This window comes from Oncorhynchus clarkii, chromosome 12, assembly GCF_045791955.1.
Source record: "Oncorhynchus clarkii lewisi isolate Uvic-CL-2024 chromosome 12, UVic_Ocla_1.0, whole genome shotgun sequence".
In the NCBI taxonomy this organism is placed as follows: Eukaryota; Metazoa; Chordata; class Actinopteri; order Salmoniformes; family Salmonidae; genus Oncorhynchus; species Oncorhynchus clarkii.
Genome location: NC_092158.1, coordinates 82,575,601 through 82,795,649, shown reverse-complemented (window position 1 = coordinate 82,795,649; position 220,049 = coordinate 82,575,601). Strand labels below are relative to the sequence as shown.

At 42.4% G+C, this 220,049-nt stretch overlaps 16 protein-coding genes and 1 long non-coding RNA gene across 22 annotated transcripts; 11 read left to right on the top strand and 6 right to left on the bottom strand.

Moving 5' to 3' along the window:
* Positions 1 to 15,698: 15,698 nt before the first annotated feature.
* Positions 15,699 to 35,645, top strand: LOC139421490 (TBC1 domain family member 10B-like). 2 transcript variants are annotated; one of them, XM_071172440.1, is made up of 10 exons: positions 15,699 to 16,175; positions 17,401 to 18,651; positions 29,221 to 29,320; positions 29,416 to 29,523; positions 30,388 to 30,494; positions 30,627 to 30,741; positions 30,886 to 30,951; positions 31,022 to 31,211; positions 31,277 to 31,431; positions 31,596 to 35,639. In XM_071172440.1, exons 2-10 carry the CDS (start codon positions 17,420 to 17,422, stop codon positions 32,475 to 32,477), a joined length of 2,955 nt encoding a protein of 984 aa, XP_071028541.1. In that variant the 5' UTR covers positions 15,699 to 16,175; positions 17,401 to 17,419; the 3' UTR covers positions 32,478 to 35,639. The 2 variants fall into 2 exon arrangements, with proteins under 2 accessions (XP_071028541.1, XP_071028540.1); XM_071172439.1 differs by having other exon boundaries at positions 15,726 to 16,175; positions 17,401 to 18,660; positions 31,596 to 35,645.
* Positions 35,646 to 35,951: 306 nt separating this feature from the next.
* On the bottom strand, positions 35,952 to 40,680 carry LOC139421491 (myosin regulatory light chain 2, skeletal muscle). The gene is made up of 7 exons (XM_071172442.1): positions 40,477 to 40,680; positions 39,663 to 39,761; positions 37,752 to 37,827; positions 37,465 to 37,569; positions 37,170 to 37,248; positions 37,015 to 37,063; positions 35,952 to 36,918 (listed from the first exon to the last, which is right to left on the bottom strand). Exons 1-7 carry the CDS (start codon positions 40,477 to 40,479, stop codon positions 36,817 to 36,819), a joined length of 513 nt encoding a protein of 170 aa, XP_071028543.1. The 5' UTR covers positions 40,480 to 40,680; the 3' UTR covers positions 35,952 to 36,816.
* Positions 40,681 to 47,934: 7,254 nt separating this feature from the next.
* On the bottom strand, positions 47,935 to 49,941 carry LOC139421514 (PH domain containing endocytic trafficking adaptor 2). 2 transcript variants are annotated; one of them, XM_071172476.1, is made up of 4 exons: positions 49,732 to 49,938; positions 49,368 to 49,476; positions 48,677 to 48,917; positions 47,935 to 48,568 (listed from the first exon to the last, which is right to left on the bottom strand). In XM_071172476.1, the coding sequence occupies exons 1-4, from the start codon at positions 49,845 to 49,847 to the stop codon at positions 48,129 to 48,131; spliced, it is 906 nt and encodes a 301-aa protein (XP_071028577.1). In that variant the 5' UTR covers positions 49,848 to 49,938; the 3' UTR covers positions 47,935 to 48,128. The 2 variants fall into 2 exon arrangements, with proteins under 2 accessions (XP_071028577.1, XP_071028576.1); XM_071172475.1 differs by having other exon boundaries at positions 47,939 to 48,568; positions 48,677 to 48,983; positions 49,732 to 49,941.
* Positions 49,942 to 50,731: 790 nt separating this feature from the next.
* Positions 50,732 to 53,667, top strand: LOC139421513 (CD2 antigen cytoplasmic tail-binding protein 2-like). 2 transcript variants are annotated; one of them, XM_071172473.1, is made up of 7 exons: positions 50,732 to 50,812; positions 51,328 to 51,403; positions 51,593 to 51,725; positions 52,075 to 52,232; positions 52,316 to 52,895; positions 53,010 to 53,095; positions 53,342 to 53,667. In XM_071172473.1, the coding sequence occupies exons 2-7, from the start codon at positions 51,329 to 51,331 to the stop codon at positions 53,450 to 53,452; spliced, it is 1,143 nt and encodes a 380-aa protein (XP_071028574.1). In that variant the 5' UTR covers positions 50,732 to 50,812; position 51,328; the 3' UTR covers positions 53,453 to 53,667. The 2 variants fall into 2 exon arrangements, with proteins under 2 accessions (XP_071028574.1, XP_071028575.1); XM_071172474.1 differs by having other exon boundaries at positions 50,748 to 51,099.
* A 390-nt stretch (positions 53,668 to 54,057) lies between these two features.
* LOC139421510 (serine-rich adhesin for platelets-like) lies at positions 54,058 to 67,055 on the top strand. 2 transcript variants are annotated; one of them, XM_071172471.1, is made up of 10 exons: positions 54,058 to 54,201; positions 54,890 to 55,059; positions 55,206 to 55,341; positions 55,438 to 55,509; positions 57,389 to 57,432; positions 59,310 to 62,645; positions 62,736 to 62,877; positions 64,630 to 64,742; positions 64,865 to 64,933; positions 65,060 to 67,055. In XM_071172471.1, the coding sequence occupies exons 2-10, from the start codon at positions 54,962 to 54,964 to the stop codon at positions 65,382 to 65,384; spliced, it is 4,335 nt and encodes a 1,444-aa protein (XP_071028572.1). In that variant the 5' UTR covers positions 54,058 to 54,201; positions 54,890 to 54,961; the 3' UTR covers positions 65,385 to 67,055. The 2 variants fall into 2 exon arrangements, with proteins under 2 accessions (XP_071028572.1, XP_071028573.1); XM_071172472.1 differs by lacking the exon at positions 54,890 to 55,059 and having other exon boundaries at positions 54,084 to 54,201.
* Positions 67,056 to 67,536: 481 nt separating this feature from the next.
* LOC139421511 (uncharacterized) lies at positions 67,537 to 69,381 on the bottom strand. Its single transcript, XR_011635640.1, has 4 exons — positions 69,244 to 69,381; positions 68,031 to 68,084; positions 67,849 to 67,930; positions 67,537 to 67,670 (listed from the first exon to the last, which is right to left on the bottom strand). It is a non-coding gene; the product is annotated as an uncharacterized lncRNA (long non-coding RNA).
* A 1,449-nt stretch (positions 69,382 to 70,830) lies between these two features.
* LOC139422315 (RUS family member 1-like) lies at positions 70,831 to 87,643 on the top strand. Its single transcript, XM_071173509.1, has 13 exons — positions 70,831 to 70,871; positions 70,958 to 71,116; positions 79,919 to 79,996; positions 80,139 to 80,253; positions 80,464 to 80,520; positions 80,882 to 80,983; positions 81,094 to 81,164; positions 81,282 to 81,475; positions 81,585 to 81,642; positions 84,596 to 84,660; positions 84,813 to 84,959; positions 85,067 to 85,132; positions 87,068 to 87,643. The coding sequence occupies exons 8-13, from the start codon at positions 81,367 to 81,369 to the stop codon at positions 87,250 to 87,252; spliced, it is 630 nt and encodes a 209-aa protein (XP_071029610.1). The 5' UTR covers positions 70,831 to 70,871; positions 70,958 to 71,116; positions 79,919 to 79,996; positions 80,139 to 80,253; positions 80,464 to 80,520; positions 80,882 to 80,983; positions 81,094 to 81,164; positions 81,282 to 81,366; the 3' UTR covers positions 87,253 to 87,643.
* Positions 87,644 to 94,152: 6,509 nt separating this feature from the next.
* On the top strand, positions 94,153 to 112,879 carry LOC139421489 (uncharacterized). Its single transcript, XM_071172438.1, has 9 exons — positions 94,153 to 94,331; positions 100,190 to 100,388; positions 100,594 to 100,629; positions 100,724 to 100,777; positions 100,977 to 101,210; positions 103,768 to 103,874; positions 103,993 to 104,158; positions 104,258 to 104,336; positions 109,312 to 112,879. The coding sequence occupies exons 1-9, from the start codon at positions 94,258 to 94,260 to the stop codon at positions 109,458 to 109,460; spliced, it is 1,098 nt and encodes a 365-aa protein (XP_071028539.1). The 5' UTR covers positions 94,153 to 94,257; the 3' UTR covers positions 109,461 to 112,879.
* A 7,846-nt stretch (positions 112,880 to 120,725) lies between these two features.
* On the top strand, positions 120,726 to 126,556 carry LOC139421484 (uncharacterized). The gene is made up of 12 exons (XM_071172433.1): positions 120,726 to 120,883; positions 121,279 to 121,480; positions 121,616 to 121,648; positions 121,867 to 121,985; positions 122,124 to 122,232; positions 122,352 to 122,390; positions 122,484 to 122,537; positions 122,709 to 122,942; positions 124,671 to 124,777; positions 124,858 to 125,023; positions 125,123 to 125,201; positions 125,724 to 126,556. The coding sequence occupies exons 1-12, from the start codon at positions 120,816 to 120,818 to the stop codon at positions 126,077 to 126,079; spliced, it is 1,566 nt and encodes a 521-aa protein (XP_071028534.1). The 5' UTR covers positions 120,726 to 120,815; the 3' UTR covers positions 126,080 to 126,556.
* Positions 126,557 to 126,691: 135 nt separating this feature from the next.
* Positions 126,692 to 131,533, top strand: LOC139421487 (elongin-B-like). The gene is made up of 4 exons (XM_071172436.1): positions 126,692 to 128,113; positions 129,525 to 129,659; positions 129,934 to 130,042; positions 130,291 to 131,533. Exons 1-4 carry the CDS (start codon positions 128,111 to 128,113, stop codon positions 130,401 to 130,403), a joined length of 360 nt encoding a protein of 119 aa, XP_071028537.1. The 5' UTR covers positions 126,692 to 128,110; the 3' UTR covers positions 130,404 to 131,533.
* Positions 131,534 to 133,137: 1,604 nt separating this feature from the next.
* On the top strand, positions 133,138 to 135,614 carry LOC139421485 (putative nuclease HARBI1). Its single transcript, XM_071172434.1, has 3 exons — positions 133,138 to 133,875; positions 134,017 to 134,257; positions 134,633 to 135,614. The coding sequence occupies exons 1-3, from the start codon at positions 133,564 to 133,566 to the stop codon at positions 135,352 to 135,354; spliced, it is 1,275 nt and encodes a 424-aa protein (XP_071028535.1). The 5' UTR covers positions 133,138 to 133,563; the 3' UTR covers positions 135,355 to 135,614.
* On the bottom strand, positions 135,342 to 136,864 carry LOC139421486 (uncharacterized). Its single transcript, XM_071172435.1, has 2 exons — positions 136,612 to 136,864; positions 135,342 to 136,358 (listed from the first exon to the last, which is right to left on the bottom strand). Exons 1-2 carry the CDS (start codon positions 136,700 to 136,702, stop codon positions 135,757 to 135,759), a joined length of 693 nt encoding a protein of 230 aa, XP_071028536.1. The 5' UTR covers positions 136,703 to 136,864; the 3' UTR covers positions 135,342 to 135,756.
* A 281-nt stretch (positions 136,865 to 137,145) lies between these two features.
* On the top strand, positions 137,146 to 146,482 carry LOC139421482 (armadillo repeat-containing protein 5-like). 2 transcript variants are annotated; one of them, XM_071172430.1, is made up of 8 exons: positions 137,146 to 137,424; positions 137,632 to 138,137; positions 138,269 to 138,299; positions 138,387 to 138,497; positions 142,100 to 142,994; positions 143,100 to 144,004; positions 144,096 to 144,228; positions 144,322 to 146,482. In XM_071172430.1, the coding sequence occupies exons 2-8, from the start codon at positions 137,730 to 137,732 to the stop codon at positions 145,811 to 145,813; spliced, it is 3,975 nt and encodes a 1,324-aa protein (XP_071028531.1). In that variant the 5' UTR covers positions 137,146 to 137,424; positions 137,632 to 137,729; the 3' UTR covers positions 145,814 to 146,482. The 2 variants fall into 2 exon arrangements, with proteins under 2 accessions (XP_071028531.1, XP_071028532.1); XM_071172431.1 differs by lacking the exon at positions 137,146 to 137,424 and adding an exon at positions 137,433 to 137,449.
* Positions 146,483 to 146,838: 356 nt separating this feature from the next.
* LOC139421483 (cytochrome c oxidase subunit 6A, mitochondrial) lies at positions 146,839 to 148,605 on the bottom strand. Its single transcript, XM_071172432.1, has 4 exons — positions 148,471 to 148,605; positions 147,821 to 147,898; positions 147,271 to 147,413; positions 146,839 to 147,114 (listed from the first exon to the last, which is right to left on the bottom strand). Exons 2-4 carry the CDS (start codon positions 147,894 to 147,896, stop codon positions 147,025 to 147,027), a joined length of 309 nt encoding a protein of 102 aa, XP_071028533.1. The 5' UTR covers positions 147,897 to 147,898; positions 148,471 to 148,605; the 3' UTR covers positions 146,839 to 147,024.
* A 23,311-nt stretch (positions 148,606 to 171,916) lies between these two features.
* Positions 171,917 to 199,725, top strand: LOC139422570 (uncharacterized). Its single transcript, XM_071173715.1, has 26 exons — positions 171,917 to 172,052; positions 172,800 to 172,868; positions 173,082 to 173,168; positions 173,265 to 173,297; positions 173,595 to 173,636; positions 174,255 to 174,305; positions 174,732 to 174,782; positions 175,266 to 175,325; positions 177,631 to 177,681; positions 179,202 to 179,252; positions 189,913 to 189,969; positions 191,678 to 191,734; positions 192,273 to 192,482; positions 192,579 to 192,674; positions 192,853 to 192,930; positions 193,161 to 193,223; positions 193,545 to 193,583; positions 193,952 to 194,002; positions 194,119 to 194,190; positions 197,615 to 197,674; positions 197,868 to 197,945; positions 198,229 to 198,315; positions 198,504 to 198,536; positions 198,762 to 198,812; positions 199,207 to 199,278; positions 199,455 to 199,725. The coding sequence occupies exons 1-26, from the start codon at positions 171,917 to 171,919 to the stop codon at positions 199,457 to 199,459; spliced, it is 1,740 nt and encodes a 579-aa protein (XP_071029816.1). The 3' UTR covers positions 199,460 to 199,725.
* Positions 199,726 to 200,517: 792 nt separating this feature from the next.
* Positions 200,518 to 203,956, bottom strand: LOC139422314 (perforin-1-like). The gene is made up of 5 exons (XM_071173508.1): positions 203,839 to 203,956; positions 202,644 to 203,221; positions 202,298 to 202,436; positions 201,922 to 202,139; positions 200,518 to 201,754 (listed from the first exon to the last, which is right to left on the bottom strand). Exons 2-5 carry the CDS (start codon positions 203,174 to 203,176, stop codon positions 200,875 to 200,877), a joined length of 1,770 nt encoding a protein of 589 aa, XP_071029609.1. The 5' UTR covers positions 203,177 to 203,221; positions 203,839 to 203,956; the 3' UTR covers positions 200,518 to 200,874.
* A 4,505-nt stretch (positions 203,957 to 208,461) lies between these two features.
* On the top strand, positions 208,462 to 218,675 carry LOC139422313 (progestin and adipoQ receptor family member 4-like). Its single transcript, XM_071173507.1, has 3 exons — positions 208,462 to 209,574; positions 216,526 to 216,744; positions 217,478 to 218,675. The coding sequence occupies exons 1-3, from the start codon at positions 209,301 to 209,303 to the stop codon at positions 217,909 to 217,911; spliced, it is 927 nt and encodes a 308-aa protein (XP_071029608.1). The 5' UTR covers positions 208,462 to 209,300; the 3' UTR covers positions 217,912 to 218,675.
* Positions 218,676 to 220,049: the final 1,374 nt, after the last annotated feature.

The following is a 220,049-nucleotide window of genomic DNA, read 5'->3' as shown; positions in this document are numbered from 1 at the left end:
AGAAACGGTCTGAGAGATGTGTGAGTTAGTCAAAACAGTCAAAACAGAGTGTCTGTGAGAAAGCGCCTCAAGGCTAAAAGTGATACATAGACATAGACCCCTGCAGGGGAGTAAATAGGTAAGAGAGAAGTCAGACATACCACTGTAAGCCACACGTGAATGGAACTGCTGAGCCCTTAGAAAAGACTGGACTATTGTTTTCTCCTGCAAGTTTGAATAACTGTATATGCATGGGCTTGGTCTCATGAGTAGAAGGTGTTGACGTAGGCAGTTACACCACTAGGGGTTGACTGCAAGTATATTAAAGCAACTTTGACCTTTTTTACTTTGCAGAACTTACTCTGAAACATACGTGCTGTGTTTCCGTTGTCAACTTCTGTCTGCAATTGCATTCATAAAGGTTTGATTGATTTACTTACCAATAAGCCAATGATTGACAAGTAACAAGGAACCTACCCCGACACCTACTACTTAGAAATACGTAATATTGTAGGGATTCCCTCATGCCCCTTTTCATGACGGTGCTAGCAGCCACTTGAGTGAGACCAACAGCACAAACTAACGGAATATACAGCTACAAGTAATCAGGGGAGTTAAAGACTATACGATACTGAACAACAATATAACAAAATGTGCAAAAATGTTGCTAAGTAACAGTTCATATAAGGAAATCAGTCAATTTAAATAAATAAATTAGGCCCTAATCTATGGATTTCACATAACTGGGAATACAGATATGCATCTGTTGATCACAGATATCTTAACAAAAAAGGTAGGGGTGTGGATCAGAAAACCAGTCAGTATCTGGTGTGACCATCTTCGCATAGAGTTTATCAGGCTGTTGATTGTGGCCTGTGAAATGTTGTCCCACTCCTCTTCAATGGCTGGAACACGTTGTTGTGCACGTCAATTCAGAGCATACCCAACATGCTCAATGGGTGACATGTCTGGTGAGTATGCAGGCCATGGAAGAACTGAGACAGTTTCAGCTTCCAGGAATTGTGTACAGACATGGGGCCATGCATTATCATGCTGAAAGATGAGGTGATGGCGGCAGATGAATGGCACAACAATGGGCCTCAGGATCTCATCATGGTATCTCTGTGCATTCAAATTGCCATTGATAAATTGTAATTGTGTTCATTATCCATAGCTTATGCCTGCCCATACCATAACCCCACTGCCACAATGGTGCACTCTGTTCACAACCTTGACATCAAAAAAACGCTTGCCCACTCAACCCCATACACTCAACCCCAACGCTTGCCCACTCAACCCCAACATTAAATTCTCTGGCAACAGCTCTGGTGGATATTCCTGTAGTCAGCATGCCAATTGCACGCTCCCTCTCTAACTTGAAGCATCTGTGGCATTGTGTTTTTAAAAAACCTGCACATTTTGGCCTTTATTGTCCCCAGCACAAGGTGCACTTGTGTTATTTTGTCATTTTTATTAGGACCCCAATTAGCTAACGGCGTAACGCTAGCTAATCTTCCTGGGGTCCAACACCAATGAACAAGACTTCACTAACATTCAACAAGTAGACAATACAGACAATTACAATACCTGACAGGAAACACATGAAATATTCAGTTGATGCTTTCTATTTCCTCTCCAGTCATATGGTCTATCGCATGTCCTTTTATTTTTTCTTGAAGGTGAATTTACTTTTTTCCTGAAAAATATGGATTGTTAAAGAGTTCCATTCAGCTATGGCTCTATATAAAACTGTAGATTTAAGGCGATTTGTCCTTGGCTTGGGTTGACTTAGCTGCCCTAAATTTGCCTGTCTGGTTTGGTGGTTATGCGTGTTGCTAGTATGTACTAATTGGCCTGAAAAATACTGTGGTTTTCTGAAAAATATAATATTCCTAAAGAAGATCAGAAGACTGGATAGTAATTTGTTTTTAATGTGAAGCCATGAGAGATTCTGATGCATTTTGAATAATATTCATACAGATAGAGCAATTAGAGCTAATCTTGCAGCCCTGTTTTGAACGATTTGGAGGTTTTCTATATATTTTATTTTTTATTTTATTTCACCTGAAATACTTATTTTCCACCATCATTTGCAAATAAATTCATAAAAAATCCTACAATGTGATTTTCTGGATTTTTTTTTCAGGCCTCTTTTTTCAGGCCTCTCTCTTTCAGGCCTCTCTCATCTTTTTAAGTGAGAGAACTTGCACAATTGGTGGCTGACTAAATACTTTTTTTGCTCGGGCAAGTAGCTGCCGTGGGGGCGGGGTGGGGTTGGGGGGGTGGAGCTGTTGGCCGGGGCTGGGGTGGCCAGGAGGAAAGCATGGCCAGCCGTAGAGAAATGCTTATTGACATTTTCAATTATCATGGATTTATCGGTGGTGACCGTGTTACTTAGCCTCAGAGCAGTGGGCGGCTGAGAGGAGGTGCTCTTGTTCTTGCTCTTGAATCTCCTGATTCAGTGTGCTAGATGTTACATACTCTGAACATTTTCTTGTAACAGCAATTCCCTTACCCATCTTAATAACAATATTATCTACGTGTTCTGACCATGATGAAGCTGCTTCCAACATGACGCCTAGTAGTTTTGTTTTTTCACTTGCTCTACATACATTCTATTCATCGACAAATTAAATTGGGGGTCATCTGCAAGTATATATATTGAACCAAATACAATACATTTAGTTTTAGAAACGTTCAACACCAATTTGTTCTTATCGACACACTCAGACACCATTCTTAGTTCACTGCTCAGGACATGTTAGTTCATTACATTCGGATGCTGTGCTATACATTGTAGAGTCATCAACAGACATGACCACTCTTACTTTGTTCATTACTGAAGGTAAATCATTAGTAAATATAGAGTAGAGAAGTGGGCTTAGGCAACTTCCTTGAGGAACACCACAGTGTATATCTTTACTGTTTGAAAAGCTACCATTAATTAAATAACAATTTTTTCCTTCTGGATATATAGCTTTCCATCCAGGATAGAACTGCAGACTTAGCCCTTGTGTTGTCTTAAGGGTCAAAAATGACCCGCCACTATGTTTAACAGCGGAGAAAACCCCCTAAATTATATTTTTCCAACTTTAAATTTGATGACTTCTCCTAGAGTAACCCCAACATTAGAAAAAGTGAAACATCGCCTTTGTTCATATTTCCATGAAAGCTTTACACCACCAGGGTACAAAGATTGTCTAAGGGTAATTTTTGACCCAGCAGTTCTAAAATAATTTACACACCACAAAAACCAAAGACACACATACACACAATGAGAAATGGAGATGATGTGTGATGCTGATTGAACTCAGACAAAACTAGAACTTTATTGTCCATGTGCACGACCCCACATATGACTCAAGTTCACAGACAAAATATAAACAATTTCAGACAAAATAAACACATTTCTGACAAAATAAACATTTCTTGAAATTATTGTTTACTAATGGGGAATGCAGTCAGAGGCTGTAAAGGTGCTGCAGATGACAGTCCCCCCAGTTCTCTCTTTGCTGAACCATGAGTACACGTTTCAGTGCCCAACAGGTCAGAGATCTGATATTTTTTCAGATGTCCAGGAGGAACAAGAGAACAATGATTTAGAAGAGGAGGAGGTATCTGAAGAAGAAGATGGGGAAAAAATACAACCCAGAGCACGATGCATCATCTTCAGATGAAGAAGAAATCCCCCAAGCTGAAAGAGAGACATTTTTGTCAAAGAACAGCAAAATAACATGGTCCTTGTCACCATATGACAACCAGGGCCAAATGGCAACACAAAATGTCATAAGGATGACCCCAGGTCCCACATGCAGTTGCCCATGCCCAGGACATTGCCTCAACATTCTACATGTTCATCACACCAGCCATCGACAAAATCATCCTGGAGATGACAAATTTGGAGGGTTTCTGTAAATATGGAGACAACTGGAAAAGGATGGATGAGATTGACCCGCATGCCTACATAGGGCTGCTAATCTTAGCGGGTGTGTATAGGTCCCGAGGCGAGGCTACATGTAGTCTCTGGGATGCAGGGAGTGGATGGGTGATTTTCCGTGCCATGATGCCACTGAAAGTCTTTCACACTTTCTCAAGAATGCTACGATTTGATAACCCTGAGTTAAGACCTGCAAGACGTATGGGAGACAAACTGGCGGCCATAAGAGGCCTGGGAGAAGTGGGTGGAGCGTCTGCCATACCTCTTAAACACTCGGCCTGAAGTAACAGTGGATGAGCAACTGGTTCCATTCAGAGGTAAATGTTTATTTTCATATCTGTAATGTAAGTGATTTTCACTGTTCATTTTATTATTGTTTTTCTGTAATATCATTGATTTATGTGACTGTTTTCTGTGACACTAATACTCATTTCTGATAGTGATCTCTTTTGTCAAAAGTTCGCTGTCCTTTCCGGCAGTATATGCCCAGCAAGCCAGCAAAGTATGCATCAAGATACGGGTGGCCTGTGATGCACAATCCAGCTACGCATGGAAGATGCAAGTCTACACAGGGAAGCCGACCGGTGGAGGCCCGGAGAAAACCAGGGGATGCGGGTTGTGCTTGATGTGACAGATGGACTGAGGGGGCACAATGTCACGTGTGACAATTTCTTCACCTCTTATGAACTCAGCCAGCAGCTCCTGAAGAGGAAGATCACCATGGTTGGCACAGTTACAAAGAACATTCCTGAGCTCCCCCTGCACTCCTCGCAACAAGGGGGAGAGAGGCCTTCTCATCAAAGTTTGCCTTCACCCCCACCACCACTCTAGTTTTTTACCTCCCAAAGAGGAACAAGAATGTGGTCCTCCTGAGCACAGTTCTTAAAACAGCTGAGATCAGTGATCGTGAGGACAGGAAGCCACAGCTGGAATTTACAGCTGCAGGAGGATGACTGCCCGCTGGCCCCTGGTCATCTTCCATAACATCATTGATGTGTCCTCATGCAATGCCTTTGTGATATGGAACAAGATCAACCCTGCCTGTATGCCTGATAAGCAGAACAAGAGGAGGGTGTTCCTGGAGCAGCTGGGAAAGGCACTTGTAACCTCACACATTCAAAGAAGGGAGTGCCTCCCCCACGCAGCAGCCTCTGCTGTATGTTTACACCTATGCAGTACCTTTAGCAATAATAATAATAAACCTCTAATTTAGTAAAGAAAACAATTATGACAGGTGTGTTGTAATAAAAACGAATGGTGTCCACTGATTAAATTAGGTTTTTCTGCATTGTGAAGAGGGAAAACCCAGATTTTCAAAAAGTTTGTAATGAATGACAGGTTGTTTCTTCATGCGAATAGATTTGGGGTTTAAAATTCAATTAAGCTGCTTTATCATTTTTTACCCTTAGAACAAAGAGAGTATACAGAATGTTAAGACCATAACATTTGAGTTGAACAAGTAACAGTTCATGATCAATTACACCAAAAGCAGCACTGAAATCTAGCAACACTGCACCACCTAACTTCCTGTCATCCATACTCTTTAACCAATCATCCGTCATTTGTGATATCGCTGTACTCGTGAAATGCCCTTCTTCGTATGCATGCTGGAAACCCATTATCAGATCATTACATGATAAATAATGCTGGATTTGTACAGATAAAATTATTTCCAATAATTGACTTAACACAGGCAGAAAGCTTATAGGACGACTATTAGGACCAGTGAATGCAGATTTTTTATCCTTAGGTAGTGGAATGACCTTTGACTCTTTCCATACTTCTGGGAACAACACAGAGATTGGGGTAGATATTTGGTTAGTTGTAACTCTAAGCAATTTGGTGTCAAGATTATCTGTACCAGGTGACTTGTCATCCGAAAAAGACAACAGCATCCTTTCTACCAATTCCCTTTTTACTTGATGAAATTCAAACATGCACTGCCTCTCCTTCATGATACAATCGTTTATAAGGGTATATGACATAGAGCCATCAGTTGGAATCATAGCATTCCTCAACTTGTCTACTTTGCCTGTAAAATATTCATTTGTTTGTGATGTCATGTGTTTTTGTAATAAAAATACCCTCTGATTCAACAAAAGAGGGGGACATGTTCAAATTCCTACCCATAATAGTGTTCAACATTCTCCACAGTTTTTTCCCATCACGTTTTACTTCATCAATGTTGTGCTGATAGAATCCCTCGTTCTTTCCTTTGTTTAGCTTGGTCACAATTTATCTGCTATTTCTTTGGCATCAAAACGTTGAATCATAAACTTTCTCAGCTCATCATCAATCCATGTGGCACCGTTTGACCTCACAGTGCATTTTCTTAAAGGGGTATGCTTATCAGCTATACTCATAAATCATTTCTTAAAGGGGCATGCTTATCAGCTATACTCATAAATCATTTCTTAAACAAACTTAGTGACATTTCAGGATCATCCTTACTACACACTTCTAAACATTGCACATTCTTAATCTCATCCACGATTGAGTCCTGATTGAACCTTTGGTAGATTACTTTCGGGCCAGCCTTTGGTATTTTAGTTTTTCTAGTGAGTGCAACCAAGTTATAATCACTGCAACCTCGTGCCACTGATACAGCTTCAGAACAATGTTCAGACATGTTAGTAAAAATGTGATCGACACAAGTTGATGATGATACCGGAATGTTCTGGTTGGTAATGTCGTAACTTGGGTCAGGTTTTGAGCAAGGACCGCGGGACATATATCAGTGGTTCCAGGGTTAATGATAACTGTGTCCCAGGATCCAGATATGAATAGGAAAACTATTGTAAACTTTTACCATAGTAGTTTGTTGTTAAAGTAAAACAAACCGAGTCTCTAGTCTTGTACTGCGTGTGTTGATGGTAAGAAAAAAGAGAGCGATAGATGATGCTGTTTAATCAGCTTCTTGATATGCCACACCTGTCAGGTGGATGGATTACCTTGGCAAATGAGAAATGCTCATTAACAGAGATGTAAACACATTTGTTCACAAAATTTAATAGAAATAAGGTTTTTGTGCATATGGAACATTTCTGGGATCTTTTATTTCAGCTTATGAAACATGGGATGAACACTTTACATGCTGCATTTATATTTTTTGTTCAGTGTAAAGACGTTAAATGTTGTCTTACCTGTGATTAAATGATTTCCACCAACAGCTACGGTCCCCACATTTCCCACTCTCCCACGCCCAATAGCTTGAAGCCACAGTACAGGACTCTTCTAGCATTGCGAACTGTAGGTGAGAATATTTGACCTGGTTACATGTACATTGAACAACACAGCAGCTTTTCTGGATTTTTTTATTATTTCTCGACAACGAAGTTGCTTTTTTTACAATGGGGGTCAATTGGAAGGAATGTTGGTTTCTCCAATTTGTTGGCGTGGTTAAGGGGAATTCCTTATTATTATGTGAATACCGAATGGGACTATTCTCTCCAGTGCTGTAAAGTACTTAAGTAAAAATACTTTCAAGTACTTCTTAAGTAGTTTTTTTGGGTATCTGTACTTGACTTTACTATTTATATTTTTGACCACTTTTACTTTTAGTTCACTACATTCCTAAAGACAATTATGTACTTTTTACTCCATACATTTTCCCTGCTACCCAAAAGTACTCATTACATGATGAATGCTTAGCAGGATAGGAAAATGGTCCAACTGACGCACTTATCAAGAGAACACATTGTCATCATCCCTACGGCCTCTGATCTGTCAGACTCACTAAATACAAATGCATCGTTTGTAAATGATGTTGGAGTGTATCCCTGGCTATTAGTACATTTTAAAAACAAGAAAATGGTGCCTTCTGCTTTGCTTAATATAAGGAATTTGAAAGGATTTATACTTTTACGTTTAATAGTTGAGTATATTTTAGGGATTACATTTACTTTTGATACTTAGGTATATTTAGAACCAAATACATTTAGACTTTTACTCAAGTTGTATTTTACTGGGTGACTCACTTTCACTTGAGTAACTTTCTATTAAGATATCTATACTTTTACTCAAGTATGACAGTTGGGTACTTCTTCCTCATTATGTCAATGGTGTCTCCTAGTTACAAGCCAGAGTGAGTCATTGTAGAGGGAAAAAAACAAAGTTACCATGGAGATTACACAGATGTTGGTTTGTAATGCAGGGCTATGAAACCATGTGTTTATTATGGAAACATTTTGTCAGACTCCAGAATCAAAGTAAATACTTCCAGCTCTAGAGGTGGAACTGAACACTGTGAGGGTTGAAAGCCAGAAGAACGTTACAGCAAAACAATGTGTTATGTCACAACAGCGGTGTCTACTATTTTGCCTATCATTTCAATCATGCAGTTTAAAATTGTGTTTCTAACCAGCTAGATCTCATCCAGAGCTTTCATTTAAAAAAGACTTGGGGGCCAAAACATGACTAGATCTTGACCCGATATGACTCTCTCTTAACCTGGCTGTTAATCTAACATCTGTTATGGAACATCTGACTGAAAGATGAAAGGATTGTCAGCCACCAATTGTGCAAGTTCTCCCACTTAAAAAGATGAGAGAGGCCTGTAATTTTCATCATAGGTACACTTCAACTATGACAGACAAAATTAGGAAAAAAATCCAGAAAATCACATTGTAGGATTTTTAATGAATTTATTTGCAAATTATGTTGGACAATAAGTATTTGGTCAATAACAAAAGTTTATCTCAATACTTTGTTATATACCCTTTGTTGGCAATGACAGAGGTCAAACGTTTTCTGTAAGTCTTCACAAGGTTTTCACACACTGTTGCTGGTATTTTGGCCCATTCCTCCATGAAGATCTCCTCTAGAGCAGTGATGTTTTGGGGCTGTTGCTGGGCAACACAGACGTTCAACTCCCTCCAAAGATTTTCTATGGGGTTGAGATCTGGAGACTGGCTAGGCCACTCCAGGACCTTGAAATGCTTCTTACGAAGCCACTCCTTCGTTGCCAGGTGTGTGTTTGGGATCATTGTTATGCTGAAAGACCCAGCCACGTTTCATATTCAATGCCCTTGCTAAAGGAAGGAAGTTTTCACTCAAAATCTCACGATACATGGCCCCATTCATTCTTTCCTTTACACGGATCAGTCGTCCTGGTCCCTTTGCAGAAAAACAGCCCCAAAGCATGATGTTTCCACCCCCATGCTTCACAGTAGGTATGGTGTTCTTTGGATGCAACTCAGCATTCTTTGTCCTCCAAACACGACGAGTTGAGTTTTTACCAAAACGTTATATTTTGGTTTCATCTGACCATATGACATTCTCCCAATCTTCTTCTGGATCATCCAAATGCTCTCTAGCAAACTTCAGACGGGCCTGGACATGTACTGGCTTAAGCAGGGGGACACGTCTGGCACTGCAGGATTTGAGTCCCTGGCGGCATAGTGTGTTACTGATGGTAGGCTTTGTTACTTTGGTCCCAGCTCTCTGCAGGTCATTCACTAGGTCCCCCTGTGTGGTTCTTTATCAGTGGTCTTGTATGTCTTCCATTTCCTAATAATTGCTCCCACAGTTGATTTCTTCAAACCAAGCTGCTTACCTATTGCAGATCCAGTCTTCCCAGCCTGGTGCAGGTCTAATTTTTGTTTCTGGTGTCCTTTGACAGCTCTTTGGTCTTGGCCATAGTGGAGTTTGGAGTGTGACTGTTTGAGGTTGTGGACAGGTGTCTTTAATACTGATAACAAGTTCAAACAGGTGCCATTATTACAGGTAACGAGTGGAGGACAGAGGAGCCTCTTAAAGAAGAAGTTACAGGTCTGTGAGAGCAAGAAATCTTGCTTGTTTGTAGGTTTTCCACCATAATTTGTAAATAAATTCATTAAAAATCCTACAATGTGATTTTCTGGATTTTTTTCCTCATTTTGTCTGTCATAGTTGAAGTGTACCTATGATGAAAATTACATGCCTCTCTAATCTTTTTAAGTAGGAGAACTTGCACAATTGGTGGCTGACTAAATACTTTTTTGCCCCACTGTATTTAGCAGATGTTATTGCGTGTGTAGCGAAATGCTTGTGTTCCTAGCTCCAACAGTGAAAGATTGTGTATGTGTGCCATTCAGAGGATGAACAGTCAAGACAAAATATTTAACTGCCTTTGAACGGGGTATGGTAGTAGGTGCCTGTCGCACCGGTTTGAGTGTGTCAAGAACTGCAATGCTGCTGGGTTTTTCACTATCAGCAGTTTCCCGTATGTATCAAGAATGGTCCACCACCCAAAGGACATCCAGCCAACTTGATATCCTGTGGAGTGTTTTCGACACCTTGTAGTCCATGCCCCATAGAATTGAGACTATTCTGATGGCAAAAGAGGGTGCAACTCAATATTAGGAAGGTGTTCCTAATGTTTTGTACACTCAGTGAATGTGTTAAACACTTTACATGTCAAGGATTTAATTGAGAGAGTGAGTGAGAGTGAGAGACAGAGAGCGAGAGAGAGAGAGAGAGAGAGAGAGAGAGAGAGAGAGAGAGAGAGAGAGAGAGAGAGAGAGAGAGAGAGAAGGGAGTTCCCTTGTAAACAGTCAGGGATTCCATCCTACTTTACGACATGTCTGGAAGTCCCCCGTTGGATTGGTTTCTCCATAGCAATCTTCTAAATATTTACACATGCAGTAAGAGCAGTGCTGGAACTGGGTCCATGAGGTTGGATCCATGACCGTTTTATTTTGGCAAAGCCTGGCTGGATCCATAACAATTGAGTAAGGCTTTATGACTTCCAAACCCTACCAAATATACAGTATTTGTACATGGTACCACTGTGAGTATCAAATACATATATTATTACTGACTACAATGTATTTGTAGAATGATGTATCACAATAGATATTTAATTGATAATGTACATTATTTTAATACTTATGATTGGAATGTAAAAAGGTATTTCTGTAAGTCTGTCTGTCTCTCTGTCTGTCAATTGTGTCAACCCACAGTTTCCGGGGGTTGACCAAAGTGGCACACCGGGCATGTGCACGGGGGCCCGACCTCGAGGTGTAAACCCTGGATTGATGATGCAATGTATTGGCCATTGAAAGACTTTGACGCCAACGGTTGGCCATATTGGCACTCCCCAGTAGGAGCAGTCCTCCATAGGAATGAATTCATTTGTACAGCATTTACATTCACTGTTTCAAGGACAAAATTACACATATTTAGTTTTTGTTGTTGTAATGGAGACAGTAACATTATAAATCTCAAAAAATGCAACTTTAAGGATTTGTTTTATTTATATATATATACACTACATTATCAAAAGTATGTGGACACATGTGCTTGTTGAACATCTCATTCTAAAATCATGGGCATTAAAATGGAGTTGGTCCCCACATGGCTGTTATAACAGCCTCCACTCTTCTTGGAAAGGCTTTCCACTAGATGTTGGAACATTGCTACGGATACTTGCTTCCATTCAGCCACAAGAGCATTAGCAAGGTCGGGCACCGATGTTGGGTGATTAGGCCTGGCTCAAAATCGGCGTTGCAATTCAGCCCAAAGGTGTTCAATGGGGTTGAGGTCAGGGCTCTGTGCAGGCCAGTCAAGTTCTTCCACACCGATCTCAACAAACCATTTCTGTGTGCCACAAAGTTGGAAGCTCAAAATCATCTAGAATGTCAGTGTATGCTGTAGCGTTAAGATTTCACTTCACTGGAATTTAGGGGCGTAGCCGAACTATGAAAAACAGCCGCAGACCATTATTCCTCCTCCACCAAACTTTACAGTTGGCACTATGCATTCAGGCAGGTAGCGTTTACCTGGTATTCGCCAAACCCAGATTCGTCTGTTGGACTGACAGATGGTGAAGCCTGATTCATCGCTCCAGAGAACGCGTTTCCACTACACCACTTCAGACAACGCTTGGCATTACGTATGGTAATCTTAGGCTTGTGTGCGGCTGTTCGGCCATGGAAACCCATTTCATGAACTTCCAACAAACAGTTATTGTGCTGATGTTGCTTCCAGAGGCCGTTTGGAACTCGGTAGTGAGTGTTGCATTCGAGGACAGAAGTTTTTACGTGCTACATGCTTCAGCACTCGGCAGTCCCCTTCTGTGAGCTTGAGTGGCCTATCACTTTGCAGCTGAACTGTTGTTGCTCCTAGACGTTTCCACTTCACAATAACAGCAGTTACAGTTGACCGGGGCAGCTTGAGCAGGGCAGAAATGTGACGAACTGACTTGTTGGGAAGGTGCCTATGACGTTGCCACGTTGAAAGTAACTGAGCTCTTCAGCACGGTCCATTCTACTGCCACTGTTTGTCTATGGAGATTGCATGGCTGTGTGCTCAATTTTATACACCTGTCAGTAACATGTGTGGCTGAAAAATCTGAATCAACTCATTTGAAGAGGTGTCCACTTACTGTTGGCAAGGTAGTGTATTTATATTGTTTAGCTCACACAGTATCATTTAGAAGTATGGAATAAGGTGTCTGTAATAAAAGAAATGTGGCAAAAACTAATGTAAATATTTTTTACAAAGGTGAGTGAGTACCAAGATGGAGGCAAGGTGGCTTCAACACAGCGCTCCCTATAACTCATCTAGTGTATATATAAATCATTGTGTACAACAGCTGTTGAAGCTAACAGTGGAAAACTTTGAAAAAATGTGTTCAGTGTTATTTCCTGATACTTTCTGGTTGAAAATACAATCTACATAGGACCTAATCATCAGGTTTGCATGGGCGGGAGTTTCAGCTTGCCTGGTGATATCACCAGGTGGTAAATTGGTTAATAGATATGGAGCAATTTTACTGCCAACAGAAACTGTATTTGAATTCCATAATTTTGAACTTATATTACGATATTATATTTTAATTGTCGCGATTGTTATATCTTAGAATTTGTAATGCAAAAATGTATTCGTAGAATTCATAATATGAACTGAATTGAATGAATATTGCATTCCATTTTAAAATTCAATTTCAATTTAATTGAATATTCAAATTCAATATTTAGCTAGCTTTCCGTTTTCCCATATATTTGGGGCCCCAAATGCATTAGTCTGGCCCTGCTCAGTTTGTTTCAGATTTTCAGGCCCAATGCAGTCGTTTTTATATCAATATCAAATAATTTCTGGGTAATAATTAAGTACCTTACTGTAATATATTCCCATAAAATTGCTTTATAGCAAAAAATATTTCTCAAGCAAGAATTTAAAATACACTACACAAGCTCTTCCCTGGAAACTGCCTAGGTCCAGGAACACATAGTGACTATGGTGACCTCGGAAATGGCAAGAGAAACAAAATGGAGGAACACATGGAACACAAGGTTTCAAACATTAATTACACATCCTTTACGTTCTCTCTAACCTCATTATGTCAATGGTGTGTTCTAGTTACAAGCCAGAGCCAAAAATGTGAAGTTACCATGGAGATTACACAGATGTTGTTTTTCAATGCAGAACTATGCAACCATGTTGTTATTATGGAAACATTTTGTCAGACTCCAGAATCAAAGTAAATACTTCCAGCTCTAGAGGTGGAACTGAACACTGTGAGGGTTGAGAGCCAGAGGGACATTACAGAAAACAATGTGTTGTGTCACAACAGCGGTGTAGCCTCTTCTTTATACAATTTCAGTCGTGCAGAGAGAGAATGCTCTAAACCACATAAGCTTGAAAGGGAAGAATGAGGGGAAGACTTATGAAAGAAGGAGAGGCTACCCAGTAACCAGGGAGTTCCCTTGTAAACAGTCAGGGATTCCATCCTACTCTATGACATGTCTGGGTGTCCCCCGTTGGATTGGTTTCTCCATAGCAATCTTCTAAATATTTACACATGCAAATACTATGGCCTATTTATTGCCTTACCTCCTCATGTCATTTGCACACACTGTATATAGACTTTTTTTTCTATTGTGTTATTGACTGTACGCTTGTTTATTCCATGTGTAACTCTGTGTTGTTGTTTGTGTCGCACTGCTTTGCTTTATCTTGGCCAGGTTGCAGTTGTAAATGACAACTTGTTCTCAACTGGTCTACCTGGATAAATAAAGGTGAAAAAATCAAATAAATAAATAAATAAGACCTGTGCTAGTTGAGCTTTATTCAGAGTTGTAAGTGGCTGGGTTGGATCAATGACAATAACAATTGAGTAACGCTTATTGACTTCCAAACCCTACAAAGTACACAATAGAATGAAAGGAACATCAAACGCATGGAAACCACGTGTTTAACTCCGTTCCATTCATTTCATTTCAGCTATTATTACGAGCCTGTCCTCCTATAACTCTTCCCACCAGCCTCCTCTGTTGTGCATGGTACTACTGTGGATGTCAAATGTACAGTGCATCTGGAAAGTATTCAGATCCTTTCCCTTTTTCCACATTTTGTTACGTTACAGCCTTATTCTAAAATTGATTAAATAATTTCCCCCCCTCATCAATCTACACACAATACCCCATAATGACAAAGCAAAATCAGATTTTTTTAATATTGTGAACATTTATTAAAAATAAAAATACCTTATTTACATAAGTATTCAAACCTTTTGTATGAGACTCGAAATTGAGCTACGGTGCATCCTATTTCCATTGATCATCCCTGAGATGGTTCTACAACTTGATTGGAGTCCACCTGGGGTAAATTCAATTGATTGGCCATGGTTTGGAAAGGCACACACCTGTCAATATAAGGTCCCACAATTCACAGCGCATGTCAGAGCAAAAACCAAGCCATGAGGTCGAAGTTGATGCACAGATCTGGGTACCAAAAGGGTACCAAAAGACTGCTGAACAATTAATAAAATGGCCACCCGGACTATTTACATTGGCCCCCCATTGTTTTTACACTGCTGCTACTCACTGTTTATTATCATGCATAATCACTTTACCCCTACCTATACGTACAAATTACCTCGACTAACCTGTACCCCGCACATTGACTTGGTACCGGTGCCCCCTGTATATAGCCTCGTAATTGTTATGTAATCTTACTGTGTTGCTTTTTATAAAAATGGTAGGAAATACATTTAGGAAATATTTCTAAATGTTTATTGTACTTCATTGTTGGTTAAGGGCTTGTAAGTAAGCATGCCAATAGCGTGCAAAGCTGTCATCAAGGCAAAATATGGCTAATTTGAAGAATCACAAATATAACATATTTTGGTTACTACATGATTCCATATGTGTTATTTAATCGTTTTGATGTCTCCACTATTATTCTACAATGTAGAAAATAGTAAAAATAAAGACAAACCCTGGAATGAGTAGGTGTGTACAAACATTTGACTGGTACTGTATATTTACCATATCCTTGTTCAGCCACGATTCGGGGAAACAGGATATTACAGGATTACGACAATATATTTGTAGAATGATGTATCATAATGCATACTTCATCGATAATGTACATTATGTTCATGGTAATGATTGGAACTGAAAAGTCAGTCAATTGGCAACACTGAGTTTGTTTTACAACGTGTTGATGTTAATATCTTATGCCACCTACTGGTCTCATACTGGTCTTAAAGTCTTGTGCTACCTGCTGTTAAATTGTAGAGATGTCGGTATAATTCTAAAAAGTAATGGCCTTATACCAACAGCAGAGGGAAGCAGAGTACTGAGAGACAGCGACAATCCGGCAAATGTATGCTACCGTGAAAAAACAGAAGATAGTTTAGTTCAATCAAATGGTGCATCTACAGATTCAACAACATATTTGAAAATGAAAGATTATTTGAGACAAATACTATGTACTTAGTTCTAGTTTAACCTGATATTATTATTTTCTTTGCCATGTTTTGCACTCGTGTTGACAGATGGTCCCGATTATGCCCATACGTGTGAGTGCCCGACGCACTAACAGGAGCGCGCACGTGGCTGTCAGCAGTAGGAAATGCAGGCGATTTGTGCTAAATGTCTAACAGCTGCACGACCACACTGATTGTGAAGGACAGTTTGGGAGAAAGGAATACCATTTGGTCGTAAAATGATATACATCTGTAAGATTTAATCTCTCTGCAGTTATGCCAGAGAGTAACCCAAACAGACAGCTAGGTTAACAACACCCTTCTAACATCATTAGCCAGCAAGCTAGGCTAACTAGCTAGCTAGTTTTGGGGGACATTGCGCCTCCTAACCTGCTCAGCCGTTGTCTATTTATTTCCCTTTTGTTGCCTGGACAGTCCAGTTTCTCATTGTCGTGCTTTCATTGAACGGGGGAGCTTAGCAGACCGGAGCTGTGGGGGGCCCGCGGACAAACCCCCTACCCTGGGCGTCCAGGCGGACGGAACACGTAGATACGCGGGCCGTGGGTAAGTTTACACGAGAGAGTTTAGAGCGAGGGAAGCGGATGGGCAAGGCCGTGGACCCAATGGTCAGGCAGGGCCCCGACGTCAGGGAGGGGAGTGGACCATTAGTTAACTAGAAAACTAAGATGCCTGTTAGGCAACAATATAATTTTCCTGTGGTTGAATCGGGAAGTTGTGCCGCTTTGAATGAGGCATCGAGAGGATATGAAAACACAATCGTTCGTTTTTAGGTAGATATAGTAGCTAGGTAGTTAGCGTGTTGGCTGACGCGAGTTAGCAAACCAACCTGCTTAGATCACAGCGAAATATAATATTGTCCGTAATCTTGGTAGAAGAAATACGTTACTGCATCGGTGGTTGCTAGCGAATGTAATTTTGTCTGACTGTTGTGCTTGTTAGTGCATGCACTTGATATTGTTTGTGGCCACACCTGAGTTGATCGTAAGGGCCAGGCAGTCTTTTGAATGAATGTATTCTACAATGTATTTGAATTGTAGACATGTCATTGTCAACATCTAGCTCTGTAGATTGTCCGTGGATTTTCAGTGTTCGATGACACTGGATAGATATTGGGCAGAAATGGAGAGGTGGGTTTGGGTATAGTAAATAACATAGCTCAAATCATCATATTGAACAACATTAAGTGAAACCTCAGATAGACATGCATAATTCTAACTATTACTGTATTGTTACTGTATTGTGGAGATGGTGCTTGTTGAAAATACCCCAATGGGCAATAATTCGAAAAATCCAAATCCATGTCCACTAACTAAATATCAAGTAGAAGACATAGAGTAGGGGGTAGGTGTGTAATGAATGTCCTCTTTCAGATATAGGGAACTGTGTTTGTTAAATTTTATCTGGTTTTCATTGTCTGTTATTATAATCTTCCCCACTGTTCAAAACTGCAATTCCACCAATATAGTAGCCAATAAAGCTTTGGGCATTAGCCTCTCTCTCAAATAATGTCCATGATTTTGAAATATACAGCCAACTTCTTCATTTAACGTTGTGGCAGCAAGGGCTTTTTTGTTGTTGTGAAAAACTTGTCTGAAAAGAGTGGGGCAGGGACTGATGGCCTCAGTATTATTTATTATCATCAGTCCAACATAATTTACTCTAATACACTATGGAAATGTGGAGAGGTTGTTTCCATGTGATCATGATTAAGAGTTCTGTTAACTTTGGTTTCTCATGAAACCTTTGTCTTCTCTTTCCATCTGTCAAGGAGAAAATAAGGAGGCGCCATGGCCGAAATCTCCACCCTAATCCCCTCACCTCCAGCTATAGGTGACACACATGCTGCCCCCTCCTTCCCCATACCCTCTACTGCCCCCTCTCCTCCCAGCAGCACCACCCCAGAGCCCCCTAAGGAGAACCCCATCCCCAAGTCTTCTCTGTACGGTGACAAAGCTTCTCTGACATTAACTGTACCAGGAGAGACGCTTCCTTCTCACCCTCCTTCTCCCAAGTCTCCCAAGAGAGGGGGGAGAGGACCTCCACCGAGTCCCCCCAAACGCGTCTCATCAGCGTTAACTCCAGAGACTCCAGTGCCCCCACCTCTAATACCCCCAGAGAGACCTGCCCCCTTACCTGTAATAGCCCTAGGTACTCCTGCCATCCCACCTGTAGATGTAGCATTGTGCCAGGGGGAGGGAGTGAAGGAGACAGACATGGAGGCAGGTGCCAGCCCAATGTTGGCTGTAAAGCAGGAAGTGAGTAACCCATGGGGCAAGGAGCTGTTAAATGCCCCCTCAGAGGGCCTTACACAGGCCCACAGTGAGCAAGAGGTACAGGGGGTAACACAGCAGACTACCAGCCCCTCTGGTCTTAATCTCACCCCTAATCTCTACCCCAGTGTTCATGTCACTGTGAACACTAATCCTGCTACTGATTATGCTCAGCCTCAGTCTATGGTGGAATATCCCCCTCTTCCTGCCCCCACTTACACTCCCCCTCCTCCTGCCCCCACTTACACTCCCCCTCCTCCTGCCCCCACTTATACTCCCCCTCCTCCTGCCCCCACTTACACTCCCCCTCCTCCAGACTCCACCCAAACAGCAGCAGCTGCAGCCCCTGAAGCACAAAATCCTCAGCCACCAAAAGAAAGCCAAAACCCTCACCCAAACCCTCCACACCCTCCCAAACTGGACACCCCCAGCCTGTCTCCCATACCTGAGACCTCAAGCCAATCTCCCAGAATGGCAGAGCTACCCAACACCCCCTCCAGAGAAGGGCACCCAAGCCCTCCAGTGATCCAGGAACCTGTCTCCTTCTCCCTGCCCTACCCCAGAGCCCCAGCCCCAGACACCCTCAGCTACCTAGAGTCAGCCAGCATGATGTCAGGGACCCTGGAGTCTCTGTCTGGCCTGGGGGAGGATGGAAGCTCTATCGGGTCAGACTCAGAGATCAACGGCCTGGCTGTTAGACGCACTGACAAATATGGCTTCCTCGGCGGGACCCAGTACAGCGAGGGCAGGTGGGCATGGTAAAACAAAAACACACCCTCACTCTATGCACACACCCATGTAAAATACACATCTATTGTGTCTTCACTCTGACTGTAGATGGGCAATTACACTGGTTTGTTTTTTTCTCTCTTAAAGAAAATTATATTTGTCACATGCGCTGACTACAACAGGTGTAGTAGACCTTACTGTAAAATGCTTACTTACTAGTCCTTAATTAACCAACAGTGCAGAGTAAAAAAATAAGAAAAAAAGTCAAACATTTGCTAAATAAACTAAAGGAAAAATAGTAACACAATAAAATAACTATAATGAGGTTATATACAAAGGGTACCGAGTCAATGTGTCAATGTATGAGGTCATTGAGGTAATATGCACATGAAGGTAGGGGTTAAGTGACTATGCATAGATCTAAACAGAGAGTAGCAGAAGCATAATGTGAATGTATATGTGTATGTGTAGCGTCAATATGCATGTGTGTGTGTTGGAATGTCAGTGTAGTATGTGTGAGTGTGTGGTTAGAGTCCTGTGAGTGTACATAGAGTCTGTGCAAGAGAGTCAGTGCAAAAACGTATCATTAACAAAGGGGGTCAATGCAAATACTCCAGGTAACTATTTGATTAACTGTTAAGCAGTCTTATGGCTTGGGGATAGAAACTGTTATGGAGCTTTTGGTGCCGCTTGCCGTGCGGTAGCAGAGAGAACTCTATGACTTGGGTGGCTGGAGTCTTTGACAATCAACCGTCTTTCCTGGCTTGGTCATCTTCTCCGAGTCACCCAGCTTGCCCTAAGTGATCTCTCCCTCCCCACCCTTTCTCTTTCTGTCCAGTCTTCCCTATATCCACTTTAAACTTATCGGTCTGTCCTTCATCTCTCCTTTGTGTGACTCAGATAGATAGTGCTGAGAGCGCTTTTGTGACACAATATGTACTGACTGTGCCTCGCCCAGCCACTCATTTCCCTCTCCTCCTGGAGAACGTATCTTGCCCCTCCCCTCGGACAGTCTCTCTAAGTGCACTTCCTCCTCTGTTTTATTGATTTAGTTTGGTATTGATTAAGCTGTTCCGCTTCAGGGTCGTTATCAAAGGGTGTCTGTGTGTGTGAGAGTAGTGTAGGACAGAAATATTGTAAATGAGCATATAATATAAATCTGTAGATGAGTATTCCTTTTAAAGAATCTCAGGTCGCACAGCTTCCATTTAAAACAACTCGCTCCTGTTTGGAATCTACTGAATGAACATGACCCTGTGGCTGCATCCAATCTTAGGATATCCATATTTAGATAACAGGGTTTTTTTCTGGATAAAAAAATGTGCTTAAGTGGTGGGCATGGCAGGGGTTGTGACAAGGGGCACAGTCAGCCCGTCAGTGGGGCTACATTTTAGAGGCCCCCAATTTTTTATATTTTTAAGACACTTTCCTGCAATTCTCCAAATTTCTCCATGGCACTGAGATACATTTTTGCTGTTTTAAATCTACAGTGCCTTGCGAAAGTATTCGGGCCCCTTGAACTTTGCGACCTTTTGCCACATTTCAGGCTTCAAACATAAAGATATAAAACTGTATTTTTTTGTGAAGAATCAACAACAAGTGGGACACAATCATGAAGTGGAACGACATTTATTGGATATTTCAAACTTTTTTAACAAATCAAAAACTGAAAAATTGGGCGTGCAAAATTATTCAGCCCCCTTAAGTTAATACTTTGTAGCGCCACCTTTTGCTGCGATTACAGCTGTAAGTCGCTTGGGGTATGTCTCTATCAATTTTGCACATCGAGAGACTGACATTTTTTCCCATTCCTCCTTGCAAAACAGCTCGAGCTCAGTGAGGTTGGATGGAGAGCATTTGTGAACAGCAGTTTTCAGTTCTTTCCACAGATTCTCGATTGGATTCAGGTCTGGACTTTGACTTGGCCATTCTAACACCTGGATATGTTTATTTTTGAACCATTCCATTGTAGATTTTGCTTTATGTTTTGGATCATTGTCATGTTGGAAGACAAATCTCCGTCCCAGTCCCAGGTCTTTTGCAGACTCCATCAGGTTTTCTTCCAGAATGGTCCTGTATTTGGCTCCATCCATCTTCCCATCAATTTTAACCATCTTCCCTGTCCCTGCTGAAGAAAAGCAGGCCCAAACCATGATGCTGCCACCACCATGTTTGACAGTGGGGATGGTGTGTTCAGCTGTGTTGCTTTTACGCCAAACATAACGTTTTGCATTGTTGCCAAAAAGTTCAATTTTTGAAAGCACGTGTTTGGTGTGTCTCCCAGGTGGCTTGTGGCAAACTTTAAACAGCACTTTTTATGGATATCTTTAAGAAATAGCTTTCTTCTTGCCACTCTTCCATAAAGGCCAGATTTGTGCAATATACGACTGATTGTTGTCCTATGGACAGAGTCTCCCCCCTCAGCTGTAGATCTCTGCAGTTCATCCAGAGTGATCATGGGCCTCTTGGCTGCATCTCTGATCAGTCTTCTCCTTGTATGAGCTGAAAGTTTAGAGGGACGGCCAGGTCTTGGTAGATTTGCAGTGGTCTGATACTCCTTCCATTTCAATATTATCGCTTGCACAGTGCTCCTTGGGATGTTTAAAGCTTGGGAAATCTTTTTGTATCCAAATCCGGCTTTAAACTTCTTCACAACAGTATCTCGGACCTGCCTGGTGTGTTCCTTGTTCTTCATGATGCTCTCTGCGCTTTTAACGGACCTCTGAGACTATCACAGTGCAGGTGCATTTATACGGAGACTTGATTACACACAGGTGGATTGTATTTATCATCATTAGTCATTTAGGTCAACATTGGATCATTCAGAGATCCTCACTGAACTTCTGGAGAGAGTTTGCTGCACTGAAAGTAAAGGGGCTGAATAATTTTGCACGCCCAATTTTTCAGTTTTTGATTTGTTAAAAAAGTTTGAAATATCCAATAAATGTCGTTCCACTTCATGATTGTGTCCCACTTGTTGTTGATTCTTCACAAAAAAATACAGTTTTATATCTTTATGTTTGAAGCCTGAAATGTGGCAAAAGGTCGCAAAGTTCAAGGTGCCCGAATACTTTCGCAAGGCACTGTACTTTCCTGCAATTCTTCATATTCTGCCATGAAACTGAGAGAAAATGTTGCTAATTTCCTCCGTTTCTACATATTCTGCCTTGGAGCTGAGAACATTTTTGCAGTTTAAGGTGAATTATCTGCAATTCTATGCATTTTGCCATTTCTAATGCTGTGTTATTTTGCTCAAACATAATAACAAAGTTAATACTGTTCAATTAATTGTTTTTGTAATTTTTGTAGCTTTTATTTTGCTGATGTTAGTTCTCAGAGATTCTATTATAAATTTTCTAAATATATGTTGGTCCATTATCTTTTCTACGTACTTTGTAGCGGTATTGTTAGAGAGGGGTAAAGATTAGAGGTCGGCTGATTATGATTTTTTCAATGCCGATACCGATTATTGGAGGACCAAAAAAAGCCTATACCGATTAATCGGCCTAATTTTTTTACATTTATTTATTTGTAATAATGACAATTACAACAATACTGAACTTAACTTAATATAATACATCAATAAAATCCAATTTAGCCTCAAATAAATAATGAAACGTTCAATTTGGTTGGAGAAGAAAGTGTTGGAGAAGAAAGTAAAAATGCAATATGTGCCATGTAAAAAAGCTAACGTTTTAAGTTCCTTGCTCAGAACATGAGAACATATGGAAAGCTGGTGGTTCCTCTTAACATGAGTCTTCAATTTTCCCAGGTAAGAAATTTTAGGTTGTAGTTATTATAGGAATTATAGGACTATTTCTCTCTCTACCATTTGTATTTCATATACCTTTGACTATTGGATGTTCTTATAGGCACTTTAGTATTGCCAGTGTAACAGTATAGCTTCCATCCCTCTCCTCGCCCCTACCTGGGCTTGAACCAGGAACACATCAACAAAAGTTACCCACGAAGCATCGTTACCCATCGCTCCACAAAAGCCAAGGGGAACAACTACTTCAAGGTCTCAGAGCGAGTGACGTCACCGATTGAAACGCTATTAGCGCGCCCACCGCTAACTAGCTAGCCATTTCACATCGGTTACACCAGCGTAGTCTCAGGAGTTGATAGGCTTGAAGTCATAAACCGCTCAATGCTTGAAATACAGCGAAGAGCTGCTGGCAAACGAACGAAAGTGCTGTTTGAATGAATGCTTACGAGCCTGCTGCTGCCTACCACCGCTCAGTCAGACTGCTCTATCAAATATCAAATCATATACTTAATTATAACATAATAACACACATATGAGCCTTAGGTCATTAATATGGTCAAATCCGGAAACTATCATTTCGAAAACAAAACGTTTATTCTTTTTGAAATACGGAACCGTTCCGTTAGATAAGATACAGGTGGCATCCGAAAGTCTAAATATTCCTGTTACATTGTACAACCTTCAATGTTATGTCATAATTACGTAAGAGTCTGGCAAATTAGCGAGCCAGGCGGCCCAAACTGTTGCATATACCCTGACTCTGTGTGCCATGAACGTAAGAGAAGTGACACAGTTTCCCTAGTTTAATATTGCCTGCTAACATGAATTTCTTTTAACTAAATATGCAGGTTTAGTAAAATATACTTCTGTGTATTGATTTTAAGAAAGGCGTTGATGTTTATGGTTAGGTACATTCGTGCAGCGATTGTGCTTTTTTCGCAAATGCACTTTTGTTAAATCATCCCCCGTTTAGTGAAGTTGGCTGTCTTTGTTAGGAATAAATAGTCTTCACACAGTTCGCAACGAGCCAGGCGGCCCAAACTGCTGCATATACCGTGACTCTGTTGCACAGAATGCAAGAGAAGTGACACAATTTTCCTAGTTAAAATAAATTAATGTTAGCAGGCAATATTAACTAAATATGCAGGTTTAAAAATACTTGTGTATTGATTTTAAGAAAGGAGTTGATGTTTATGGCTAGGTGCACATTGGTGCAACGACAGTGCTTTTTTCGCGAATGCTCTTGTTAAATCACCCGTTTGGCAAAGTAGGCTATGATTCAATGATAAATGAGCAGGCACTGCATCGATTATATGCAACACAGGACAAGCTAGATAAACTAGTAATATCATCAACCATGTGTAGTTAACTAGTGCTTATGTTAAGATTGATTGTTTTTTCTAAGATACGGTTAATGCTAGCTAGCACCTTACCTTGGCTCCTTGCTGCACTTGCATAACCGGTAGTCAGCCTGCCACACAGTCTCCTCGTGGAGTGCAATGTAATCGGCCATGATCGGTGTCCAAAAATGCTGATTACCGATTGTTATGAAAACTTGAAATTGGCCCTAATTAATCGGCCATTCCGATTAATCGATCGACCTCTAGTAAAGATAAAGATTTTATTTTGGGCACCAGGCAGGTATTAACCCTGCTGAAAGGAAAATAGTAGGATAGATAGAGTACCTCTACCAGACCCACACACATCAGCAGAAGACTGCCTAGAGCAGGGGTGTCAAAGTCAAATGGACGGAGGGCCAAATAAAAAAATCAGCTACAAGACGAGGGCCGGACTGTTCGAATGTTCATTGAAAATTTTTTAAATGACGCATATAGTCTAGTGAACCTAATTGAACCTACTGAAAACCTAACAAATATATTACAATATGATCAGATAAATAAAGCAATATTTTCTTATGGCTCTGTCAGTAATCTTTAATTTTCAACAGACACAAAAGACAAATTTCCTTTATATAAATATCCCCATAACATGAACATTAAATGAAAGAAACCGGTATTCAAGGCACCATCAGTAGACTATATTTTCTATTTTAGCAAAAGTGGGCTAAATTTACTTCAAAGAAAAAACAATAATAGCAATTTTCTATCATCCACTCAACTGAAATATTTTTAAAATATAATTGGATTGAAATACAAAAAAATAAAGTGCAAAAATCTATTAATCAAAAACAACACTTTGTTTAAGGAGAAGTAACATGCAGTGAAAACAAATATTAAATTTTAACTTTTAAACTTGAACTGAGTAAAAACTCTAAATATGTGATTGCACAGTAATGTTCACTTGTTTGAGGTTGAGGGTGATACTTGGTGGTGTCCCATCTTTTCCACAAGTTCATCAATGTTCGGGGTAAGGCTCTGAGCTGAAGAAATCCTCAGAATTGAGTGGAGGTGTTCAGCAGTAAGTCGACTTCTGTGTGATGTTTTGTTCAGGTTCATCAAAGAAAACAGTTGTTCACACAGGTATGTGCTGCCAAACCGGGGAGGAAACGGGCGAACTCCGCAGCACCCACTGCCGCATATTTTGCCCTCAGTGCATCATTGCATTGGAGGTCAATCAACTCCATTTGGAGGTTTGGTGGTGAGCTTTCCACGTCAACAGCAAATGGGTTACCGAGCAGTTCCAACCTGCTTTTTTGTGCTTCAAAGTCAGCAAATCGGCGTCGAAAGTCAGCGGCAAGCATACCTATTTTATCAGCCAACTGTGTGCTCGGGAACGCACTGGTAGAGAGCTTCTCTTTCATGGTCTGGCATGGTCTGGCAGCTGGGAAAGTGGCATGGTCTGGCAGCTGGGAAAGTGGCTCCCACAGAGTCAGTTTGGTTTTAAATGCCTTCACTGTACTGTACATATCAGAGATGACACGATCCCGACCCTGCAGCTGCAAGTTTATTGCATTCAGATGACTCGTAATGTCACACAGAAAAGCCATTTCACACAGAAACATTTCGTCTCGGAGTTGTGTTGTGTCTTTCCCTTTGCTGTCCAAGAACAGACAAATCTCCTCACGAAGCTCGAAACATCTTTGAAGCACCTTTCCCTGGCTTAGCCATCGCACCTCTGTGTGATAAGGCAAATCACCATGCTCCGTTTCTAACTCCGTCAGAAATGCCTTGAACTGGCGGTGATTCAAACCTTTGGCTCTGATAAAGTTAACTGTGCGCGTGATGATGCTCATTACATGCTCCATTTTCAAGGCTTTACCGCACAACGCTTCCTGGTGTATGATACAATGATAAGCTGTCAGCTCACCTGTCGCGTTTTCCTCTTGCATCTTTTCCCGTATCTTCGCCACCAGTCCGCTCCTGTGTCCACACATCGCAGGTGCTCCGTCGGTTGTCAAACCCACGAGTTTTTCCCAAGGCAGCTCCATCTCATTTACACATCTTGACACCTCTTCATACAAATCATGCCCCGTAGTTGTGCCATGCATAGGACGTAAAGCCAAAAACTCCTCTGTCACGCTTAGGTTGGAGTCCACTCCGCGGATGAAAATTGACAACTGGGCAATGTCAGAAATGTCGGTGCTCTCATCCACAGCCAAGGAATATGCAATAAAATCTTTTCCCTTTTTCACAAGCTGCTCTTTTAGATTGATGGACAACTGGTCTACTCTCTCGGCAATGGTGTTTCTGCTCAGACTCACATTTAAAAAGAGTTGCCTTTTTTCTGGGCAAACTTCGTCACAAACTTTAATCATGCAGTTTTTGATGAAATCCCCCTCCGTAAATGGCCGGGCTGATTTAGCGATCTCTTCTGCCAAAATAAAACTGGCCTTGACAGCAGCCTGGCCTTGTGATTTGGCTTTTTTGAACAGAGCCTGTCGAGATTTGAGGCCTCGTTTTAATTCCTCTGCCTTTTGTAGCCTTTGTTCCATGTCCATATTCTTGTTTTTGTCCGCGTGTTTCGTTTCATAATGTCGTCTCAGATTATACTCTTTCAGTACCGCCACACTTTCTCCACACAGAAGACACACAGGTTTTCCAGCTACCTTCGTGAACATATACTCCGACTCCCACCTTGTTTGAAACCCCCGGTTCTCAGTATCCACCTTCCGTTTTGCCATTTTTGATGGGTATCTGAAAGTTAATTTTACTGTGATGCTGACGACTGCTGTGCCAATAAATATTGAAATGAAGCAGCCTACTGCTCGGTGCGTCACCTTTGCATTGTGGGAAATGTAGTATTGGTGCGTGTAAAAGATCTGCGGGCTGCCGGCTTGCTGCGGGCCGGTTCTAATAATAAATCAAGATCATCCCAGGGGCCGTAAAAAACCTTCTTGCGGGCCGGATGTGGCCCGCGGGCCTTGACTCTGACATATGTGGCCTAGAGTGTAGCCTGTTTTCCAGATAGCCAGTGGAGAGAAAAGATAAGACACCATATAAAACACATGTCACAGCACAGGGGTAACCCAACCAATAATAATGGCAGAGCAATTTAAAGGCAACTTCATAGAAACAATTGACAAGAAAGAACCCAGTCATCAACATTAGATGATTTGCAATATTCTGCATTACCTCAGTGGGGGGCGGTATGAATGGGTGTGTGGAGTGTGTGTTCATAGACAATACAAAGAAGGCCTTAAAATGTCCAAAAATCTTCTTGGCCAAATGTAAATAGTCCCACACAAAATCAATACAGTTCAAACTACAATAAACAATAACTAAAATGTCACACCAAATATGACTGGCAGGGGACTAATAGTCCAACGACACTGAACATCTCAAGGAGCATCTAGGACAAAAAGAGGGTCTGCTGCAGTAAAAAGCACAGGAGTGATAGAGGGAATATGAGAGGGCGGGGGGACTTGCAGTTACACTGTCTGTCTGTCTGACACACCTGATAGTTTGTTTTTCAAAGCTTCGCAACAATGTTGTTACTACTCCATGCGAACAATGACAGGAGCGGTCCCAAAAGATTACAGCCACGACCTAGAGCGGTAACACCAGTGATCGACTTAAACACTTACAACTAAGCATGCTGAAAATGAACAATACTTCTGCCGAGTTGCACACACTGTCAAACTCACGCGCCAACCGAGAGCTCTTCACAGAGAGCCGGAAGAGCTATCGTTATTTCCTCCTTCCTGACTGCTGATGCGACTTAAAGTGACAGGGCATGGTGAAGGCTCCGTGCAGGATTTTGCCAAAGCCTGTAGAAACAGAGAGGATGCAGGTTTTGGCAGGTTCAGATTTCTCCTACACTAAACCAGGGAAGTCCCCCTCCAAGAAGAGTTCCTGCAGGTGTTGTTTTTGCCTCCTCTGCAGTAGGGTAGCAGGGCTTTAGGTCAACAACATGCACCGTCCTGACATCTTCCCAAGTGTCCTCCAAACAGACTAAGTAGTTCACCGGCCCCAACTGCTGCACCACGCGGTATGGATCTTTCCATCTTGAAGCTAGCTTGGCAGTGGACTGTTTGGAAGCCTTTGACAGATGTTAATGGATCCTGACATGAGACTCCAGACATGAGACTGGGGTGGGAAACGCTTGTCTATGTTTGTCATAGTTTCTGACCTGTCGTTGTTTGGCTTTGATTCTGCTGGCCTCCACTCTGGCTAGCAAGGTGTGGTGCTGTTGGACTGCATCAAATGCTGGGCAGTCAGGTGAAACGTTGAAACTTTGCAAGACTCTGTCCATCTGACCTTTTAGTGGTCTTCCCAGGTGGAGTTCGCCGGGAGTGACCCCAGAAATCTACTGGACTGCGGATTTCAGTGCAAAGCAAAACTCGGAAAATACTGATCCCACCTTGGGTGCTGATCCCCCTCGAATGAAGTAATCATCTCCTTCGAGGTGCGGTTTACCCTCGGTCAGGTTGGTCTGAGAATGGTAGGTCGTGGTCAGCTTGCCAGCTACACCCCAGTAGGTACTGAGCTCTTTGTAGATTCCTGATGTGAGCTGCAGACCTCGGTCAGAGAGAATTTGGTCTGGAATCCCGAGTCTGGTTAAGACCCCCCTTCGCAGAATTAGAGCAATAGCAGATGCAGTAGCTTTGCGGAGGGGAAACGACTCCAACCAGTGTGTGTGGTAGTCCACTACCACCAATAAAAATGTATTCCCGGTTCCCCCGGCTGGGAGGAAAAGGTCCCATGAGGTAAATTCCCAGCACTTCATTGGGATGGTTCACCATGTCTGCTCCAGTTTCCAGGCATGTCTACCAATGTCTGGTTTGTATTTCTGGCAGACTTCCCACTGCTGTACAAACTTCTTAGTATCAACCTGTAAACCTGGCCAGTAAGCCACCTCCTGTAATCTTCGTTAGGTCTTGTAAACTCAGATGGCCACACATGGGGTTGGCATGATAAGCTTGGATCATTTGGTCAGTCAATGTAGAGGGGATGAAGATGTGGTAATAGGTGCTATGTGTTCCATCTCCTCTTGGAGTTTTTCGATACACTTAATCCTGAATTATGCTGAACTTCTAATTGAAGCGACTCTTCAAGTCTTCTTCAGACAGACTTGTGGATCGCCATGATGGCGGCATCATTCTGCTGTGCTCTCCACACACTCTGATCATCCAGATGAAAGGAATAATCCAGACACTTAGCACCAGTGTAAGTGCTGCCCAATGGAGCACAAACATTGGCAGTCTCAGTAATCTGATCTGGTTTAAGTCGGTTACGTTGACAGTGGAAGCGTTTTTCCATCCTGAAAATATATTATATATCAAAATAATAATTAGGTGCCCCGCCCATGGATTTCAATGGCAGAAAAATCCCTGGAAAGCAATAAATACACTGTCTTACATGCCCAGTGTGGTTGACATGCATGTGTGTCTTGGTGTTAACTCTTTCTCCATGTGTTACAGTGATAAGGACATCAGAGTTGATGTAGCACGGCAGAGAGAGCTGAAATGGCTGGACATGTTCAACAATTGGGACAAATGGGTCTCAAGACGCTTCCAAAAGGTACTTAGCTACATCTGGCTATGTATGGTATGAGATTGTTTATCTATTACATACATTGTATGTGAGTATAACATAAGTGTATGTGTGTGTTCCAGGTGAAGTTGCGCTGTAGGAAGGGGATCCCCTCTTCTCTCAGGGCTAAAGCCTGGCAGCTGCTCTCCAACAGCAAGGAGCTCCTGGACTCCAACCCCGGCAAGTTTGAGGTACTGCCACTAACCCACACCCTTTCTGTCTTCATACTCACACTTCCACTATGCAAAACATGTCTATTGTGAAGCAGACACTCAAAAAAGACTAACTCTGCCTATGTACTCTTCACCCATTCAAATCCGAGGCCATCATTCCTACAGCCTCTATTTAGGCTCATTGTAGTCAAACTGTATTTAGGCTCATTGTAGTCAAACTGTATTTAGGCTCATTGTAGTCCAACTGTATTTAGGCTCATTGTAGTCCAACTGTATTTAGGCTCATTGTAGTCCAACTGTATTTAGGCTCATTGTAGTCCAACTGTATTTAGGCTCATTGTAGTCCAACTGTATTTAGGCTCATTGTAGTCCAACTGTATTTAGGCTCATTGTAGTCCAACTGTATTTAGGCTCATTGTAGTCCAACTGTATTTAGGCTCATTGTAGTCCAACTGTATTTAGGCTCATTGTAGTCCAACTGTATTTAGGCTCATTGTAGTCCAACTGTATTTAGGCTCATTGTAGTCAAAGAACGTATTTGAATACAGAAGTTCTTCAGTGACCTCTAGGTAGACAGACTAACTCTCCAGGGGTGTTTATTAGGGGGCGCAGAGACCTCCCCAGCTCTTAAGCCTCTTATCCTGGGCAGTAATCCAGCCTGACTGGGTCTACCTTCACAGACCTGGGGGTCTGGACAGATCATATCAGATAAACCCTTTTTCCTTCCCTTTCTCTGCTTTCACTCTGACACAGACATGCTTTGTTAAAGGCCTAGTTATACTCAGTCCTGTTCCATATTATGCTGCTCCAACTAGATATGTTGCTTTAAAGTTGCTCAATTAGATATGATCTGAACATTTCTTTCTCTCTTAATCTCTGTAGGAGTTGGAGAGGGAGCAGGGAGACCCTAAATGGTTGGACATTATAGAGAAGGACCTGCATAGACAGTTCCCCTTCCATGAGATGTTTGCTGCTCGCGGTGGACACGGGTAAATGACCATGCTTTACTGACGTATAATAGGATTTGTTCAGTCCATGTAGAGCCCGCTGACATGTACAATAAAAATGTACTTTGAGTGCATGTGTGCTAACTGTCTGTTCTCTTCTGGTGTGGCCTCCAGGCAGCAGGATCTGTACCGGGTACTGAAAGCCTACACAGTGTACAGACCTGAAGAGGGATACTGCCAGGCCCAGGCCCCGGTGGCTGCTGTCCTGCTCATGCACATGCCTGCTGAGGTGAGGGGCTGCCGGGGGACACAGAGAGAGGGAGGGGGACTGTGGAGGAGACTGGGAATGGGAACAATGTTCTAGAATGATGAAGTAATGGGATGGGGCTAGGTGTTCATAATGTGGTATAATGTGTATATTCCCAACTTGCAGCATGCCTTCTGGTGTCTGGTGCAGATCTGTGAGACGTACCTGCCTGGATATTATAGCGCTGGATTGGTGAGTGAACGAACACACACACTGTATCTTCTTCTTCGGTGTACACTGAGCCGACTCATCATTCTTTTAGGAAGCAATCCAGTTGGATGGAGAGATCTTCTTCTCTCTGCTACGTCGTGTCTGTCCCATGGCCTACCGTCACCTAAAGAAGTTTAAGATAGACCCCATTCTCTACATGACCGAGTGGTTCATGTGTGTCTTCTCACGCACCCTGCCGTGGTCCTGTGTGCTACGTGTGTGGGACATGTTCTTCTGTGAGGGTAAGACACATACACAGTGCACATGATGCTGTGGCTAACTATTAGCTAACTGTGCTGTTTTCTAGGAGTGAAGATAGTGTTCCGTGTGGGCCTGGTGCTGCTCAAGCAGATGCTTGGCTCGGTAGATAAACTGCGGGAGGTCCAGGGCATGTACGAAACCATGGAGCGCCTCCGGAACATCCCACCTGAGTCTGTCAGAGAGGACCTATTGGTGCAGGAGGTGAGACTGTAAACAGTGTATACACACACAGACATACACACACATACACGTGTTCTAAACATACTCCTACTCTGACTCATTGACACGAGTCAACTGACGTTTCACTGTCTGTGTGTCTAGATCTGGTTTGATGACTTCCTCTGTATGTCTCTGTCTGTGTGTAGGTGGTGTCCCTAGCGGTGACCGAGGCTCTGATCGAGAGGGAGTGCAGTATTCAGGTAAGGAAGTGGAGGGAGTCCAGGGGCGAACTGACCCACCAGCCTGTCCGAAGGCTCCACGGGACACGGGACATCCACGAGCACAAGCGTCGGGCCTCCGCCATCAGCTCCGGGGGTAGCTTCTCCTTCCTGGGGTCCATCCCCCCTCCAGGGCCTCTCAGGGCCTCCTCCAGCCTGCTCTCCCTCCCTGGCTTCCGCAAGTCCAAAACTCCCTTCCTCTCTCAGAAGAAGGGCTCCTTCTCTGGGGCCTCTGGGATGGAGGCCATGCAGCGACAGAACCCCTCAGCGGCAGCTTCAAGCCCACCCAGAGGCCCCGCCCACAAACCACCCATGTCTAGTGGTTCTGTAGCTAGGGCGCCTGCCTCTCAGAGTCCTTTGGTTGGGTCTGGTCCAGGCCCCTCTTCTGGCCCAGCCCAGACCTCAGCACAGAGCCAGCCTGGTGCATCAGCCCCAGTACACCATACACCACCCAACACCCTCTCCCCCAAAGTTACTTCTGAGCAGATCACACCCACCATCCCATCACCCACCGCTAACAACACACCTCTGCCCCCGTTCCCAGACGGAGGGAGAGGAGGAGGAGGAGGAGCAGCAGCAGCAGCTACAGGAGGAGAGGATGACAGGAAGAAGAAGAGGAGCAAGGAAGACAAGAAGAAAGAGAAGGAGGAGGAGAAGAGGAAAGAGAAGGAGAAGAAGAAGGACAAAGCAGACAAGGAGAGCCAGAAGAAGGAGAAGGAGCGGGCAGAGAAAGGGGGGAAGAAAAAGGACAGAGGGGGAGGAGAGGCAGAGGAGAAGAATGGAGCCACAGCACCAAGAGATTCAGCCTAGTTTCTCCTGTTATTCCTTCAGAAAGAAAACAGAGAAGGAAAAAAAGAGGACATGGAAACAAAAGACCCCTAGAAGAGGAACGAGAGAGAGAAAAGGAGAAGGCCTCCTGTATAGTGGACTACATATAGTCAGGAGACATCTGGATCATGGTTTTATTAACACCCCAGGGGTCATGCCCCCTCATATAACCCCCTCATGCTTTCTTCATCAATGAGTTTGAATAATTAAGATGGGACACGTTTCCTTTTGCAACTGGAGAATTGTCTGTGTGGTTCACAATGGATCTCCCAACATCACACAACTGTTTTCTCATTTAGTTTTTTATTTTATTTAGTTTTTATCAGACTAAAGCTGGTGGACAGACAAGCCGTTGGACATAGAGTAGGTGGGAGTTATAGATTGGGTGCAATTGGATGTAAATGGAACATCCTAAATCCATGTAGGACCCTTGAGTCGTTCCCCATAATGCCCTGTCATGTCCAGTTTGTGGTCAGATGTCCAACCGGAATGCCTGCAGATAAAAGTAAACAATTGAAAAATATCTCAAACCCAGGCACTGAGGACCGTGATTGCTGGTAGTACTATGGTATTTGGATGTCTGGGAGGACCTATTTATTGTAGTGTTAAGTGTTGTGTGAGTGTGTGCCTTAGTAGCGTAGTGAGCTGAGTTACCGTTCAATATTGCCACCCATTTTCTCTGCTCTTTCTCTCATGTCTTTGTCTTCCTCTTTATTGAGTTGCTTGTTTTCTCCCCCCTTTCTCTCATCTATTGATCTTTAGTCCTCTGACCAGTGACAGAGGAATATAATCCCAACAGGTAAATGGAGAGATGTACACTGCGATATGGAGAAATGAACATGACATTCTGAGCCTTGACAGACAGATATGCATGGATCAGGATGGCACCTTCCTAACAACACGGAGTGATTTAATTTTAGAATGCAATTATTTTTGTGTGTCTTTTTCAAGTCTCTTGAGTATATCTATAGTAGGAGATGATGATAGATACTGGTAGTTTAGCGAGGGAGGGTCCTTCTACATTTAATGACAACTCTGAATCTGCCCATTAGACCAAATGTCCATTTGTTATTTTTTTGCTTGTGGTAAATGAAATAATATATATTTTATTTAGCCAAATGTTAATAAGGGTGAGGCTTTTATTAAATTAACCCATTGGAATGTGATCTATTTAGAGTGATTTGAGAAACTTAAGTTGGCCACTCCTGTTTGGTAGGTAGGTAGGGTGTTGAATCTCATCTGGATAGTTCATAGAGAATGATAGAGGCCTCTAGTGGCCAAAAGGCTGTTTTAGCATGAGCAGGGCCATGAGGGCTTCCACCATTTGAATGTAGTCAACTGGGTGGGACGTCCAACTTCATTGACTGATCCCTACTGGTGACCCTGCTGGAGTTGTGCAACCAGGTCATCAGGGGGGATCAGCCAATCGGGAAGAAGAAAATTGACTACTTTGAAATGGAGATTGCCTCAATGAAGCTGTCACAGATGCCATAATGGCACAGATACAATGATGAGGCCTCTTTCCATCTCTATGGGATAGTTTCACCTCTTACACCTGCGCCTTTAGGACCCATAGGAAGCCACTTGGTGCTGGGCGGGTCAGGTGTGCCAATGTAGCATTAACCTCTGAACTCTGACCTTCAAGCTCTGATGTATTTATGTACAAAGTTGGTTAATTTAATCAGATATTATATATGTATTATTCTTTATTTTGGATCTGACTGCTATTTTTCTATGTGAGTAAAGGACACCTGGTTAACTGGAAGGATGGCTGGCGATGTGAAGCCCAGTTTAAGGAGTATAATGTTAAGTATTGTTTGTTTTTTTTAGATACTGGTATGGCTGTTTTGATTTCATTATTGCACATTTGTCTTCATCTTCTAAGATAAATCCTATTTATGTAATTTCATATTTCAAGTTTACTGTGGTTGCTATGGGTAATGTTAGGTCCACAATTCTCCATTTACTTTATTACAGTATTAAACCTGAGAGTGATTGAAGAACAGGGGAATGACCATCAACCAATCAACTAAGATTCACATGAGTATTTCAGATATGACATAATTTGAGTGAGCCGAAGGTCATAAAGTACTGTATGAGAGACTGGGAGGCGTTTAGTCAACTCTGACACGGGTTGTAATTGAAGATCTGAAGTTGTCTGTCTTTGTCACACCAGTATGTTGTAACCAACCACCATAATGATGTTTTGATAACTCCCTAACCCACTCACACACAGTGTTATGTAACGTATGTATACTGTACATTAGATGGATAGTGTCGGTTAGTTACTGTAACACCATTCCTTGGTGGAAACCGTTGATTCTCAACACTGATTCTCTGTACTGTTTTTGTAGGGCAGGAGAGGAGGGTCTTTAGTGTAATCGTAGCCAAAATGTCCTTTGTGTTCACTATTTTTTATTTTTCCCAACTCGTGTTATTTTTTTAAGCCTCTGCTTTCCCCCTTCTTCCTCCACATTTTGCTTCGTCTTCTCAGAATCACTTGGATCAGAGTAGAGTCGGCGAAGATGACCTGAACATGTTTATGCAAACCTTACTGTTCACAAAGCATGTTGTCAAATAGCAGCACTGACGGCCAGCAATGCCACTGCTGAGATCAGTAGTGTTCATGGCAATAATTAGAAGTTGGAGAACCCTGAGAATGCTACAGAACCAATCAGGATAGAGCAATATTTCTCCAAGCAGGCCCTGGCCTCATCCAATTGGGTAGGCTCCTTAAGGTCCTCAATTCTGTGTTGAGTAATCAAGAGGTCATGACAGTCATTGCTTCCAAATTGATCTGGATCTGGAATCAGTCCTCACGCCTGAAATAGCCAGGATGAGTCAACAGAGACACTTAGTCCTGAGTGCATTTATGCTTTGGTCCTAAAATCCTTGAGCTTGATTGCTTTTAATCGGGAACGTCCCACTGATTAGATTTTTTAAAAGTTTGTTGCTTTTATGTTTTTCTATTTTGTCATTGCTTTCTCCCCAACTGTGTCTTTTGTTTTAAGTTTACATGGAACTGTTATTGGTGGAAAAATAAAATCCTAGATAATGAAATGCATTCCTTACCTGCAGAAAATCTACACATGATGTATTTAATGAATAATGACAGTTGTGATGAATAATAAACCATAATATATTAAAGAACCCTGCTCTGCCTTGCATTCTTGTTTCATATTGATATAGCCCACATTCTCCCAATGAGCTGTGCATGAACATTTTATTCCATTCTGGAAAAACTTCATATTTCAGACAATCTGTCGTCCAGCAGGGGGCAGTAAATGTGTATTTTTGCTGTCTTTACAAATGGGCCTAGTCTGCTGATAAGATTTTGGTGTCTCAGAATTTGTATTTCTTCCCCCAGTGCACACAGCACAGGAAATAGACCCACACCAGCCCTGTTGTTTCTCAATCCCACTCTATCAGAACCACTCATGAACAGAGACACTAGTGTACAAAAGATAAGAGCTTTTATTCACAGTTAGTCCCTTTTATTCGTTACAGAGGAGTTTCTGGTAGACTAAAGATAGTCCAGGTGCAGAAAACAAAGGAGCTTATAGAAAACAAAGAGGTAGAAGTAAAGGAGGAAAGGGAGGAGGGAAAGGAGGTGAAGACAAGTGTTTTCTTTGGGTCCTTTCTCTTCTCTCTAGCAGCCTTTCACTTCTTGAGAAAAACGTAGCCGTCACTTTAAGGAGACCATGTTTTTCTCTAGCCTCATTCCTTCTTAGAATGTCTCCTATTTTCCCACCTTATCTACAGGAGATAACATCTACAATATTTATAGAACGATATCCCTCTGTTTGGTTTATTTGCCCATCTGAGGGTTAAATTAAGGGGGAGTGAAAGGACTTCCAGGTCTAACCTCTGAGCTGTTGCAGCCGAGGCAAAGACTGGTGCTCCGTTTCACCTTGGGGTTTACACATCCATACCACAGCAGTGAAATACGACTTGCTGTGTGCATTTCTTCTAACAGAGAGACTGGGGAAACAACCAACGATAGATATGAGTAAGAGATGAAAAGGAGGAAGAGGGTTAAGGGAAGGGAAAGTGGATGAGAAAGAGATGGAGATGTTAAAAGATCATTTTTATTGAAAATAATCCCATATCCCCACGAACAAACATAGACAACCCATGAGCACCCGCTCTCACACAAATGTCTTGAGTGGAGACGAGTCTTTTAGAGAATTTGTGTGAGTGAGAGACAGAGCACATGAGTACACATATAGAGAAGGAAGGTATGAGAGAATAGAAGGAAGAAGAGAGGAGCAGGAAGGTAGAATGACAAGGGAGGCTGTTTTCTTTTCTTCTGTCTGTTTCATTACTCCTCCTTCTCCTCTCCGTGTGTGATGACGTAGCAGATTTGCTTGTAGTCTACGTTGCCGGCCACATCTGGGGGGAAGGCAGCCCACAGGTTCTTCATCTGAGGGGAGGAGAAGGAGGGTCAGCCACTCGCCAAGTCAAGGGACAACGAGAGATCATGATGATATTCAAACTGAATGATTAGAAATGTATTCACCTCCTCTGCAGAGAACCTGTCGCACTGAGTGGTCAGGAGCTCCTGAAGGCTAGAGAGAGAGGGAGACAAAGTCAGAAACATTCATGAAGCTGTGGATTCTGTTATGGAGTGCACTCATTACTACAACTGTAAAATAAGGAAGGAAATATTCTCACAAGTCCTTCTTGATGAAACCGGTAGCATCGGGGTCCAGGACCTTGAAAGCACTAACGATGACATCCTCGGGATCAGCCCCTGAGACACACAGAGCGTCAGTCAGGCATGTTACACTGACAGCAAGACACATGCAATGTCCTCAGATATGGGAGTGTACTTTGAAAGCAACTAACACTTTGAAGCGATTATAACCTGGTTATAACAAGTTAGACAGTGAGCCTTACAGAGTCAAACCAAGAAATGAGATTGTGAAACATAAATAGAGCAAGCAAGTACAGTGAGTTATAGACCCACCCTTGAGCTTCTCTCCGAACATGGTGAGGAAGACGGTGAAGTTGATGGGGCCGCTGGCCTCCTTGACCATAGCTTCCAGCTCCTCATTCTTCACATTCAACTGGCCTACAGAGCAGGGAGGGAGTGTAGGTTAGCTAGCACCATTATCTATCTCTATCTCTCACACACACACACATATACAGTACATATAGGACATTGTGGACATACTAACGCACACTTTTAAGACAAATCAGTCACATAATATGTCCTCAGAATCTTAAAAGGTCTTAAATGTAACCCTTGCTCACCCATTGAGGCCAGCACGTCCCTCAAGTCATCCTTGCTGATGATACCGTCTCTGTTCTGGTCAATGATTGTGAAAGCCTGAGAAGGTGAGAAGGAGGGAGGGAAGAAGTGAGGAAGACAGAGAATGTCTGACATGACATGAACACCAGTCACCAGAGTCTGCCAAGTTGTCATCCCCAGTGGGACATGGAGGAGGGGTGTTCAGTCCTGTGCGTAGTGGGACATGGAGGACGGGAGGTTCAGTCCTGTGTGTAGTGGGGCATGGAGGAGGGGGGGGTTCAGACCTGTGTGTAGTGGGACATGGAGGAGGGGGGGGGGGGGTTCAGTCCTGTGTGTAGTGGGACATGGAGGAGGGGGGGTTCAGTCCTGTGTGTAGTGGGGCATGGGGGGGGGGGGGGGGGGGGGGGGTTCAGTCCTGTGTGTAGTGGGACATGGAGGAGGGGGGGTTCAGTCCTGTGTGTAGTGGGACATGGAGGAGGGGGGGTTCAGTCCTGTGTGTAGTGGGAAATGGAGGAGGGGGGGGGTTCAGTCCTGTGCGTAGTGGGACATGGAGGAGGGGGGGTTCAGTCCTGTGTGTAGTGGGACATGGAAGAGGGGGGGTTCAGTCCTGTGCGTAGTGGGACGTGGGTAGCATGTGCACTCCATACAACTTAGAGACACCTCTGTCAACTATGGTCATTTAAGTGCCAGGTGCTGCCTATTTATGGCACAATGCTATGTCACCCTTGTTAGGCAAGACCTAAAAAGAACAGAAGAAATGTAAATTCTTACAAGTTCATTTAGGGAGAGCTCATTAAGTTACACCTGTTAAATCCTTCTTCCACTGTCCCAGCCTGTCTCTCGACCTCATCTCTCACGTCTATGAAACCCAAGAGGAACCCCATGGTTGATCTTGAACTTAAAAAAGCAGCTGGTAATCCATCTTCCTGACTCACACACATGCACACACACTCCCCCCATCCTTACAAAGTGTTAAGACTGTCCCAATGATGATATCAGACATTCCCCAAGTGAAACTTAAGAAGTCTGTATCACATACAGCAGCAAGAATTCCCTCCGTCAAGTCTGTGCCCATATCCCTTGACAACACTTTTGAAAACACATACTATCATATACAATCTCCCACCTACTGCCAGATCCCTATTTCCTGACCTTATCCATCCTTCCATACATACAGTATCCTTCCCTACACTCCTTCCACTTTCTACCCCCTTACCGTTCACCTCTCCAACCTTCCTCTCCTCATAATCAGGTACACTATCCTGCCTTCCAAACTCTAGACCTTATCAGAAGCTCAAGAAGGTGCCGCCCCCCACCCCTTCTGTTTCACTCTGTCCCCACCTGTTCTCCCCCCCCCCCCCCCATGGCCAGCCAGGGCCCAGTTGTCCTGACATACTTAAACATGCAGCCCTCAGCAGCAGAGGACTTAAGATGAGAGGTTGAGTGACAGCTGAAGGCTCAGACGAGAGGGAGGCCTGGAGAGCTCCAAAAGGTTACAGAAGCTTCTGAGCTTCTCCTCATGACATTCTTTGCTTTATTAAGATGGGAGAGAGGTGGGGGGGGGGGGGGGGGGGGGGACAAAATAGCAACTGCACTGAGAATTTACCAATCAGAGGCCAGCCCCCACAATCTAATTTGGGGTTCGCTCCTTTAATGAAACAAGGAAAAACAGTACATCATGATTGACTCATGTTTATAACAGTATCAATTTAGCCGCTGTGCCTGTCTGTTTCAGCGTAAGCAACTATTTCAGCCACTACACAGCAGAATTAGGTTACAATGAAACTGACTGGTGGCCAGACTAGAGTCACTCACTCTCAGCCCAGATAGGGAGTTGAAAGGAAATCTATCCCATTGACATTTTAAGGTGTAAAAGTGATGAGGTGTTGCATAGTGTGTTAAGAAATCCTCACCTCCTTGTACTCCTGGATCTGGCTCTGCTCAAACATGGAGAACACGTTGGAGGAACCGCCCTCTGCTGCTGCTCCCCTCCTCTTGGCCTTCTTGGGTGCCTGAAGGACAAACACATCAACTGCTTAACAATGGGACCTTCTAGGTCTGTTCATCCTGCAGCTGTAGCCCTCAGAAGGCCAATTAGTGACCTTTGACTTCAGTGTCAAGCTGTTCCTGGTCAGCGACAGGTGAAAGGATGTCTTTGTGTGTAGGTCCAGTACACTGTTCCGTCCGCCATCTAGCATCTGCTATCTAGCTTTGACTATCAGTGTGATGTGGGGTGAATATGTGTGGTCCACCATTAAATCCTGCCACTATGTCTTAAATGTAGTTTAACATCCCTTACTACCTAGCTCTTGAAATGTTCTCAGAACAGTTCAGGAACAATCTTTCTCTGGCTCAGGACAGAGGACAGTGTTTTTGAATGTGGATGTATTAAAACATTAATTTTCCTCAGGTAGCTAACCGTTTACAGCATCTTCTACATAAATGTTGTTATTAAAGTGTTAACAAAATGTTTAGATCCTGTGAATGATATTGTATATCCAGGAACAGCTTTACACAAAATGTCTAAAAATGTCACCACCCAAAAATGTCCAAAGTACAGTTGAGTTTTAAAAAGTTCCAAAATTTATTTTTCAATCTAGCAAAAAAGCTTAAAATTGAAAAACAAGAAAATATGGAAATGCTGTGTTATTCCTGGAGGTTCCCATCGACAGCACACAGAGTAGTGGACAGGTAAGCAGTCAGAAAGTGAGGACCGGTGTTACTCACCATCTCGAGACGGTATGTATGGAGGTTTGGATGGTCAACAAGAGAAGAGACTGATGTGAAGCCGCATTAAACCCCTATCCTCGGGGGCTTATATACCTCTGTAGACCGCGCTAACTTTAGCCACAGCCTCAAGTTTGGATTTGTAGAGGCAGAGAGAGGGAGAGAGGGAGAGAGGGAGGGATGAGTTTGAAGCAAAAGTTAAGCGACAGGCAGAATGAGGGACAAGCTATCACCTTACAGGAGATCAGAAATAGACCCAGGAGTCTTGGAATGAAGGGAACCCGATACAACAGGGACCAGGCCATACGTTTAGTGTCCCACGTGGACTAATATGGACATTCAGGATGTAAAAGGCTTGATGGACTGCTGGCTGGCTGGACACATCTTGGTACCGTCCCACCCCTCCATAGTCTCCATCACCATCACCCTTCAGTGTGGCACATCAACCTATCATTGACTTTAGTTTTTACATTACAATATTAAAGGCTTAAATAAACACATTTTGTGCTCTTAGTGACTTGAAATGTACATGTTTATGCATGTGCATGCATGGGTAGATATATTTCTCTGTCTAAACTTTCTACATTCATATGTCCAGCGATGTCCACAGGCAATTGAAACGCCTTCTCACATTTTGCATGGCACTGCACTGTCCAGCATGCATGTGTACTCTGGTACAGTGTTTGTGTATATTAGACCGTGTTAATTGGTGGCGGTAGTGAGGTCTCCCATAATCCCTCTAGAGTCTAAGGGCCCGAGCCTGGGTTTCTATTAGGCTAACATATGGAGTAGTAAGATGGTTATACCAAGGACCATTCGGCTGTTTGATTTTGAATTTAAGGACCTCTAGTGGTATATATCTGAGTTAATAAATTAAATTCAATTGATTGGACATGATTTGGAAAGCCACACACCTGTCTATATAAGTTCCCACAGTGGAAAGTGCATGTCAGAGCAAAAACCAAGCCATGAGGTTGAAGGAACCGTCCGTAGAGCTCAGAGACAGGACTGAGTCGAGGCACTGCAAATTCTGCAGCATTGAAGGTCCCCAAGAACACAGTGGCCTCCTTTATTCTTAAATGGAGAAGTTTGGAACCACCAAGACTCTTTCTAGAGCTGGCTGTCCTGCCAATGAGCAATCGGGGGAGAAGGGCCTTGGTCAGGGAGATGACCAAGAACCCGATGGTCCCTCTGACAGAGCTCCAGAATTCGTCTGAGATGGGAGAACTTTCCAGAAGGACAACCATCTCTGCAGCACTCCACCAATCAGGCCTTTATGGTAGAGTGGCCAGACGGAAGATACTCCGCAGTAAAAGGCACATGACAACCCGCTTGGAGTTTGCCACAAGGCACCTAAAGACACTCAGACCATGAGAAACAAGATTCTCTGGTCTGATGAAACCAAGATTGAACTCTTTGGCCTGAATGCCAAGCGTCACATCTGGAGGAAACCTGGCACCATCCCTACGGTGAAGCATGGTGGTGGTAGCATCATGCTGTGGGGATATTTTTCAGTAGCAGGGACTGGGAGACTAGTCATGATTTGAAGGAAAGATTAACAAAGAAAAATAGAGATCCTTGAGGAAAACCTGCTCCAGAGTGCTCAGGACATCAGACTGGGGCAAAGGTTCACCTTCCAACAGGACAACGACCCTAAGCACACAGCCAAGACTACGCAGGAGTGGCTTCGGGACAAGTCTCTGAATTTCCTTGAGTGGCCCAGCCAGAGCCCGGAATTGAACCCAATCAAACATCTCTGGAGAGACCTGAAAATAGCTGTGCAGCGACGCTCCCCATCCATCCTGACAGAGCTTGAGAGGATCTGCAGTGAAGAATGGGGAAACTCCAAATACAGGTGTGCCAAGCTTGTTGGGTCATACCCAAGAAGACTCGAAGCTGTAATCGCTGCCAAAGGTGCTTCAACAAAGTGCTAAGTAGGGGTCAGAATACTTAAGTAAATGTTATATTTCAGTTTTTTATTTTGAATAAATTTGAAAACATTTCTAAGAATAGAGTACCAGTCAGAAGTTTGGACACACCTACTCATTCCAGTGTTATTCTTTATTTTTTTATATATATTCTACATTGTAGAATAATAGTGAAGACAACACTATGAAATAACACATATGAAATCATGTAGTAACCAAAAAAGTGTTAAACAAATCAAAATATATTTTATGTTTGTGATTCTTCAAAGTAGCCACCCTTTGCCTTGATGACACTTTTGCACTCTCTAGGCATTTTATATATTATTATGTAGAAAATAAAGGAAAAACCCTTGAATGAGTAGGCGTGTCCAAACTTTTGACCAGTTACAGTATGTGTATATATTTCACAGTTGGTTGGTGGCACCTTAATTTGGGGGGGACTGGCTTGTGGTAATGGCTGGAGATGATTAAATGGAATGGTATCAAACACATGGTTTCCATGTGTTTGATGCCCTTCCAGTCATGCCGTTCCAGCCATTATTATGAGCCATCCACCCCTCCGCAGCCTCCTGTGTAATGTGTGTGTGTGTGTGTGTGTGTGTGTGTGTGTGTGTGTGTGTGTGTGTGTGTGTGTGTGTGTGTGTGTGTGTGTGTGTGTGTGTGTGTGTGTGTGTGTGTGTGTGTGTGTATATATACAGTATTTTATTATTTGATGGAACATTGAATTTGGCCTTTCGCTATTAGCCCATAGAAACGCATTGAATGATATTCATACATGGCAAAAAAAGGGAGTATGTTTTAAAAGTTTCTGTCCTATATCTGAGAGATACAAGAAAGCTCAGGAAATTCATTTTAAATGAGTCTTGTAATTTCCTGAGCTTTCTTGTATCGAATGGAAGGGCATCAAACACAAATAAAACTAAATGCATGCTTTCCAACCGATCGCTGCCTGCACCTGCCCGCCCGTCCAGCATCACTACTCTGGACAGCTCTGACTTAGAATACGTGGACAACTACAAATACCTAGGTGTCTGGTTAGACTAAACTCTCCTTCCAGACCCACATCAAACATCTCCAATCCAAAGTTAAATCTAGAATTGGCTTCCTATTTCGCAACAAAGCATCCTTCACTCATGCTGCCAAACATACCCTCGTAAAACTGACCATCCTACCGATCCTCGACTTCGGCGATGTCATTTACAAAATAGGCTCCAATACCCTACTCAATAAATTGGATGCAGTCTATCACAGTGCCATCCTTTTTGTCACCAAAGCCCCATATACTACCCACCACTGCGACCTATATGCTCTCGTTGGCTGGCCCTCGCTTCATACTCGTCGCCAAACCCACTGTCTCCAGGTCATCTACAAGACCCTGCTAGGTAAAGTCCCCCCTTATCTCAGCTCGCTGGTCACCATAGCATCTCCCACCTGTAGCACGCGCTCCAGCAGGTATATTTCTCTGGTCACCCCCAAAACCAATTCCTCCTTTGGCCGCCTCTCCTTTCAGTTCTCTGCTGCCATTAACTGGAACGACCTACAAAAATCTCTGAAACTGGAGACTCATGTCTCCCTCACTAGCTTTAAGCACCAGCAGTCAGAGCAGCTCACAGATTACTGAACCTGTACATAGCCCATCTATAATTTAGCCCAAATAACTACCTCTTCCCCTACTGTATTTATTTATTTGGCTCATTTGCACCCCATTATTTCTATTTCTACTTTGCACATTCTTCCACTGCAAATCTACCATTCCAGTGTTTGCTATATTGTATTTACTTCGCCACTATGGCCTTTTTTTGCCTTTACCTCCCTTATCGCACCTCATTTGCTCACATTGTATATAGACTTATTTTTCTACTGTATTATTGACTGTATGTTTGTTTACTCCATGTGTAACTCTGTGTTGTTGTATGTGTCGAACTGCTTTGCTTTATCTTGGCCAGGTCGCAATTGAAAATATAACTTGTTCTCAACTGGCCTACCTGGTGAAATAAAGGTGAAATAAATAAAGGCTTGTGGGTGTCGTAGAGCCAAACAACAATGTGTAGGTGTTCATGAGAGTCACAGCTTTCAATGGTGGGGTAATATTAATTGGATGCTACAGACATTTTTGCAAGAAGACTGACAAACACCGCTGTGGCTCCGTCACTTCCCACTGCAGATGCAGAAGGCCGACATCGGGAATGCGATGGATTGGAGACGCAGCCCATCCCAAAACAATTCAGATATCTCAAGCTTAAACAGACAGATTTTTATGGGGATTTTTTTTATTTTGCTAATTTGATTAGCACAAGGGTCCCGTTAAGAGGTTTTACCATCAGTGGCAGGAGTGCTAAAGAAACTATACTCCCTAAAACCAACCTCAGGTTGTTAACCTTTGGCAAAAACCCAAGAAACTTGAGGCACTGTTAACTTCTGACCAATGCCCTTTTTTCTCCTAGGTTTTATTAGAGATCCTACTTTAGTGATGCACACACTTTTATTTGTTTTCATAGTGCCATACACAAAGTCAGACAGCCCCCCCCCCCCCCCACCACACACACACACACACACACACACACAAACACACAGTTTTATATTGCTATCCTTGTGGTGACCAAAGAATTGATTCCCATCCTAAAAACGATTTACCCTAACCTTGAACCTAACCGTAACCCTAACTTTATTCCTAAACCCCCAATCTTAAACCTATATCAAACCGCAACTCCTAACCTTAATTGTAACCCTAACCTCAATTGTAACCCAAAACCTAACCTGTAAGCCTAAAATAGCATTTTTCCTTGAGGACTCAGAAGGATAGTGTCACACACACACACACACACACACACACACACACACACACACACACACACACACACACACACACACACACACACACACACACACACACACACACACACACAGTGCTCTCTCTGCTTCCTCAAGTGCTTCACTCCTAATGCCATGTTGGAGGGGATCACAGGGAGGGGGACTGAGGGTGCAGGAGGAGCTCTGAGGAGAATATATATGAGGGACAGCTGAGAAAGACCAAAATAGCAAAGGAAACTTGTCCCCACCCACACACACACACACACATCATCAATTTTAAAACTGTCCATCCATAGTTCATCCACTCATCTAGTTGTTTTTATATATCCCAGTCTGGTGTCTTTTATTTTATTTTAAACAACTTAAACCCAAAGTGGCGCCAGACAGGTGAGAAGCTTCCCCAGTGTCGGGAGACTAGGGTAGGGCCTGTAACCTGCCGTCGGTTGTCTGTGTTGTTCTATGACCTCTGATCTGCCTTGTTATTGCCATGGTAAAGTGTAAAGTAAAGTCATGTTTCGTTATCCTTTAGTTTATTTAACCAGGGAAGTTACATTCCAGGATGCTTGGTCATATGGTGTACCATACATTATCTACACACAGTTCTGTAACAGGACCCCATACTTCCTTATATAGAGTGCACATAGCCTACTGTATTATAAGACAGATTACTAGGGCTGTTCAATGTCGGTCCTGGAGGGACAAAATACTTCTGGCTTTCATCCTCTCCTTCTAATAAGGGAATAATTCAGACCTGGGACACCAGGTGAGTGCGATTAACTACCAGGTAGAAACAAAGTGTTTTGGCCCTCCAGGAAGGGAATTGAACAGCCCTGGGTTACACCTTATGGCTTGTTTATATCCTGTCACAGTGTGAGGAGGTGTTAATATACAGATGTATGTGCTTTGTGTAAGGTGACACACTTCCATGCTCCCCTGGACAAATCTATCACATTCTAGATGATTGGTATGAATTTCTGCTATGTGGTGAAGCCAAAGTCTCATCTTTGAGACGCACATAGAAAGCCACTTTCACACTTCAACTTAAAAGGTTAAAGTTTCAACTTTTAGCTGACCCAGAGCATATATGGATGTGAACCTTGCTCAAGGGCACATTCACAGATTTTTCACCTAGACAGCTCAGGGATTCGACCCAGCAACCTTTGGGTTATTGGCCCAATGCTCTTTACCGCTAGGATACCTGCCACTGTCTGTGAACTTCAGTTTGATCCGTTGATCTGATATTCTTAAATACGGAACTTGTTTATTTTACCACTGGTGTCTCACTAGTGTACATTATATTAATCCTCATATATCCTTGTCTCAGAACTCAGATCCAAATCTCACATCTGTCATGAGAGACTACATTGATCCTGTTAATATTAGCTCACTTTCATCTCTTGGTTTTTCAACTGAATGTGTTACATGTTGGCTGGTGGATGGATGTCCCATCAGGGCAATACCAGAGAGGGCTCTTTGATACTTATGTCTCTCTCTATAACAATATGATGATTGAATTAAACTGAGTCTTGTCACACTTTTTAATCAGTGGACATTAATGGTTTAATTCACAGCTAGTGTTTGTAGCACCCTCTGGTGGTACAGCATGGCTGATCTGCATCAACCTTTGGCGCATTAAAGTTGCTTAAAAATAATGGATACATTTAACATGAAGGATATACACCTAATTATATAGTGCTGCACTGTAACTTATTATTTTGTTAAACAGGGATGTGAAGCCTTTACTTGACAGTGTGTAACAACACATCAACATATATGAAGTTTAACACATCACAAGGATGTTTTTACGTTTTACATTTGAGTCATTCAGCAGACGCTCTTATCCAGAGCTACTTACAGTCAGTACATTCATCTTAAGATAGCAAGGTGGGACAACCACATATCACAGGCATATAAAGTACATATTTCCTCAATAACATAACTATCAGTAGAAGCAGAGCTGGAAGGGGGGTCAGGCGCTGATGAAGTGTTGCTGTGTTGTTGTTTTTTTTAGGGGGGGGGGTCGAGGTGAGGATACTGTTTATTTAAGTTACTGTTTAAGAGGGTTTCAGATGTTTTTGGAGAATGGGCAGGGACTCTGCTGTCCTAGCTTCCCCCACCAGGACAGAGCTCTACTCTGTCCTGGTGCCAGGACAGAGAAGAGCATGGACAGGGCTGATCGGGAGCTGCCCTCCTGTAGGGGTGGGAGGGCCATGAGACCTGAGGTGCCAAAACGGAGTGCTCAGGTTGGGGTGTAGGTTTTGAGCATAGCCTGAAGGTAGAGAGGGGCAGTTTATCTTGCTATTCCGTAGGTAAGCACCATGGTCTTGTAGTAGATGCCCAGCTTCGACTGGAAGCTCTTTGCTTCAATATTACATAACTACTCTGATTGCTGACAGAAAGTTAAGCTTCACACTTAACATCAATATTACCTAGAAAATAGACCAGTGGTTTTAATGATAATTTACAAACAGTAACAGACAAACTAGTAGGAGTGCCAGTACTCTGAAATAAGAAAGTGACTATCATTTGAGGAACTAGAGTGTTTAAGAGGAACCAGTCACCTGTGTATACAGCATGAGCTGATTATAGTCCTATAACCTAACGTAGCAGGTGCAAAAGAAACACCCAAGCAGAGTTCCCACATCAGGGCTGTATCCCTGACAACCAGATGCATCCGGTTGTTTGCAACACCACTATGGGTGAGAGTCTCTGCTTTGTGACAAGACATTTTTAGGCTCACCATCAACCTCATAGGACTATAATCCCATCATGATGTATACACAGGTGACTAGTTCTTCTTTAAATGCTCTAGATCCTCAAATTATAAAGGCACTTTCTTATTTCAGATTACTGGCATTCACACCAAAGTCCTCATCAAAATAACCAGAGTGGTGACTGTCTGATCTCTGTGGGTCAGTGTTCACTCAGGTCAATGAGATCCTCCTCAAGGTGCTCCTCTTCCTCCTGCCTCCTCCTCAGCCAATCAGCTCTCAGCTGCTTCACCTCCTCTCCATAGTAATCATGTAGCTTGGTGAAATCCTCTAGAGGATCAAAGTCCACTTGTGGCCATTCCCCATATGGTGGTGCTGGTCCATTTATAGGTGTGACGTGTGCGTTTCTCTTGGGCCAATGCTTAGGGGACCTCTTATTGATGACTTTGCTGGGGATTGGAGGGGCTTGTAATACATTACTGGCACTGTGGCTTCCCCCTTCTCTCCTCGCTGGTCCTGGCATGAGGAAGGAGGAGGAGCATGAGTTCAGGTAAGTCATGGATTGGGTAAGGCACATTGAGCCTGGACCAGTCACAGTGGTTCGTTGATGGGATTCAGCAGGGCCAGCTTGGCGTTTAGCCTCTGCTTAGTGACAAAAGAATACAGGTTGAGAAGCAGGAAAGGAACACATATTTTTGAAGCATGAATACAACAATACACACACACACCACACTTTATCCACACACTCACCTTCGTACTGCTTCCCCAGGTCTCTGACCAGCAGTGAAAGGTAACAGTGGCTGGCTGTGAGCAGGGCTTTGACCCAGCTCTCCTGGCCCAGCTGGTCCTCAGCAGCAAGCCCGTAGGTTTTCAGCCCTGAACCTCTGAACACCATGGAGAAGGCAAACAGTCCTCCCTCAGACTCACAGCGCTGGACAGCACAGCCCTCTAGGACAATAACCCCCAGCAGGTGTCGATCTGCCGGACGCTCCTGGTAGAACAGGAGATTGGCTTTCAGGACAAACCAGCGCCTCTGGTAGGAGGAAGTCCTCTCTTTCTGATGTGGTATGTGTAAGAGGAGGATGCCAGGGTGGTGGGGTGAAAGATGGAGATAGGGAGGAGTAAGTTACAATATTTTTGATGAAGGGAAGTTATAAAGAGTGAGAGAATAGATACGGAGATAAATACAGAGATAATTTTACCCAAATGAGTGCCATTATACAAGCCCTCCATTTCAATGTTCTATTTATGTCAGTGATATATAAATAGAGGGGGGGGTGACATTGATAATAATAAAGTAGCTTCAAATATCAAATGAGATATAATTATTATTAGGCAGGGAAATTCAAAAGGCCAAGAGGAGACTGTGCTATAACAGAATCTCACAGCATATTTATAATGTAATTTGGCTCTTGCTTGTGTCTGTCAAGTTTTACAATACCTTTTTGTAGAGATATCCTTCTTTATCTATCGGTGAGGTGCAGGATAGGTAATGGGTTAAAATCTTCTCATGGATCTTCATTACAACGTTCTCCAACAAAGAGAGGATCCTTTAGAGGATGAAAGGCATCCTTGATAATATCAATCCAGCACCAGTAGTACAAACACATAACATTTGAGCCTTGTTTGTCTGTCATAATACCTCCTTTCTTTTTCACCAGTAAAGCAACATTGCCAGTAACCAGTTGCCATCATCCTGTATTCAACTAGTCCATTCTTTATGACAATGATCTTAAATCTACACACAATTTCCACCTCTATCTCTTGCCAGTCTAGCGGAGGAGTAATGTGTCATCCAAGCTTACCTCTCAGGGTCACTCTCTATCCATCCAATTGTATATGTTTTAGATTTTCTGCCATAAACCTTCACTTGTTCCTCTAAGTCTAATTCCCACAGTAGTTTGTGTTCACTGCAACACATCTAGAATAAGACATTGTTTAAATATAAAGTTTCAGGTTACGAACACAGGTCCTCCCATGGGTACTAGAGGACAAGTGTTGAAATATAAATAACTCAACCCACTTCCTGGAAACAAAACCCTGACACACAATATTCTCTTTCCCCTCTACGCTTAAGTCCACACCTACTACCCAGATAGTATACATTGAGGGGGTGTTCTTCCTCACTTCCCTGTTCTGTGTAAAATGTTAAGTTAATTTCCTCAGTGATGCTTTAGAAAAAAGTCTTACTATATCAAATTGTATTAAATGTGTTCTTGAAGTTGATTAAATGTTCCTTACTTCCTCTGGTGATCGATTCATAACCAAGAATGAATCCTCTCATTAAGGCCTAGTTGGACCCTATAGCACCACTACATTAACATGAGTGGTTATGAGGGCCAGAGCCACATAAACATAGCTTTATCAATGCAGTTTTTAACCTATTTAAATTAATAAATAAACAATAAAAACAAAAAAGGACTAGAGAACAATAACAGTTATCTGACCTCGACCAAGGGAAAACTTGTGCTGGCACTGAAATCATAGAAGCCCAAAGATTATAAAAATACTATGTGGCTTACCTGAACATAGTAACAACACAAGGCTCCTATGAAAAGGAGGAGTGTCATTGGCCTTCAATAAATTGGTGTCTAGAGGCAAATACACCCCCCCCCCCCCCCCCCCCCCCACCCACCCACCCAACACCCATGAAATGCCCTAACATGGAGATAGATACGTTACAAAACATTTAAACACTTCGAAATTAACACACTCTGAATACACCCCGTTCTGGTGCTGAACGTTTTGAATTGTTTAGAGAACTTTTTGAGACCGTGACACCTCTTGAACATGCCGCAGAACTGTACGCATCAAGTTCGACATCACTTCCTGTTTAGTTGAATGGCGCTTGCAGACTTTTCGTATCGATAGCTAGTAGCTAGCGAGGTAGTTTTTCTTAGCTATCTTCTTCTTAGCTAAATTCCTTAGCTATCTGCATTTAGATACATGTTTTATTTTTGGTATTTTTAATTATCCTTATCCATACTCAGATGCACGCAAAGTGTTGTGAAGCTAGCTAACTTACGTCCCTTTAACGTTACTTACTAACTCTGCATGTGTCGTTGTTTTCTTGGTACCTGCTAGTATCTTAACGTTAGTCAGCTAGCAAAACAAAACAAATTTAGCTAGCTATAGCTGTAGTAGTCACACTATTGTGGAGATAATCGTATCACGTAAGTTAACGTCACGTGGAATAGTGTAGTCGCTTAAATATCGATAACATACTTATTCAAAAGCTTCAGTAAATGGTTAGCTAACTAACATTAGTTAACGTTAGCTAGCGCAGTAGTTAGCTAACGTTTGCTAATTAGATTGCTTCCGTTTGATTCATTATAGTACAGTAATATGTAGACATGTATACTACAAACATTTAGATTTGTTTTCTCTTCTGTCACCAACAGAATGTCAAAAAGAAAAGTCACGTTTGGGGACGGCGATGGTGGAGAGTTGTTGGATGACGACGTTCCAAAGAAAAAGGTGCTGCCACAAACACTTGTTCTCAGATCAGTACAGTGCTACATTACATTTTAACAGCATAGAGTGGGACATAATAATTACATATGCTTTTTGATGTAATAATCTTTGTTACTTGTGTTAGCTAGAGGCATTTGTTTGAGGGTTTTCTATACTGACCAGTTTGCTTTATCTCACCTGGGATCTCGCCAGTTATGTGAGGACGTGGTTGGGCCGGGCTCCAGGTTCAAGGGGAAACATTCTCTGGACAGTGACGAGGAGGACGAGGAAGAAGATGGAGATAAGAGCAGCAAATACAACATATTGGCCAGTGACGATGTGGAAGGTTTGTCTTACCAATTTGATTGTCTTCATAACTGAGACCTGGCCCCTACAGTTATTTAAAGGTAGACTCTGAGAAATGGCATTGCCACAAGCAGCGCCGCAGATATTGGGATGAGTGAGACGCAAGACTACCCTCTGACACAGTCACACACAGTATCTGCACATGTGCATGGGTTCGCCTTACCCATTGCAACGTGGTAGCCACAGGACCAAATCAGCAGAGAAGTTGAGCATCGCGCTTCAACACACTTAGCTGTTAGGCAAATTTATCCACTATGCTGTTTAGTTTTTGCATCTGTCATATCGCTGAGTCTACCTGTTAATGTCTAAAAGTGCATGTTTTGTTTTAGGTCAGGAGGGGGCAACAATTGACTGTGACGAGGGAGTTCCCATCACACCCTTTAACCTGGATGAGGAGATGCAAGAAGGGCACTTTGACTCTGAAGGAAACTACTACGTCAAAAAGGATGAGGAGATCAGGGACAACTGGCTTGACAACATTGACTGGGTAACTGTGTCTTTAGTTATTTGATTAGTTGTTCACTGCAGAAATGTCACACAGTGAAGTAATGTATTTGTCTCGCTCTTTAGGTGAAAATAAGAGAGCAACCTACTAAACGAAAGAAGAAAGGTCTGGCAGCCAAGAGGAGGAGGAGAGTGGGGGATGAAGATGAGGCAGAAGAAGAGAAACAGCGAGAGGAGAAGCAGGCAGACAGTGATGAAGAGGAAGACATGGAAGAAGAAAAGGAGCCAGTTGAAGACCCCCTGGCATCCTTCAGCCAGCATCAGCTCACAGAGGCTGTGTTGGAGCTGCTATTACCTGGGGAGACTGTTGCCACAGGGCTTCGCCGGCTTGGAGGCCTAGGTGGGCGTAAGAAGGGAAAGCAGAGAGAAGAGAACGGAAAAGCAGAAGAAACAAATAGGGATACCGAAAAACTGGACAGGCTCACGGCACTTGCAGACAGACTGGTTGGGAGTGGGGTGTTTGAAATATACCAGCAGACGTATGAAAAACTGGCCTACACACTGAAAGGGAAGAGACAGCAGCAATCAGTGGGGAGGAGTTTAAATGGGGAGGAGGAAGAAGATGAGCTTGACATGTTTGCAGACAAAATTGACGAGAAGCACAGTGTCAAAGCTCCGGACAAAGAGGATCAGAATGATGAGACAGGTTAGTGAGAGTAAATTGGTGTGCGGTCAGCTGGTTCCAAACCATTTACACTATTATTACAGGTGCAATTTTTGTTGACTTTTGAGATGTGTAAACATTTTTGTTTGTCTTAAGTGAGTGATCAGGTGATGTGGGAGTATAAATGGGACACAGAGGAGAATTCTGAACTCTACGGCCCCTTCAGCAGTCAGCAGATGCAGGTTTGAATTATCTCATTTTCTATTTCAGTATATTGGACAATAAATTAAGGGCAGCAGTATCTGCACTTCTGCTCTAGTAACTGTCCTAGGGGTAGGAACATCAACAGTACCTGCCATTCTGCTCCTGGTCTGTTTTCCTGGTGGTCACAGTTTATTTTCCTTCTTCCCTTATGATCCTGTACCTGGTTATACTGGATTAGGCCAGGCCGGTTCTGTCCAGTAATCCCTATTTTCTGTCTCTTTCAGGGCTGGGTGGATGAGGGCTATTTCAAAGATGGTGTTTACTGCAGGAGGATTGAACAGGGAAGCGCTCAGTTCTACAATTCCAAGAGACTAGACTTTGATCTTTACACATGACCATGATCAGTTCTTGACTAATAATTTGATGTATTATGTTGTTTCATGTGGACCCCAGGAAGAGTAGCTGCTGTGTTTGCAGTGGCTAATGGGGACCCTAATAAATACCAATGATAGTCTCTCGCTCACACCCACACACACATCCACATTCTCTGTTATCTGATCTCTTATTGTATGTAGCCTTCCTGTTTTAAAATAAACAAATTGGTATTTTATATGGTCTATTTCTTGTCTGCTGCTAAGCCTACAAGCAAGGTCTTGAAACATTGCTAAATGCATTTTACTAAATATGTGTTGGGTTTCTATATAGTGCACAGTTACAACATTGGTTTTAAGAGCAGTTAGACAAATTTGATAAAAATATTTTGTATTACACTGGCTTCTGAACCAGCTACTTTCCGGCTTTCTGATTGGTTCTAATATACATCACTCGAGGACAAAGACTGCTTTCTGACTTGTATTGGCCGTCCTTACCTAACAAGATCCCTTCACTAGAATGCAGTTGGTTGAGAGACGTTTATAGCTTTCCTTCATTGGTTATATTTTCTGGAGGGATTTCGTCCATGTGAACGCTTCCCTCTGATTGGTTTCTTGGTCGGCGTGCCAGTGGAACTTTTGATGATGAACGGACATTTGTGAAATGGTTAAACTTGGGCGCCGTCCTGCGTCGTGTTTACGTTAAAGATGTCTACACAATTATATTATAACAAAACTTCATATTTTTCTTACTAAATAATTGGGGCGGTGCGGTAAGTTTACTACTTAAAGTTGGCTTCATAAAATATGCATATTTGTAATGTTTATGACTATAACGTTATCTCAGCAGTGCATTGGCTGGCTGCGAACGTTAGCATATTTGCTAACGCTAGCTAGCTACTAATACTCACCCTACCTTCATTTTACGTTATCCTCCTTGAAATGATTGAATTCTCCGACTTTACCAAGCTAACTTAGCTAGCTGACTACCACATAGACCTTAGCTGGCTATTGCATTGAAGTTCACGATATGCACAACACAGATCTACTGCGAGTTAACGAATAACGAGCTCTTGTAGAAGTGGCCTCCACCGGTATACCATCCCCATGACAACACAATGTGCTTTGTTCAAAAGAGTGCATGAAAATGATATTAAATTATGCATTTGATCAAATACGGGTAGCAATTAGTGGCTTATTCACGTATTTGTTAGCTGACGAAGTAAAACTAATCAAATCACGTTTTATTGTTCATTCTGGAAAGGTTAAACTAGAAGGTGATCTGTATATGTGTTAGCTGGATGAAAATCAAAGCACAAGCTAGCTAACACTTTCCATTTGTGTACATTTTGCACAAATGTTTACTGTGCAATTGTTGAACATATACCATAACCAAGCAAGCCAGTTCCTACCTATTTTGAAAATGAGATAAAAGCATGTTTATTTCTGTTGTCTTTACAGAGAAAGACAGATAGGGGGAGAGTGAGGATGTTGATCTAGTTCCCTGACTTGCTCCCCTAAATAGTCTGTCCAATGGAGGGAGATGCCAAGGTTCCCCCAACCCCTTTCTGTAATCCCCCTCACAGCGAACCTCCACCCCACCTTCTCCCTCTTTCCTCCATCACCCCCAGGTATAGTTCCCCTGGCACCTTTTGCTTTCCTCTTCCCCTATTGTATTTATATTCTTGCTTGTTTGAAACCCATGTTTTTAACCACCATTGCAATTACTGAGAGCTACTGGTGAAGAGTCCAAACCATAACTGTTCATCTCCCACAGCTGTGAAGATGGCAAAAAGCCTGGTGACAGGAGGAGGAGTGGGCGCATTCAGAAGACACCGAAGAAGCAGGAGCCCAAAGACACAGTGGCGGAGTCCAGACAAAATACATCCCCTGCCAAGAGGGAGAGCAGTGTGGTAGTTTCATGTTTAAGTCTTAATGGTTTCTTAGATATTATAGTCTACTTAAAAGGGTCTTGTTTGGTAATCAGTTCACTCCTTTCTGATCCTTAGATGCAAGTGTCTCAGTCCCTGTCAGTTAAGCTAATGAGAGTTGATCCCCTCCGCAAACAACCGCTAAAAAAGGTATGCAATAAATGTCTATTTGTGCATGGGCCACTTTCTACTGTATCCACTCTAGATAATCTGTCTGTACATCAGTGGTGGTCGGTGCTGGTTAAGATTAGGGTGGACTATTTTTTTAATAAAATTTTTATGAGCATGGCCTTATTCCATTTATCCAGCTCAATGTAACATCGATAGGTTTAGGCTATTACATGATACTTCCACATGATTTTCCCTATACCCATCATGAGGTTGATACAACGTAGCCTACGAACTAAAGTTTACAATGTAGGTGCACAGGCTGCTCAACAAATTGGAGTTATCAAGGTGACAGACAGTAACACATTAAATACCTCCTTGCACACTTGCCTGCATCTAGCTGATCTTGGTGTAATCATTAGTCCAAACAATTGCAAACGAGAGTTACAATTGGACAAATTCAGGTAGGTTTACACCTGTTTCGCTCCATTTGCTTCCGTTTAACAAAAGTTTCTCAACAGAGTCGGCGGAATGAATACACCCAGGATCACCCGCACACACGGTTCACTTTCATAGCAGCCACATACAAACAGCATCATCAATTTGCTCCATGTATAATTCCTTCTCCTTCCATCTACGCACTCTCCTCTCACCTTTTCCCTTCGCTTGTGGTCTGCTGTTGGAATGTAGCCTAATGGAAGAATGTCGCAAATGTGCTTGCCCAGGTGATCAAGATGAAATAACAATAGCCTACGATTGGACCGGCTATAATATTAGTTTTTTAAAAGGTAGTGTGATCACAGAGGGGTTCCAGAGGGGTTCCGATCTATGCGGTAGCAAGGGTTGGCGTAAACCGAGGAAGAGTCGGGTTTTTAAGTTGCAAAAACAAATGATGTATTTAATGTTCACAGAATGGCACTTGACCGGTTCAAGAAAGGAAACAAAATCCTAGCTTGGTTCAGAGCACTTTACTTACACACCAATGAGCCTTTTGATAATCAAAAAATTAAATAGTCTCTTTTGTGGCTTGGCTTAGCTTGGCAATGGCTTGCGTTTACGGGAATCACCCACGCACGTTCTTCATCTTTTAATCCGTTCTTTGTCTTTCGATGTCCGTTTCTGGTTTCTTCGTTCTATATTTCTCCTTATTTCTTTGTCCGTTCCTTCCTCTCCTCCCGCGTTTCCCACTGTTCTCTTTTTTCCCCCTGTGCGTAATTGTCTCTGTGCCTGCGCCGGTAATAAGTTATGTGATCGGAGAATCCTGTGACGTCGGCAGGGATTCCCTGAGTGTCCCCCCCCCCCCCCCCCCCCCCCGACTCCCATTTACCCCCACACCTCCGGATGGTTCACAGCAGACTAATATAACTGATATCTGAGTTTTTTTTATGTACATGAGAAACATAGCCCTACCAATTTGTAAATCATTCTGCAACCCCCCTTCCTGAGAGAGAAAATAGACGATACGATCGTATATCAACGACGTTTGGACAGGACCATGTGTTATTCCAGACATGGCCCAACCCTAGTGCACTGTGTTTTGGTAGTACAGTGCCCTACACAATGCCGTGGTGTAAACGGTAGAAAGATGTAAATTAATCCTCTTACATGGTCTACTGCATCTTAGAGATGCACAGCAAGGAGCAATAATTAGTGTCTGCAAACATGACTGACCTAACTAGCCGATAGCCAGACATCCTCAGTGATGTTTACATTAACAATCAGTTTTGTTGCAGATTGACGCTGTCTCTATAAAAGCCATTTTGCAACCAAAAAACAAACACATATTTTTTTTTTGCATAAATTCTTTAATAACCTATTTATTTTTCATGGTCACTATGCGTGAGAAAGGCAGAGGCAATTATGGCAAAGTGATTACACTATGTGGATATGTTTATGATGTAAATATTTACTTACTTTGCAGAGCGGTTTGGATCTCAATGTTGCATCAGAATGTCAAATGTCTAAGTGAGTATGATGACTTACATAGAAGTTCAATGTTTTTTTGTGTGCATATGACTTGATTTGTTCAAATGTCTAGAAACCAAGTGTTTTACCATGGGTGGAGAAATTGATTCAGTCAGTGGCTGTTTCCATTAACCTATCAAGTGATTTTTGTCAACATTTAGCAAGTTCGCATAGAAAATAGATGCAACATTTGCCTGCTACAGTGCGTTTCCAATGAACTATCTTGTGTCGATTTAAAAACAGCTGGACGTAATGCCGTCACACCTAAACATATATATTTTTTAAATGAAGTGGTTGAAGTCTTTCCATTAACCATTTAGGTAAATTGAGCATTAATAAATTGGTTACTGCCTGTATGCCCTCCTACCCATCTGTTTCATGTTTTGTTTGGCCTTCGAAAGCCAGCATGTATAGAATGCAATAATTGACTAATATTTGCCACATTCTAATACAGTGTTTCCCAAACTAGGGGTCGCGACCCCATGTGAGGTCACCTGATTTGAAAATGGGATAAAAATAAATGAAATTGCTCTTGGTTCATAGAATTGAGGTTACATCAGTAACCTCCGATAGCTGCTAGATGCAGTTGTAATAAACAGTGATTTCTGTATTTATTTTTTTACAAATTTTGATCTTTTGAACTGTTTAAGCAACAACATATTATGACCCCATCACTGAAAGATGCAACTTTGTTTCCCTCTACGATGCCCACAAGCCGCACAGGACTCATTAGAACAGAGTGGACAAGACCAGGCACTAAATAAGACTGGGAGGAAAAGAACAAAACCAATGATAGTATTTTCTACAGAAAAGATCATACGAAATGATTGCCGATCTTTTGAACTTCCCAATACCTTTCTGGTGCATTTCAGTCACTTCAAACCATACTTCCTTCAGATTTAAATAATATCAGAAGCACTGTCGGACAGATTTGTAATAGACTGTCATAGTCCCAATGAAGAATCAACGGCCAATGTTCACTTTCTATCACTTTATTTACATGGTGGGGTCCCTCCCCCCAAAAGTTAGGGAACCTCTCATATAATTATCATGTGCCACTGTGAAACCTGCACTCCTGTAGATCTGAAATAATTGGATGGTGAAACTTGCATCCAGCCAACCAGAAAAGCAAGGCAAAGCAATTCAGGCTTTCTTGAAAGTCAAGACCAATCTTATCCTGCAAAGAAACATTATTTTCATAGTTGAATAATACATTTAGAAAACAGTAGGCATTTAGAATGAAATGTTGAGTGGAGCTTTATAGTTGGGTGATAACATCACGTGCCCCGTACCTTAAATTATTCAGTAATAACTTATTCAGAAAAAAAATATTTCTGTTTGTTGCAATAAAGATAAACAAAAAGAAAAATCCTCCCCCTGTCGAATGGATACAAATGTTGTCGATCTTTAGAAACGTTCTCCTATAGCTGCTGTTTTTGATTACACGTTGTTGTTGTTGTTTTGCGGCATTGCTTTTGTCAAATAAACCTGGGTCAATGGAAACCTGCCTAGTGAGATCAGTGATCATGGATGGTGTTGCTCAGTTGGCCAGGTTGATCTCTTTTGGGATGAAAAAGGATGGAGTAAAAATAGATGAAGTGAAATGGATGGAGTTAACATTTCAGATTAGGGGAAGGCTTGTCGGATTACGTTCAACTTCTTCATATCCCCAACTGTAGTTTAAGGTAGGGGTACTAGTCAGGGAATTATTTGGTTAAGATTAATTCATAAGTATTCATAAAAACAAGCTGGTAGTGCCTTAGTTTGGATGAATAATACCATTCCACCTAATTGTAGTTTGTTAAACATACCTGTATTTTGTACAGTACTGTTGTTTTTCTCTGTTCATGTGTTCTTTTTGTTTCTTTCCATTGTAGGAACAAAGACACAAAAGGCTCAAATGACAAAGCGATTCCATCCTCTTCCACATTAACTTTAGATGTAAATACTACTGACAAGACTGAACATGATTTCATCCAATCAGGCATGGAGGTTGGCTGTGGAAAGTCCCCTGGAAGCCCGAGCTCTGTCAAGCGATGGGTGATTGGCCCATTGTTTCAGTCATTTAAATCCAAGATGGCCAGTTTCACACAGATTGTCATGAGTCCCGTCCGACTTTTCAAACCCAATGGCTCCCCACCTGAACCAGATGTAGACGTCTCCTCTGCCTCTCATAGTTCTCACCAACAAGGACCTGGGTACGAGCTAACCTCTGGCACAGTGCAACACTTGGAAGCTGGAAGAGGAGGAAATGACCCTGCCTCTCGTAAACACTTAAAGTTCAGCATGGATCTAAAAACCCACGGCACTCCAGAAGAGGATGAGTTTTCTCTTGAGGGGAAACAAAATATAATGCCACCTGGAGATGCGCAAAGGGACACCTGTATGTCAAACAGCTCAGAAAAGGAGACCAATAACAATGATTCATTACCTTGTATGCAGCGTAGTTCTCTACTCAGAAGCAGTATCAAGTGTGATTCTGTATCAACGGAGTCCCAGTTCAACTCATGCTCTTCCATGTCCTTTCAACCCCCTGACCCCTCAAGTTCCTCATGTGGGTCCAAGCTGTCTCTCATTGTTCAAATGGAGGAGCAGGTGGATTTGACAGGAGCTCACCGGAGACCATTGCGCCGAAAATGTGTTTTTCTAAATGAAGCTGCATCACAGAGCAGTCCCTCTGCTGCAATTAACGCATCTGAAGCAGACCACATCTCTAGTTTGCCAGCTGAAGTAGGAATCTGTGAGCCCAAGGCTAAACGGCTTGCCACAAAATCGTATGTAGAGTACAAAATCTGGGACTGTATTGACAGTGAAACATCTAGTCCATTATCATCCTCTATCTACAATACCCCTTCTAAGAGTCTATGCCAGGCAGATGATGACAGCATAAAAGCTGTTGGTCTGCCTCAAGACCGAAACATGTTGGTGTGTGGTTCCCAGTCACATATATCTATCCGGAAAAGTTCCAGAAAACCTGTAAACACAACACTGAACAACTGTGCCTCAGTCAGTCAGTGTCTTCAAAAGCAGATAGATGAGTGTGAAGGAAAGCAAGGCTATATGGCAGGCTCAGCAAAGGAAGTTAAGAGGAGATGCAGAGCAACTCCTTTTACAGCGATTAAGAGAGACGCAGAGAAAAAGAAAAGAGTGAAACTGACGAAAAGAGAGCGATGTGAAGAGGTTAGAAAAGAAGAAACGGTAGCTGTTGATTTAGAAAGTTACACATTAACATCGGTAGAGCACACAAGTGATGTAGAACTTGTCCAGCCGGGGGTTGGATCAAAACCGTGTGCAACTTCTAAATCTCAGTCTCTTAAAAGTAGGGTGCTGCTTCGGGTTAGCCAGAGTTCTACCGTATACATTGAAACCACTCAAAAACCCTCTGAAACACATGTACCTCTGATGGAGGTGATGAAGGACAAAGGTAGAGGTCGAAGTGGGCGTTTTAAGAAAAATAAGTCTCTCACAGTAATGGCCACTTCAAGTAATGGGAGTGTGCTAGAGCACAGTAATGACAGTTTGTGTGACAACAGCATAGCAGCCAGCAATAGTAGGGGTATGACCAGTGCCTTGAGTTATGGTGACACTGACTCTAGTTCAGCATGTAATATGGAAATGGTAACTACCATGACAACCGCTTTGATGAAAGAAAATCATGAACTGCCTGTCTCTGATCAGCACTTGGATATCAAGGGGAAGTGGCCTCAAACGGCATCCAAAAATCTGCAAAAATACATCTGTAAGAAGAGGAAGATTTCCCCAGTGGTTGAAGTGGAGTCATCTCAAAATCAACAAAAGTGTCTGAAGTTGAATGAGATCACTTCAGAAGAGAGTCATCCACTGAAACCACCGAAACAAAATAAATCCAGGAGGTCTCATAACTCACGCTCAACCCAACAGCTTGGCACGTCTTCAGGGCTGACTGGTGTTGGTGCCGATCACTTGCACTCTTTGAAGCCCAGCAAAGATGACAATGTCCATGTAGCTTCTAGATCTTCAGACGTTACACAACAGACATTACAGACGACCGCAGTGGTGGCTGTCCACAAAGACGCAGGTTGGGGAGCAGAAATGAGTGGGTCTGACTCTAGCAAGAGCCCAAAGAAGAGTCGGAATGGATCTAATAAAATGTCTGTCAGTGATGTGTTACTGGTGGATAAGAGGTTTGTGGAACCCCTTGGTGGACGTAAGAGAGTCAGGGGAGGTCCGTCCACAGAGGACAATGCCGAGACAACTCAGTCCCTGCAACTTAATCAAATAACAGTTGAAGAAAAAAAGAGAACTGTGCCTTGGCCTGTGCGAACTTATCCCAAATGTTCAATCATGCTGAACAAAAATATGGTGAAACATTCTATGGCTTTGCAAGGAAATTATGTGGCAATGGACTCTGATGTAGAAGTGTTTTCCACTGCCTCTGAACCAACTAACCTTGGCCAGAACAAGACTGTTGACCAGGTGATGGAGGAGGAGCAGGGGAAGGAGGATGAGTGTTCTGAACTGCCTGTACCCTCTGAGAGGAGGCTCAGGGGGAGGGGGCAAAAAAAGAAGCCAAAGAAAGCAGCTAATCAATGTAGGAAGCACAGGCCTGTGATTAGGAAGAGGGGGCGGGAAGAAGAGGAGAAAAATACCGCGATTGGTGAGCAGATGGACTTTTCATCAGATAACAACACCACCCTTAACAAGCGTCTGTTGCGCAGCTACTCCTGCCCAGAGATCCCTGCTCTCCTCCACCATGACAGCCACTGGACCACCTCTCTGCATGGCAGGATCCTCTCCGTACCCCGGCTCCACCCCGCCCTCTTTCCTCCTGTCCCCACTCCTCCCGCACCGTCCAGACGTCCACGCCGTCATACTGTCTCTAGTGTGGAAATTGAGAGGGAGATAGCTCCGTTATGCCTGCGTAAAGAGGTGTTCCCCTCAAAAAGGTCCTATTCATTGGGCAACCCGTCCTACCACCTGTTACCCAGTGTGCCACTCTCCACTTCCATCTCTGTCTGGGCCTCCTGCTTCCTGTCAAGCCCCCTGGCCTTCCTCTCCAGGAAATTGCAAAAAGGAAGTCTAGCTGCCACTAGTAGTGCTTGCAGTCATGATACCTCCCCTTCCTCCTCTTCCATTTCACCATCCTGCTCTTCTGTACGCCACCTGTTCTCCAGTTCCGACCCCTGTGACCTGACATCAGACATATCCTCTGCTTCAGTCTCCTCCCTTTGCAGGTAAAACACCACTTTGTCCTTTGTTCAAAAATACATATTTTCCTTTTTGATTACAGTAGTTAAAAATGATTCATTCCACCATGTTTCCAGTGCATTGTCAAAGATTCCCTTGGAGAATGAAACAAGCCAGCAGCATGAGGAGGATGGGGAGAATGTGGAGGACAGTTTCAGGAATGAGTTCGAAGCCATAAGGATGAGAGAGGAAAAAGCATTGTCAGATTCTGAAATTAAGGTACACTCACCACGGAATATTTAATGTGAACTATGTCATTTACATATGACATACAGCATGTGATTAGTTACGAAGATGAGTAGATACAGTGCCTTGCGAAAGTATTCGGCCCCCTTGAACTTTGCGACCTTTTGCCACATTTCAGGCTTCAAACATAAAGATATAAAACTGTATTTTTTTGTGAAGAATCAACAAGTGGGACACAATCATGAAGTGGAACGACATTTATTGGATATTTCAAACTTTTTTAACAAATCAAAAACTGAAAAATTGGGCGTGCAAAATTATTCAGCCCCTTTACTTTCAGTGCAGCAAACTCTCTCCAGAAGTTCAGTGAGGATCTCTGAATGATCCAATGTTGACCTAAATGACTAATGATGATAAATACAATCCACCTGTGTGTAATCAAGTCTCCGTATAAATGCACCTGCACTGTGATAGTCTCAGAGGTCCGTTAAAAGCGCAGAGAGCATCATGAAGAACAAGGAACACACTAGGCAGGTCCGAGATACTGTTGTGAAGAAGTTTAAAGCCGGATTTGGATACAAAAAGATTTCCCAAGCTTTAAACATCCCAAGGAGCACTGTGCAAGCGATAATATTGAAATGGAAGGAGTATCAGACCACTGCAAATCTACCAAGACCTGGCCGTCCCTCTAAACTTTCAGCTCATACAAGGAGAAGACTGATCAGAGATGCAGCCAAGAGGCCCATGATCACTCTGGATGAACTGCAGAGATCTACAGCTGAGGTGGGAGACTCTGTCCATAGGACAACAATCAGTCGTATATTGCACAAATCTGGCCTTTATGGAAGAGTGGCAAGAAGAAAGCCATTTCTTAAAGATATCCATAAAAAGTGTTGTTTAAAGTTTGCCACAAGCCACCTGGGAGACACACCAAACATGTGGAAGAAGGTGCTCTGGTCAGATGAAACCAAAATTGAACTTTTTGGCAACAATGCAAAACGTTATGTTTGGCGTAAAAGCAACACACCATCCCCACTGTCAAACATGGTGGTGGCAGCATCATGGTTTGGGCCTGCTTTTCTTCAGCAGGGACAGGGAAGATGGTTAAAATTGATGGGAAGATGGATGGAGCCAAATACAGGACCATTCTGGAAGAAAACCTGATGGAGTCTGCAAAAGACCTGAGACTGGGACAGAGATTTGTCTTCCAACAAGACAATGATCCAAAACATAAAGCAAAATCTACAATGAAATGGTTCAAAAATAAACATATCCAGGTGTTAGAATGGCCAAGTCAAAGTCCAGACCTGAATCCAATCGAGAATCTGTGGAAAGAACTGAAAACTGCTGTTCACAAATGCTCTCCATCCAACCTCACTGAGCTCGAGCTGTTTTGCAAGAAGGAATGGGAAAAAAATTCAGTCTCTCGATGTGCAAAACTGATAGAGACATACCCCAAGCGACTTACAGCTGTAATCGCAGCAAAAGGTGGCGCTACAAAGTATTAACTTAAGGGGGCTGAATAATTTTGCACGCCCAATTTTTCAGTTTTTGATTTGTTAAAAAAGTTTGAAATATCCAATAAATGTCGTTCCACTTCATGATTGTGTCCCACTTGTTGTTGATTCTTCACAAAAAAATACAGTTTTATATCTTTGTTTGAAGCCTGAAATGTGGCAAAAGGTCGCAAAGTTCAAGGGGGCCGAATACTTTCGCAAGGCACTGTAAGTGAGTCTGGCTTTAACCCACCTTCACCATGGTAACACTGTGGTGGTGTTTGCACAGTTGGAAACCGGCAAATATGAGGAACGAAGGAAAGTGTCATCAATTCGAATTCGTAAATCCTTACCCAAACCACTCCACAACCTCACACCCATGGGCCTGCCCAAGCCTATCAGGTATGTGTATTTGAAGTGTGTGATGGTGTGCCTGTGTGTATATGGTAAACTTGCTACCTGTATTCGTAAAATGTTATGACATGGATGACTAAAACCCCAACTAATCTGTTGTGTTCCAACAGGGTGAAGAAGAAGGAGTTCAGTTTGGAGGAAATCTACACTAATAAAAACTTCACCAAGCCCCCTGAAAGGTTACTGTTCACTCATGCATCCTATTGTTCATCCTACAGTACAGGTAATCATCATTGTAATGACTGACTGTAACTTTCCTTTCATTAACAACTTCCTTGCTCTGTGTTTATTTTTATTCGTCCCAGACGGCTGGAGACCATATTTGAGGTGCCACTCAGTCGACGCGATGGGTCTCATTCCCTCCTTGGTCAGAAGCGCATGAAACGTTTTGTGGAGTTCCCAGAGGTTGGTGTGGCCAGAAAGCCAAGGAAGCCACTTGTTGGTGCTGGGGCAGGGGGTGGTTTACCCAGGAAAGCTGGGGTTGGCTCTCCTTTTGGAAGGCCCAAGCGCGGGGGTTGCCTCTCTTCTAAAGATCATCCCACCCTCAATCTGCAGGAGCTTGATTCACTTCTTTGCTCCAAGCTTGACCAGCTGGATTCCTGGTTAGCTTTTGACCAGAATATCTGTTGACAAATGCCAATCAAAGGGGTAGAAAATAGCACATTTACATTTTCGAAAATATTGTTATTACAAATTGCCCAGCCCCGTTGCCTTCCATCCAACATCAAGCTCGTCCTCATCTTCTGTAATTGTTTACAATGTTTTTCTTTTGTGGGGGTGTATTATGTACCTTCCATTGAGTCGTTTAAAATGATAATTGAAGAATGTTTGTATTTTCATTGTGTACTATTTGTAGATAACGATATGGAATATACTGTTATTGTAATATTTGATTATCTATGGATGTAATGCATTTTATATCATTGGTTTAGGTCAGTGAGTGCATAAGTGTTTGTATTTAAAACTGCTACTATTTCTGCACTCAGTTTTGTTGATAATCTGTATTCTTAATATGCCAAAGACTCAGCCTTTTAATCATTATTAAACACGTTCTGCTTTATTAATCACTTGCTACTGAATCCTACATTTGGAAGCTCACATGCAACTCAAATCTTTGTGAATATTATTAATAATGCAGTTATTGTATGCACATACTTCTCAAGTAAGGATTCTTACTAGCCAAACCATTTCCAGATGATAATTCTCAATTTAGCTGTAGGTGCAAACCTGTTATTGGCAACTAGCATCAAATGGCAGCTACTTTCAAGATATATTGAATGTTGAATTCTGTTTTTGGCCAAATTATAGCTGTAAGAAAATGTTTCTGGTTCTGACAATCAGACTTCATATTTTCTTTTAGAACCGTCCTTTAATTGTTGCCTGACTATTCCTGCCAATTCTTGCCTTTGTATACACATTACATTGTATTGTTTTCTTCACCTCCGGATCATAACTATAGCAAATAAAATGTATATTGTCCATTTTATACATTTTTGTAAAAAATTCTATGTAGAATTGTTACTTGTGTAAAATTGAACGTAAACGTCATGACACTCCAATGAGTATTTCTATGGAAACATTAGCATGAATATTTTCATCAATGCAGTTTAATGTTTTGTATCATTGTGGATTGTAATGTTTGTTTTCGAATAGCAATATTTAATTGAAAATTGCTAGTCTATACAAATTACTTTTCTATTACATCACATTTTTTGTAATTATATTTCTGAAAATATTTGTCTTTACTGTGTGGTTTGTATTGAATAAATGTATTTGTATGCATTTTTATGTTACAGCTGGAGAGTGACTTTATATTAAGTAAAAGGTATTTGTAGCTATATTAACTTAATGTAAATGAGGCAAATAGCCTGAAAAGGAACTTAATTCAGATCAAATTGTTGTAAATGTATTTTCATTTAATTACAAAATCCTTTAAAACATGCTATGTATAAATATAAAATACAAAGGCAATAACATGAATACAGTAAATGTAGAAATGGTAGACATTTATAGTTAGTTCCTGACATATACAAATAATTTATTTCACTGCTAAATAGAAATATAACATTGTTAAAAAATAAAGTTCATGTTGCATTTCATAAATGGTAAAAGTGAAATGTCATGGTTGAGACAGATAGTGGACATGGGAGTGTTTTGGAGTCAGGCCCCTGTATAGTGGCTCACAGTTTGTTTTGAATTTATACAGGGTTTTTAAAAATCTGCTGTTTTATACTCGTACAGTCTTGGACTCATGTATGTCAGCAAATAAATCGTGTCCATTAAATGCTATCTCAAAAACAAGTGGTTATTTTGTGTCCCCTTGCTCATCTCTCATCTCCGAACCAACCTCTTATTCAGGAAGATGGTAGTTTAACTACAGTCCTTACTCTAAGTGCTAAAAGTCTGGTTGGGCTACTGATAAATGTCGAAATATCTTAATATTTATGACTTATTTATAGCTGTGGTATCACTTGAATGTTAACTATAAACCAGTCTTCCAGCGATAAATTCCAGAGTGACACAAAATAAAGTTAAAGGTGCCTTTGTAAATCCTTATCAGCAAGACAGCCTTATCAGAATGATACTCAGGGAGGCTGTATACAGTGGGGTCTCCCTGAGTCACCGGAGGTGCTTTTCCATCTGTTCCCACCTCACAGTGTCACAGCAGTCCAAGATCAATACTAAAGAAGTTGGACCGCTGTCCTGTAGCCATCCTTATGGTACCGTACATCCACCTTGGTGGTTCCTGGGAATTGGTCAGTCTATCAGAGTGAGTATGTATGACACCAGTCCCAATAGTAGTGGGCTGAGTACCAGAATCACCACCCACACCACAATAGAAATGATCCCAAACGTTTTTGCCCGTTGGGAGTATTGTTTAGCCTTCTCTGGAGTCGTCTTCCTTGCCTCTCGAGCCTGTCATAGGGATAGAAGAGTACATTATATTTTGATATGACTCATATCTAAGATATAGACTCTAAGTGTAGATGTGCACATTTTGAGAACCAAGATGGTCCCTAAAGGGGCAACACCTTTTATTACATTACAGAATATTTACAAAAACCTTTTTTTTTTAAAATAAGCTTGAAATTACCTTGACTGAGTTGACCAAAGCTAAAATGCCAATGCAGGAGAGTCCACAGATGATGCTGCTAATGGCCAGTCTCCTATAGTCCCTGTCCTTGGCACAGGAGGGAACAGTATGGTCACAACCACAGCAGGTGATCACTTGAAGGCAGGTGGTGTCATTTTGGGCATCTGTCGTTTCACCTGTACCTGGGACAGCAGTCAGTGGAATGTCCTCCATTGTTGCTGATTGGGAAGACATTTCTGAGGAGAAAATAGATGCAGCAGAGTTCAGAGGATAGATCAAATGCAGAACAAGGGAATACAATTATTCAAGTCTGATAGTACTGTATTACTTGCAGTTGTGACATTGTCATAAAGGATATAGGATATTAGTTTACTGAAACTAAATTAGTTTGTTCGTCTTTCACTGACATGCCAACAAAAATGGTTTGAGATGCTCATTCTCTGACAGGGTACTTTCTACAGACAAAACACTGTTATGCCCCATGGGATGAGGTATGCATTGCAATCTATCAAACAGGAGCCTGAAGAACTGGAATGATTACACTGTGCAGTGTGCAAGTGAATATATGCCAGAGTTAAATCATTAGCCATGGAGAAAGAAAACAGCAAGAGGGAAATGTTATGATTGTATGTCCACTGAGTATACCAAACATTACAAACACCTTCCTTATATTGAGTTGCACCCCAACAAGTTGGCTGGATGTCCTTTGGATGGTGGACCATTCTTGATACACACGGGAAACTGTTGAGCGTGAAAAACCCAGCAGCGTAGCAGTTCTTGACACAAACCTACTACCATACCCCGTTCAAAGGCATTCACCCTCTGAATAGCACACACCCAATCCATGTCTCAATTGTCTCAAGGCTTCTTTTTTTTACCATGTCCTCCCCTTCATTCATCTACACTGATTGAAGTGACATCAATAAAGGATCACCTGGATTCACCTGTTCAGTCTATGTCATGGAAAGAACAGGTGTTCTTTATGTTTTACTCAGTGTATATCACATTTAAGTGTGTTAGATGTCATTAGATACCATCAACATTATCTTACTGCTGTAATGTTAACATGAGAAACCTTTTCCTGTCCCAGTTTCAGTCTTGACCTGGTGAATTCCAGTAACTTGATATGTATTCTTACGGCAAAGATCATATCAATGAATGAAGAATAGTTACATTGTAATCGTCTCCCTTCAGAACATTATTGGGGGCTTTTCTTGACCTCTCCTCATCAACTGATCATAAAGGAGAAGTATTTTAGGGAAATAACTTCTCAAAGGGAATTACATACGGAACAACATAACACAATTTTTGTGGATTAACAAAGCACACAGTATCTGAAATGAAATAATAGTATATGACACACCATAAAAATTGCACAGATAATAATTGGCTTACTAGTCCAGGCTTGATCTTGATTGGGAAAGTACAGCTCTGTATGCCTCTGTCTACTCTCCAGTCAAACTGAAATCCTCACTTATGACGGCTGACAGAGCTGTGAAGAAGAAAGCTGATCTTTTCTTTGATTTATTTTCCTTCCTGGATTTAGTTAATGATCACAGCTGCTAGTTGGTTGTGGCTTCAGGTTCGCGAAGACTTGATTTAACATATCCAAATGTTATCCAGATATTTCTTGTTTATAATATTTTCTTGAGCAATCTTTCTTTCTTTTGCAGTCTCAGTTTTGGTTGTGGTCACCATGAAAGTTAGTGGTGTCTGAAAAAGGAGAAGGCTGGGAGTGGATTATAACTCTTTCTTGTGTGAAACCACGCCCCTTTACTGTTCACACTTTAACCTCCTCTGACGTCCCACACTCTCAGGCCCTACCTTTATCTATATCTAACTACACTCTACCTCCACTTCAACCATACTTGTTGGTTCTCCACATTCTATTATTCTATCAATCACGATGTTATGGAATACAGTGTCTCTTAGCTCCTCTTCTCTCTCTCTCTCTCTCTCTCTCTCTCTCTCTTGCTCTCTCTGTGCAACATTCCTGAAAACTTGCATAGGTGAGTCAAAACATGCCTTGCCTTGAGGGAAAACAAACAGCTTGGTTTCATGTACTCTGTTCTTCTTTATCCTCTTCTGTACATATTAATAGTATCTTTATGACACTGTATTCATGTCTGTCTCCCCCTGTATCCATCTTTTAAACTCACACCTTTCATGCACGCTTTGTTTCATTCACACACATACAATTCCCAATATTTTTGGTCCATCGTAAGTGAGAATGATTTAGGTAATTGGATAACTATGTGTTGAGACATGCCCACTCTCTCAATGTCTCTGTTATCTATATCTAGACAGCAAACTGTTTTGCTGTCTAGTCTAAGTTAACGTGCACACCCTATTTCAATACTTCTGCCAAACTACTCTCTGTTCTCTGACCCAGAGGTAAGGAATATTTATTTCAGTACTTGGGGACAACCAGACTGCATTCTTCAACAGTGCTGTCACTCAAGCAGACACACATAACACTCGCACACATGCATTCTGACGCCACACACTCCCACACTTTTGCACACACTGCTGCTACTGTCTATTATCTATCATGTTGCCTAGTCACTTTACACCTATCAATATGTACATACTGTAGCTACCTCAATTACCTCGTGCCCCTGCACATCGACCCGATACTGGTACTTCCTGTATACAGCCATGTTATTTTACTCATTATTGTTATTATTTTACTTTTCCATTTCTGTATCTTTAACTTTGCATTGTTTGAAAATTGCCGGTAAGTAAGCCTTTCACTGTTAGTCTACACCTGTTTTTTACGAAACATGTGACAAATACAATTTGATTGATTTTATTTGACACACACAGACGCACACACACAAATACTTACAAACAAGCTAAATACACATGTCTGTGGAAAATTATCTGTGACTTCTGGATCAAGCTGTCCCAAAGCAATCGCGGGATTGGTCTAAACTGCAGGGACAGTTTCAGTCCTTAGCCAATAGAAAATACAGAATTTGTACAGCTGACGTGGATTCTGAAAACACGGAAGTAAAGCTTTGGTAAGTGAAAACTTGCAGCAGAAAGTACTATTGCATAAAATTCACAACTAAATATATTATTTACAAACATCTGTCTAACCGTGCAGGTGGTGTTTCATTAAATTGAGAAAGAGAAAATGCCAGTGGTGGCAACGGAGAGATATGGCTCCCTCGAGTCATGGAAATATCAGTTGAAGGATGGAGTAATGGAGAGAGAAAGAGAAGGGGGCAACGGTGGGACGACTGGAAAAACCAGCGTGTTCAAAGTGAGACATTTTTTTTGACATTATAATGAATTTTGATAAAGGCTCACTGAATTTTGTCTCATAACTGCTAAGGGAGTGAACGTTATTTATAATAAGGGTTACATGGAGAAAATCGGACATCTCTGAAATGAAAATGGTTGGACCTCTCTTCAGCAAAATATATTTTTCCTAAACCCTCCCTGAACGCTTGAAAAAATAAGTGACCCTCATGTATACCCAAAATAATAATTAAACATAAAGTGGATAGCAGGGAACATGCCTACCGTTTACCCTCACTCCTTGGGACAGACCAGGGGCCTAATTTATAAACCTTTCATAAGTACAAAATAATACCCCAAAATGTGCTTGTGCCACTTTTCCCGCAAAAGTTTACTTTAAAAAAAAGTTAAGTGTGACTGTGAGAATGTTCTCACCTCTCCGCAAACTTTAGACCATGTGTACACACATCTGCTAGTGATTGAAATAATGTATTGCAAGTAAGCAGTGGTGATTTTAGCATGTACATCTTGGTGGGGCAAAAACAAAAATGTGGGATGCATGCCAGCAAAGCCACAACACAACACAACACTAAACAATCCATTAATTGCACTATAACGGGGACAAATGGTACCCACAAACTGTTAGGGCCTACATACAGCTGTCCCACCTTACCACTGTTACACCTGGCTTTCAGCAGAGCCTTGTCTGGCAGCGAAACAGTTCATTCAGCCTCATTTACTGCCCTATAAAAAACATAGCTGATATGGCTGACTTGCTTCAACAAATGTAGTTAATACTGACAATTGAGATACAAACTAACTATGGCATAAGGGGACGACAAGCGGATAAGAGGCAATCTGTCATTTCGATTAAGACATTAATGAGCGAGCGACAACGGACGTAGTCAACATAACTATTTTTTCAGCACTTTTGAAATGTACAGCGACAGAATTCAGAACACGGGCCGTTCTTACAGTGAACTCCCTGTACAACAAGTCAGAACCGTAGGGTAAATAAAGGGGACATATAAACACAATGAAAGCTCTTGCAATATTCAATGATTACATTTCTCTAAAACAGTTTATAGGCTACATGTGCACCACCAAGTTAGAACAGTAGGTGAAATTAAGGGATGAAAACAGACCAAATTATTAGGGTGAGGCACATTGAACGCTGTTTGGGTCTTTGCGTGTCAAACAATATGCACGTCATAACACTATTCGATGCATTAAATAAGCTTTTAATTTGACATGTCAAATAACAGAATTCTATTGTAGAATGTTGTGTGTGCTGAATTTGCACGTGCAACCGAGGGACCACCACTGCTATCAGTAGCACTGTCAAAGCTGTACAAAATAAGTTGGCAAACAAGCACACACCGGCCACGAACGACATGGGCTACTAACAGCTTACTACACAACATACACTTAGTATTACATTCTTAGTTACAGTATACATATCTTCCTGGCATATTACATCATTTAAGCAGCAGCATACAATACATTTTTGGACTCACCTTGTGAAGGTGATACGGCGGTCCTTTGTGGGCACATTTGGTCAACAAACTTTGTCATCAAAGTCTTCCATTCTCTGGATTTATGGTGGGAACTCTGAAACAAACACACAGCCACTCCATTGAATAGAAGGCTAATGTTAGTGGTTGCTTTGCAGTGCTTGCATTTAGCCACTGAATCCTTCTAAACAACTCATGGGTGAATTTGCTATTTCCAACTTGTTGTGTAATCTTTATGTCCAATGGCCGATGAGCACCGATACGTTTTATCTATAATTTATCTTCATATGACAAGGATTAAAAAGCATTTGCCTTTTTTTTTGTTGTTGCTCAAAACTGAACCCCACCTGCCCTGAATGACGGGTCGCCACCGCAAGTAAGTATTTTGTGCAAATGGGGGATATGATGAAAAGCTTCATAAAAAAAAACTAAAAACAGGAAAACATATGAACAAGAATTCAACCATTTACCATTAGTGAGAAGAATTAAAATCTATGTGTTTTATATTTAGAATAAAAAATAATTAGACATAGAAATCTTATAATTAGACATAGGAATCTTTTTCCCTTTTTTAGGGAATATATTTGCAGAATATATTCCTCACTTTTTCTGGCTGTGATGGGTTCATATTCTCAAAGGAGCCATACAACAAATTACCATCCACATCTCTCATTTAATTGGACCAAGTGGCCTTGTATATAGATAGGCTGTATGTATTTCAAGTTTTGCAAAATCATAGACAGCGTGGATTATAATTTATTTATTTAATATTATTTATGTCACCTTTATTTAACCAGGTAGGCTAGTTGAGAATAAGTTCTCATTTACAACTGCGACCTGGCCAAGATAAAGCATAGCAGTGTGAACAGACAACAACACAAAGTTACACATGGAGTAAACAATTAACAAGTCAATAACACAGTAGAAAAAAAAGATTAAAAAAAGAAGAGTCTATATACATTGTGTGCAAAAGGCATGAGGAGGTAGGCGAATAATTACAATTTAGCAGATTAACACTGGAGTGATAAATGATCAGATGGTCATGTGCAGGTAGAGATACTGGTGTGCAAAAGAGCAGAAAAGTAAATAAATAAAACAGTATGGGGATGAGGTAGGTAAATTGGGTGGGCTATTTACCGACGGACTATGTACAGCTGCAGCGATCGGTTAGCTGCTCAGATAGTAGATATTTAAAGTTGGTGAGGGAGATAAAAGTCTTCAACTTCAACGATTTTTGCAATTCGTTCCAGTCACAGGCAGCAGAGAATTGGAAGGAAAGGCGGCAAAATTAGGTGTTGGCTTTAGGGATGATCAGTGAGATACACCTGCTGGAGCGCGTGCTACGGTTGGGTGTTGCCATCGTGACCAGTGAACTGAGATAAGGCGGAGCTTTACCTAGCATGGACTTGTAGATGACCTGGAACCAGTGGGTCTGGCGACGAATATGTAGCGAGGGCCAGCCGACTAGAGCATACAGGTCGCAGTGGTGGGTGGTATAAGGTGCTTTAGTAACAAAACGGATGGCACTGTGATAAACTGCATCCAGTTTGCTGAGTAGAGTATTGGAAGCTATTTTGTAGATGACATCGCCGAAGTCGAGGATCGGTAGGATAGTCAGTTTTACTAGGGTAAGTTTGGCGGCGTGAGTGAAGGAGGCTTTGTTGCGGAATAGCAAGCCGACTCTAGATTTGATTTTAGATTGGAGATGTTTGATATGAGTCTGGAAGGAGAGTTTACAGTCTAGCCAGACACCTAGGTACTTATAGATGTCCACATATTCTAGATCGGAACCATCCAGGGTGGTGATGCTAGTCGGGCGTGCGGGTGCAGGCAGCGAACGGTTGAAAAGCATGCATTTGGTTTTACTAGCGTTTAATAGCAGTTGGAGGCCACGGAAGGAGTGTTGTATGGCATTGAAGCTCGTTTGGAGGTTAGATAGCACAGTGTCCAAGGAAGGGCCAGAAGTATGCAGAATGGTGTCGTCTTGTGTAGAGGTGGATCAGGGAATCGCCCGCAGCAAGAGCAACATCATTGATATATACAGAGAAAAGAGTCGGTATAATACCGGTATACAGTCGAATTTAACAGCTGATCTTTTACATTGAAGTAGGCGTATGTATGGCGTTTCAATTTGTATTCTCATGTGCATAAGTAGCCTACTGTGAAATGTTTTTCTAGCAGTAATAAATATCAGTAGAACAATAAAACAGCAATTAAAAAGTCAAGTAAAACTAAAACACAGGAGAAATAGAACTGTACCTACTGTAAGTACTGTAATTGCATTTTTTTGTAGACTGCCCTAATATGTTTCAGAATTTACGGTTTCTCTATCATATTTAGGTTGGGGGAAAAGTCATGTAAAACAAATTAAAATGTTCTGCTGACAGGTCCACGAAAATGTTCCATTGTTTTCTCGTTCAGAAACTGACAGTTATTTTCCAGTTACAGCATAAATGACTGCTAACACATTAAATAGGGCAGTAGTTTAGGTAAAATATTTCACAGTATGTATAGGCTACAGTATTGTTGTGCGATAGGAACGCGACATCATTGCCTATTTAATCTCAGAGCCTATACCAAGGCAGGGCATATAAACCCAATGATCTATTGATAAACTAAATATTTGCATGCCGTGGCCTAATGCCAATAGTTCCAAATTATACAGCAAATAAAGGGTGTTATTGTCACCATAAAAGGTGAATGTAGGGTGTTATTGTCACCATAAAAGGTGAATGGAGGGTGTTTTTGTCACCATAAAAGGTGAATGGAGGGTGTTTTTGTCACCATAAAAGGTGAATGTAGGGTGTTATTGTCACCATAAAAGGTGAATGGAGGGTGTTATTGTCACCATAAAAGGTGAATGTAGGGTGTTATTGTCACCATAAAAGGTGAATGGAGGGTGTTTTTGTCACCATAAAAGGTGAATGGAGGGTGTTTTCCAGGCTGAGTTGTGAAGCTTGTTCACACCAGTGGAGGCTGTGTGGAGCTATAGTAGGAGGAGCTCATTGTAATAGCTGGAATGTAATTGATGGAACGGAGTGGAACGTGGTTTCCATGTGTTTGATATGTTCCATTTATTCCATTCCAGCCACTACAATGAGTCTGTCCTCCTATAGCTCCTTCTCATATTCACCCTCTCCTTCTTAACCTGAATCACATTTTTTTCTGAAGAAGCCTTTGACTCCCCTGAACTACCACTGTAGGCCTACACAGCCCAGCCATTGGTTAGGCATTGGTCAGCAAGAACAGAGCAGGCTGGGGCTCAGGGTTGGAATATCCATTGCAGTGTGTAAGGCTTCCTAGTTTTATTTACCCCATCCCAACAGCTATCTTAGAAATATAACTTTGCTCTGTGCTTCTCCTAGCATGCACATATAGGCTATGGATCATTTGATTGAGACCACACTAAATAGCCTATAAGCACACTTGATATTGCATGCCCAGTGGAGAATCAGAGATGAGGGGAGGCATCGGGCACACATCGATATATAGCCTAGTTGTAACGGATCTCGTCCTCCTCTTCTGAGGAGGAGTAGCGAGAAGAATCAGAGGACCAAAACGCAGCGTGGTAGATGTTCATGATGTAATATTTAATGAATCAAAACTGAACACTGAAATACAAAAACAATAAAGTGAACGAACGAAAACCAAAACACTGTCCATAATTTAATAAGAAAAACTGAACACTACAAAATACAAAACAAACAACGTGAAACAAACTAAACAGTCCCGTGTGGCACAAACACGGAAAATAAACACCCACGAAACCCAGGTGGGAAAAGGCTACCTAAGTATGGTTCTCAATCAGAGACAACTAACGACACCTGCCTCTGATTGAGAATCATACTTAGGTAGCCTTTTCCCACCTGGGTTTCGTGGGTGTTTATTTTCCCTGTCAGTGTTTGTGCCACACGGGACTGTTTCGTTTGTTTCACGTTGTTTGTTTTGTATTTTGTAGTGTTCAGTTTTTCTTATTAAATTATGGACACTTACCACGCTGCAAATTGGTCCGATCTATCTTACTCCTCATCAGAGGAGGACGACGAACATTACACTAGTAAGCAACTAATTCTAAAACACTGAGAAATATAGAAATGTATGCAATTACAAATTACATGACCCTCCCTGTCACGGTCGTCCTCCTCTTCATCCGAAGAGGAGAGACGAGATGGATCTGAGGACCAATACGCGGCGTGGTAAGTGTCCATGGCAAATCTTTAAATCAAGAAAAACTGAACACTATACAAACGAGTAACAAAAACAATAAACCAAATACGACCGTGAAGCTACAAAATGAGACCTGTGCTGAAACAAGCCATCAACATAGACAATCACCCACAAACAAACAGTGCAACCCAGGCTACCTAAGTATGATTCTCAATCAGAGACAACTAATGACACCTGCCTCTGATTGAGAACCATACTAGGCCGAAAACATAGAACTGCCCCAAAACATAGAAAAACAAACAGACTGCCCACCCAACTCACGCCCTGACCATACTAAATAAATACAAAACAACAGAAATAAAGGTCAGAACGTGACAGTACCCCCCCCCAAAGGTGCGGACTCCGGCCGCAAAACCTTGACCTATAGGGGAGGGTCTGGGTGGGCGTCTGTCCGCGGTGGCGGCTCTGGCGCGGGACGCGGACCCCACCTCATCATTGTCTTAGTCCGCCTTATTGTCCGCCTCCGTGGCTTTCTCAGCATGACCACCCCTCTCAATGACCCCACTGGACAGAGGGGCAGCTCGGGACAGAGGGACAGCTGCTCGGGACAGAGAGACAGCTGCTCGGGACAGAGAGACAGCTGCTCGGGACAGAGAGGCAGCTGCTCGGGACAGAGAGGCAGCTGCTCGGGACAGAGGGGCTCCGGCAGCAGCTCTGGGCAGAGGGGCTCCGGCAGCAGCTCTGGGCAGAGGGGCTCCGGCAGAGGCGCCGGACGGGCAGAGGGGCTCCGGCAGAGGCGCCGGACAGGCGGGAGGCTCCGGCAGAGGCGCCGGACAGGCGGGAGGCTCCGGCAGAGGCGCCGGACAGGCGGGAGGCTCCGGCAGAGGCGCCGGACAGGCGGGAGGCTCCGGCAGAGGCGCCGGACAGGCGGGAGGCTCCGGCAGAGGCGCCGGACAGGCGGGAGGCTCCGGCAGAGGCGCCGGACAGGCGGGAGGCTCCGGCAGAGGCGCCGGACAGGCGGGAGGCTCCGGCAGCGGCGCCGGACAGGCGGGAGGCTCCGGCAGAGGCGCCGGACAGGCGGGAGGCTCCGGCAGAGGCGCCGGACAGGCGGGAGGCTCCGGCAGAGGCGCCGGACAGGCGGGAGGCTCCGGCAGAGGCGCCGGACAGGCGGGAGGCTCCGGCAGAGGCGCCGGACAGGCGGGAGACTCCGGCAGAGGCGCCGGACAGGCGGGAGACTCCGGCAGAGGCGCCGGACAGGCGGGAGACTCCGGCAGAGGCGCCGGACAGGCGGGAGACTCCGGCAGAGGCGCCGGACAGGCGGGAGACTCCGGCAGAGGCGCCGGACAGGCGGGAGACTCCTGCAGAGGCGCCGGACAGGCGGGAGACTCCGGCAGAGGCGCCGGACAGGCGGGAGACTCCGGCAGAGGCGCCGGACAGGCGGGAGACTCCGGCAGAGGCGCCGGACAGGCGGGAGACTCCGGCAGAGGCGCCGGACAGGCGGGAGACTCCGGCAGAGGCGCCGGACAGGCGGGAGACTCCGGCAGAGGCGCCGGACAGGCGGGAGACTCCGGCAGCGGCGCCGGACAGACAGGACCACCTGCAGGGAGGAGACAGAGAGACAGCCTGGTGCGTGGGGCTGCCACAGGTACCACCAGGCTGGGGAGCCCTTCAGGAGGCTTGGGGTTAGGAGGAGGCACCTGAAGGACCGGGCTGTGGGGGAGCACTGGAGCTCTGGTGCGCAACCTTGGCACCACCTCCCCAGGCTGGATAACCACTCTAGCCCGGACCGTCCAGAGTGCAGGCACAGGTTGAACCGGGCTGTGGGTAAGCACGGGAGATCTAGTGCTTACTACACGCACCTCTCCCTTCGGCTCCATTCCCACATTCGCCCGGCACGAGCGGAGCGCGGGCAGAGGACGCACTGCACCCTCCCAGCGCCCCGGAGACACAGCACGCAGAGCCGGCGCAGGATACCCTGGGCCAAAACTGCGTACCGGCGACCAGACCCGCTGAGCAGGCACCATACGCCCTGGCTCGATGCCCGCACTCGCATGACACTCTCGGGGGGCTGTCCCATAGCGCACCGGGCTATGGGCACGTACTGGCGACACCGTGCGCTTAACCGCATAACACGGTGCCTGCCCAGTATCTCGCTGCTTATAATAAGCACGAGGAGTGAGCGCAGGTCTGCTACCTGGCTTAGCTCCACCCCTCGTGTGCCCCCCCCCAAAAAAAATTTGGGGCTGTCTCTCGTACCTGTCGCACTGCCGTGCTGCCTCCTCATATCGCCGCCGCTCAGCTTTCGCTGCCTCCAGCTCTGCTTTGGGGCGGCGATATTCCCCAGCCTGTGCCCAGGGTCCCTCTCCGTTCAGTATCTCCTCCCATGTCCAGGAGTCCTGTGATACCGGCCGCTGTTGTTGCTGCTGCTGCTGCTGCTGTCGTCGCTGTTTTCTACCACGCCGCTTGGTCCTTGGTTGGTGGGTGATTCTGTCACGGTCGTCCTCCTCTTCATCCGAAGAGGAGAGACGAGATGGATCTGAGGACCAATACGCGGCGTGGTAAGTGTCCATGGCAAATCTTTAATCAAGAAAAACTGAACACTATACAAACGAGTAACAAAAACAATAAACCAAATACGACCGTGAAGCTACAAAATGAGACCTGTGCTGAAACAAGCCATCAACATAGACAATCACCCACAAACAAACAGTGCAACCCAGGCTACCTAAGTATGATTCTCAATCAGAGACAACTAATGACACCTGCCTCTGATTGAGAACCATACTAGGCCGAAAACATAGAACTGCCCCAAAACATAGAAAAACAAACATAGACTGCCCACCCAACTCACGCCCTGACCATACTAAATAAATACAAAACAACAGAAATAAAGGTCAGAACGTGACACTCCCCTGGACTATATTTAGAAAAAACTAAACCCTCCCCTTGACTGAAATTGAAAAATCATGACCCTCCCTCATTATCCTCCAGGTACCCATACTGTACATTTCAACCCCCCCCCCCCCACTCTTTCTCTCTCTCTCTCTCTCTCTCTCATATCTCTCTATCATATCTCTCTCTATCATATCTCTCTCTCTCTCATATCTCTCTCTCTCTCTCTCTCTCTCATCTGCTCTTGTTAGAGTGTTTTCTTGCCTCAGGGGTATCCAGAGAGTGTCAGTGGCGATTACCTGCAGTATCAATTTTGGGATACTCTTCAGGTAGGTCGGTGTGAGAAAGAGAGAGGATGTTGTTTTGTGGATATGTGTGCCATTATTTTGAAATGTAAAATGTATTATGTACATTTTAACACTGTTGCACTCTCTCCCTCTCGCTCTCTCTCTCTGACACACACACACACAGGCCATCTCCAGTTCTCTTTCTGGTACTCTTGCCACCCAGGCCTATTTAAGGGGTGTTGGTGTTGGAAACCAAGAGGCAACAGTTGCTGCTGCAACAATTACCTGGTTATTACGAGGTTAGTGTTAATGACTGTGATAAGACTATTGTCTTCTTTCCTGTTAAGGGGTTTTATAAAAAAAAAAGCAATCTACATTTTAGATGGCACAGGCATGCTGGGAAGAATCCTATTTGCCTGGTTTAAAGGGTGAGTTTTGATTTGTTTTGTAATCTACTATTAGTAGTTTTCAATATTATTTTTCAAATGTTGTCTTTCTCTGTGTTTTAGGAATAAACTAGACTCTCAGGCCAAACAATGGAGGTAGGGATGTCAAGCATCACCAAAGTGAGTGTTCATTGTGTGTTATGGAATTTTTGGGTATGTCAGTGCTTGTGCTGTTTTCCTTAGGCTTGTTGCTGATGTTCTCAATGATATCACCATGTTCATGGAAATACTGGCTTTTAACTTCCCAACATGCTTCACTCTAATTGTGTGCTCTGCTGGAATATTCAAAGTAAATCTGAATACCATATTCTCACTATCATTGATTTTGCAGATAGCAACCAGCTATTTTGAAGCTTTTACTTGCTATGTTCCTAATATGTGGTTGTTTTACCTACTTTGGTTGAATGCACTGATTGTAATTCACTCTGAATAAGAGCGTCTGTTAAATGTACACTGTTCGATCTCTCTCTGTGTTTGTCAGTCCATTGTCGGGGTTGCAGGTGGGGCCACCAGAGCTGCTTTGACTCTTCACCAAGCCCGCAGAGACAACATGGCGGACATCTCTGCCAAAGATGGCAGCCAGGTGCTCCATACATATTTCTCTACTTGATGATACAGTAACTAACCCATGGCTTTTACTGTCCTGTCTGCTTTAAGATGAGGATCTTATTGTAATTCATGTGTTCTTTACAGGAGACTTTAGTGAATCTGGCTGGACTGCTGGTCAGTCTGATCCTTATTCCTCTTGTCACTGACAATCTACTGTGAGTCCTCTATTGCACTGCTTACACTGCCACTGTATGAGATAGGACATGACAGCTCTATATAGCTAACCTATTGGTTATTCGATGGAGATTGATCTGTTTTCCATCCCTTCTCAGCTCCTCAGGCTGACGTTCGTCCTCTTCTTCCTTTTCACCATCCTCCACCTTTTTTTCAAATTACAAAGCAGTGCGTTCGATTGTCATGGAGACACTCAACGAAGCTCGGCTTGCTATTGTGCTCCACCAACACCTGAGAGATGGACGGGTCCTCGGTCCAGTAGAGGCCAATCATAAAGAGCCTGTATTCTTGGGTATGGCTGACATTCAGTGAATAATAAACAATGAAATGGCTTGTTGATCATTATGGCTATCAACTATCAATGGCTTTAACATACTTTTCTGCTGTTTATTTTTTTTAAGAGTTCAGGAGGACAGTGCCAATCAAACTGGGAGTGAGGCTAGGGGAACTTATTTATACGTAAGTTGGTCTGGTCTGGCTGGTCAGTCTGATCCTTATTCCTTTTGTCACTGACAATCCACTGTGAGTCCTCTATTGCACTGCTTACACTGCCACTGTATGAGATCAAATCAAATTTATTTATATAGCCCTTCGTACATCAGCTGATATCTCAAAGTGCTGTACAGAAACCCAGCCTAAAACCCCAAACAGCAAGCAATGCAGGTGTAGAAGCACGGTGGCTAGGAAAAACTCCCTAGAAAGGCCAAAACCTAGGAAGAAACCTAGAGAGGAACCAGGCTATGTGGGGTGGCCAGTCCTCTTCTGGCTGTGCCGGGTGGAGATTATAACAGAACATGGTCAAGATGTTCAAATGTTCATAAATGACCAGCATGGTCAAATAATAATAAGGCAGAACAGTTGAAACTGGAGCAGCAGCACGGCCAGGTGGACTGGGGACAGCAAGGAGTCATCATGTCAGGTAGTCCTGGGGCATGGTCCTAGGGCTCAGGTCCTCCGAGAGAGAGAAAGAAAGAGAGAAGGAGAGAATTAGAGAACGCACACTTAGATTCACACAGGACACCGAATAGGACAGGAGAAGTACTCCAGATATAACAAACTGACCCTAGCCCCCCGACACATAAACTACTGCAGCATAAATACTGGAGGCTGAGACAGGAGGGGTCAGGAGACACTGTGGCCCCATCCGAGGACACCCCTGGACAGGGCCAAACAGGAAGGATATAACCCCACCCACTTTGCCAAAGCACAGCCCCCACACCACTAGAGGGATATCTTCAACCACCAACTTACCATCCTGAGACAAGGCTTAGTATAGCCCACAAAGATCTCCGCCATGGCACAACCCAAGGGGGGGCGCCAACCCAGACAGGATGACAACATCAGTGAATCAACCCACTCAGGTGACGCACCCCTTCCAGGGATGGCATGAGAGAGCCCCAGTAAGCCAGTGACTCAGCCCCTGTAATAGGGTTAGAGGCAGAGAATCCCAGTGGAAAGAGGGGAACCGGCCAGGCAGAGACAGCAAGGGCGGTTCGTTGCTCCAGAGCCTTTCCGTTCACCTTCCCACTCCTGGGCCAGACTACACTCAATCATATGACCCACTGAAGAGATGAGTCTTCAGTAAGGGCTTAAAGGTTGAGACCGAGTTTGCGTCTCTGACATGGGTAGGCAGACCGTTCCATAAAAATGGAGCTCTATAGGAGAAAGCCCTGCCTCCAGCTGTTTGCTTAGAAATTCTAGGGACAATTAGGAGGCCTGCGTCTTGTGACCGTAGCGTACGTGTAGGTATGTATGGCAGGACCAAATCAGAGAGATAGGTAGGAGCAAGCTCATGTAATGCTTTGTAGGTTAGCAGTAAAACCTTGAAATCAGCCCTTGCTTTGACAGGAAGCCAGTGTAAGGGAGGCTAGCACTGGAGTAATATGATCAAATTTTTTGGTTCTAGTCAGGATTCTAGCAGCTGGATTTAGCACTAACTGAAGTTTATTTAGTGCTTTATCCGGGTAGCCGGAAAGTAGAGCATTGCAGTAGTCTAACCTAGAAGTGACAAAAGCATGGATACATTTTTCTGCATCATTTTTGGACAGAAAGTTTCTGATTTTTGCAATGTTACGTAGATGGAAAAAAGCGGTCCTTGAAATGGTCTTGATATGTTATTCAAAAGAGAGATCAGGGTCCAGAGTAACGCCGAGGTCCTTCACAGTTTTATTTGAGACGACTGTACAGCCATTAAGATTAATTGTCAGATTCAACAGAAGATCTCTTTGTTTCCTGGGACCTAGAACAAGCACCTCTGTTTTGTCCGAGTTTAAAAGTAGAAAGTTTGCAGCCATCCACTTCCTTGTGTCTGAAACACATGCTTCTAGCAAGGGCAATTTTGGGGCTTCACCATGTTTCATTGAAATGTACAGCTGTGTGTCATCCGCATAGCAGTGAAAGTTAACATTATGTTTTCGAATAACATCCCCAAGAGGTAAAATATATAGTGAAAACAATAGTGGTCCTAAAACGGAACCTTGAGGAACACCGAAATTTACAGTTGATTTGTCAGAGGACAAACCATTCACAGAGACAAGCTGATATCTTTCCGACAGATAAGATCTAAACCAGGCCAGAACTTGTCCGTATAGACCAATTTGGGTTTCCAATCTCTCCAAAAGAATGTGGTGATCGATGGTTTCAAAAGCAGCACTAAGGTCTAGGAGCACGAGGACAGATGCAGAGCCTCGGTCCGATGCCATTAATGTAATTTACCACCTTCACAAGTGCCGTCTCAGTGCTATGATGGGGTCTAAAACCAGACTGAAGCATTTCGTATACATTGTTTGTCTTCAGGAAGGCAGTGAGTTGCTGCGCAACAGCCTTTTCTAAAAATGTTGAGAGGAATGGAAGATTCGATATAGGCCGATAGTTTTTTATATTTTCTGGGTCAAGGTTTGGCTTTTTCAAGAGAGGCTTTATTACTGCCACTTTTAGTGAGTTTGGTACACATCCGGTGGATAGAGAGCCGTTTATTATGTTCAACATAGGAGGGCCAAGCACAGGAAGAAGCTCTTTCAGTAGTTTAGTTGGAATATGGTCCAGTATGCAGCTTGAAGGTTTAGAGGCCATGATGATTTTCATCATTGTGTCAAGAGATATAGTACTAAAACACTTGAGCGTCTCTCTTGATCCTAGGTCCTGGCAGAGTTGTGCAGACTCAGGACAACTGAGCTTTGAAGGAATACGCAGATTTAAAGAGGAGTCCGTAATTTGCTTTCTAATAATCATAACAGCTGACAGCTCAATTTATTAGGACGTGACAGCTCTAGGACATGACAGCTCTATTTATTAGGACGTGACAGCTCTAGGACATGACAGCTCTATTTATTATGTACATTTTGGTGTGAAAGTGATGTGTGCTCAGATTTGGATGTTCATGCTCAATGATATAATTTCTTTCATTTTGTAGGTCAGAAGACCTTAATTTGGCCATGAAAAACAACCACAAGCCCTTCCTTATCGGAGTCAAACGTGGTGTGTATAACATCTTTCAGTAATACCCCACCAATTGCTGTACTCAGTTGTGATGTGGGTTGTTTCTAGATGGGTGTACATTACATCATGTCATTTTAATAGATGGTGTATGTCATCTGAGTGTTATTGAATGTGCTATTTCTCTCCCTTAGGCTCTGTGTGTGTTTGTTTGGGACCAGATGCATCTGTATGTGATGAGATCAGGGCTGTGTGCCAAGCAGTGTGCCTCCGCACTGTGTTACACCCTGTCTCGCCACTAGAGGGGGCTCTCAAACAACTCTCAATGTCACACAGCAACAGTGAGCCTTTAATGATCGTCTTTACATGACAGTTTAAACCAATGTCTTTGTCAATGCTGTGTTATAACTCTGTTATCCCTTTTTCCTCTGTTATCCTTTCCCTCAAGATCATTGGGAGTTGGTGCATGAGAGTCATAAACTTATGGACCAAATTTTTCAGCCATTCCTCAAAGGTAAGCTCAGTGTAACAAGGTGTGCTCAGTCAGTAGCTGTTTACTCCCACCGTGTATGTTGGGATGTTGTCAGTGGTGTCCGTTCAGCTAAACCTAGGGTATGCCCCTCTCCCAAGGAATTGTTTGGAAGTTGAAGCTCATTTACTGCATTTCTAGACAGTTTAAATGCTATTTGGAGAACAGCAAAAACCAATAAAAATGATCCCAGCCATTAATTATCACCTCAATATCGGGTTTAAAGGTCTGTGGAAGGGTGTGTAAAATGTCAACCACTACTCAACTTCCTAAATTGACTCATTTACTTGTGAAACAGCACATACAGTGAACATGAAATAGATGCATAATACAGGCTAACAAGTCACAACAAGGACGATTTTCAAATGCCGATATCAATGTTGTTTTATTATTATTTTTTATCCCAGGCCCCGTCCCCGCAGGAAGGCTTTTGACTTTTGGTAGGCCGACATTGTAAATAAGAATTTGTTCTTTAGACTTGCCTAGTTAAATAAAGGTTAAATACATGTGAGTATCTGGTGAATAAAACAACTGGCCGCGAATGTAAACTCTGCATAAACATGCATTGAAATAAAAAGCATAGGCCTACACAAAATGACTTACTTAGGCCTACAACTGACAAGGACGCATGACTCGACCGAAGAATGTCCAAAATCACGAAATACAAATGGAAAATCTACACATGCCTTTTTAAAAAGGGAGCTAAGGCCCCTTTAAATGTCACCTTATCAAACCATAGAGATAGATAGAAGTTTCATCTTTTATATGTGCCATCGTAGCGTAAATGAGCAGCAACATTGAGGCAATCTCCATTTTGAAGTAGTCAATTTTCGTCACTATTGGCTGATCCCTCCTGATGACCCGGTTGGACATGACTCGAACACGGTCACCAGGAGGGCTCAGGCAATGAAGTTGGAAGTCCCATCCAGTTGACTACATTAAAATGGTGCTGCCCATGCTAAAATGGCCTTTTGGCCACTAGAGGCCTCTATCATTCTCTGTGTGAAACCTATATACAGTATTTCCAGTAGTTACATTTTCTCTTATTGCGCTGCATAATGTGTGCGCCAAGCTCATTTTATAATTTCTGAAATATTCACAAGGGAAGGAAAACATTCAATGAATATTGAGACATTTTTATCAACAAGATGCCTCAGATTATTTAAACATTCTATTAACCAACGATGTGGCACTGAAAATATTGATGTAAACGTCCCTTTTTCAGGACGCTGTCTTTCAAAGATAATTCGTAAAAATCCTAATAACTTCACAGATCTTCATTGTAAAGGGTTTAAACACGGTTTCCCATGCTTGTTCAATGAGCCATAAACAATTAATTAACATGGAACGGTCATTAAGACACTAACAGCTTACAGACGGTAGGCAATTAAGGTCACAGTTATGAAATCTTAGGACACTAAAGAGGCCTTTCTACTGACTCTGAAAAACACCAAAAGAAAGATGCCATCTGCGTGAACGTGCCTTAGGCATGCTGCAAGGAGGCATGAGGACTGTAGATGTGGCCAGGGCAATAAATTGCAATGTCAGTACTGTGAGACGCCTAAGACAACGCTACAGGGAGACAGGACGGACAGCTGATCATCCTCGCAGTGGCAGACCACATGTAACATCACCTGCACAGGACCGGTACATCCGAACATCACACCTGCGGGACAGGTACAGGATGGCAACAACTGCCCGAGTTACACCAGGAACGCACAATCCCTCCATCAGGGCTCAGACTGTCCACAATAGGCTGAGAGAGGCTGGACTGAGGGCTTGTAGGCATGTTGTAAGGCAGGTCCTCACCAGACCTCACCGACAACAACGTCGCCTATGTGCACAAACCCACCGTCGCTGGACCAGACAGGACTGGCTAAATGTGTTCATCACTGACGAATCACGGTTTTGTCTCACCAGGGGTCACATGTCAGGACGCACCGGACTGGGGACACGGCACTTCAGGGAGAGTGCGAGGAGCAGGCACAGGACGTACCGGACTGGGGAAACGCACTTCCTGGGAGAGTGCGAGGAGGAGACACATGATGTACCGGACTGGAGAGGCCAGAAGCGTGGAACCGGTACAGGTTGCACCAGACTGCTAACCGGATCCTCTGGTCGAATGTTGAGCAGAACACACTTGCACAACATCTCTCTCATCTCACTCTCTCCCAACTTCGCCCTTGCCTCCCTGACAGTCTTTGGCTCTTCCCTCTGCTCAGTCGCCAGCTCCATGTGCCCCCCCCCCTCAAAAAAACTTGGGGTTGTCCTTGGGCTTTCTGTAGCCACAAACCCTGTCGTCGCTGTCCTCCATTATGTCCTTCCGATGTCCAGAAATCCTTCACCTGGTGAACACGCTGCTTGGTCCTGGTTTGATGGGATATTCTGTCACGGTAGTCGGAATAAATATCGGACCAAGGCGCAGCAGATGTTGAGTTCCACATAATTGAATGATAAAGTGAAACTTAACAAAGACAAAAACAAATAAACAATAAACTAACAACGAACTGTGACTACAGAGGTGCTATGTGCACTCAAAACAATATCCCATAAAACACAGGTGGAAAAAATGCGTCTTAAATATGATCCCCAATTAGAGACAACGATAACCAGTTGCCTCTTGGGAACCATATCAAGCACACTAACCTAGAAATATGAAAACTAGAATACAACATAGACATACATATACTAAATCACCCCCTAGTCACGCCCTGACCTACTATACCATAGAGAAACAATGGTTTTAGAGTTTTATTTTCAAAATCCACAACTAATCCACAAGTAAAACATACACAGTTTCACAGAAATGTTCACAGAAATGTCTATTTTTGAAATAGGCAGATTTTTTTCTGATTTAAGATAAACCCTGCTACTTTATTTGGCACTTAGGCACTTACTATAGTAATTTATTTAACATCTTGAAATGAGAACATGTTTTTATTATGTTGAACTCTTCATGACTGAATGTTAAAATTAGGTGAAATAAGAGTTACACTACACAAAAGGTACTCATATGGTGGAACAACCCGCACACTTTCCTCCTCCCAGGTATTTTGTACCAGTTTCCGTCTCTGTACAAATGCATGGTCTTAAAGCTATGGAAGATGGCAAAACATTTAATAATAATAATAATTGATTGGACTTACAGAGCACTTTTCTAGACACCCAAAGCACTTTACATTGTAAGGGAAAACTCACCACCCTAACCCCACTCACATACTTTTGCGATAAGTGCCATGGGAGTGACCACACAGTTGGGACACCCGTTTAAGTCCCATCTTCTTCAATTTTATTGAGGAACATTACATTGTTCTTTAGCACTTCCACATTATTAAAAGGAAATTGTTGTAAATTGGTACAATATACTGTATGGTATAAATTACAGTGATCTGTCTTTGAACTTCCTGCCTTTCTGTTCATTTCAGAAGCATTTTTTTTATTTTGTTAAGCTGTCTTTCCCCCTGGTGGCATTCATACATCTTCGTGCACACAATTTGAAAGGGAACACCATTGAATGTGAGACTTTTACTCACCCAACTCAGTTTTTTTCCTGCCAAAGGCTGAGCATCTGTTGAAGATCAAGAATATGATATATTACTATTAGAAAGATAGTGCAACGTTGTTAGTTTCCGTACAAGCCTATCAAATAGAATAACTCCTCCATGCTTGGAATGGAATCCCTTATACTAGATAGCTAATCTTAAGTGAGTAGCAGAAGGTTAGCCTCATACGAACCATCCTTATCTCGCGAGCTTACATTCTGTGTCGCGAAACATCATGTAAGTGCGTGCGATCAGGATGTTCGTACGAAGCTTTCACTACAATGAAAAATAACTTTGGTGGTAATATTCTACACTCGGAATGTGACCCCTTTTGGTCTCTTTATTTGTCTTGTGATCAGTTACAATGACATTACACTCATTACTGTAAACTTCTACGGGTACAACACCAAACATGAGAATGATCAGTTACAATGACATTACACTCATTACTGTAAACTTCTACGGGTACAACAGCAAACATGAGAATGATGAGTTACAATGACATTACACTCATTACTGTAAACTTCTACGGGTACAACACCAAACATGAGAATTATGAGTTACAATGACATTACACTCATTACTGTAAACTTCTACGGGTACAACACCAAACATGAGAATTATGAGTTACAATGACATTACGCTCATTACTGTAAACTTCTACGGGTACAACACCGAACATGAGAATGATGAGTTACAATGACATTACGCTCATTACTGTAAACTTCTACGGGTACAACACCAAACATGAGAATTATGAGTTACAATGACATTACGCTCATTACTGTAAACTTCTACGGGTACAACACCGAACATGAGAATGATGAGTTACAATGACATTACGCTCATTACTGTAAACTTCTACGGGTACAACACCGAACATGAGAATGATGAGTTACAATGACATTACGCTCATTACTGTAAACTTCTACGGGTACAACACCAAACATGAGAATGATCAGTTACAATGACATTACACTCATTACTGTAAACTTCTACGGGTACAACACCAAACATGAGAATGATCAGTTACAATGACATTACACTCATTACTGTAAACTTCTACGGGTACAACACCAAACATGAGAATGATCAGTTACAATGACATTACACTCATTACTGTAAACTTCTACGGGTACAACACCAAACATGAGAATGATGAGTTACAATGACATTACGCTCATTACTGTAAACTTCTACGGGTACAACACCAAACATGAGAATTATGAGTTACAATGACATTACACTCATTACTGTAAACTTCTACGGGTACAACACCAAACATGAGAATTATGAGTTACAATGACATTACACTCATTACTGTAAACTTCTACGGGTACAACACCAAACATGAGAATTATGAGTTACAATGACATTACGCTCATTACTGTAAACTTCTACAGGTACAACACCGAACATGAGAATGATGAGTTACAATGACATTACGCTCATTACTGTAAACTTCTACGGGTACAACACCGAACATGAGAATGATGAGTTACAATGACATTACGCTCATTACTGTAAACTTCTACGGGTACAACACCAAACATGAGAATGATCAGTTACAATGACATTACACTCATTACTGTAAACTTCTACGGGTACAACACCAAACATGAGAATGATCAGTTACAATGACATTACACTCATTACTGTAAACTTCTACGGGTACAACACCAAACATGAGAATTATGAGTTGCTTGAATCTATAGAGAAACAAATACTTCATTGGTTATCTAAATTTCCCAATTCGTTATTATTGATAGGAGGGGACTTTAACATTACTATAGATAATTCAACTGATAGATGGCCCCCAGGTAGGCCAACCAATCAGAATTTGGGTTTAATACTTTTTATGGAAAAGTTTGATCTTACTGATATATGGAGAGAGGTTTCCGGCCGAAAGATCATTCACTTGGAGTAACAAAACAGGTTCCAGACAATCCAGAATAGATTTTTGGCTTATATCCAAATGTATTGATAGTGAGTGTGTTACTACAAATATTTGTACTACTCCCCTCACAGACCATAAGGCTATTTACATTGATATCAAAATATTTACCCCTGATACTAACCTTGGTAGAGCATTCTACTGGAAGCTAAATAGCTCATTATTAAATAATGATATAGTTACATTTGAGGTTAAAGATCTGCTCTCACACTTTTGGGAAAGGGCTTGTGAAGAAAACTCTTATTGCAAGAACTGGGAGCTCTTTAAATTTGAGGTGTCCAAATACCTTAGAAAATATGGTAGTAATCTTGCTAAGACCAGAAGAGCTGAGGAGGAAAAGGTGATCATTAAGATAACTTTCCTTTCTCAGAGGTCCCCAGCTGACCTCTCGGGGGAGGAGAAGATGAAACTAATTGAGTTACAAAATAAACTGGATAATATATATAAATTAAAAGCAGAAGGAGCCTTTATTAGATCTAGGAAAAAATGGATTGAGGAGGGAGAACAGAATTCATCCTATTTCTTTAGACTTGAGAAATTTCACTCTAAAAATAACACTATCCATAAGTTAAACATTGATGGTGTTATTACAGATGACCAAAAATTAATCGCTAAATACTGTAGCAATTTTTACAGAAAATTGTATAGCTCAACGTACTGTCAGGAATCCACAGATGTTTTTTTAACTCACTGAATAATGTTCACTCTATCAGTGATATAGAATCTAAACAGTGTGATGAACCCATCAAAGTTGAAGAGATTATAGAGTCTATCAAACATCTAAAGAACAATAAATCACCAGGTGTTGATGGAATTACATCAGAATTTTACAAATTATTTTCTGAACAAGTAGCTCCCTTCCTATTTGAAGTCTTTTTAGAGAGTATTTAAAACAATGTTCTCCCTCCTACAATGAGTCAGGGGTTAATAACACTGATACCTAAGCCTAAAAAATAAGTGCTGCTCATCGATAACTGGCGTCCAATTTGTCTTCTTAATAATGACTATAAGATATTAGCCTCACTACTTGCAAAAATAATTAAAGAAGTCCTGGATGCAATCATTGATGAAACACAGTCTGGCTTCATGAGGAACAGACATATTTCTAACAATGTCAGACTAGTATTAGACATACTTGACTACTCAGACCTAATAACTGAGGATAGCTTCATATTATTTTTAGATTTTTATAAAGCATTTGACACAGTAGAGCATCAGTTTCTCTTCCACTTCCTTGAGAGACTTGGCTTTGGGGATTTGTTCTGTAAGGCTATTAAGACTCTCTATGCAAATGGTAACAGCTCTATCAAATTGAAATATGGCACCTCACCTAGATTTGAGTTAAAGAGAGGAATTAGGCAAGGTTGTCCTATCTTTCCGTACCTGTTTTTATTAATCACCCAACTTCTTGCAAATTCTTTAAATAATAGTCCTGTACAAGGTATTTCCATAGCTGGTAAAGAAATTATTATAAGCCAGCTGGCTGACGATACTACACATTTTCTGAAAAACGCTAACCAAATTCCCATATCGATCAATGTGATCCAATCCTTTTCCAAAGCGTCTGGTCTATATCTTAACATTAATAAATGTGAACTCATAGCTGTCAAAGACTGTGTGACACCTTCATATTATGGTATTCCAGTAAAAGAAGAACTTACATATTTAGGCATAACCATTACAAAGGATCAGAAGTCTAGAGGCTTACTAAATTTTAACCCTCTTATTAAAAAAACCCAGAAGAAACTAAATCAATGGCTAGAGGGACTTATCTTTAAAAGGTAGAGTCCTAATAACCAAGGCTGAAGGTATCTCTAGACTAACATATGGTGCTCTATCTTTATATCTTGACAGTAAAATAAGCAAGGAGATAGACCAGATGCTTTTCAACTTTCTTTGGAGAAACCGTACCCATTACATTAGGAAAACTGTTGTAATGAACACTTATGAGAATGGTGGACTGAATTTTCTGGACTTTACTACTTTAAATAATACTTTTAAGATCAATGGGATAAAACAATTCCTAAGAAGACCCACTTCTATCTGGATTTTTTTTCCTCATCATGTCTTCTCTACTTTTGGTGGCCTTAACTTCATGTTGTTTTGCAATTATAATATTGACAAAGTTCCAGTGGAACTTTCTGCTTTTCATCGGCAGGTTTTCTTGTCATGGTCCTTAATTTATAAACACAAATTTTCTCCACACAGATATTATATATGGAATAATCAGGATATATTGTATAAAAATACCTCTCTGTTTTTAGAATATTGGTTCCGAAATAATATTCTATTGGTGATCCAACTGGTAAATGCAGAGGGTCTTTTACTCAGTTATAAAGAATTCTTATCACTTTACAAGGTCCCTGTAACACCTAAAGATTTTGCAATTGTTTTAGATGCCATTCCCTCAGGTGTTGCTATGTTATTCAGGAACGTGTCAAGACCTGACCCTCAGAGCCTACCTTCTATTGACCATGTTGACTCATCAGTAGGAAAGATTTGTTTCTCTTTTGGTCCATTCAACAACAGAGCGATACGAACCTTGTTTCAGCAGGATGATGTATACCTTATGTCATGCCTTATTGGAATGGATTTATTGATAATATCTGTTGGAAAAAAGTTTGGATGTTGCCACACACATACCTACTTGTTAACAAAATTAAGGAAGTTTCCTTTAAAATTATTCATAAATATTATCCTGCCAACCACTATATGAAGAAGTTTAAGGAAAACATCAACTCAAATTGCTCCTTTTGTAATGACCACCCAGAAACAGTTTTGCATCTTTTTTGGCATTGTATGCATGTACGAAAACTGTGGGAAGACATCAGTAGGTTTATAATTGAACACATTTATGAAGATTTTACACTATTGTGGAGAGATGTACTGTTTGGATTCTTTACATACAATAGAAATAAGCGGAAACATTTTTATGTAATTCATTTCATTATTCTTTTGGCCAAATTTCATATACACAAATGTAAATTTACAAACAGAAAACCACATTTTCGTACCCTACAAAAAGAAATTGAACTGTATTTTAAGACGGTTAAATGCTCTACTAACAAAAAAGCTGTTAGAATTGTAAGTATATGCATGTCCCTTAAGGTCCTTGTGCAATTGTAATGTGATATTGTACCCCCTAGCTCGATTGTCTATTGTTTGTAATCTATGTATGCTTGTGTTCCCTCATGTGCTTTATGTATTGATTTGTTGTTAATAAAATAAAAAATAAAAAATAAAAAAAGAGGCTTGCAAAAGGCTGGGTCAAAGACAGTACAGTATGTGCGCAGATAGAACAATGAGCCAGATATTTCAGGAGATGCATACATTTGAAGCATCCGGTTAGCGTTTCAACTCATTACCAAATATGGTGATGAAAGGAAGCCCAGTGGCGGGCTGTGGGATCTTTTTATTTTAATAAAAAAAAAATTAAAAAACGTTTTCATCCCGCACAGTAGGTGGCGGCAATACAGCGTTTTGGAAGTAGTGCTTCGTAAAACCCCAACAAAGAAGAATTCTCACTGAAATATAATTGGCAACACCTCAGAGAGTGGTTAGCTAGTTAGTAGTCCTGCGTGGTTAATATTTGTTCCTGTCACACAGCGACAAGAATGCCAACACTGTCACTGTGTTCAGCATACAACTGCAAAAACCGCAGCCCCAAAGCTGGTGTGGGATTTTTTAGGTAAGTATTAGTCTACTGTTAAAACTACCCCGAGAGCCACGTTTGATGCCTAGCTAACTAAATTACTACGGCAGCTAGCTTAGGCAAACGCATGCTAAAGTTCTAACCAGCTGTTGTAGCTCGTGAAACAGAAAGCTCCGATTCACAATGTCTGCAAGCGTTATAATATGATTAAATGAACAGTATATAATAACCGCAGTTAACCCCCGAATATCGTAAAGTAAAAACAAGTTAGGTCTCTGACGGAAGGTCCCTAGGATGAGTGATATATCTAGTATCATATGACGGTAGAGAGCAAGGTGCACCCTTTGTTTTTACCAATAGTCGAACCAAAGATTTGTATAACTAACCCAAGATGGACCAAAGCCTGTCGTTTCCAATGTGGGTAACTTAATCATAGTAGGCAGAACAAGCAAGGAGGGGGGCAGAGCCAAACACGAGCGAGTGAAATTCTGTTGGCACGTTCTAGCATTTATTTGCATATTTATTTTAGGGAACGCCTACTCTGACCTGTGCAATAACTCAATTCGCCCTTGCACCCCAAAATAATGCCATTTTTATCAACTTTGGCGAAGGGTAAAGTCTAGAAAATGTAGTCGACTCTGTTTGACAGATTTTTTTTTTTTTTGATGACAAAATTTGCCTAATGTCTGACAAAAGCCATATATATATATATATATATATATTACACACATACATGTTAGGCAGATGTTATTGTGGGTGTAACAAAATGCTTGGGTTTCTAGCTTCAACAGTGCAGTAATATCCAACATCACCATATTTTCTAGCGAGTGGAAACGCCAACCGGATGCTTCACATTTATACATTCTGTGAAATATCTGTCTCGTTCTGTGGTAGAACTCTACTCTTAACAGAGCCGAAAAGAAAAGGAGGCAATATGCTGTTTTCTGGTGCTCAGCTGGTGTAGGACTGTTGTAAAAGTGCAATGCCGGTGATTGCGTGTAAGCAAAACAATGTTTGCATTCCCGTCCAGGAGGTTCTTGCCATAATATGAAGATTACACACACTGCATAGGGACTCCAGTTGCCGAATCGCCCAACATTTCTATTAGTTACGTCTAACTACTATGCTATATTTGACCAATTTACAAGGGTACTTTTCAAACCCTTCACATCCAGGTGAAATGGAGATGTAAAACGACAATGTGAAGTCACTGACCCCCCCCACCATCCATGCTACATTCAATAGAATTTCAGTTTACCACTGATCAGATTTTATTGGGATATTTCAATACCTTCCTATCCATATGATCTACAGACAAAGGGTGGTGGTTTCCTTCAATTCTCTTATCAAAGTTAAACTTTGTTGTTCCTCCCCTTTGATAGCCCTATTTGGTAAAATACCAAGTCCATATTATGGCAAGAACTGCTCAAATAAGCAAAGAGAAAAAAACAGTCCATTACTTTAAGACATTGAAGGTGAGTCAATCTGGACAACTTGAAGAACTTTGAAAGTTTATTATAGTGCAGTCGCAAAAACCATCAAGCTCCATGATGAAACTGGCTCTCATGTGGATTGCCACAGGAAAGGAAGAGTTAGTTACCTCTGCTGCAGAGGATATGTTTATTAGAGTTCCCAGTTCCTCAGATTGCAGCCCAAATAAATGCTTCAGAGTTCAAGTAACATGCACATCTCAACATCAACTGTTCAGAGGAGACTGCGAGAATCAGGCCTTCATGGTTGAATTGCTGCAAAGAACCCATTACTAAAGGACACCAATAATAATAAGATGCTTGCTTGGGCCAAGAAACACGAGCAATAGACATTAGACAGGTGGAAATGCAAATTTGAGATTTTTGGTTCCCAACCAGCATGTCTTTGTGAGATGCAGAGTAGGTGAAAGGAAGATCTCCTTGTGTGGTTCCCATTGTGAAGCGTGTGGGGGTGCTCTGCTGGTGACACTTGTCAGGGATTTATTTAGAATTCAAGGCACACTTAACCAGCATGGCTACCACAGCATTCAGGTTTGCACTTAGTGGGACTATCATTTGTCTTTCAACAGAACAATGACCAAACACACCTCCAGGCTGTGTAAGGGCTATTTTACCAAGAAGGAGAGTGAGTGAGTGAGTGCTGCATCAGATGACCTGGCCTCCACAATCACCTGAACCCAATTGAGGTGGTTTGGGATAAGTTGGACTCCGTTCAGTTACTGGCCCAACGCTACCTGCCGCCCCAAAGGGTGGCTACTTTGAATATTTTTTTATTTGTTTAACACTTTTATTTTTTTTGGTTGCTACATGATATGTGTTATTTCATAGTTTTGATGTCTTCGCTATTACCCTAGAAAGTAGTAAAAATAAAGAAACCCATGAATGAGTAGGTGTCCAAACTTTTGACTGGTACTGTAAGTCTCTGACCTTCCTCGTTGTCCATAGTAGGCTACACCACTTAGAATTGCTTCTTTTATTTTTTATTTCACAGATTTTACATGAATAGTTCCCATGATGGGTCTAATTTTCAATAGCTCACTTTCCATATGCACTACAGACCTACAGACCATTGCGGTGGCTTTGTTGCCTCTTATCAAAGGTACACCTTTTTATTTTCAAAATTCCTCGCCTTTGATTTTCTACAGACACACTGTACTCTACACTTAGCCTTTTTATAAGATGATTTATGAGATTGGAGAACACGTTGGGAGGAGTCTTAGACCTTGTCTCCATACAGAATCTTTCTAGATACTTTATTCTTAATTCTGTGCATATGGAGTAGAGGTCGACCGAGTATGATTTTTCAAAGCCGATACCGATTATTGGAGGACCAAAAAAAGCCGATACCGATTAATCAGCCAATTTTTATTTATTTGTAATAATGACAATTACAACAATACTGAATGAACACTTATTTTAACTTTATAATACATTATTAAAATCAATTTAGGCTCAAATAAATAATGAATCATGTTCAATTTGGTTTAAATAATGCAAAAACAAAGTGTTGGAGAAGAAATTAAAAGTGCAATATGTGCCATGTAAAAAAGCTGACGTTTAAGTTCCTTGCTCAGAACATATGAAAGCTGGTGGTTCCTTTTAACATGAGTCTTCAATATTCCCAGGTAAGATGTTTTAGGTTGTAGTTATTATAGGACTATTTCTCTCTATACCATTTGTATTTATTATACCTTTTACTATTGGATGTTCTTATAGGCACTTTAGTATTGCCAGTGTAACAGTATTAGCTTCCTCGCCCCTACCTGGGCTCGAACCAGGAACACATCGACAACATCCACCCTCGAAGCATCGTTACCCATCGCTCCACAAAAGTCGCGAACCCTTGCAGAGCAAGGGGAACAACTACTCCCAAGTCTGAGTGAGTGACCTTTGAAAAGCTATTTGCGCGCACCCCGCTAACTAGCTAGCCATTTCACATCGGTTACACCAGCCTAATCTCGGTAGTTGATAGGCTTGAAGTCATAAACAGTGCAATACTTGAAGCATTGCGAAGAGCTGCTGGCAAACACACGAAAGTGCTGTTTGACTGAATGCTTACGAGCCTGCAGCTGCCTACCACCGCTCAGTCAAACTGCTCTATCAAATATCAAATCATAGACTTAATTATAACATAACACACATAAATAAGAGGCTTAGGTCATTAATATGGTAATCCGGAAACTATCATTTAGAAAATAAAAAGTTTATTCTTTCAGTGAAATACGGAACCGTTCCTTATTTTATCTAACGGGTGGCATCCATAAGTCTATATATTCCTGTTACATTGCACAACCTTCAATGTTGTGTCATAATTACGTAAACTTCTGGCAAATTAGTTCGCAACGAGCCAGGCGGCCCAAACTGTTGCATATACCCTGACTGCGTGCAATGACGGCTAACACTAATTTCTTAACCAAAGATGCAGGTTTAAAAATAAATACTTCCTGGCATTGATGTTTATGGTTAGGTACATTCGTGCAACGATTGTGCTTTTTTCGCAAATAAGCTTTTGTTAAATCATCCCCCGTTTGGCGAAGTTGGCTGTCTTTTGTTAGGAAGAAATAGTCTTCACAGTTCTCAACGAGCCAGGCGGCCCAAACTGCTGCATATACCCTGACTCTGTTGCACAGAACGCAAGAGAAGTGACAAGAGAAGTGACACAATTTCCCTAGTTAAAAGAAATTAATGTTAGCAGGCAATATTAACTAAATATGCAGGTTTAAAAATATATACTTGTGTATTGATTTTAAGAAAGGCGTCAGATGTTTATGGTTAGGTACATATTGGTGCAACAACAGCGCTTTTTTTTCTTGAATGCGCTTGTTAAATCACCCGTTTGGCGAAGTAGGCTATGATTCAATGATAAATTAACAGGCACCGCATCGATTATATGCAACACAGGACAAGCTCGATAAACTAGTAATATCAACCATGTAGAGTTAAGATTTATTTTTTTAATAAGATACGTTTAATGCTAGCTAGCACCTTACCGTGGCTCCTTGCTGCACTCGCATAACAGGCTGCCACGCAGTCTCCTCGTAGAGTGCAATTTAATCGGCCATGATCGGTGTCCAAAAATGCTGATTACCGATTGTTATGAAAACTTGAAATTGGCCCTAATTAATCGGCCATTCCGATTTAATTGGTCGACTTCTAATATGGCGTGCCATAGGGTTCGTGCCATAGGGTTCAAGCCATAGGGTTCAAGTCCGGAGACTGAGATGGCCATTGCAAAATATTGATTTGTGGTCAAATTACAATTTATTTGTGGATTTTGATCTGTGCTTGGGGTTCCGGATTAAGCGAGTAGTATGTCAAGAAGCAGTGCGTAGGGGAGTTGCAGCGATGAGACAAGACTGTAACTACCAATTAGGATACCACGAAATTGGGGAGAAAAAAATAGTAGATCTGTATGTGAAATAACCACATTTGTAATAAGATAAATATTTGTAGTAAAACAAAGGGGAGGAATAATAATAAAAAAAATTATAAGACAGGTCAAAGAACCCACCACACTTGTCTTTAGAGATCTATAGCTCATATGGACAGTGAGCTATTGAAAATTAGACCTACCAGAGGAAATATTCATGTAAAATCAGTGAAATGGAACATTTAAATTTCCCTCCTATGGAGGAGAGATCAGTGACCTATTATTAAGTGGTTTTAGATGTGTATGTCATGTGGACTGGAAGCTATTGAAAATGTTTTCTTTATGTGGATTAATAGAGGTCAGGGAACACCACACTTGACTATCGATCTCTAGCATGTGGATTGGAAGCCATTAAACATTAATTATTTGTATGTTTGAGCTCATTTTTAAATAAAATACGTTAAATCATATATATATATATATGGCTGTACCTTGGCCTCTATCGTCATCTGATTCTAAATATGTCATCCTAGGACCTTCCGTCAAATAGGTATTGATGAGAGAACTCTGAATGTATTAACCAATATCCAAAGGGAAAACAAATTGAGTTGTTGTAGACTTTCGACCTGTGCGTGCCGGTAAGGAGTGATTTACATTGGAGGTGCTTTTTTGGTTGCTTGTACATTTTTATTTAGAACTTTTTTGGAAGTACACACCGGCCGTAACGGGATTAAATGAAGAAAGTTGCTCAGCAAAACTCTTTGATGATAAACTAATGTATATTGACATAACGCTTGTAGAGTTTGAATCTGAGCTTTCTGAGTGTTAGAGGTCTGGTTCAGCTAGCTAGTACAAATGGTTTGCAGGAGAATTTAGCTAGCTGAAGTCAGCTAGTTTGATAGTTGTACGAAAACTCTGCGCTTTGGCAATGCTGTTCTCTTAGAAATCTGTTGCATAAACCATTCATGGATTTACTCTTCATTTGATAGCTGTAATTGTGATGCCAATTTGACGTATGAATGTTTTGGTAACAGATTCCCCAAAAATGATCCTGAAAGACGCAAACAATGGATTATTAATATGAAGTGTAAAGGGTGGAATCCGCAACAAAACCACCGTGTGTGCTCTGTTCACTTTGAAGACAAGTATATTTGCGGGAGGGACATACGTCAACGCCTCACGCCAGACGCAGTCCCGACTATATTCGACTATCCAAAAAACTTTCAAAAGAAGGTACTTTTTAATACAACCTCTGACTTTTTCCTCATTGGTTGCTCAACTCGGCCTTGATGTACTACGCAAACTGAGGTTCAATTGGCACATGTTCATTGGCGCTGAGTTGAGCAACGCTATTGCTTTGCCAGATGTACAGGGATTATTTCCTGGAGTTTTGCTCGAAGCAGACTTTTTCATATTTTCACCATATTGATCTTTACAGAGTATTACCTGGGCAGTCAAAGATGTTTCCCCGAAGGTAAGTTGTTTACTCGCAAGAACAACCAAAAGCTTATGCTATATGCCAGTAATTTATGCACAAAAAAAAAATCAATGAAACACTTCATTTTCAGGTGGCATGTGAGAACATGGAGTTCCAACTTCCACCCCTCAAGCACATAATAGAGGTAATGAAGGATGTGTAAACATTCAGTCTCTAATACAGGGTTAGGGATAGAGCCTCCAAGTTGATCATTGATTCATTGGCATGTCTTTTTCTAATGCGATTGTGACAGTCAACCTCTGGATCTAAAAGGAAAGGTCTGAGGAACATGTTTATAAGTGTCATTAAAACAGTACTATACATTGTCTCCCATTCTTACCCAGATCAAAGACGCATGGGAGTGGCTGGTTATAGACATCAGAGGGCCACTACCCTTGACATTGAACGGACACCAGTACGTTCTGAGCTTGACAGACTTCTACTCCAAATGGGTGGAGGCCTTCCCCCTGAGAGGTTGTAGCTCTACTGAGGTAGCACAACATGTAGCAGAAGTCATCTCTCACTTTGGCTTCCCTTTTGGAATCCTTGTTCGACTGAAGAAGAACTTTACCAGTAAGGTGAGAGATATTTTGTCACATCATGCTTTTGTATATACACTGCTCAAAAAAATAAAGGGAACACTTAAACAACACAATGTAACTCCAAGTCAATCACACTTCTGGGAAATCAAACTGTCCACTTAGGAAGTAACACTGATTGACAATAAATTGCAAATGAAATAGAAAACAGGTGGAAATTATAGGCAATTAGCAAGACACCCCCAATAAAGGAGTGGTTCTGCAGGTGGTGACCAGACCACTTCTCAGTTCCTATGCTTCCTGGCTGATGTTTTGGTCACTTTTGAATGCTGGCGGTGCTTTCACTCTAGTAGACTACGTCTCATGCTACCACAACCCACACAAATGGCTCAGGTAGTGCAGCTCATCCAGGATGGGACCTCAATGCGAGCTGTGGCAAGAAGGTTTGCTGTGTCTGTCAGCGTAGTGTCCAGAGCATGGAGGCGCTACCAGGAGACGTGGAGGAGGCCGTAGGAGGGCAACAACCCAGCAGCAGGACCGCTACCTCCGCCTTTGTGCAAGGAGGAGCAGGAGGAGCACTGCCAGAGCCCTGCAAAATGACCTCCAGCGGGCCACTTGTGCATGTGTCTGCTCAAACGGTCAGAAACAGACTCCATGAGGGTGGTATGAGGGCCCGACGTCCACAGGTGGGGGTTGTGCTTACAGCCCAACACCGTGCAGGACGTTTGGCATTTGCCAGAGAACACCAAGAGTGGCAAATTCACCACTGGCGCCCTGTGCTCTTCACAGATGAAAGCAGGTTCACACTGAGCACATGTGACAGAGTCTGGAGACGCCGTGGAGAACGTTCTGCTGCCTGCAACATCCTCCAGCATGACCGGTTTGGCAGTGGGTCAGTCATGGTGTGGGGTGGCATTTCTTTGGGGGGCCGCACAGCCCTCCATGTGCTCGCCAGAGGTAGCCTGACTGCCATTAGGTACCGAGATGAGATCCTCAGACCCCTTGTGAGACCATATGCTGGTGCGGTTGGCCCTGGGTTCCTCCTAATGCAAGACAATGCTAGACCTCATGTGGCTGGAGTGTGTCAGCAGTTCCTGCAAGAGGGAGGCATTGATGCTATGGACTGGCCCGCCCGTTCCCCAGACCTGAATCCAATTGAGCACATCTGGGACATCGTGTCTCGCTCCATCCACCAACGCCACGTTGTACCACAGACTGTCCAGGAGTTGGCGGATGCTTTAGTCCAGGTCTGGGAGGAGATCCCTCAGGAGACCATCTGCCACCTCATCAGGAGTATGCCCAGGCGTTGTAGGGAGGTCATACAGACACGTGGAGGCCACACACACTACTGAGCCTCATTTTGACTTGTTTTAAGGACATTACATCAAAGTTGGATCAGCCTGTAGTGTGGTTTTCCAGTTCAATTTTGAGTGTGACTCCAAATCCAGACCTCCATGGGCTGATAAATTTGATTTCCATTGATCATTTTTGTGTGATTTTGTTGTCAGCACATTCAACTATGTAAAGAAAAAAGTATTTAATAAGAATATTTCATTCATTCAGATCTAGGATGTGTTATTTTAGTGTTCCCTTTATTTCTTTGAGCAGTGTATATAGTGTAGGTATGTGGACACCCCTTCAAATTAGTGGATTTGGCTATTTCGGGCATTCCCGTTGCTGACAGGTGTGTAAAATCGAACACACAAACATGGCCTTACTGAAGAGCTCAGTGACTTTCAATGTGGCATCTTATCTTACCTTTCCAACATCAGTTCATCAAATTTCTCCCCCGCTAGAGCTGCCCCGATCAACTGCTAGTGCTGTTATTGTGGAGTTACTGCCTTTGGAAGCAACATCAGCACAAGAACTGTTTGTCAGGAGCTTCATGACAAACAGTTTGAGATGCATTGGGGCATTGGCACTATGCCCCAATGCATAGTGCCAACTGTGAAGTTTGGTGATGGAGGAGGAATAATGGTCTTGGCCTGTTTTTTATTATTTATTTTTTATGGTTCTGGCTCGGTCCCTTAGTTTCGGAAGGGAAATCTTATTGCTACAGCATACAATGACGTTCTGTACGATTCTGTGCTTCCAACTTCGTGGCAACAGTTTGGGGAAGGCCCTTTCCTGTTTCAGCATGACAATGCCCTCATGCACAAAGCAAGGTCCATACATAAATGTTTTTTTGAGATCAGTGCAAAGAACTTGACTAGCCTGCACAGAGCCCTGACCTCAAACCCATCAAACACATTTGGAACGCAGATTGCAAGCCAGGCATAATCGCCCAACATCTGTCCATGACTTCACTACTGTTCTTGTGGCTGAATGGAAGCCAATTCCTGCAGAAATGTTCCAACATTAGTCCAAAGCCTTCCCAGGAGAGTGGAGGCTGTTATAGCAGCAAAGGGGGACCAACTCCATATTAATGCCCATGATTTTGGAAGGAAATGTTTGACGAGCTGGTGTCTACATACTGTTGGTCATGTAGTGTACCTTGCAGAAGTACAACTTTGATGTTGTATATGCGGTAGAGGTCAATAGGTCAGAAGTGGTTCATTAAACAACCATGAGCTGTTTCCATTTATTTGTGTTTCAGATCAACGTTGCTTTGAAGAGTCTTCTGAAGCTGAGTGGGTTCTCTCTCTTATACCGTCATCGGCAAGTTGGATCACTGGATCTGACCACACAGACCCTGATCAGCAGGTTTGTGTTTTAGACACTTCTTTCTATGACTTGGCTAGTTAAAAAAGGTCAAATTATATATATTTTTAAATATGGTGTTTAATTTCATATTTGACCATGGTGACCTTAATACCAACAGGATGGTGTCTGATCTTGTGAATGACCATCCATACAACTGGGATGTCTGCCTCCCTGCAAAGGTGTTCAGCCTGTGTTTCAAGGAGCACCCCAAGACCAAGCAGAGACCTTTCTCTCTGCTGTGCTGCAAAGGACCACAGCCGGTCACCACCCCTAGGGATCTGTCTGTAAGTTTACTTTTTAGTTATAGCTGAACTCTTATCATAATGGATTGCATTTCAATTGAATGGGTGTGTTTCTGCCTGTCCTTTTTATATTTCCTACAGTTCAGTCCTGCAGAGCTCAGAGAGAGTTCCTTTGCAATCCAGTCAAATCAAGAGGGTGGGCATGACACTGATCCGCAAGGTGAGTGCAATTCCTGTACCATAGCAGGGATTTTTATGCCATTGTAATACTTTATCGGGTCACTTAAGTCCAAACGGTAAGAAATGTATTTATACAGTGCCAGTCAAAAGTTTGGACACCTACTCATTCAAGGGTTTTTATTTATTTTTATTTCCTACATTGTAGAATAATAGTGAAGACATTAAAATGATGAAATAAAACATATGGAGTCATGTAGTAACCAAAGAAGTGTTAAACAAATCAAAATACATGTCACTGACAGTGTTACCAGCAAAGCACCCCACACCATCACACCTCCTCCATGCTTCACATTGGGAACCACACATGCAGATATCATCCATTCACCTACTCTGCGTCTCACAGACATGGTGGTTGGAAAATAAAATCTCCAATTTGGACACATCAAACCAAAGGACCGATTTCCACCGGTCTAATGTCCATTGCTCGTGTTTTTTGGCCCAAGCAAGTCTCTTCTTATTGGTGTCCTTTTAGTAGTAGTTTCTCCGCAGCAATTCGACCTTGAGGTCCTGCTTAACGCAGTCTCCTCTGAACAGTTGATGTTGAGATGTGTCTGTTACTTGAACTCTGAAGCATTTATTTGGGCTGCAATTTCTGAGGCTGGTAACACTTAATGAACTTATCCTCTGCAGCAGAGGTAACTTTGGGTCTTCCTTTCCTGTGGCGGTCCTCATGACAGCCAGTTTCATCATAGAGCTTGATGGTTTTTGCGACTGCACTTGAAGAAACTTTCAAAGTTCTTGACATTTTACAGATTGACTGACCTTCGTGTCTTAAAGTAATGATGGACTGTCGTTTCTCTTAGCTTATTTGAGTTGTTCTTGTCATAAAATGGACTTTGTATTTTACAGAATCTTCTGTTTACCACCCCTAAAACTGATTGGCTCAAACTCATTAAGAAGGAAATTCCACAAATTACATTTTAACAAGGCACACCTGTTAATTGAAATGAATTCCAGGTGACTACCTCATGAAGCTGGTTGAGAAAATGCCAAGATTGTGCAAAGCTGTCATCAAGGCAAAGGGTGGATACAAAATTATATTTTGATTTGCTTAACACTTTTTGTTGGTTACTACATGATTCCATGTGTTATTTCATAGTTTTGATGTCTTCACTATTACTCTAGAAAGTAGTAAAAATAAAGAAAAACCCTTGAATGAGTAGGTGTGTCCAAACCTTTGACTGGTACAATGTGTGTGTGTATATATATATATATATATATATATATATATATATATATATATATATATATATATATATATATATATATATATATATATATATATATATATATTATTTTTATTTTTTTAAGAAATATCTACATTGCCAAGATAGGGCCTTTTTAAAATTATTTTTAACACAGATTTTTTGTGTGTTTGAAAACGTTTTCTGTTTTAACTTTAACGACTCTAAAACCAGATTCAAAGAATGTAGAAAATATTATTTATATAAACTCAGCAAAAAAAGAAAGGTCCCTTTTTCAGGAACCTGTCTTTCAAAGAATTTGTGAAAATCTAAAACTTCACAGATATTAATTGTGAAGGGTTTAAACACTGTTTCCCATGCTTGTTCAGTGAAACCGTTCCACAGGTGCATGTTCATTAAGACACTAACAGCTTACAGATGGTAGGCAATTAAGGTCGCAGTTATGAAATCTTCGGACACTGAAGAGGCCTTTCTACTAACTCTGAGAGACACCCAAATAAATACAGTGCCTTGCGAAAGTATTCGGGCCCCCTTGAACTTTGCGACCTTTTGCCATATTTCAGGCTTCAAACATAAAGATATAAAACTGTATTTTTTCGTGAAGAATCAACAACAAGTGGGACACAATCATGAAGTGGAACGACATTTATTGGATATTTCAAACTTTTTTAACAAATCAAAAACTGAAAAATTGGGCGTGCAAAATGATTCAGCCCCTTTACTTTCAGTGCAGCAAACTCTCTCCAGAAGTTCAGTGAGGATCTCTGAATGATCCAATGTTGACCTAAATGACTAATGATGATAAATACAATCCACCTGTGTGTAATCAAGTCTCCATATAAATGCACCTGCACTGTGATAGTCTCAGAGGTCCGTTAAAAGCGCAGAGAGCATCATGAAGAACAAGGAACACACCAGGCAGGTCCGAGATACTGTTGTGAAGAAGTTTAAAGCCGGATTTGGATACAAAAAGACTTCCCAAGCTTTAAACATCCCAAGGAGCACTGTGCAAGCAATAATATTGAAATGGAAGGAGTATCAGACCACTGCAAAAATAAACCTGGCCGTCCCTGGCCGTCCCTCTAAACTTTCAGCTCATACAAGGAGAAGACTGATCAGAGATGCAGCCACGAAGCCCATGATCACTCTGGATGAACTGCAGAGATCTACAGCTGAGGTGGGAGACTCTGTCCATAGGACAACAATCAGTCGTATATTGCACAAATCTGGCCTTTATTGAAGAGTGGCAAGAAGAAAGCCATTTCTTAAAGATATCCATAAAAAGTGTCGTTTAAAGTTTGCCACAAGCCACCTTGGAGACACACCAAACATGTGGAAGAAGGTGCTCTGGTCAGATGAAACCAAAATTGAACTTTTTGGCAACAATGCAAAACGTTATGTTTGGCGTAAAAGCAACACAGCTCATCACCCTGAACACACCATCCCCACTGTCAAACATGGTGGTGGCAGCATCATGGTTTGGGCCTGCTTTTCTTCAGCAGGGACAGGGAAGATGGTTCAAATTGATGGGAAGATGGATGGAGCCAAATACAGGACCATTCTGGAAGAAAACCTGATGGAGTCTGCAAAAGACCTGAGACTGGGACGGAGATTTGTCTTCCAACAAGACAATGATCCAAAACATAAAGCAAAATCTACAATGAAATGGTTCAAAAATAAACATATCCAGGTGTTAGAATGGCCAAGTCAAAGTCCAGACCTGAATCCAATCGAGAATCTGTGGAAAGAACTGAAAACTGCTGTTCACAAATGCTCTCCATCCAACCTCACTGAGCTCGAGCTGTTTTGCAAGGAGGAATGGGAAAAAAATTCAGTCTCTCGATGTTTAAAATTGATAGAGACATACCCCAAGCGACTTACAGCTGTAATCGCAGCAAAAGGTGGCGCTACAAAGTATTAACTTAAGGGGGCTGAATAATTTTGCACGCCCAATTTTTCAGTTTTTGATTTTGTTTGAAATATCCAATAAATGTCGTTCCACTTCATGATTGTGTCCCACTTGTTGTTGATTCTTCACAAAAAATACAGTTTTATATCTTTATGTTTGAAGCCTGAAATGTGGCAAAAGGTCGCAAAGTTCAAGGGGGCCGAATACTTTCGCAAGGCACTGTATGCCCAGGGTCCCTGCTCATCTGAGTGAACGTGCCTTAGGCATGCTGCAAGGAGGCATGAGGACTGTAGATGTGGCCAGGGCAATAAGTTGCAATGTCCGTACTGTGAGACACCTAGGATAGCACTACAGGGAGACAGGATGGACAGCTGATCGTCCTCGCAGTGGCAGATCACGTGTAACAACACCTGCACAGGACCGGTACATCCGAACATCACACCTGCGGGACAGGTACAGGATGGCAACAACTGCCTGAGTTACACCAGGAACGCACAATCCCTCCATCAGGGTTCAGACTGTCCGCAATAGGCTGAGAGGCTGGACTGAGGGCTTTTGTAGGCAGGGGGCTGTTGTAAGGCAAGTCCTCACCAGACATCACCAGCAACAACGTCGCCTAAGGGGACAAACCCACCGTCGCTGGACCAGACAGGACTGGCAAAAAGTGCTCTTCACTGACGAGTCGTTGTTTTGTGTCTCCAGGGGCGATGGTCGGATTTGCTTTTATCGTTGAAGGAATGAGCGTTACACCAAGGCCTGTACTCTGGAGAGGGATTGATTTGGAGGTGGAGGGTCCGTCATGGTCTGGGGTCGGTGTGTCACAGCATCATCGGACTGAGCTTTTTGTCATTGCAGGCAACGCTGTGCGTTCCAGGGAAGACATCCTCCCCCCTCATGTGGTACCCTTCCTGCAGGCTCATCCTGACATGACCCTCCGGCATGACAATGCCACCAGCCATACTGCTCGTTCTGTGTGTGATTTCCTGCAAGACGGGAATGTCAGTGTTCTGCCATGGCCAGCGAATAGCCCGGCTCTCAATCCCATTGAGCATGTCTGGGACCTATTGGATCGGAGGGTGAGGGCTAGGGCCATTCCCCGTAATAATATCTGGGAACTTGCGGTGTCCTTGGTGGAGGAGTGGGGTAACATCTCACAGCAAGAACTGGCAAATCTGGTGCAGTACATGAGGAGGAGATGCACTGCAGTACTTAATGCAGCTGGTGGCCACACCAGCTACTGACTGTTACTTTTGATTTGACACTATTCAGGGACACATTCCATTTCTGTTAATCACATGTCTGTGGAACTTGTTCAGTTTCTCAGTCGTTGAATCTTGTTAATACAAATGTTTACATATGTTAAGTTTGCTGAAAATAAACTTGGTTGATAGTGAGAACGTTTCTTTATTTTTTTAGTTTATATGTTTATATATTTTTGAACTAATGGGAGAATTGAAAATGCCCAAATCAATTAATTTAGCACTGCATTAGCCATGGCTAAATTCTTTAGGATTGCAGGAAATTGATTTATATGCCTTTAAAAATGCCACTAAGCGCCTTTTGATCCAGAATTCTTGCGTCGGTAGAATAGGTAGAATGGTATGATTCCCAGCCAAGGTTGAGTTTGTGCCGTTCCCAGCTATCCCTTCAGTTCACTAGCTACAGTTTTACCTCTACAGACTTTTCGAAAGATGTTTGTGAATAACTTGGTCTCAACATATCTTTTGAATTAAGTGAATACTTAGTGTATTACATAGCGTGTTAACTGTTCTACATTTTATTGTAATTGTTACGTTGCAATTTGTTGGTCATATTGCGTTTATGTGCATTTGTTATTACAGGCATGGTTGGCATTGAATCTGGGAAGGAAACGGCTGGAAAGAGCACAGTTACAAGGGTCTCATTTTTTAGGAGCAACACAGAGAGTAACACAGACGGAAACCCCAACAGTGAACCATCCTCTGAAGATCATCATGCCATGGAAACCTGAATCATTTATTGGATCAGTGCTCTATCAGTCATGTTGCCATATTTTTTGGGGAATAGGTTATTTGGGTTTTCTAAGGTGTGATCATTTTGTTGAAAAAGACTTTGGTTCAATGTTTGGCTGGTGCACTGTTTCAAGATTGTTAGCAGAGACATCAGTGTGGGTCAGGAATTTATGTACCACCTGCATAAATTCAATAAGCCAAAACATCATGCATAGATGATTGATTAATGATAAGGTGATCCCTAAAAGCAATTGCTTTATTTTGAAATCAAATTGTATTTGTCAAGTGCTGAATTCAACAGGTGTAGGGTGTACTGTTAAATGCTTACTTAAGAAAGGAAACGGTAACAATAAAGTAACAACAACCAGGATCTATACAAGGGGGAACAGTACGGAGTTCAATGTGTAGGGTACGTGGTAGTTGAGGTAATATGTAGGGGTAAAAATGACTAGGCAATAAGGATAGATCATTAACAGAGTGGCAGTTGTGGTGTGTGTGTGTGTGTTGGAGTGTCAGTGTAGTATGTGTCAATGTGTGGGTAGAGTCCAGTGAGTGCATAGAGCCAGTGCAAAAAAGGGGGGTCAATGTAAATCTTTGGGGTAGCAATTTGATTAGCTGTTCAGCAGTCTTATGGTTTGGGGGTAGAAGCTGTTAAGTTGCTTTTTGGTCCCAGGCTTGTCGCTCCGGTCACGCTTGCCACGCGGTAGCAGAGGGAAGTCTATGACTTGGGTGGCTGAAGTCTTTGACCATTTTTAAGGCCTTCCTCTTACATCGTCTGGTGTAGAGGTTCTGTGTAGCAGGGATCTTGGCCCCAGTGATGTACTGGGCTGTACACACTACCCTCTGTAGCGCCTTGTGGTCGGATGCCAAGTAGTTGCCATACCAAGAGCTGATGCAGCCAGTCAAGATGCTCTCAATGGTGCAGCTGTAGGACTTTTTAAAGATCTGAGCGCCCATGCCAAGCCTCCTGCGGGGGGGGAGAGGCGTTATCATGCTCTCTTCACAACTGCGATGTCTTTGGATCGTGATAGGTCTTTAGTGATGTGTACAACGAAGAACTAGTAGCTCTCGACCTGCTCCTCTAGATGTGAATGGGGGTGTGCTCAGCCCACTGTTTCCTGTAGTCCACTATCATCTAATTTTGTCTTGCTGGCGTTGAGGGAGAGGTTTTCCTGGCACCACACTGCCAGGTCTCTGACCTTCCTGTAGGCTGTCTCATCATCGGTGTTCAGACCTTACTTGATCTTGATTACAAAGGACATGAAGACAAATGCATTTCTAGCTATTTTAATCATATGTTCCATACTAAGCACTCTTGAGGCCATACTATAATTCCAGTTGGGGGCATGGGAGCTGCCATGCTGGTGGGAGCATGGTCACTGATGTCTGACATGGGTAAATCCATTTGAATTTAATCACTTTTTAACAGCAACTCTTTTGATTTGAACAAAACCTCACATATGCATACTGAACCAAAATATAAATGCAACATACAACAATTTCAAAGATTTTACTGAGTTACAGTTCATATAAGGACATCAATCCATTTTTAAATAAATTACTTAGGCCCTAATCTATGAATTTCACTCCACTTGACTGGGCAGGGGTGCAGCCATGGGTCAGAATGAATTTTTACCCACAAAAGGCCTTTATTACAGACATACTGTTTACACATGGTCTACAGTTGTAAGGCCAGTTGGACGTAGTGCCAAAATATCTAAAACAACGTTAGGAGCAGCATATGGTAGAGTAATGTACTTTCAATTATCTGGAAACCGCTCTGGTGGACATTCCTGCAGTCAAGCGTGCCAATTGCACGCTCCCTCAACTTGAGACATCTGTGGCATTGTGTTGTATGACAAAATTGCAAACAATTCTAGGATATTGTATTTCAGCTCATGAAAAATGGGACCAAAACTTTACATGTTGCATTTTCATATTTTTGTTCAGTGTATTATTTAACGTGTACACTTTGGGTCAACTTTGATCTCCTTGGCATTCAGGTCCAAAAAGTAACTTTCTTACTACTTATTCCATGATCAAACATGTAGGAAAGTTTTTGTTTAAATCAAAAGGGATGCTTTAAAAAAGGGATTGACTTCAAATATTTTTACCCACTTGCAAATATTTCTCTCATGGCTCTCATCAAAGGCTGGAATACGAACCACATGGAATTGAGTTATTTGTTAAATGCAAAGACTTGTATGCTTTATAATGTATTTATTATGGGTGTTTCTTGTTATTGTGGAGCATGCAGGTGGAGTTTTAACCAAATGTACAATTTAAGAAATATTCTCAAAACAAGGGAAGTTTAAAAACCCAGCAAAAAGCTACAATAAACAAACCCATGCCATGGCCAACACAATAGTTAAAACATGTATGGAATTGTTGAGAGTACTATATTGTTGAGTACTTTATAAAGGCAGTGTCTGTCTGCTTGTTATTGAACTGCCCATTTTTATATATATATATATATATATATATATATATTTTGCCTCCTTTTGTAAGCTTGTTTTGTGTGGGGAGTAGGGTTACGGATGAAGCTGCTGTGGGTGCCGGTATTGTCTGGAACGTCACTTGGGAAACATGGCACAAAGCACTGTCCAGGGCAGTTCAGGACTGGACCAGTCCACCACTACTGGTGCCACAGACATTCGGTACTACAGACAGCTGGCGCTTCGGTGAATAGCTGCATCTGTGCATGATTGGAAGTGGCGTTTTTAGTTTTGGCCTGCCCTGCTGTGTTTTGGAGGTAGCTGTTATACATGCTCTTCTTGGTTGTACTGAGGGGCAGCAGGGCAGGTTTTTGCAGGCTGCAGAGGCTCTGTGGCTTGTGGGCATGGGTGAGGGAGCTGAATGCCCTGGAGGAGCACTGACACATCCTGAGTCTTCTACCTGCTGTTGTGCCACTGCACTCAGGTGTTCTGGTTCACTTCATACAACTGCAGTGTGCTATTTGTCACCACCCGTCTGATCTTCTTGTAGTCCCGCGGAATGAGGGTCCACCTTGTCCGAGCTGCCTGCCCCATCTTCTGAGGACATGGGTAGACACAGTCAGGTGAACACGGTCTCTACCTGATAAGGGAATTTGTTTAAAGTAATGACTAAAGGATTCCACCCTGAAATCATTGAAATGTGTTAGTAGTCATAATTCCATAATATGTGTGACTAGATCATTGTGTTGCTGTGAGAGTTGAGAGAACAAAGAACAACAGGAAAGAGGCTCCTTCCAAGGTCCCTCTTATCTGGGGAGGAAAGGAACGGAGAGAAACTGCCAAGGCGGGTAGAAAAGGGATAAACTGTGTGTGTGTGTGTGTGTGTGTGTGTGTAGGTGGGGGTGAGAGTTATAAAATGACATGTTTTTGCATTTTGGACTATAGAACATTCTCTGAATAAACCTTATGGACCTTTTGCAGAAGTTGAGTCTTTGCCTAATTATTATTATTAAACCCAGGTTCTTACAAACCTCGGGGATTGGTCAAAGCTTAAAGAATTGTTTAGCTATCATCATTGGAATTGAACATTCTCGTGACAATACCACATGGCAGCGGTCAGCCCACTGGGCAGATTAACCCCCGCTTCCCCGAGTCCATCTGCTTGTGATCTCCACTCCAGGGATACAGGTATTGTTTTTTTGTGACCGGATGCAATCAATCACCAGCCTGTCTTGGTGAGGGACAGCATAAACTAGCTGGTTCTTGTCACGCTGGCTCAGCTACTTCCACAAGGATTTTATAGTGAAAGCTGGCTGGTTTGACCGAGTGGGGCCAGAAGAACTATGTGGCTCTACCAGGTACTCTGCCAGCTTGTCATTGTTGGCCATGCCAGTGAAGCCATCCTGATCCGCAGCCTGTAATTACATAAGTTTTAAGTGCTGTGATAAAATGTTAATCATGTCTTCAACCCGGTTTAACAACACAACCCCTGAAATGGTGAACTAGCATTTCCAACTACCTCACCAGGGACTTCTGTAGTGTCACCAGGGATGGACTCAAGCATCTCTGCTGTGATGTCATCAGATACTATCTCCGGGATATCAGAGAGCCGCAGAGCACCAACAGTTCATCCTCTGTTCCATCCCTGAAGTCCTCATCTTCTTCGAGTGATGTGCTCCAGCATCTTATTGGCTGCCTCTGAATGCATATTCTGGAGGGGCTGGCCGGTCTGGTTTTACAGGTACTGAATACCTATGAGTTCTCCTGGAAGGAAATGTATATTTAGAACATTCAAAACTTTACATAAGGCACAAATAATTTGTTCCACTGGCTGTCCTTTGAGGAGGTAGAGCTGGAAATTGAGTTTGTTGGGCACTGGTTCCTATACGTAAACTCTTTAATATAAGTATCCACACAAAAACTCAATCTGAATGTGGTTATAATAATGTCAATGTAATTAACATTTTATTAGACAAAACTGGGATAAATCTGTTCAGATGAAGATGGAAGGACTCCAGATATGTGCCGCTTCTGGCACACACATTTTGACATGAGGCGAAGTTGAGAAGAAGTGGATCTACAGTAGACCGCTGTGAGTCTTTCTGGGTAGGTCTCTAAACGCTTTCCACACCTGGATTGTGCAACATTTGCCTATTTATTATTTTCAAAATTCTTCTAGCTCTCAAATTGTTTTTTGAACATTGCTAGACAACCATTTTCAGGTCTTGCCCTAGAATTTCAAGTAGATTTTTAAGTAAACTAACTTGGCCACTCACCGTCTTCTTGGTAAGCAACTCTAGTGTAGATTTGGCCTTGTGTTTTAGGTTATTGTCCTGCTGAAATGTGAATTCATCTCCCAGTGTCTGGTGGAAAGTAGGTTGAACCAGGTCCTCTAGAATTTTGCCAGTGCTTAGCTCTATTTGCTTTTTTTTTTTTTTGTTGCGAAATAGGAAGCCCATTCCAGATGTAATTTTGGATTGGATATGCTTAAAGTGAGTCTGGCAGTAGGGTTTACAGTCTAACCAGACACCTAGAATATGTGGACAACTACAAATAACTAAGTCCGAACCGTCCAGAGCCGTGATGCTGGACGGGCAGGCAGGTGCGGGCAGCGATCGGTTGAAGAGCATGCCTTTAGTTTTACTTGCATTTAAGAGCAGTTGGAGGCCACGGAAGGAGAGTTGTATGGCATTGAAACTCATCTGGAGGTTAGTTAACACAGTGTCCAAAGAAGGGCCATAAGTATACAGAATGGTGCGTAGAAGTGGATCAGAGAATCACCAGCAGCAAGAGTGACATCATTGATGTATACAGAGAAAAGAGTCGGCCTGAGAATTGAGCCCTGTGGCATCCCCAAAGAGACTGCCAGAGGTCCGGACCACAGGCCCTCCGATTTGACACACTGAATTCCGTCTGAGAAGTAGTTGGTGAACCAGGCGAGGCAGTCATTTGAGAAACCAAGGCTGTTGAGTCTGCCGATAAGAATCTGGTGATTGACAGAGTCGAAAGCCTTGGCCAGATCGATAAATACAGCTGCACAGTATTGTCTCTTATCGATTGCAGTTATGATATCGTTAGGACCTTGAGCGTGCCTGAGGTGCACCTATGACCTGCTCGGAAACCAGATTGCATAGCGGAGAAGGTACGGTGGGTTTCGAAATGATCGGTGATCTGTTTGTTAACTTGTCTTTCAAAGACCTTAGAAAGCCAGGGTAGGATAGATGTAGGTCTGTAACAGTTTGGGTCTAGATTGTCTCCCCCTTTGAAGAGGGGGATGACCGCGGCAGCTTTCCAATCTTTGGGGATCTCAGACGATACGAAAGAGGTTGAACAGGCTAGTAATAGGGGTTGCAACAATTGTGGCGGATAATTGTAGAAAGAGAGGGTCCAGATTGTCTAGCCCAGCTGATTTGTATGCGTCCAGATTTTGCAGCTCTTTCAGAACATCAGCTATCAGGATTTGGGTGAAGGAGAAATGGGGAGGCTTGGGCAAGTTGCTGTGGGGGGTGCAGAGCTGTTGACAGGGGTAGGGGTAGCCAGATGGAAAGCATGGCCAGCAGTAGAAAAATGCTTATTGAAATTCTCAATTAATGTGGATTTATCGGTGGTGACAGTGTTTCCTAACCTCAGTGAGCTGGGCAGCTGGGAGGAGGTGCTGTTATTCTCCATGGACTTTACAGTGTCCCAGAACTTTTTGGAGTCTGTGCTACAGGATGCAAATTTCTGTTTGAAAAAGCTAGCCTTTGCTTTCCTAACTGCCGGTGTATATAGGTTCCTAACTTCCCTGAAAAGTTACATATCGCGGGGGCTATTCGATGCTAATGTAGTATGCCACGGGATGTTTTTGTGTTGGTCGAGGGCAGTCAGGTCTGGAGTGAACCAAGGGCTATATCTGTTCCTGGTTCTAAATGTTTTGAATGGGGCAATCTTATTTCAGATGGTAAGGAAAGCACTTTTTAAAGAATAACCAGGCATCCTCTACTCACGGAATGAGGTCAATATCCTTACAGGATACCCAGGCCAGGTCGATTAGAAAGGCCTGCTCGCTGAAGTGTTTTAGGGAGAGTTTGACAGTGATGAGGGATGGTGACCGCAGACCCATTACGGACGCAGGCAATGAGGCAGTGATCGCCGAGATCCTGTTTGAAGACAGCAGAGGTATATTTAGAAGGAAGGTTGGTCAGGATGATATCTATGAGGGTGCCCGTGTTTACAGATTTGGGGTTGCACCTGGTAGGTTCATTGATCATTTGTGTGCGATTGAGGGCATCTAGCTTAGATTGTAGGATGGCCAGGGTGTTAAGCATGTCCCAGTTTAGGTCACCTAACAGTATGAACTGAATATGGATGGGGGGCAATCAATTCACACATGGTGTCCAGGGCACAGCTGGGGGCTGAGGGTGGTCTATAACAAGCGGCAACGGTGAGAGACTTGTTTCTGGAAAGGTGGATTTTTAAAAGTAGAAGCTCAAATTGTTTGGGTACAGACCTGGATAGCATGACAGAACTCTGCAGGCTATCTCTGCAGTAGATTGCAACTCCGCCCCCTTTGGCAGTTCTATCTTGTCCAAATATTTTATAGTTAGGGATGGAAATTACAGTTTTTTTGGTGGCCTTCCTAAGCCAGGATTCAGACATGGCTTGGACATCCGGGTTGGCAGAGTATGCTAAAGCAGTGAATAAAACAAACTTAGGGAGGAGGCTTCTAATGTTAACATGCATGAAACCAAGACTTTTACCATTGCAGAAGTCCACAAATGAGAGCGCCTGGGGAACGGGAATGGAACGAGGTGCTGCAGGGCCTGGATTAACATCTACATCAACAGAGGAGGAGTAGGATAAGAGTACGGCTAAAGGCTATAAGAACTGGTTGTCTAATGCGTTCGGAACAGAGAGTAAAAGGAGCAGGTTTCTGGGCACGGAAGAATAGATTGAAGGCATAATGTACAGAAAAGGGTATGGTAGGATGTGAATACAGTGGAGGTAAACCAAGACATTGAGTGACGATGAGAAAGATGTCTCTAGAAACACCATTTAAACCAGGTAAGGTCACTGCATGTGTGGGAGGTGGAACAAAAGGGCTAGCTCAGGCATATTGAGCAGGGTTGGAGGCTCTACAGTGAAATAATACCATCACTAACCAAAACAGCAATGGACAAGGCATATTGACATTAGTGAGAGGCATGCATAGCCGAGTGATCATAGGGTCCAGGAAGTAGCTAGGCGAGCTGGAGACACAGCGATTCAGACAGATTGCGGGCCGGGGCTAGCAGGCTAGCAGAAGGGCCTTAGGGGGATGTCGCGATAGAATAGGTTTTTTAGCCCCCTCGGACGGTTACGTCGGCAGACCAGTCGTGATGAAATGGCAGGGCTCCGTGTAGGCAGTAAATGGGTCCAGGCCAATTGGCAGAATAGGTATTGTAGCCCAAGAAATTGGCTGATGGACCTCTTCAGCTAGCCAGGAGGTGGGCCTAGCTCCAGGCTAACTGGTGCTTGCTTCGGGACAGAGATGTTAGCCAGGAGTAGCCACTCGGATAGCAGCTAGCTAGCTGCGATGATCCGGTGTAAAGGTTCAGAGCTTGCGGTAGGAATACGGAGATGTGGTAGAGGAAAAACAAAAACAGTCCGATATGCCTCGCGAAGAAGGGCACCAATCCAAGATGTCAGACGTCTTTGTCATGTCCCGTGTATATATATATTTTTTCTTCATATATATTTCGTATATATTTTTTATATTTTTAACCTCCATTTCAACATACTCTCCTGCAACCCTCCTCACGCAATGTGGTATTTTCTATACTTTAGAACCGGAACCCCCAACAGAAGCTAGCCAGCTAACTAGCTACAAGCTAGTAGTCAGTTAGCCACTGCTAGTGGTCATCAGCTAACCTTAGCCTGGTCAACTCCTGCCAGGCTGCACAGCGAGATTCAACCCAGAGCATATCGGACTGCTTTTTCTCCACCACATCTCCGGATTCCTACCGCAAGCTCTGAACATTTTCACCTGGATCATCGCAGCTAGCTAGCTGCTATCCGAGTGGCTACTCCCGGCTAACGTCTCTGTCCCGAAGCAAGCACCAGTTAGCCTGATGGGCCTTCAGGGGACATCGCAACGGAGGAGCCTGTTGAAACCCCCCCGGGCGGATTACGTCGGTAGACCAGTCGTGATGGTTCGGCAGGGCTCCGTGTCAGCAGTAAAACGGGTCCAGGTCAATTAGCAAAATAGGTATTGTAGCCCAAGGAGTGGCTGATGGACCTCTTTAACTAGCCGGGAGATAGACCTAGCATGAGGCTAGCTTCAGGCTAACTGGTGCTTGCTTCGGGACATGGTAACGGGCTATATTGCATAACACAGAATCCTCATAAAATTCACTTTTCAACTGAGGGACCTTACAATTATCTGTATGTGTGGGGTACAGAGGTAGTCATTCAAGATTGATATTAAACACTATTATTGAACACAGAGTGAGTCTATGCAATTTATTATGACGTGTTAAGCTGATTTTTACTCCAGAACTTCTTTAGGCTTGCCATAACAAAGGGGTTTAATACTTATTGACTCCAGACATTTCAACTTTTCATTTTTTATGAATTTGTAAACATTTCTGAAAGCATAATTCCAGTTTGACATTTTGGGGTATTGTGTGTGTGTAGGTCAGTAACATCTCAATTTCATCAATTGAAAATTCAGGCTGTAACACAAAATGTGGAAAAAGTCAAGGGGTGTGAATACTTTCTGAAGGCTCTGTGTAGTTTTTTGTCAATGGGAAAATGCGGGACAATGCTGTCCAAGCAAGGAATAGCATCGGCACATTGGGGCTAGCCTGTGATACAGTATAATAACTAGTACCTTTGCGGTTCAGGAAGATCAGGTGTAGTGTAACAAATGTCACACATGAGGCTGTGTTTCCCATTTGTGAAACTGTGAGGGCAAAACCAGGTTGAGAGGAGGTTACTAGGTCAGGTTTGGGCAGAGAGTCTGACTAGCTTCCATGATGAATTGTTATGATAGGCTTGTTGGGATAGGTTTATTGTTGTTAGTGGGAGATGGGTTACTTTGGTTTGATTCAGGCATTTTGGTTTAGTTTCGGTTGAATTATCGAATCCGCAGTTGGGGAAACAGCACCACTGTTCGCCGTTATTGTAAATAGGAATTTGTTTTAACTGACTTGCCTAGTTAAATAAATCAAGTAGCCTATTAATTTCTATGCCTATGTAGGCTACTGTAGCCTACCATTTATACAAGAAATATGTTGAAATGATATCACTGGAGTCATTGCAAATCAATTTGTGCCACTTGTGTAGTCTACCTGGAGCTGGCAAACTGATTTAATAAATAGCCAAAACTCAAGTTTATTGTTGTTGTAGCCTTGTATTATTAATGTCCATGTTTGGTTAATGAAATTGGAAGTCATCAATTGTGTGTCATCGTCACAGTTCTATCGCAATTGCTGATCAGCTGTTACTAGAATGCATTAGATTGAGGGTAATAGTCTGTCAGATTAGGTTACAGATAAAACAATATATAAAAACCACTGACTGTTGTTGACAAGCATAGGCCTATTCAATTCATATCCATGTTATTAATATTCGATTCAGTGATTGAAATTATAACCCCATCCTCAGTAGCCTATTCCAGAAGGGAAACAGTTCCTACATCGAAATCACCTCCCTATGCATGTTGAATAAATTAGTCTGACAATTTGAATTTAGCAAGCTGCTAAATCGTTCATTTTACATCTTGCCTAGGGGACTGTAGGCGATCTGAAATTAGGATGTAGGCATATCATGTGCTGTAGTCTATCTGCATCTAGCTAACCAAACTATGACAAAGTTGAATTACAATCATAAATCCATATTTTAGTTAATAGGTCTAGCCTATACCTATTGAAATGATGAGTCAATCTCCCAAATAGACCATTTATAACGGTTTTTAGTCTTAACATCTGGCACATAATGTCACAATTGCCAAACATTACAATTATTAATTCATCCGAGTGTTTCTAGCATAGAGATTTCGAGATCCTCTGTCCAACTTTCATCCCTCAAACTCTCCTGTTGGATTTATCTATAGTTATGCACATGGGTGGTTCAAGCCCTGAATGCTGATTGGCTGAACGTGTGGCATATCAGACCATATACTACAGGTATGACCAAATAATTGTTACTGTTCTAATTGCGTTGGTAACCCATTTATAATATCAATAAGACACCTCTGGGGTTTGTTGTATATTGCCGATATACCACGGCTAATTGCTGTATCCAGGCACTCCACGGTGTGTCGTGCTTAAAGAACAGCATTTAGCCTTGGTATATTCGCCATATAGCCTACCTCACCTCCCCGGGCCGTATTGTTTAATCACAGCAGTCAAATTAGTTAAATAGTCATCCATTGATGGAAAATTATCTGTCGATTTTAATGAGGGCGAATTATAATTGCTCTTGATATTTAAATTCCTTTATTAGTCACTTTAACTCTCAATCATTTTCATGGCAACCCGAATTGTTCTTCTTACGTCGTTACAATTTACGTTGATATTCCTTCTTAACTCGATAATGTTACGCAAAAGTTTTTTGGGGGCTAAATGTGGCAACTTCCCTTGCTGCAGAAAAAAAAACATGTTGGGCTAGTTGTGTGCGGGTTTTGAATACCTGGCAACCGTGAATAGTGGCGTTTATGTAGACGGTGCATTTTATATTTGCCCATTTTGTGAAGAACATTTGCAATTCACACTCCGACCTGTGAAAGGCAGCAATACGCAACAAAAGTGTGTAGTCTGCCAGAAAACTACACGAAGAAGAACAAGAACGACCCGTGTAAAAAACATTAACATCCGGCGGCATCATCACCTCTGAGAACGTTTAGTTAGCTAGTTGTGCCTCGTATTTTATTTTTGTTCATTTCACACAGCGACAAAAATGCCAACACTGTGTTCAGCATACAACTGCAAAAATCGCGGTCCCAAAGCTGATGTAGGATTTTTTAGGTACGTTATACCGTCTTGCTCGAGACACGTTAACTTTATTAGCCGTGGTATATCGGCTATATACCACAAACCCCAGAGGTGCCTTATTGATATTATAAACTGGTTACCAACGTAATGAAAACAGTAACAAGTATTTGGTCATAACTGTGATGCCTACTACGGGGTACGGTAGATAGCTATGGTATTGTTAGCTAAAGTAAAAGTTCTAGCTAGCTTGTACAAATAACGTTAGTGTGCAAGAGAAAACCAATTACAAAAAAGCTTAATTAGCTAGATATGTTCTGTTGCGATACTGTTCTCTTATAAATCTACATACATCATTTATGGATTTACTATTCATCATTTGATACTATTGTGATACCAATTTGCTGGTGTATTAATGTTTCTGGTAACAGTTTCCCCAAAAATGACCCTGAAAGACGCAAGCGATGGATTATTAATATGAAGTGGAAAGACTGGAATCCGCAACACCACCACCGTGTGTGCTCCATTCACTTTGAAGACAAGTACATTTGCCGGATGGACAAACGTCAACGTCTCACGCCAGACGCAGTCCCGACCATTTTTGACTTCCCAGAGAACTTTCAAAAGAAGAAGGTACACTGAAACAAAAAATGTATCTAGCGAGATACATCCCAAAGTCAGAACTAACTACACAAATAATACGGTTTATGATAACTAGATGTACAATATTTTAACGTGTGATTTAAATTAAATGTGTTCCTTCTACAGGCATCCATCCACCCACAGAGTAGAAGAGCCAGGGTAAGGTACTGGAAGAGGCGAATAAACTCCTTGGCTGTATTTGGCGTCCCACATTGCACATTAGTGTCCATCTTGGTATTGCATTTGATGTAACTCAGCTATGTTTTCACTTGCTAAGTGAAGCATTGATATGTAAATGCATAGCCTACACACGGCATGTTTAAAGTACATGCGTCCACGCAGTAATGGTGGTCATTATCTTTGTTTTTGGCATGCAGAGTGATGGGTTGCCAGAGAAGTATACTGCTGCCCATGCTGTTACAGTGGCTGAACCGGTCACAACACCAAGCCCCACCATCACATCAGAGACGAGCAAGCTGGCTAAAGACAATACTAAGTAAATAACCTTGTGAATTTAAGTGAAAGTTAAATTTGCTCTTTTTGGAATGCACAACGTCACTGTAGAGCAGAATGGTTTCTACCTGTGTTCTAGTTCTTGCTTTTTCAATTGTCAACTTATATTTTGACGGATCAGAGCTCCAGAAAAAGTTACCTCTTCAAGTTGGTATATCCATGTAGATGAAGAAATCCAAATGGCTGAATCCCTCCCAGGTTTCTTCCACAGTGATTACTGTCTACCACATGTGAGTGGCTCTAGGTGGTCTGATTGGACTGTTGCTTTGCCAGATATACAGGAATTATTTACTGTTTTTTTGCATTATGTAGACATTTAATAAAATTTTCCTCATATTGATCTTTGCAGAGTATTCGCTGGGGATTCAAAGATGATGTTGCCCCGAAGGTAAGTTGTTTGCTCACTTGAATAACCTGTAGCTTATGCTATATACCAATAGCTTATGCTAAGAATTTGATAAACAATGCACTTTATTTTCAGGTGGCATGTGAGAACATGGAGTTCCAACTTCCACCCCTCAAGCACATAATAGAGGTAATGAAGGATGTGTAAACTTTCAGTCTCTAATACAGGGTTAGGGATAGAGCCTCCAAGTTGATCATTGATTCAATGGTCTGTCTTTTTCTAATATGTCTCACTCTGGATCGAAAACCAATAAGAGTGTCATTAAAACAGTACTATACATTGTCTCCCATTCTTACCCAGATCACAGAGGCATGGGAGTGGCTGGGTATGGACATTAGAGGGCCACTGCCCCTAACACCGAACGGACACCAGTACGTTCTGACCTTGACAGACTTCTATTCCAAATGGGTGGAGGCCTTCCCCCTGAGAGGTTGTAGCTCTACTGAGGTAGCACAGCATGTCGCTGAAGTCATCTCTCACTTTGGCTTCCCTTTTGGAATCCTTGTTCGACTAAAGAGGAAGTTTACCAGTAAGGTGAGGCAAAATATATTTTGTCACATACTTACTGTTACACGTACCTTGCAACAATCTTGAGGTTGGTTCATATATGCACTAGCAGTCAATAGGTCCAGAGTGGTTCATTAGAGAATCGTACAGTGGGGCAAAAAAGTATTTAGTCAGCCACCAATTGTGCAAGTTCTCCCACTTAAAAAGATGAGAGAGGCCTGTAATTTTCATCATAGGTACACTTCAACTATGACAGACAAAATGAGAAAAAAAATCCAGAAAATCACATTGTAGGATTTTTAATGAATTTATTTGCAAATGATGGTGAATAATAAGTATTTGGTCACCTACAAACAAGCAAGATTTCTGGCTCTCAGACCTGTAACTTCTTCTTTAAGAGGCTCCTCTGTCCTCCACTCGTTACCTGTATTAATGGCACCTGTTTGAACTTGTAATCAGTATAAAAGACACCTGTCCACAACCTCAAACAATCACACTCCAAACTCCACTATGGCCAAGACCAAAGAGCTGTCAAAGGACACCAGAAACAAAATTGTAGACCTGCACCAGGCTGGGAAGACTGAATCTGCAATAGGTAAGCAGCTTGGTTTGAAGAATTCAACTGTGGGGGCAATAATTAGGAAATGGAAGACATACAAGACCACTGATAATCTCCCTCGATCTGGGGCTCCACGCAAGATCTCACCCCGTGGGGTCAAAATTATCACAAGAACAGTGAGCAAAAATCCCAGAACCACACGGGGGGACCTAGTGAATGACCTGCAGAGAGCTGGGACCAAAGTAACAAAGCCTACTATCAGTAACACACTACGCCGCCAGGGACTCAAATCCTGCAGTGCCAGACGTGTCCCCCTGCTTAAGCCAGTACATGTCCAGGCCCGTCTGAAGTTTGCTAGAGAGCATTTGGATGATCCAGAAGAAGATTGGGAGAATGTCATATGGTCAGATGAAACCAAAATATAACTTTTTGGTGGTAACTCAACTTGTCGTGTTTGGAGGACAAAGAATGCTGAGTTGCATCCAAAGAACACCCTACCTACTGTGAAGCATGCGGGTGGAAACATCATGCTTTGGGGCTGTTTTTCTGCAAAGGGACCAGGACGACTGATCCGTGTAAAGGAAAGAATAAATGGGGCCATGTATCGTGAGATTTTGAGTGAAAACCTTCCATCAGCAAAGGCATTGAAGATGAAACGTGGATGGGTCTTTCAGCATGACAATGATCCCAAACACACTGCCCGGGCAACGAAGGAGTGGCTTCGTAAGAAGCATTTCAAGGTCCTGGAGTGGCCTAGCCAGTCCCCAGATCTCAACCCCATAGAAAATCTTTGGAGAGAGTTGTGTTGCCCAGCAACAGCCCCAAAACATCACTGCTCTAGAGGAGATCTGCATCGAGGAATGGGCCAAAATACCAGCAACAGTGTGTGAAGACTTACAGAAAACGTTTGACCTCTGTCATTGCCAACAAAGGGTATATAACAAAGTATTGAGATAAACTTTTGTTATTGACAAAATACTTATTATCCACCATAATTTGCAAATAAATTCATAAAAAATCCTACAATGTGATTTTCTGGATTTTTTTTCTAATTTTGTCTGTCATAGTTGAAGTGTACCTATGATGAAAATTACAGGCCTCATCTTTTTAAGTGGGAGAACTTGCACAATTGGTGGCTGACTAAATACTTTTTTGCCCCACTGTACAAGGTGTTTTTACATTTATTCATGTTTTAGATCAACCTTGCCTTAAACAGTCATCTGAAGCTGAGGGGGTTCTCTCTCTTATACCGTCATCGGCAAGTTGGATCACTGGATCTGGCCACACAAACCTTGATCAGCAGGTTTGTGTTTTAGACTCATTCCTTTATATGGTTTTTAATTTCATACTCAACTTTGACCATGGTTGTCTTCAACCCAACAGGATGGTGTCTGATCTTGTGAAGGACCATCCAGACAACTGGGATGTCTGCCTCCCTGCAAAGGTGTTCAGCCTGTGTTTCAAGGAGCACCCCAAGACCAAGCAGAGACCTTTCTCTCTGCTGTGCTGCAAAGGACCACAGCCGGTCACCACCCCTAGGGATCTGTCTGTAAGTTTACTTTTTAGTTATAGCTGAACTCTTATCATAATGGATTGCATTTCAATTGAATGGGTGTGTTTCTGCCTGTCCTTTTTATATTTCCTACAGTTCAGTCCTGCAGAGCTCAGAGAGAGTTCCTTTGCAATCCAGTCAAATCAAGAGGGTGGGCATGACACTGATCCGCAAGGTGAGCGCAATCCCTGTACAATACGACATATCACACACACTGTGGTGATGGTTAAAGGGATACTTCAGGGTTTTGGGAACTTCCCCTGTGTCAGATAAACTTCTGGATATCATTTGTATGTCTCTGTGTCCAGTATGAAGGAAGTTAGAGGCAGTTTTGTGAGCCAATGCTAAGTAAAAAAGGAAATTGTAATGCGATTAAAAACAATGAGTACAAGTAACGAATCAATGTGCAGGGGTACAAGGTAGTTGAGGTAATATAATATGTATTATACAGGTAAACACTCTTGGTAAATAGTATGGTCTACAGCTTATCGTGAGGCATAACACGGGCGAGCAGAACCTCGAGACTTACTTACCAGCTGTTCACTTTCCTAAAGAGGTTTGAGAATAACTTTGTCAACATATCTATTGTTCAAGTGAGTATTTAGTGTGTTAACTGTTCTAAATTGTAATTGTCTTGTGTTATGTTACTAACATAATCGTAATTTGTTGATCATATTGTGTTTATCTGTTATTACAGACATGGTTGGCATTGAGTCTGGAAAGGAAACAGCTGGAAAGAGCACTATTACCAGGGTCTCCTTTTTAAGGAGCAACACTGAGAGTAACAACACTGACGGTAACACATATGGTCACCCCGACCGTCTCACGGACGGTGACCCGGACAGTTGCAAGGACGGTAGCACGGACGCTAACCCCGACGGTAGCACGGACGCTAACCCCGACGGTAGCACGGACGCTAACCCCGACGGTAGCACGGACGCTAACCCCGACGGTAGCACGGACGCTAACCCCGACGGTAGCACGGACGCTAACAACAACCGTAACACCAACAGTGAGCGATCCTCTGAAGAACATCATGCCATGGAAAACTGAATAATTGATTGGATGAGCGCTTTATCGGGGGTGTAGTTTTTATTTTATCATTTTGTTTAGAAACACTTGTCTTTTATGGTTGTTTGGCTGGTGTACTGCGTCATGATTGTTACACAGGAGGATGATAGGAGTTTATGAACCAACTGGATCAATTCAAAATCAGTCAAAACATCATGCATAGCAGCATAGATGATGGAATAGTGATATGCTTATCCTAAAAGCAATTTCTTTTTTTCCTCCAGTAAATGAATCCAAACATGCGTTATTGTAGTACATTATTGTAGTATAGACATTTTCACCTTACATTATTGTAGCATATACTGTAGATATTTTCACCTTACTTGATCTTGGAAAAATCCACTTGAATGCTCCCCCAACTGGTATTTAGTAGTAGGAAACTTATCTATCATCCCTGAGCTCTGACTTCTCCCACATGCTGACCTCTGACGTCACGTACTAAGAAAATTACTTCCATAACAGCATTTTCGTCAGTTAAATGCAACAACATTATTTATAAAAAGCCATCTTGTTATTGTTTTTTAACACTTATTTGTTTACAATCATGGTAGCTGTACATTGTTTATGGTTGACGCAGTTTGTTGGCCATTGGCCAATCGGCGAGTTCAAAGCTTGTGAATGTATCGAACTGGTATTTACGATAACCCAACTGGTAAATACTACCTTCTCCAATTGGTTATGAACGCAGGATTGTTAAAGGAATGTTTTTTTATGCCTTGAATAGACTGAACAATTTGTTTATACAAAGATGCATTTATTATGGGTCCTTTCATTGTAGAGCAAGCCGGTGTTGGACAAATGTACAATTATGAAATATTCTAAAAACAAAGCTTGCGTTTTCACTTCACTGCACAGGCAGTGCTTTCGGACAGCTGGGGTCTATTCAGTCCGCCGATTCTGTTGCAAAACGTTTTTTTAAACGAAACAGAATAGACCTCAATTTTCCAATAGAATTTACCTGAATATGGCCAATAAACTCTTGTTTTGGTTCTTAAATGGTAAACATCTCGCCAACTTGTAGTTCTAAAACCCGGTAATGAGTTACCTCTAGTTGGGGAAATAATAGGGGTTTGGCATAACTGCCTAAAATAAGGTCTGAGGAGGTCTTATATATTTTGTAATATGAGATATCAGTCAGTTAACATGACCTTTATGAATTATGAAGCGTTGTGCTTTATTTTTCATAAATTCACAGAAAGTGACAAACTGTTGAAGATTATCTCAGAACAAAACGTTAGATTTCCAAAACCTGTGTTAACCACAGACCTTATTATCGGCGTTTATTCAAAACCGCCATTAATTCCCCATAGGCTTTGGCTAACGAACCATGGCGGAGTTCGCAAAGCTAACCATCTTCTCCCCTTCTGCCTGTGGAGTGAGTTAATGCCTACAAAAATACGCCATTACCAGTTCTCTGAATACCCTCCGCTGTGGTATGGGTATGATCAGAGATATTAGAGAAAGGAGATAGGAATCCTATTGTGCAGTGAGTGAGGCACGTATAAAGACCCACCCAGTAGACTGTTGACCAATCGCGTTGACGTTGTCTTGCTTCGTCGCGCTGTTGCTGAAACAATCGTCACGAAATCCCATCCCAAAATCAGGGTATGAGTAGAGAAACGTGCCTTTTTTTCTCCAAAGAACGTGGTGTCACGATTCCAAAGGTATACATTACAGATAGCAAGTTAATTATCGCACATATCGGAAAATATGTGTAATGTTGTACTTATTGTTAACAAAATGCAAGCTAATGTTGAGTTTTTAGTTAGCGGCCAATTGACTCCCATTCACTCCTTGAAGGAGAGCTCTCCTTGTCCAAGAATCGCCCAGAAGGCACCGGGCTGTCCATTGACGTAGCATGGGCAACGTACACAATGGTCGTTAATACGATTTCAATGGAGTTTCCTAGCTCATAAAAAGTATCTCTGGTGTTATACACCACTGTTGGATGAGAGCGTTTTGTGATTCTCGCAGTGCAGCGTGGGATCGCGGAGGCGCAACCGACCGAGAGAAATGGTGAGTGAGGAAGAGAAATAATATATTTTAAAACTGACTTGACATTCTTATGGCGTTTTGCTACTATGGTAAAGTAAATGTTGACATGTAGAAACCGTTAATTCCCTCCATTAAGACATATGGTGGGAAACGCTTGATATGGACTCCTTTTGTTTCGCAGCATATTAAGCTAACGGTAACTAGCAATTCCACAGTAACTGTTTAACTGCAATCAGCGTTTTGTTTGTCTAACTTGACGAGCTAATTCTAGCTAAACGTTCACTGTCTGACTTGTTAAAAGGTTGGAAACTAGGAAACTTATCCTAGATCTGTCTCATTTAGCTAGTTATCAATCCCTGGTGACACTCGAACATACTTTCCATGTCCACAGAAACTAGGTTACGTTAGCTAGCTAGGTAACGTTAGCTACTGCCCAGATGGCTTGCTATTCGTTTGGTGTCAAGCGTATATTACCACACGTCACTGAAGCATTGAGTGAATGGGCTAGCTAGCTAACGTTGGCTGGCATCTACTACTGTTAGCTAACTGAACAAGTGATGCAATATTACCTAGTTTTTTTTTGCTGACTAGTTAGCTACACAAACATTCCATTTGTTATTTAATTAGTTAGCAAGCTAACGTTATACAGTTGCCAGCTTGGTAACTAAAGTCATTTGGACATTGTGTATCCAGCATCGTTATGTAGCTAGCTAACAGTTAACGTTAGCTAGCTACTAGTTTTGGAAGACAATGTTAACCAGTCAATGTTAATCAACTAGCTATTAAGTAACTGGTGGCAAGTGTAGGTAAAATGTGCTCGTAGTCAACCGTCATTTTGTCAACCAACAGAAATGTAGCATTTTCCTCTTCAAGTTAAGCCTAGTCTTTTCAAACATGGGTGGAACTGGGATTTATAGTTGGTGGTGCGGTCTTTACCAATTTACTTTGCATGATTCCCCCAACCTTAAATGATGAAACCCTGTTTCTCCCAAATATTGAAACCCATAATTTAACTGTACTTTACCCACGATCCTCCAGCCCTACATGTCGACATTATTGGGTCCGGCCCAGGCTTGAGGCCTTTAATTAGAAAGATGGCTCTCTAGCACTTCGAACGATGAACGAGCACATGTGGGGCTGTCACCCGGCTGAAGCCTATGGTGGCAGATTTGGCTGCTGTTTGCTCAGTTTTCCCCTCAAACGGGTGCATTGAAAGGCTTCCGCATATACAAATCATTGACATTTCATTCACTGTCTAGTAGTCAATTGCCTAAGGCTGCAGCACGTTTCACAGTCCTATTCCAGTGTTTATTGTTCACTGGTCTGTTAGTTAGCTAGCAAACAGAGAGAAACGGCATAGTGGTCCCTGGTACTAAAAGTTTGGGAAATTATTTATATTATGTCTTATCTCCCTAACTTGCTGTTGTCATAGGATGTGTTTCTGATGATCCGGCGTCACAAGACGACCATCTTCACTGATGCCAAAGAGTCCACTACGGTCTACGAGCTGAAGCGCATAGTGGAGGGTATCCTAAAGAGGGCACCGGAGGAACAGAGGCTGTACAAGGTATATACAGTGCATACCCCTTGTGGAGGACAATTACAAAATGGGGGAGTAAGATATGGCCAGGCCAATGAAAGTCATTTGTTCTATTTTTTTTCTTCTGATGTAGGAACTCCCCAAGTTTAAGAGGAAGTTGATTTTATTAAACCCAAACAGTCCCCCAAAGTCTATTCTTCTCTTTCTCTCTCCTGCCCTCATTTGTGGTATGTGTGTGCATATTGACAAAATGGTGGTGTTTACATATCTACCCTCTGCTCTGACATCTCTCTTGTATCAGGATGACATGTTGCTGGAGGATAGTAAGACTCTTGGAGACTGTGGCTTCACAAATCAGACAGCCAGACCTCAAGCCCCAGGGACTGTTGGATTAGCTTTCCGTCTCGGTGGTGAGTGTTAATTTTTCTGTTACGTAGTATCTGTCCCATGTTTCAAAACATTCACTCTGTTTTATTCTGATGTTGAGCTGCAAGATATGTCAGAATGGCTGTGAAATAGTTTGATAGTTTAACAGAAACAAATTGCAACATCCTTTCACCCCTAAGTTTATCCCTCTAATAATGCCTCTTGCTTCCTCTGTTTCCCTTTGATACTCTTTACTCTCTCCTTATCAAACAAATCTCTCCCTCTCTTTCAGATGATGCATTTGAGCAGCTGAGGGTTGAGTCCTTCTCCAGCCCCCCAGAGCTTCCTGACGTCATGAAGCCTCAGGACTCTGGCAGCACAGCCAATGAGCAGGCCGTGCAGTGAAGGAAGGAAGCAGGCGGGGGGGGGGGGGGGGGGATCTGGGAAGTGGTGCTTTGGATTAGGTAGGCCGGCTTTACAGACTGCTTTAGGGTAACATGCGAGTGTACCTGTGAGATCTTTAACTTTGCAGGAAGACCATGAATTCCCTCTCACACAGGAATATTTTCATGTTATTCCTGAACTAGGCTCACGCATTTTTAGATTCACCCATAAGATCCCTCAACAAACATTTCTAATTTGTCAGGCCACTGTCAGTAAGGGGGTTGGGAAAAATTGAAAAATGATTCATACCTCCTAATTTAATTCATACTAGTCTTTTGGGGAGGGTGTAGCCTGTCTTTTGGCTATGGTGGGGATTTGCGAAGGGAGTGGCTATTACATTTTTAGAATGCCCTCTTGCTGATTGCATTGTTTTTCTTCAATATTAATATTACAATTTAGCGTTTTTTAATTACTCCTTGGGGTGGTAGTATGTGGCGCAACAAAGGGTTTGTGAGTTATTAGCTTATCTAGATAACATACGCATGAATGGCTCTGAAATAAACACACAAACATGTTGATGCCATGACATAAAATGTATAGCAGAACACATGTACTTGCACACGCACACACGGATGGACACACACACACACACACAGAATGGTGTGAAGATTTACAATCATCAGTTTTTATTTCGGTGTGAAGGTATTAAGCTTTCCCCACTCTGGTTTTTGTTTGCTTGTGTCTTTACTTTTGAACCTTTGCACTGGAGTTCCTGTGTAATTGTGTTTCTCCTTGAGTCTCTATACAAAACTGTACCAATTTGACCCCTATCCCCCAAATTACACCCGGGGGGGGGGGGGGGGGGGGGGGTCTGAAGTGTAAATGGAAAACCTTCAGTGGAAAGAGACAGGAATCACTAATCTTTTGTGATAAACAAGCAAGAAGGTACAAATTACTGGTGTTGAATTGAAATAGGTGTAAACTGTCTCAATTTGATTCATCAACCTGACTTTGGGGTGGTTGTCATGCCCTTTTTTAAGATATGATGGAAATGGTTCACCAACGAGCTCTTTTAAAACAGGACTTTATGAAACAAGCAACACATGTAATTGTCTTGAGTTGACATAAAAAAAAAAACATTTTCTTTGTCACCTCCTGTGTGGTATATTGTTAATGGACTCTGTGAAATGCTTTTGTGCCATTCACTTTACTTGGTATTTATCATTCATATGGTGAAATAAAATCAGTGAAATTTGAAATTGCCAAGATTGTATGATAGTGTAGTGTTATACTACAGCCAGAAAGAGGTGAGCACTTGCTTAATCTATTAAACTAGCTACAGCAGGAGAAGAATGTGATTGTAGCAGGCTGGATGAGAGCTAGTCAAATATGTAGCTAGCTCATTTATTTGGATAAAGGATCAGGTAGGTAACTTTATTAATCTACACAATTGAGGATAAAGTGGATTAGCGAGTTAGCTATAACAATAATAGCCCATTCATTAGTGACCTTAATATTTGTTAATAAATTACCGTGGTAAAATGTTTAGATGGCTAGCTAGCCTGTACTTTGTAATTTAGTGTGTTGGCTGAACAAGCATGGCCTTTTGCATCAACTATATTTCAATGAATTAACTAAACATCAGTAAATACGGAATTTAGCATATTTTCGGTGGTCCGCTCATCTTTCGCGATAAACAAAGGTACAAATTACTGTCTCAGAGTCAACAATCTGTGGTTGTCATTCTCTTAAAATATGATGGAAATAGTTCGCCAACATGCTCTTTTAAAAACAGGACAACCACAAAGTCCTTTTGTTGACATACAAACAATACATTTGTCAGCCCTTGTGTGGTATATTTTTATTGCTTTCGTTAATGCAAACTATTCTGTGAAATGCTTTTGTGCCATTCACTTTGTCATTCATATGGTGAAATAAAATCTGTTCAGCAGTAAAATTAGGAAATGTTCCGGATTTTATGATAGTGTATTATACTACCGGCATTGGCAGTTGAGTCCGAAAAAGGAGTTCGTTGAGTTTAGTTTATTTTAATTATTTGTGCTGATACAGCCAAAACAGTAGGTGGCAGCATGCACCTATAGCATTTTTCTTCGTACCCAGTGGTGTCAAGTACTTAGGTAAAAATACTTGAAAGTGCTACTTAAGTAGTTTTGGGGGGGGTATCTGCACTTTACTATTTACATTTTTGGCAACTTTTACTTTGCTACATTCCTAAATCAAAATAATGTACTTTTTACTCCATACATTTTCCCTGACACCCAAAAGTACTCTACATGTTGATGGGAAAATGGTCCAATTCACACACTTATCAAGGGAACATCCCTGGTCATTCCTACTGCCTTTGATCTGGCAGACTCACTAAAACACAAATGATTCGTTTGTAAATTGTGTGTTGGAGTGTGCCCCTGACTATCTGCCAATAAAAATCGTGTCATCTGGTTTTGTTAATATAAGTAAGTTTAAACAATTGATACTTGTACTTATGATACTTAAGTACATTTTAGCAATTCCATTTACTTTTGATACTTAAGTATATTTAAAACCAAATACTTTTGTAGTATTTTACTGGATGACTTTTAGTCATTTTCTATTAAGATATCTTTACTTTTACTTAAGTATGACAATTTAGTACTTTTCCACCACCGCAATAGTTCGTGCTGCAATAATATCGAAGACGACCCCGTACAGTAGATGGCGGCAATACACCAGTAGGTGTAGTCTGCCATAAAACTTTAAAGAAGAAGATTATATTTTTGTTTATAGCAGGATGGATGAGAGCTAGCTAGCTAGACAGAACAAATATGTAGCTATCTAATTTATTTGCAACTCAGCTGTCGGGTATCTAACTAGCAATCTACACAATAACTGAGGACATAGTGGATTAGCAAGCTAGTTAGATATAACGTAATTTACTAAATTAGCTAGTTTAGTTACCAGTATCTGTGATAAGTTACACTATTATACATTTTAGATCGCTAGCTAGCCTGTAATTTAGTGTTGGCAGACCAAGTTCTGAACAATCATGGCATTATCCATAAACTATTTAAAGGAGTGAATCAGCAAAACAAATAAAATATTAAACACGGTATTCAGGATAACGTTACCGTTTCGGTGGTCCTCTATCAAACTTTTTCCACTGCGCTCAGCACCACGCACACGTATGGATAATACTTATGTTGAGTCGGCTGGTCGAGCTGTGCTCGAAATGATGCAGCGTGAATGGGAGCCTCTTTCTCAAGACGAACTGGAGCAACGATTGGACCGAACAGTGGAAGAAATTCTGGAAGCTGACCTCCTAGCAAAGGTTCAGGACCAGCCTGGACCAATCTACCTACAACTGTCTCAGCTGGTGGAAGAACCTCAACAGCAAAACCAAATTCGGTCAACAACAGAACTTACAACACTTTCTCATGTAGAAGAGGAGTCTGAATCTCAACAGTTAACTGATGCTGAGGAAAACGCTGCAGTTCAGGTAGCCTTCAGTAGGCCTACTTTTCTTCATTGTTGTGGCTTGATCTATTTTTCCATCCCCACACTAATGCAGATTTGAGATGACACCATTTGGTTCATTTGCTATGCACAGATCTGATTTATGTTTCTTTTCATCTCTCAGTACATTACAGATCTCCTCCAGAATTCAAACTCAAGATACAATCAGAGCCGTATGGCAGGACGTGCCCGCTTATCCCTGTCCCACACTGTTCTCCTGTCCCTCACCCTCCTCTCCAAGCGCCTCAGCTATCGCTCTGTGTCTACCAGTTTCCGCCTGGAAAAAGGAAATATTCATAGGATCTTCTTTTCCTTTTGTGAGCGTGTGAACACACTTGAGGACCAACAAATTAGATGGCCGACTGGTATGCTGTTCAATGTGGATCAATTACAATTGTTATACAAACGTTTTCAGCAGGGACCCCATTTTATCCGCCAGTATTTCTGGGGACCCCATTTCCCCCCCAATAATTTCTTGCCACCCCAAATCGGATGACACAACCTTAAAATCAGTCCATTTAGATTTTTACATCAACAAATAACTTTCAATTAATTGCATTAACTTCAAAAATGAAAAGGTATCAATACATTTACTCAAGAAATGTTTTCCAATTATCTTTCACAAAAACATTTGTATATTGTCCCATACATTTTTTTTTGGGGGGGGGGGGGGGCGACCTCACTGCATTACAATATCCTGACAAACACCTGTGTTTGTTTCTGGTCCTTCTCTCCTCCAGGCATTGAGGCTGTTGAAAACCTCTCCCCCCTCTCCAGCCTGCTGGGGAAAGCCAAGGGCTTAGAAGAGAAGGGCGTCCCCAGGGTCTTGGGAGTCTTGGGGCACACCCGCATCCCCATCCGCCTGCCCATTGGCAAACAGGATGTGGAGAGCATGGTGCCAGAGGTAAAGAGGATGAAGAAGGAGGCCCATCCCGACTCCTGGCTGAACCTGGAGCTGGTGTGTAACCATACAGGCAGGTTGATACACTGCAGAATCAGCAAGGGTTCAGACCTGGATAGAGCCAGTGCTCTGAGGGACAAACTCAAACAGCTCCCTGAGATGATGCCCCCGGGGACCTGCCTAGTGGCTCGAGTTGGATATCCAGCCTCTGCCCAGATATTGACCCCGTATGTAGTGGGTCGTGGACCCAGGGGAAATCTTTACAATAGGTCCCTGGAAGCCCATTTTTACCTCCTGGACCAGGCTGTGGCTGACCTGAAAACCAGATTTGAAAGGCTCAGGTATTTGGACATGGGGAACTATGAAAGAGCCAAAGCAGTTGTCCTCACTGCTTGCATACTCCACAATGTATTTCTAGACATGGGGAAAGTGGTCAACGGACAGGTTGAGAGGGAGGCAGGGACACAGGAGGGAGAGGGGGAGTGTGATGAGGAGGGTGTGAGGAGAAGGGAAGCCATCGCAGATTTGCTGTACAAAGAGTTGGATTCTGGAAGTACATAAAGTGATTTATAATTTGTGTTTGTATTGAGATAATAAAATATACAATATAAATGCTGTTAAAGGGAAGAGTATCACAGCAATATCTTGTATTTTATACATATGTAGGATTATTTGTATCCTATGGCAGATCTATGTACAATATGCCCTGTGTAGCCTTCTTCTCATTCACAGGTATTACAGGGAATTCCTGCAGTGAACTCCTTTGTCAAATGGTGTTATTACAGCATAATAAAAACAAATACAATGACAAATCATGACAACACAAAGTAGCTGAATGGTTGAACGCTTAAGAAACATTTGCATGATGCAGTCTTTCATTCTATGCACAAGCTTCTATATATTACACAAAATCCACAAGTTTTTAGTTCAGTGAGAACTCCTTTGCTCGGGTGTGCTGTACTGCTACTCTGGCAGCTGGAAACTGTTGTTTTGACTGTGAGACAAACTGGAGATTGCACGGGCTAGATTATTGATGGCCTCTATCTTCCTCTCCTCCAGGGCCTTCTGCTGGGCCCACATGTTCATCTTCCTCTCCTGCAGCTCCATGTACAGATGCAGGACATCCTGGGGGGGCCTGGAAGCAAAGGGGGCAGCTGTCAGGGAGGGTGTAGGAAGGATGGGGGTAAACCGCTTGCTGGCAATAGCCTTGCCCAGCTTGGTCCCGTTGAGTTTGGACCTGCGCTGTGCCTCGATCTCCTCCCGACTCTTCCCCAGGACCTCATGCATGGCCTTGAAGAACTCCCAGTGGACACTCTGGGCCCCCAGTCTCTTGGACCTCTCAGCATTTTTCCTGTATGTGGCCAACATGTTACGCCACTTCAGATCACACTCATAGGCCTTGACTGTGACATCTGTGCTCCCAGCTGCTCTTAGCTTGGCAGTCACTCTCTCAGCCACTGTCTCCCACAGTTTCTTTTTCTTGCACACTGGCTGGTCAAAATCCTGGTCCATTTCGAGGCGGGTATGAACAAGTTGCCATGTGGCTTGTAAAGTCCATACAAACTCTGGAGAAGGGAAGTTGATAAATGTGTATATATAAAAACAATGAGATACAAATAAATGACATGTTTTGTTAAATTTTGTTTATTAATTTGTCATGTGTTTTCCTCGTAGCCCGTGTGTTTACAGAAACGTGCCCTATTGAGAAACTTTGAGAGCCAATTCAAATTCTTCTGATAAATATCAGTGATAAACCACAAACTCATCGAGCTCCTCGCAAATAACGATGAATGCAATCTGCTGACAAGTTGCACTGACCTGCTTTCGATTTATCTGGAGCCAAACTGGACGCCGTTGGAGTTTCATCTACTTCAATACTCTCTGTTACAACCGTCTCAATAATATCCATTGTGTTACTCAGCGACAATAAAATTTGTTTGAAGTAGGATATGACAAGCAATTCAAACCAATAATTTAACAACTTTGCTATGGCATGCGATTATTTTTTCCCCCCGCATCAACTAAAACGATGAATATAACAACCCCATACTTGTTTCCAGCACCTCCCAGTGAGCGTAGCCATTGCATCGTAGAGCAATATGGAAAATGTAGTTTTTACAGTTCTAACGAAACAATATTTATTTAGCTTACTTAACAACAATCACCGGTTGCTATAGATATGGCTTGAAACGAGGAGTTATTTATTAATGTTTTGGGAAATGCTATTTTTCATAGAGAAATATTACTTAATTCTGATAGTTGTAAAACAGCTGAGACTACAAGGCCCATGATTAAATAGAACGACCCACCCCTTCACACATCCCTCCCCCCTTTTCGTGGCGCCTCCTGTTTATCGTCCAGCTAAAAGATGGCCTTAGCGGCTAGCTAAAACGATTATTCTTCGTTTGATTGAATTAATTATGTCGGTGGGAATAATTAGTCATTGCAAATACTTTATTACTCTTGAGATGGGACTTAAAAACATAAATTACAGCACTTGTGTTCGCACAATAACGCACCGTGATTGTTTGTTGGGCCTTCTCGCATACAGAGGCCTGTTTTTTTAGGGAGTGGACGAGAGGTTTACAAACTTCAACTCCCAGCAGCATTGCTAAGAAGTGGGGTCAAAGGGTAATTTCTTCCACTTGTCATGCCGGTATTTGTAGCATTTTTGTATTTTCCAGAATTTTTTGACAAACTTTGGAAATTGATTAAGATGAAAATATACTAGAGGAGATCATTTGTTAACCATGTTTAATACTGTATAACTTTGATGTAGCCTAAGAAAATTGAAAAGTAAAATGCACAAAAATAATGATCCACATTTCTGCCCCTCAGTCCCCCTGTCATCATCCATGTCATCACTTTCTGTCTGAAGTGACTTGTTAGTGAGGATAAGCAGAAGAGCAGGTGGGTTGGAGACAATTAGTGGCATCATGGCGTCAAAGCCAGTGCCAGGGATCCAGAAACGAGGGACATGGGCAGGCAACCCCAGAGAAGTGTCCTCAGCCTCCCCAGAGACCTCTCTGACCTGGTGCCTGTCACAGCTCTCTAAACCTGGGAGAGCAGCAGCCGAGGACCACAAGCCAGGCACTGCAGGGCCGGACACCAGTGGACACAGACAGCTGGACAAGAGGGTCAAAGCTGGGCAGTGGCGAGCACTGGTGGCCATCCGCACACAGCACATTAAAGGAGGAAGCAGTGGGATAGCTCGATTCCGAGGCCAGGGTGGACTGCGCACTCTCCTGGACCTGCTAAAGCACCCTGAGTGTTCCAGGAAGACTCTGGACCTGGCTCTCAGCATCCTGGCTAACTGCTGCACTGAGAGACAGACACGAGTTGAGGTGAGACAGAAGGGTGTAGGACAAATCAGGGCTGCTACACATTTACATTGATTGAATATGAATGTTTAGTATGAAAAGTTGGACAGTGGTGACTTACATTATGATATTTAATGTTTTTCTCCCCTCTAAAGGTTAGGAAGCTTGATGGAATATCTATTGTGGGCAAGTGACTATCACAATAAGTTTAAATCATTAATTTCACATGATGGTGAGGATTTCAGAAATGTAAGTTTGTTCTTCCTTTCTTAGTGGGTATTTTGAAGAAGAATGTAGCCATGGAGACAATCCAGAACAGAGCAGCCCGGGCCTTGGGGAACTTGGCCATGGACCCAGAGAGTTCCACACTTATCCACTCTGCCGGTAAGTTTAAAAAAAATGTTGTAATGATTTTGGCTGCCTGTGTCTGTCTGTACATCACTTTCTGATGGTATTTTTGTTTTGTAGTACAGTACCAGTCAAAAGTTTGGAAACAGGGTTTCTCTTTATTTGTACTATTATCTACATTGTAGAATAAGAGGGGAAGACATCAAACTATGTAATAAGACATATGGAACCATAAAGTTACCATAAAAGTGTTAAACAAATCAAAATATATTTTGTATTTTTTATTCTTCAAAGTAGCCGCCTTAATGACAGTTTTGCACACTCTTGGCATTCTCTCAACCAGCTTCACCTGTCCTGTTGATAAACAAATGATTGTCCCACTAACAATAGGCAACAGAAGGCTACCACACTAACTGGTACTTTTTGTCAGTCAGTGTTGTATATTTAGCGGAGACATGGATGACTAGCCAAAAAACTAGGTTATCAAAAAACTATGCTTCGCTATAGTGGTGTTCTTATTGCTTTTGAAGGGAGATTCTGTTATGGGATGGTGTATTGCTGCAGAATGCTGTGGTAGCCATGGTGGTTAAGTGCGCCTTGAATTCTAAATAAATCACTGACCGTGTCACCAGCAAAGCACCATCACACCTCCTCCTCCATGCTTCACAGTGAGAACCACACATGCGGATATCATCTGTTCACCTACTTTGCGTCTCACAAAGACACAGCGGTTGGAACCAAAAATCTCACATTTGGACTCATCAGGCCAAAGGACAGATTTCCACCGGCCTAATGTTTTTTGTTGTTGCTGTTTTTTCACCTTTATTTAACCAGGTAGGCTAGTTGAGAATAAGTTCTCATTTACAACTGCCACCTGGCCAAGATAAAGCATAGCAATTCAACACATACAACAACACAGAGTTACACATGGAATAAACAAAACAGTCAATAATACAGTAAAACAAAAGAAAACAAAAAGTCTATATACAGTGAGTGCAAATGAGGTAAGACGAGGGAGTTAAGGCAATAAGTAGGCCATGTTGGCGAAGTAATTACAACATAGCAATTAAACACTGGAAGGGTAGATGTGCAGAAGATTAATGTGCAAGTAGAGATACTGGGGTGCAAAGGAGCAAGATAAATAAATATATACTGTATGGGGATGAGGTAGGTAGATAGATGGGCAATGTACAGGTGCAGTGATCTGTGAGCTGCTCTGACAGCTGGTGCTTAAAGCTAGTGAGGGAGATCTGAGTCTCCAGCTTCAGTGATTTTTGTAGTTTGTTCCCGTCATTAGCTTCAGAGATTTTTGCAGTTCATTCCCGTCATTGGCAGCAGAGAACTGGAAGGAAAGACGACCAAAGGAGGAATTGGCTTTGGGAGTGACCAGTGAGATATACCTGCTGGAGCGCGTGCCACGAGTGGGTGCTGCTATGGTAACCAGTGAGCTGAGATAAGGCGGGGCTTTACCTAGCAGAAACTTGTAGATAACCTGTAGCCAGTGGGTTTGGCGATGAGTATGAAGTGAGTGCCAACCAACGAGAGCGTACAGGTCGCAATGGTGGGTAGTGTATGGGGCTTTGGTGACAAAACGGATGGCACTGTGATAGACTGCATCCAGTTTGTTGAGTAGAGTTTTGGAGGCTATTTTATAGATGACATCACCGAAGTCGAGGATCGGTAGGATGGTCAGTTTTACGAGGGTATGTTTGGCAGCATGAGTGAAGGATGCTTTGTTGCGATATAGGAAGCCAGTTCTAGATTTCATTTTGGATTGGAGATGCTTAATGTGAGTCTGGAAGGAGAGTTTACAGTCTAACCAGACACCTAGGTATTTGTAATTGTCCACGTATTCTAAGTCAGAGCCGTCCAGAGTAGTGATGCTGGACGGGCGGGCAGGTGCGGGCAGTGACCGGTTGAATAGCATGCATTTAGTTTTCCCTGCCTTTAAGAGCATTTGGAGGCCACGGAAGGAGAGTTGTATGGCATTGAAGCTCGTCTGGAGGTTAGTTAAGTGTCCAAAGAGGGGCCAGAAGTATACAGACTGGTGTCGTCTGCGTAGAGGTGTACCAGAGAATCACCAGCACCAAGAGCAGCATCATTGATGTATACAGAGAAGAGAGTCGACCCGAGGATTGAACCCTGTGGCACCCCCATAGAGACGGCCAGAGGTCCGGACAACAGGCCCTCCGATTTGACACACTGAACTCCGTCTGAGAAGTAGTTGGTAAACCAGGCGAGGCAATCATTTGCGAAACCAAGGCTGTCGAGTCTGCCAATAAGAATGTGGTGATTGACAGAGTCGAAAGCCTTGGCCAGGTCGATGAATACGGCTGCACAGTAATGTCTCTTATCGATGGCGGTTATGATGTTGTTTAGAACCTTGAGCGTGGCTGAGGTGCACCCATGACCAGCTCTGAAACCAGATTGCATAGCGGAGAAGGTACGGTTGGATTTGAAATGGTCTGTTATCTGTTTGTTAACCTCTCTGGGATATGTGGGATGCTAGCGTCCCACCTGGCCAAAAGCCAGGCAAATTGCAGAGCGCCAAATTCAAATGAATTACTATAAAAATCTAACTTTCATTAAATCACACATGCAAGATAGCAAATTAAAGCTACACTTGTGAATCCATCCAACATGTCAGATTTCAAAAAGGCTTTTCAGCTAAAGCAAACGATGCTATTATCTGAGGATAGCACCTCCGTAAATGGAGAGAGAAGCATATTTCAACCCTGCAGGCGCGACACAAAACGCAGAAATAAAAATATAATTCATGCCTTACCTTGGACGAGCTTCTTTTGTTGGCACTCCAATATGTCCCATAAACATCACAAAACATCACAAATGGTCCTTTTGTTCGATTAATTCCGTCAATATATCCAAAATGTCCATTTATTTGGCGCGTTTGATCCAGAAAAACACTGGTTCCAACTTGCGCAACGTGACTACAAAATATCTCAAAAGTTACCTGTAAACTTTTCCAAAACATTTTAAACTACTTTTGTAATACAACTTTGGGTATTTTTAAAAGTAAATAATCGATAAAATTGAAGACGGGAGGAAAACAAACTGTAGCTAGCTTTCTGGTCATGCGCCTCTATCGTAACAGTACACTTCAAGTGACCCTCGTTCAAGATGGCTGTACTTCTTCATTACAAAGGAAAAACCTCAACCAATTTCTAAAGATTGTTGACATCCAGTGGAAGCACTAGGAACTGCAAGAAGGTCCCTTAGAAATCTGGATTCCCAGAGTCTAACCAAATCTACTAATAATATGCATATCTTATCTTCAGGGGATGAGTAAGCGGGCAGTTGAATTTGGGCATTCATTTCATCCGAACGTGAAAATACTGCCCCCTGTCACCAAGAAGTTAATGAACTTATTCTCTGCAGCAGAGGTAACTCTGGATCTTCCTTTCCTGTGGTGGTCCTCATGAGAGCCAGTTTCATCATAGCGCTTGATGGTTTTTGTGACTGCACTTGAACAAACTTTTAAAGTTCTTGACATTTTCTGGATTGACTGACCTTCATGTCTTAAAGTTCTATTAAAGACTGTCATTTCTCTTTGCTTATTTGAGCTGTTCTTGCTGTTCTTTTGTCCCTGAAAAATAATTGCTTTTCTGTTTTCGACACAGGTGGTGTTCCACTCCTGCTCCTCTGCGTCTCTCTTGCATCCGCCCCATCCCCTCCCTCTGATGACCCACTGGAAGCCCCTTCCTCTAAACTAGAGTGTGCTCAGTCGGCTGCCCGTGCCCTCCTCTACCTTGCAGACACCCCCTCAAACCGCCTTTTACTGCTCACCCAGGGTACTCTGACTGCTCTCGCCCCGCTCATTGCTCCAGAGTACCCTCTGGGGCTGAGGAGAGCAGCACTCCGGACCCTCCATGAGCTCACCAGGAGCTGTGGTGTAGAGTGTGCTAGAGAGGTGTCCCGATCTGGGGTTCTAGCTCAGCTAGGTGTCATGGCTTCGGGAGAGGCCGCTAAACCTTTTGAGGAGCTTGCGTTGAAAACCCTGGCCAACATGTGCACTCAAGGCTGCTTACGTCCTCTGGTGGGTTCCCTGGGGGTAATCCAGAAGTTTACGGAGGAGGTCAAGAAGGATGGCCTGAAGTCTGGAGTGTTCCTCAAGGCTCTCTGCTTATGCTGCAAAGAGGCAGTGAACCGGGCCAAAGTGAAGGAGAGTGGCGGTCTGGAGGTGTTGATTGGCTTCCTTGGTGTCCATCGGAGCCACCCCCTCGACCGATTGGTCATTCTGGCTTGTGTTGACTTTGTCTATGACGAAGCTGCCCTGGAACAGTTACAAGAATTGGGAATAGTCCCCCTGCTAGTTGCTCGGTTAGTGGAGCTGGCTAAAGGTGAGGAGCCATCTGCTGGGAAGATGGATGTGAGCCTCACCTCTACCATGTTTGCGTCAGAGCTGCTGTCTACGTCATGTTTCGACTCATTTGACTTCCCTCCCCCAGAGGGGAACAGGAAAGAGGAGATGGGGAAGGAGCATGTCCTTGGGTCATCCAGCTTTCTTAGCCTGAGGTGAGTGAACAGACTCACCTTTGCCCCCCTCTGGGTTTGTGCACCTGTGATTTATTTGAGTTTGTAAAAATGGTTATCTGACCTGTCCTATTGCTGCTCCTCCAGGTCCTGGTTGGTGTCTGAAGGGTTGATCTCCTCTGAGGGGGATCTTCTTGACTCTCCTGGAGGCACAGAGGGAGATTGGGGGAGTCTTCATATCCCCTCTTCTTCTCCCCAAACCTCTTCCACTGACTGTCATTCCCCTTTAAAATGCTTATCTCCTACCCGCTCACTACCTTCCTCCACTCCCTTATCCGCACCCAAATCTCAGAGTCAATCCACCCCCTCTACCTCAACGAGTTCTCCAGCTCAGGTCCACATGTCATCTCCCTCAAAAACCGCTGATCTGTCTCCCTGTGTCCCTCTGCCCTCCTCTACCTCCACCCCCCAAGCCCAGCCCGGCTCCTCTACCTCCACCCCCCAAGCCCAGCCCGGCTCCTCTAACTCCAACCCCCGAACCCAGCCTGGCTCCTCTACCTCTGCTCTCCCTTCCTCAACTATCCCACCCCTCACCTCCGTCTCCCCATCCAAGTTCTCCTCCCCTCCACGGAAAAGGCCACGTGTCCCCTCAACCACCCGCTCCAGTGTGGTGTCCCTCGACACCCCTCCCACAGTGTTCCGACCCCAGGCTTACCACCACCCCTACCACCCTGAGCCTTGGGCTCCAGAGTCTCCCATCCTGCTGCTGCTCTCACGCTTCTCTCACGCCACGGACCCCAGCGCTGCTCTGGTCAACTCAGGCATCATCTCTGGCCTACTGTTCTACCTCAGCCAGCATCAGGACCCCAGCGGCAGGTGCTTCCGCATGCTGTGCCGGCTGAGCTGCAACCCCAACTGTCTGCAGGCGCTGGTCAGGACTGGCTCAGTGGCTCTGATCCGCCATCACCTGGTCCAGAGAGGGAGTGACCCTGAGAGTTGGGGAGCTGGAGAGAGGCAGACTGATAGGGTCAAGTCCAAAGTGAAACAGCTTGGTAAGTTTAATTGATGTACTTGGTCATAAAGTTTGGTTTTTAGTTTGTAATGGTGCTGCTGTAACGTTTTGGGTATAATTTTTTTTTTTAGGTCTTGCTCTGCTTAGTAATCTACGTGTTCAGTGTGAATCTGGATTTGGTTCTGGAGTCCTGAGCCATGTGATGCTGTCAGGCTCAGAGTCAGACAAGCTGAACTGTGCTCTGTCTCTACCACTAGTAAATGGGTAAGTCAAATTGTCTTGTGTGAAATGGCACTGGTGGAATGTTAAGAAATGTATACCAACTGTAATCTGACATCAACTTGTGTTCCCTAACAGTAACAAGGTTCTCTTGAAGAAACTTCTTCTAGACAACGGTGGTCTACTCTTGGCTCTGGAGCCCCTTGGATGTAATGAGGACGAGGAAGAGGAAGACCATCACACCAGTGAATGCCGACGACTCCTCTCAGATTGTCTCAACTCACCGCAACATGTCTCCGCCCCCCAGCTGCACTCTCTGTATTTCTCCCTGCTGATTGGATGCCTCTCTAGTCTGATGGGTTGCCCCAAAACAGTACTGGCTAAAAGAAGGTGCAGGGTACTCAGTCCTATCAAACCCCTGTCAGTCTCACAAACCGGTGAAACTTCACCCCCTCCCTTAAAAAAGCCTTGTCTGGTCAATATCTGTCCCTACAATGACTCAACCTTTGACCTCCTCTTCCTGCTGGACGATGGGAGCCAGGTGTCAGCCAATAGGGAAGCAGTGGCTGGGGCGGAGGGAACTGAGGTGGTGGGGTCAGAGTACTTCAGGGCACTGTTGAGGGGGGGCTTTGGAGAGGCACAAGGGAGAACCGGGGAGGCCATCCCCATCAGGGATGTGAGCCAAGGCATGCTGCTACCTGTACTGCACTATCTGCATGGCTGTCGCCTGAACAAGGATGGAGAGACTGCAGAGGAACAGGGGGATGAGACGGAGAGAGAAGGCAGAGGAGAGTGTCAGATTTTGGGATCCTTGGCCTCTGAGGGGCTGGGTGTCTGGAGAGACGGGGCAGAAGAACCCTCACCAGAGGCACAGGGCTTCCAGAAGACCCCCCTAGCTGAGACGATGATGGGGGCCTGTAGGTTTTTGGTGACAGAGTTGCAGAGGGAGGTGGAGGATCTGTGTGTGTCTTTGCTGTCCTGCTCTGCCAAGAATGCTGGTCGAATTGCAGACGTTGCCAAAAAGCCTCCATCTAACATGGACCAATATGGGTCCGAGGGAGAGTCTGCTGACGAGAGCCTGGCAAACCGCACATCTGGACTAGAGTTGAGTGGTTCTGAGGCCCAGACAGACTCCTTGGCCCCCACAGTGACAGCAGGCCAGGCTGAGTCACTACATGGCTCTGGACTCCAACCCTGTCAGCAGACAGAGGGTAGACGGCACTCTGCCCCTGGACCAGGCCAGAAGGGCATTCGTGCACCAAAGACAACCTCAGGGCTGGAGACTTGTGTCAATCCGCTGAAATCAAGTTCTGCCTCAAAGTGCTGCAAAAGACGTTCTAAACGGCGGAGTGTTTCAAACACACAGAAGGTTGAGGATTCTGTACAGGACTCTAAAGTTGGTCCTGGTAGATGGGCCCTCCTACCACAGGTGTATTGGTTTTCCCAACGGTACAGCTATCCTGGACTGGGCAGGGCCTGCCTGTCCCTACTGCTGGGCTCTCAGGGCTTCTCCCAGCCCCGCCCTTCTTCCCTGGCTGCAGACTGCCTGCGCAGACTGGCCAGAGAGGCAGACTGTACAGAGACTCTGAAACGTGACCTAGTGAGTCTGGCCACCATGGCCCTGAGCTGAGAGGGGGAGGGCTAGGAGGAAAGAGGGGTGTTGGATGGAGATGGAGGTGAGGAGAGGAGAAACAGAGGATCAAATAGATTATTAGGGATAGTATGAGATCATGTGATTGTCTCTCCAATGACACTGAAGTTAACGTTTGTCATTGTGAGAAGTCTTCACAACATGATTAGCCTTCCTTCCTTGTGAATATCTGTCTTTGTCTCACAACAAATAACCTTTATATTCCAATATTGGTGTTTACAAAGTAATTGAAGTTTGAATGATTTTCTTCAGAATATTACGTTTATATTTAAAGGAGTCATGCTGCCATTTAAAGGGATGGGTTCTCAGACATAAAAATGATTTCCCTCATGATTCTATCTCATGGTGCACTGTAAATGAAGTTGTATTATAATTCAAACATATTAGCATAATGTAATATGCTAAATACTTTTGTTGCATGTAATGTTAACTTTTTTTATATTTTCAGTTTGATTTTGAAATATACACAGCTGTCCTGTAAATGTCCTGTATTGACTTGGATGACTCTAATAATCAGGTGGGACTGGGTGCCATGTTGTATATGCTGTAAATAAAGTGAACTTTAGGAGTAGCTGCAAGGTGACGATAACAGAGATCCGCTTTCACTCGCCTCATGTGAATCCACGCTCCTCAATAAATCTGTTTGGATGTCTTTCTCTTTTGTCCTGTCTGAAAAGGCATACTTTATCTAAAGGACAAGACAGATCAACACGAATGTTGGCTATGCGCAGTAGATCACCTGCTCGGTGCTCAGACGAACAGTGGTGATTCAACATGTAGAATTGTCGGGAAATGAACAGAAAATGACAGCCAATGTTCTGTGGTTAGAGGTAAGAGCAAGGCCACACCCACTATGCACAGCCATTGTCTGTGTTGGTCTGTCTTGTCCTCAATGTATGTTTGGCGTTCAGAACTGGAGTATATGTATGGTTACATACTAGTTCCATTCATCTTACACATAATATCAGACAGTTGGAGGTAAACAAATGAGAAGTAACTCAGTGTGTGTGTGATACAGTAAAACTAGTATATTTTTTATTACTATCTGACTGGGAGCACCACAGTCAGTAGTGTTGCTAATTGGCCCCTTGGTCAGTAGCGTAATACCAGGTTCATTAAAGCTATAGATCACAGATATTCAGCATGTAGCAATCAGGGAAGGTGGATGATCAGCATAGAGTTAGGTTTCCTTAGTGGCGGGGGCCCTCATAGCCCTCAGGAAGAGCATTTTCATGAGGGTTGTGGAAGAGAGAGTGGTTGCCATCACCCCAGGGCCATTTCTGAAAGAGAAAGTTGTTTTCGTCATTCAGGATAGATTGGATAAAACTAGACCTATGTTCAGAAAGACATCCCACTACTACTACCAATCCTAACATGTAGATGATGAACTGTGAGTGAAGTTAGTCTGTTGGTTATCAGAGTGCCTCCTGTATCACCTTGGTGCGGATGCGAAGGTGTGAGTAGGCCACAAACTCAGGGGGTTCATGGGAGTGCTGTTGCATCTTCATGTAGGCGTTGGCGATGCAGACGGCCACACCAGGTAGGGCCAACACAAACGACAGGATCTTCCAGGTCCTAGCTGTGGAGGTCAAACCATTTCCGCTAGATCAGACTCAACGGTTCTGTGTGACCCTGAGTTATCAAGGCTTGGGTACATCACAACACCAGCATAACTAAGTAACAGAGCAGCTCCAAAACACTGATGATCCAGTTCAGATTTCAGTGACTCAGCCTTGGTTCCTTGTCTCAGGCTCTGACATGCAGGACAGAAGCGCCTCAATTACAATATGATACATTTGTAAGTCACCTGACAGGCCTAAATACAGCAGAGCACAAACATTTAATGAATGTAAGAGGAAGACTGCCAACTTTCCACAAACCTCTGTTAATATTAAACCCAGAAGCCCAACTCAACACAAAAGGTGCAGGCAGTAGGGCAGAGAGTATATAGCACAATATGAGAAGAGTTAAGTACATCACACACACCTGATCCTCCCTCATGGCCTGCGTGTGATGCAGCAGATAATACCCTGCGGGCCGCCATCGATGCAGGAGACGCCATTCCTGTGGAGTGCAGACAGACAACTCTTAAACCAATGGACAGAGGATAGAACTGGTAATTAGTTTCTATGTTTGTGTAGACAGAGAGGCAGTAGGCTATGTTCAGATGTGTAGATTTATTCCTTTAGAAAAGTGCTATTATATTTATAGATCATTTATTACACCCTATAGACAAGATGAAATCATCCAGGTCTAGGCCCACACGTTATCCATGTTAAAGGTTTGTATTGTGGCTCCTCTACCCCAGCAACTTCACATACAGTAAGTAGGTCAAGCTGAAGCTCTCAATAAACCTTCATAGATAAGATACCCCATTAAAATGGCTCACAATACATGTTAACTGACAGTAAATGTCTAACCTAGTCATTTTTAAATGAAGTCAAATACATTTTTATAAATATTGGGTTTTAAATACCTAAATTAAAAGTAAAGTTTCAAAACAGACAGAAGCCATGCCATAGGCCTGTTGATATTACTGGTGATCTGAAATGGGAAACACTTGGGAAGCAAAAATTAAACAAATACCATAACATCTGTAAAAACTTTCTGTTCTTTATCCAAAAAGTTTAACTTACCTTTAATTTTGTTGGTCAGTCTTTTGTACCTTTCTCTTTCTGCACCTTTGTGTCTGTTTGTCCTTCAGCCTGTCCTGGACTGAACAGAACTGTGAGACTCCTCCCCGTTGCAACCTGTCTGTCTGCCAAGAAATATCAAGTTTATATTTGGTCAAGTGCAAAAGATCTGTGATAGAGAGGAAGACGGAATGGGATGGGTGTTTGACATTGTCTGTTGTGTTTTTGTCTCTTTGTAAACTGCACATGAGATTTCCTGTTGTGTAAGTGCTAGACACTTTTGCACTTGACCAAATATAAACTTGATATGCTAGGAATTTACACTAAAACCGGCTAAAATTAAGATCCTACTAATAGTAGTAGGTCCCAGTTTTGTTCAATCTAATTCTGCGCATGACCACATGCACGTGAGATTGATAGATTACCATGAACGACATCACATGATGATCAGATGGCGGGAAAAGGTCTGAAGTGGGAAAATAGCGCCTGATGAAGCTTTGAAATAGATGGTCTGTATTTCCTTTATGTTTTGTTTAAGAGTTCACAAGAAGGCTAATGTGTCAAGCAATTCTGCACGCCTAATTTCATAGGGTTGGCATTTGTAGATAAATGTATTTTCATCAACTATACTTCAGTTACATTGAGAATGGTCCGTGTCCGCCTGGAAGTTGTGAATATGACTGATAGGTGTGTCTGCTAATCATGGTGCAGCTGACCTGTCCTTTTAATTTACTGAAGTCTGACTTGAATCTGGTCCAGCTGGAACTTGTACAAGTTCAGGAATAGCTCCCACTGTGTGTCACAGGGTAACAGTATGCCCTGATCTGCGGTTAGTCAGTGGCAGTCACAGTGCAGCACCCATACCTCTTCCTAGGCAGTGAGCATTCTATACCTACAGACTGCAGACTGAACTTTGTATTGCTTAATGTTGAGCTATCTCTCTCATAGTTGGGCGGGACGTGTGTGTGTGTGTGTGTGTGCGCGTGCGTGCGTGCATGTCAGATAATAGTGTCCGTGATGTAGGCCTATCTTATTGAAGCTGACAGAACCATAGGTTTAATGCTGCACATTTGGGTTTGAAATTAAATACTTAATATTGACATTCAAAGACGAGATAGCAAATAGGTCGTCTATAAGTGTAGTATTACTTCACTATAGATAATTATCATATCAGAACAGTAGCGGTTTGTGGGTAAGAAAAGCCATATTACAACCTATGTGTTGTAATAATCTCGTTGTTTGCTCTATAACCTGTTAGTTAATGTGCCTTGTGGCCGTGATATATAGACCCAAAGGCTGAGACAACAAGAGGACACAGTGGCAGAATAAATTCAACTACAGCTTTGTTTCATCACAAAAGCGACAAGCAACCTCTGTCCAGTGAAGTCCACAAATCATATTGCATGTAGCAAACAGTTACATGACCTACAGCATGATCAAGCAAGTTACTGTTTCCGACATTTTCGGCCCACTAAACAACTATGGATTTAGAGGCACTGTGAGTTACCGCAAGTCGCTAAGAAAACAGAAGCTCCACTATTCACACCAAATCCAAGTTGGCTTCCCTTTACACTTTGTTTTGGTGCGCTAGGAACATTCACAGTTGAGCTCACTCAGTTTAGCTCAACGCTGATTGGCTATTATTTTATACTTGTTTCATCATGGGAGGTCAAATGCTCGCTGGCTTCCTTTGCATTCAATGCTCCAGGTGGCTACAATGTCATACTCTTTTGGAACTACACATACAGTGACAGAGGGGCGCTGTTTCACTTGTTCGGATGCTTTCTCTGGTGAGATACAGTACAGTTGTGCCCAAAAGTTTTGAGAATGACACAAATATTAATTTTCTCAAAGTCTGCTGCCTCAGTGTCTTTAGATATTTTTGTCAGATGTTACTATGGAATACTGAAGTATAATTACAAGCATTTCATAAGTGTCAAAGGCTTTTATTGACAATTACATGAAGTTGATGCAAAGAGTCAATATTTGCAGTGTTGACCCTTCTTTTTCAAGACCTCTGCAATCCGCCCTGGCATGCTGTCAATTAACTTCTGGGCCACATCCTGACATCCAGAATTTGGGGGGTTTTGTTTGTCACCTGCCTCTTGAGGATTGACCATAAATTCTCAATGGGATTAAGGTCTGGGGAGTTTCCTGGTCATGGATCCAAAATATCAATGTTTTGTTCCCCAAGCCAGTTAGTTATCACTTTTACCTTATGGCAAGGTGCTCCGTCATGCTGGAAAAGGCATTGTTCGTCACCAAACTGTTCCTGGATGGTTGGGAGAAGTTGCTCTCGGAGGATGTGTTGGTACCATTCTTCATTCATGGCTGTGTTCTTAGGCAAAATTGTGAGTGAGCCCACTCCCTTGGCTGAGAAGCAACCCTACACATGAATGGTCTCAGGATGCTTTACTGTTGGCCTGACACAGGACTGATGGTAGCGCTCACCTTGTCTTCTCCGGACAAGCTTTTTTCCAGATGCCCTAAACAATCGGAAAGGGGATTCATCAGAGAAAATGACTTTACCCCAGTCCTCAGCAGTTCAATCCCTGTACCTTTTGCAGAATATCAGTCTGTCCCTGATGTTTTTCCTGGAGAGAAGTGGCTTCTTTGCTGCCCTTCTTGACACCAGGCCATCCTCCAAAAATCTTTGCCCCACTGCGTGCAGATGCACTCACACCTGCCTGCTGCCATTCCTGAGCAAGCTCTGTACTGGTGGTGCCCCAATCCCGCAGCTGAATCAACTTTAGGAGACGGTCCTGGCGCTTGCTGGACTTTCTTGGTGCCCTGAAGCCTTCTTCACAACAATTGAACCGCTCTCCCTTAAGTTCTTGATGATCTGATAAATGGTTGATTTAGGTGCAATCTTACTGGCAGCAATATCCTTGCCTGTGAAGCCCTTTTTGTGCAAAGCAATGATGACGGCACATGTTTCCTTGTAGGTAACCATGGTTGAGAGAGGAAGAACAATGATTCCCTCCTTTTGAAGCTTCCAGTCTGTTATTCGAACTCAATCAGCATGACTGAGGGATCTCCAGCCTTGTCCTCATCAACACTCACACCTGTGTTAACGAGAGAATCACTGACATGATGTCAGCTGGTCCTTTTGTGGCAGGGCTGAAATGCAGTGGAAATGTTTTTTGGGGGATTCAGTTCATTTGTATGGAAAAGAGGGATTTTGCAATTAATTGCAATTCATCTGATCACTCTTCATAACATTCTGGACTATATGCAAATTGCCATCATACAAACTCAGGCAGCAGACTTTGGGAAAATTAATATTTGTGTCATTCTGAAAACTTTTGGCCACGACTGTACATCCAGCCTCTTGTGATTTGAAGGAAAAGGATTAAACACAAAAGATACATTATTTTATGTTTTTAAAATATTTTTTTCTTGGTGAGTTTTGTGGGGAAGCCTGGCCTCTCTTGGCATCCATGAATGCACACCACTGATAGTGAACCAACCAACCAACTCAATGTTTTTTTTACAGTCTGGGTACAGTTTTTTTACTGACCACCAGATGGGGTATTGTGTGGCTATGGCAGGATATCCAATTGACACAGATTTTCACCCTCCTGTTTGGTGTTTCTCTAACTTGCCTAGATGCCTATTACTTCTCCCTCAACATCCATATTTAAAATAAAATAAAAATATGTAACCTTTATTTAACCAGGAAGGGCTCATTGAGATTTAAAATCTATTTTTTTTTCAAGAGCGTCCTGGCCAAGATAGGCGGCACCAAGTCATTACAAAAATTACAGACAAACAACATGAAAAACTACAAGTAATCTAGTAAAAACCATAGAATTCACAAGAGTATAACAAAATCAATAACAGCAAATTAAAAACATTGACAGATCAGGGAATCAGTCTCAAGATCATTCATCAGTGATTTAAAAATACCAATCGGGACAAGTTCTTCCAGTTTAAAAGTATTTTAGAGAAAATTATGCCTTACTGTATTTTCCCAAATATTTTTGAACCTACTTTCAGTAGGCTATTAGTTCCCTGAAATCAGTTCAACTCCTCTTCAGCCTACAAGACTGTCTTTTTGTGTGTTTGTGATGTGTGTGTAACCTTGTGAGTTTCCTCTGTGTCTGTGTGTGATGTGTGTGTAACCATGTGAGTTTCTTTTGTGTCTGTGTGTGATGTGTGTAACCATGTCCGTTTCGTCTGTGTGTGATATGTGTAACCATGTGAGTTTCCTCTGTCTCTGTGTATATGATGTGTGTAACCATGTGAGTTTCCTCTGTGTCGGTGTATATGATGTGTGTAACCATGTGAGTTTCTTTTGTGTCTGTGTGTGATGTGTGTAACCATGTCCGTTTCGTCTGTGTGTGATGTGTGTAACCATGTGAGTTTCCTCTGTCTCTGTGTATATGATGTGTGTAACCATGTGAGTATCCTCTGTGTCTGTGTGTATGATGTGTGTAACCATGTGAGTTTCATCTGTGTATGTGTATATGATGTGTGTAACCATGTGAGTTTCCTCTGTGTCTGTGTGTATATGATGTGTGTAACCATGTGAGTTTCCTCTGTGTCTGTGTGTATATTATGTGTGTAACCATGTGAGTTTCCTCTGTGTCTGTGTGTATATGATGTGTGTAACCATGTGAGTTACCTCTGTGTCTGTGTGTATATGATGTGTGTAACCATGTGAGTTTCCTCTGTGTCTGTGTGTATATGATGTGTGTAACCATGTGAGTTTCCTCTGTGTCTGTGTGTATATGATGTGTGTAACCATGTGAGTTTCCTCTGTGTCTGTGTGTATATGATGTGTGTAACCATGTGAGTTTCCTCTGTGTCTGTGTGTATATGATGTGTGTAACCATGTGAGTTTCCTCTGTGTCTGTGTGTATATGATGTGTGTAACCATGTGAGTTTCCTCTGTGTCTGTGTGTATATGATGTGTGTAACCATGTGAGTTTCCTCTGTGTCTGTGTGTATATGATGTGTGTAACCATGTGAGTTTCCTCTGTGTCTGTGTGTATATGATGTGTGTAACCATGTGAGTTTCCTCTGTGTCTGTGTGTATATGATGTGTGTAACCATGTGAGTTTCCTCTGTGTCTGTGTGTATATGATGTGTGTAACCATGTGAGTTTCCTCTGTGTCTGTGTGTATATGATGTGTGTAACCATGTGAGTTTCCTCTGTGTCTGTGTGTATATGATGTGTGTAACCATGTGAGTTTCCTCTGTGTCTGTGTGTATATGATGTGTGTACCATGTGAGTTACCTCTGTGTCTGTGTGTATATGATGTGTGTAACCATGTGAGTTTCCTCTGTGTCTGTGTGTATATGATGTGTGTAACCATGTGAGTTACCTCTGTGTCTGTGTGTATATGATGTGTGTAACCATGTGAGTTTCCTCTGTGTCTGTGTGTATATGATGTGTGTAACCATGTGAGTTTCCTCTGTGTCTGTGTGTATATGATATGTGTAACCATGTGAGTTTCCTCTGTGTCTGTGTGTATATGATGTGTGTAACCATGTGAGTTTCCTCTGTGTCTGTGTGTATATGATGTGTGTAACCATGTGAGTTTCCTCTGTGTCTGTGTGTATATGATGTGTGTAACCATGTGAGTTTCCTCTGTGTCTGTGTGTATATGATGTGTGTAACCATGTGAGTTTCCTCTGTGTCTGTGTGTATATGATGTGTGTAACCATGTGAGTTTCCTCTGTGTCTGTGTGTATATGATGTGTGTAACCATGTGAGTTACCTCTGTGTCTGTGTGTATGATGTGTGTAACCATGTGAGTTTCCTCTGTGTCTGTGTGTATATGATATGTGTAACCATGTGAGTTTCCTCTGTGTCTGTGTGTATATGATGTGTGTAACCATGTGAGTTTCCTCTGTGTCTGTGTGTGAGCCAGCCTGTCCTTTTATAAGTGTGAATCCTTTATTTTCACACTATTTGTTGAGTGTTCCCGTCTCTGTCTGAGGAGCTTCCAGCTCCAATGCAAACAGCAGTGAGAGCCAGGCGTGAAGTCAGCCTGTCAGGGTTAGGGTTAGCCAGTCATGCAGGCAAGCAGTCTGGTCGTCTGGCCCTGTGTTATTGTAGGCACATGTTATGTTTTACTGTGCGCGTGCATACGTACTCATCAAGGCTTACATTGATACACACACACACACACACACACACACACACACACACACACACACACACACACACACACACACACACACACACACACACACACACACACACTTGTTCGAATTGTTCACTCAAGCACACAATCAGTCTCACACATTCCCATGTTTCCACTCTTTCCAGCTCTGTCTTACCACATACACCTGTGTATGTGAACCTGGCACACACCTCTGCGTTGAGACACCTAGACTCAACAATGTTCAAGTGTACACACACACATACACATGCAAAGCTCGCACACTTTGACTGTATGGTTTCAAAATGCCAAGATAAAGATTGAGATGGCTTGAGCGGTGAGTGCCACCCTGGCATAGCGTTGACAATAAGTTGAGAGCATGTGCCCTGTTAGACGAGTCGAATCAGGCCATGCCAGCTCCAGAGGGGCTCCTGGGTCTGATATAGACCATTTAGTACTTCTGCCCCAATAAAGTCCCTTCACGCTTACACCAGACAAAAATAACTCAACCAAATTCTTTCTAGTTATTTTCTTTCTTTGTCTTGGTTTAGTCACAGAAATGACATGGTCAACCATGGTCACATCCATGTTGTCTGTATCAGATGTATTGTGAGGGGTGATCCATTGTTGTTTAAAGTCATTTTGCAGTGGTACAGAGTTGCATATCCAAACATTACAACATGGGTCTTGAAAACATAGTATACTGAGCATTTGATGAGGGCGCCTCGAACAGCTAGTCCATCAATTCGTGTCTGTATTTTTTATGACCCTGAACTGAATTTAAACATTGTTCTGCATCACTGTCTGGGACAGTACCAGAGCTCATTTGTATTTTTCACACACTGTCTGGTGGGTAGCAAATGAGGTTGGGACTAGGCAAGTCATGATCAGATGAAGTAGAAACGTTTCAAATCAAGACCTGTGACTATTACGTCGTTGGAAAGCTTTTCAGCTCTGCCGATTGCACGAAGGGCTTGAATATTTCCTTTAGAGGTTTTGACTGTCGTTCAGTAGGAAGAGAGGGAAGAGGTGAGGGATGGAAGATAAAGAAGCTCTGTAAGGACACACCTTCATGTGAAATTCTATGAAAGTGGAAATTGCAAACAGCATAGACAGGGTAGATATACTGCCTTGGATGTGGAGAGATAGAGATGCAGGGAGAAAGTGAATATTGAGAGTTAGAGGACATGTAGAAACAGCTATCAGGGGAATGAGATGGGCAGTAGAGATACTGACGCAGAGGGGTCAGCGAGAGGGTGCTTAGGAGTGAGTGTAAAGTGGGAGGGGTCTGGTCAAGACACAGGGCAAAAGGTTCAGAGGTTTAATTCCCTGTGGGGACAGTCAATCTCTCACTATGTTCACTAATGCAAACATGTGCACCCAACAGTACTGTGTTTACTTATACACTGAACAAAACTATAAACGCAACATGCAACAATTTCAAAGATTTGACAGAGTTACAGTTCATATAAGGAAATCAGTCAATTTAAGTAAATTCATTAGCCTTGGATGTGGAGAGATAGTTGTGCCGTGGCGGAGATCTTTGTGGGCTATACTCAGGTTGGTAAGTTGGTGGTTGAAGATATCCCTCTAGTGGTGTGGGGGCTGTGCTTTGGCAAAGTGGGCGGGGTTATATCCTTCCTGTTTGGCCCTGTCCGGGGGTGTCCTCGGATGGGGCCACAGTGTCTCCTGACCCCTCCTGTCTCAGCCTCCAGTATTTATGCTGCAGTAGTTTATGTGTCGGGGGGTTAGGGTCAGTTTGTTATATCTGGAGTACTTCTCCTGTCCTATTCGGTGTCCTGTGTGAATTTAAGTGTGTTCTCTCTAATTCTCTCTTCCTCTCTCTCGGAGGACCTGAGCCCTAGGACCATGCCTCAGGACTACATGACATGATGACTCCTTGCTGTCCCCAGTCCACCTGGCCGTGCTGCTGCTCCAATTTCAACTGTTCTGCCTTATTATTATTCGACCATGCTGGTCATTTATGAACATTTGAACATCTTGGCCATGTTCTGTTATAATCTCCACCCGGCACAGCCAGAAGAGGACTGGCCACCCCACATAGCCTGGTTCCTCTCAAGGTTTCTTCCTAGGTTTTGGCCTTTCTAGGGAGTTTTTCCTAGCCACCGTGCTTCTACACCTGCATTTCTTGCTGTTTGGGGTTTTAGGCTGGGTTTCTCTACAGCACTTTGAGATATCAGCTGATGTACGAAGGGCTATATAAATACATTTGATTTGATTTGATTTGATTAGGCCCTAATTTATGGATTTCACATGACTGGGAATACAGATATACATCTGTTGTTCAGATACCTACAAAAAATGTAAGGGGCGTGGATCAGTCAGTATCTAGTGTGACCACCATTTGCCTCATGCAGCGCGACACATCTTCTTTGCATAGAGTTGATCAGGCTGTTGATTGGGGCCTGTGGAATGATGTCCCACTCCTCTTCAATGGTTGTTCGAAGTTGCTGGATATTGGCGGGAACTGGAACTGTCGATCCAGAGCATCCCAAACATGCTCAATGGGTGACATGTCTGGTGAGTATGCAGACCATGGAAGAACTGGGACATTTTCAGCTTCCAGGAATCCTTTACAGATGCTTGTGGCATGGGGCTGTGCATTGTCATGCTGAAACATGAGGTGATGGCGGCGGATGAATGTCACGACAATGGGCCTCAGGATCTCGTCACACTATTTCTCTACATTCAAATTGCCATTGATAAAATGCAATTGTGTTTGTTGTCCGTAGCTTATGCCTACCCATACCATAACCCCAGCGCCACCATGGGGCACTCAGTTCACAGTGTTGACATCAGCAAACCGCTCGCCCACATGACGCCATACACGCTGTCTACCATCTGCCCGGTACTGTTAAAACCAGGATTTATCTGTGAAGAGCACACTTCTCCATTGTGCCAGTGACCATCAAAGGTGAGCGTTTGCCCACTGAAGTCAGTTATGACAACGAACTGCAGTCAGGTCAAGACTCTGGTGAGGACAACAAGCACGTAGATGAACTTCCCTGAGACGGTTTCTGACATTTTGTTTCATCAACTGGTCTCAGACCATCCCGCAGGTAAAAAGCCCGGATGTGGAAGTCCTGGACTGGTTTGGTTACACGTGGTTTGTGGTTGTGAGGACGGTTGGATGTACTGCTAAATATCTCTCTATGGTAGAGAAATTAACATTCAATTATCTGGCAACAGCTCTGGTGGACATTTCTGCAGTTAGTATGCCAATTGCACACTCCTTCAAAACTTGAGACATCTGTTGCATTGTGTTGTGTGACAAAACTGCACATTTTAGAGTGGCCTTTTATTGTCCCCAGCACAAGGTGCTCTTGTGTTATGATCATGCTTTTTAATCAGCTTCTTAATATGCCACACTTGTGAGGTGGATGAATAATTTTGGCAAAGGAGTAATGCTTACTAACAGAGATGTAAACATATTTGTGCACAACATTTGAGTGAAATAAGGTTTTTGTGCGTATTGAAAAATTCTGAGGACTTTTAATTCTGCTCATGAAACATGTTACCGACACTACATGTTGCATTTATATTTTTGTTCAGTGTAATTCAATACACAAAATAAGGACAATGCACTACCAGCTGATGCAAAAGGATGCAAGTTTCAAGTTTTATTTGTCTCGAGTACAGTGAAATGCTTAACTTGCAAGCTCTTCCCAACAGTGCAGTAGTCAATATCAAAATAGTATATACAAAAAAACATGAGAAATAACAAAGAAAGAAAAATGCATAGAGTTGCTAAAGCATAGACACGTATCCATCAGACTATCTCACTCTGTTTTCTAAGTGGCTGGACAGAGACCCTGCCTGTCTGTTTTGGTGGGGTAACCCTGGCTGTAGACACTAAAACAAACCTTTAATACTGAGAATACACCATCAATATTGTCACTGTCTGACTCAGTCAGCAGGGGATTTGGAATGGAGACGGAGACGGGGAGCGATGTGAGGGCTTTATAGTGGAATCTTCCATATGCCGTCACTGAGAGTCAACAGGGAAATGGAGGTGTCTGTGGACAGAAAGGCGGTTAAGTGTCTATTGTATGATCTTTCTTTCACATTGAGTGAATTCATCTGACAGAGCTTGATAATCTTGATAACTGAACGTCAGGAGCTAAAATTGAATTATGGTCTTAAAATCCAGTATGGTGGACTTCAGTTCGGTCTTAAGGTGTCAAATGATGTAACCAATCAGTTATTGTAACCAGTGGTTAAATAGCTGGGAAACACTGAGTTCTACCATCATTGGACTGATTGGACTGATCATTTTATGGATATGTAGGGGCTGACAAGTGTTCATTATGAGAGGATTTTAGCATGCCAAGTTGCCAACAGACTAATCTAAATGCAACAGTATATAGGCTAACCCTTGGCCCTTGTCTCAATATATTATGTCATTATGGCAACCAAGTTTCAACATAGGCAAACCTTGTATAAAATATGTTGAATTTGTACCATTAAAAAAACGTAATTTTCAACGTTACAGTGTTCATACCCCTTGACTTATTCCACATTTTGTTGTGTTACAGCCTTCATTCAAAATTGATTAAATGTATTTTACTACACACAATACCCCATAATGACAAAGTGAAAACATGCTTTGAGGAAGTTTTGAAAATGTATTGAAAAATCAAATACAGGAATAACAGCTGTTTATGTAGAGCAACTTTGGCAGCGATTACAGCTTTGAGTCTTTCTGGGTACGTCTCTAAGCTCTTTCCACACCTGGATTGTGCAACACTTGCCCATTATTATTTCAAAATTCTTTAAGCTCTGTCAAATTGGTTATTGATCATTGCTAGACAACCATTTTCAGGTCTTGCTATAGATTTTCAGATAGATTTCAGACAGAACTGTAACTCGGCCACTCAGAAACATTCACTGTCTTCTTGGTAAGCAACTCCAGTGTTAATTTGGCCTTGTGTTTTTGGTTATTGTCCTGCTGAAAGGAGAGTTCATCTTCCAGTGTCTGGTGGAAAGCAGCATGAACCAGGTTTTCCTGTAGGATTTTGCCTGTGCTTAGCACCATTTTGTTTATTTTTTAAATCCTAAAAAACTCCCCAGTCCTTATCGATTACAAGCATACCCATAACATGATGCAGCTACCACTATGCTTGAAAATATGGAGAGTGGTACTCAGTGGTGTGCTGTGTGGGATTTGTCTCAAACAAAACCATTTGTATTCAGGACAAAAAGTTAATTGCTTTGCCACATTTTTAAAAGTATTACTTGAGTGCCTTGTTGCAAACAGGATGCAGATTTTGGAAAATTTGTATTCTGTACAGGTTTCCTTATTTTCACTCTGTAATTTAGGATATTATTGTGGAGTAACTACAATGTTGTTGATCCATCCTCCGTTTTCTCCTATTACAGCCATTAAACTCTGTAACGTTTTTTTTTTTAATCACCTTTGATCTTACATAGAAATTCCTGAGCAGTTCCCTTCCTGTCCTACAACTGAGTTAAGAAGGATGCCTGTATCTTTATAGTGACAAAGGGATATTCAATGTCTGCTTTTTTACCAATAGGTGCCCTTCTTTGTGAGGCATTGGGAAATCTCCTTCATCTTTGTGGTTGAATCTGTTTGAAATTTACTGCTCGACTGAGGGACCATACTGATAATTGTTTGTGTGAGGAACAGAGATGAGGTAGTCATTAAAAAATCATGTTAAACACTATTATTGCACACAGAGTGAATCCATGCAACTTATTGTGTGACTTGTTAAGCAGATTTTTACTCCTGAACTTATTTAGGCTTGCCATAACAAAGCGGTTGAATACCTATTGACTCAATACTTTTCAGCTGTTCATTTTTAATACATTTGGGACAATTTCGAAAAACATAATTCCACTTTGACATTATGGGGTATTATGTGTAGGCCAGTGACAAAACATCTCAATATAATACATTTTAAATTCAGGCGGTAACACAACAAAATGTAGAAAAAGACAAGGGGTATGAATACTTTCTGAAGGAACTGTCAGAAAAACAAAACAATAGGCTCGGCAGCACCTCCTACTGGAGATTTTATCCATTTACAGTTACTCTTTGGTCGCCCATCACAAGGTTTTAAGTAAGCCCTACTTAGCCACAAAATGTGTCACCAACTGTTAGCAATGTGCTATCGTGAGAATTATTGTTAAGAGATCTCCACTTAAAATCAAAAATATATTCTGTGTCACTATGGAAGTCATTCCAAAGTGTAGGTTTAACAGAGCAAATGAAATGTGACCATACTTTATCAATCATTAATGATGCTATTTAGGCCTGCAAAGTAATCAACAGCAATTGTTTCAATTCAACCCATAATTAAAATTTTAAAAATAAAATAGTCCTATGGTTTCAAGCTCTGGTTGATTTAAAATGTAATGATATTTAGTTATATTGAATTGTGTCTGGTTGTCAACGCAACCAAATACCAACATTTGAAGGAGTCTCCAGCTCAACCAAAAATGACATTTAAAGAATAGGACTAAATTAAATCAAACTTTATTTAAAGTGCATTTGAAGTTTGATTTGATTTTGTCCTATTCTATAACTTTGATTTTTGGTTGAGATGGAGACGTGAGTCCAACATATCAATTATTAATTTGTAGACAAACTGAGTCAGTTGCACAAACTGAGTCAGTTGCACAGATGGAACTATCCAATCAGAAGAGAAATCTCCTTAAAATATTATTTGTGTTGACAACCAAACACAATTCAATATCACTTTTGAAATACAATACATAGCCTATTAACTTAGCCCAAGTTAGCAAATGATATGTTGGATTCATGTCTTCAACTCAACCAAAAATAAAAGTTAAAGAATGGGATAAGCCAGTAGCTCAGGTGGAACTACCCAAGCAGTACATACGTATCCTTTAAATGTTGATATTTGGTTGTGTTGTCAACCAAATTTACTTTTGTAATTTTGTAAATAGCCTAAAGTTAAAGCTATTTCACAAACAAATGTAACATTCAACCTTAAAATTAGTAATAGATCCATGGCCACATTTTGAGGTTACTGTAACAATATATTTCTTCTTATGTAATCATATAAAGAGTGCATGATCAAGATAGCATGCATAGGTCATCGCAGGTCTGTGGAGATCTTCACAATTGCTGTAATAATCTGTGCAGAATCTCGAACGACATTGATCACTTGCACCATGTAATTTTAATGTAATCTCAACTGCAATCCAGGTCATGTGGTTGTGCTATTAGATGAAACACAGTGATATCACATTCCACTTTTGTATAAATAAATATCTGACATTTGAACTGTGCTGTGCTTTTAAATGATTGAAAGTGCAGTGATAGACATTTGGGTGACAACTAAACCAAAACTCAGACATAGTTTTTCCATGGGAATTTGGTTGTGCTTTTAGACGTTTGAAAGCATAGTAATAACACAATGCAAATCCAACTCATTTTTGTCTGTCTTTTTGAGTGGGTGAATATAGGTTGTAACCTCATTGGTCAATGTCTCAACCAAATATTACCCAATTATCCATGTTGCAATGACGTAGTGTGCCCAGTGGGTTATCTCAGTCTGAATAAGAGGCAGTAATTATTACAGTGTTAATGGAGCTGTCCATTACTGCATGCCTGGCCTATGGGGCAGGAAACTGTAGATCACCCAACTGGGCCGGCAGCTAGTCTCTTGGCCATTCTCTCTCACTGAGAGCTTGGCAGAGTCATGATGTTTTGACAGGCCGGCCCGTCTGTATGTGACCCTCTCCCTCTCCTGTCTGTTTCATCAGTCTGGATTCTATAGGACTGTTTAAACAGCCCCACTCACCACCTTCTCCTCCTGGCACCCCTGCTCCTGCTGCTCCCGGCCTGCATTTTTTAAAGCCAATTTCCTGCAATTCTTAGAATTTCTCCGTGGAGCCGAGATGCATTTTGGCAGTTTCAAAGTACATTTCCTGCATTTCTACACATTTTGCCATGGAGTTGAAAGATATAGATGCAGTTTTTTAAGCAATTCTACCACAGGAGGTTGGTGGCACCTTAATTAGGGAGGACAACCTCGTGGTAATGGCTGGAGTGTAATGAGTGGAATGGTATCAAATACATCAAACACATGGTTTCTATGTGTTTGATGCCATTCCATTTGCTGCGTTCCAACCATTATGTGCCGTCCTCCCCTCAGCAGGCTCCACTAGATTATACATATTCTGCCATGTAGCTGAGAGAACATTTAGCAGTTTAAAGATAAATTCCTGCAATTCTATGCATTTTGCCATGGCTGGTACTTTTGCTCAAATGTATTAACAACATCAATACTGTTAAATGCATTGTTTTTGGATTTTTCTATTCCCCTGAATGTTTCGCTTTTATATTGGTGATTGTTAGTTCTCAAAGATTATATAATAAAAACATATATAGGTCTATTATTTTTTTCTACATATTTGATATTTGGTTTCAGTTGTTTGAGTTTACACTGAAATAATTGTTTTGTTTTTTACAGAGGGTTCTACATGGAACTCAAAAGGTTTCTATGGGGACAGCCGAAGAACCCGTTTCGAACCCTTTTTTCTCACAGTATAGGTAATAGTGCAGCTCATGTTGGATTCCATACTCCCCCTGTCCATACCCCTGCTGCTGGTCAGCGTTTTGTCTTTGATTTGTGTGTCCTGGAGGATCCAGCTCGGCCAACCTGAGTCGTGTATCTACACAAAAGCTTCCCTTGCATCTCTCTGTTCCGCTACTGTTGTCAAGGTTTTTATATCCATTACTACTGCAGTGATTGAATTTGACTGCAAATATTGACTGTTTGAGTTGTCCATCTGTGAGAGGGTGCATGGTGGTCTGTCAGAGGGATATTTTATTGCAAACAGATTTGTCATCAGACACAACCCCCACCTGTTGGTTCAGCCACATCCTCTGGTATGTCCGTTGCACCTGCACAGCTAGGGAGGTGAGCATGCTTTTCAGACCTTTCTGTGGTTCTTTGTGTTCTCTTAACTCAGTTTTGATATGCTACACAGAGTTGAACACTAATATTGAGAACCCCCAGCTGTGGCCAGAGCAACTTACGAGACTGAAGCAGCATAATGCCCGAAGAGCATAAAACCACGTAGGCCTAACACTCTGGAACCTCAGGGCTAAACTGCGGTAAGCAATTAAAAAAATACATGACAAATAATGATGTAATGTGTCCAGCACCATATTTGTCTGGGTTTGAAACATGTGTCTGAAGAGATGGGTTATTGATATTCAGTGGATGAATGAGGCCCTGGGACAGATGTAGTGGGCACAGGTTTATCTCAGACAGACACACACACTAATAATGGCATTTACCTCAATCCTAAGAGATGAAAAACATGATTGCAAATCATTTGAATGCACACACCTACGCACAGGCATGTGAGAACCTGTCAGAAACTAAGAATTGACTGATTGTTATGTATGTATGCCTGTGCTGCCGTGGCACACTGTCTTGCGACGTCTCAGTGTGTATGCATTCATCGTGTGTTGTGTTTGCAGGAACTACCTGTTCAGCCCCCTCCTCCTTACCAACTATGAGGTTGTCTCTATGGTATGGTGTGTTTTTCCTGTCTCTGTTTCAGTCTGTGTGTTCAGTGAGGCACGGTATTTTCAGTTTGACTGACCACACATAAATAGCCGTCCAGATGTCCATCCACACATTGCATAGCCTGTTCTTCTCACTTCCTCAAAGAGCCAACACTGTCTATACCACCTCTTTCTGCCCTCTCTCTTCCCTATTTCTTCCCACTTTCTTCCCTCTTTCTGCATCTTTCTTCCCTCTTTCTGCTTCTTTCTTCCCTCTTTCTGCCCACTTTCTTCCCTCTTTCTGCTTCCTTCTTCCCTCTTTCTGCCTCTCTTTCTTCCCTCTTTCTGCCTCTCTTTCTTCCCTCTTTCTTCCCACTTTCTTCCCTCTTTCTGCCTCTCTTTCTTCCCTCTTTCTTCCCACTTTCTTCCTTCTTTCTGCCTCTCTTTCCTCTTCTCTGTCTTTTTCTTCCTTCTTTTTTTCCTATTTCGTCTCCCTTCCCTATTTCTTCCCTCTTTCTGCCTCTCTTCCCTCTTTCATCCCCCTCTTCCCTATTTCTTCCCTCTTTCTGCCTCTCTTCCCTCTTTCTTCCCCCTCTTCCCTATTTCTTCCCTCTTTCTGCCTCTCTTCCCTCTTTCATCCCCCTCTTCCCTATTTCTTCCCTCTTTCTGCCTCTCTTCCCTCTTTCTTCCCCCTCTTCCCTATTTCTTCCCTCTTTCTGCCTCTCTTCCTTCTTTCTTCCCCCTCTTCCCTATTTCTTCCCTCTTTCTGCCTCTCTTCCCTCTTTCTTCCCCCTCTTCCCTATTTCTTCCCTCTTTCTGCCTCTCTTCCCTCTTTCTTCCCCCTCTTCCCTATTTCTTCCCTCATTCCGCCTCTCTCTTTCTTCCCTCTCTTTCTACTCTCTTTCTTCCCTCTTTCTGCCTCTCTTTTCTCTGAAAATAACCAGTGTTCTTTGGATCCTCTCATCAATGTATTGTGTTGACATTAATTGTGCAGTGCACTGACCACACAGAAGCTGTGGGTTTGGACAATGTCTTCCAAAAGATCCCCATGATTGAAATGACCAGAAAATATATATGCAGAGGTCAAACATGGGTGAGGGAGTAATTTGAATCATTTATGTCTAAGAAGTTAGGGTTTCTATTCAGAGCACCACTATGAGAAACAATATGCAGGTGTGCTTTCAGTTCTATACAATCATGAAAATAACCAGAGTTCTTTGAATTCCACTCGTTAAATTATTGTATATTGTGTAAGGTTTTGGATATCAGCGTGGTGCCATATAGACTATTTTAATGTTTTATATCCTCATATAGATCATTCTCCAAAGGTATGTCTATACATTTGGCCCGACAAGAGGCATGATGAGTTTTCTAGATTTGGAGGTGTAGGTGGACAGTGTGTGTTAGTGGTAGCAGCCCTCACACAGCACAGAGGAAGTGTAGAAGACAGTAGATCATGTGTGAGTAAATGAGGGACCACAATCCCATGTATGGACCAATGCCTCTTGTTTATGAACTGAGGTGAAAACTAAGAGTACAAACAGTGTAATAAAAGGTTTTAGACAGGTTATTTTGAAGGAACATTTTTACAACGTCTCACTGTAGAATAATTATGGAAAAATCCCTTTTCATCTTTTAAGAGAGGAGGTGGCATTGAGGTATATTTCAACCTGGTTGCACAGGTTTCCACATGAAACATTTATACCAACATGCTTTTCACTGAGCCTTACAGCGCCTGGCAGAAACAAACTACTCTAGAATGATGTCATATTTATCCTGCAATTTACTGGGCCTTTTTCTGGGCTGTTTGTGTACATTTCAGACATTCTGTTTGCGTGTTCTCATTCTTTTCCCCTTCCTTCATTTTTTAGGAGGTGTACAGTCACACCTGTTTAGTAAAAACAAGACGGTCATTAATGAACCTAATGGGTCTTGTTTGGAACACCTGACTGTGAAAGCTCTCTCTACCACTCTTCATCATCATCATCTCTCTCCCCAGAGCAACAGCCCTATCCATTTATATTACACCTGTCAGTGGACTGGAATGTTGTGCATAGAGGTTTTGTGTTAGTTTGCCCGAGTATGTTTTCTACATATATATGTACTCCCGTGTGGCACAGCAGTGGTGGAAGAAATACCCAATTGTCATACTTGAGTAAAAGTAAAGATAGTTTCATAGAAAGTGACTGAAGTAAAAGTGAGTCACCCAGTAGAATACTACTTGAGTAAAAGTCTCAAAGTGTTTGGTTTTAAATATACTTAAGTATCAAAAGTAAATGGAATTGCTCAAATATATTTAAGTCTCAAAAGGAAAAGTATAACTCTTTTAAAATTCCTTATGTAAAACAAACCAGACTGCACCATTTTCTTAGATTTGTTTAATTGACGGATATCCAGGGGCACGATCCAACACTCAGACATAATTTACAAATGAAGGATGCATTTAGTGAGTCCTCCAGATCAGAGGCAGTAGGGATGACCAGGGATGTTCTCTGTTTAATGAGTCCTCCAGATCAGAGGCGTAGATGACCAGGGATGTTCTCTGTTTAGTGAGTCTGCCAGATCAGAGGCGTAGATGACCAGGGATGTTCTCTGTTTAGTGAGTCTGCCAGATCAGAGGCGTAGATGACCAGGGATGTTCTCTATTTAGTGAGTCTGCCAGATCAGAGGCAGTAGGGATGACCAGGGATGTTCTCTATTTAGTGAGTCTGCCAGATCAGAGGCAGTAGGGATGACCTGGGATGTTCTCTATTTAGTGAGTCTGCCAGATCAGAGGCAGTAGGGATGACCTGGGATTTTCTCTATTTAGTGAGTCTGCCAGATCAGAGGCGTAGATGACCAGGGATGTTCTCTGTTTAGTGAGTCTGCCAGATCAGAGGCAGTAGATGACCAGGGATGTTCTCTGTTTAGTGAGTCTGCCAGATCAGAGGCGTAGATGACCAGGGATGTTCTCTGTTTAGTGAGTCTGCCAGATCAGAGGCGTAGATGACCAGGGATGTTCTCTGTTTGGTGAGTCTGCCAGATCAGAGGCGTAGATGACCAGGGATGTTCTCTGTTTAGTGAGTCTGCCAGATCAGAGGCGTAGATGACCAGGGATGTTCTCTATTTAGTGAGTCTGCCAGATCAGAGGCAGTAGGGATGACCTGGGATTTTCTCTTGATAAGTTTGTGAATTGGACCATTTTTCTGTCCTGCTAACCATTCAAAATACTTTTGAGTGTCAGGGGGGAAAAAAAGGTACATCATTTTCATTAGGAATGTATTGAAGTAAAAGTAGTACAAATGTAAATAGTAAAGTACAGATACCCCAATAAACAACATAAGTAGTAGTTTAAAGTATTTTTACTTAGGTACTTCACTCCACTGTGGCTCAGTTGGTAGAGCATGGCGCTTGCAACGCCACAGTTATGGGTTCAGATCCCACGGGGGACCTGCATGAAGGTGATGGTACTCACTACTGTAAGTTGCTCTGGATAACTGCATCTGATAAATAATAAAGTTTGAAATATGTGTGTGTGCCTGTTCCAGCCCTCTCTCTGTAAACAGTGCAGTATGTGGACATGACATCAGATACTCTGTGTGTGTTTTCTCTGGGCAGCATCTTCATTGGCTCTCATCACTGACAAGAATTTGCTTTTTGTCTCTCTGTGTCCATCTAATATGTCTCCACCAGTGAAGGCTGGTGGGAGGAGCTATAGGAGGACGGGCTCATTGTAATGGCCGGAATGGAATAAATGGAACGGTAGCAAACACATCAAACATATGGAAACCACGTTTGACTCCAATCCATTGATTCCATTCCAGCTATTACAATCAGACTGTCCTCCTATAGCTCCCCCCACCAACCTCCACTGGTCTCCACTAACCTGAGGTAGACCTAAAACAGCTTCCCTTTGCCTTTGGCTTGACAGGAACATACTAACAATATCACTCAAAAAAACATTGTACTCAAACATTTGTAACCGGGTTGTCTGTTTGTTGGTTTTGATTGGATTGCAACTTGAATGTTATCAGTCTTCTACATTTTCTTAGGATTTTCTTGCTGCTTCCAGCCAGAATAGTGATTCATGCACTGTTTTGTCACTGTAAATTGCCGCTGTGAGCTCATGCTGGGCTGGCGTGACCGTGAGGCTCTGAGAGGGGGTAGGAGTGGTCTGAAGAGGTCACTAAGTCTAAGGAGGGGTGGGGAGGGGGTAGGAGGGGTCTGAAGGGGTCACTAAGTCTAAGGAGGGGTGGGGAGGGGGTAGGAGGGGTCTGAAGGGGTTGTTAGAGGCAGAGGGCCATTGAGGGTTCTTTCCTTATGGTCAGGATGTGATTTAAAGACGGGAGGGGTTACAGAGTAGAACTGAACAACAGGGACAAAGACCTGGTGTATATACATACATGTTCTCGTGGAGAAGGAATTTCAGCTTATTGGGTGTTTCTGTTTCTGGGTGTATGGTCTATGTAGTTGTTTAAGTATATGTGTTTTGATAAATATAATAAGTTCCTGTTCAGAAATGTTATAAATATGATGTAATTATGTAATAGGATTATGTAATAATATCATACAGCCAGTCCAAAGAAGTGGATTTCCAAGGCCACCTTGAATGTATACACATTCCCATCCTTCCCCTCTGCAAAACACACATAGACTTGCCTAGGTAAATAAAGGTTAAATAAACAAAACACTCATACTGAAACAGCCCTTCTGTCCTACTGCCCCTTCCTTACCTTCTAAACCAGGCTTCCTCAACCGAGGGCCCACAATCTCCCCCCAAACACCAGAAAATCAGCTCCAAGTGATTCCCATGAATAATAGAGAGACACGTGATCATATACAAATGTAAGCAAGGTTTGAAATGATGTTTTAGTCAAATATATCTGTTTGGGCTTGCAGTTTACAAATGATTTGTAATTATGTCCTAGTCCCCCGACCATCTGCTTAAGAAAACATCGGTCCACGGCTGAATCTAGTTGAGGATCCCTGATCTAAACCATGATCTCACACTTATCCCCTCTTTGAAGCATTGTCTTATCCCGCTCATCACACACAAATCACATTGCCATGTTAATATACTGGCTGGCAGCAATCCAGCTGATCAGCAACCTGATGTGGACTGTCGTTGGATGGGCAGAGGTGGGCCTGACTGCCTGTCCAGAGAGAGAGGGAGAAATGGGGCAGGTGCTTCGGTGCAGCAACGGCCAATTGCAGGGTAGAGGGCAGGGCTGGTTAGGAGGAGGGTATCAAAACCAGAATCGTATTTAAGGCGTGGGCAAACACTGGATATGCCTACTTGTGCTGTGCCCCTGTCCAGTCGGCCAGTTTCTCTCTCTCTCTCCTTGTCTTTCTGTCTGTCTGCCTGTTTTTCTCTCTGCCGGACCAGGTCTCCTCCACCATGCTGGTAAAAGCTCTCCTTCAGACCTCGCTGGTCCTATGGCTGGCACAGCACACACTACAAGGAGGTAAGAGACATAACCAAGACTATCTGTGTGGAGGATAGAATGGCTGATGGAAGAGTGATGAGAGGAATGTGGAAGAGGGATGTGAGGGAATATGACAGAATATGAGAGAAAGTGAGAATGTTGTCTAAAGGATGTAGATCACAGGTGAGAGAAGAGAGAGAAGAAGTAAGGATTGGGAAGGATAGAAAGAGAGATTGAGACATGCCACCATCATTTGTTAATTTGTAGAGTTGGTACATCAGAAATGGTATTTTGAATTAATGTTGGAATAGTTTCAAGACTGTCTTTGTAGAACATGATTATAATAGCATTCAGACACGTTACGTTGTGTTGTGAAACACTGTACAGTAGGTGTCAGCACAGGACTGCTTGTTACCACCTTAAATCTTCACGGGTGCTTGCTGTGTGCACAGCAGTGTAAATTGGACTTAAATGTTTAAATGTCAATTATTTATTAGTTTATTGTAGTTTCCAAAGATATTGTATTGTTCTGTAAATTATGGATTTGCTTGTTTCTCAACTTAGATTTTTTTTTTAAAGAAAGAATATTTAACAATTGTAGTTTGATTACTTAAACGGTTATGCATGATAATATTCATATTATATTCATATATGAAACGTGAACTATTTTTGTTGTTGGATGTGTTGCATTGTGGTCCACATTTAGTTACCTGTTACGCACAACTTGCAACTTCCATAAAAAAAACTTGCCAATTTGAATTGTCCAAATTAAATTGAAATAACATTTTAATTATAAGATATGTTCAATATAACATTAATTCCCTAGTTGTGAAATTCCTGTGACACATGTAGTCAAATTCTCTTCTAAAAAAAAGAAGCTCTAAAATTCACAGAGAAAATCAGCAAATAATTGCCATGAAAACAATTAAAAATTGTATGGAACATTTGAACATTTCAGAGTAACTACTTTGTTTTAAACCCTGACAACATGCATTTCATGTTTCTGGTGACTTTATCTGAGAGGTCTGGAAGGCCTGTCAACATACAGATGTAGGATTTTTATTTGAGCCAGTTTGCTACAGCAGAAAAATAATCCTGTAACAACAGGAAATGTGAATTATTATGTAGATTATAATTAATTGATATTTTCCTGGGAAAATCAAGTCTGAATTTTCAAAGTGAAAATTACAAACCTCAAATACACTACAAGTTTCACATTTTATGCATTGCAGGACATTTCTCCTGCAACATGGGATCCAATTAAGATCCTACACCTGTACAGCTGAGTGACAGATAGCTGTAGACATGTTGCTAAACTATCAGGAATCAACTTGGGTATTATACTCAGATATCTCTGCAAAACCGCCCAACTGACATTTATGTGTCAAATTTCCAATGTCCGTGTCAGATCAGGGAAAAAATGGGCCTACGTGGTCCTTGCTGCCTGGATCTCAGTGAAACAGACCTGCTCCAAGTCTGGTGACCCCGCTAAGCCTCTGTAGTTTCATCTCGTCTGATTGCTTTGAATCAAAGCATGGGAAGGTGAGGTGGCAGCAGCGGTCCAAATTTGACAACCTGTTGTGAAAGAAGCCTTTACAACCTGCACACAGTCCCTCCTTTTTGTCTGTCTCTCCACTCCATCAATGGGAATGTCTGTTTCTCTTCCCTCAAGCTGCCCAGTTGGAGCTGAGTTTGCATGGGATGGGAGTGAGATGTTCACTACTCATCATCCGATGACATCATTTAATATTTAATCAGCTGTAGTGTTTCAAATGCTTACGTTATGGATGGTGTAACACTGGCACTGGCCAACAGGAAACAACGAAGACCTTCATCTCTCTCCAAACCACAGCATAGCAGCATAGCATACTTCATAGAGTGATTTGTAATTCTGTTTTTCATCTCTATTAGGAGTGAAACCTCAAAATGGCGGTATGGGGAAAATGTTACCCAGGGGTAAGTGCAATTATAAGTCTCTGTATGTCTGTCTGTCTGTCTCCCCCACCCCACATCTCTCTCTCTCTCTCTCTCTCTCTCTCTCTCCCCTCTCTCCTTACACTGCTGTGCACTAAGCAAGCACTATGGTGCTCACTGATCACTGATGTCTCACATCTCCCTGTGGAACTTCCACCAACAATCAGCCCCTAACAGATTCTGTCTTATCTCAGGACTGCACTCAATTGACCCGTCTTGAGCATGGTCTAAACTAATTTGCTCAACTAAATATAGCTTCTGCTTAAGTTGTCTGGCATTTTTAGAATTAATTATAAACGGAAAGTGGTGCAATCGTCAGTGAGAAATCTGACTTAGATTCTGTCTTGCAATGCTCATCCTCCTTATTAATGATTTAATATAGACTCATATGATACAACATTTAGATTTTTTTCCCACCATAGAGAAACATGCTCCACTATGGTGCATTACTGATCACTGACGTCTCACATCTCCCTGTGGTGTCTTGTGGTCTTCCAGGGGCTGGTGCTCTTGGGATACAGGGAGGCTATGGAGCCAAGTACGCCAAAACCGGAGGAGCTGGGGGTAATATTGATTGATTGCCATATTTATATTTTTAGTGCTGCCAATCATCATTTGTGATTTAATTTATGTACCGTCATGACCTGTCTTTCTAATGAATCACAGGTGGTCATTATCCAGGGGGGGCTCAGCAGCTTGGAAGAGGGGAGTTTCTCAAAGATAGAGCTAAACCACGTACACTGAGTCTACTGTACCAAACATTAGGAACCCCCCCGCCCTAAGAACAGCCTCAATTCACCTGGACATGGACTCTACAAGGTGTTCAAAGTGTTCCACAGGGATGCTAGCCCATGTTGACTCCAATGTTTCCTACAGTTGTGTCAAGTTGGCTGGATGTCTTTTGGGTGGTGGACCATTCCTGATACACACGGGAAACTGTTGAGCGTGAAAAACCCAGCAGCGTTGCCGTTCTTGACACAAATCGGTGTGCCTGGCACCTACTACCACTTCAATCTTTTGTCTTGCCCATTCACCCTCTGAAAGGCACACATACACAATCCATGTCTCAAGGCTTAAAAAACATTATTTAACCTTCATCTACACTGATTGAAGTGACTTTAACAAGTGACATCACTAAGGGATCATAAACTGACCAGGTGAATCCAGGTAAAGGCTGTGTCAGGTGTTCTTAATGTTTTGTATTCTCACTGTAAGTATTCTCTGTTTGATTCAGCTTGTGTTTATCTACTCTGTTCAATGTGTTATTTGTGTGTATCAATATGTGACATGTCTCCACTGTCTTTCCCAAAGGGGGATACAGAGGCCCAGGAGGGGCCGGGGGTAGGGGAGGATATGGTAACGGAGGCCAGGGAGGCTATGGTAATGTCTACTACTTTACTTAACAAACAGTCTCTGAACAAGGCTTGTTAAGATGAAATGTCTTAGTAACTTCGGTTTACATGAAATCCACATTGGTTATATGCCAAAAATGTCTAACTCTTGCAGCAGTTTTCCTTGTTGATTTAAATATTCACTCATTTATTTTAATAAATGTCTACATTATATGACTTCTTCCCATTTGTCTGATTGTAGGTGCTGGTCTGGGAGCAGGAAATGGCCAAGGAATGGGGACGGGAGCCGGACTGGGCTCACAGGGTGGGAAACCACGTGGAGGTGGAGGTGAGTGTGACATTCAGGACAAGAGATGTTTTATTCCAAAGTTTGTACTAACAATGCCGAGTAAACATCATCTGTCTGTTTGTCTGTGTTTGTCAGGATACGGTGGTAATGGCTATGGCACACAGCCAGGTACGTGTTTGTTCTGTTACCTGGTATTTGTTTGTATAGAACACACAATATTTAAGATCCTCAAGTCCGTCTCCTCTGTCTCTGTCTGTTGGATCATAGTTAAGTTGAATTTGGGCCATTGTCTGTGAGTGCAGATTGGTTCTCATCTAATAAACCAGAATGTGATCTTGGAATAAAATAATAATAACTCCAGGGGTGGAGATTTAAGCTTTCTGTTTGTGGTTATGTGGTTAATGACATGATGTAAAGAGTTATGTGTTGCATGTCCTTTGACCTTGCTACTTGTCTTGTTGCTAGGTTACGGGGCTGGAGCTGGAGCCAGAGGCTATCCACGACCAGGTAAGCAGCCAATCCCTGATGAACCATCTAAAGGCCAATACTATAGTATACTATTTTACAAGCCAGGGTTCATATCTTTTACAGCTCACACCTCAAGCACTTAATTCATTGAACAAACTGTCAATCCCAATCAATAAATCAGTGGGATTTCCATATTACGCATCTTACAAATTGTCATCTGCATACTGTACACTGTACAGTGTACGTTAGCCAGCTGGGTCCTACATAGACACCAAGCATCTGTAAACTGGCTTTACAGATGTAGGATCTTAATTTGAAGAATGTGAGTTTTAAAAAGATTTTCCACTTTGACATTTCAGACCTAATTTGCCCTAATGAAAAATGTATTAACCCCTACATAAATGTCCATTAAACTGACTGGTTTTGTTGGGTATCTTTTTATAATGTTACTTAGATTGATGCACAGGTGTGTCAATTTACTCTTAAAAATGAATTCTAATCCACATAATAATTCACATTTCTTGTAGCAAACTGGCTGAAATTAAGATCCTACATCTGTACAAGCAAAGTGGTTGATTGCTGCAAAGCCTCTATACCTCATACACTGCATGTGGAGTTCGATCATTCCAATTGACAGTGCCCCTTTGCAAACATTAGGTGCTGGAGCTGGGTATCCCAATGGACAGGGATCTAAGGGACCAAAACCGGGTAAACTTTCCAATCCTGCTGTGTCCGTCTGTGTCCGCATTCATGTTTGTTTGTTTTTACCAGCGTTTTTCAGTTTCTGCCTTCATGTCTGCTCTTCGTGTTGCCGTTTTCAATCTCTTCTGTGTAATCAGTATTTATGCCTTTCGCTGATTCAGTCAGACATGGTGTAAATGCATGTTGTTTGCTCAGTGCATTAACAGGTGTCTATCTACTTACGATCAATGGTTGTCTTTATTTTTCAGTTGCCATATTCTTTCAAATTGGCAGCCATATATATTTTGTTGTGGTGTGATTGGAATTGTGTTAGTAGTAAAGCATATAAGTGGGTGTGTCTGTGTATGGTTATGTTCGTGGATCAGAGCATCGTATCTTCATGAGTCCGTCCTATAGTCGCCAGTGTTGAGTAATCACTATTGTGGTCTTCAGGATATGGTGCAGGAGCTGGAGTGCCCAATGGACAGGGTGCTAAACCCAATGGTAAACATCTGCTACCCTGTGGGTTTGTCTGTCTATGTGTGTCTTTGTCCCAGTTTCTGTTAAGGTGCATGTTGCATGTAGACACATTATGCCACAATCATGATATTGATTGTGTAAGTTCACATACTGTCTACATATGGTGTAGGTATCATTTTCAGTCATAGTTTTGTTTGAATGCTATTGAGATGCCAATATCTATTGCCATGTGTGGATCACAGCCCCTGTCGGCATGTCGTGGTTGTGGGTTTTGTTCTTTGTACAGGGATTTGGGTTTTTCTAACAGCATGGGTTTGTCCTGGGTCTTCTTGACCAATCATTAGAAAGTGACTCCTAACGATGATCAAAGTATTCTATTTTCAATATGATATTTGAAATCACATTGTCATATAGAATTCTAGATTCATTTTGGTGTTCAGACGCCAGTCTTTTTATTGGTTGGTTTATGGGTGAATATTTTTGAATAACCACTGTTGTGGTCTCCAGGGTATGCTGCAGGAGCTGGAGGAGTTCCCACTGGACAGGGTGCTAAACCATCCAAACAGGGTAAACCTTGCTTTCCTTGTTTTCATGTCATCTCTTTCTAATAATTAGTCTAGAACTTAACGTTTCATACGTGCACCTGGTGGCCTTTCCTTATTCTCTGATCTGGTTCTAAGTCTCTGATCTGGTTCTCTATACTTACTAAGTGCTTTCAAGGTTTCAGCGTCAGTGCTCGAGCCGCTGGTATATCCAATGGGCTTACGGTTTGACATGTGGATGTTTTGTGAGTCTTTACCTTTATTTAACTAGGCAAGTCAGTTAAGAACAAATTCTTATTTACAATGACGGCCTAGGAACAGTTGGTTAACTGCCTTGTTCAGGGGCAGAACGACAGATTTTTACTTTGTCAGCTCGGGGATTTGATCTTGCAACCTTCCGGTTACTAGTCCAATGATCTAACCACTACCAGATGGACAGGGAGCCAAACACTATAGACCTACAATACCAGCTGGACCGGGAGCCAAAAACTATAGACCTATGATACCAGCTGGACATGGAGACAAAAACTATAGACCTACAATACCAGCTGGACATGGAGACAAAAACTATAGACCTACAATACCAGCTGGACAGGGAGACAAAAACTATAGACCTACAATACCAGCTGGACATGGAGACAAAAACTATAGACCTACAATACCAGCTGGACATGGAGACAAAAACTATAGACCTACAATACCAGCTGGACAGGGAGACAAAAACTATAGACCTACAATACCAGCTGGACATGGAGACAAAAACTATAGACCTACAATACCAGCTGGACAGGGAGACAAAAACTATAGACCTACAATACCAGCTGGACAGGGAGACAAAAACTATAGACCTACGATACCAGATGGACAGGGAGCCAAAAACTATAGACCTACAATACCAGATGGACAGGGAGACAAAAACTATAGACCTACAATACCAGATGGACAGGGAGCCAAAAACTATAGACCTACGATACCAGCTGGACAGGGAGACAAAAACTATAGACCTACAATACCAGCTGGACAGGGAGACAAAAACTATAGACCTACAATACCAGCTGGACAGGGAGACAAAAACTATAGACCTACAATACCAGCTGGACAGGGAGACAAAAACTATAGACCTACGATACCAGATGGACAGGGAGCCAAACACTATAGACCTACGATACTAGCTGGACTGGGGCTCGCTAGAGACTCCTCTTCACCTGCTATTGTTTGTTTTCATTGTTAGTTGTCAACTGGGATGCATATCATCTTCCTGTTGTTTGTCTATGGTTTCCTTCCAAAAGTGTTTGTGAATGTTGCTCTTCATCTAATTACAATATATTAAATCTTAAAATGTATCTCAATCAGTGACTAACTCCAGGTGTTCATAGAAACCTCTCTTTAGTATGTGCATATCAGCTGTCTGAGGTTGCTAATGAATTTGATATGGTGTTTTTTTCAAGTGTTATTTTAACATGTTATCTATGTTGTCTCTCCAGCGTCTTTGTCATCCAATGTCTTTACTTACGCCTGCCTCAATTGAGTTCTCATTTACATTAACAGCATTGATTTATCAGTAGTTCTTGATTTAATATATCCAGATTGGAAAAGCATTTCATTCAGTTGTGACAAAAAACTTGAAGTGACCTTCAATTAACATTTACTTGACTTCTTAGCTGAACATGTTGATGTGTGTAGTGAAGCTATGTGAGTGTGTGGTAAAATGTGTATAGATTTAGCAGGTGGAAACTTGTGGAACAGACACCGGATGGAATGAACTTTTAACCAATCAGCATTCAGGATTAGACCCACCGGTTGCATAAAATGTGTACTGGTTGTTTAGGGACTGGTGATGGTGGAGCAGAGCAACCTATTGAACAGGGTGCTAAAGGCAACCGTTTGTTTGCCTGTCGTCCCGTCTGTGTGATCCTGTCTGTGTCTGTGCCCTGGTGTCTGTTCTATGTATCAGTGTTGCGCCACAGAGGACGGCTTGGTTCATTCAAAACTCTGACTTACATGCTAATCCGAATTCATCCCCCTGACTCTGACGGTCTAAATATAGAGTCTCTGCTACATCCTCAGTTTAGCTTTCGTTTAGAGTGAGTGTCACAGTTTAATAGTGAACACTGCTTGTTGCGTGCTGGGGTGTTCAATATGCTGTGTCATATTGGGTTCCTGAAGTATATGTATGGTTCATATTAGTTGCAGTACAAGTGTCGCTAAGACTGCATGCCCATGACTAACGTACCGATTCAACAACTTGTCAATATGTTAGCTTTTATGTCACGTGTTTGGTCTGTTTTTATATATTTTTGTACCTAATGAGTCATTGTTGTGGTCTTCAGGATATGGTGCAGGAGCTGGAGTGCCCAATGGGCAGGGTGCTAAGCCCAATGGTAAACATCTGCTACTCTATTTATATGTGTCTGTCTCTGTCAAAAGTTTAAACTCTAACAGCAGGAAGATATGACGTTACAGTAAATATATTACAATCAGAGAGCTGCTGAATACCCTGTTTTAGGTTGTGTTGAATAACCAGTATTATGGTCTCTAGGAAGTGGTCCAGGATGTGGAGTGCCCAATGGTCAGGGTGCTAAACCTAAACCCCATGTTAAACCTCTGCTACTCTGTCTGTTGTTACTCTGTCTGTTGTTACTCTGTCTGTTGTTTCTCGGTCTGTTGTTTTTCGGTCTGTTGTTACTCTGTCTGTTGTTACTCTGTCTGTTGTTTTCTGTCTGTTGTTTCTCTGTCTGTTGTTTCTCTGTCTGTCTGCTACGTACAGTATTGCATGATGCTGGTATTTCTGGATGAAATTGCCCTTCTGACAAATATCACTGTCTAGTGTGTGGATATCAGATGGTGACCTGCTATGATCTGTTAGGGATTTTTAAGTACACTGTTGCTGTACATTTTGACTGGATGCCTAACTTCCCTATTTAAATAGTTTTATTGTTGCTTTTGTGGTATTTGATGCAGTTTTACGCAGTGTTCAGACATGCATTCTTTAAACGGTATGTGGTGGTTACTAACCAGTGTTGTGGTTTTCAGGATATAGTCCAGTTGCTGGTGTTCCTAATGGTGCTAAACCCAGTGGTGCTATACCCAGTGGTGCTATACCCAGTGGTGCTATACCCAGTGGTGCTAAACCCAGTGGTGCTAAACCCAGTGGTGTTAATCCCAGTGGTGCTAAACCCAGTGGTGTTAATCCCAGTGGTGCTAAACCCAGTGGTGTTAATCCCAGTGGTGCTATACCCAGTGGTGCTATACCCAGTGGTGTTAATCCCAGTGGTGCTAAACCCAGTGGTGTTAATCCCAGTGGTGCTAAACCCAGTGGTGTTAATCCCAGTGGTGCTATACCCAGTGGTGCTATACCCAGTGGTGATATACCCAGTGGTGCTATACCCAGTGGTGCTATACCCAGTGGTGTTAATCCCAGTGGTGCTATACCCAGTGGTGCTATACCCAGTGGTGTTAATCCCAGTGGTGCTAAACCCAGTGGTGTTAATCCCAGTGGTGCTAAACCCAGTGGTGTTAATCCCAGTGGTGCTATACCCAGTGGTGCTATACCCAGTGGTGTTAATCCCAGTGGTGATATACCCAGTGGTGCTAAACCCAGTGGTGTTAATCCCAGTGGTGCTATACCCAGTGGTGATAAACCCAGTGGTGCTAAACCCAGTGGTGCTATACCCAGTGGTGCTAAACCCAGTGGTGCTATACCCAGTGGTGCTAAACCCAGTGGTGCTAAACCTAGTGGTAAACCTCTGATACCATTACTAAATGTCAGAGTCTGTATCTCTATTTCTCTATTGCTGTATCTTTCATTACTTGTGACAGAACTCAATGGTCATTGATAATATCTACAGAGATAACCATTGTTGAGTAAACAGTGTTGAGTAACCGTTGTTGTGGTCTCCAGGATATGGTCCAGGAGCTGGAGTTCCCAAAGGTCAGGGAGCCAAAGGCAATGGTAAACCTCTGATACCTTGTATGTGTCTACGTCCGTCTTCACTGTTAGTCTTTCAATCTCAAAGTTGAGGTTGAGCTTTCTGGTGCATGTTGTGTGGTAATTCCAAAGTTTGTAGCATATTATGCATGCATGTCTGTGTTGTATGGTACTCTATCTTTAGAACAAAATTGGTGTTATGTTCCTGAACACAAGCAGCTAGTGTTCAAATCAAAATTGTATTTGTCACGTGCTTCATAAACTAGAGGTGTAGACTAAGAATGAAATGCTTACTTACGGGCCCTTCCCAACAATGCAGAGAGAGAAAAATAGAAGAATAATAAAACAAGGATTAAAAACACTGCGAGTAACGATAACTTGACTATATACACAGGGTACCAGTACAGAGTTGATGTGCAGGTGTCCGGGGTGACTAGGCGACAGAACAGATAATAAACGGTAATAGAAGCATACAGTGGGGCAAAAAAGTATTTAGTCAGCCACCAATTGTGCAAGTTCTCCCACTTAAAAAGATGAGTGAGGCCTGTAATTTTCATCATAGGTACACTTCAACTATGACAGACAAAATGAGAAAAAAAAATCCAGAAAATCACATTGTAGGATTTAATTAGCAAATTATGGTGGAAAATAAGTATTTGGTCACCTACAAACAAGCAAGATTTCTGGCTCTCACAGACCTGTAACTTCTTCTTTAAGAGGCTCCTCAGTCCTCCACTCGTTACCTGTATTAATGGCTCCTGTTTGAACTTGGTATCAGTATAAAATACACCTGTCCACAACCTCAAACAGTCACACTCCAAACTCCACTATGGCTAAGACCAAAGAGCTGTGAAAGGACACCAGAAACAAAATTGTAGACCTGCACCAGGCTGGGAAGACTGAATCTGCAATAGGTAAGCAGCTTGGTTTGAAGAAATCAACTGTGGGGGCGATTATTAGGAAATGGAAGACATACAAGACCACTGATAATCTTCCTCGATCTGGGGCTCCACGCAAGATCTCACCCGTGAGGTCAAAATGATCACAAGAACGGTGAGCAAAAATCCCAGAACCACACTGGGGGACCTAGTGTATGACCTGCAGAGAGCTGGGACCAAAGTAACAAAGCCTACTATCAGTAACACACTACGCCGCCAGGGACTCAAATCATGCAGTGCCAGACGTGTCCCCCTGTTAAGCCAGTACATGTCCAGGCCCGTCTGAAGTTTGCTAGAGAGCATTTGGATGATCCAGAAGAAGATTGGGAGAATGTCATATGGTCAGATGAAACCAAAATATAACTTTTTGGTAAAAACTCAACTCGTCGTGTTTGGAGGACAAAGAATGCTGAGTTGCATCCAAAGAACACCATGCCTACTGTGAAGCATGGGGGTGGAAACATCATGCTTTGGGGCTGTTTTTCTGTAAGAGGACCAGGACGACTGATCCGTGTAAAGGAAAGAATGAATGGGGCCATGTATCGTGAGATTTTGAGTGAAAACCTCCTTCCATGCAAGGGCATTGAAGATGAAACGTGGATGGGTCTTTCAGAATGACAATGATCCCAAACACACCGCCCGGGCAACGAAGGAGTGGCTTCGTAAGAAGCATTTCAAGGTCCTGGAGTGGCCTAGCCAGTCTCCAGATCTCAACCCCATAGAAAATCTTTGGAGGGAGTTGAAAGTCTGTGTTGCCCAGCAACAGCCCCAAAACATCACTGCTCTAGAGATCTGCATGGAGGAGATCTGCATGGAGGAATGGGCCAAAATACCAGCAACAGTGTGTGAAAACCTTCAGAAGACTTACAGAAAACGTTTGATCTCTGTCATTGCCAACAAAGGGTATATAACAAAGTATTGAGATAAACTTTTGTTATTGACCAAATACTAATTTTCCACCATAATTTGCAAATAAATTCATTAAAAATCCTACAATGTGATTTTCTGCATTTTTTTTCTCATTTTGTCTGTCATGGTTGAAGTGTACCTATGATGAAAATTACAGGCCTCTCTCATCTTTTTAAGTGGGAGAACTTGCACAATTGGTGGCTGACTAAATACTTTTTTGCCCTACTGTATGTGATGCGTCAAAAGAGTTGGTGGAAAAAGGGTGAATACAGATAACCCAAAGCTACCCAGACTAACTATTTAACTAACTATTTATCAGTTTTAGGGCTTGGGGGTAGAAGCTGTTCAGGTTCCTGTTGGTTCCGGACTTGGTGCATCAGTACCGATTGCCATGCAGTAGCAGAAAGAACAGTCTATGACTAGGGTGGCTGGAGTCTTTGACCATTTTTATGGCCTTCCTCTGACACCGCCTGGTATAGAGGTACTGGATGGCAGGGAGCTCAGCCCCAGTGATGTACTGGGCCGTACGCATTACCCTCTGTAGCGCCTTAAGGTCGGTGTTTGCTAGATATTTGTGCATGGCTTTAACCTATGCGATGAAATACTAAGATCAAGGGCAGAATGTGCTGTGCAGGTGGTATTGATCAATTGTCTATAAGCAGTGTTGAGTAACAGTTGTTGTGGTCTCCAGGGTATAGTCCAGGAGCTGGAGTTCCTACTGTATCTGGTGATAAAAATGTTACACTTTTGCTACCCTGTAGTTGTTTCTGTTTCTATGTTTATTTCCCTGTGTCAGAGGTGATCTGCACACTCTCACTGTATTGCATGTTTGGTGATACCAATATGAGTAGGTCTTTGTCAGTTTATGTGTCAAGACCATTTGAATAGATTTGAGAAGGTAGCGCTAAGTAACAGTTGTTGTGGTCTTCAGGATATGGTCCAGGAGCTGGAGTTCCAAGTGATCAGGGAGCCAAAGGCAATGGTAAACCTCTGATACCCTGTCAGTGTGTCTCTGTCAGTCTTTGTGCAACTTGTCTGTCTGTGTTGAGGGCAGCATGCATTGTGTTTGCAAATGCTTTTGATTTATGTTTTGTTGTATTAACAACTGTTGTTGGTTCCAGGATATGGTCCAGGAGCTGGAGCCACCAACAGTGCTAAAAGCAATGGTAAACCTCTTTCTGAGTGTTACAGGTCTATCTCCATCTCTGGTTCTTTGTTGCTCTCTTATGATAAGATACATCACTTCTGCTTATAGTAAGTACAGAGCCAAGATGAATTGAGTAACAACTGTTCAATAATAGTTGTTGTGGTCTTCAGGATATGGTCCAGGAGCTGGAGTTCCCAGTGATCAGGGAGCCAAAGGCAATGGTAAACCTCTGATACCCTGTCTGTTTGTCTCTGCCTTTGTGATGAATTGCTGCATGTCTGTAACCTCAACTGTTTGTTAGAATTAGCATATTGAGGCCTTTGACAGATAGAGTATGCCCAAGCCAGTGTGATAACACTAAATGTTGATGCTGGTTTGGTCTGTTGTAGTACAGGGTTGAGTAAGAGTTGTAGTTGGTTCCAGGATTTGGTCCAGGAACTGCAGCACTAAGTGGTGCTAATCCCAGTGGTGCTAATCCCAGTGGTGCTATACCCAGTGGTGCTATACCCAGTGGTGCTAATCCCAGTGGTGATAAACCCAGTGGTGCTATACCCAGTGGTGCTAAACCCAGTGGTGATATACCCAGTGGTGCTATACGCAGTGGTGCTAAACCCAGTGGTGCTATACCCAGTGGTGCTAAACCCAGTGGTGATATACCCAGTGGTGATATACCCAGTGGTGATATACCCAGTGGTGCTATACCCAGTGGTGCTAAACCCAGTGGTGATATACCCAGTGGTGCTATACCCAGTGGTGCTATACCCAGTGGTGCTATACCCAGTGGTGCTAATCACAGTGGTGCTATACCCAGTGGTGCTAAACCCAGTGGTGATATACCCAGTGGTGATATACCCAGTGGTGCTATACCCAGTGGTGCTAAACCCAGTGGTGATATACCCAGTGGTGCTATACCCAGTGGTGATATACCCAGTGGTGCTATACCCAGTGGTGCTATACCCAGTGGTGCTAAACCCAGTGGTGCTAAACCCAGTGGTGCTATACCCAGTGGTGCTAAACCCAGTGGTGATATACCCAGTGGTGATATACCCAGTGGTGCTAAACCCAGTGGTGCTAAACACAGTGGTGCTAAACCTAGTGGTGTTAATCCCAGTGGTGCTATACCCAGTGGTGATATACCCAGTGGTGCTAAACCCAGTGGTGATATACCCAGTGGTGATATACCCAGTGGTGCTAAACCCAGTGGTGCTAAACCCAGTGGTGATATACCCAGTGGTGCTAAACTCAGTGGTGCTAAACCCAGTGGTGATATACCCAGTGGTGCTAAACCCAGTGGTGATATACCCAGTGGTGATATACCCAGTGGTGCTAAACCCAGTGGTGCTAAACCCAGTGGTGCTATACCCAGTGGTGCTAAACCTAGTGGTAAACCTCTGTTACCATCACTAAATGTCAGAGTCTGTATCTCTATTTCTGTATCTTTCATGACTTCAGACAGAACCCAATGGTCATTGACGAGATCTACAGAGCTAACTTGTATTGAATAACAGTTGTTGTGGTCTTCAGGATATGGTCCAGGAGCTGGCATTCCCAATGGTCAGGGTGCTAAACCCAATGGTAAACCATGGCTACTTTGTCTGTGTTTACGGCCCTATTCAATGTGTGTCTTTCTATCTCAAAATTGAGGTTGAGATGAATGGTGCATGCTGTGGGTAATGCCAACGTTTGTAGCATATTATGCTTGCATGGTCTGGTCATTTTTAGAACAGTTTTGAATAAGAGCTGTTGGTTTTAGGATATGGCCCAGGAGTTCCAAATGATCAGGGAGCCAAAGCCAATGGTAAACCTTTGATAACATGTCTGTGTCACACTCTGTCTCTCTGTATTAAAGTGGAGCTTCTTTGACTGTATGTTGCATGATAAGTACTACAAACGTTGGTGCGATGTGACTCCTGAACGTTGAGAAGATTCATATATTTGTGCATGGCCAGAGGGGAAAGGTCCCAGGGCAGCATGTTTTGTGCTCATGCAAGTGATTATTTACAATAAGTCAGTGTTGACAGTGTTGCGTAACAGTTGTTGTGGTCTCCAGGATATGGCCCAGGAGTTGGAGCACCCAACAGACGTAAAGGAAATGGTAAACCTCTTTCTGTGTCTTCATCAGTCTATATTTCTCTGTCACTTTAGAGGTAAACTGGCACCTTTCCCTTAGTCCACCAATCACTGGGTGACGCTCTTTTTCCTGGTCCTTCGAGCCAGACATTTAAGTACTCTGAACCATTCCATCAGGCCAAATAGACTTGTTATTACAGTGAAATGCTATAGCATCTCTTATTATAAATAAGGTACAGAATCTGATGATAAGATCTCCAGAGAAAACTTATGTTGAGTAACATGTATTGAGTAACAGTTGTTGTGGTCTTCAGGATATGGTGCAGGAGCAGGAGTTCCCAATGGTCAGGGTGCTAAACCCAATGGTAAACATCTGCTACCCTGTCTGTGTCTACGTATGTCTTCAATGTTTGTCGTCCATGTCAAAGTTGAGGTCGAGCAGGATACTGCATGCTGTGTGATAATGTTACAGTTTGTAACATATTTTTGCATGCCTGTTGCCAGTTCATTGAGCATTTTGTAGAATTTGACCGATCCATGGATGCTGGCCTGGTCAATTGTAGAACAGTGTTGAGTAAGAGTTGTTGTGGTTCCAGGATATGGTCCAGGAGCTGGAGCACCTTACGGCGCTAAAAGCAATGGTAAACCTCTGATACCCTGCCTGTCTGTGTTGCATGCTGTATGGTACTCTATCTTTAGAAGAGTATTGGCGATAAGTGCCTGAACACATCCAGCTGGTGTTTGCTAGATATTTGTGCACGGCTATAAGCTATGTGATGAAATACTAGGATCAAGTGTTGTGTGATCAAATATGTTGTGCAAGTGGTTTTGATCAATTGTCTATAAGCAGTGTTGAGTAACCGTTGTTGTGGTCTCCAGGATATGGTCCAGGAGCTGGAGTTCCCAATGGTGGTAAAATCAATGGTAAACCTCTTTCAGAGTGTTACAGTCTCTCAATCTCTATTCATCTGACACTCTCCTATGTTTAGCTACAGAACCTCTGATGATCAGATCTACACAGCTAACTTGTGTTGAGTAACAAGTGTTCAATAATAGTTGTTGTGGTCTTCAGGATATGGTGCAGGAGCTGGTGTTCCCAGTGATCAGGGAGCCAAAGGCAATGGTAAACCTCTGATACCCTGTCAGTGTGTCTCTGTCTGTCTTTGTGCATCTTGTCTGTCTGTGTCAGACAACATGTGTTGTGTTTATGCAAGTGGTTTTGATTGTCTATAAGCAGTGTTGAATAACCGTTGTTGTGGTCTTCAGGATATGGTCCAGGAGCTGAAGTTCCCAATGGTGGGGCTAAAAGCAATGGTAATGCCAGTTTAAATCTCAGAGTTTAAATAACTGGATGGCACTTATTATCATAACCTACAAAACTTTTGATAAGAAATTCTACAGCACTAACTTGCTTTGACCCAGTGTTAAGTAATAGTTGTTGTGGTCTCTAGGATATGGTCCAGGAGTTGGAGCCCTCAACGGTGGTAAAAGCTATGGTAAAGCTCTATCTGAGTGTTACAGTCTCTCAATCTCTCTTCTCTGTCACTCTTGTATGATAAGCTACAGAACCTTTGACTATAAGTCTTACTTGGCTTGTTGAGTAACCAGTGTTCAGTATCAGTAGTTGTGGTCTCCAGGATATTGTTCAGGAGCTGTAGTGTCTACAGGGCTTGTTGAGTAACCCGTGTTCAGTATCAGTAGTTGTGGTCTTCAGGAGCGGGAGTGTCTACTGGGCTTAGTGCTAAAAATTGTATACTTCTGCTACTGGGTTGTTTCTGTTTCTCTGGCTGGTCTTCATCAGTGGTGATCTGCACATTGTTCTGCATGCTGGATGGCACTGCCACTGCAACAATTATGTATTTGTCAGCTTTACAGTTAAGACCATATTGGAATAAGTTTTAACCTCTCTGGTACCAGTGGTACCACTAGCGTCCCACCTCGACAACAGCCAGTGAAATTGCAGGGCACCAAATTCAAAACAACAGAAATCCCATAATTAAAATTCTTCAAACATACAAGTATTATCCACCATTTTAAAGATAAACTTCTTGTAAATCCAACCACAGTGTCCGATTTCAAAAAGGCTTTACTGCGAAAGCACACCAAACGATTATGTTAGGTCAGTATCTAGTCACAGAAAAACACAGCCATTTCTCCAGCCAAAGAGATGAGTCACAAAAAGCAGAAATAGAGATAAAATTAGTTCAGTTCATATTTATATCCAAAAATCTCAGTTTACATTGGCACGTTATGGTCAGAAATGCATTGTCTCAAACAAACATCCGGTGAAAGTGCTGAGAGCCACATGAAATAACAGAAATACTCGTCATAAATATTGATAAACGATACAAGTGTTAAGCATGGAATTATAGATAAACTTCTCCTTGATGCAACCGCTGAGTCAGATTTAAAAAATGCTTTATGGCGAAAGCACACTTTGCGATTATGTTAGGGTAGCTCCTAGCCACAGAAACCCATACAGCCATTTTCCAAACAAGAAGATGTGTCACAAAAGTCAGAAAAGGCATTCAAATTAATCACTTACCTTTCATGATCTTCATCTGGTGGCACTCCCAGGTCTCCATGTTAGACAATAAATGTTTGTTTTGTTCAATAATGTCCCTCTTTATGAGCAAAAACCTCAATTTTGTTTGCGCGTTGTGTCCATAATCCGAATGCAGAAGGCGCGTGCACTAATTCCAGGACGAAAAGTATTTTTTTAAGTACAATTAAAGTTAGTAGAAACATGCCAAACTATATTTAAAATCAATCCTCCGGTTGTTTTTGTCATAAATAATCAATAATATTTCAACCGGACAAAAGCTTTGTCAATAGGAAAGGAGAAACAAGAAAGGCACATTCACTATCAGGGCGCATGGCTGATGAATGGAAATTTCCACTGGCCACTAATTGAAAGTGCTGTATCTCCTTCATTTTTAAGAGTAAAAGCCTGAAACAATGCCTAAAGACTGGTCGCATGTAGAGGAAAGCACAGAGCTCATGAACTGGGTCCTAAGTCTTTGTATGGTGGATAGGCTTTCAATGGAAAAACAGCATTTCAAAATAGTAGTATTACCTGGTTGGATTTTCCTCGGGTTTTCACCTGCCGTATCAGTTCTGTTATACTCACATACATTATTTTAACAGTTTTGGAAACTTTAGAGTGTTTTCTATCCAAATCTACTAATTATATGCATATCCTATCTTCTGGGACTGAGTAGCAGGCAGTTTAATTTGGGCACGCTTTTCATCCAAAATTCAGAATGCTGCCCCCTACCCTAGTAAAGTTAACCCGACAGACTTATTGAATGCCTATATCTGTTCTGGAAAGGATGTAACCGAGCTTTCCAATGGTCAATTGTAAACAGTTTTGAGCAAGTAGTGTAAAGTAATCACTAGTGTGGTCTAGGATATGGCCCAGGAGTTCAGCAACCTAGCGGTGCTGAAAGCAATGGTAAACCTTTGATACCCTGTCTGTGTCACAGTCTGTCTCTGTCTCTTTCTGTATTGAAGTGGAGCTGTATATTTAGAACTATCTTAAAAATATATATTTTTGGTGACATGAAATTTGCTGATATCCTCCCAAATGCTAGTCAGCTAGTCTCTGTGACATTTTTTTTTTTGTGCATGGCTAAGAATCTATGTTTTGAATTACTAGGATAAAGAGCAGTGTGTTGTGGGAATGCAAATGGTTTTGAATAATCAGTGGTTGTAACTAGAGGTCGACCGATCATGATTTTTCAACGCCGATACCGATTATTGGAGGACCAAAAAAAGCCGATACCGATTATTCAGACGATTTTTAAAAATGTATTTGCAATAATGATAATTACAACAATACTGAATGAACACTTTTATTTAAACTTAATATAATACATAAATAAAATCAATTTAGCCTCAAATAAATAATGAAACATATTCAATTTGGTTTAAATAATGCAAAAACCAAGTGTTGGAGAAGAAAGTAAAAGTGCAATATGTGCCATGTAAAAAAGCTAACGTTTAAGTTCCTTGCTCAGAATATGAGAACATATGAAAGCCAGGTAAGAAGTTTTAGGTTGTAGTTATTATCAGACTATTACTCTCTATACCATTTGTATTTCATATACCTTTGACTATTGGATGTTCTTATAGGCACTTTAATATTGCCAGTGTAACAGTATAGCTTCCGTCCCTCTCCTCGCCCCTACCTGTGCTCGAACCAGGAACACATCGACAACAGCCACCATCGAGGGCATCGTTACCCATCGCTCTACAAAAGCCGCGGCTCTTGCAGAGCAAGGGGAACAACAAGTTACACCACCAGATTTTAAGAAAGGCATTGATGTTTATGGTTAGGTACATTTGTGCAACGATTGTGCTTTTTTCGCAAATGCACTTTTGTTAAGTCATCCCCTGTTTGGTGAAGTTGGTCTTCACACAGTTCGCAATGAGCCAGGCGGCCCAAACTGCTGCATATACCCTGACTCTGTTGCACAGAACGCAAGAGAAGTGACACAATTTCCCTAGTTAAAAGAAATTCATGTTAGCAGGCAATATTATCTAAATATGCAGGTTTAAAAATATATACTTGTGTATTGATTTTAAGAAAGGCGTTGATGTTTATGGTTAGGTACACATTGGTGCAACGAAGGTGCTTTTCTCGCGAATGCACTTGTTAAATAACCATTTGGTGAAGTAGGCTATGATTCAATGATAAATTAACAGGCACCGCATCGATTATATGCAACACAGGACAAGCTAGATAAACTAGTAATATCATCAACCATGTGTAGTTAACTAGTGATTATGTTAAGATTGATTGTTTTTATAAGATACATTTAATGCAAGCTAGCACCTTACCTTGGCTCTTTGCTGCACTCGCATAACAGGTAGTCAGCCTGCCACGCGGTCTCCTCGTGGAGTGCAAAGTAATCGGCCGTGATCGGTGTCCAAAAAAAACAGATTGTTATGAAAACTTGAAATTGGCCCTAATTAATCGGCCATTCCGATTAATCGGTTGACCTCTAGTTGTAACACTTGTTGTGGTCTCTAGGATATGGTCCAGGAGCTGGAGTTCTCAATGGTGCTAAAAGCAATGGTAAACCTCCTTCTCAGTCTCTGTAACGTCACTGTGTCTGAGCACCATCCAGTGAGGGTTGGACACAGGGAGAGGTACTGTTTAAAGTGGGTCCCCTGTTTGGACAATGACACAGTAGGAGGAGACAGGGCGATATGTTTCTTATTTTAAACCACTCTCTGGGTGGTGGTGTTTTTCATGGTCCTTCGAGCCGGACACATAATATATAATCATATATGCCATTTAGCAGACACTGTTAACCAAAGCGACTTTAAGTCACGCATGCATACATTTTATAAATGGTTGGCCCCAGCGGGAATCGAACCCACAACCCTTAGTGTTGCAAGCGCTATAACAGAGGGACGCTGTTTCTGTTATTATAAGCTACAGAGCTAACTTGTTTAGTGGTCTCCAGGATATGGTCCAGGAGCTGGAGTTCCCAGGGATCAGGGAGCCAAAGGCAATGGTAAACCTCTGTGTCTGTCCCTTTTTTCCATTTTCCTTTGTGTCTGTAAAATTGTGAAGGTAGCAGTGTCGAGTAACATTTGTTGTGGTCTCTAGGATATGGTCCAGGAGTGGGAGAGCCCAATGGACAGGGTGCTAAAGCAACCAAAACTGGTAACCCCATACAATCTAGCAGTCTGTGTGTTATATCCACCTGCATGTGCCATTAACTGTCGTTTGTAGCGATCACTTTGTGTCAATGGCTAAAGTGCCCTAGGAAAGTATTCAGACCCCTTGACTTTTTCCACATTTTGTTACATTACAGCCTTGTTCTTAAATAAATAAAACATCCTCATCAATCTACACACAATACCCAATAATGACAAACCGAGAACAGGTTTTTAGACACAGATCTGGGGAAAGGTACCAAAAAATGTCTGCAGCATTGAAGGTCCCCAAGAACACAATGGCCTCCATCATTCTTAAATGGGAGAAGTTTGGAACAACCTTGACTCTTCCTAGAGCTGCCTGGGAGAACCTTCCAGAAGGACAACATCTCTGCAGCACTCCGCCAATCAGGCTTTTATAGTAGATTGGCCAGACTAAAGCCACGCCTCAGTAAAAGGCACATGACAGCCCACTTGAGTTTGCCAATAGGCACCTAAAGGACTCTCAGACCATGAGAAACAATATTCTCTGGTCTGTTGAAATCAAAATTGAACTCTTTGGCCTGAATGCCAAGCTTCACGTCTGGAAGAAATGTGGTACCATCCCTACGGTGACGCATGGTGGTGGCAGCATCATGCTGTGGGGATGTTTTTCAGCAGCAGTGACTGGGAGACTAGTCAGGATCGAGGTAAAGATGAACGGAGCAAAGTCAGAGAGATCCTTGATGAAAACCTGCTCCAGAGTGCTCAGGACCTCAAACTGGGGCAAATGTTCACCTTACAACAGGATAACGGCCATAAGCACACAGCCAAGACAACATAGGAGTGGCTTCGGGACAAGTCTCTGAATGTCTTTGAGCGGCCCAGCCAGAGCCTGGACGTGAACACGATCGAACATCTCTGGGGAGACCTGAAAATAGTTGTGCAGCAACGCTCCCCATCCAACCTGACAGAGTTGGAGAAGATCTGCAGGGAAGAATGGGAGAAACTCTCCAAATACAGGTGTGCCAAGCTTGTAGCATCATACCCAAGAAGACGCAATGCTGTAATCGCTGCCAAAGGTGCTTTAACAAATGAATACTTATGTAAATGTGATATTTCCCTTTTTATTTTTTATAAATTAGCAAAAATGTCTAAAAACCTGTTTTTGCTTTGTCATTGTGCGGTATTGTGTGTAGATTGAGGAGGGGAAAAACAATTTAATCAAGTTTAGAATAAGTCTGTGAGGTAACAAAATGTGGGAAAGGTCAAAGGGTCTAAATACTTTCCGAAGGCACTGTATATGATAACACCCTCTATGAATGATGCACCGGTCTTGTTGGCTCTATGTTTGTGTTCTAGAAGCATACTGGAAGCTTTTGATGAATTGCTTTAGGGATGGTTGACTTGACATTTGACCTGAGTTGCAGGTTTGTCTTATTTTCACTGTGGCTTGAATTTGTGTAAACATATCTTTCTGATTGGTCACAGTTATGTGGTAAGCATGGATGTTGAGTGTCACAAGCTACGGCCTAATCACAGTGATATGTAATGTGCATGGATGTTGTGCTCTGCAGGCTTGGAGCCAATAGCAGCATTATGTGATGAGTGCTCGCTGTATGTTTTCCTCCACAGGTAACAGGGTCAATCACAATGCAATGAGTTTAGGGATCGTGTCGCTCAGTCTCAAGTCAATCACAGGGTTTTGTGCTGAGCTTTGTTGACTTATTCCACAGGCTACGGTGCCGGAGCAGGCAGCTACCCTGGGGCAGGAAACAACGGCTATGGAGCAGGTAATGGAACTGACACTGACAGACCGAAACCTAACCAACATCTTCTCTCCTTTCAATGGATGGCTCACTATTCTGTGGCATAAAGAAAGTCATTGGAAACTCAATCTGGCACAGGTTCCATGTTACCTCTTCACAGTACATTCTAATGCATGTTAGGTGATGTAATTGAAATGATTTTAAAAGTAGATGATCGCTTGAGTAATGAATGCACCTATGCTACAGGTCTTGGACAAGGAGGATACCCCCAGAATGGAGCAGGCAAAGCTTTTCGCTTTGTCTTTCTATTTCTGTCTCTCTTTATATATCTTTGTCTTTCTATTTCTGTCTCTCTTTATATATCTTTGTCTTTCTATTTCTGTCTCTTTATTTATCTTTGTCTTTCTATTTCTGTCTCTTTATTTATCTTTGTCTTTCTATTTCTGTCTCTCTTTATATATCTTTGTCTTTCTATTTCTGTCTCTTTATATATCTTTGTATTTTTATTTTTTTCTATCTTAATCAATTTTTCACTCTTTCTCGCTCTTGCTTTCTATCTCAGGTGCCAGTCTGGGACAGGGAGGATACCCCCAGGGTGGAGCAGGTGGATACCCCCAGGGTGGAGCAGGTGGATACCCCCAGGGTGGAGCAGGTGGATACCCCCAGGGTGGAGCAGGTGGATACCCCCAGGGTGGAGTAGGTGGATACCCACAGGGTGGAGCAGGTGTATACCCCCAGGGTGGAGCAGGGGGATACCCCCAGGGTGGAGCAGGTGTATACCCCCAGGGTGGAGCAGGTGTATACCCCCAGGGTGGAGCAGGGGGATACCCCCAGGGTGGAACAGGTGGATACCCCCAGGGTGGAGCAGGTGGATACCCCCAGGGTGGAGCAGGTGGATACCCCCAGGGTGGAGCAGGTGGATACCCCCAGGGTGGAGCAGGAAAACCAGGCAAATCTGGCGGTGGTGAGTCTTTTACTTTGTCGCCATGTTTTTCTCTTTATTTCTCTCTTTCTTTCTTCTCACTCTCGCTCTCTCTCTTTCTATTCTCTTTTTTCTCTTTCACTCTCATTTGCCCTCTTCCTCTCTCTCTCTTTCTCTCTCTCTCTCTCTCTCTCTCTCTCTCTCTCTCTCTCTCTCTCAGGTGCTAATCTGGGACAGGGAGGATATCCCCAGGGTGGAGCAGGAGGATACCCCCAGGGTGGAGCAGGAAAATCAGCGGGTAAGGCCTATTAAATATCACACTTTTGCACTCTCTAGTTCTAATTTTCTATCTTTCTCTGTTTCTCTTGCTCTCTTATTATCTCTCCCTTTCATTTTCTCTCTCATTTCCATTTGCCATCTTCTTCACTCTTCTTCAATCTCCTCTTTTCACTTTATTGAAATATCCCATATAGTACTCTCTCTATGAATGATGTGCTGTGCTCTAATGTTTTTTGGTTGTCCTCACAGGTTATGGTGATCAAATGGGAGGAGCATACCCCGGGGCTGGAGCGGGCAACGGCTATGGGAATGGTGAGTCAGCATGCTTCCTCTTGTCAAATGCTGAGGTCAAATTCCTTTATTAAGGTCAAATGCCTTAAAATATAACTACAGTTAGAGGACACTGTAGACTGAAGTAAAGAGCTGAGGCATTGACGATGAAATACGAGATTCAATAGATATGTTGGGAATGACTGAGGATTACAGTAGCAGTGTGAAACATAGCTGCCTCTCTAGAGACGGAAGACAACTGCACCAAAGTTGTCACTGAGAAGTGATCTTAAATGAGAGAAGACAGATCCTCAGGGTCTGTACCACCAGGAAGGGACCTTGACTTCTTTTGTTCTCATGCAGGTGGAGGCCCAGCTGGGGGGGCAAATGCAGTGCCTGCAGGTATTTGGCGCCGGCATGTGTCTCTGTCTGTCTTTCTGTCTGTCTTTCTGTCTTTCTGTCTGTCTGTCTTTCTGTCTTTCTGTCTGTCTGTCTGTCTGTCTGTCTGTCTGTCTGTCTGTCTGTCTGTCTGTCTGTATGTCTGTCTGTCTGTCTGTCTGTACATGGCATGCACCTGTCCTTATCTGTTAACCTTTCTATCCCCTGTACAGGAAGTACTGTTGTGGAAAACTTCTGCCACAACATTTAACAAGCCCACGCTAAAGCTAGAGGAGCTGGAAAGCTGCATGCAGTGTTGTTTGGGGACTTTGTTTTAGACTAAATGTCTGCTTTCTTGTCAAGGTTTTTAACATGTCCCCTCTTCTCCACAGGCTATGGCAATGGCTACGGTGCTAGTACTGGAGGCAATGGTTATGGAGCCGGTAGGTCTCATCATCTATAGCCAACCAACTAACATCTGTGGGTGGCTGACCAACTAACTGACCCGCTCACATATAGACATAATTATAATTGATTGATGATTATAATTATGTTTCAGGGATTGGGTACCCAACAGTGTTAGCGGATGGTGCTGCTGGGCTGGGAGGCAAGGCAGGGAAGGGAGCAGGAGGTAACCATTCATAAACCAGTAACAACTCATTCTTTTTTTTATTTCACCTTTATATAACCAGGTGGCCAGTTGAGAACAAGTTCTCATTTACAACTGCGACCTGGCCAAGATAAAGCAAAGCAGTGCGACACAAACAACACAGAGTTACACATGGGATAAACAAGCATACAGTCAATAACACAATAGAAAAGTCTATATACAGTGTGTGCAAATGTAGTAAGATTAGGCAGGTCAGGCAATAAATAGGCCATAGTGGCATAATAATTACAATTTAGCAATTGAACACTGGAGTGATAGATGTGCAGAAGATGAATGTGCAAGTAGACTGAGGTGCAAAGGAGCAGAAGAAAAAAGAACAATATGGGAAAGAGGTAGTTGGGTGGGCTATTTACAGATGGGCTATGTACAGCTTCAGTGATTTTTGCAATTCGTTCCAGTATTTGGCAGCAGAGAACTGGAAGGAAAGGCGGCCAAAGAGGAGTTGGCTTTGGGGGTGACCAGTGAAATATACCTGCTAGAGCGCGTGCTAAGGGTGGGTGCTGCTATGGTGACCAGTGAGCTGAGATAAGGCGGGCTTTACCTAGCAAAGACTTATAGATGACCTGGAGCCAGTGGGTTTGGCGACGAATATGAAGCGAGTGCCAGCCAAAGAGAGCGTACAGGTCGCAGTGGTGGGTAGTATATGGGGCTTTGGTGACAAAACGGATGACACTGTGATAGACTACATCCAATTTGCTGAGTAGAATGTTGGAGGCTATTTTGTAAATGACATCGCCGAAGTCAAGGATCGGTAGGATAGTCTTTTTTACGAGGGTATGTTTGGCAGCATGAGTGAAGGAATGCCATTGCGAAATAGGAAGCCGATTCTAGATTTAATTTTGGATTGGAGATGCTTAATGTGAGTCTGGAAGGAAAGTTTACAGTCTAACCAGACACCTAGGTATTTGTAGTTGTCCACATATTCTTGGTCAGAACCATCCAGGGTAGTGATGCTGGACAGGCGGGCTGGTGCGGGCAGCGATCGGTTGAAGAGCATGCATTTAGTTTTGCTTGCATTTAAGAGCAGTTGGAGACCACGGAAGGAGTGTTGTATGGCATTGAAGCTCATCTGGAGGTTTGTTAGCATGGTGTCCAAAGAAGGGCCAGATGTATACAGAATGGTGTCGTCTGCGTAGAGGTGGATCAGGGAATCACCAGCGGTATAAATAATAACTCAATAATATCTCAATCTGGTAACTACTCTATTCTATGGGAACTTGACTCGCTCTCAGTAAGATGAGGAAGGCCAGTAACACTTTCTATGAGGCACATATTCAAATAAGGCATTATAGTGCATTATAAAACTTGCATAAGCTGTCATAACAACTCATAAGTAGTTATAACATCATCATTTAGGATCTTACTTAGGCCTACTCAAAACAAATAACAACCATTCAAAGTCTGCATTGAGAGAGGTAAGAGGAAAGTATTTTGTCATGTCATAATCATATAACATGCCATGTGTAATGTAACAGTGTTGACACTAGGTGTAATGTAACAGTGTGGACGCTAGGTGTAATGTAACAGTGTGGACGCTAGGTGTAATGTAACAGTGTGGACGCTAGGTGTAATGTAACAGTGTGGATGCCAGGTGTAATGTAACGGTGTGGACGCCAGGTGTAATGTAACAGTGTGGATGCCAGGTGTAATGTAACAGTGTGGATGCCATGTGTAATGTAACAGTGTTGACACTAGGTGTAATGTAACAGTGTGGACGCTAGGTGTAATGTAACAGTGTGGACGCTAGGTGTAATGTAACAGTGTGGATGCCAGGTGTAATGTAACGGTGTGGACGCCAGGTGTAATGTAACAGTGTGGATGCCAGGTGTAATGTAACAGTGTGGATGCCAGGTGTAATGTAACAGTGTGGATGCCAGGTGTAATGTAACAGTGTGGATGCCAGGTGTAATGTAACAGTGTGGATGCCAGGTGTAATGTAACAGTGTGGATGCCAGGTGTAATGTAGCATTGTGGACACTAGGTGTAATGTAACAGTGTGGATGCCAGGTGTAATGTAGCAGTGTGGATGCCAAGTGTAATGTAACATTGTGGACACTAGGTGTAATGTAACAGTGTGGACACCAGGTGTAATGTAACAGTGTGGACACTAGGTGTAATGTAACAGTGTGGACACCAGGTGTAATGTAACATTGTGGACGCTAGGTGTAATGTAACAGTGTGGACGCTGGGTGTAATGTAACAGTGTGGACGCTAGGTGTAACGTAACAGTGTGGACGCTAGGTGTAATGTAACGGTGTGGACGCTAGGTGTAATGTAACAGTGTGGATGCCAAGTGTAATGTAACAGTGTGGATGCCAGGTGTAATGTAACATTGTGGACACTAGGTGTAATGTAACAGTGTATACACTAGGTGTAATGTAACAGTGTGGACACCAGGTGTAATGTAACAGTGTGGACACTAAGTGTAATGTAACAGTGTGGACGCTAGGTGTAGCAATTGTCTCCCATATGGAAATAACTGCCAATGTTCTGCCAACCATGTCTTGTCAATATCTCCTAGTTGTCTTATGTGGGATTTTCTTCATCACTTTAGGGGACCTCTATCTAACCACAGAGTTAACGCCCAGGGGTTCATCGTTTGTTTTATTCCTCTGCTAACAAGCAGGATGTACACATGGAAGGAGAATAACTTTCACCCTAATTGATGTCACTAATAACATCACACTCCAAAACATGCATGCAAACGAAAGCAATGAAACGCTCCCTGGACATGTCACGGTGTAATACCTAATCACTCATCCTAAACACTCTGAATTACCATCAGGAATGACCATCTGAAGCATACCTGATCAATTCATCCATAATCCTGTGATAATCCATAATCATGTGATAATCCATAAACGTGCACTCTCTGGTCCTGGTGGTGCTCTGTCTTATGGGGGCCAGCCTGTGGTCCCTGCTGGGCTGTAGCCTGATGGTGGGAAGTTGGGCGGGTACGGCCCAGAGCCCTACGGGTTTGCATAGCCTATGGGGCTGGGGCATGATACTGGCCTGGGTAAATACACTCTAAAGAGAGGGGAGGGTGAACAAAGGAAGAACAAGAGAAAATAGAGGCAGAAAAAGGACTGAAAAAACTGAGTGGTCAGGAAAAATAAAGAGGTAGAGAAAGGGTGAAAAGTAGAGATGGAGAGAAGAGAAGGATTAGACAAAGAAAAAAGCAAGTCAGTGATGAACACTGAAGCAGCAACAGAGGGACTCAAAGGTCACTGTCAAAAACTCAAAGGTTTTTTGTCATTGTCATTTTACACATTTGCATACAGTTGATGCCATAATTGAGTCATATGTTTTCCATGCATTGATGGGGTCTGTGGGGTGGGAGGAGAGATGATGAGACTCTATAACCGACCCTTGTGGTGTTTCACAGGGGGAGGAGTCAGTCAGCTTCCTTACAATGGAGCCCCAGTCAATACTGCTGGACTGGATGGTAAGAGCATTGTGACCCAAGGAATATTTTGTATTGCAAATCTTTGCTGTGACTTGTGACCCTGCTTATACAGTGTGGATGTGTGAGGAAGAAAAAAAACTGTTTGTGTGTGTGGTTGTGAATGTTTATGTGAGGTCTTGTTGTAACAGTATTAGACACAATTAAATACACTTGTTGTAATAAACTCTCCCAGCAGGTGATGGAAGCTTCCCTTATGGTGCTCAGCAACTGGGCCTTGGTGGTGATGGAGGCAAATCCTCTGGCAAATATGGTGAGACTGGTAGTGTGTGTGTGTGTGTGTGTGTGTGTGTGTGTGTGTGTGTGTGTGTGTGTGTGTGTGTGTGTGTGTGTGTGTGTGTGTGTGTGTGTGTGTGTGTGTGTGTGTGTGTGTGTGTGTGTGTGTGTGTGTGTGTGTGTGTGTGTGTGTGTGTGTGAGAAAGAGAAAGGGAAAGGGAAAGAGAGACGGAGATTGTGTTTGTACAATGTGCTTGTTTGTGTGGTAATTTCTCTCTAAACCTGTCTTGCTTCTGCTGTCTCTGACTATCTCTCTAAAGGCAACGGTGGATTGCCACAGGGTGCACAACAGGGTGCACAGCCTTATGGACCTGCGACTGGTGGTGGGAAACCACCTTGCAAAAATGGTATATGTCTTTATGTACATGTCCGTTTGTCCTATATGTGTCGTCTGTCGCTATACGTATGCGTTTGTGTGTCTGCACGTCCGTCTGCTCATGTGCTTTAAATGATGTGTGTTTTCTGTAGTATGTCTGAATGTGTTTGTCGTTGTTCCTCCTATTTACATGTGGGTACTTGTCTCTTGTCGTTTCAGGAAACGGAGGGGGCTTTGGAGCACAGCCAGCAGGTGATTAAACTCACACTCACAACCACATCCCCTACACTGCTTGCCTCAGGAAATGATGTGTGTGGTAACTGCTTAAGGTGTGAATGCATGTGGGTGAGGAAGAGCACACATTTTTCAGTGTTAGTCTGTTGTGAGTGTTCTGTGCGTGTCTTGTAAATGTCCCTTGTGTCTCTGTGTGTCCTGTTTGTGGTAAATATTGTTACGACTCATCTTGTCACTGCTTAGGCTATGGTCAAGGACAGCTGGGTGCAGGTCAGAGTGCCCCCTACAGTAACGGTGAGTTATAAAGTCACATTCCCTGACTGAAAGTCCTGCTCTCTTCTGTCAGAATAACCATATTAGTTACTATCAGTGGAGGCTGGTAAGGGGAGAACGGCCCATAGTGATGGCTGGAATGGAGTAGATCATTATAGTAATTATAGTATAGAGAGGGAGATTAGTGGTTAGAATGGAGTGGATGGAATGGAATGAAATGTGTTGCATTCCATTTCATTGACTCCATTCCAGCCATTACTGTAAACCATCCTCCCCTCACCAGCCTCCACTGGTTCCTACATCTAACCAGGGATGTCCATTAACACTGTTGCATTTTTGTTTGTTTTGTCGTTTGGTTGTTTTGTTGTCTGCTGAACTAACAAAACCTAAACCTCTGACTGTGTGTCTCCTTCAGGAGCAGGAGGGAAGGAAAGCAAATATGGTGGTGGTGGACTGACTGGATTCTTTGGAAATGGAGGGTACAAAGGTGGGTGGGATGAGTGTTTGTTGCTCATTTATGCTTGTCTCTGTGACTGAGCACATGAAGTCACCTTACTAGTCATTTAGATCAGAGCTTCATGATCTACCTTGTTTTATTGTCCTCCTTAACCAGCTGCTTCACTTAACAACATTTCTTATCTCTCTCTCTCTTTCTCTGCCCAGGTTAAGTCAATCAGCTGAGGCCTTCTTGAAGTGAATATTTGTTCCGTTCCGTCATGTGTTCATTGTGATGTTTGTTGTTTGGTCTGTTGTTACATTTAGCTATTCCATTTTTGTTCTGTATTTGTCTGGTTTTTTGTTCATGGTCCTTGTCTTTTGTGTTGTTGTGTGTCTGTCCCCTCTCTTCCTCTACTGGTTTTGGAGATTGTGTTGCCAGTGTGTTTGTGTTCATATCCATTTCACACTAAAGGGCAGAAAGCAACCGTATAATGTCTGTCAGTCTCCTCATTCTTTTAACCTTGGCACCAGTATTGTAAATGTACTGTACATGTGATGTGGGGGTTGAGTTTTAAGACTGAAGCTCTATGAGTTTAAATCAACACCAAATAAAATAAAATTTAAAGACCTGTTCCCAAAACCTGACACCTGAGTTCTTCTGAGGTCATTATAAAGGGGGATATTCTCTGGGACATTGTGATGGATTTTCAATACAGAAGATGTCATGTGTATGAAAAACTATTCCTTAATACCTCAGTATGCCAGTGGTGTTTGTTCATGACATAGTACTTCTTATGTTACTGTATTGCTATTACTGACAATGTATCCCCAAAGACCTTTATCATGTTCCACAATGGAAATAGTTTTGCCGTTATCTCAACACGGCAGTTCGTTTCATTCGTCTTTTGCATGGCGTCACCTGAACTTCATCCGTGCACAGGAAACCATAGCCCTTCCTCTCTCAAGTAATGCAACTGTGCCTTCAAACAACTGATATCTCACATACAGTAAACAAAACCAAATGCAACATAACGTAACAATACAACACCTGACAGAAAAATAAATGACAGCTATGCACATGCTCATCTTGCATCAACATGTACATATTGCCTGATTGTTAACTTCAGAGAACTTTGCATTTGAGACATAAACGAGATCTCCCTGTGTGTGCTATAAGCATTTTATTATGCATAAAGTAACCCAATCATTCCACAATCTGAAACTGAATGCAAGCTACCTTGTAAATAAACACAAACAAGTACAAAACAAGCAACTAATACTCAAATAGTTTTATTTTGTTGAAATGTAACCTTTATTTAACTAGGCATGTCAGTTAAGAACAAATTCTTATTTACAACGACGACCTACCCCGGCCAAACCCAGACAATGCTGGGCCAATTGTGCACTGCCCTATGGGACTCTCAATAATGGCCAGATGTGATACAGCCTGGATTTGAACCAGGGACTGTATTGACACTTCTTGCACAGAGATGCAGTGCCTAAGACCGCTGTGCCACTCGGGAGTTCAAAGATACAGTATAGAAAGCAAAACACATTTGACCAAAACATTTATTTTATTATTTTAGGTTGGAGAAATCTACCTGAAAAAGATCTGGGGTTTTGACATGGTTCACCATGCATACCTCTAAAATCGACCAGACTCCCTGTTCCCTGGACTGAGGCTCTTGTTGCCATGGAGATTGGGTCCGTCCACCAACACTCCCATACTCACCAGCATGTCCTTTGGAATGAGACGGGAGTGGCGAGACACATAAACCTTCTCCAGGTGGGGATTCATAGGGGAGGGCACATAGTCCATACAGGCAGAGCCACCTAGACTGGGGGCACACACCGCCTCCCACTTGTAGAACATTTGGCCATGCTGGAGGTTGCAGAGATCCTCCTTCACCCCGGCTGTCAGCTCCTTCTCACATTCTCCTAACAGGTCGTCGTTCCACTTGTCGTCCTCGTCCCACACCTCAAATCTCAGCTTCCTACTGGTTGACAGATCCACGGTTCCCAGGTCATAGCTCATTGCCCAGCTGGGGTTGTTGTTGTTGTAGATAACTGTAGTGCGACCGATTGTCTGGCCTGCGAAAGCCACCTTCACGTAGCCGTCAGTGGCAGTGGTGTGGTCTCCCCACAGGTTGGCCCCTCTCTGAACAGTGATGACCACCCGCGCCAGGCCCTTGCGGGTGGGGCAGCAGTCGGCGCTCACCCCGGGGATGTTGTGGCAGCTGCAGACGCAGGAGTCTCTGTAGTCACTTTTGATGCCAGTTTGACAGGGTTCAGAACAGTTCTTCCACAAGGCCTTCTCCAGGATGTAGTCGCTGATGGCCTTGCGCAGGTGCTTCCGAGCTGGGTTGGTGGTGGGCAGCAACTCATGGAGAGATTCCAACGAATAGGAGACAATGTCCGGATAGTGTGGTAGGGAGTCCAGCCATGCCTTGTAGGAGGCGGGATCTTTTTCAGCAGAGAAGAGGAGCTCTGGTTCTGTGGTGTGGCCACCTTTCACCTCTGTGAACCTGTAGGGTGTCAGAGGGGGAAAGGGTTTTTGTGAGGGGCAGTACACATTTCAGCAAGGGAGAGTATGTATTGATTAGGGAAGTGTGAAGAGAGAGAGAGACAGAAATAAAGAAATTGTGTGAGGGAGAATCTATATGTGAAAGAGCAGCAGACTATAATTCCCCACCTATCATTGAAGACACTGGAGAAGCTGGCCTTGCTCTCTGTCTTAGACTTATCCTCCTGACAGTGCTTGAACTCAGTCTTCAAGCTGTTGCTGTCACCCACACTGGCAGACGCCTCCACATCCAGACACATCTTCACCTCCTCCGCACTGAGACCCTGCAGGCTGGCCTGGCACTGCATGATACTGGTCACAGACTGCACCGTTCCGCCCAGGCTCACCTACACACAGGATGAGAGGTAGAAAGTAATGAATGTTCCCAGAGAGATGCCAGTAAACTGCACATCTAGGGGCAAACATCCCTAATTTTGCTATTTAGTTTGTGTGCCTATTGCCTTGATGATTTACAACATTGATGTTGACCATCTCTCTCCCTCACCTTGGTAATGTAATGCGTGCCAAAGTTATCAATAAGCTTGTAATAACGTTGTTTGTTTTCTTGTTGATATATTTTGGGGAGATTCTTCACTGCTGTCTTGAATTCTCGGTGTAACTTGGGCTGGCCAGATACTCGATAGCTATTTTTGGAGAGAAAAGAGAGAGGGGGGTTAATATTGTATGGATACAGACAAACACTCATAAAATGAAATGATCACAGAAATATACCAGACATAAACATGCAAAAACACACTTGTATTTACAATCCCCAAAGGAAACTGAGATTAGGTTTCACAGAGACACATGGGTAAAATGAGCTCATGCTGTGTGGGCCACCTGATGTTTACCTGTAATACCCGCAGGATACACTGTGGCTTGTGAAACTGAACTTGTCACTCTTGGTTTTCTCCATGGAGTACTCAGCCAATTTGGAGTTGGTACCAGCGAGCATAATCTTCCCACTTTTTGATCCCTTCTCTAACTCTAGATTGACCTGCCAGTTATTCTCCACAGAAGAGCCACTGGAGCTGACGAGAGACTCGCTGGAGCGATGGAGTTTACTGGACACTTTCATACTACACTGGTGGTTTGGTCTCCAATCCACCACTGCCAAAGGAAGCCTCTGTTGTTTCCCTTCCAGATAGGGATTCTTACAGAGGGTGCAGGTCTTGTCTTTGCGTTTCCACACGTTCATGTCAATGACAAAGGCTCCTTTGCGTTTCATTTTGGTGATGTCAAAGCCTTCCCCTGCTAGGTTGGTTCCAGGAGCAAATTCTGCCTCTTTGCACTCATTGGCTGAGCCGATGGTGCATGATTGGCAACTGGGACGAGGAATGGACAACATAAGCCCTGCCCAGAGGCACACTATCAATAAGGACATCCTGGATGAGGTGAGAAGATGTTTGCGACAAGTCACTGTTTCATGCTGAAAAAAAGAAACGTTATTTAGAGGGTAATTATTATAATGAAGTAAACAATTATTGATAACCAAGATATAACCAAGTCAGCATGCAAAAGTAACCTATAGGCTAGATCATAAGCTAACAATGTTTACCATATTTTACACAAACATATGAAAACTTGGTGCTGGTCTACATGGAACTTCTACAAAAATATTCCCAATTTACATAATGGTTGTTGTTGAATTCTACTTCCGTCATCATATTCATTCCCTGAATTGAATCCTCAATGGAAATGAATCTTGACCCTCAACTAGGAAATACATAATAGGGTATAAGCATAACACTTGCATAACAATTCAATCTTGTTCGATTTCATCCCACTTGTTAGTTATTTATCCATTTCAAAGGCCACTCTCTTATTGACGGTACAGTTTTTTTGGTTCATTTTTTGTTCAATTTCTCTTACTTTTGTTATCTAATGTGGTAGTAAATGTGTTACCGCAGCCTACTTTTAAAGTCAAATCCAATTATTAGTACTCAAAAATAATATTTTTGTCCATATTCACATAACTACTTGTGTAGGTTTCCTTTCTATAAAATTGGTGCAAAGCAAAACTAAATATACAGCATTAAAACTCACCTTTGACCAGCCTGTCCACTATGTGATGGATGTGAGAGGCTGGGGCAATAATGTACCGTAATTAAGTTCCTTTTTGATATAGGAAAAGGTGTGTTCGTACTCAAACGGGACGAGCAAATGGAAGGTTGAGGGGATATTGGTCTCAGTATAGACGACGCAAAAGAGTGTCTGCCACAGAATAGAACATTCTGTGGTTTCAGAGAGCGAGAATTGAGCGGAAGAGGGGTTGGGGTGGTGGTCTGGTGTGCTGCTCAGTGGAAAAATACGACAGTGGTCTTTCAGTTAAATGCCTTCATCTGACAGACCATTTACTTTGTCATTTCTCTGAAGTGGTGGTGTGGGTTGATAAAATGAAACTGTTGAGAAGATAATGATAGCCTACTAGGTCTAGGGTAATGTGATATAGGCAGGAATTTACCTTCTCATTCAATATAACAAGCTACATGTATGTTCTGAAATGATCAAATATAATCAGTTTGTTATGATTAAAGAGGCAGAGCAATATGAGTTGGCCATAGATAACTGAAGGAAGAATGGTTTTTATTTTGTCAATAAAGCTTTTTAAATTTTCAATATGACATTACACCATTACACTAATAACAACAAACACATAAGACACAACAAGACAGAAAACAAGACAGCAATCAATCAATCAAATGTATGTGTAAAGCCCTTCTTTCATCAGTCACAAAGTGCTGTACAGAAACCCAGCCTAAAACCGCAAGCAATGCAGGTGTAGAAGCACGGTGGCTAGGAAAAACTCCCGAGAAAGGCCGGAACCTAGGAAGAAACCTAGAGAGGAACCAGACTATGGGTGGATGGCCAGTCCCTTCTGGCTGTGCCGGGTGAAGATTATAACAGAACATGGTCAAGATGTTCAAATGTTCATAGATGACCAGCAGAGTCAAATAATAATAATCACAGTGGTTGTAGAGGGTGCAACAGGTCAGCACCTCAGGAGTAAATGTCAGTTCGCTTTTCATAGCCGATCATTCAGAGTATCTCTACCACTCCTGCTGTCTCTGGAGAGTTGAAAACAGCAAGTCTGGGACAAGGTAGCACTTCCAGTGAACAGGTCAGTGTTCCATAGCCACAGGCATAACAGTTGAAACTGGAGCAGCAGCACGACCAGGTGGACTGGAGACAGCAAGGAGTCATCAGGCCAGGTAGTCCTGAGGCATGGTCCTAGGGCTCAGGTCCGAAAAAGAAAGAAAGAATGCACCCTTCAAGCATACAGTACCAGGCAAAAGTTTGTACACACCTACTCATTTAAGGGTTTTTCCTAATTTGTACTATTTTCTACATTGTAGAATAATAGTGAAGATATCAAAACTATGAAATAGCATATATGGAATCATGTAGTAACCAAAAAAGTGTTAAACAAATCAAAATATATTTTCTATTTGAGATTCTCCAAAGTAGCCAGCCACCCTTTGCCTTGATGACAGCTTTGCACACTCTTGGTATTCTCTCAACCAGCTTCATGAGGTAGTCACCTGGAATGCATTTCAATTAACAGGTGTGCCTTGTTAAAAGTTAATTTGTGGAATTTCTTTCATTCTTAAGGCATTTGAGCCAATCAGTTGTGTTGTGACAAGGTAGGGGTGGTATACAGAAGATAGCCTTATTTTGTAAAAGACCAAATCCATAGTATGGCAAGAACAGCTCAAATAAGCAAAGAGAAACGACAGTCCATCATTACTTTAAGACATGAAGGTCAGTCAACACGGAAAATATCAATAATTTTGAGCGTTTCTTCAAGTGCAGTCGCAAAACCATCAAGCTAATGATGAAACTGGCTCTCATGAGGACCAACACAGGAAAGGAAGACCCAGAGTTATCTCTGCTATAGAGGATAAGTTAATTAGAGTTACCAGCCTAAGAAATTGCAGCCTAAATAAATGCTTCACAGGAGACTGCTTGAATAAGGCCTTCATGGTTGAATTGCTGCAAAGAAATCACTGCTAAAGGACACCAATAATAAGAAGAGACTTGTTTGGGCCAAGAAACACAGGTAATGGACATTAGACCAATGGAAATCTGTCCTTTAGTCTGAGTCCAGGTTTGAGAGTTGTGGTTCCAACTGCTGTGGTAGGTAGGTGAACGGATGGTCTCCACATTTTTGATTCCCTCCGTGAGGCATGAGAGGAGGAGGTGTAATGGTGTAGGGGTGCTTTGCTGGTGACACTGTCAGTGATTTATTTAGAATTGAAGGCACACTTAACCAGCATGGCTACCACAGCATTCTGCAGGCTGATCATTTCCAAATGTGCTCCAAGCTTAATTTTGATGTGTCAATCAGAACTATCAAAATAGATACAATGGCATCAAGTCTCTCATACAAAGAGTGATATTTATGGCATGCAACACCCATAGGGTCACCTCGTAGGACAACTATTGAAATGTTGAGACTGGCCGACTGGGATACTCATAATGTTATTCAAGTATAGATATGAAATGACACTCATCTAGAGAGAGAGAGGGAGTGAAAGAGCGGGAGGGAGAAAAAGAAAGAGAGAGAGTGCAAAAATATCCTCTGTGTACAACGTAAAACACTAAATAATGCATGCAGAGCAGAATTAGGCCGATACCCAGTAATTATCAAAATCCAGAAAAGAGACGTTAAATTCTACAACCACCTAAAAGGAAGCAATTCCCAAACATTTTATAACAAAGCAATCACCTACAGAGAGATGAACCTGGAGAAGAGTCCCCTAAGCAAGCTGGTTCTGGATCTCTGTTCACAAACACAAACAGACCCCACAGAGCCCCAGGACAGCAATACAATTAGACCCAACCAAATCATGAGAAAACAAAAATATAATTACTTGACACATTGGAAAGAATTAACAAAAAAACAGAGCAAACTAGAACGTTATTTGGCCCTAAACAGAGAGTACACAGTGGCAGAATATGTCCCACCCTGACCTGAGAGAGCCTTTTTATGTTTCTATTCCGGTTTGGTCGGGTGTGATTTGGGTGGGAATTCTATGTTTCGTTTTCTATGTTTCTTTATTTCTATGTTTTGGCAGGGTATGGTTCTCAATCAGGGACAGCTGTCTATCATTGTCTCTGATTGGGAACCATACTTAGGTAGCCCTTTTACCCTCCTTCAGTGTGGGTAGTTAACTTTGTTTGTGGCACTTAGCCCTGTAAGCTTCACAGTTGTTTCTTTTGTTTGCGAAATTTTAAAATAAAAGGAAAATGTATGCCACCACGCTGCACTTTGGTCTACTTCCAACGACACCCGTGACAGAATAACTGACCACTGTGACTGACCCAAATTTAAGGAAAGCTTTGACTATGTACAGATTCAGTGAGCATAGCCTTCCTATTGAGAAAGGTCGCCGTAAGCAGACCTGGCTCTCAAGAAAAGGTGGAAACTAAGCTGCACTTCCTAACCTCCTGCCAAATGTATGACCATATTAGAGACACATATTTCCCTCAGATTACACAGACCCACAAAGAATTTGAAAACAAATCCAATTTTGATAAACTCTCATATCTATTGGATGAAATTCCACAGTGTGTCACAGCAGCAAGATTTGTGACCTGTTGCCACAAGAAAAGGGCAACCAGTGAAGAACAAACACTATTGTAAATACAACCCATATTTATTTATTTCCCCTTTTGTACTTGAACTATTTCACATCGTTACAACACACATAATATCACATTTGAAATGTCTTTATTCTTTTGGAACTTGAGTGTAATATTTACTGTTAACTTTATATTGTTTATTTCACTTTTGTTTTATCCACTTCACTTGTTTTGGCAATGTAAACATGTGTTTCCCATGCCAATAAAAACCCTTGAATTGAATTGAGAGAGAGAGAAAGAGAAAGAGAGTGAGTGTGGAAACAACATTTTAGATTCATATTTAGAGAAACATTCATATGCTCCTAATAACTAAGTTATTACTTTTTGGTAAACAATTGATTTTGTTATTGAATCACAATCTATACAGTCAATTAGAATTAATAAGCATACCTCCAACAATATAGGGACAATATATTTTCTCTATGCTTTCCCCTCTCACAACTACAGAGTCATATCAGATAGAAACGCACCCATGAACATAATTCTGCGCTCCAATTGGTTTAGTAATGGCGTGTTCATGTTATAGGCTTTCCTATTGGCTAATGAAGAGTGAACTTGGAGCGCAAGCTGCAAGGGCTGGTTGATTGACATGGCTCCCGCCACCCTGGCTGGCACTACAGTCAACCTTTCACCTTCTTATCCAATGTGCATTTTTGTGTATTTTAAAGTAAACTTTGCTGTTGTAGGTCTATATTTGTTAACTACGTGAAAGTAATTAGAAAAATGCATAGAAGAAGATGTAAGATTAAAGTACAAATAACTGTTTCTTCTTCATGTTTCCTAAATTCTAGAGAGGATCACCTAATTATTGGTGCAGCCATTATTAAACATTATTCCAAAATAATACCAAACAGTGACTGGTGAGGTATGTATCCCTGTCTCCCTTGTGCTGTTTTCTCATAAAAACCCAGTGTCAGTCGCCCGCAATAATTCTCTTCAGTACCGCTCTATACCCACATTGGATTAGAGCGTCACTGTCCGGTACAGGGCATCAATCATCCGATGCGAGGGACTCGACGCCGGTGAATAAACGAGTCACATTTAACAAGAGTTTGGACGGAATCTTTATGGGAAATGGGGGTACCAATAAGAGAGAAGATTTGGACACGAAAATCTGTATTTTTTGGTGTCGGGTTAACATCTTCCTTATCCATATTTGTTTGAAATCTCCCGGTGCAAATCACAGCAGTAGCACGCTAACGCGTTCCATCGCACTACATCTGCAGTTGTTGGTCGGTGACAAACTAGCTACCGTTAGTTAGCTGTAACCAGAATATGGATATTTTTGTAAAGACAATAGAGATGATTGTGCTCGAGCGTTTAGCTGCTTTTACGTTATGACCTGTTAACGTTAGTCCTGTATTGGAAATCTGACCGCTAAACCCATTCCTCTGTAGTCAGTGGTATCAAGGTGACGGATGGAAGTAGCTAAGCTAAAGCCACTGGACTTGTGAACCGGTGTAGTTAAACTAACTATGGCTAATGCTATGTGCCGTAGAATGTCGTACGCTAGCTAGCGACACATTGAGTAACTAGCTAGCAGCTACCATGAATTATATTGTGTTAGCTAACCTCCGACAGATGTTGGGTGTTATGTCGGCATTCAAATGTAATATGTAATGTATACCACGGGCTTACACCATGTATGTGGTTGGCCTCGTCCTTGTCAACCCCTGTGGTTGACACATGTATCGGTTTTTAAAAGCAAACAGCGGGATAAAAACGCTGTCACCGGGTAGTGGTGCTGAAAAGAAAGAACATATTTTCTGTCGCTAGCTCGCTACAGTACTGTAGCTATGGGAGCTAGCTAGCTATATAGCTAGCAGCACATTATAGCTAGCTAACCCCCTCAGATTTTATCAATGGTGTCTAATAAATTTTTATTCGCAATAATTCTATTATATGTGTATATAGGTGTACAGTCATTATTTTACTTTTTTGGCGGCGTCGTTTTAACTATTTTGGTTGCTATGGCATTTTTAAATGGACCCAGACTATTAGACTGGGCGAATTCACCTCCTCATCTTCAATTCAACAAATACGTCCTGACTGGATACCGACCAATATCTTCTGTCCAAGACTGTATAAGAAGCCTTTTTTACATGCACAACGAACTGGGAAACATATACACACATGGTGAGTTTAAATATTTTGAGATGAAGATAACTTGCTGGCTGGCTAGCTACATTTCTCTAGAAGTAAATGAGTGGGTTTGCAAGCTAGCAACAGAGCAGTGCAGGCTTTGCTATGGAGCGATTTCAGTGCAAACAGAAACGATTTGAATTCAATATTTTTGTATTAAGATATTGAATTTGAATTCTATATTTTTCGATTTGTAATGCACAAATTGAGTAATTGAATTCATGAATTGCACTTGTAGTTCATGATTTGAAACTGAATTGAATTAATATTTCATTCCGTTTTCAAATTAAATTTAAATTGCATAAAATATTCAAATACAATATTTATATATTCAGTTTAAATATGGTATATATTGCTTTCATTGTCTGTGTATTAAGTTTAAAAAATATAATTTCAAGTTTAGCAAAGTTTAATATATTCAACTTCTCAGATGGATTCAGATTCACTTTTCAAATTCAGTTCTTTAAATTCAGATTCAAAACTAGAGACATCATCCTGGTACTTTGCTAGCAAGGAATGGTAAAAAAATAACAGATAGAATCACACGCTCCAGGGTTCACTCCAGGATATTTTAACAAGGTGGTGCAGCAGAATACAGCTGAGGGGAGGCCTGGAGCAGGGCAGTGACCCCCTTTGGATTTGTTTTATTTTTAACACGTGTAAGTGCCATTTCCTCCAATGTAGAGCAAAAAATACTCTATTAAATGCTAACAAAAAAATATGTTTTTTACATAGTGGTGCAGCCAGTCTACAAGGTGGCGCAGCACCGCACTTACATTGGGGAGAACCATGCGCTCTGTGTTAAACAGGTTTCAGGTGTTTTCTAAAGCCAATGTGTCATGTTGAATTTATCTTCTTCCAATGAATTTGGCTCTAGCGTTTGAACTCTTTGGGCTACAAGCTATTATGACCCCTTTGCTGAAAGCTAAAACTTGGAACACGGATGTGGTTTCTGTGACCATGTTTGTGTGATGAGAACCTTGCCTGAGATTTGAAGACGTGTTAGTTTGACATGTTAGACATATTAGTTTCAAGTCTCCGGCAAGGGTACTCATTATAATGTGACTGACTGGGTGAAGACTTTGTTAACCTGCTGAGCTAAAGGCTAGGCATTGGTTCTGTGACTTGGATGGGTCTCTTCGAGGAGGAGGTAAAAGGGGGGTGAAGTGTAACAGGTGGTTCATGGACCATGCTTGCATGATGACTACTCTGAGACCTGAAAAGTTGCATTGTCTGGCACACAGGAGACCTGGGTTAGAACCTAATCATATCTTCCGGTCTCAGGCAAGGTTGTTCATCACATGCATGGATCACCAAACCACCGCTGTTGTGCTCTCATTAAATGTGGTAAACAGATTCTTATGCTTTTGTTTGCCACAGAAAGTGTTGTTATCCAGTAGGCCTGAGTTCAAACCCAGTCAGTTATATTGGTGCCGTGAGTATGAGGTCAAAGGTGGGTGAAATGTAACCAAGATCCACAGTCTTTTAATGAGTAACCTTTATTTTTTTTATTGAACCTTTATTTAACTAGGCAAGTCAGTTAAGAACAAATTCAATTTTTTACAATACTGGGCCAATTGTGCACCGCCCTATGGGACTCCCAATCACGGCCGGAGGTGATTCAGCCTGGATTTGAACCAGGGATTGTAGTGGTGCCTCTTGTACTGAGATGCTGTGCCTTAGGCCCCTGCGCCACTCAGGAGCCCTTGCTGGAGACTTGAAGACTTGTTAGCTTCCTGAACTCATCCATATGCGATTTAGCTAAGTGGGCTAACACAGTCTATGACATGCTGGAGACCCAGTTTGAACCCAGTAGGTCACAAGTGCAAGATTAAATAGGGAGTGGAAAAGCTATCCTCAGAAGGGCTATGACAGGGCAATTCAACTATATTCTTATGGGGGCCAAATTGCATTTATTTTTGTCACACTCTATTGCGTGTCCTGTGTGCATCATAGAGGGGAACAGAAGGAACAACAATATTCAAGAGAGTCTTAGAGAGTCCCATTCAGGAATGGGGTCATAATAGCTTATAGCCAAAATGGTACACATATTAGAGCCAAATTAATCGGAAAAAAATAAATTAAACATGCCACATTGGCTTCAGAAACCTCCGGAACCCTGTTCAACCTGTAGAACGTTTGATTCAATCTGTTATCTTCTACCATTCCTTGCTGACAAAGTACCAGGATGTTGCCTCTGGTTTTGAATCTGAATTTAGAGAACTGAATTTGAAAATATATTTAATTAAATTGAAATTAAACATTAAAACTATTAATTCAATTCAGTTTTCAATCAATCAATACAAGTTATTTATTCAATTTCTGCATTACAAATTCAAAAATGTTGAATTCAAATACATTTTCTGTTGGCACTGAAGTCGCTCCATACTGTGACCAGTGACAGCAGCCATGGGAAGTGTTAGCTGGCTAGCTAACTAGCAAGCAGCTTGCTATTGTAGTTAGTTGAATCACAGTAAGTTGCCAAAGGCAAAACCAAAGACAAATCTCATCACCAGCTGATGACTAATATAATAAGCTTTATGTAAAGTTTTGGTTGCACTTGGTAGTACATTACAGCACAGAATAAACTGGTAATAACGTGGTAATTATGTCAGAGAGTATGGTAACAAGTTTGAGATCTTCACAATGAATTTGCCCACATACTCTTATAATTTCAGTATATGTGTTGGGTAGAGAAGGAGAAGGCTCTCTGTGTCTCTAAAACTCCTCTTAATTTTCAGATTGAAGTGACCAAGATTGCATATGAAACCATTGTCTCTAGCATAGGATTCTTGATGACCTCAAGTGAAGTCAACTTGCTACGGTATAAAAGATGCTTGTGTACCAATGGAGTGTTGAGTTTTAGTGTCAGCCAACTCCTTCCATTTTACTTACAGCACACCTGCCAACAGTCATTGAACCAGACAGGATTAGTGATCACCAGGGCAGGGGGGAATTTATTCCTGAAAGGAAGAGGAATCCTTTATTAAGACCAGGAATGATTGATTGATTGGCAGGCAGCTTAGCCTCTCCCTTACTATGCAATTTGTCATTCAGAGAAAGTAATTAAAAGAAAAAGGATGTTCAGAGAAAAAGGTTTGTCATTCAGTGAAAAAGGTTTGTCATTCAGAGAAAAAGGTTATTGCAATATTCTTGCAGCATAATAGCATTCAGAAAATAGGCTACATAAATGCGGATGTATGACTCATTGGGTAAAAGCATCTGCTAAATGGTATATATTTATATATAGTTGGTGAAGTCACACAGGTCCCATTTTTGGTAATATATGGCACCTGAAATCCAAATAAGATCACACAAATGGAGTCCACATGCTACATTTGCACAATAGGTTCAACAGCTTTTGGAGTACTTTTGGATAGAAACACGCAACTCCTGTCTAAAGAGTAGCAATCATACTTTGGACCGCTTAGGCTGTGTTTACACAGGCAATCCAATTATATTTTTTACACTAATTGTTTTTTTGGCTAATCAGATCAGCTCTGAAAAATATCTGATGCGATTGGTCAAAAGACCAATTAATGGAAACCCCCCAGAATTGGGTTGCCTGTGTAAATGCAGCCTTAGAGAGCCTGTCCAGTTGTACTGTTCAGTCGTGCTGAGGGAGGGTATGGAGGGAGGGGTGCAGAAGAGATCAAACTCAAAATAGATGTTAGACAGGAGGCTGGTGTGAGAAGCTATAGGAGGACGGGCTTATTGTAATGGCTGGAATGGAATAAATGGAACATTATCAAACATGGAAATCACATGTTTGACTCCATTCCATTTATACCATTCCAGCCAATACAATGAGCCTGTCCTCCTATAGCTACTCCCACCAGCCTCCTCTGGTGTTGGATTGCATTGGCTGTATCACCTGGCCAGGACAAATGATTTTACAGTCGGAAAAGCAGAGTGAGCGAAAGATCGGGAAGAAGGCAGGATGTGGAGGAGAGTGATATGTGTGTATCAAATTTCAAGGACCTGATTTTGCTCTCCAAGCACATCCCAATAGCCTAAGTGAAGCAACCTACAACACATCTCTGTAGTTTAAGGGTAATTCCATGGTAACGGAATTACGCTGTGATTTTTCACAGGAAAGAACTGTGATCTTTGCATCTGCACTGTTTTCCAGTAAATGTTTTAATTGTATTTACTGTGCAGGGATCTCCCAAAGAACGTAAGAGAAAAAAACCCAGTGCCTTCAGAAAGTATTCGTACCCCCGGACATACCTCTTTTTTTTTGTTACAGCCTAAATTCAAAATTGATTTAAAAATGTTTTATCTCATCCATCTACACACAATACCCCATAATGACAAAGTGAAAACACATTTTAATTTTTTTTGCAAATGTATTGAAAATGAAATGCAGAAATATCTAATTTAAATAAGTATTCACACCCATGAGTCAATACTTTGCAGAAGCACCTTTGGCGGTGATTACAGTTTTGAGTCGTCTGGGGTATGTCTGTATCAGCTTTGCACATCTGAATTTGGGTTTTTTCTCAAGTTCTGTGAAGTTAGATGGGCAGTGGTGGTGAACAGCAATCCAACGCTGGAAAGCATTCCAGTGTTGCTTTGGCTGTATGTTTGAGGTCATTGTCCTGTTGGGACATAAATCTTCTCCCCAGTCTAAGGTCGTTTGCACTCTGAAGCAGGTTCTCATCAAGGATTTGCCTGTATTTGACTCCATTCATTGTTCCCTCTATCAGTCTCCCAATCCCTGCAGCTGAAAAGCATGTCCATAGTATCATGCTGCCAGCACCATGCTGCACAGTAGGGATGGTGTTAGACGGTTGATGTTCTGTGCCTGGTTTTCTCCAGACATAGCGCTTTGCATTCAGGCCAAATAGTCAAATTTGTCTCATCAGACGACAGAATATTTTGCCTGATGCTATCAGTCTTTCACCTGCATTTTTGCTAACTCCAGGCATGCTGTCGTGGCTTTTTCTCAGAAGTGGCATCTGTCTGGACACTTTCCCTTAAAGTGCTGTAGAGACTGTTGTCCTTCTGGCAGGTTTTCCCATCTCAGCCAAGGAACTCTGTAGTTCTGTCAGTGTTCATTGGGTTCTTGGTCACCTCCCTGACCAGGGTCCTTCTTGCCCAGTTGCTCCATTTGGTCAGAAGGCTAACTCTAGGCATAGTCTGGATAGTTCCATATTTTATTTATTCCCCAATGATGGAGATCACTGTGCTCTTGGAAACTTTGAACACTCTACAAGTTGTTTTATACCCTTCCCCAGATATATGTCTCATCACAATCTTGGAGATGGACTAGTTCCTTGGACTTCATGGGATAGTTGCAGCTCTGACATATATAGACAGGTGTGTTCCTTTCAAAATGCCCCAAACATTTAATTGGCAACAGGTGGACTTCAAGGAAGTTGTAGTGACATCTGAAGGATGATCCAAGGAAATTGGATGAACCGGAACACAATTTGGAGTGTCAAAGCAAAAGAGTGTGAATACTTATGTAAATGGGATATTTCTGTATTTCATTTTAAATGCAACATTTTTACTTTGTCGTTATAGGGTATTGTGTGCAGATGGGTGAGAAAATACATATATTTAATCAATTTAGAATTCCCTCTGTAACAACAAAATGTGGAATAAGTGAAGGGGTATGGATACTTTCTAAAGGCACTTACACTCAGTGGCCAGTTTATTAGGTACACCCATCTAGTACCGGGTCAGTCCCCCCTCTTGCTTCCAGAACAGCCTGAATTCTTCAGGGCATGGATTCTACAAGGTGTGGTTGGTGTTCAAACATGGCTCAATTGGTAGCAAGGGACTTAACATGTGCCAGGAAAACATTCCCCACACCATTACACCACTGCCACCAGCCTGTACCGTTGACAGCAGGAAGGATGGAGCCATGGACTCATGCAGCTTAGGCCAAGTCCTGACTCTGCCATCAGCATGACATAACAGCAACCGTGATTAGTTGGACCAGGAAAAGTTTTTCCATTCCTCAGTTGTTCAGTGTTGGTGATCACGTTCCCATTGGAACCGCCTCTTCTTGTTTTTAGCTGATAGGAGTGGAACCCGGTGTGGTCGTCTGCTGCAATAGCCCATCCGTGTTACTTTCCGAGATGCCGTTGTACTGCTCCGTTATTTGCCTGTTTGTGGCCTGTCTGTTAGCTTGCACGATTCTTGCCATTCTCCTTTTGACCTCTCTCATCAACAAGCTGTTTTCGCCCACAGGGCTACGCTGGATGAATGCTTTTTGTTTGTCGCACCATTCTCAGTAAACCCTAGACACTGTCATGCGTAAAAATCCCATGAGGCCGGCCATTTCTGAGATACTGGACAATCGTACCACGCTCAAAGTCACTTATGTCATCCTAGCGTTCAATCAAACAGTAACTGGATGCCTGTTTGCCTGCCATATGACTCACTGTCTGTAGGACCAAACCATTTAAAAAAACGTTTTTTATTACTTAATTTGTTATCATATAAGGCCATTGTTTGCTCTAGATTGCAGGAAATTGCAGTTACAGGTGTTCATAAATCTTGGCTGTGCTCTGCAGCACCTCCTTGTTAAAATATCCTGGGGAGAACCCTGGTGTGTAAGTTGGTCAAAGTAGTCATTGTACACACCGGTAGTTGTTTTTTGCTTGCCATACAGTCTCTGTGTAATTCTGTTACCGTGGGATTGCCCTGTAGTGCAGCAGTAATTGTTGCTGAAGCTAAACAAGAGCTTGTGGAAGGTGAAAAAAGGTGTCTATGCAGTAGCGCCATGCCGTATTGCTAATGTGATTGGAAATTCATAACACATTTGACATTTTCTGTCATTTCATTGGAATAGATTAACAGGTGAAAATAAACTATCCAGTACAGTAGTGCAAATTGCAAGCGTTTTGTATTGGTAAACCTGGTGCTAGTTGTCAGCAAGATTTAGGCCTATTTGACCGAACCCTGATCATCCCCTTCACCCCTTCCTGACAGGTATCCCTCTGCTCTGCTTCCTGTTCCTCATCCCGCTCAACTTCCCCTGGTCCCAGATCAGTGTGACATGGCTGGGTGTGGTCCACTTCCTGGCCTGCCTGTCCCCCCAGCTGGGCTCTGTGCTCTACCACCTCTTCATGAACCACGAGGGAGGAGAGCCTGTCTACCACACTCTTCTCACCCTCGACATGTGTGGCATCTGTATGATCAACACGCTGGGTAAGCAGAGGGGCTTCTGGGTAGCAACTAAAAGCTCTCTCTCATTCTTTCTTTCATTCTCTCTACCTTTTTATCTCCTTCTCTCCTTTCTTTCTCTTCCGGCCTTTTGTTTTCTGTGTACACTCTTTGGCGCACTCTTTTTGTGCAATCCATTTTTAATTTACATATATGCAAATCATCTTGAGTATCCAATAACCAGTGGGTCGTTCCAGCAATTTGGTGCCTTTCAAGATGTGTAACTTGGTAGGGGGGAAAAAGTTTGATTTCACACTTTGTCATAAAGAGCACATGCATAACCTAATAAAAATAAAAACATTTTCCCATCGCATAAATAATGACTATAGTAAGTACCTATTAAGTGCCAAATAAAGTATTATTATTATTATTATTATTAAACCTTTATTTTGACAGGCAAGTCATCTATATTTACAGGACCAGTCAAAAGTTTGGACACACCTACTCATTCCAGGGCTTTTATTTTCTTTTTACTATTTTCTACATTGTAGAATAATAGTGAAGACATCACAACTATGACATAACACATATGGAATCATGTAGTAACCAAAAAAGTGTTACACAAATCAAAATATATTTTCTATTTGAGATTCTTCAAAGTAGCCACCCTTTGCCTTGATGGCAGCTTTGTGTGCATGATTCTCTGGGATGGGAATATTTGTTGTGGTGTAGTTCAATGACTAGCTGCCTCTGACTTTGTGTGTTGTGTTTGCCTCAGGAGCGCTGCCCATCGTCTACAGCACCCTGCTGTGCTACCCATTCACCCGCACAGTGGCTCTGCTCGTCTACATCCTGCTGTCCAGCTACGCTATCTACTCGGCCATCACGGCGCGGAGTAGCGTGCGGCGCCTGCGCTCCTTTGCCTGGCAGGCCCTGTTCCGCTTCTCCTTCTTCCTGCTGCGCTGGGTGGGCGTGGGCGGCGGCAGCCCCACCTCGCTGCAACACTTCCTCACCATGGACGCGCTGGCTGTACTGGGCGGGATCATCAACATCTCGCGCATCCCAGAGCGCTTCCGCCCGGGCCTCTTTGACTACTGGTGCAACAGCCACCAGATCATGCACGTGCTGGTGGTGGGCTCCATCCTCTACCTGCACTGGGGTGTGCTGGACGACCTGCTCTGGATCAACAGCCACCACTGTCCCTCAGACTGAGCCCCACCCTGCCTGGAGGGGGACCAGCGGGGAACAGGGTTTAGGACCTCTGGGGGGGGCTGTTTCAATAGGTAATGCTTGGGAAGGGAAGATGGGAGGTGTTCATGAAGACGTGCATGGAAGGCCAGATAAAGTGTTTTACATAATAGGGATTGATGCAGGCTTTGACACATGTGCAAGAATGTTCATACTGTATCTGTGTCCACTTTGCCATTATACATGCGTTGCTATTTATATTAGGGAATATTGGCTCACTGGTCAACACACACACACACATACACACACAGCAGAGGATCTGTGAAGATTACACACAAAGGAGATTAAGGATTTGATATCAGAAATACACATAGAAAAGTCTCATGACATGAAAAAAATCATGATATGCAAGTGAAGTTACACTTGAGCAATAGTTGATTTGCTGTTGACTTATCCTCATGTGTTAATTACCATTTCAACCTATGTCTTTTGTCAAAGTGGATCCTTCAATGATGCATTCATTCTTTCTGAAGTATTTTTCCGATGTCATTCTATTGCAACCTATGCAGCACATAGCATATAAACTTCAGAACAAACACACACACCGCACACACTCACAGCGTAGCATGCATACATGCTAGTAATGCACAAAGCACTCCCAGACCCGTCACAGAGTCCTATGGAACTACTTGAGTTACTGTGTATTAGAGAGGATATTCTCCCTCTCATTATTTCTTCCATGTTTGTTTGTCTTTCTCCCTTCTCTCTGGCTTTGTCTGTCTCTCTGTGGTCAGGTATGGGTGAAGGGTATGGGTAACTGGGTATGGGTGAAGGGTATGGGTAACTGGGTGAAGGGTATGGGTAACTGGGTGAAGGGTATGGGTAACTGGGTGAAGGGTATGGGTGAAGGGAATGGGTAACTGGGTGAAGGGTATGGGTGAAGGGTAACTGGGTATGGGTAACTGGGTGAAGGGTATGGGTAACTGGGTATGGGTGAAGGGTAACTGGGTATGGGTAACTGGGTGAAGGGTAACTGGGTGAAGGGAATGGGTAACTGGGTATGGGTATGGGTGAAGGGAATGGGTAACTGGGTGAAGGGTAACTGGGTGAATGGTAACTGGGTGAAGGGTATGGGTAACTGGGTATGGGTAACTGGGTGAAGGGTAACTGGGTGAAGGGTATGGGTAACTGGGTGAAGGGTATGGGTGAAGGGTAACTGGGTATGGGTAACTGGGTATGGGTGAAGGGTAACTGGGTATGGGTGAAGGGTAACTGGGTATGGGTGAAAGGGTTCATTCCTTGGCTTGTGAGTGCTCATTTTGTTTGAAGTTTACCTCCCTTTTAGTGCAGTCCACATAGCCTAAATGCTAGACTGAACTTGGATGCTTTGTGCCATTGAAAATACAACCATTTTGAATAGGGAATCATGACAGATTATTTACGTTTACAATTGCTATTGTTGAGTTACATGAAGTTACTCTTTATTATTGGTTAACCAATGAATCTTGTGAGACAGTGCTTTTTATTTATTCATCAATATCTATATTTAAAGTGACAATTCCTCACATTTAACTGAGGAATTTGATTTGGTTTTGAATCCAGATTATTAGAATTAGTTCATGACTATAAAGGTAAAAATATATATTTTGTTGTTGATTATTGTAATCATGTTTGGCACATACTGTAGTCAATGAAAAGGGCACATAACGTCTTAACAGACTGGATGTCTCTCTTTATAATACCTGAACAATAGTTACATGACTGCAAGATGGATCTTGTTGACTGAAAAGGGAAGTTCTGCCACCAAACAGATACCAAATGTTTATTACTCTACAGTATTAGAGAGACAGTTTGTGATGAGGGTTTTTTAAATTAGAATGCACTATTATTATTTGACTACTAGAAACCAGTAGGTTCCCCTGGGAGGGTGGAAATGGCCAACAGCTAGGCTACTTTCTAGGCTTTTAACTGTCCGAGGCCAGATAATGATTTGGTATGAGGCACTGCATTCTATGCCAAAGCTGGACATTATTACTACATAACATTGCCCAGTTTGACTCTTTGCACTTTGTTACCCTTAGAGAGGTACAGTACTGTAGTACCAAGCTGACCTGTGTATAGTATTTCATTAGACAACTGCAACCAAGCATGAATGAACCCCT

Bases quoted from the DNA above. Each gene is read 5' to 3' on its own strand.
- LOC139422314 (XM_071173508.1), bottom strand. From the start codon at position 203,176: ATGTCCTTATTGATAGTGTGCCTCTGGGCAGGGCTTATGTTGTCCATT. The intron at 202,140-202,297 runs GTGAGGGAGAGA...TCCTGTGTGTAG, and splicing joins GCACGCATTACATTACCAAG to GTGAGCCTGGGCGGAACGGT. The intron at 201,755-201,921 runs GTGGGGAATTAT...GACACCCTACAG, and splicing joins TCCAGTGTCTTCAATGATAG to GTTCACAGAGGTGAAAGGTG.
- LOC139422315 (XM_071173509.1), top strand. From the start codon at position 81,367: ATGGAGACACTCAACGAAGCTCGGCTTGCTATTGTGCTCCACCAACAC. The intron at 81,643-84,595 runs GTAAGTTGGTCT...TTCATTTTGTAG, and splicing joins CTAGGGGAACTTATTTATAC to GTCAGAAGACCTTAATTTGG. The intron at 85,133-87,067 runs GTAAGCTCAGTG...TTGTCTCACCAG, and splicing joins TTTTCAGCCATTCCTCAAAG to GGGTCACATGTCAGGACGCA.
- LOC139421514 (XM_071172475.1), bottom strand. From the start codon at position 49,847: ATGTGTTGCAGTGAACACAAACTACTGTGGGAATTAGACTTAGAGGAA. The intron at 49,477-49,731 runs GTAAGCTTGGAT...CATCCTCTAAAG, and splicing joins ATAGAGAGTGACCCTGAGAG to GATCCTCTCTTTGTTGGAGA. The intron at 48,569-48,676 runs GTGAGTGTGTGG...GTCACTAAGCAG, and splicing joins CCTGGGGAAGCAGTACGAAG to AGGCTAAACGCCAAGCTGGC.
- LOC139421490 (XM_071172439.1), top strand. From the start codon at position 17,420: ATGGCCGAAATCTCCACCCTAATCCCCTCACCTCCAGCTATAGGTGAC. The intron at 29,321-29,415 runs GTACTTAGCTAC...TGTGTGTTCCAG, and splicing joins TCTCAAGACGCTTCCAAAAG to GTGAAGTTGCGCTGTAGGAA. The intron at 31,432-31,595 runs GTGAGACTGTAA...GTCTGTGTGTAG, and splicing joins AGGACCTATTGGTGCAGGAG to GTGGTGTCCCTAGCGGTGAC.
- LOC139421486 (XM_071172435.1), bottom strand. From the start codon at position 136,702: ATGGATATTATTGAGACGGTTGTAACAGAGAGTATTGAAGTAGATGAA. The intron at 136,359-136,611 runs GTCAGTGCAACT...TCCCTTCTCCAG, and splicing joins TCCAGATAAATCGAAAGCAG to AGTTTGTATGGACTTTACAA.
- LOC139421483 (XM_071172432.1), bottom strand. From the start codon at position 147,896: ATGGCGTCTCCTGCATCGATGGCGGCCCGCAGGGTATTATCTGCTGCA. The intron at 147,414-147,820 runs GTGTGTGTGATG...TGACCTCCACAG, and splicing joins AGGCCATGAGGGAGGATCAG to CTAGGACCTGGAAGATCCTG. The intron at 147,115-147,270 runs GTGATACAGGAG...TTTCTCTTTCAG, and splicing joins ACCTTCGCATCCGCACCAAG to AAATGGCCCTGGGGTGATGG.
- LOC139421510 (XM_071172471.1), top strand. From the start codon at position 54,962: ATGGAGGGAGATGCCAAGGTTCCCCCAACCCCTTTCTGTAATCCCCCT. The intron at 55,060-55,205 runs GTATAGTTCCCC...CATCTCCCACAG, and splicing joins CTTTCCTCCATCACCCCCAG to CTGTGAAGATGGCAAAAAGC. The intron at 62,878-64,629 runs GTACACTCACCA...GTGTTTGCACAG, and splicing joins TGTCAGATTCTGAAATTAAG to TTGGAAACCGGCAAATATGA.
- LOC139422313 (XM_071173507.1), top strand. From the start codon at position 209,301: ATGGTGTCTAATAAATTTTTATTCGCAATAATTCTATTATATGTGTAT. The intron at 209,575-216,525 runs GTGAGTTTAAAT...CCTTCCTGACAG, and splicing joins GGGAAACATATACACACATG to GTATCCCTCTGCTCTGCTTC. The intron at 216,745-217,477 runs GTAAGCAGAGGG...TGTTTGCCTCAG, and splicing joins CTGTATGATCAACACGCTGG to GAGCGCTGCCCATCGTCTAC.
- LOC139421482 (XM_071172430.1), top strand. From the start codon at position 137,730: ATGGCGTCAAAGCCAGTGCCAGGGATCCAGAAACGAGGGACATGGGCA. The intron at 142,995-143,099 runs GTGAGTGAACAG...CTGCTCCTCCAG, and splicing joins TCCAGCTTTCTTAGCCTGAG to GTCCTGGTTGGTGTCTGAAG. The intron at 144,005-144,095 runs GTAAGTTTAATT...TTTTTTTTTTAG, and splicing joins GTCCAAAGTGAAACAGCTTG to GTCTTGCTCTGCTTAGTAAT.
- LOC139421487 (XM_071172436.1), top strand. The intron at 129,660-129,933 runs GTATATACAGTG...CTCTTGTATCAG, and splicing joins AGGAACAGAGGCTGTACAAG to GATGACATGTTGCTGGAGGA. The intron at 130,043-130,290 runs GTGAGTGTTAAT...CCTCTCTTTCAG, and splicing joins ATTAGCTTTCCGTCTCGGTG to ATGATGCATTTGAGCAGCTG.
- LOC139421485 (XM_071172434.1), top strand. From the start codon at position 133,564: ATGGATAATACTTATGTTGAGTCGGCTGGTCGAGCTGTGCTCGAAATG. The intron at 133,876-134,016 runs GTAGCCTTCAGT...TTCATCTCTCAG, and splicing joins AGGAAAACGCTGCAGTTCAG to TACATTACAGATCTCCTCCA. The intron at 134,258-134,632 runs GTATGCTGTTCA...TCTCTCCTCCAG, and splicing joins ACAAATTAGATGGCCGACTG to GCATTGAGGCTGTTGAAAAC.
- LOC139421491 (XM_071172442.1), bottom strand. The intron at 37,570-37,751 runs GTGAGCAAGGGT...CCTGCTCTGTAG, and splicing joins GGACGTGCTGGCCTCAATGG to GCCAGTTGAATGTGAAGAAT. The intron at 37,249-37,464 runs GTGGGTCTATAA...TGTGTGTCTCAG, and splicing joins GTTCGGAGAGAAGCTCAAGG to GGGCTGATCCCGAGGATGTC.
- LOC139421489 (XM_071172438.1), top strand. From the start codon at position 94,258: ATGCCAACACTGTCACTGTGTTCAGCATACAACTGCAAAAACCGCAGC. The intron at 94,332-100,189 runs GTAAGTATTAGT...TTTTGGTAACAG, and splicing joins GCTGGTGTGGGATTTTTTAG to ATTCCCCAAAAATGATCCTG. The intron at 104,337-109,311 runs GTGAGTGCAATT...TTGTTATTACAG, and splicing joins GCATGACACTGATCCGCAAG to GCATGGTTGGCATTGAATCT.
- LOC139421484 (XM_071172433.1), top strand. From the start codon at position 120,816: ATGCCAACACTGTGTTCAGCATACAACTGCAAAAATCGCGGTCCCAAA. The intron at 122,233-122,351 runs GTGAGTGGCTCT...TGATCTTTGCAG, and splicing joins GTGATTACTGTCTACCACAT to AGTATTCGCTGGGGATTCAA. The intron at 125,202-125,723 runs GTGAGCGCAATC...CTGTTATTACAG, and splicing joins GCATGACACTGATCCGCAAG to ACATGGTTGGCATTGAGTCT.
- LOC139421513 (XM_071172473.1), top strand. From the start codon at position 51,329: ATGTCAAAAAGAAAAGTCACGTTTGGGGACGGCGATGGTGGAGAGTTG. The intron at 51,726-52,074 runs GTTTGTCTTACC...GTTTTGTTTTAG, and splicing joins GGCCAGTGACGATGTGGAAG to GTCAGGAGGGGGCAACAATT. The intron at 52,896-53,009 runs GTTAGTGAGAGT...GTTTGTCTTAAG, and splicing joins GGATCAGAATGATGAGACAG to TGAGTGATCAGGTGATGTGG.
- LOC139422570 (XM_071173715.1), top strand. From the start codon at position 171,917: ATGCTCCACTATGGTGCATTACTGATCACTGACGTCTCACATCTCCCT. The intron at 194,191-197,614 runs GTAACCATTCAT...GGTGTTTCACAG, and splicing joins GGCAGGGAAGGGAGCAGGAG to GGGGAGGAGTCAGTCAGCTT. The intron at 197,675-197,867 runs GTAAGAGCATTG...AAACTCTCCCAG, and splicing joins CAATACTGCTGGACTGGATG to CAGGTGATGGAAGCTTCCCT.